Below are 269,132 nucleotides of genomic sequence, written 5' to 3'. Positions count from 1 at the left end.
ATTGAGGACATTGAGGACTATTACAATTGCACATCGAGCCTACAGAGATACTGGCTAAGCTAATTTCAAAGTTGCTACACTACTGTGGATGTCTGTATGTCAGTGCAAAGGGTCTCTGTGTGGAAAAATCAGCTCTACAGTGCCAAGGAAACTAAAGCTCGGACAGTGAGATAGACAAGTGACATACCATAAATTATGGGATACCATATGACGGTTCTCTTTTTTTCCTTTATACGAGAAGCGAAAAACTGTACCATAAGCCAACCCTAACTAACCCTAAGAAGATAATCTAATCCCTAACCATCAATGAACCTAAACCTCTAACTAACTAACAGAGAACAACAACAGAGAATGGAGAAGACGAGATAATGAAATCCCCAAACATCTAATGAACCTAGACCTCTAACTAACCAACAGAACTAACTAACAGAGAACAGGGAAGACGATAATAACAATAATAGTAAAGTACATTCCGTTGCTAGATATATATACATTGTTTTGTGTGGGTATAAATGAAGGCGAATACGAAAAACAAATGACGGAAATACAAGCTAATCTAGGGCCGCAAACGATTTTGGATCCAATTTGTCGATGTCGAAGCACAACAATTCCGCTTGAGCCTCGGTTACAACCCTGCTGGTATCTTTGGAAGAAGAAGTTGTGCGTTGACAGAGTCTCGCTGTCCATTGACTGCAGGTAGCGAACGCACGCGAATCCCTGTCTTGTATGGCAGCAATGTGCCTCATGAACCATGCCTCTAAACTTGCGGTCCATTCTCCTTCCCACTCCATGTATTTGTCGAAAAGGTCTAAGGGAGGCCACAATAGAGAGTTGTCCTGAGTAAGGCCTAATAGGGTATCAATATGAGCATCCGTTACTGTATCGTCGACATCGGTACCAATGCGCTCGACATTCGAGTGTATGAACACGTCGCTCGAAGGGCCAGACAACGCAGATAAAAAATGGAACATCTGGCTCTCCAGAGACGCAGTCTGATTTCAGTCTTCTTAGATACGACTAACCTACCACGAGAGATCACATGCAAGAGGTGGAATGGGGGGTAACAAGCGATGTGCAGGAGGCGGTTTTGAGAATCGCTTTGCAACGACGAGGAAAGTGGATTGTTATCGTCGTATTCTTTGAGGGAGATCGTTTGGCCTAGGATAAAGCGGGTTATTGCGTTCTGGACAGGACGGGGTCAGTATATTAAGATGTACAATAACATCTGCTTCGAAATACAGAGCAAAGGGTTGTACTTGGTGAACGTTAAAGTGTTTTGGATAGAAGTGCAGTGAAAGGAGGCCGTGAGAGAATTTTAGTGTCCTTGAATTCAACCGTGGTAACTTTGGAGACTTTGAAGACTTTGGCGACATCTGAGACTTTGAGGACATTGGCGACATGTGAGACTTAAGATAATTGATGTGCTCAAAGTCGTATCAATTCAAAGTCCCACTATTCTGATAGTCTTCATGGTGCCCTTGAATTGAAACGTGGTAAATTTGAGGACTTTGAGACTTTGATGACATGTGAGACTTTGAGGACTTACAGTGTCCTTGAATTCAACCGTGGTGACTTTTGTGACTTTGGCAACATTTGAGACTTTGAGTACTTGCAAGACTTTAGATACAACTACGTCCTCAAAGTGATGATAAAGTCAACAGCGAATGCAACTGTACGGACGTAGAATCATACCTTGTTGACAATTAAATGTTGAGTTTTATTTTGAGTTCATTGTGAAATTGTGACACATTCGTGTTGTCGAATTGTCGCTATCTCGCCAGGCCCTGAAGCAGCTCTTGGTGATGTACATGCGTTGTAGACTAGTTGTTCATTTGCGAGTTGGGAATATAGCTAATGTATAACGTGAATCGATAATGGTGGTTGTGATACAGTGCTATGATTCGTAGATTTGAATCAGGTAAGACAAGTAGAAAGAAAACTGGTCATACAACGTCGGGGCTGCAGTACACACAGTAGTAGGTGGAATATGGGAGGAGTATATTGTCATGTATTTATGGAAGAAAAAGGTTCGAGACAAGTGAAAAGATCCTCCATAGAAAGTGTGTCGCCCGGGTTGCTCTGGTCGCCGGTGCGGTAAGATCGCTGGGCGCTGGGCGCATCCTTGTAGAAGAAATGAATGATAGCCGTAGCGATGTCAACTGATCTCTCGCTGCTCTCCGATGTAAGAACCTTGTATCCTGGGTCGTGGTTCGAGGCTATGTACTTTTCCCGGTTCAGTATCATGAGGCATAATGCGATAATAGGTCTGTGGTATAACCCTTTTAATTGTTTTAGACATGTCGAACCCAACGAGTGAGAAGACTTACGAACACTTCATGGGAGTCGTGGTAACGCTACGGTCATCCTTTGGAATGTTTCGAGGGCGTTTTCGTGAAATTGATTTGTAAGAAACTCTGCCTTGTGGGCATCTATGCAACGAGAGATCTTGGTCAGATGTAAGTACTCGTAACCGTAAAAATTGCCGCCCGTGGTGAACGAGGACACTGGCGTGTATACGGCATGGACTTGACCGGCAGGTTGGAAACTTGGATTTGTGAGCGAAGGCCTGGAATAGATGTGACAAATAAAACTTACACCAGGTCACCCGGTAACAATGTGATCACCTCACCATGCCAAGTTGACTCGATTTCCCTGTGGTGTTTTTGCCAGTCAGCGAACAGCATCTGGGCCTTTAGAAGCGCCGTTCGACTGAGCTTCTCTTTGGTGGTGAAGACGATCCAGAACTTTATGCCAGTTTGAACCTGGACGAAGGTGACTGCGCCGTCCGCATCATGATGAGGATAGGTGATGAATCCAGCTTGATGAAGTAAGGCCCAGGATTTGACGGTGAAATTGTCTGGATGGACTTTGCCGCTGCAAACAGGACAATCGACTGTTGTCTGGTTCCAGCCATATACGAGCCCGTGGTCCAGCAGCCTAGACAAATTATGGTCAACGACGGCTATGAAAGAGTGTGAGACTCACTGAAATTCTTGTGGGAGACCCATTTGAGACAAAGGCATATCTGAGATGCACTGGATCTTAGATGGGTCATTGATACCGTTGATGAATTGTTGTATAGTAGCTTCCATGTGTGGGCGAGAGAAGTCGTTTACTCTGTTTGCAACATCTGGCAGAGAGCTTTAGTTATGGGAGGACAACGAGAGGAGACTTACTGTGTACAATGACGCGCATGCGGCACGATATCCCAAAATTTGTCTCTAGATAATCCGTGTCCAGTGTAGGGGGGTCATGGCTACTGAAGCCGCGGATAACGACGGGTTTGTTTCGACAAAGAGCTTCACTGACGGCATCTTGTACCTGACCTCTCGTCAAGTTACCTCTTTCGATGTGATTGACATTGGCGGAGTCAAATTTTGATTTGGGAAATAGAGAGAGGAAGTGCACCACGGCGATGTCGTTGTCCTCGCAAACATTGATACCTTTGACCATGACACATGGGAGGACAGTCCTGCATCCGTCAGACCATGTGACTGTTTGCGATTGGAGTGGGACTTGAATACTGAGTATATCGGATGCCAGATCTAATTTGAGAGTGGGCTTGTAATTTGTAGGGGATGAGATTGAATCTGCCATCACAGCAGTGTCTAACATGTAGCGTGTTGGCGTGACCCTGTCATCCATAGAATGTGATGGAGAAACATCTGAAGAAGCGGGCGACGGCATTTGTCTGTGAAAGCGGGGGGGAGGCGCACCGATTTCAAGAGACTGTTGGCGCAGTTTTGTGCGCAAATGTTGTTCTCGCTTGTTTTCGCGACCCCTTGCTCTGATCCTTTCTGCCTTCTCGGGATCCTGCATTTGTCGCGCGCACCATCTCTTCTGTTGTTCAATGTGTTTCTGCTCTGGGAGCAGGCCATCTAGATCGGGATATCTGAATCGAGGGGGCATATGTGAGTAGCGATGGTGGTGGTAGAGCATCAGAGTATTAGGTTAGTTTGGCTTTGTTTGTCGATTAGTTTGGCTGATTTGTCAGCATTTGTACATCATTACCGGCTGCCGAAAAACTATGGCACAGGCGCGTAAATGAGCCCTAGGATTGCGATATTTTTAGACTATGAGTTGATTTAGGGCTGTGTAGTAATATGCATACAAGGAAAGACTTACTTCTTCGAAAGGGTCAATCGAAGGAGAACGTCGAGGATCTACCGCAAAACGGTGAAATTAGTGCGCATGGCACGTTCCATTTCAACTTTCGACGCTGTAGACCCTGAACGCTGGAGAACTAATTTTAAGGTTAGGCATGCGAATTTGGGTAAGAAGGTGCATTTCATGTGAACGGATGTAGACGTATACTTGTGTGACACATTTCGTGTACAGATGAAAGACTCAGTTGAATGTACAAACTAGCGCGGTCGAAGTCACTAATTCCATGAAGACATACCATTGCACAATAAGTGCTTGAAGGTCTGAGGTCGTCAGATAGTATGTAGCTACCTATAAGTCATCTCTGCTCGGTGATCCGAGGTAACATCTTTTAATACTTGATAATAGCGGTGGACCAGGAGTCCTGAGGATAACAAAACCTAGACAGAACCGAACTTGTCTTTCATCCACTTGGCAGCGATGTCATTCATTTTGACCTTTGGATTAGGTACATTAGCGATACAAGTAAACTCGTCGGATGCACTTACCGTTGGTACATTTAGGCCTACAATTTGAAGCCCCTTTAGAGACTGCGCCCGGGACAGCCCCACGTATATTTGTCCTGGCAGACAAATTAATACTAAAGAGGGAGATTGTCTGGGCTGACGCTTACCATCAGCAAACGACTGCCTGCAGTCGACGACAACTTTTTCGAAGCCGGATCCTTGACTCTTGTGAATAGTCATAGCCCAACCCAGTGAGAGTGGGATCTGAACTTGCATATGAATCAGTAAGCGGTTGCAGAAATGAATATCAAACCTGGAAACGCGTGGCCGTGTATTCTTTCCTGTCTTGGATAGCCTGAAAAACAAACTCCTCGTCGAGAATGAGGACATGTTCATGTGTTGGGCCGATTTCAAATTTGACTAATGGGAACAGTGTCAGTTCGCGGCCTCCAACTGTGGAAATTGGGCCTGGCGGTGCATGGATTGGGACGCCATTGTCATCGACTTTAACATTGCGGATCGAGCGTACAGTCTGGGGCCTTTCAGCTCTCTCGTCTGGTGGGAGAACATTGTGTGAGGTGTAGAAACCCAACACGACGCCCATACTGCCGTTGAAGAGACCCTTTCCTATATTCTTGCGTAGGACAACGCGGGCTCTGACTTTAAGTTTGACGATTGAACCGACTGGTGCTGATAATAAAAGTCGTTTTTGGGCCGTAGATCTGGCTAGGTCGAGCGCAGGGTATGTTGTTGCCTGACCGCTGATTTTCGTCAACCTGTCTTCGTTAGCTTGGTTGGCTAGCTTGACAGTACAATATAACCGAGTCGTCTCCAGATGGGGCAAATAGCTTGGTTGTATTAGCCTTTGTTGTCGGACCAGCAGCATTTGTGATCAAGGCGTGATATTGTTGGTTCTGATATCTTTCAGGATATCAAGTAAACCTGATATGATGGTAAGTGGGTCAGTGGTGATGGGGATTAGGATGAGCTTACCTTCTTCGTTCTGCCGATATACGGTGGTTAACCTGATGTGGTTATCCTTGAAAATTGCATCCCACAGCGGTGATTGAAACGCAAATTCGACACGTTTGCCTGCCATTGACACTGGTGGTAATTGGAGGAAATCTCCGGAAGTTATGAGCTGTGAATGTCATCAGTCAGAGTTAGGGGAGGGAAAAGGTTCTTACGGAGATTCCGCCAAAGGCGAGTTCGCACTTGCGCATGTTTCGTGCAATAAAATCTAACAGTGTTAAAAATACGACAGTTATCATGGAGACTGCGATTTTTATCATTATCATGACTTGGTGGGTATCGAAGGAGGCTTACCTTCATCCAGAATCAAAACTTTGCACTCCAGCCAACGCGTCGAAGCGGCAGTGTTGTCTTTGACCTTCTTAAGAGCCTGTTCCATACATGTCTCTGAGCCAATTAGACCGGCCCAAGAGTGGATTGTTTGACCTGCCGATGTAAGAAGGGGGTATGTATGGTAGGGAGGACTCACCCTGAAGCCGATTTGCTGCAGCTCCCGTGCTTGCTGTGACGCCCAGCTGGCATGGTTTAACTCGTGTTTGAAGAACCTCAATGATCTTTGAGAGGGTAAATGTCTTGCCCGTTCCTGGAAATCATTAGGCGAAGTTGGTAGACAGTGGTTGGGCTTACCTGGATTGCCAGTGAGGAAAAAGCTGTCCAGGTCCTGAGCCAAGCTCAGGGCTTTTAGTTGCTCGGGGTCTAGCATTGGCGTGTCCACATCTCCTTGTTTGGCTGAGGAGAACATAATGTTTAACAAGTGTGTAGTAAGAAGATTATGGGGGGCGTTGGGAGGCATGTTAGATGTAGGGGATGGGAGCCATGAATGATTAATGGGATATCAAGAAGAGAGAAAGACGATGACGAAGTCAAATCATAAATATAGGGGGGCATATTAGGTAGACAGGCTTACTAATCGATGACAGGAAGTGGTTTCATGAGTATTTGGAATGCTGGTAGGACGAGCGAGATGAGTTATAGCCTGGGCCAAAAAAACGCTATGGACGTGAGTAGGTAGTCCATGTATTTTCAAGAAGTAGTAGTCAAGGTGTTTTTCGGGTTGGAGGCAGACATCTTCCTTGAATTACGAGGAAAAGGTCTTAACGTGGTGGTGGGCGAGTGTTGATTCCTCGAATGTTGGGGTTGGCATTACATCCGCTTCGAACATTGGTTCAATTTCGGAGTTGAAACCTTTCGACCATATATAGTAAATACTCCCATCACTTGATTAGCATCTCATTCGTTATAAACCATTATAGTGCTAAATATTTGTGATTGGATGGCGGTATTAAGATCATGTAAATACAGAGCCTAACACTAATTGGCTGGTACTGTGTATATAGCTGTACTTTGAAGCCTATTACGATGTTGAGGACACTTTGCGGACATGGTTGGACTTTGAAGACTTTGAGGGCCTGGAAGTTGTAGCGAGTCCTGAAAGATGTCCTAAAGATGTAGTGGTCCTGGAAGTTGTAGCGAGTCCTGAAAGTTGTGGTGCAGGAAGACGCAGTAGGTCCTGAAAGATGTAGTGGTCCTGGAAGTTGTAGCGAGTCCCGAAAGTTTTAATAGTCCTGAAAGATGTAATAGTCTTGAAAGATGTAGTAAGTCCTGAAAGTAGTTGTAGAGTTAGAAGTCGAAGGTAGACTGGTGTTCCTATGCGATCAAATGGGGAAGCTTTACTGGGGAGTTTAAGGACAATATTTTTCTACATACTCAAAGTCATTGCGTACTCTGGAAGTTGTGCGCCCCGAAAGTAATAGTAGTGTAATTATATTGGGCAATCCTAGACCTTAGCTGTGATATGTCTTAGGCATACCTAAATTTAAACCTATTGATGGTTAGGTACATCAAATGTGCAAACATCTAATTTTTACTAGTCGTCTTCATAGCATGATTGATTGCAGATGCAAGAAAGATACATTGATATGCTATTTGTAAATGTGTGAGTGATATGGAAAAAAATTGTTGTACAAGAAATAATGAGGAGTCAATATATGCAGACCTATGAGTGAGGATTGATATGTAAATACATCTGAGTCCAGTTCGAGACACGAGTGATACTGGTTGTCAAGCGGTGAATCACCTGAGCAACTGGCGACACTTGTTTTCGACACAATTGTTGATCTTCTTGCTCTGGTTCTTATAATATTTGAGATCTGACCGCCACTTCTTGGTGGTTAGCAAGGTCGCCTCGCCCTCGCAAATTTTCCTAAGCCTCACTTGGAACAACTGTTCGCATGAAAGTGTCCAATATCCCATGTTCAGTCCAGACGCATCCCATAACCCGGGAACAGGCCACCAAGCCAACGTCGTAGTTTGTGCGCGTCTATCTGTGGATGTTATGTTAGCGCTGATAGGTCAGAGGAGCGGGGTAAAAACATACCTGTATCAACATAATATACCCCACACAGTATTTCGATCTCGTGTTCGCTGAGAGTATCGAAGAGAAGGGTACAGGACACGTCCTCAGATGTATCGGCAAAATACAGGACGTCGGATGAAGGTCCGTTTGGAACGTCGTTGGCTAGTTCTTGTTTGCATAGACGCTAGAGGATTCCGCCAGCTTGGGCCACAGCGACTCTCACATGCGGTAGTCTTAATAGACGATTTTGGCGAAGTTCGTAATTTTTATATTTGAACTTGTCGGCTTTCCATCCATAAGGGCGCCGGTTAGATTCGAAGACCGTGATAGGGCGGGGCATGGGAGAGTATGCAACATTGGAGAGGAGTTTGAACGGGATACCGCGCTCGAATAAGCACAGGATCACGTCCTCTAAGGAAGGACCCCAGTGCTCTCTGATGCACTGGATCACTGATGTCGCGTTGTCGAGGAATAGCTTCCATGGTCGAACGAATTTGAGGCCGACAGGGAGCAAGAAGTAACCAGACAGAGTGCGATCCGTCACCTGCTTGACCTTGAAATACTTGTTAAGCTCGAGAAGCTGCGCAGCTTCTTGGGGATGCAAATCCCAAATGATGGAAGGCGGTTGGAGTTCGAGTACAAGGGATGAGATGAAGTATTGGATGGCAAATTTGTTGCTTTTTTTGCCCAGGGCGAGGTTGACTTCCATAATATACTTGTGAATGGTGTACGTATTGATGATTCGAGATTCTTCGATGGGAGTAAAGTCCTCTGCAGACTGTATATCGCACTGCGTGGAACAGAGTAGTCCATAATGACTGTATAAGACATCTTCCAGTCATGTCCCAAAGACAACATCCTGCGCAATAGGTTCTTTGAGCACAATGGTTCTTCCCAGAACGTTATGGTTGGATGAGAGGAAGGGCAGGATGTTTATTTTCAGGGCCGGGGTGGGATCAGCCTCGTGGAGCAGTTCATTGTCAAAAGCAGCGTCTTCCTGTGTAGGATCTTGCTCCTTGTCAAACAAGGAACATATATCCCATTGATTTGAGATGTCGTCGTATACGAACTGTTGTTTTCGTCTAGTTTTGATTTCCTTCATCGCGTCTCCATACTTGAGCTCTCCTCTAAATCTCCCTTCTTTCAACCGATACCACATGAAAAACCTCGTCCTGTCCCTTTGCTTAGGCACGATGAAGTTTACAGCATCTTGCAGTCTTTTCTTCACTAGTGCCTTTATGGATTCCGATGCACATGATAAGAATTCTTCGCGTTTGATTTTTCGGTAATCTATGAGTGCATTCCATCAATGAAGACTATCGGGATCGATAGTAGACAGGCCTGGCTTGATGTCAGCTGCAATCGTCTTGTTGATCAATGCACGGAGCTGCAGCTTCTCGTCACCATGAGGGCAGATGATATCAAAGGTACAATATTTGAACGACTTGGATTCAAGTAAGGTAATCGACATTCCTGTAATGATCCATATGGGGACGCGTATGCGGTTGAGCCAAGGAAGTATGGAGCCTAACGTGGATGCAGTAGGGTCAAGTACAACACCAACACATCTCCCAAGGGCCTCTGGCTGCAATGCATCGATGATGTCGCATACATGCGACTGACTGAGGCCAGAATGAGAAAGGGTCTCAGATGGGGAGAGCGGGCATCGAGGATCGCCGGATCTACCAGATTCGTATCGTACGAGAGCACACCCGTAAAATAGGTTGAGCAACCCTACGAGACTATGGAACGCGAGTCTTGAATTCCGGGTGCATCGAAGAGCATGGCATTGTTTCTTGTGAATGCACAGATAGCCGTAGTAAGAAGGGAGGGGTAACATAGCAAACTCCAGCGGGAGTAGAGAATCGACGCTGAAAGTGGATGCGGCGTGATACAAGGTGTTCTCGAGCCATTTCCAGCTGGTCTTTTGTTCCTCGGAGAGAGAGTATGTCGATCCTGAGCTGACTATGTGGATAGTAGCGAGACATTGGAAGAGAGGACCCGTATATTTGAGCTCTGCATCGTCTGGAGTGGCTGCTATTTGGATATAGCGAGACAAGTCGTACCGCAGCTGGAATAAGTTTTCCAGGTGGGGATCGTCATGTGTGAAATCTTGTTCGATTTCCGAGGAGAACGGGCAAACCGTTTGTGTGGCCGAAAACAGAATCGTGTCTATGTCCTTCAGGTAGAAATATGTTTTCCCCTTGGAACATGATCTGTACATGATGTGAGCGTGTCAGTTTGGGTTGGTAAGCTCAATACTCACATTGAAGGAGGGGTAGGGCGGGGTACAGTCTTTGGAGAGGCACCGTGAACGGTGACTGGAATCGGAAGCTGAATGGTCGCCTTCTGAGATTGTTGGTTAACGCGGGACATCACAGTGTATCATGTAGATGTGGGGATAACGAGTGCGACTAGTCAGAATTTCCAACTAGAAGCCACTAATGAGATGTTGGTTGTAAATATAACGCGTGATTGCGTGTTTTAGTGAGAGAGAGGTTCAGAAACTATGCAGGCTGGACGTTTATATAGGGATTAGGATAACAATGGAGTTGGTGTCCACATTACCACGATGGTTGGCGGTAGAAATCAAAGCGCAGGTCTAGAACATGTAATTATATCACGTGCTGTGATGTGTGGAGAGACGGAAATTTACCAGAACTACTGACAACTTCGACCTCATGAAAGATCCAGGGAAATCATCATTTGAATTAGATAAAATGATATATGAGACATTTTGTCGTGCACCGAGCAGTAAGTTGTGTGGTATAGTGAAGTCAAAACCAGCTAACTAACCCTAACCTCTAACTGGCCGAGACAGAGTATAATATCTGTCCCTAACTAACTAACTAAGCTAACCGCTAACGAAGCCGAGCTAACTCTAACCAATGTAACGAGACAAACCCTAGCCTAACTGGTCTAACCGGTTAGAAAATGACCACATACCTAAGCCATCTAGCAAAGCCTAACAACAAATATCAGTAAAACAGGTAACGGGATGTTGGGAAAAGGGTAATATAAGCCAGTTGTTATAAATGCAAAGGAAAAAGATACGGAATAATAAACATCACCACATCACCTCCTCCTCCCAGCCACCGACAAGAAGGTTTAGGGTATAGCTCAAGAACACAACAACCGGCAACCACAATTATTGAAGCGGAGGCAAGGTGAATGTCTGTAGAGTACAATGATAGAACAGTTGGGTCAGAGAGTGAAAGCAAAAAAAGATACAGAGTAAACATCACCTTCTCCCCCTGCCAGGCACCGGCGGCAAAGTTTAGGGCATAGCTCGAGAACCACACCTTTGGCAACCAAAATTCTTGAAGCGGTGGTTAGCTAAGAATCTGGAGAGTATGGTGGCGAAACAGTTAGGTCAGAGAATAAGAGCAAGAAAAGATATTGAGTTACCTTGTCCTCCTTCCCCTCCCAGCCCCCAGCAACAAAGATTGGGGCATAACTCGAGAACCAAACGTCCGGCGACCAAAATTCTTAAAGCGGTGGTTAGCTAAAGATCTATGGAGTATGGGTGTAGAACTTTTGGGTCAGAAAATGAGAGTAAAGAAAGATGCGGAGTGAACATCACCACCTCCCCCTCCCGGCCACTGGCAGCAAAGTTTAGGGTATAGCTCGAGAACCACACGTCCGGCAACCAAACTTCTTAAAGCGGTGGTTAGCTAAAAATCTGTAGATTACGGTGGTGAAACAGTTAGGTCAGAGAGTAAAAGAAACAAAAGATATTACGTGACCTTGTCCTCCCTCCCCTCCCAGCCATCAGCAACGAAGATTGGGGCATACCTCAAGAACCAAACATCCGGCGACCAAAATTCTCATAGCAGGGGCATCATGGGCTGCGAATTTCGCAGCTCAGGATGTCTGAGGACCGTTGGGGATTGCGGTGAAGAGGAACGAGGGAGACGAGCGGTTGAAGTTTTGGGACTTATGCAACGTCACGTGCGTGAGTTCTGCGACCTGCAGGGACTTGAATTACGATGTATTGCTTATGAGTAAGTTTATAACATAGGTGTAAAGTCGCGAAATGCTGAGACGTTATGCTATATATTACAAGCGACAGGGAGCAAATGCTAATTTCGAATGTGGAGCTAAAATAAGGTCCGAATCTAACGACCTCCGACTAACAGTACAGGGGCTACAAATACGTAGTGCATGAGAGAATTAGTATTTGTGCTGGAGTTCCTAGAGTGGTTGCAAAGACGTAATGCGAGCGGCCGCTTCCTGTGTTGCGACTGCCCAATCTATGGTCGAGAGTTGCGAGGCTGATTGAAGAAATGCGTGAATAAGGTCATATAATCGGGGGTATCCCGAGCTGATGATGGCGCCGTTAGTGGAAGGGGTGTATAACCAGGTGCCAAACGAGTGAATGGAATCCGTGATTTCGTCAGTGTAGTGCACGCCAAGGAAATTGAAGATGATTTGCGTGATCGCGGGTATGGTGAAGACAAGGTAGGGGATGCCCAGCCAAAAGTCTTGGAGCACATCATTGTCGCAAGCCCAGACAGGGTGCTCAAACCTCTTGCACCCGCCGCACGAGGAGCACAAGGTAGGCTTGTTAATGTAACAATGTATCGTCTTGCGGTAGTGTGTGAGGTAGAAGTTGACGTTGACGAGGTCGCAGGTGCGCAGATCTGTATGGGGCTCGAGATGAGGGAGTGAAGACGATAATCCGTGCAGAGCGCAAACCCCCCCATAGTCGTTCAGATAGGATTCGAGGATGGCGATCCTGTCGTCGAAATCACTGGGCAAGGGAGTAGGGGAGAGGGGTGTGGTGGGGGATTCCAGTGACGCGCGCTGCTTCTTGGGTGGGGTTTCACCGTCTCCAAGAGGGGTGTTAGGACAGGAGGAGGGGGCCGGAGGAGTAAGTTTGTCGACAGGCGTGGTATTGGAGGGCGATCCGCCAACTAGAGTGTCCGGGTACAGAGAAAAGGGGTCTTCTATGGTGCGCGTCACTTAGCCACCACTACTTTTGAACAACGTTCTCACCCCCTCGAAAAAAAATCAGATTTTTATTTCCTCTTGTAAAAATGATCCTTTCGATGAGTAGAGTAAAGCTACAAGAGGAATTATTGATTGAATCAAATCTGAGCGAGTTTTTTAAAAACAAAAGGGATGATTTGGCCACCTAAAGTACTATGACTCCCCATCAATCAAAAATGCGAGCCAATGTCTCCGGAATACGTCTGTGAGACTTGTACTTTGTAGAGCTGAATTGCTTAATCTGAAACTGGGCATCCTTTGTGCTCAGACCCGTCCGATATGCCTCCATCCAGCGGTGCATGCGATGTTCCCACAGTCGAATGGTACTGAGCTGCACAGACTGCATTGCTAAGGGCATGTTCTTCTTCAGGGTCTCAAAAGTGCCGTCGCAGTTGTCTCGGAGATATTTTTTGACCTTCCCCCAGAAATATTCGATGAAATTGAGTTCACAGTGGAACTTTGGGAGGAAGATGCAGAGATGACCAGCGTTTTCGATGATTTCCTGAATGTATGACTTTTGTTGCTGAAAATCGGGCTGGAGCTCGAGTATACGTTTGTTGCAACAAGCTGTTGCATCAATATTACACTTTGTGCCACACTTTCCACGAGACTGCCGCTGCCAGAGACCACGTTCACTCAAGACCTGCTTGATACCTTTGGCTTCATTTGGAAATTGCGGGTGATCGGGAGGAAATACCATGTCCTGTTCGATCCTCATGCCATTGTGCATGAACCATCCAGGTCGCATATGAGCCTGTTTGCCACCTGGATTCACATTCATGCGAGAAACGAGCAAGGCATCTTCAGCATATGCAGAGTGGCCCTGCGAGTTATCGATGAGGAACAATGCTTGATATCCAGGACCATGGATACGTTCGAATGTGGGTATAATTTTGTCACTGAGCTGGATGAATATCAGCGGGAAAGCTTTGCCAAGAACTCGACACGAAAGACCCACCTGTTTCACAAACATCTCGCCATTCCAATATCCCTCGTGATTCTTTCCATACTCCAATGATTCACCTGCATCCACCATGTGTCCAACTGTTGAGCAAATCACGTCACTGCGATGGAGGCCACGTCCCACCCCTTTCTTTCGCAACTTGAACTGGTCTTCAAAGACCCAATATTGATCAACCGCATCATTTGACTGTGCTGTCATCTCGTCATGTGCACAAAGAACAAGGCGCCGCTCCACAAAATTGCACTCTGCATCATTGAACTCTGATTCAACATCTCCAACAATGTAGCGGACAAGACGTCTCTCGTATTCCTTCATCATTGGCAAAAAATGTTCCTGTCGGTACTGGACCACATCAGGCCGGTCGTGGCCATCAAAGTAAAGGCCTTTGCGGTGTGACATGTACCGAAAACCTTCCCGCTGCAACCATCGACGAGCAGTAGCAAGGGAAATTCCACGTCCAACTTTGAGGTGAATGCGGGGAAATAATTCAAGCTCCAAGTACTTTTTCAAACCACGGGGCATCTCGTCATCAACAAGAGCATGGAGATATTTCTCTGCTTCAGAAGGTATAAGTTTGTCCTTTGAAAACTGCGCAAGTTTCTCGGGATTGACTACCCATTTGTTTGAACGAACATAGGCACAAAGTTCGGCAGCGACAACGGGGTCTCCAAGCAATGAATATACTTTCGCATGGCGGCCAGCCAATGACTGAGGGAGCTCCCGCTTTGATACCCAGGCATGGGTCCAGCTGCGCAGTTGATGGCCACCCCAGATAGGTGCGAAACCATGAGTTTCAGCGGCACGTTCTGATGCATCAATTGAAGAGCGACCTCTCTTGATAATGAGGGCAAGATGGCTTTGGATGGTACGTGTTCGTTTCGCTTGCAGGCCACCCAAACCACCAATAAACTTGGTTTTCTTCGACTTCAACAGCTTCTCAATGGCTTCCAATGCCACACGCCTATCATCTCCATGCCTTTCTTTATCGATTCTCTTCTGGGCACGAGCAGGAACATCAAGCTTGCGGCGCTTAAGTGGCCGCACAACAGGCAATTTGTTGCTTATGCCATGTCCATCACCTCCAAGTCCTTTGCTGTCGTCGTCATTGTCATCATCGTCCGAGCTGGAGTCAATGACATCCTTGGGTTCGTCTGAAAGGTAGCCAGTGAAAGCGGTCGCTGCATCACATGCTAACGGAGGCTGCGCTGCTGCAGCAGCATTTGAAAGTGTTTCATCCGCACTCGGTGGTTCAATCTCGGGCACAGTGTCGTCTTTGGTTGCACACCACTGTCGCATGAATGCAACCTGTGGATTGGTTCTGATCAGGTGTGCCAGTGCATTAGATTCATTTTCCAGGCCATTAACACTCATACATACAATGTCTTCATTTTCTTTTGTTGTTCAGCTTGGTCTCGTGCTGCCTTATCCCTCCGCCGCTGAGTATGACCCGAGAGCCCATTGTATCCAAGTGATCTGTTCTGTTCTGCCTTCTTCCAAACTGCGCCTGTCTTCGGCTTGGATATCTTGTCGAACAAACTGTCCACTGATGTGCCCAGGGCTATGACCTCTTCTCGGAGCTCCCTCAAGTTTTCCTCAAGCTCGCTGCCCTCCAGCTCGCAGAGGCTATCGCACTCCGACCTTTCGCTATCAGCATTCGAGTCTGTTTCATATTCATCACCTGTATCTGACCAATAACAACTGACACCCCCAGTATAACCACACTCATACTCGGAGTCCAGCTCTATCAGGTTAACTTCCCTGCCACAGAGTTTGGACGGCTCTGATGTTTGTTCCTGCAACTCGGAATAGGTTTGTGCGGGGGTGGCTTGAAGAGTGGAGTTACTGTGCTTGGCAGTTGGAGCTGTTGGAGCTGACCATCATGCGGCCCTAGCGTGAGCGGCTGCTACCTTCCTGTGGTTCTTGGGCATCAGAGACTGGTAAAAACGACATCTGCACGATAAATTGTTGTTGTCTACTGTAGCGCTACATGTTTCAAACTAATATCGAAGCATCCGTTGGAGTTGCACGTGTAGGGTTAGGGTTGAAATTTTTCCTCAGACCGATTTGGCCACTGTTCAAAGGTAGTGGTGGCTAAGTGACGCGCACCATAGTGGCCTCTTTTGCGGGGTGATGGCGGGAGCAGGCGCGTCACTGTGGAGAGGTTTGATCTTTGTATTGTTAGTTAGTGTAGAGAGAACGCACGAGGGGGCAACTTACATCGACGTGGGTGAGTATATGCGTGTAGAGCGCAGCAGGAAGGCCTACGAAGGGGCAACGATAGCCCCTCTTGGCCATCGGCTTGGCGGTTAGTCGGATTCCTATAAAGTCGTTAGGTGAAACGTCGAGGACAGGGACGGGATTACTTACCAAGAAAATTAATCTTCAAGGATGAGTCCTCGTTGTGGATGGAATGATGTCTTTCCATTTCATTCGACTGCTTGCCGCGGAAAACGCATAATGGAAGACAGTTTGGTGAGAAAAGGGATTTGCTGGTCGAAAGCATTGTTGAGCGTACTGGTGAAAGGGCCGGTGAGTGAATATGCGTCCCTCACGAATTTCGCAAGGAAGGTCAGGGTGGGTTGTGACTACTTGAGTTTTGGGTTCTGTTTATATATGGCTTATCAGTATCACATGTCAGGAATTGCAGAATAGTGAATATAGGCATACCTGAAGTGCTGACGACTAGCTGAGAAGATAGGAACCAAGAACAGAAGACGTGACTTAAAACATATTCGGTGACCGGTCCGTCGCTTATTGGAACATTTTACCTTGGGGCGAAGCGTTAGGTCCCAACATAGCTTCAATTCCTTTCATAACAGTTTTTCCATTACCAGTGCATGGGTGGTCAAATAAAAAATAAAAACATGGAAGCGTGAATACATTTATGAGCGTTAATATATCTACGATCAAGTGTTGGCCATCTCGACATCATCAGTAATATCGGGTTGTACATCCTCCATGTGAACGTCATCCAATTGATCTGGTGGAATAGTTCGAAATTCTCTGTAAAATGCGATCACGAAAGAGTGACATTGTGGAATCTCGTCTGCGTCCTTGGGTTCGTGCTTGATCCACGCTTGTAATGATCTAATGGAGGCAAAGTGAGTGGGATCAACAGCAAGTCTCGTTGCTATCTTTTGTAGATAGGGGTTTGTGGGTCGGCCGCCATCGATAACCTTGCTCTCGCGAATGACCGCTACGACTGTAGGGAGGATGAATGGGAATTGGGCGCCATAAGGGCATGACAAGTGATTGCTCAGAGATCCTGAATGTAGAGTAGGGTGCATGCAAGGTTCTCGAAAGGGTACCCAGCACTTGTAACAGTACGCCCAGTATGTGGTGTCCTCGCGTTTGACGGGTGGTAGAAGCGATATGACCTTGCTATGGAGAGAAGGGGTGACTTCGCGATGAGAGTGTGGGCCCACTCGATGTTCACCACTGACCCAACAGTATACGCATCCGATTGTCTTTATTGTGTCCAGGATATGCTTCAGGACCCTTAGTTCTCTCAATCCCGTGGCATATTTGGTATTGATGTCAGCCGTGACGGATTTGACAGAGGAAGGCAGTTTGCGTAGATGAGGGGAGGGTGACACCTGATGGGATGTCCTGTCGATGCGCAGTGTATGCGAGGATATGTCTTGGGGTAGCCAAAGTGTTTGTCTGATGACACCTTTGGACTAAACATTGTGAGTTCGTGATGGAGTAAGGTTAGCATGAAGAAAGATTGCTTACTTTTTTCAGACACTCGCAGTTGTCGCATAACAAAGTGCCAGTTGCTGATGTGCACGAGTGAGCATGGGGATCAAAGTGATGGAAAGTTAGGCGTCGGCATCCCTGTGTCTTCATGAATTCTCTCATTGGAAGAACACCGAGGTGCTCGTCATGCTCGGGTTCCTGATAGAATGGAAGTTTGCTGTAAATAAGAATGGAAGAGGAAGGGTGGCCATCTCGGCCAAGGCGCCCAGTCTCCTGGAGGAAACGGAGCATGTTATTCACTTCAATGTGGATGATGTAGCGAACTCCCAGAAAATCAATCCCCTCGCCGAAGCACAAGGTCGCGATCATCCATCTTTGGGAAGGTGTATCGCCATCGCGCCAGGCGTTGAACCTCCTGTTCTTCTCCTCTGTATTGGTAGAGTCGTCGAGCTGGTCGTCGAGTCTGCTCATGTAGTACGGAATGTCGAGGAATTCAGATAGTTCCTTGATGAGTGCGATGGTGGTGCAATATATGATGCCCCTATCTTTCTCCTGCAGGACGATCTGAGCGATGAGTTTCGACGACTTTTTCCTTGAGCTGTGCGGCAGATACCGAGATAACGGAGTAGCTGATGTTACTTCGGTGAAGCGGGGCTTGTATGACGTGTACGAGCGATGGTGGGATCTGCATCTGGGAGCACAATCTGGGTAAAGAGATAGGGGATATTGTGGCTGTGAGGAATGTTATGGGTTTAGTCAAGGCAGTGATGAGGTGAAAAAGTTTGAAACAGTTGTGGTAGTCGTCTGAGGTGAAAATGTGATGAGCTTCGTCGATGAAGACACGCATGAGCCTTTGTTTGACAGATTGCGCCCAACTGAAAGAAATTGTCTGTCCCTGCCTGATGCGCAGATACAATAACGATCTGAGCCGTTAAGACATTCTGGATATGGGGATATTGGCCTCCCTCAATACGTGTAGTGGTCAACCGTCGTGCCATATCCTCTGTCAACTGCCACGAGGGGTGTTATAACTATGAAGAGTGCGTGAGGGTGAATCAATGGAGCCGCAAAAAATGCTAGACTCTTGCCACTACCGGTGGGCAAGACACCCAGAACATGCTCATTGGTTAAACAGCTCTGCACGAGCTCTGCCTGGTATGAAGAGGTGAATGAAGGGCTGGGATTTCCGAGAAAAAGTGGCCGTAAGGTGTCTAAGAGGTTGGGGTCGACAGCGAGGTGGGGCGATGATATCATTTTAGATACGCCAATGGAAGCAGCAGGGTTGACGCCAATGTAATGGCCAAACATGTCCTGGAGCCCTCTGAGAATGCCGTTGCCCATTCCAGTCGCAATGTTTCTGAGTTCGTCTATGATTTCGACACCCATTGACATGATGGCCTGGTGCGCAGCATTGTAGACAGTGGTTTTGAGAGGTTCCAGAAGGCGATCGTATAATTGTGCGTGAGTGTCGCCTGTTGATTGCTGACTTTCTAGTTTGGTACAGTTCTCGTGTTGTCCGATTGTGGCGTGCCAATGTTTGCTGACCCTTTGCATCGACGTCACCGCGGTGTGAGATATTTGGGTAAGCACGTTGGTAGTCTGCAGAGAGTAGTGTGCCTCGCCAACCGCTTGAGAATGACTGAACGCTTGATGAATGGCTAGAAGCTCTCCATCTTCCACGTCCAAAATGCCAAAATCTGCCTTAGAGATATTGATGAGCATAGTACTCATGACTTGTCTCCAATCTCTGATCCCTATCCCTCGCCCGAGATAACGCAGCGTGATGTTGGTTAGAGACTGGGAAAACTGATGGGTATCCATGGGTGAGCGATCCTGGACAAAAATATATGAAAGGTATGCCTGCGCTTTGGGGACCGGCATCACATATGTGGCTAAAGCTGCTGCTGCGGGATAGATAACCCCCAGTATGACCAACAGAAGTCTTGATGCGGCGTGGCATGGACAACGCGCTATGAGGTGTCCATGACCCTGAATGCTGGCAGTCTTCACGTAGGTTGTAGAAATCGTCAAAAGACCGTTGAGTATGAAAAGTTGTCTCGGGATAGATAACCCCCAGTACGACCAACAGAAGTCTTGATGCGGCGTGGCATGGACACGCGCTATGAGGTGTCCATGACCCTGAATGCTGGCAGTCTTCACGTAGGTTGTAGAAATCGTCAAAAGACCGTTGAGTATGAAAAGTTGTCTCTGACCCTGACCATCGATTCGAAATTTCAAGTGGTTGCATTTAGTGCCGTGCGCGCCTCCGCCCCAGGTAGATACCACGCAATAAAACATGGAGGATACAAGTTCGTTAAGGATTGCGATCCATTCCCATATGTTACCTGCTGTAGGGTTAGCAGGGATAGCGTGCACGATCAGACTGTCATACCTTGGTGGGGTTTGCGAATGCCTTGTATTTTGGAAAAGAATGAGGGGTGTTTCGCAAGGTGGTTGAGAAGGCGATCTTTGTAAATATCGAACCCGTTCTCCTGAAAGTTGAATATCGAAGTGTTTTGATCTGATTGCTGGGGTCGGTCTAGGAACCACTTATCCAAGTCAGTAGGATCGGTGCGTTGGTCGATGTAATGCAGGATGTCTTGCCATGGACAACCGCGGAACAAGGAGTCCATCATCTCCTTCATATCAAGGAGGGATGATTCAATCGAGGCCCTGAATTTGTTGAGCGGAAGTGCAAACCCGTCAATGGACAGAACAGTCATTTCGGTGTTCCACCCGAACCTTGGAAGGCCAGGTTCTGTGTAAGATAGGGTCGACAGAAATGCCATCTTTTGGCGGAGGCAGGTAAACAGCGTCTGGTTGCCGTCGATAAGATAAGGGCGGATGAGAGCAAGATAAGTCCTGAGAGAACAATGGTAAGTAAATGGTATGATACGTGGAGACGGTGAATACATGCTCGAATGAGTTGTCATTGAATTGCCCCATTTTCATATAAATCTCCGCACCAGCCGTTGCCCTGAAGCACCACTGGGCCTCGCTGATTGTGGGGGGTACTTGGCATACGCGATTGGTATTCCCAAAATCGTCAGAGAGGTGATAGGTGATGAGGAATAGCGTGAATAGGTCTTTCATCTCATTTTTCAAGAACTCTGGACTGACATGAGTGAGGAGGGAGAATATAACTTCATGTACTGAGTTGATAGAAAGTAAGTCGATGGCGGGTGAGCGTTTGGAGAGCGCGGTTCGCAATTGGGCATGAAGTGTGGTGAGGTTGGCGGTATGTTGCGGATGTAAAGGAACATCGAAGTTTTCAACGGGGCGGTAGAGATGACGAATGAGGAAGATGATGAATTTGGCGAGAAAGGTGCCGTATTTTTCAAGTTGGATCTTCTTGGGGGCGTTGAAATGGCGCTTTCTCCAATTCACCTGATGGACTGGTGGACAACAGTGCGCGGAGGGTAAGGGTCGACAGACGACCGAGGTTGGCTGCGATGTTCCGGTAATATTGTCGCGTGACCTCGATGAGGTACAGAAAATCTGGCTCGCCATCAGGGTTAGACACAGTTTGCCTGAGGGTCTTGAGGTCTACGTTCTCAATACAGTGTTCCCAGTTAGTTTGAGCAAGAAGGGGACCTCTTGGTCTCTGATTCGACGGGCGGTGGTAAGTAGTTTCTTTTGCATGGAGACCGCGTTCAGTGACAAAAGCCTGGACTTCCCTTAGGGCATCTGTTTCGGATCCGAGAGAAAGCGGGTCGACTTCAAAATAGCGCAAATCGCCTCTAAACATCCCAATCTGGTGACCGATGGTTCGATTGTGCGCGCAACGTGACAATGGAAGACTGTCGTGTTCCTGCACACAGTGGCTGTGAAAGCGTTTTTTGGTTTTAAAGAGAGTGTGGCTTGTGCAGCCCGACACAGTACATTTGAAAAGACCTGGGATGATTTTCATGCCGTCAATGGCGAATACTGGGGCATTTGGGATGTGATTTGGTGTATGAGCTTCTAATCGATCAAGGATGGTGTTAAAGTGATTTTTGGGCAGAAGATATGCCTTTTTATGATGCCTGCGACGATGGCCCCACATTTTGTGCCATGGGATGGCAATGGCGCAGTCCAGACAAATAGTCAGATGGAAGACGGGATCGATGTGAACACTGCATTGGACAATGCGGGCAAGCAGGTCTGCGAGGTCAGATGGTGAATCGAGGTCCATGGGTGTCATCAGCTTGCCATCGTCGTCTGCATCTGATTGATCTTCGTCTGATTGATCCGCATTCAGGTCACTGTCGGGTTCGAAGCGCTCGTCGTCTGTTTGCTGGATGTTTGGTTTGGATTCAGGGGTAGAGTGGTTGACGTCGAGGAGCGTGTCGCCTTTGAACAAACGAGTGAGGGAAAATTTGTTGCTATGTGTGGAGGTTACTTCGAGCAGTACGTGCGCGCGAGCGTGAAGAGCTGCACATATGGAAGTAGTTGGGAGATCGGTGGCTGGAGATGTGTTGTTGGACCACGAATGCTGGGCATTAGGTAGTGTCGAGTCGGATGAGCATAGACCACGGGATAGTTCATTGTCATTGTCCTCGTCTTCTGTTGCACCGCCATCGGTGCCCTCGTCGGACTCAAGCTCGCCAAGGGCGTCTAATGTGGAGAGGGATGCATGAGTTGTGTTAAGTGTGTTGCGACGGTTGACTTACAGTAACCGTCATCAGTGGAATTCATTGCGACATCAGTAGCTAGGGGGGATTCGTGATCGGGTAATGCAACTTTGTCTGTGGGGCCAGGGTGCACAATCTTTTTCATGAGGCTTTCAAAGAGGTGCGAGTCAACATGAGTATGTGAAGTCAACCCGCACGGACAATGGAGTTGGCCTTGAGAAGTTCTAAATACAACCCCTGGAAAACAGTGAGTGTATGCTATCAGATCGTTATAGCATTACGTACGTTTCTGGCCTTCCCACACAACAGTGACATTACCGTGGTACTTAGTTCGATGAGTCTTCTGTTTAGCTTTGGTTTTCAGCCAGAGATGGGGTACTGGACAGTTGGAGGCCTTGCACGAACTGCATAACCATCAATTGAGGCTAATAAGCAAATGATGCAGACGTACGGGGGGCCATTGAACTAAAGAATCTTCGCCCGGGTCAGGTGTGGGTGAAGAGATGAGCACAGCGATATTGCCGACAGACGCAATGGAGGCGTGTGGTGGGTTGTATTGTCGGTGATACAACGCTCGCCAATTTCACGAGGAAGGTAGGGCAAGAACTGGTAATCCTCTTCGAACTTAAGGCGTACCTTACCTAAGCTCACCGAAGTCGACGGTGTGGTCGATGGTACGTCCCTCGCGAATTTTGCAAAGAAGGTAGGCGCGGAACAGGTGATCTGGTGTCAAGCACAGTAAGCATCATTATTGGAAGTCCGATCGAGCTGGGATGATGGATCAATCTATGTCGAGTGTTGGTAGAAGTCGCGGATGTATTTGGTATGACTAATCACATCATTCACATGTCGTCCTCGAAGTATTGCAAGTCACGTCTCAGGTTGGTTACGCTGTTAAGGGCACAGCGATATTAATTGAGGCCTGAGGAAAGATATGATGCAGAGGAATCTTTTGGTGTTAATTGTCGGTGTTACGACCCTCGCGAATTTCACGGGGGAGGCAGGGCGGGAAGTCACGGTGGTGATCCTGTTTGCAGTTTAGTCACGGTAGCCTAGGACAGTTGGTTGGATAGGCCAGTGTGTCGATGGTTACATCCCTGGCAAATTACGCGAGGAAGGTATGGCGCAAACAGGAGGTATCCAAGGAAGGGATCACCACAGGAGAGTTCAGACATCAATTGAGAATTGACTGAACATACATAAGGATCTAAATAAAAAAACGACGTGACAGAGATGGCAGTAGTAACAATACATATCACATGACCATATTGCAGAGAACCATAACCGGATGCAAATACAGCGTGGTCGTCCATATGTGACCTTTGAAATATAAAAATTCCAATTCAAACTCAAAGTCACGTGTCAAAATATGTCCTGAAAGTGTTCGAGGATCCAAGTCACCAGTCCAACGACGAGTCGTCAAAGTCCCATGTCCAATTAATATTAAGTCATCGAAGTCGTATGTCTGATTACGTCACAAAAGTTAAACGCTAAACACTAATAAGTATCAATATTTGACCTGAAAGTCTGCGAAGTCACGTGTCCAACAATTGATGCTGAAAGGCTTCCAGAGTTCCAAATCACATGCATTCCAACTATGTCGTATGTAAAATAGTGCACATTGGAGCAATGAGTGTAAGATGTAGTGAGAGTTGTACAACTACATGAAACTAGAGTTTATTGTATGGATGATTTAACATATACGCAGAGTAAATGAAATCTCAAGGGAGCAATTTGTTAATAAGGAAGGTGACCGTGTAAGAGCCCGGGACTTGAACATTTGAACGGCGAGGAGCTGAGACCAAAATGAGCTGTAAGTACTGTTTCCCTGATTTAGACATGAGTGTGTTTCCTAGAGGACCTCTCAGTTGCCCTGGTGAGGGCTAAGTCAAGCATTGAAAGTTATATGAAGCTAACATAGAGTCTCAGCGAGTGATTGAACAACGCTACTATGTATTAGTGAGTACCTAAAATATAGTCTAGGTGCGAGTCAGTACATGTGACTAGTAGAACTGCAAAATATCGAGTGATTGAACAACGCTCTCAGGAGGTAAAGGTGGAACAAGATGGGTGCAAAGAATATTGTAGTTACATAATGATCAGTGGCTTGTGATGGTGTGTGCAAGGAACTGCATAGTACATACAATAAGATGTCAACAAAAGTCATAGGTGTTGAGGCGTTTGCAGCGAACATTGATATTGCCTGAGGCATGCCACGAATTATTAGACGTTAGTATGACATTAGGATGATTTCACAGGAAAGATGCGAGTAGTTGATATGAACGAAAGAATGTTTACGAGGATGGTTGTGAAACCGAGAGACATGGTTGAGACTATGAATGTGAAGCATTCAAGTTCGTAGCGGGTGGAGAAGTAAGTTGGGAGAGAAAGCAATCTCCAACATGTCCAATCTAGTGCCATTCGAAGGGGAGAGAATAGGAGGTTTGACCATATAAGACACAGAAGTTCGAAGGAATAAGAGCACAGGTCGAATTAAAGCTGGGCAGGTGAACTAATGCGTCGCACCGAGGAACGTGGACTGTAGGGGACATGGGGATCTGGAATGTCGTCGGAGAACGCGCGCACAGACCATGTCAATGACACAAGATATATTTGGGTAGATGTCGGTCCACGTCATCATAGAATTGCATGCTGATGGTATTAGAAGGGGATAGCCAAGATTTGAAAATGTCGTAGAAGTGTTGTAAGCCATGAAAGTCTTGAAGGAGAATTGGGTGTGGGAAGTGTGTAGACGGAAGGGTATGTTGTAATGATCGAGGTAATTCTGGGTGTTAGTGGGTTGCACAATGTGAGGAACGGGATAGAGAGGATAATGCTGAGCCTAACTAACCCTAACTGAGGCAGGGTGTGATGAAGTCATAGGAGCTAATTAACCCTAACACCTAACGATAAGGGACCGAGGCAGATTATGCCCTAACCCTAACTGACTGACCAATCTAACGCCTAACGTCAAGTGACCGAGGCAGAATATGCCCTAATCCTAACTAACTAACCAATCTAACACCTAACTTTGGAGGAGGCTGATGTGTTGGGGAATAAGTCGAGAGGTTTGGGTCCGGGAGATAAAGGGTTTAGCGCGGGAGCAAGCTGTGAGTATATAGATTACAATGACAAAAGGTCGAGGTCAGGAAGTGCAAGCAAAAAAAAGTTATGGGCGGACCTTCTCCTGACCCCCTCTAAACCACCCAGACCGAAGTTTAAGGCATAAGTCGTGCAGTTTTGAGCCAGGAGGCAAAAAAAGTAGAGCGGGAGCGAGCTGTAGGTCTGTAGAGTACAATGACAAAAGGTCGAGGTCGGGAAGTGCGAGCAAAAAAAAGTTATAGGCGGACCTTCTCCTCCTCCCCCTCTAAACCACCCAGACCGAAGTTTAAGACATACATCGCGCAGTTTTGACCCAGGAGGCAAAAGAAGTAGAGCGGGAGCGAGCTGTGGGTCTGTAGAGTACGATGACAAAAGGTCGAGGTCAGGAAGTGCAAGCAAAAAAAAGTTATAGGTGGACCTTCACCTCCTCCCCCTCTAAACCACCCAGACCGAAGTTTAAGGCATAAGTCGCGCAGTTTTGACCCAGGAAGCAAAAAAAGTGGTGCGGGAGCGAGCTGTGGGCCTGTAGAGTACGATGACAAAAGGTCGAGGTCAGGAAGTGCGAGCAAAAAAAGTTATGGGTGGACCTTCTCCTCCTCTCTCTCTAAACCACCCAGAATGGGATGATTGGGCATAGCTTGAGGAGCTCGGCTCAGTGCTGAGTTGAATAAATTCGTACACTGTGCTACAGTAGACATGAAACACGTTGAAATGTTAATTCACAAACGGAAAATCTCATATTACACTTAAAATGGCGTCAGAGACTTATTTTATTCGGAAAGTACATTATTCATGTGAACTCTCATCTGTAATATGAATACTTTATATGTAAAAAGTGAGACTTAATGTATATCCGACTTGGAGCTAGCGCTCAAGCGCTCATGGATGATCTTGACCAGTGAACAAGTGTATAAATTGATTGAGTATATAACGAACACGCCGCCCTCGTCTAATTCGCGTCTCTTTCTCTTTCCTTCAGCCCATGATAACTTCTCGCATTAGAACATTGATAACACTATGCCAGCAGGTCCTCATGTTAATTCCGATGATATCGAGACTTTGATAACTGAAGTCGAAGTCGCCGCATCAACACACACAAATTTTAATGATGATGTAAGCCCTTCTCAGAGGCCTGACAGCATCACTATACCTCGCATATGAGATCAATTTCGATCCTGAACCAATGTCATCTCCCTCGAGTCCACCAGCCTTTCCTTACCCTCATCCAGTGCAAATGCATGGGCAGTTCGAGCATCTAGAGCAACACTACAGCACTCGTTGCGCCTGCAAATTGAAGATTCATGACGCGGCTGTCAAAAAATCACTTGCAAATTTTACCTCGACAAATCACATTCAGTCAGTACTAGCAGGTCACACAGAGTCGTAAGTTCCTGCAATTTCATGTTATTTCAGTGGTTGATATCCTATATTTTAGCAGCTCTGGTGTCTCCGAGTCTAGGGTTACTTCTCCTGCACCGAGTGATGCACCACAGAGTTGCCGCTCCCTCACTGTCGCCGTGCCGCCATCAACCTGTCCAAAAGCTGGTGCCCCTGCGCAGCTAGTAACATTTACACTCGTTCAAACGCAGAAAGAGAATAAGCTCCTGGCACCTTCACGCACCAAGAAGCGTAAGGCGGTAGATACGCCGCAGACATTCGTTTCTGCCGCGACCGTGACCAAGAGGGCTTGAGAGTAGACTACAAGTGTTTTTCTTTCGTTGCTCCGATTCTCCTTTGCTCGGATATCTACTATATCCTCATGTGCAGTTGCCCTTACGAAGCTTCCAATATTCTCTGCCCTTTATTTTCGATACACAGCCACTATTTCTCTTGGCTTTGGCATCTTAGTATTACTGCCTGATAATTGGATTTTTTGATCATTGAATTTGAGCAAGTAAGGAAACTTCAGCGTGTCCCCCTCCCCAGGCCTAGGAGACTTTTCATCGCAAACCGCTTGTTATTTATTGAATGATGCTGAGAAGTATTATAGGGCTGACAAATTATATTACATAATACCTCCAAATGATGCGTTTGCAACATCAATATTCCACTTTTCACCTACTTCTACCTACTGCGGCGTGTAAGTTATCTAGTAGTTGTGATGAGTAGCTGCCATTCAGAATCAACGAGCAGTTTATTTCTTTCTGTGACCTCTGCTAGCCAGCCTAGGTATATAATCTATTACGTCTACCTGGTTGTTGCTATCTAATGATATTCTGCACTTTAGACACCCCCTGTCTTCACCTCCGACATCTCTTGCACCTAGTAGTTCTCCTATCAAGGGAACCTTCTCTCCTGTCACCATGTCAGTGCTGAAGAATCCGTCGAGCCCAAATATCACCGACAATGGTCATCATGCCCTCGATGAGGGTAGCCCCATATTCACCACGGAAGGTCCTGCTTGTCGTGACCGTCGTAAGCGTTCTCACATCCAGTACACCGTATCTCAAGTTGGAGACCATGACGAGGATCTAGAAATGCCTTCAAAGAGATTAAGGACCTTACAAACAACGGTGTGTTTCGTCTTCATATGAATAGTATATGTTCTAATGTTTGTTTGTTTTCACAGTGGAACTGCTCTGGGCTTCCCTCCGAAACTTCAGCCTATTTTAACGAGCGTATGCTTCAGCTTTCTCAAATCTCTCATCAGGCTATCTCTGCAAGAATGCGATACCAACGTGTTCGCATCCACGAACTTGACATGATAAGGTCCATCCTCAATGACGAAAATGAGCTGGCTCAAAAACAGATGAAAATGATCGAATCGCAAATAGCCCATCTTCGTAACGCATTGGAGGCTGATGGAGTGACAGGGATAGGGAACAGGTTCGACCCTGGTGACTATCGACAGGCTACGCATGAAAGTTTCTCTGATATTGGAACGGACATTCATATTCCCATGACTTCAGAATCTGATTCCGTCGTGTCAGGCTGTGCGGATGACGAATAATTATTTAAGATGTACTTGTTCAAGTTAGGGCGTCTGCATCGGTGACACTTCCATGTATGTAGCTTTCATTCACTTCAAAACAAAGTTGTAGAGCCGTTTTCTTCACTGTAGCCAATGGAATATGATGAAGATCACCACCAGCCGCACCAATCCTTGAAGAAATCAGCCAGCCGCATTAAGTTAGGGCAGGGGGTTCACCCAGTTTGAATCATATACTATGATCAGAATCCGGAATCCGGACCATGACCCTTTTGCTTATCTACCACGAGGTCGGCGACTAGCAGAACCATTGTCTTTCGATGATGGACTTATAATCCCATTCAAAGCACAGAACAGGTGAAAAGAACTATGTTTCGTTAAATCTGTATGATGATTTGATTATCTTATCAAATTAAGTCTAGTATTAAGGGCATACAGCGCAGTTGAGTTGCACGATGTGCCATGTCTTCACACGGTGACCCTGCATGAGGATGAGAATGCATTCCAGTTTGCGCCCTAACAACTGTTATCTGACATGACATTCTCTTGCGACCTCAACTCAACTTTCCAGAGTCATTCAAGTCCTCTCTATCATCATGTCGGACCATTCACGGTCATCTCAACGAATGCACCCGTATCTGCGAACATCGACCATACAGCGCGCCACCTCTCAAGCCTCCCCAGCTGGTAGTGTGATAGGCTCACAAAGTGATCTTGAGAGTGTGATATACTTCGGTTCAGAGCCTCCATTACAGAACCTTTCTGAGCAAGAGGCACTCAATGTCTCAATCAAGGCCCTTCCATGGGCGGAGCAGTGACTGCCTGGAATGGGTGCGCAAGCATCTTGTCTTAAAAATGTTCCACGAAGGTTGGATCGCACAATCAACAAATGATGAGAAGGCGAAGTTAGGACAAGTGGCTGAGGAATTTTTGAGGCAGGCCAACGATATGTTTCACTGCGGTATTGTTACCATCCTGCCTGCACGTTGTACTACTACTGACTGAGTCGGAATTTCAAAACCAGATGTCAAAGCGACCGAATCTAACGTAAAATATCTGCTCGAGGTGGAACTTAAGGGTGTCCGCTGAGCTCGCAGGCTCGGCAAAACTTGGACAGGGAAAGGGTCCATATGACAGGGTCCATTGCCAGGAATGCACGGAGTGTGGGTGTCCGAATTGCCCACATGATGGATGTATAGATTGTTACGTTGTACAATGCTTTTCAAACATTAATTTTTTTTGGTCAAAATACCGAATTCTCATCAGACAGCTTAGAGTAAATTGGCCAGCTTGAATGAGGTACTGTCCTCGGAACGGCAGCAGGTGGGTTTGCTTTAGCAGGACCAGGGATCACGTTACAACTTACCAGCTGTGCATGTGTGTAAGCATAATATATGTCCTTTGATTCTCCTTTTCCTCTCTTCTCACTCTGGACATTCATGGATATTCAAAGCACTGAACATTGCGTCTCTCTACGAGGGATATAAGCACTAGTAACGTTCACTCGCCGAAGTGACTTGGTATGTACGCGGGCTTAAGCGCTGAAGCTGAAGTACTTGTCCATACACAGCTTAATGACATTCTTATCGGGCCTATTCACTTCCTCATTTAGCACTGCATGCGTGTGCAAAGGCACCTAATGAACCGCGCGGCGTTCGAACGTTCGTGGCAACCGATTTATCCCCCATCCTTAGCGAGTTCTTAATGAACAAAACCGGTTAATGTGGTGCGAAGTGCTCGTACGTACGTGCAGTTCATCTTCCTGCTTCACGACACTCGGAATGTCTGTTAAAATCAGATATTTCTTAGGTTTAGCCACTTTGGCTTGGAGTCACTTTGGCCAAGGGTCCGAGTTCGTCCTGGCTGGCTCAGCGGTCCAGAATAGTGCTACTACCAGTACTGTTCCCTCTTCATATGCGGCCCCAGGAGCGTTCCCAACTTCTCTCTACTCTAATTACTACAATAATCCAACGGCCACCTCTGCGCAGCCACAGCCAGTCATTTCAGATCCTGTCACAGTAATTCTCTACTGCAACTGCTACGCAACTGAAACTAACTCGCTCTTCAGCATGAAATCTTTCCATTTTCCCTGACAGACCCGCAAAACATTCCTCAGGTAACGTGCATTCCCAATGTGTGCCGCGTCGGTTTCATCGTTTTGACCCTCCGGCTTTGACAGAATGATACCGTGGATCCTCACCCACTTCCACCCCAGGCGTCCTCTCAACAACTTCTTCAACAGGCTGTAGCGCAGATCAAGTCAATTGCAGTAAACCCGATGTTCACTACATCATGTGCACGGTGCCAGGCTTCCCTAGAAGTGGCCAAATTTCTTGCTCTTGCGGCTCCTGAACAAGGGACCAACCTCGCTTTGACGCTTTGCGAGTACTTCGATTATTCATCCTCTTGCGAGAAAAATTATGGACCTCTCGTCTTGGGACCGATCCTTACTCAAGTCGCATCTTTTGCCGATGTTGGAGGATATGACGGACAGGTAAAATTAGTTGCTGAAACGGAAGAATACTGCTCATGATGTCTCCCAGTCGATTTGCTCCGAGTTTCTTGGCTTATGTCCAGCACCTACGACAACGACTCTCAACCTCACTGGCTGGTTTGCAAAGCCGAAGCCAAACCCTCTTCCCCCTCCCAAGCAGCCCAGTGGCCAACTGATGAAAGTCTTGCATCTTTCGGACCTGCATATTGATTCCCGTGCGCGGCATTTGCACGTATGCGTTGATTATCTCCACTGATATTCTATTGACAGGTTATGCGAACGGCGCAGAAGCAAACTGCACCAGTGGTTTGTGTTGTCGTGACAATGCTTACAATTCTCTCAGCCCTGAGACACCTCTCTTTCCTGCGCCACGATATGGCTCGTTCCTCTGGTTAGAGCTCGCCTTCACCGGAAGGATACAATCTGACATCTTTTTAGCGACGCTCCGTATTCATTGATCACGTCCATATTGGAGGCCATCCCACCATTGACAGGAACTGAATCAACTGGTTTCGACTTTACTTTGTTCACTGGTGACCTGTTAGCGCATGACCCAGATAACCAGCAGTCTAGGTACGTGTTTTATACTCATTGTCGGTCTTTTCTCACTTCCCTTCAAGGGTTATGAACGAGTACGCTGAGGTAATATTTGTGTTTTAGAATTAGACCGTTAACATATCGTGTGTCCTGGCAGGTCGTCCTTTATGATCTACTCAAGCGCATGCTCGGATCTGGCCCTACCTATGCTACGCTCGGAAACCACGATACTTGTCTACCAGATCAAGCTTCGCCTTCATCCCTAGGAGGTGCGTTGGGGCAACAATTCAGCTGGTATAATTTCCCTTTCATCAGTTGCCATCTTATATCTTATCTCATCTACTAGGCTATACGACCACGTTACAGCTTTATGGGAGCAAAAGGGATGGCTTCCGGAGGCTTCTGTCGAGTTCTCGCGTGCTCACTATGCAGCATACATGGTTAAGCGTGCAGATGGCCTGAGAGTAATCAGCTTGGACACCAACTTGTGTTAGGCAAAATCTTTAACTGGCACGAACACTAACAAACTTGTCTACAGGGTACAGGTACGTAATCAATGATCCAGACACAGTCAAAAGCTCCATGATATAAACTGCGTAAAGGTCGAACTACTTCAATTACATCAACTCTTCCGAACCAGATGTTTCTGGAATACTAAGGTTCCTCACTGATGAACTTCAGGACGCGGAAGACGCGGGAGACCGAGGTGCGCTGATGGATGATACTACATTCCAATCGATCTGACAGTGCTCAGTCTGGATTATTGGTCACGTCGTCAGTGGTTGGGATGGTTCAAATTCGCTGCCGAACCCAACCAATCTCTGTAAGTTCAACCTCTCGATTATCGTGCAATATGCTGAGCAGCGTCTGCGCTAGTTTATCAAATGTAAGTTCGCTGGATGTTGAAATCACTGCATGGAACTGATATGCCTAGTGTTGATCGCTTTTCCCCTCACGTTATTGCTAGTATGTTATTCCTCTACAATGCCCGAACCAGTCTGACGACTCACATAATCAGACATCTTCTGGGGTCACACCCACGAGGACCAGCTATCCGTATGAGCCGATGCCACTTCATAGAAAGGGAACGCTGACATATCTTCTTGGTCCAGATCTACTATGCCAATAATGGCACGAATATAAGTGCTGAGACCGCTCAGGCGGTATCCTGGGTATGTCCTTTGACGGATCCATAGTAACGATCAATCTAACTTGGCTTTCAGACTGGGCCATCTGTAACACCCCTCACCAACCTGAATTCCGGGTTCCGGGTTTACGAAATTGACTCTGCTGTAGGTTTTCCTACTTACGTCTGCTAAATCCAGCTTACACATCCACGCAGACCTTTGAAGTGGTCGATGCTTATACGTCAGTTTTTCTCCGGACTGCTGTCACCAGCTGGTACTTACAAGTTCCTTGTAGCTGGAAGAGTTACGTCAACGATTATCCTGCACTGGATTCGCAGACTCAATTCGGCCCTACTTTCGAGTTCGAGTATAACACTCGTGAGGCATATGGAGGAAACATCACCTGGGGAGCAACTGACCCACTGAATGCGACCTGGTGGCATCTTGTAACTGAGCGTGCGTATATTCCTTCTTTTCCACCACCATCGCTATATATATGTTATTTCAGAGATGGAAGTAGACCCGACTTTGATGGAGGTAAGTTCGTGACTAGATGTTTTTAACTTGTTATCTCACTTATTCCTAGGCCTTCAATTCATACCAGGGAAAGGGCTCGGTACTCACCCCGCCATGCACGGGCGAATGCATTCCTGCTAGGATCTGCTATATCCGTAGTGGCTCTGCTAGCATCGCCAAGCAGAACTGCATATCAGGTTATGGATCAGTGCAGTAGTAGTTTATCTTAATTCCTTAGAGCTGTGATAGACTTTGCAAATAAGCACGTTTAAGTAGTGTTGTGCGGTCGTCCATAATACTCCATACCGACGATACTAATCAAATATTGAGAATTTCCTGTCTTCCACTGTATATGGTCTGACTAGCCAGGCTGATGCAGCCTATGGCATCTTCGACGATGCTGCGCATGCGTTACTTACGATCTCGCATGCTATTAGTGGTCTAGCCAATCGATAACTGGCGCCTCTAAGCACATGTCCATCATTGATAATTCTCCTCGCTAACATGCAGTAGGCGCCTGTCTATCTTTCATGCCACACACCACCCTCGTTCCATTGTCCACCTAGCCATCCTTCCCACCTATTAGATGGATGAAAACAATCCTCCCCAGAAGAAGCGCTGGGAGTGGTCGAAGCCACATTCAGACCCACATTCGGTAGAGGACACTGGAGGCAGGAAAGCAGCCAGTCAAGATGTATGAACTTTCGTCTTTAGAATTTCGGATTGTTGCTAATCATATCAGCCATATTCTCTCTCCTCTTTAAGGAATGGGTCCAGTGGACGATCCTCGGGGTCCGTTCACAAGCTCTTTGGCAAGGTGACCAAGCGCTTCGCTGGAAGCGCTCGACAGTCCCTCAACCCTGAACCCACTCAGTCCAACAAGGCATGTCCAATTTCAATTCTGGGCATGCCCAGGGCGCGTGCCATTGCTTTCTACTAATCGCCTCTACAGGATATCACCGCTCCCACTTCCGAAGCAGATCGCGAGCAGTCTTCCGATTCAGGGATTGTAAAGGTAAGTTCGAGCAACGAAGTTTGGAATATTCTCATTCGTCTCTTTCGGCGACGTGCTGACGTCTCTACTTAGGCCGAACATCTCGATCCGAAGTTTGTGAACGAAACAATCGCCAATGCTACCAAAGGTGTCGCAGGCATCGGCCAGGTCCCAACAATAGTCCAAGACGCTTCTTCTGCGATCAACAACATACCATCTGTTTCTGATACAATCGACACGTTCTCCGCGTTGCTTGCACCCTTGAAGGCATTCAACTCCATTGCCAACGAAATCGCAAATGTATAGTCATCTATGTCTTTTCGGTACGCAACTGACATTCACATGCAGATACATCCCTACGCCAAGGTAGCACTGAGTATCTTCACTTGCGCGTCCAAGGTAGGCTTCTTTCTCGATCATTGCCGTCGTAGATCGATAAATTTTCGATTACAGATGATTCTCGATCAGGCAGACCGGGATGTCGCAGTTTCCAGTCTACTCTCAAAGATATCTGAAGTCTATACTTTCATCACGGAAGAGGAGGAATTGGCCAAGATCCAATCCATGCTAGCGATATATGGGAAGATAGCGCAGCAGACACTGGAGTGCGCTGATTTTATCAGCCATTACTCCGAGACGAAGAGCGCCTGTAAGTTGATCCCACTGCTTCGTCCCTTGGGACTCAATGTTGCCTTTTTTATAGGGATAAGGCTTGGCAAGCATGTTTTCGGCGAAACGGACTCAACGATTCAGAGCTATAGCAATGTTCTCGACGGTCTCATGCAGCAATTCCGAGACCGAGCGGCTCGTGACACCGTCGTGATCGTCCACCGTATGGGTAAGAGAAGCTTTCGGGTATATTTGAGGCTTATTTGACATTCCACGACTCCTGGCGTAGCTGAGAGACTGGACCTTGCAGGGATGGACTACGCAACGGGCGCCGGATTGAACACGTTCAAATGCTGTCTGCCGAATACTCGGCGAGACCTTCGAAGGGACATTCAGAATTGGATCAGCAGCACCGAGGAGGGCGCTCCATGCGTCTTATGGTTGTCTGGCACAGCAGGCAAGGGCAAATCGGCCGTTGCCCATACAATAGCCAACTGGTTTATCGAAAACGGTGGTCTTGGCTCATGCTTCTGCTTCGATCGTACTCGGCAAGCGGATCGGCGTCAGGACAAAATATTCACGACGATTGCAAGGGAATTGGCGGACTGCAGCCCTATCGTGCGACGAGCCTTGGCGCAAGCAGTTCGTGATCACGACGGACTCAAGCGCACTCCAGATATCACAAAGCAATGGCAGGAACTCATCGTCGGACCGACAGATATAGCCTCAAAGGCTATCGCTGCACCCGTGCTGATAGTCATTGATGCGTTAGACGAGAGCGGCGAAGCCGATTCTCGGGAACAAATTCTTCGTCTGCTCGCTGGCAAACTGAACACTTCCACCTCACAACCATGCAAACTCCCAGCGAACTTCCGCATTCTCCTCACTTCCCGTCCACTCGAAGACATTCACAATACTTTGCACGCCGCGCCACATGTTCGCCACGTTTCTTTGGATGGTATCTCGTCTGCATCCACAGAACTCGATATACAACTTTATATCTCCCACAAGCTCGAAGACCTGCACCACGTCTTCAACGATGCGCACTTCAAGGCGCTCGCTCTGAAATCTGATGGCCTGTTTGAATGGGCTCGTCTTGCCTGTGAGTACATCAAGGGTACGAACAAAGTGGGCGTGGGTCCGGTGGGCCGTTGTAAAGCTGTGATGACTGGAACGTCTGAAAAAGGAACACGTCTGTTGGATAATATGTATGCACGCATCTTGGAAGAAACCATGCCGGAGGACGAGCGCAAGGAAGCTATCCCAGTGTTTTTCTCAGTGATGGGACAAGTCCTTGCCTCGTTGGAACCACTTCCCATGCTTGCGTTGATGGCTATGCGACTGCATTTTCCCGAAGGGACTTGCGATTACGAAATGGAACGGGTCCTTGGGCCATTGGGATCCCTTTTGACGGGCACTTCGGATTCCCATACTCCCATACGTCCCCTCCACGCGTCCTTCTACGACTTTCTCACAGAGAAATCGCGGAGCCACGACTTCTTCATTGATACATCATCGGCACAGAGCGACCTCGCCTTTGCCTCCCTTCGGGTCATGAAGCACGGACTTCGCTTCAACATTTGCTCCTTAGAGAATTCTTACTTACCCAACTCTTCCGTCCCTGATTTGGAGAGACGAGTCAAGGACTCTATTCCGACTGAGCTTTTATACTCATGTCGATTCTGGGGCACGCATGTTGGCTTCGCATCCTTCGAATCATCACTCGCTAAAGAAGTTGAAGCTTTCTTCGACGGAGAGCGCCTTCTTTGGTGGTTGGAAGCTCTGGCTCTGATGAAAAGGCTAGGCAGCTCGGTAGTGACCCTATCGTCCATTGCGGGTTGGTCTTCGGTGCGTAGCTCAAGCCCATTTGTTGCACAACGAATTCTTACGAGTGGGGTGGTCGTAGAATCATCCCGAGTTCACACATGTTCGTGACGCTACCAGGGATACCCTGCGTTTCGTCCGAACTTTTGCAACCACCATTTTACGCAGCACTCCCCATTTATACTTGTCCGCTCTACCGTTCGCTCCAACCCGGTCGAGAATGTTTCGCAAGTTCGCCTCAAAGTTTCCTTGCACCCCCCGCATCGTCGCTGGCCATGTCGAAAATTGGCCTCAGATGGAGAAGATACTCCATGTGAATGACGACGTTTACTCTGTTGCACTGTCGCCAGATGGAAAACGCGTTGCGTGTGGTTTATATGACGGAGCGATCCAGGTGTGTGATATGGATACTGGCGAGGCATTGTGTGCCCCTCTTCAAGGCCACACTAGACTTGTCGCGTCCGTCGCATTCTCGCCAGATGGACATCACATTGTTTCAGGTTCGTGGGACACAACAGTCCGGGTGTGGGATGCGAAGACTGGCGAGGCATCAGGATCTCCCCTCCAAGGCCACACTGACTGGGTTATGTCTGTCGCAATCTCGCCGGATGGTAAACGCATCGTGTCGGGTTCGTGGGACGAGACAATTCGTGTGTGGGACATGGAGGCTGGCGAGGCGTTTGGTGCCCCACTCCGAGGCCACACGAACAGCGTTCACTCTGTTGCAATCTCACTGGATGGTAAACGCCTCGTGTCTGGGTCGTCAGACAAGACCGTTAGGGTGTGGAATATGATGACCGGCGAGGCATTAGGCGCCTCTCTCCAAGGCCATGCTGGCCCTGTTCGGTCTGTCGCAATCTCGCCTGATGGCAAACGCATCGTGTCTGGGTCAGGAGACAAGACAATTCGGATGTGGGATATGGAGACCGGCGAGGCATTCGGTACCCCCCTCAAAGGCCACACTGACGCTGTTATGTCAGTCGCAATATTTTCGGATGGAAACTGCATCGTGTCTGGTTCAGATGACCAGACCATCCGAGCGTGGGATGTGAAGACTGGCGAGGCAGTAGGATCCCCTCTCCATGGCCACACTTCCAACGTTCTGTCTGTCGCAATCGCGCCGGATGGAAGTCACATAGTCTCTGGTTCGCCCGACAAGACGATTCGAGTGTGGGATGTCGACACCATTATGGGCAAGGCAACGGTCGCCGCCCTCGAATGCCACACTGGCTCTGTTAATTCTGTTGCAATCTCGCCGGATGGACGTTCCATCGTATCTGGTTCAGACGACACGACAGTTCGGGTGTGGGATATAGAGACTGGCAAGGCGCTGGTTGCCCCCCTTCAAGGGCATACAAACTCTGTTCTTTCAGTTGCAATCTCATCGGATGGGAAAGATATTGTGTCTGGTTCAGCCGACAACAACATCCGCATGTGGAATCTGGAAACTGGGAAGGCATCAGGTGTTTTCCAAGGTCACACTGACCATGTTCAGTCTGTCGCCATCTTGCCGGATAGACATTGCATCGTATCTAGTTCACCTGACAGGACAATCCAGGTGTGGGATATCAAGACTGGCGAGGCACATTCTCTCAGTGGGCACTCTGACCGGGTTCAGTCTGTTGCAATTTCATCGGACGGAAATCACATAGTATCTGGTTTAGAAGACGGGACAATTCTGGTGTGGGATAGTATAGGGACTGTCAACGTATCGAGTACCTGTCTCCGAGGTCACACTAGTCGTGTCCTCTCTGCTGCAATCTCGCCAGATGTATGTCGCATTGTATCTGGCTCAGCAGACAAGACTATCCGTGTGTGGGATATGGGGACTGGCGAGCAAGTGGGCTCCCCTCTCCGAGGCCACACTGACTATATTAACACTGTTGCGATCTCCTCGGATGGTCATCGCATCGTGTCTGGCTCGGATGACCAGACTGTCCAGGTGTGGGATATGAAGACCGGCGAGGCAGTGGCCACTATTCGAGGGCACACTGGATACGTTCTGTCTGTTGCAATATCGCCCGATGGCAAACGCATCATGTCTGGGTCAGATGACAAGACCATCCAGGTGTGGGATCTAGAATTTCTGATCCGGCAGCACGAATCATTTGAAGCGCCTACAATATGTTTCTCATCCGACGTGACTCATGCCCTTCATTCCGCCTCCTCCTTTCTCCAAGATTCCAAGTCTAAAGCCCCAGTCCCAGTCCCAGCCTCACCCTCACCCTCACCCTCACCCTCCGAGTCCGAGTCCGAGTCCGAGTCCGATACCCCAGCCCTTCCCAGCCTGAATGAGGAGGGATGGATTGTAGGTCCCGAAGGTCGACTTCTCCTCTGGATCCCGCTCAATTTCTACCCGGTGGTGTATGCCCCAGGCAACACGCTGGTGATAGCCAACAATGCCTTGCAGCTGGACTTGAGTCGTGTCGTACATGGCATGTCATGGCACGAGTGTCGCGAACAGCAGTAGGTCGCGTTGTCTTCGCGTTTGTATCTGTCAGTTGGACTTTGGGCATGTACTTATGTTGATTGACTGAAGTTTTATTCACATTCTACACGTTCCATACAATACAATACCTGTTTACCATCTTGCACTTCATTCATTCCATTCTACTTAATTGGATCGCACTCGCAAAACAGTTTAGGGCTTTACGAATATTTCATTCACTATGTTTACATGCTTTCCTCCCATTGCATTGGAATTGCTTCCCCGTTTACTCCTCGCAAACTAAACTGTACAAGTCAGAACTCGATGTCACCACTCGACAAGGGTCACTTCACCTCATCCAGCTCCATCCTCTTCCCTCGCCAGATGTCATTAACTTCCACCGCGATTAAGTTCGAAGCCGTGTCCAACAATATAGATCGTGATATCATTCAACTACCCAAACAACTCTCAAGGCAGGTCAGGTGTGAGCAGCTGCTTGTCCGCAATCAGCCTCCCCTGAGCATATTAAGGAATACTTTGCTTACGATGCACACTCACGGGAAGGAAGGGCGGAAAAATAGGGGCGATGGTGATCAGAGGAGGCAAGGCGAAGACGAAGTTGCGTGTGGAAGTTGGTGTTGGAAAATTATGTCTGTGCGCCGACTACTGTTTAGAGGTTCAAAGGTTCTGTGATACCATATGTAAGTTAGGACGGGGTATAGAGCTACAAAACAAGACCAATCGCCGCCGCACACGACTTTGATGTTTAGTAACAAGCTCTCCGTCATGATGCATGATGCTTTGCGATGCCTGCTTCAAAGGGATTTTTGTCTGTAAAGGATAGCGATGTAGCAACGCGGCGTGATCACGTTGGGCTGATAAGTTACTCGGGGCACAGCGGGATATCAAGATGGACAGCATATTCGATTGCTGTTACAGATCTAAATCACATCTAGAAGGTAAAATTTTAGAAGGAAAACCATAACTGGAGCGACTCGTCCTCGTCCCTATAATGTGAATTATGCTCATCACTAGGAGTCCATCATCAGCCTCCATGCAGTTAGGAGAATACAGTGAAAGACCACTTACATAGGTACGTTGTCCTACTGCACAACATCACTGCGAGCAAAAAGATCATATGGAAGTGCCAATCCGTTCACTGGGGCACTCATCCCCAGGCGTCGATTGATGGGAGGAATGCCTCTTAGTACACGCTGAGGATGATATCGCTTGCAATGGAGTGGAGAGCAAGCCTATATGTTTCAAAAGGGCACGTCAGTCGTGGAAATGGAAGACGTAATTTGACAGCATTTTGAATTCGATCGAATATGAAAGATTTATGAAAGTTTATACAAAGCAAGGGGTCTGAGATCACGGGTGGCAACTTGAACATCTCATTCAGAATGAGAACGAGAGCGAGTCTAATAATAGACTCACGCTGAGCTATATTTGTACGTTCACATATCAACGGATTGATTCGCCCACTCGCAACACTGACAATCGCACTATCATCGACAAACTGCTCACCCACCTGCCTACCATCCAGCTTCCTGAACTGCTTTAGAACCCACCCCCTCCCAAATCACACCTCCTTCCCCAGCACAGTGCACAAGGACCGCCTTAGTCTAAAAGTGAAATTTAAAAAGCGGATGAAGTCTATTCGTTTGTCCAGGGAATACAGCTCGAGATTGAAGGTGCCGGTGACGTTAACGATTGATAATGTCGACCAACTCAACAACGGCGAGGTTTTCTGATGGTCTATTGTTTGATCAATCCACCCCAGCCATCGATAAGGTTCCGAACTTCCAGCATGCGCATCGATATACTAGTCCAGCCAATCGATATTGGGCGCTTCAAAACACATGTTCGCCAGCTGCCTGTTTACCCTGCGTACCATCCACCACCTTCCTTGTTACTAAGAAACCTCTTAAAACTTACACTCAACCGCCCTTCCAACATACTCGATGAGTGAAGGGAATCCTGCTCGTAAGAAGCGTTGGGGATTGCTGAAGCGAAATCGTTCAAACCCTCAGTTGGCAGAGGAGAGAGGCCGGAGAACAGCTAGTGATGTATAGATTTTCGCCATTACAGCTACTCTGTTGTTTCTAATCATGATTGTAGTCGTCCAGTCTCTCGCCTTCGAGAAATGGATTATCAAGGTTTCTTCCCAAGTCATTTCACAAGTCTACTCGAAGCGCTCGACAGTCTCCCAACCCTGAACCCACAGTTCCAGGTTCTAGCGCACAGGGTCCCCTACACCTTCAGACAAGCCAGGTATATACAATTCTTGGCGCGTTCCATCTGTGATCTAACCAGTAACGGCCGCAGGATCTTCCACCACCCACTATCCCTCCTGAACCAAATCCTGACCAGTCTTCCGATGTGGGCGTTGTAAACACAAGTTTGACTATCACAGTTCGTAATGTCCTTATCGTTCTTTCGATCACAGACTAAGTGCTCTTATCAGCCTGAACAACCTGACCTGAAGCTTGTTAAGGAAAAGCTTGCGAATGCCAAAGCACATCTCGGCGGCATCAAACATGTCTCAGGGATGGTGGAAAATACTGCTTCAGCATCCGACAACCTACAATCTGCTTCCGATACGATCGACACGTTTTCCCAAGTTCTCGCACCATTAAGAGTGTTTAACTCCGTTGTTACGGGGCTTGCGGACGTACGGGCATCTATCTCAATTTTTTATGCAGCTGATCTTTGTGCGTAGATCCATCCTTATGCGAAGGTGGCATTAAGTATTTTCACCTTCGCGTCCAAGGTGTGCTCAATTTTATATTCTTACACTTCGCAAGTCAATAAGACTATGTGGGCGACAGATGATTCTCGACCAGGCGGACCGAGATGCTGCTGTGTCCCGTCTACTCTCGAAGATTTCGGACATCTATGTTTTATTAATGGAAGGGGACAGATTGGCTAGGATTTCGTCCATGCTAGAGATTTATGGAAAGATTGCGCGACAGACGTTGGAGTGTGCTGACTTTGTCGTCCATTACTCGGATATGCAGAATTTTTGTGAGTCTTTTCATCACAATGCAATGTCGCCCAATATTCAGCTCTTTATAGGGCGAAGACTTGGCAAACATGTGTTGAGTGAAACGGAGGCCACGATGCAATGTTACAACGAGGTTCTCGATGACCTCATGCAACAATTCCGAGATCAAATGGCTCTCACCACCATCGAAACCGTCCACCGTATCGGTACGATTCAACTTCGAGTGATTTTTGACTCTTCTCTGAAGTATGATGCCCATGATTTAGCCGAGGACCTGGACGTCAGCGGCATGGAATACGTGCCTGGTGCTGGACGGAATACCTCTAAGAACTGTCTCTCAGGCACTCGGGAAGATATTCTATCCGAGATCAAGTGCTGGATCCGTAGCACGGGCGAAGACGTGCCACGCGTCTTGTGGTTGTCTGGCACGGCAGGGAAAGGCAAATCAGCCATCGCTCATACCATAGCCAACTGGTCTCATGAGCGCGGGGGAATGCGCGCTTGTTTCTGCTTCGACCGCACAAGGGTGGCCGAACACCGCCACGAAAAGATATTCACCACAATCGCACGCGACTTGGCTGATTGCGATATCACCATGCGGGGAGCATTGGCGCGTGCGGTTCATAACGACAACGAGCTCAAACACACTGTAGATGTCTCAAGACAATGGCAGGAGTTGGTCGTAAAACCAATCGACGAGGCCTCGAAAACAATCACTGCACCCGTACTGATAGTGATCGATGCATTGGACGAGAGCGGTGACGCTAAATCCCGGGAACAGATCCTCCGTCTAATTTCTGGCGATACGAGCACTTCTTCCTCACTTCCATCAAATTTCCGTATTATCGTCACTTCTCGTCCACTCGAAGACATTGCGGATGCCCTGAGAGTCACGCCACGTCACCGTCACATCTCCATGGATGAAATCCCGGTCGTATTCACACAACGTGACATCCAACTATACATCTCTGTCACGCTGAAAGGCCCACGCAACATATTCAACGATGGGCACTCCAAGATGCTTGCTGATAAATCTGATGGCTTATTTGAATGGGCTCGTCTCGCCTGCGAATACATCAAGGGTACGAACAAAGTAGGCGTGGATCCGGTGGGCCGTTACAAAGCTGTGATTGGTGGAACGTCTAGCTCTAAAGCAGCAACACATCTGCTGGATGATATGTACCAACGCATATTGACGGATATTATGCCCCTGGAGGACGAGGCAGCAATCACTATGTTTCGTTCGGTAATGGGGCAAATTGTTGCATCCCCTGAACCGCTCCCCATGACTGCGTTGACTGCGATGCGACTGCATTTTCCCCATGAAGAAGACCGTGTTCAAGTGGATTGGGTGATCGGGCCAATGGCCTCGCTTTTAACCGGGACTACAGATTTTCATACTCTCATTCGTCCCCTCCATGCATCGTTCTACGACTTCCTCACCGACAAATCACGGAGCCGTCACTTCTTCGTTGATACATCATCGGTACAGGCCGACCTCGCGTTTGCCTCGCTCGGGGTCATGGAGCGTGGGCTTCGCTTCAACATCTGCTCCTTGGAGAATTCGTACTTACCCAACTCTTCCGTCGCTGATTTGGAGAGACGAGTCAAGGACTCTATTCCGACTGAGCTATCATACTCATGTCGATTCTGGGGCACGCATGTTGGCTCCGCATCCTTCGAATCATCACTCGCTAATGAAGTGGAAGCTTTCTTCGATGGAGAGCGCCTCCTTTGGTGGTTGGAAGCTCTGGCTCTGATGAAAAGGCTAGGCAGCTCGGTAGTGACCCTATCATCTATTGCAGATTGGTTTTCGGTGCGTAGCTCAAGCCCATTTGTTGCCCAACGAATTCTTACGAGTGGGTGGTCGTAGGGTCATGCCGAATTTACGCACGTTAGTGAGGCTACCAGAGATACCCTGCGTTTCGTCCGAACTTTCGCAACCACCATTTTACGCAGCACTCCCCATTTATACTTGTCGGCTCTACCGTTCGCTCCAACCCAGTCGAGAATGTTTCGCAAGTTCGCCTCAAAGTTTCCTTGCACCCCCCGCATCGTCGCTGGCCATGTCGAAAATTGGCCTCAGATGGAGAAGATACTCCATGCGAATCACATGGTTTACTCAGTTGCACTGTCGCCAGATGGAAAACGCGTTGCGTGTGGTTTAGATGACGGAACGATCCAGGTGTGGGATATGGATACTGGCGAGGCATTGTGTACCCCCCTTCAAGGCCACACTGATTATGTTATGTCCGTTGCATTCTCGCCAGATGGACATCGCATCGTTTCAGGTTCGGATGACACAACAGTCCGGGTGTGGGATGCGAAGACTGGCGAGGCATTAGGATCTCCTCTCCAAGGCCACACTAACTGGGTTACGTCTGTCGCAATCTCGCCGGATGGTAAACGCATCGTGTCTGGTTCGTGGGACAAGACAATTCGGGTGTGGGACATGGAGGCTGGCGAGGCGTTTGGTGCCCCACTCCAAGGCCACACGGACATCGTTTACTCTGTCGCAATCTCACCGGATGGGAGACGCCTCGTGTCTGGGTCGTCAGACAAGACCATTCGGGTGTGGGATATGATGACCGGCGAGGCATCAAGCGCCTCTCTCCAAGGCCATGTTGGTCCTGTTCGGTCTGTCGCAATCTCGCCTGATGGCAAACGCATCGTGTCTGGGTCAGGAGACAAAACAATTCGGATGTGGGATATGGAGACCGGCGAGGCATTCGGTACCCCCCTCAAAGGCCACACTGACGCTGTTATGTCAGTCGCAATATTTTCGGATGGAAACTGCATCGTGTCTGGTTCAGATGACCAGACCATCCGAGCGTGGGATGTGAAGACTGGTGAGGTAGTAGGATCCCCTCTCCATGGCCACACTTCCAACGTTCTGTCTGTCGCAATCGCGCCGGATGGAAGTCACATAGTCTCTGGTTCGCCCGACAAGACGATTCGGGTGTGGAATGCCGACACCATTATGGGCAATGCATCAGTTGCCGCACTCGAAAGCCACGCTGATTCTGTCAACTCTGTTGCAATCTCGCCGGATGGATGCTCCATTGTGTCTGGTTCAGATGACAGGACGGTTCGGGTGTGGGATATAGAGACTGGCAAGGCACTGGTTGCCCCTCTCCAAGGGCACACAGAATCTGTTCTGTCAGTCGCAGTCTCATCGGATGGGAAGGGCATCGTGTCTGGTTCAGCGGACAAGAGCATCCGCATGTGGAATGCGGAAACCGGGAAGGCATCAGGTGTTTTCCAAGGTCACACTAACCATGTTTGGTCCGTCGCCATCTCGCCGGATAGACATTCTATCGTGTCTGGTTCATCCGACAGGACAATCCAGGTGTGGGATATTGAGACTGGCGAGGCACACTCTCTCAGTGGGCACTCTGACTGGGTTCGGTCTGTCGCAATTTCATCGGACGAAAATCGCATAGTATCCGGTTCGGATGACAAGACAATTCAGGTGTGGGATAGTATGGGGACTGGCAAGGCATCGAGTGCCCGTCTCCAAGGTCACACTAGTTGGGTCTTCTCCATTGCAATCTCGCAGGATGTATGTCGCATTGTATCTGGCTCACGAGACGACACTATCCGTGTGTGGGATATGGGGACTGGCGAGCAAGTGGGCTCCCCTCTCCGAGGACACACTGACTATATTAACACTGTTGCGATCTCCTCGGATGGTCATCGCATCGTGTCTGGCTCGAATGATTGGACCATCCGGGTGTGGGATATGAAGGCTGGCAAAGTAGTAGCCACTATTCGAGGGCACACTAAAGGCGTCATGTCTGTCGCAATCACATCTGATGGCAAACGCATCGTGTCTGGGTCACAAGACAAGACTATCCGGGTGTGGGATCTAGAATTTCTAATCCGGCAACACCAATCATTTGAAGCACCTATGATATGTTTCTCAACCGACGTGACTCATGCCCTTCATTCCGCCTCGTCATTTTTCCAAGATTCCAAGTCTAAAATCCCATCCCCATCCTCCGAGTCTGCGTTCGAATCTGAGACCCCAGTCCCTTACATCCCGAACGAGGAGGGATGGGTCATAGGTCCTGAAGGACGACTTCTCCTCTGGATCCCGCTCAATTTCCACCCGGCGGTGTATGCCCTAGGCAACACGCTGGTGATACCCAACAATGCCCTGCAGGTGGACTTGAGTCGTGTTGCACACGGCACATCATGGCACAAGTGTCGCGAACAGTAGCAGGCTGCGGATGTCCTTATGTCAATGGACTGGAGATTTATGCACATTCCATCGATTTCATATAATACCTGTTTACCATCTTGGATTTCATTCGTTCTGTTCTACTTAATGTTCTCGCTCTCAGAAAACGTTTATGAATGCACAGATTTTATTCACTATGCATGTTTACATACACTCATCCCGTCGGTACTGTACTATCTGGAATTACTTCCCCGAGGATAACTTGAAGGTGTACAAGGGACGTGAACTTGAAGCACCACTCGACATCGCCTCCGAGTTGTCTGAACAGATGGATCGCCGCAATGGACTTCCTCACCCCTCGAAGCCGTGTCCAACAGCATGGACCATGACCCCATCCAACTACTCAAACACCGCTCGACGAAAGATCACAGGCAGCTCAGGGGTAATTAGCTCGGCAGAGATGTAAACCAACTAAGCATTCTGTCGTTCTTCACGTCATTCTAATAGAGTAAAAGACAGTTCTTAGAACTTCGTCCTGAACAGGTTGGAAAGGAACAATTCGATGATCAAGTGGCCAGTCTGGCCGTCGGTTGCGATGATGGCATATTACAGTAGATTTGATCCATGAGTTGACATAGATGACAAGTTGTCGACCAGACTCTAGGCTCATGTCCTTAGCATCCTCTATGTTATCGTCAACATAAATTCATGCACTCAATCTCAAACACAAGCAGCGTCGCAGAGTTTACTAACTCATATGAATGATACCGCTATGATTTATGAAGTACGAGAGCATGCTAGCACAGTGGTAAAGCGCGCTATTCATTGTCTGAAAGATCCATGTCCATGTCGCTGTCATTTGAATCATCCTCTGTGGCAGTGATGAGTGCACAATATTGGGGGTGTACAGGCGGCGGAGGAAGTGAAGGTGGAGAAGGTGGCAGCGGAGGAGGGGTGGAAGGTGGTGGAGGTGGTTGGCACTCGATGTGCGATTGCAGCGAAGAAAATGCCCCAGGTAATCTCCAAGGAGGAACAAGTACATTCGCAGATTGAGTTCCGGATATTATTTGCTCCCAAAGAGCTCTTCTTTCTGCGGTAAAGGTATTACTGGTACGAGAAGTGGCGGTGTCCGATGATACTAATGTCGTTCCATTATAGACGGTGAGGTGGTCTGAGGAGAAATAATCATCGGGGTATGTTGCCCACCTACGGGGTGTCAATGAGCGGAGCCCCGAGTCAGAGCTGGCAGACAAAGTATCGTCGACAACCGGTGTTTCGTCCTCGCCTGATTTGATGTAAAAAGACGTTGCAAGACTTAGGTCGATCACCTCGTGGTCCTCTTCGCCACTAATTACGAGGAAGGAGTCATCGGCACCTTCAAGTGGATGACCGTGTATCAGAGTGTCGAAGTCTCCTAAAATTCGTTGGCGAACGGCATCCCTTGGATCGGTATCACTTATCCATCCTGTAGGATAGCCCCAATATGACATGTTGCATAGCCATGCACACTGATGACCTGAGTCTCCATGTTGCAAGCCCAAAGCTTCGCGCAAGGCGGGACCAACAACCTTTCCGGGCTGGAAAAATTCCAACCATTCAAGCCGTTGTTTTTTCCAAGCTTCAACAACATGAAATCTTCCCGGTTCCCTCGTTTCCCCATCAGAGCGCAAAAAATTGAAAAGTTGCCGCGACAGCGCGATGAGGGGACGATTATGCGGTTCGGGACAGGACCCAATGATGTGATCAGGTGAGCCGCAGTTGAAACAAAAGCGAACATCAAGGAATGTAGGGGATGGACTGCGGTTCTCGCCTAGGATACCGGAGACGTGCCTGTCATAAAAGCATAACTGCGGTGACAATTCTTGGAACCCAGCTGATCCAGAGGTATCGATGTAAAAGTTGCAGGCGACATTGGACCTGTAAGGACTACTCTCTAGACAACTTCCTCCTGAGCTTCCAGCGCCGCATTCCACTGCCTCATGGACTCGAGCACGGTGGAGGCATCCCAACGACCTTTCGCTATCTCCCTCCCATCCAGATGGAGCGCGGGAATCCAGTAGACGTATTTCTTCTTCCACCTTTCCTGGCCTTTATCCTGTATGTTGACTATTTCAAGATCGAATTGATACTACTCGTTTATCAGCTACTTGTATGTCGCATTTGAGTGTTGAGAACTTGTGACGTACTGACTGCCTGACTTTCGCTAATTCTAATTTTGCGACCTAGCGTAAATAATTAGAAAGTTTTATAAAGAACAAGAAAGATACTAACATCACAAAGGGAACAATTTGGGCCAGTAAAGAGAATGAGGCGGGCGAGTTGGGGGAGACGGGCAGCCATTGGAGGGTGATGGTATCTGGGGTCCGTTGTAATTCCTATTATGGGTTGTGGGGAATTTGTCTTGGTTCAATAACGGAAGCAAATGTTCTGTACACCGTCCGCGTCCGAGGTCATTCGATGAATCAGTGGAATGACAGTTCAGGATCCTCCATGGCGCCAGAGAAGTGTGTTCCTACGTTATTCTATGGATATACTTTGAATTTTTTTTTCTAGCGCGGCCGTGTCCGTTTTTCTCTCAAGGACGCTGTCTGTTCGCGGATTCGTGCAACTTCCTTCACGATATCAAAGTGAAGAGTCCTCTCAATCAGTCGCATTTTGACGTGCGCGTTGAGCAGCCTATCGAGCCCCGCGTTTTTTTTCCCTCTCAAGACCGTTCTTAACCCTCCTTCGGTCGTGGTTAACTCTGCGAGTCCACGCTCTACCCAACATGTCAGCCCGGTGGATGACACTTCTCGTTATTTCGGTTTACTTTCGGTTCTTCAAGATGTAATTGGCCCAACTACTCAGGAGGACGGTGAAACACTCACACCTCGACCTGTTGGCATGAACGATATTTTTTTGCAAAATTCCCAAGCAGAAACCGCCGTGGTTGGTTTCTCCCCGGACGCTTCTTCCATGGATATTTCTACGTTAATGGAAGAATCAGATTTATGTGATACCCAGGACTCTGTTGTTGAAGTGCCTCAAGATGTCGGGGAGATACAGGAGATACTCGCAGGTCATGATATCGACTCGGATGATTATAAAGAGGCTAGGGATATATGTCCCTCATATGTGGTGGATGATGAGGATGGGGCAGAAGAACAGGAACAGGATTCCAGAGAGGCCGGAGAAGATAACTCGCAATCTACTTCCATGACCGTCTTGCGGTTCCCCACTCCGCCTTCCAGGTTCTCTTCTACGAGTACTGCCAGCTCTGTCTTGTCGCTCCTTGCATGTCCTCATGACCTTACGGAGGAGCCCTTGAACAACCCGGGACAAGAAGCTTACAACAACCTTCTGTCCCCCGTCGAGCTTTCTGCACGCTTGCGACCTTTCTCAATGTACAGCTATAACTTTCCGCTAAAGCGGGAAGACTCTATCGACTCGGGCTATGCCGACAGTTGGACGGGACCGGCACTGCTAGCGCGTTCTCCACCTCATTCCACGCGCAATAGCATTGCATTCGATTTGATTCCCTTTCGCCGTGCTTCAGTATCTTTGTTACAAGATCGACGCGTGTCATACGATGTTCGCGGCGTTCGACCTCCCCCCTGCCAACCGGTGGTGGCCGAAGAGCATGACGATGACGCATCCTCGACTTTATCTATTTTAGATGCCTATGATCTTTCATCTGATCTCGACGAGGAGCCTCTCTCCACCACCGTCCGTCTCGCTGGGATGGGGTTAACACTTCCTTTAAGTCCTCCAGCAGAATCATCCTTTCCAAAACAGCCATCCGTTTTCATTTCCGAGAGTGCGCCCATTCATGATAGCACCTCAGAAGCATCATCACTTCAGCCTGATTCCGTGCCTGAGGATGACACTGGATGTGCGTTTTTCGATACTGACAGCCCTCTAAAGTCGCTGGTTTCTCCGCCTTCATCTGCGACTCGCCCGTCCTTTGTCAATGGGATTTTTCCATCTCAGGAAGCAGTGCTTGTCGGCATGAAATTTTCCAGTCTCCCGGCCTCTCCACTACCCGAACCCGCTGCGTGCGACGTTGATATCGTCAGCAGAGTCAATGATGTCATGGCACTCTCCTCGGTTTCCTCGTATCCGAGTGATACCGAGTTTATGGAGGGAGAATTGTCATCAAAGGTCTCGCTATTATCTGTGGGCCCTTTCCCGTCTGGCTGCTCGTCTCCGAATACGTCCATACTCTCCGTTGAGTGTGACTCCATGGTTGACGACATGACTCAAGAAACCGTTTTCTCTCACCCTGCCTCGCCACAGCAGAGTGGTTTTGCACCGGCGCAGTCCAATTCATCGTCGGTATGGGATGATGATAATATGGATCGATATGAACTTCATGGAAATCAACACCATACAAGCGACCCAACGGAAAGTCAAGAGTCGTCCATTGTTCACCCCAACGAGCGGCCAAGGATATCCCGTGAACTTCTAGCCCATATCGGGCATGTATTTTCCCTTTCCGACGACATACTAGTGCCTACAGGGGATGCTCTAGACACAACCGGAAGTGGTACAGGTGTCCAGACTGATGATCATGGTGATTCCTGGCATAATGCTCTGGATGCGGATGTGCGACAGGCTTTGCGCATGTCTTCAATGCCTCCTGTGGCGTTCTTATCTGATGATGCAGACTTCGATCACGACGAGGCCGGCGTGCGCACGTCTTGGGGTTCTCAATTGGGCGACTTTTCCATCAACCTTCGTCGTCGGAGTGGCGCAGAAAATGTCTTGTCCGTCGAGGAAGGTATGAGTGTTAGCCTTGTTGAACTTGACGAGAGCGATGCACTTTGTGGCCAATCGAGCACTGGAGGCCTCTTGGATGACATGGTATCTTTACCAGTGGCCTTGGAGACTCCTGCCGAGCAAGCCATCGGAACTTATGACATAGATGCATTCCTACTTCAGGAAAAACGGGATATCCAGACAGCTCATTTTCACGACCAATCACTAGTTGACACCAATACTGTCAACGACTCCTCAGCTGCGACTTTCAGCTCCGCAGATGCTCCATCGATCATTGAATTTGTACAGAGGAGTCGTGCTATCTCAGATGCCACCGTGAAACCTGATTCACGGTCTCCGGGTGTTCCTTGCTTTTCTCCGTCACCCATGGCCCTCACCCCGGCTAACCTTGTCGACAGTAATTTGGACGAACATGCAGACTTCCCGCAAGCACTTGACGATCGAAACGTGGATGCACACTTGCCAAGTATGGAGGCTATTGACGTGGAACTAGCCCATGAGACGGGGGAATCTCCGAATCTACATCCGGCATCTGTTCTTGAATCAACAATACATGATCATGAGGAGAAACAGTCTTCCATGTTAGTCAGGATGGGGTCCCCTGCGACACTTAGAGCTCCATTGAATCTGACAATACGCATTCCATCGACCATTGAAGCTCAGCCATCCTCATCGTCTACTGCTCAGAGTCTACCACTCATTCTATCTCTCTCGAATGGACGTGATACGAAGCGATGGTTCTCCTCCCATACAGACGGGTTTTCGTCTGCAGCAAATAGTCCCTCTCTCTCCGCTCCAGTAATATCAAATCTTCCGTCGCGCGAAGCAGGGAGCACAAAGGTGGCGTTGGGTTTTCGACGTTTCAATCCACAGGTAAGCTTCTGAAGCGACATTGTCTGATTGTTACTCATGCCCCTGTAGTTTGTAGCCAGAAGGCCATTGCAGCGTACTCAGCCCTCTCCTGTTTCACATGTCTTTCATCCAGCAGCGAGACGAGAGAGTAACGCCGCCAGTGCGAACGCTGCCCCGCAGCAGCTCGACTTCTTCCCACCGAACCTACCATCGTCCGATCGGCTCCTATCTCCCATTGAACTGCAACAAGAACCATCTGCTACTGGATTAAAACCTCTCAAGCTGGTGAGTCGTCAATTAACAGTAATTCATGTACATCGTCACTCAAGTTCTCCTTCAGTCTAGTTTGCTTAATCCGAGGTCGTCTGTATCATCGTCCTCGTCCATCATGTCTAATATATTATCCGGTCACTATTTCGAATTCCTTTTCGGTGATTGCAGTACTCATCCTTGAATATAGATCATATCTTCAACTCGTCTTCACCTCATTCGCCCAATGTATCGTCTAGTACTTCGCTATCGTATAATTCACTGGTGCGTAAGCTAATAATGTTTTTGCACTTGGTACCAGTCTGATTTCTGTGGGCAGCTGCCTTCACCATGTTCAAGCATTCCCGAGCATATTCCCGAGCATATTCATAACACCCTCACACCCGTTCACGTTACTCCATCATTGTTTGCATTTACTCCTGCACCTTCGTCTCCTGTTCATCCTGCGCAGAGGGAATGTCAGTCGCACTCTGCACCAGTTCAACAGGCTCCATCTTGGCGCCTTTCGCGTTATCGAGGAGACTCTCATGATGTTAATCGGCCGCTCCACCCCTCGACACGTCGACTGTCAACTCTTAGTTTGACATACGACGATGAAGAGGAAGATACCGATAAATACAATCGCACGATTCGTCGTTCCGTCTCCGGCCTTCCTCCACGATCCTCGTCCGTTCTAGAAGCTCCAGTTCATGCAATAGCGACGCCAAAGCCGACTCTCTTGTTTGCCATTGCGAGCGATGATGTCAATGAAGTACGACAGGTGCTCGAGAGCGGCGAAGCTGGACCAAACGACCAAGTTGGTCCTCAGTCCGCCCTGGCCTTTACTTTGACAAACGACAAGCTGTCGCACAAGAATGAGATTGTCAAGGCCTTGTTAGCCTATGGCGCAGATCCATCGGCGTTGCGGAATCCAAAATTGAATCCATCTGCACAAGCATCACCGGAGGAAAGTGAAGGTGGTTCAGGCTCACATTCACAGCCTGGAGAGACGATGCCAGAAGGAATGGACCCTGCTACGAGGTACGTAGTGCCTTTCAATATTTCATCACTGTTTGCTAATTCGATTCTTAGATACTATGTGACCAGAGCCGATTCGACACACACTCGACAAACATCTCAGCTTATATATCGGTCATTCTTCCGACCCCTCACAAGAGTTCGATATGATCTCATTGGTCAAGACTGGGTGTTAGAACAACTCTTTAGGGTGTTGAGTATGCACTCTCAACGGTTGTCAGTAGCTCCGATCGTGGTTCTGCTTTGCGGTATGTTCTCCAGCTAAGCACAAGGTGCATTGTTATACCTCCCCTAGGTCCGAGTGGTCATGGGAAGAGCTTACTGGCCCGCAAATGTCTGTAACTCATCTTCACGAGTTACACCTCCAACTTACTGTTTTTTTTTGCAGTTGGAAGTCTCTTGGATATTCCTACCCATACCGTTAACATGACCACCTTGCGCTCCACGCACGATCTATGGCAATCGTACTCTATGAGTCCATATGAGGTTTGTCATGTTTTCTTTGTCGATGGAATACACCTTAATAAATACTTCCGTGAAGGAACCTTCCTCGGATACTTTGGCCCAATTTCTGCTTAACAACGAAGGCGAGCGATGTGTGGTCGTGCTAGACGTACGTTCCTCTCAACCTTGTTCCGCAAAATTCACTCATTTCTACCTTAGGAGATCGAAAAGGTAGAAGATCCAAAGGCGCTATATTCTCTTCTCATGCCTTGGGAGCTTGGTGAGTGCATATAACATTATGATTACGACAATGTTTTACTCTTTTAAAGGCCGGTGTTCCCTTGAAGTGGGAAAGCGACATGTTGATCTCACGAAAGTGATTTGGCTTGGAACGTCCAATATAGGCCATAACTTTGTATTTGAGCACTGTGATTCCCGACCAGATCCAAGTAAACCCATCACTCGAGAAGAGTACCGAGATCTCATGGATCTTTCAAGACCTCATGTCTCGCAATGCCTCGGAGTGAGTGCTCGAACTGGTCAATTCCTTTACGGACTCCCTGATGCTGTCTCTTCCAGGCATCACTTTTGTCTCGCGTTACCACCGTGTTGCCTTTTATTCCGTTCACCTTGGAAGAAAAAATGGCAATCGCCGCTGAAGCGGTATACACTCTCACTTGCAACGCTGAGAAGACCCTGACTCCTCAAGATGTGGAGGCAATTGTGATGAAAGCGCTGCCAAGTTATGTTCCATCGGAGGGAGCTCGCTCGTTACACAGAGCTGTGTCGAACCAATTGGTGGATATGATCTAGTCTCTGCGCTTCCTCGATATTCCTGTGATTTATGGTACTTAATATTGTATTGTTGCATCTTTGCATACACGGTATATCTTTCCGTTTGTCTATTCAGGTCTGCCAAGTGAGTGCGATGAAACAAGTAACAACCTATGTGATAGCGAGGAGCGAAATTGGAATTCACTAAAGATCTCCTGACAATCAGTATCTACGTAGTACTATGTAATGACTGTCGAAAGCTCTGCCCATCGCAACGACCATGGATGCGCTCAACCGTGTCAACATATACTACATTCCAGGCAGCGAAAACATTACTCGTGAGAAACAGTTAGAACGACGGTAAGATAGAAGTACTTTGTACAATCGAAGATCCGACACACTGAGACAAATCGTACAATACGTGAATACTAGTAGAACGACTCACAAAAAAACAGACAGCTAATGATACACTAGTGCCAAAAGAAAACATTACAAGCCTTGGACGTGTTTGTTCTTTTCGCCGCATTCACGAATGGACTCGCTCAGGGAGTGGGTCCAAACGCGACTGCAGCGCAAGCTGCCATACATGCCTCAAGTGCTGTATTGCAAGCTATAATAGCGGGAGGGGCTGCAGGTGGTGCGACGCCGAATGTAAAACCGGCTGCAGAGTAGCATGCAACAGCGATGCCGTTGCAGCCTGCTCAGAAAGTTGAGACAGCTGTACACGACAGTCGTGCTCGTCAACCTTACCGGTTTGACAGATGGCGTATCCGATTGGGCCTGCGACTGCGGGCCCAGCTGTTGCAGCGAGGAGGAGGATAGTACTAATCGATTTAAGCTTCATCTTGTGGGTCGACGGGAGACTCGATTGAATGAGATGATGGTGAAAAAGAACCTATTGCGGTGTAGCTCGATGCCACTAAGGCAGAGTTGAATTGAAGAGCGAGAGGTCAGGAGAGAGTACCCCTATGGAGGCCAATTTCAAAAAAGGGCGACACCCCTGTCACGTCGCTGAAGCGGATTCCGGAGTCGGGCGCTCAGCTTAAACATGTACAAATAAATAAAGGTTCCATCTCGAGATAATATGCTATTAATAGTTCAAGCTTAACGGGCGCTTCCAACGTTCATCATTAATAATAACCCTCATCGCAGACATGCAGGCGCCAGTCCATCCTATTTGCTACCACCACGCCTCCCACTTACATTGCACCAAAATACGCACATCCAAACACCCATCTTTCTCACTTACTAGATGGATGACAACAATCATCCTCGCAAGAAACGCTGGGGGCGGGCGAAGCCAAGTCATTCAGACCATCATTTGGTAGAGGAGAGAGGCAGGATGACAGCCAGTCCCGATGTATGAACTTTTATATTAGCATTTACATCATACCTAATCATTACAGCCGTCCTCTCTCTCGCCTTCGAGGAATGGGTCTCGTGAAAGACGTTCAGGGTCAGTTTTCAAGCTCTTTGGCAAGGTGACCAAGCGCTTCGCTCGAAGCGCTCGACAACCCCAGGACACCCAGCCAGTTCAGTCAACTAAGGTAAGCGTAATCTAAGCTCTGAATGTGCCCAGTGTGCTATGATTAGTAATAATCGCTTCTGCAGGACCTCACCCCTCCCACTCTCGAACCAGATTGCGAGCAGTCTTCCAATTCAGGGATTGTAGAAGTAAGCTCGACTAACGAAGTTCGGAATATCCTCATCGGTCTGTTTCGACAATGTGCTGACACCTACACTCAGGTCGAACATCTCGACCCGAAATTTGTGCGCGAAAGAATCGCCAATGCTAACAAAGGTCTCGCAGGCGCCAGCCAGGTCCCAAGAATACTCCAAAATGCTTCTTCCGCGACCAACAACCTACCATCTACTTCTGATACAATCGATACGTTCTCCGCGTTGATCAAACCCTTGAAGGCATTCAACTCCATCGCCAGCACGATTGCGAATGTACAAACCATCTATGTCTCTTCTGTATGTGACTAACATTCGTGCGCAGGTCCATCCCTACGCGAAGGTGGCACTGAGCATCTTCACTTGCGCATCCAATGTAGGCCTCTTTCTCAATCATCGCCGTTGCAGGTTGACAAAGTTTTGGTAACAGATGATTCTCGATCAAGCAGACCGCGATGTCGCTGTTTCTCTTCTCCTCTCAAAGATATCTGAAGTCTATACTTTTATCACGGAGGAGAAAGAATTGGCTAAGATTCAGTCCATGCTAGCGATATATGGGAAGATAGCACAGCAGACGCTGGAGTGTGCTGATTTCATCAGCCATTACTCTGAGACGAAGAGCGCCTGTGAGTCGATCCCACTGCTTCGTTCTCCCAAGCTCAATGTTACTTGTTCGTATAGGGATAAGACTCGGCAAGCACGTTTTCGATGAAACGGACGTCACGATCCAGAACTATAACAATGTCCTCGACAGTCTCATGCAGCAATTCCGAGACCGGGCGGCTCGTGATACCGTTGTGATCGTCCACCATATGGGTATGAGTCAGTTTTCAGGTCTCTTTGCGCCTCATCTGACATTCCACGATCCCTGGCATAGCTGAGAGTTTGGACCTCGTAGGCATGGAGTACGCAACGGGCGCAGGATTAAATACGTCTAAATGTTGTTTGCCAAATACTCGGCAAGACCTTCTGAAGGATATTCAGAACTGGATCAGCAGCACTGAGGAGGGTGCTCCGCGCATCTTGTGGTTGTCTGGTACAGCAGGCAAGGGTAAATCAGCTGTCGCCCACACAATAGCCGATTGGTACATCGAACATGGTGGTCTCAGCTCATGCTTCTGCTTCGACCGTACTCGGCAAGCGGATCGCCGTCAAGACAAAATATTCACGACCATCGCAAGCGAATTGGCGGACTGCAACCCTATCGTGCGGCGAGCCTTGGCGCAGGCGGTTCGTGATCACAATAGACTCAAGCGGACTCCAGATATCACAAAACAATGACAGGAACTCATTATCGGTCCCACAAGCATAGCCTCAAAAGCCATCGCTGCACCCGTCCTGATTGTCATCGAGGCATTGGATGAGAGCGGCGAGGCTAATTCCCGAGAACAGATTCTTCGTCTACTCGCTGGCAAATTAAACACTTCCGCTTCACGACTATCCGAACTCCCAGCCAACTTCCGCATTCTCCTCACTTCCCGTCCCCTCGAAGATATTCACAACACTCTGCACGCTGCGCCACATGTTCGCCATATTTCCCTGGATGACATCTCGTCTGCGTCCACAGAACTCGACATCGAACTTTATATCTCCCACAAGCTAGAAGATCTGCGTCACATTTTCAACGATGCCCACTTCAAGGCGCTAGCTCTGAAATCTGATGGCCTGTTTGAATGGGCTCGTCTCGCCTCAGAATATATCAAGAGCACGAACATCGTGAGCCGAGGCCCGATGCGCCGTTTCCACGACATTTCTGAAACATCTGCCAAAGGCGTACATCTTCTGGATGAGATGTACCAACGCATCTTGGCAGATATCATGCCGAAGCACATGCATGAGGAGGCGATTCCTATCTTTCGGTCCGTCATGGGTCAAATTCTTGCATCGTCGGAACCACTTCCCATCAATGTGTTGAACACGATGCGACGGTGTTTCCCATGTGATGATGACCGCTACGACGTAAAGTTGCTCATGGGGCATCTTGGCTCGCTTGTCTCCGGCACCTCAGATTCCGATATTCCCATACGTCCCCTTCACGCATCATTCTACGACTTCCTCACAGACGAATCGCGGAGCCATGACTTCTTTGTTGATGCATCAGCGGCACATAGAGATTTTGCCTTCGCCTCGCTTCGGGTCATGGACTCGGAGCGCGGGCTTCGCTTCAACATCTGCTCCTTAGAGAATTCGTACTTGCCCAACTCTTCCGTCCCTGATTTGGAGAAACGAGTGAAAGAATCCATTCCGGCTGAGCTATCATACTCATGTCGGTTTTGGGGGACTCATGTCGGCTCTACATCTTTCGAATCACCGCTCGCTAAGGAAGTTGAGGCTTTCTTCGATGGAGAGCGCCTTCTTTGGTGGCTGGAAGCACTGGCTCTGATGAGAAGCCTCGGTGGCTCGGCAGTGACCCTCTCATGTATTGCATATTGGTTTTCGGTGCGTAGCTCAAGCTCATTCTTTTCCCAACAACTTCTTACGAGTAGTGGGGTGGTTGTAGGGTCATGCCGAGTTTACGCATGTTAGTGACGCTATCAGGGATACCCTGCGTTTCGTCCGCACCTTCGCACCCACCATTTTACGCAGCACTTCCCATTTATACCTGTCCGCTCTACCATTCGCTCCAACGCAGTCGAGAATATTTCGCAAATTCGCCGCAAAGTTTCCTCACACCCCTCGCGTTGTCGCTGGCCATGTCGAAATTTGGCCTCCGATGGAAAAGATAATCCATGCGAATGACGATGTTTGGTCGGTTGCAATGTCACCCGACAGAAAACGTATTGCATGTGGTTTATACGATAGAACGATCCAGGTGTGGGATACAGAGACTGGCGAGGCATTGTGTGCCCCTCTTCAAGGCCACACTAGCATTGTTACGTCTGTCGCATTCTCACCGGATGGACATCGCATCGTTTCAGGTTCAGCGGACAAGACAGTCCGGGTGTGGGATGTAGCAACCGGCAAGGCCTTAGGTACCCTCGAAGGCCACACTGGCTGGGTTCGTTCCGTCGCAATCTCGTTGGATGGAAATCGCATAGTATCGGGCTCAGATGACAACGATCAGAGTATGGGATATGGAGACTAGGGAGGCAGTGGGCACCCCTCTCGAAGGTCATTCTAAATGGGTTCGGTCTGTTGCGATCTCGCCAAATGGGCACCATATTGTCTCTGGTTCAGATGACAGGACGATCCGAGTGTGGGATATGAAGACTGGCCAGGGAGTGGGTACTCCTCTCCAAGGTCACACCGGCTATGTTTTGTCTGTTGCAATCTTACCGGATGGGAAATGCATCGCGTCCGGTTCACGAGACAGAACGATTCGGGTGTGGGATATGGAGACTGGCGAGGCATTGGGTGCCCCTCTCTGAGGGCACACAGACTCTGTTGTTTCTGTTGTATTCTCGCCGAACGAAAATTGTATTGTGTCTGGTTCATACGACCAGACGATCCGAGTGTGGGATGCGAAGACTGGCATGGCATTAGGATTCCCTCTTCAAGGCCACACTGCCTGGATTCAGTCTGTTGCAGTCTCGTCAGATGGAAGTCGCATAGTCTCTGGTTCAGACGACAAGACGATTCGGGTATGGGATACCGACACTATTACGGGCAAGGCATCAGTCGCTACCTTTCAAAGTCACACTGGCTCCATTAACTCTGTTGCAATCTCCCCAGATGGACATCGCATCGTGTCCGGTTCTGATGACAACACAGTTCGAGTGTGGGATATAGAGACTGGCAAGGCACTAGTTGCGCCTCTCAAAGGGCACACCGAATCTGTTCAGTCAGTTACAATCTCGTCGGACGGAAAGTGCATTGTGTCTGGTTCAGCTGATGAGAGCATTCGTGTGTGGGATATTGAGACTGGCGAGGTTTTGGGTGCGCCTCTCCAAGGTCACACTGGTGCGGTCTACTCTGCTGCAATCTCGCCAGATGGACATCGCATCGTTTCAGGTTCGGGGGACAACACAGTCCGGGTGTGGGATGTAGCGACCGGCAAGGCATTTGGTGCTCCTCTCAAAGGTCACATTGACTGGGTTCAGTCTGTCGCAATCTGGCTGGATGGAATTCGCATGGTATCTGGTTCACTTGACGGGACAATCAGGGTGTGGGATATGGAGACTGGCGAGGCGGTGGGCGATCCTCTCGAAGGACATTATGACTGGGTTCAGTCTGTCGCAGTGTCGCCGGATGCAAAATTTGTTGTGTCTGGTTCAAATGACACAACTATCCGTGTGTGGGATATAGGGACTGGCAAGACATTGGGCACCCCTCTCCGAGGGCACACGGACTATGTCCGCGCTGTCGCGATCTCAAGAAATGGGCATCACATTGTGTCTGGTTCAGATGACAAGACGATCCGGGTGTGGGATATGAAGACTGGCCAGGGAGTGGGTCCCACTTTCCAAGGGCACACCGGAAGCGTTCGGTCTGTGGCAATCTCACTCGATGGCAAGCGCATTGTATCTGGTTCAGAAGACAAGACCATCCGTGTGTGGGATATAGAATTCCTTAACCAGCCCCACCTTTCCAAAGCGCCTGCAATATGCTTTTCATCTAACCTATCCTACGCTCTTCATTCCGCCTCATCCTTTCTCCAAGATTCTTCGACCCCAGTCTCTGTTGCTGCGAATGAGGATGGTTGGGTTGTAGGTCCTGACAGACGGCTTCTTCTCTGGATCCCACGCAATTTCCACCCGATGATGTATGTTCCAGGAAACATGCTGGTGATACACGATCATGTCTCGCAGTTCGATTTGAGTCGTCTTGCGCATGGCACGTCTTGGCACACGTGTCGGGAACAGGAGGCTGCTTTGTCTTCGTTATGATACCCTTGTATGTTGCGCACGCACTACACATGATTCGTACCGCACTTGTTTGTCGTCAGGGCTTATTCAGTTCACTTCGTTACATACCAGTCGAATTTCGCTAAGGTCACGAACGTGTTATCCGATTTAGAGACTGAGTCTTGATCTCCGGTCACACAATAGCACCAGAAGTTTCATCTCTTCGCTTGATCACATCGTTCCAATGTCCATTGATGACGGTCTCCACGGCGTATACGTAGGCAGACCCTTGAATCAAAGGAAGACAGTCGTGCATAGCCCCGACCCCGAGCGCGTCCTGTCGTGTCACGGTGGCACTGCGAGGCTATGCGAGATTCATGTGATCGAACATTTCAGGAAGAACAGTTTGCATGAAGCCCAATGTTTCCAGTTGGTTCCGAACTACATGAGCCGGCCGTATTACTAGTCCTTGACTTCGGGTCTGATTTTTTTCTGCGTTGAATTGAAGTTGGCACCTCACGAGTGCTACACGTCCATATCTTCTCACATCAATCAGTGACACTCCTGAAGCGCTTTATATGTCCAGGGTCCAGGGATGATGATTATCCTCAGCGCTTTTAATCCGGCGGTGCAAAGATTGTTGCTAAGGGCTAATTATGTATGACAGACGTGACTTCAAGAGTCCGTGGCCACTTAGATTCATTCATCTTTCCTCCAGAACATACTTCCTTCTTTTCCTTCGTCTTCTCCATGACATACTCTATGCGTCTCGTTCAGCGGGAAGGGCGCAGGATCGCCCGTTTTCTGCAACGGCGCGATTCTAGCGCTAGCGCTGTCTCTACATCTTCCGCACCTTCACCTACTACTATCCCTGAAGGACCTGAATGGGCACTTCCACCGACAACAACGCCTGTAGCCACTTCAAAGAGTTTCCCTGTTTCAAGTCAAACCCTTATCGCACTTTCAATCCTTGTGTTTATCGCCCTTGGTATGTGATGCTCTATCCCAATGATGTCATGTGGGCTTTACATCTATCAGGAATCGCGTTCTGGCGCATACGAGTGCTGAGAAGGAAATCCATCAAGGGCGACGCTGACGTTGCGGATAGGGGAGATGTAGAACGACAGAAAGACAAATGGCTTGCACCGTCTACAACTACTCCCCTAGCTCTTGACACTGTCGCGGCACCTGCTGGTGTTGGCTGGGCACCACAGTTTCGCTCGATTAGCGGTCCTGAGTATGTAAGAGAAGCTGCCAAAGAATCCAAGCCACTTCCTCCCAAACGATCACGTTCTCCACCGCCGTCTCTCGTTTCTATACCATCTCAAGATCCCTTTGCTGACCCCAGACCTAAGTCTGCTCCTCCAAGGTCACCCGGGACTCGTGAGGTGGATCGCGCCATTAACATTTCCTCCCCGTCGACTCCTCAGCCCTATGCTCTCTCTGTAAGTGGATATCAGGTTAGAGGTCTCTGGACGAAGGAAAAGGGAACACGGGATTGGGATGTTTGAATTACTGCAACTTTTGGATAACTATGATGATTCAGGACGACTGCTTATGATGTCAACTGCACACTTAACGGAATGCCACTACAGTCCACTAGCTACATTTGGCTTCGCGTTGGTTCTAGGTATTCCACTTTTTAACGTCTTTTCGGAGATATTTGAAACCCCATTGCATAGGTTTGATGCGTATTCCGCTCCTTTTTGCGTAACCCTTAATTTATTCGATGGTCAGTAACTCGTTTACGGAGCAACAAAACTCGTCGGGACTGAGAGGTGAGGATGAAGCAATGGTAAATCTGTCAGTTACTATTGAAACACGATTTACCAAATACACTGTCAATTATGGAGGGTAAGGTGCAAAGTTACTCAGCAATCTTAGGACACGAACATCTCATTCCTCCGCAAATCGTGCTTTCCGTCTAAACCTAGCTTGGTCACGCAACCACTGTACGAAATAGTAAATTTATTGTAGGGGAGGCTAAGAAGCATACGCACTTGTCGATATTGGTGGAGAGATCCAATCTTTTCACCTGTGGTACCGCGGGCATAAAACACGTTTCGCATTCACAATCCGAGCATCAGTACTTACCATAGAAATCTGGCACAGGGTTCGTGGCACTTTGAGCTGTGGGATCTACGCGATTCTTCACTATGTGTCGGTGAAATTCCCGGTCTTTAGCTTCTATGAGGTTCATTGTGCGACGGTGGGTCATTCTCCAGCCTGCAGCCCCGATACTAGGGCCAATGAGATATCCGAGTCCTAGGCTGAATTAATTAAGGTCACCTTGACATAAACAGAACGTCTCACCCATGCATGAGACCGTGCAACCGCTGTAGAAAAACAACGGATCTATCCCCTGGTTCTATGAGAAAGAAATACAAGCATATAACAATGTATTACACACCATGATAGGCTTCGTTGCGTCTGACTCTAGAGAACCAAAGTATGCAAGTCCTCCCACCAACCCGAGAATACATGCCGGAATGGTAACGGCCTGTCATGCGTTCATAGCCTATGAGAAAACGCAAACATAAATTCCAGCTAGAGTATCTCACAGTTTCCCATTTTCGTTTACTTTTGCGAATCTCTAGATATTTTGACCAGGACAAGTTCTGTTGTTCTGCCTCGGAGACTGCTGTGGTTGAGTTATGTCTGATGTTCAAGACTGCCCGACGGCATATCCGTGACGGCACGAGGCGCACTTCATGACGGCTGACCCTTGCAAGAGGCACTGACATTATGAGAAACGGATGGAGTTGTCCTCTTTTCCTCATTTCAACCAAGCCTGCCAGCAACAAAATACCAAGAAAGGAATATCATTCCCACACCTACCAGGAATTGTTATCTCCGGCGTCAGTGCGGCTAGTGACTTCAAGTTGTACTACAGCAAGTCTGTCTCAGCAATCATTCCACTGACCGTCATCACCATCACCTCTGTCTGAGGACAGCCTGAATACATGGACGGAGTGAGATCCTGTCTACTGTGCTGTCAGGCATGTGTAGGAGATGGCGTGGACAACGAGCACGACAAATCGAACCCCTTTGCCCTCGATAATCTGTTATCTGCGGGAACTATCAGTGTAGATGTTCAAGGCCGCCATCTGCACTGCGCTCATAGTCACGAAAGTGACACATGGCATCCAGTACCATCGCAACAGCTGCCTGTTTGTGTAGAGGATGATGTATTTTGTAAGATCTCTTTTCTGACTGAACATCGATTTCTGCGTGCTACCTGTCGTCTTGGAACGAGCCAACGAGTGTTATACATTCGAATATACCTGGTACCTACCGATTCTCCAATTGTCAAAGAAAGCCTACGATATCGTACCGAAGTTATTTTGAAAGAGGGTCACCGTCACCTTCAGGCCTTACTACCTTCGATTGTACAGGACCAACGTTCCTGGAATGCAGATGAGCCCTCCTCAATCACTCAGCCCCAAAACTATTTCTTGCCAAGGGATATTGTAAGCACTTCCTGCACTGTGATCGGTCTCTAGTAGCTGCATATTTCATCACACAGGATAATCGCACAATGGCGGAGATCTATAATGACCTGCCGTCGTTGGTCTCTTCAACAATTGCTGTAAGACACGAAATTGGGGGTCTTCGCAGTACTTTGTATGAATACCAGAGACAGTCCGTGGCCGTGATGATCGAGAAGGAGTTGAGCAACCAGCCTGTTCAAGACCCTTTATACATCCCGATCTCAAATATGCATGGCGAACGCTTTTACTTCCAGCCTTCAACCCTTACCGCTGCGCGTGAATGCCCAACAGTTGCTCGGTGTAAGGGTGGCATCTTATGCGAAGAACTAGGTAAGTGTCAGATTATTCTCGACTCCTCGACTCATATATGGCCGCCCATAGGCACGGGAAAGACGGTGATGGTCTTGGGCTTGATCCTTGCTACCATCAATCAACTATCTCAACCAGAAGAATCACTATTGGACTACCGCCCCGTCATGTCTCCCTTGGCCTATCGCACCTTCCCTGCAGATGAGTACCATAATGCTCGAAGAAGGGCTGGCATGCATAAAAGTTTGGCGCTCGATGTAACACGTGTTCCATCTCTCGTTGAAATTCTTCTTCACCGTATAAGGACGTGGGGTGACAAGGTGGACACGCGATCACACGAAGAACAATTAGAGGCGTCTAACCTCTGGCAGCTCCTTCAAGCAAATACGCCATTCTATCACCACTACACTGTTAAATCACCCATGCATGGTCTTGGTTCTTCTCGCACAAGACGTCGAGTCTCAGAATACCCCCGACTAATGCACCTAACGACAGCAACACTTGTTGTTGTGCCCGTTAATCTACTTGGACAATGGGACAGGGAAATTTTGAAACATTGCCATAGCACGTTGAGATATCTTGTCGTCCAACAAACAACGAAAATTCCAAGTGCGAAGGCTTTGGCGTCTGATTATGACGTACGTAGCATTGTATCTGCACCGACACTGCATTGCTAATTTGTAAATACGCAAGTTGATCATTATGACGGATAGTCGTGCGTTTCGATACTTCATATGCTTTTTCAGTGCTTATGTATTACCTTCAGGTTTTCGTAGGGAGTCGGTGAACAACAAAGTTGTTCATTTGCATAAACTTAAACCATGCACTTGTGCTCCGTTTACTGGCAGCCGCGTACCAAACTGTCGTTGTCCCAGCGATCCAGCTGTATCACCTCTTCTTCAAATCCGCTGGAAGAGGCTAGTGATCGATGAAGGCCATACCTCAGGAAACTCAGCCGCCACATTGAATTACTTCGTTCGTGAGCTAAGCATCGAGCGTAAATGGATTGTAACTGGAACGCCGACATCGAATATACTAGGGTTGAGCTTGGGGCGCAAGCAGGATGAGGACATAGAAAATGATATTGGCGTTGACAGCACTTACTCATTACCTACTATGACGGATTGCTCTGCATCCGATACCTCTTCAATTTCTGATAGCAGCGCGGAGAACATAGTCAGGGTATGGGGGACGTATGACTACGTCAACTTGCGAAAACTCGGGGCAATGATCAGCGATTTTCTCGCCGTTCCCCAGTTCCATTCTGATCTCAAGTTGTTCGGTAGTCACGTCTCTGCACCTCTTTGTGATCGTCACGGGCCTCGCGTGGGCGCAGTCAAAGTACTGAGTCAGGTCATGCAGATGGTCATGGTTCGTCACAGGTTAGCCACATTGTATACTGCTAGAGACTATAAGGCTTATCTTACCCAGGATTGAAGACGTTGAGGAAGAAGTAGTTCTACCTCCCATGCGGCATACACCCATCTACATGGATCTCGATGCCTACGCTGCGAAGTCTTACAATGCAATGCAAGCCAGTATTGCAATTAACGCTATTGACTCTGAACGCGAGGGCCAGGTGCGTGTCTCGTCATGTATCTGAAATTTCACTCATATCGCTTGAAGGATTACATCTTCCACCCCAGGGTGAAAAACACTCAAATTATCCGCACGATTTGAATATTGACTCTGATTTTACACTAGAACGCGAAAAGTCTTCAGAATGCCATAGACAACTTGTCACAGTAAGTTCTTGGGCCTAGAGGAACTAATAACTGAAATCAAGATCAAACTTAGAGGAATGTTCTGGTCGGTGTCCGATATTTTGTTCAACGTCGATCAAATACGACGCGAGGCCCCTAAATTTCTGGCTCGTGCCATCGAAGCCAAAGTGCCTGATCATGATATGGCGCTATTAGAAGAAGCATTAACACACGCGTTAGTCTACTCTCCTTGTCATTGTATACTTGATACTTAGTGACGTCTCACAGAGAGGCAACAGCGAAAGATCCTCTGTGGCGCGCTATGCAGCTACATGAAGATGTACCTTTCCGCGTGATGGGGATGGATGCAGCTGTCTTCGAAGCTTGGACACGGGGAAGGTTGAAGGACAGGTCTCGTGTTCACGATCTCATGCACGCGAACCGACTGTGTGATCTACGAGCTCTCATTCGCAATCGACCTTTGATGAGTCTAGGTCAATTGGTCGAGGAAGGAAGAGAATTGGATTCAAATGAACGAGCACGATGCGAGAAGAAATTGACGCAAATTCATGATGTCACAAACGCAGCGCAAATGAAAAAGATGGTGTCTGACGTTAAGGACGAGTTGGAGGTCATAAAGGAGAAAGAGAAAGTTTATCAAACAGAGGATGTACCTGAAACAGATATCGATGTCTTTGTTCGCCACAAGTTGGGGCATCATTCTGCTCCTTCGCCATCCGATCTACTCCGCTCGTCGCTATTGTCAGAAACATATATCGGGCCATCTCTATCCACCAAATTGAACTTCATCTTATCCGAGGTTAGTACACAGTACTATCGTGTGTCACCCACCTCCCACCTTTCTTTCTAGGTTCTGGAGCATTCAGAGAAGGAAAAATTCCTCATATTCTCTAATTCGCCACTCACTCTCGCCCACATCGCAGAGGCACTCTCTTTGATCGAAATCAAGTACCTCCGATATGCAACAGATATGTCTCCACCACTGCGAGAGCAATGTGTCATGACTTTTGAGTCCTCTGAGACATTCCGTGTTTTCCTAATGGAGTTGAAGCTTGGTGCTCGTGGTCTGTGAGTATATCTTATTTGCATTCACTTTTGTGGTTCCCAATATTTGACAGGAATTTGATATCTGCTTCTCGAGTAATCTTCTGCGAGCCTGTCTGGCACCCTGATGTTGAGGCACAAGCCATAAAGGTAAGATCTTGTCTCAGATTAGATAATCGTTGCTCAAAGAGTTGGCAGCGAGCGCACCGTATTGGACAGACAAAACCAATTACTGGTAGGTCAATTCTTTCTGAATGATGGTTAATGGTTTTGTTCATCGCATCAATATACTTAGTGAAGACTCTTGTAATCAGACACACTGCAGAAGAAGCAATGGTCTCCAGACGACATTTTCTGAAGGGATCTAGCAAAATTCCAAGGATGACTACTGAAGTGGGGATGCGTCATTTCCTAGAGGTACGTGCAATTTAGTCATAATTGGTCATTGAATCACTCATAAGGACCTTTCTTAGAACCCTCACTTTTTGGCTGTTCCAACAGAACCAGAGTGTTTTTCTTCCTCAATACAGATATCCTTGCTAATGCATGTAGACCCTCAAAGACAAGAGCTCACATCTACCCACACCTCAGAAGATTTGGTCGCATCATCAGCCCCAAATTTCGATGTTATCAATACTAGTAATCAGCCAGATAATACAGCAGACCGGGCTTTGAAACGACCTCGAACAGTTAGGTTTGCGGATTGATACTAAGGCTTATCTTGTAGCTAAAGACACAGTCCACGATGTATTGCACTGTGGTTATCACATGTTGTTTCTTGAGGAAAGGCTTCCACCGACATTCTTCTCATCAACCCTTCGATTTTTGTTTCTTTGTTTTAATCCCATTAATTGCATTACCCATATTCACTGTGGGAAGTAAAAACACTGGAAATCCGTGTTTTAAATACTGAAAGTCAGGGTCCAAAACACTGACTTTCACGGTTTTGTATCTTTGAATCGCAGTCAACATCAGAACCAGAAGATAAGATGTGCAAAATTTCAGTGTTTAGAACAGTGAAAGTGACATTTTTCAGTGTTTTCAACGCTGAAATCGGATTAACAACAAAGATCGTGATACTCCTCGAAACACTGAAAAACACCATTTGCGATGCTGACAATTATGAATAGGATTACAATAGACTAATTTGAGAGTGATACATGACGCATGGGCAGTCAAAAAAGGTAACTAGCTTGCGTCCAGGATCTGTGAAAAGAGTCCAAAGCGAGAGCATATCGAATAACAAGGTGTATGGCTGCCGTTGCTTCAAACGCAGTAATCGAGTGTCAGGGAAATGATATTGACTCTTGAGCGCATCTAAATTGGTTTGTAGGATCTGCTGGGATGACTCGGATGAGAGCACCGCACAATGTTACGCACTTGCCCTTGTTGAGCGCAGCTGAGCTTGAGCCTACAGTGGAGTTGCCGGAGAATGAGTTCTGGGACAAGCTGGGGGGTGAGAGATATAAAGAGTAGACAATATGGAGCAGGTGATGAAGCTCGTACTGACGAAAACACCACTTGTAGCAAGGAGGACGGTTGCCTTTTTGAAGTATATCAGCGTCGTCTTGAGCTCGCATAAAATGAACGCAAACGTGCGAGAATGTCGCCGAAACTGTCGGAATACAAACAAGAGTGAAAAAAAAACGATGGTAAAAAAGGACTCACTAAGACACTGTGAACAGTGGGCAACGACATCAATCAGCATGGCTCACACTTGATAGAGGATCGACACCCTGTGAACGGCAGACAACGACTTTGATAAGCATGGCTCCAGTCAAAGGAGGATTGACACACTCATTCACTGCGAATGGCAGGCAGCAACTTGGATCAGCGTGGCTTGAGCTCGAAGGAAAACCAACAGACTCACTCACTGCAAATGGCGGGGAACAGCTTGGATCAGCATGGCTTGAGCTCGAGAGAGGATTGACAGACTCACTCACTGTGACTCCCCATCCAGAGCCGAGTCTACAAGCGCTGCGTGCGAGTGAGAATGAGAGTGCGATGAGCAAGAATGAGTGCCGCCTCTCGTCCTTTTCGTGTCTTCGGCGTCCTGGTGTCATCCGCGAGTGTTCGCGCCACGTCAGCACTTGCTGGCGTGCGTTGGGCGTTTGCGCATGGTGCTGGTGTGGGCCTTTGAGTGGCTATATGCGCAGTTATAGTGAGTATATGCATCAAATTTTAACTTGTCCACCTTAAAATAAGAATGAACGATCATTACGCACCAGTTCCCTCCTTTTGAGAGAGGCCCTGGGAGTCCCATAACACAAATTGCTCATTAGGTAGCGCTTACTCCTAGAGGCACTGTTCAAGATGGAGTGTTGGGGAGAAACAGAGTATAGCCTGAGTATATAGTGCTTAGCTGCGAGAGCATGCTCAACTCACCTATTGAACTTCTCAATGGCCTTGTTTTTGGTATAGTGGACGGAGAGGCGACCAATCCAAGGACGATTGCGAAGAAGTCCTTTGTTGACGTGTTGTTTGTATCTATCACGTGACAAATGTGTTTGCCCAAATTGGCAGTGGCATGCCTCAAATGTGCATAGGGTGATTTTCCCTTTTCATATTCCTGCATGACCGGCAGCAAAAGAGTTCCCATTCAAAGGCACGTCCCAAACCATGCACAATACCAGAAAACTTAAACTCCTTTACGAGGATGGAGACCATGTGTAGAGGCCTACGGTCATGGAGAACATCACCAGTACTTTAGACGCTGAGAAAACAAATCAGCGTTTTCACCACTGAAAGTACCGACACTGAAAAGCTTGGTTTGATTAGTCAGTGTATTTAGTACTGATTGACATGATGGTCACGTGAACACTGAAAATAACTGCTGCCTTTTTCAGTGTCTGCGTCATTGATATTTGTCATGTAGTGCTTTTTACATTTATTTTCAGTGTTTTTACTTCCCACAGTGTATTGTTGACAAGCGCGGAAGCTTTGAGACGCAAAAGACTTCATGGAGACTTGCACAATAGATATTACATTCACAAAAGGATCGATCGATAGAAAAGTCACAGCGTAAGTGCCCTATACAAGATGCCTTAATCAAGAATGAAGCGCAGTTTTGCGCCATTTGCTACACGTGTCCAGACATCGATAGCTTCATACTGGAAACAGGTGTCAGAAAAGCCTTGTCATCAGATACGTGTATATACTCACCTCCGCAATGGTATCATTAAGCTGCGCCTCAGTATATCCAGCACCCAACACACGGGACCGAACGTCAATGAGAGCGAGTTCTTCCCCATCGTCCTCCTCTTCGTCCGAGTCGACGTCCATCTCGCGTTCCCCGCCGGGGCCTCGACCAAACCTCTTCTGTCTCTTTCTCCGTTTCCTCCCGCCCTCGTTCGACATGCTTTTGATGAGCCTGAAGATCTGACTGACAACCGACCGATCAGGCTCGTACTCCTTGTCATCATCATCGTGCAGGCTCTCTTTGCTACACTCCATAAGCCTGAGTGCTTCGTCGACATCAGCCCGCTGCACGATGTCTGCGAAGCGCAGGCGTGCGAGAGATTGTGCGAGACGAAGCACACCGAGGAGCGTACGTGCGGAAGTGTAAGTATGGGATTTCTTTTGTGCAGCCTCGTCTTTCGAGAGCTTGCGAAGGCGGACATAAGAGTCGACGATGTAGCTGGAGACGTCTGAGGGAACGGTAGGACGGCGTTGGCGAGCTTGGGCGATGTAGTGTCTGCCAAGAGGCTCGTTAAATTGGAATAAATGTCCTCAACACCCATGCTCACCTCATAAGGACAGGGTCAACAACATCATACTCAAGCTCTGGATGGCAGTTGAACATGTGCACATGGGTCACATGTTGCGCCAGTCGCTCATCGTCTTCTCTAGTCGGTTTGTCCAGGATGAGGAATAAAAGATCAAAACGAGATAGGAGCGCAGCGGGCAGATTGATGTTTTCAACAGGCGACACTTTCGGGTTATACCGGCCATACAGAGGGTTCGCGGCCGCAAGTATGGATGTGCGAGCATTCAGAGTCGTCGATATTCCAGCTTTTGAGATGGAGATTGTTTGTTGTTCCATGACTTCGTGAATCGCAGTTCTGTCTGTTTCCTCCATCTTGTCAAATTCGTCGATGCAGCAAATGCCGTTGTCGGCGAGAACCAGGGCACCGCCCTCTTCAGTACTGTCAGACCGAGTGTTGAAGCAAGACCGAAATGAACTCACCAAGAACCATCTCATCGGTAACCGGGTCTCTCATGACCGCGGCTGTAAGACCAACTCCTGATGAACCTTTACCCGTGGTGTAGACTCCTCGAGGAGCGATCTTCGAGATGTACTTCAGTAGCTGCGACTTGGCCACACCAGGATCACCCATCAGGCATATATTGAGGTCGCCACGAATCTTCATCCCGTCACCCATCGTCTTTGTTACACCCCCCACAAGTAACAGCAACAAGGCTTTCTTCACATCCGTATGTCCATATATTTCGGGCGCGATGTTCTGGGCAAGCTTGTTGTACAGCGACGGGTCTGCCTGCATCTCCGCGATCTGTGCCTGTATTTGTGGCGTCATCTCCATTTCGCTATATTGCTTCTTGAGTTGGTGGATGTGGTGTCCTTCGAGGTAGGTGTCTGTGAGCAGTCCAGCTCGGATGGCCTGGAATCCTGTGTAGGGAATTGGGAGGAAGATACCCCCAAGGTGGACAACATCACCTGGGTTCATTTGGCGTGTCAGGTTGCCGTGCACATGTATAGTCATGGATCGAGGTATGTGTCCTACTGGCACTTGGTCGGCCTGGAAGTTGTTAATGTCAATACAAAAGCAGGTGTCTATGACTCACCATCTCTTGAATTTTAACTTCTTGGAAAGGACTAAATCGACATGCTCGAGTCTGCATGTGGAGGGAGCCACGTATGCCGTTCTTCTTGCACTCCTGTTCGTTCGGACAGTCCGTAATGGGAGAAAAAGTTTTGCTGGATATCTGCTGAAATGTTTCGGAACCGCAAACATCGCAAGTGTAGGCGTTCACAAGGAGCAGTGGTTTGACTTCTGACACGCGGGTAACGATGCCCCGAACAGTGATCAACCTGCCAAGATAGGTTCCCTTGACCTCTCGGACGGCCAGAGCAACGTCGGACCGAAGAGGTTGGAAATAAAGATTGCTTGAATAGAAAGTCAGCTCTCAAATGAACATTGGCAATGTCACCACGTACTATCGCCGCAAGAGATGGTCGGGGAAGCCCTCTTGACTGCCTTCAGTCTGCTCATTCCGCTCTCGCCTTTGGTGTAGGATAACATCGATTACTTCATCATGTTCACTGATGTCCTTGGTTGGAGGCGGCATGAGCTTGTCTACGGCTTCGCTGAAAAGCGCGACGTAGCGCCGAGTGTTGTTTCGTATCCGAGATACCAGTTCAACGACCGTTTTCTCGTGCTTTACAAAATATCATCACGTATAGGATATCAAGAAGATGTGAAGATCTCGTACCTGGTGGATATCTTCCATGTCAATGGTGAGCATTTGCTGCTCACGATTTGCTATGCGTTGCTGATGAATCAAACGTTGAGTAAAGACGCGTCCCGATTCCTGCATCACACGTACAAGCTGCTGCATGTATTTGAGACCTTTCCTGCTAGCATCTTGTTGATCATCCTCGTCATCGCTGAGTGCCATATCTGCAAAACCCTCGTCCCATTGCTTGTGTGTGCCCACATATGTGGATAAAAAGTTCTGTATTTTATCTGTGAACATATTAGCTCCATCATTAATTTATCGAGCAAACATACCTAGTTCATCATCGTAATTAATGGGTATGTTGAGTACCGGGAGAGACATTGTGTTGTTGGTATGTACTAGTCGCGTCTCAAAGGCGCGTCTGTCACAATCAGGTCAGGACGTGACATTTCTTGTCACGCTCAATGTCGACACGTGACTGTTAAGCTCAAAGTATGGCCGCACTGCCGCATCAGTGACATCAGTAAGGCCGGGGCTAGGCCCGACTGTTTCGGAAGATTGTTGCCGTGGTTCTCGATGTGAGCGCGTGTCGAGGAAATTAAGCGGACAAAATGTATACTTGAAATATTTGCTATGCATGAGTTAGGGACATTTTCGAGGCGGCCAAAATTCAATCAGCTTCGGGGAGCTTCCTGAGACTTACTAGCTAGCTCAGCCGTGAATTTGAACACGTAGTTCTAAGTCAGTCGGGTACTAGATATAACTAGGATTTGCATCGACAACTGTACATATATTCATTCATTGAATTTCATTCTCACGCGTGCTCCTGTAGCACTTTTCGGCTTCTACCAACTTCTGCCCCAGCTACCAGGTTCTGCCAACAACGCTAAGAAGGGATCCTACACTCAACGTTTCGAAACACCTCTATTTGCTGTACCTGATAATCTGGCCGTCTATCTTATAATACTTAAACTACACACATAGATATGCTATGACCTTCGTACCAGCACTAGAATACCTTCCATTCATCGACCAGTGAGCCTGATTTCAAGTGCACGTAACGGAAAGTAAGTTACAGCTGAAAATACTGCTGCGAGCTTGAATCTTGTGAGCGAGTCGATGTCCAAACAACCAAAGATGATGCATACCTCAAACCCGATCTCTGCTCCTACCATCTCTCCAAGTGGACCTGTATACAACTCCTATGAACAAAATGATGAGTCGGTGCACATGGATGGACTAATGCAGTGCCGATGACCCGCCTGAGACATCCCAATGACAGCACCTGCGGCACCAAAGCACCCCGCAAGTATACCCGCTACGCCCACCGGTAGTCTTAAGAAGTGAAGAGAGGATTGTAAGGTCACGATCTTCATTCAGAAGAACCACTAGCAGCTGAACTCACTTCGACGGCGTATCGTAATCATCCAAGTTGTACCCACCAAGCGGCCCGTTTTTCCGCCGGAAGATGAAGTGTTCCTCAGCCACGATCACGATGAAGAATGCCGTCCAGTCGCTGAGAATTCTGAGGAAATTGGAAAGAATAGTACTAAAATGCTCGCGGCCTGCAACGCCAGCTACAGTGTACGCCATGAAGGCTAGAAGTACCCAAAAGAAGCGCGGAATAATGGCGAACGGGCGTCCAAGTGCCTGCATGGACAAACCAGCGGAATAAGTATTTGGGATGTTGTTAGCACTATAACTGGTTTAGTGCGAACAAGCAAGGCGTTCCCTCATTCTTACATGACAGAAAGCAAGAGCAGGACGAGGATGAACTGGCCAAAGTGACCCAATGGCGACAGGACCTGCGCAACGAGGCCGCCTGTCGAGCCGCTTCCGAACGCTGCGACATATGCAGGGTCTGTGATGGTCATGAGGGCGGCGCCGAGAATCGTGACAAAGCAGATAGGGATGAACAAGCCGAAGAAAGTGAGTAGAAACACGCGCATGGGTGATGTATCAGCAGGCAGCCGACAGTTGAAGTCCGCTGCAATTGGCGCCCACTGGCAACCGTTTACATGACAATTTAGCAGTCGTCGGATAAATACAAATGGTGATTTAACCCACCCCAGTAAATAAGCCGAATACGATCCCACCAAAGCTGAGAATGTCTGCTGTGAGGGCGTGCCCCATTTCCTCTTGAAGCGGCTTTTGCGCGTTGATGTTATATCCAGCTTTTCCGCCAAGACCACAGAGGAAGAGCATGCTGATCAGGGTAATTATCCATGCATAGCGCTCGTAGAAGTGCACCATATTGTACCCAACAACGCACGGGATGAGGGAGCACACGCCAATGATGATGATTCCAACGACGGAAGGAAGAGTACCAGGGTTAATGTTGGACAGCGTTTGACCTCCGAGGATGACAGTCGTTGTGGCAAAGCCAAGCCTGAAACAATTCTCAGCAAAATATGAAAACAACGAGGGAGAATAAACGCACTGCGTGAGGATGTTGAGGACTGAGTAGATGGTACAACCGAGATATCCCGAGCTGAAACGGGTGATGACCATGGTACGGAGGCCCGTCATGGGGCCGAGGGTAGCAACAAATGCTGTCGCGACGGCCCCGAGAGCGCCAAAGCAGAGGATAGTAGCTACAGCATTACTTAGGAGAATAAGTGTGGTTGCGACACCGTGCCCGGCCGAGTGACCTACCCGAAACTCAAAGTAAAGGTGGACTGTGCAAGCACGCCGATGGGAATGATATCAAACACTGTGTTAACGGACCTACAAAAAGGTCAAGTAAAAGAATATCGGTCGTGTGATGCAGACTGACCACCACATCAGGATGCTACACTGGGCTCAGATCAAGTATACGATGAAACTTGAATACGTACTTATTCCAGGCATTTTTTGATTCTCGCTGGTTTTCTGGCACACGCTCTACTCCACGGGCCTCGATACCGCTTGCAAAGAGTCTCGATAGAAAAGGTCCTAATCTACCAAAACGCTTTACGATCACGCGATCTGGCGCTGCCTCGATCGCATACACATCTCGAGCATCTTCGAGCCTGGCGATAGATTTCTCCTCGTCCTCTAGGTAGTAGCCTGTGGAGGCAGACATGGCGGTTTCCGGGCAGTTATGCAGAATGACAATGGCTCGCAGGAATGTCAAGCGTGCAGTTACCACGGATTTAAACAATGCATTGTGAAGAGGGCCGTGCTGGCAATGCGCTGGCGTCCATTGAATAAGTCGGCCACCTAATAGTCGAGATAGCTCTAGTGTGTGTGTTTTTGGGTAATGAGTCGAAGCTTCTTGCTCCAATGAGTTACTTCAACGGTATGCGCCACAACGCACCGTAGAAAACCGATTCGTCACAACACCGGGACCGGTCCGCAACTTGCAATATCAATTTAAAAGTTTTGACCAGATTCAAAGATTTAACTGCATGGTAGGACCAAGGGAGCATCGGTTGAATAACCTGCCAAGGTCACATTTCGTCCAGAGAATAGCCCAACACCATGTCCGTATCGCCGATGCAAGCCTGTTCTCATTACAGGCGTTGACGTTCCATCTTCTGCCCTGGAGGGGATACCTAATTCAGCGGTGCCTCTGAAAATACGGAGTGGTGATTCCTGTGAAGTACGTCTATAAACAAATCGATGAGGAAGGGGATATATGACGGAATTGATAATCGTTGTTGGTGGGCGCATAGCGTAAGATTCCTGCCACTGAACCGTGACAGCTGCAACCTCACAAGTAGGACCCGCTAATATGGCGACTGCGATGCAGAGAGGATTTCAGAGATTTTGCAGCAGGCTACCCAGGCCGTAACAAGTAACGACGGGGGCGGCACTCCACTATTCGTATGTTTTGGTGAACTTTCGTTCCATTTGTCGTTCTGAACTCCAGGTAGAAAACGGTTAAGTCGGCAAATGGTGTCGGCTATCGTCGTTCACCCGTAGCTGCACCAGCCAAGGACTCAGTGAACCCAGAGACCAAGACCGACAATAGTGACTCCGATACAGAGAGGGTTGCAAAGATTTTAACCAGCCTATTCGCACCCTCAGGGCAAGGCAGCTACTAATATGTTTCCAACAGATGCATTTTTTGTGCTGAGCTCCAGACTATCGTTGGAAACGCGAACTCATCCTGCACTTGCAAGGTTGCCAGGGCGCCGCTGCCAGAAGGCCAGAGAATTGATGGCGATTCCAATATGGAAGTACGAGCGTTCCAGAGAGTCGAACACCATGTTGATCTCCAGCACTTGAAGACCAGTTTGTTTCAACCCTTGAACTGGCACCTGGAATTGAGCTAGGGATCCACATCGAGATCAAACGAGGCATTATAGCGGAACTCAAAGTAGAACGATGAACGCCCAGGCATTTTACAGGCACTGAGCTTTTGAACCCGGTTACACTCTGGACTTCTGCGTGGGCACGCCGGCCCTGCTCAGACCGAGGGCATGTAGGAAATGGCCGGTCCGTGTTAAGTCTGCGCAGACTCCGCCTCAAAGTCTGGGGGACACGTCTGGGTGTGTTTTGTCGGCAAGCTCCGGGTTGTCTGGCATCATCACTCCCGCCACTACGCCAGCCACTGTGACACTAATCCTATCAGCTACCCCCGTCAGTGGCTAGCCACCCCTGCCATCTACATCAACCACCCCGTCAGCACTTCAGCCACCCCTGTGTCACACTTCAGTAGGTGCGATCAACGACGAGTCCGATTGATGACATTCCGCAGGATGGCACCTGGAATACTTGGCGGCTGTAGAGCTGTAGTCGATGATATGTTGTCTGTAGGCACGGCGGGCAACGTGAAATGGCGGGAGAGGCTGATGGCGAGATGGCGGGGGACTGACACTAAATTATGACATAATACAGCGGGCAGACAAACATAGACTTCCCGGCACTTTCCGGACAACTGCTGGCAAACCTGTCCCCCAGACTTTAACACAGAGTCTGTGACTTGTCTGTATAGACCTCACGCAGACTGGCCAAATCCCGCACTTTCTGCTCAGACCTGGTTCGCCGGGTTCATTTACAGAATTTTCATTAGCTAATCGTAATTTTCCCCAGTTATGTAAACAGACTTAGCAGAAACAAAACTATTCCAACAAATTAGAACATGCCAACACACGCGTCATAGTTCTCCATCCAGTAGGAATGTCCATAGCGCGTCTGGTCTCTTGTAGTCATGATGTACAATGCTCACTAGCCACCGCTCCATGCGAACAGAATTCAATAGCTCTCTTTCCTCGGACCCTGGTGGGTAGAAAGAGGCCCACTCAGCCCAGATAGAGAATGCTTCATCCTACATTAATATTGTCAGTACAAATATGGGCAGAATGAGTCTGGAGACAACGCATACCTTCCACGTCAGGAAAGATTCGCGCTCGATTATGGTCGTCTGAGTGATTTCTTGCCCGGGAAACATACCCCAAGTGACTGCATTCCTGCCGTCGTCGGGTACATTACTTCTACATTTTCCCTGTACTCGCATCAGTCCACAAAAATGGTGCAATATTTAAGGGAATACTCACTTGCAGATTTCCGGCGAAATAGTGCACCCAACCTTGCCCCTTTTCCTTAATCTTTTTCTCGATCTTCTCTAGATCTTGCTCTGCCACGAAAAACTCCACGAAACCTTTTTGATAAACATACCCACCTCTCGGACCCCACCCGAAAACTTCATCAGTAGAGCACGCTCCGTCTACTGCGGGTTGCGAAGAAATCGTCCACCACCCGCGCTTCGTGAGCTGCTCGAGGTGCGGCAGGATAGTCAGCGACTCTGGAGAAAGTGGTAAGGAAGAAAATGGGGACGAGGACACCTCAGAATGAAGGTAGCGCAAAACGAGCGAAGTAAGGTCATCAGTACTTTTGGGATGGCCCCATTCACTAAGACCTTCATACTGCTGCAAAAATCTGTCAGCACGGTGGTTGGGCAGGGCAGAAAGACAATTCGCACAGACAGGCCACTACCACCCCACTGATCTTGAGCACCGAACGCGGGACTCTTGTAGTCACCAAAACGACCGTTCGGGAAATCGTCCCATGTTGCCGCATTATTCAGCTCCCCTCGGCCGGGATCTGGGTCCAAAGTTTGTTTAAATGTCAGCGCACTTGTTGCTGTGTTTGTTGCTGTGGTGGGATCGATGACCAAATCGGAAGAGTTAGTGAGCTGCACATGAATCATTGGCCCTGGAGCATCCTGAGTTACAATCAGCGACTTGACTTCAACCATAGATTAACGAGACTTGCAGCGATCAATCTATTCTTCATTGTTGGGCTGCTGCCTGCCCACTGCAGTTTCTCTATCACAAGTTGGACACTCTTCTCCAGGTTTAGAGTGCAAAAGTGAATTCCCTTGATTGTTCCTGTGGAGGTAATCTTCCGAATGATATCAACAGCAAGGCCTACACCATAGTCCTTGACAAGCTGGTCATCATGCTGTCCTCTGATTAGAAGGGCAATGACATATGATTGGAGTACTTACACATATAGGCTCCAAAGCAGCCATGACGGATGGGGGAACCTTGACTCCGCATAGCTTGATCAAGCGCAAAAAGGAAGAATACGTTTGGATAGGCATGACACCGGGTATGATGGGTACAGTGATACCTGCAATCCAATAAGAAGGACGTGGCCGATACCGTGAGTTGCTGCTAACCTTTTGCTCTAACTTTGTCAACCCATTCAAGAAACGGGTCTGCGTCGTAGAATAGTTGCGTGACGATGAAATCTGCTCCAGCATCAACCTTCTCTTTCAGGACATTCAAGCTACCGTCTTCGTCAGTCTCGCGGTCCGGGTGACCTTCTGGGTAGGCTATTATTACACGTATGTCAGTCACATAAGGAGTTCAAAGCTAAGGGCCCCTACCTGCAACGCCAATACAAAAGTGGGAGGAAAACTCCGGGGATGAACGGATGTACTTCACAAGATCAATTCCGCGAGTAAATTGAGAGTCGACGGGTGTCCAATGTTCGGTTCCTCGAGATGGATCTTACGTAAAAATATCAGTAACACGAACAACGTCTCCAACGAGAATCACGGTGCTCACCACCACGTAGCGCGAGCACATTCTGTATACCCCGCACTTTTGCAGCCTGTTAAGGCGGTGTTCACCGCAGTCTGGAGATTCGTGGGAAGAAACTCACCCTGAGAGCATCATCCACCATCCCTGGGAGCATATTTGTGCATGTCAAGTGCAAAACGGTGTCGATTCCATAATCTGATTGGGTCAGACCTGCAAGATCAATGCTTCGTTCTCTCGTCGAACCCCCAGCTCCCCATGTTACACTTATGGCAAGGGGATTTAGAGTTGACAGGCGTGATATACGTGGAATTAAATTCTCGAACCCCTGATATAGATTTTGAAGGATGAGAATAATAAGGAAACATTACACACGAACCTGGTCAGTCCGAGGAGGAAAGAACTCAAAGGTGTAGAAAGGACGCGACGAGTTGTATGCCGCGATCTTATCTGAAAGTTTCATTGCATGTCCTATTCAAAATCAGGTTGGGTTGGTTGCAGGGTCTCGAGGTTGATGGCAGTGATTCAGAAGATTTCTGTGCAGAATATCACGTGGATTACATACAACTGGCAGTAATAACAGAGCAAACACGGATAAACACACTGCCATGACAGAGCTCAACGGAACCGACTTTCACATTCAGAGGTCTTTAGCAGGCACTCGGCAAACCAATCGCCTTGTTTTATCACTGTTGTACACGGTTTAGGCATAAGGCCAAGATTGTACTCCACAAATGGACGCTCCATCAACACCTGCAACCGCCGACTTCTCCTCGACGCCCCCGAAACGCACCAAGATTGTCCTTCTTGGCGACCAGAGCGTCGGGAAGACCAGTCTCATCACCAGGTCAGTTGGGGTGGATTCTGGGCCCGTTGCATATCTTGACATAGGCGTAGATTCATGTACGATACGTTTGACAACACCTACCAGGCCACCATCGGTATTGACTTCCTGAGCAAGACTATGTACCTGGAGGACCGGACGGTGCGGTTACAATTGTGGGACACTGCCGGACAGGTGCGTGTGACGTGCGGTAGTTGGTTGTGTTGGTAGTTGTTGGCTGATCTGTATCGCTTCAGGAGCGCTTCCGTTCACTAATACCATCGTACATCCGAGATTCGTCCGTAGCTATAGTCGTGTATGATATCACTAGTGAGTGAGTTCAATTCACAAAAGTGTGACAGGTGCTCAATGGTGGAAAGATCGACAATCCTTCCTTTCAACGTCAAAATGGATAGACGACGTTCGGTCAGAACGGGGGAACGATGTCATTATTGTACTCGTTGGCAACAAGGCCGATCTGTCGGAGAAACGGTTTGTCTTCTCGTCTGTAATATGAAGTCGTCTGACACAGCAATCAGCCAAGTCACTGTAGAAGAGGCAACTGCAAAATCGACACAAATGAACATCATGTTCATGGAAACGTCAGCGAAAGCTGGACATAATGTAAAGAGCTTGTTCAAGAAGATTGCTCTATCATTACCTGGGATGGAGAAAGAAGGCCAGGCAGATGCTCAGAATACAAGTATGTTTTTCACGCCGTATCGCTGATTAAGGAATTGACCTTTCATTGTAGAAATCGATGTTACGACACAGCAGGCTGCCGCCGTACCAGAGGCATCACAATGCAATTGCTGATTCAGTGTTTTCCATGTAATGATACGTACTACCCCCTCGTGATACCTGATTTGCTTGCCCGTGTTGCAACGAGTGCGTTCTACTGCCCCTCTTCGTCGCATTACAGATCATTTGTGACACAATGCAACGAACTCTCTTTTCTCGCCGTTAACCACGATTCATCGTGTTTCCCGCTCCACGCGGATTTGCATCCTTGAACTGTGCCCACTGTTCGTCTTTCTGCCGTTTCTCTTCCAATTTCATCTCACCAAAGATTGTACCGTCCGTTTCGGAGTCCATCGTCAGTTGTTCTGACGACGTTGGCTGTTCCTCGGATTGTGGGCTGCGCAGATTAATTAGTGTGTCTAAGTAACTGAAATGGTGAGAACTTACCCTCCCCCTGTGAGTATGTTCCCGCGTTCTTGTTCAATTCTGAGGTACTCGTCGATACTCATCGTTGGGAGTCGGTGATCAGGTCCAAAGACCTGCGATTGCAGACGTATGCGATCTGATCCGCCTGCAGGAAGGATGGTAAATGGCCTCAGGGGCTATCACGACGATCAACATCATTTGGTGGTGGGAATGTAATGCTTTGGTACCTTCCCGCTAGAGTCAAGTAATGGTCCGCTCTCACCGACGGAAGATTTTGTGTCCAGTTTCCACATGTCATCTTGGTCCTTCAGTTTATTTTTTCTGTCGTCTGAGGGTGGGCCTGGCCTGGGAGGAGGTGGGGCGATACGTAGGAGTTCAAGCTCCTGATCCATACTCTCGAGCTGAGAGTATGCTTGGGAATAGTTTAATCGTAGTAGTAGTAATACTGCTTCCCGAAGGATCTCATCTGTCTCTGAATCATCCTCCTCATCCTCGTCGCTCGCTTGAGCAGTAATGGTTGACGGGAGTAATGACCGAATAAGATCAAAATCACTTTGGGACAGGTCTCCGATGGGTATCTGCTTCCGTCGTTTTCGTACAGCTTCGATTCGCGCACGCAAGTCCTTCTCTGCCTTGAACTGCTTGATCTTGACTTCTCGCCGTTTAGCCGCGTCCTTGATGGAAGATGCGCTCTGTGCGTACAGCGCACGATCCACCTCAGGTACTAAGCAATAGTTGTCCAAATCATGGATGAATGATCTCAGATGGACCTGATCACAGCTTAGGACCTTTTGATTGATCAATTGAAATAGAGAATTCACCTGTGTCTTCTTGAGAACAGTTATGCGCTCGTCCCTATCTGTTGTCTTCATGCGATTCTGCACCTCAGCCAGAACATATCGTGCAAACAAGTAAACCAAATTCCTGGTGGATATGTCCTCAAGAACATCGTTGGAACTGAACAGTGAAAGGGCTGCGACACGCCGGTCCAGCTCCTTGAGATCAGTTACGGCTGATTGGATTAGTTCCTTTGTAGTATTGTCATATAAATGAGATACAACATGTGGTCCAAGATAAAAATGCACCTGTGTTTCATCTTCGATAGTGGGTAGATTTGCGGCCTTTGAGGCTGTTGCAAGCGCCCTGGAGAATAGAGTTGGTAAGGGAAGTGTGCTGGTCATGGTGAGGGTTTCCTGGGGTCCTGCCAGGATCGATCTAACTCTATATATTGAAAGTGCCTGGGGGTCAACCCGCGTTACATCGCGTCGTGGTACATTTCCGAAGTCAGTTACAATTTCTTCATCTCTTAGCTTTATCAACTTCTCTGTGCACACGTTTACATTTAAACGTAGTCATGAAAAGAACATCTGTGGAAGAAGGATCCCCTCCAAAAAGATCTCGCCTGGAGGACAACCTCGCGCTATTCGATGAAACACGTCGAAAGAATGCAACTGACCTTCTCGACCCCGCGACAGATGAAACCAACAATATCGAAGCCAAAATTCACATGGTTTTTCCCTGTATCGGTAACAAGCGCCAGGTGAATGTCGAGATGCGTGAACACAGCGACACCTACCGCCTTCTCGTTATCATTTCGTCCAAAGTTGACGAATTAATGCCCTTCCCATTCGCTGTTAATGACAGAATCTGCCTTTCTCTTAAGGGTGCACAGATTCAGCCAAGGGCACAGTCTTCTGCTCCTTTCTATCTGCCCGTCAGGATCATATTCAAAGATGGGATCGCAGCCATGCTCATGTCAGGACCCGAAATTGGGAAGGTATTCAATACTTGGGAAGGTGATTTTTTATGCTGTTTTATGTTAATTTGTGCTGACGCGACATTTTTAGTGGACTGGTATAGCGCTACCGGCGACATTCCGCGTATTGGGGACATTGTCCAGCAACATTCCACAGAAGACGTGGAGATGTCGAACACAAATCCCCCATCTAAAAGCCCGCAGCCTGAAATAGTTGCTAGTCAGAAAGCACGAGAAGAACCAATGCCTGTTCTTGCGTCCCGTCAGCATCTTGACTCGCGAGCTACTAATCTTCCTCAACCTGGCGCGCGGTCACCAGAAATGGATTTTACAAGAGGGCAAAGACGCAGGCGGAAAAGGCAAGCACAGAAGTCATCCGCTTTTAAGGCCAGACGTGAATCGGATGGGCATGAGATAGCAACTCCCCAAGCAGAGGTGGTTGTTCCGCGACCACAATCATCGCCCCCCACCAATGTACGGTCACCACCACAATTATCTTCCAACGAGCGCACAAGCTCGGGTTCTGAACAGACCAGTTCATCGTCCAAGAGGATAGCACCAGTGTCAGTGACCATGCCCTCACCGCCTCCTGCAAATGATCCTGCACACAATCATGGACCGCTGGCCATGAAGGCTGGAATGACTACACAAGGGGTGAGTTTCGTATCTTTAGAGAAGTCCAACACGAGTTCATTCGAAATCTGTCTGTAGGGAGATGTGTTTATACCAATCAGGAAGATTGAGCCGGGACCGGAATTCTTCAACATCATTGGCGTAGTTACGTCAATCAAGCCCGTGACGTTCACGCGCTCACAAGGTAGGATTCCTCAGCATTTATTGTTGGTTCTTTGCTCATCGTAGTACCAGAGTGGTGCCGTAATTTCACCATCGTCGACCCGTCCTGCATGGAAGACGATACAGAATTCGTGTCTCATAAATTCAGGGTCAATTGCTTCCAGAAGAAGCACACGGCGTGGCTCCCTCAGGCTGATGTTGGAGATATAGTCCTCTTTCGGAGGCTTAAGGTATCGATCAATTCCCTGTACTGATTTACACTTTCACTCACGATGTTTGGTCAGACTTCCTTGTTCAGTGGCGGCTTCAATGGCGTAGGGTATCATGATAAGTTACGCTGGGCCACCTATGATACCCAAGCCCGGCGTTTCCGCGTTCCTGACAGAATTGACGTCCCGCATTCTGGGACACCAGACGAAGGATCTGGATATATGTACTCACCTTACTACGAGCCGAGTGAGCAAGGCAAAGAAGTGCAGTACTGCGCTCAGCTTGCCGACTGGTGGCAAGCGATACATGCCAAAGAACAAGGTATCACAACCGTGCAGTGCGTCCCACGCCCTTCGCGAGAGCATCATCTCATCTCTGAGGTCACCCCGGAGACTTCTCCTCAAGGTTATTTCGATTGCACTGTCGAAGTGAGTTTACAGACAACTTTCCGTAAACGTGGAGCTGACAAAAGTCTAGATTTTGCACAGCTATGAAAACACCAGTGGACCCAACACCTTGTATGTGACTGACTACACCGTAAACCCTCACGCCAAACCGCCACAAGCAAACTGGTGCTCTTCGGAACTGTCAGCATACGTTTTCAAGATAGAGATGTGGGATAGCGCGAGGCTCCTCGCAAATACAATGCAGCCCGGGCAATTCTGGAGCCTCCCAAACGCACGCGTGAAGACAGACTCCGATAATCATCTCCACGGTAAATTGGTGGAAACACACAAGTCAAAAAAGCTTGATGAGGCCGAACATGGCAAAAACTTGCATTTTCGCGCATTGTTAGAGTGAGTGGTGCTGTTGGCTGGTCAATCATATCATTTATTGCGTATTCTCCAGGCGGAAAAAGAAATTTGAGCAAGGGGGAGGGGTGTCCAGCTCTTCTGCACGGTTTGACACTAAGTTGATTGAAGATGTTGACGGAGAGGTTACGTTCTTCCACTGCACTGTTGAGGTGGGTCAGATAAAAACTTCGTCTTTCGCTTCATGACACGTTCTACAGCTTCTTCATGTTGATCTTGCCCCTGGGGAAGAGCCAGTTGTTTATGTGACAGATTACACATTCAATCCCAACCTCTCCAACCCAGCAGAGTCAGCACCCTGGGCTCTTGGTCTTGACCGCCGGATTGTCAAGATTGTCCTGGAGGGTGGGCAGAAAGGGAGAGCACGCGACCTTCAGCCAGGCGCGATGTATAGAATCAAGAATCTGCGCTTGATTAACAGGATAGGTGTTAAGGGTGACTTTGGGCGTCTAGGGGGCGACGAACGACTGATCATTGCAGCCGATGACCGCAAGAAGGAGGACGTACACGCTCTTCTTCAGTACGTGTTAGCGGAACTGTTGACATTTTACTTGTCGCTGATACTCCTACAACAGACGCAAGGAGAAGTGGAAGTTAGAAATGAAACGAGACGGGGTGTCTGTCGAACCAACGGCCAATTCCGCCACAACATCACGCCCTCGTACTCCCGAGACATTCCAAGATCTCACTCTGAAACAAGTTATCGCCAGCACCGCCTGTCCCAGCACATTCACGGTCGTTGCGCGGGTGACCGATTTTCATCCCTTCGATTTGGATCAAGCCACGTACCTGCGGTGCATGAAGTGCAACACCAAGTCAGCTTAAGCCGATTCTTTCCCTGGGGCGACACTAATGTGTTCTATAGGATACGGCGGTCCTGGAAACGCTGTGTCGACTGCGATGACATGCTCGATACTCATTGCAAATGGCTTTATAACCTGCTTTTCCAATTGGAAGATGATGAAAAAAACACAATTACGGTGTCTCTCTGCAACGAAACTGTAAGTTTCTTACTTCATTTTGCACATTCTGTCAAGCTCTGAGCGGCTGCAAAGTGTAAACTTCTGTCTGGACTGCCCGCTACCGACTTGGGAGTAGATAAAGATGCTCTCGATCGACTTGTAGCTCGCCTACGTCCCGTTATCGGCAACCTCGGGCAAGTGCATGACATGTATGCGGAGCCGAAGATCCTGCCAGTCGTTTCCCCGAAAATGCGTTTCACCATCAGGAGTTGGATCGCCAAAGGTGACCGATGGTATAGGCTTCTGGATTGTACTCCACTTTGATCTTTCCTCGGACAAATGGACTCCCTGATTGAGCTCGTAAAATATGTGTAATCCGTCGATAATCTGTATTCTGTATATCGTAACTAATTTTTCTACGTCCTCGAGTATCTTGTAATGCGACCAACGATCGGTGTCTGCTCTTTATGTTCTTTGTAACAGGAAATTGTCCTTGATAGTATGTCAGCGAGCAATATCACGATGTCACGACACCCCAGCTTCTAGAATTTGTTCGATTGATTGGTTTTCGATCTTCGAATTAGATATGAATGACACGTATGATGTTGCTTGACACAGACTGCCTACATTGTCGACGGGGTAGAACTTCCCATAGCTTGCTGTCGCATAGAACGAGCGTAGACGTGCGCCGGAGGTGTTATAAGACTGAGCATCGAACGGAACGCGGATCGAACTTCGAAGGTGAAATAAGTAGTACTCGTTCTGGTGGTCATGGGGCCCAGACTTACACTGGCTCATCTAACGAGCACAGAGTTTTCGATACGGTTGGTCTCGGATGAGGTGCACTCCATCTGATCCACAGGACCATGACTGAGTATTTGATTTCTTTGTTATGCGTGTGGAGACCTCTGCAGTTATATTCCAAAGCGGCAAAAGTGAAGCATTTAGTAGTCCCCGCTCAGACTGGGTGTAGACGTCAAGTGATTGAGGAAAGTGCATGAAAACACAAACGTCAAGATTCGGAGTCGAGTCGTTCCAGATGCACGCCAGGCTACCTCGAGAAACTAGTCTATGACGTCGATCAGGGGATGTCCGACAAGGCATCTAGAAGAATCGTACTCAAGAGCAGTAAAGAACTGATACTGATCGTGACACGGTCTGGTATAACAGCGCTTAGCATTGGTCGCCAAAAGCAAAACACACCACGATTCCGATATTTTCCCTATCAAGGATTCGCAACGGGAAGGAAAACTTGAGTCGATTCACGAAAATCTCATAGAGACACAGAAAGCGTTGCTTCCTTGGAGGATATGTAGCAAACAATCTAGCCAACCATGCCAGTGAACCGAGGCTGTGAGCAAGGAGACCCGCATATCGAGTCAGTCTAAAGAGAGGCGGACAATCGTAAGCTGATAGAGATGCTTGACCACCGCTCACCAAAAGAAGTTAAAGCATTCCAAGAAGCTCACCCAGCCCGTACGAAAGGAAATACCATATGTCGAACTGGCTCTCAAGAATTTGCGATGGATATAATCTACGTCGGGTCATATCTGGAAAGTCGATCGAGTTAGGGTGGTGTTATTTTCTCATTTCTGCTGTGACTGAACAGAGAATGCCGCCTGCGGATGGAAGAGAAAGTAAAGCGAACTGCTGCGGGTACTACGGGGGAGGTCGAGAGTGAGCTTATTATTAGATTCACGATGGGCTATTTCAAATTGTCACTTGATCATAGACATACTATAGTCTATTTATAGCAAAATCTACGCCAATTTCAGGAGAACGTTAGGCACGAATGCCAAGAATGTAACGGATTTAAGTACACTGAGAGTACTGCGACACGAAAAGAACACCTAGGAGACTGATTGGCGGTTGGCCCAAGTTAGAACATAGAAAAAGGACGATGGCAAGTCTTTCACTGTCACACACATATTACTCTCCCATTCGTAAAGCAGCACCCACGAGTCCTGAATGAACATGAGGACGTGGCGAAATACTGCAGGGAAAGACCGTAACGGAACTAAATCGACGTTAGTAACCGGATGAAATAACACAAGAAAACGAGTACTGGAAGAGTCCCGTCGTGAATTCGGGGGTGAATTCGATCACTTTGCCCTGGTCATTTCTGGCAAGAGAAAACTCCACCGTAGCCAACATAGTAACGATAGCAGACCACGCTGAGGCATCAGCAGCATACCGGCCTGATCAAAGAATGTATTGGCTCATCACATGCAATACGGCAATGAAATAACTCAACCTACCTGGACATCTACGTCGGCCTAAGCCAAAACAATATTCAGCCGGGTCGTCGTCCGTCAGCGCACCATCGGCGTCCATGAACCTCTCTGGCATAAACACAGATGCATTGGGGTACCGCTTTTCATCCCGTGTAATTCCCCTGCAATACAACGTCAGCATTTTGAAACCTGGACAGAATGTATCTGACCATATGTTGCATGTAACAGCCACTCCTGATGTATGATGTTACTGATGCTCTGCTCATGAGACAAAAATAGCAGACCTTTTGGAATAAAGTAACCGTTATATATATCATCACTCGAGGTGGCATGTAGCGCTATAACACCATCTTCAGTGCAGGCTTGATTCCTCAGCGAGGAAGATTACCAAAGGGTCCGACAGGCTGCCATCGCAAAGTCTCCCGCAGTACTGATTCAATATATGGTAGTGACGTTCTGTCTTCAAATGTAGGCAAGCGGTCCCGCCCAACAACTGAGTCGATCTCCGCTTGTGCGCGTTTTTGAACATCTGGGTAAGACACCATGGCGAGAGCAAAAGCCATCAAAACCGAAGTACTCTGCGAAGACATTCAGCGGTTGACAATATGGTTCGGACATCCGCTGACCGTCTCGTATGAACCTGCATAGATGTGTATCAAAGAGCAGTATACATCCTTCAAAAAAGATGACGAACCTACAATAGCAGAAATAGCTGCTTTCTTCAAGGCACTCTCAAACAATGGTCTAGATGTCTGATCCTGCTTCTCCATTCGTTGAAGATTTTCTGCCACCATTGAAAATTGATCAAGGGCCGAGTCTTCGGCCTTGACGACCATGTAATTAATAGCTGGGACTAAAACAAAAGATGCCTACCATATGCTGCTGCGTATATCGAAATGGCACCTCTGTCATTTCAGTCATGAGATTGGTCGAAGCTTGAGCCTCGCGTTTGATCGAGGATCCCCAACACCAGTCAGGTAACTTCAGCACTGCATCAGAGTACATAATGTCAACTATTTTCATGAGAAAAAGAGCTGAGCTCACAGAAGGGGAAGGTTTTGAGTAAGATTGCTCTCTCCGGGGTTACCACCTGAAAGCCAATAGCCAGGGCGTTTTCTACGATTCGGACCAGAGGATCATCACGAGGACTGGTCTGGTAGCCGTATGTCACTGACAATGCAACTGATGACGAGAATCTATTGACAGGTTGATAATCATTCGATGTTTACAAACTCGTTGACTGACGTTGCGAAGTGAGAATGATAATGTTCAGGGTCATCGATTAGATTGACGATCATCTCATGAGCCCGCTTGATCTGCATTGGACGAAACTTGAGTGCAGAGTCAGTATGGAAAGTTTGGTGGAAGAGTCGTCGACAAAGACGCCATTCGTCACTGTAGCCTGCGAATGCAAAGATGGCCGACCAACCAAACCTGCATGTACTCCATGATGATTAAATGGAGGAATGTTAGAAGAACGCACGGCTCAAGTGTGGCTATATATGGTCTATCGGAGTAAATGCGAGAACGTTTGTCCAGCAAGGCTTCCGCAACGTGCTGAGAATTGATCACCACGATTTCCTGGCCTAAAAGTCGCACGAAAAACAAGTCTCCTAATATAATGATTTGCATAACATATGTACCGTGGTACTATCTGACCACGTACCATAAGCAGCAGCCCATTTGGTATAAGTCAACCAAGGCTCCTTGGTGTTGATCGATAAGACATTTCCTAACAGTGGGAGCGGCACTGGGCCAGGGGGAAGTTTGTTTTGTCTGTTCCTAATGAACCGCTTGAGGGATGTGGTAAAAAAAAAGGAGGCAAGTAAGACGGCGAGCATAGCAAGGCGAGCATCAACTGAAGGAAACATGGCTAGAGCGATGTGTGGGTACACAAGACGCGAGAAATATTGTATTTTATATGCACGGAAACCGCGCCGAGAGCTTGTTGGAATGTGTATCCATGCCTCGCTGTCATAGGCTTGGCGCTGATCCCAGATACCAGGCGCTCGTCACAGTCGGCGGCGTGTGGAGATCTGTGGACAGTGATGAACCTGAAGGGAGGTGAGGGTGAGGGTGCTTGGAAATTCGAATGTACAGCTAATCAATATAAATATTGTCAGGTTGGGCAAGCGAGAACTTAGGTGCGTCATTAAGCTTTTAAGTCTTCTCCGGCCTAATCATTAGGGACGCTCAAAGTTAGGTGCGCACACCGCACACCGCACACCGCACACGACCCCTTCGTACATGTGCATGACCCCCCACCCAAAATGGTAACCTTAGAAGATAACTGTAGGAAAACTTGTAGTTAGTACTTGGTTTAATATAAGCGGATATCTACCAAGGATGCCTCCTCGGCCTACCAAGCAACCCTACAAGACTTTCCTGCATACCGTGGGAGCCCACTAATGGACTGACAGAGCCAATAGAGCCTACGAAAGAGTGTGCAGGAGGCGCCGTAGATACGTGGGAGGTGCAAGGAGCTGAAATTACATGTCAGCTATTTTTAGATGGAGGGAGGAAGGGTCTTGCAGATAGGTTTCCTACAACATAGTAACCGGGTATGTAAGACCCTCTATGGGCACCGAAAAGTGTTGCCTGAGGTGGAAATGAGGTAGCCTAGGTGGATGTTTGAGAGCAAATCTATTATTAGACTCACGCTGTTTACATCATGTGACTGACGCGTCTCGAGTTCACCTGCAAAAATTGATCATGGCTGTAAGTTCTGTACAAGTCTGCACAGGCCCTTAATAGTTTGCTAATTAAAGCAAATATTGAAACTACTCAAACAAGGTATGTGCCGAAATAACTCGAACTAGAAAAAGGACGCATCAAATATAGGTACACTGAGAGTACTGCGACACGAAAAGAACACCTAGGAGACTGATTGGTAGTTGGCCCAAGTCAGAACATAGAAAAGGACAATGACGGGTCTTTCCCTGTATATATATTACTCTCCCATTCGTAAAGCGGCACCTAGGAGTCCTGAATGAACATGAGAACGTGGCGAAATACTACAGGGAAAGACCGTAACGGAACTAAATCAGTGAAGATATTAGTAACCGGATGAAATAACACAAGAAAACAAGTACTGAAATAGTCCCGTCGTGAATTGAGGGGTGAATTCGATCACTTTGCCCTGGTCATTTCTGGCAAGAGAAAACTCCACCGTGGCCAACATAGTAACGATAGCAGACCACGCTGAGGCATCAGCAGCATACCGGCCTGATCAAAGAATGTATTGGCTCATCGCATGCAATACGGCAATGAAATGACTCAACCTACCTGGACATCTACGTCGGCCTAAGCCAAAACAATATTCAGCTGGGTCGTCGTCCGTCAGCGCACCATTGGCGTCCATGAACCTCTCTGGCATAAACACAGATGTATTGGGGTACCGCTTTTCATCCCGTGTAATTCCCCTGCAATATAATGTGAGTATATCGAAACCTGGACAGAATGTATCTGACCATATATTGCATATGACAGTCGCTCCTGATGTATGATGTTACTGATGATCTGCTCATTAGACAAAAATAGCAGACCTTTTGGAATGAAGTAACCGTCATATATATCATTACTCGAAGTGGCATGTAGCGCTATGATATCATCTTTAGTGCAGGCTTAATTCCTCAGCGAGGAAGATTACCAAAGGGTGCGACAGGCTGCCATCGCAAAGTCTCCCGCACAACTGATTCAATATATGGTAGTGACGCTCTGTCTTCAAATGTAGGCAAGCGGTCCCGCCCAACCACTGAGTCGATCTCCGCTTGTGCGCGTTTTTGAACATCTGGGTAAGACACCATGGCGAGAGCAAAAGTCATCAAAACTGAAGTACTCTGCGAAGACATTCAGTGGTGGACAATATGGTTCGGACATCCGCTAACCGTCTCGTATGAACCTGCGTAGATATGCATCAAAGAGCAGTATACTGTCCCTTGTAAAGATGACGAACCCACAATAGCAGAAGTAGCTGCTTTCTTCAAGGCACTCTCAAACAATGGTCTAGATGTCTGATCCTGCTTCTCCATTCGTTGAAGATTTTCTGCCACCATCGAAAACTGATCAAGGGCCGAGTCTTTGGCCTTGACGACCATGTAATTAATAGCTGGGACTAAAATAAAAGATGCCTACCATATGCTGCTGCGTATATCGAAATGGCACCTCCGTCATTTCAGTCATGAAATTGGTCGAGGCTTGGGCCTCGCGTTTGATCGAGGATCCCCAACACCAGTCAGGTAACTTCAGCACTGCATCAGAGTACATAATGTCAACTATTTTCATCAGAAAAAGAGCTGAGCTTACAGAAGGGGAAGGTTTTGAGTAAGATTGCTCTCTCTTGGGTTACTACCTGAGAGCCAATAGCCAGTGCATTTTCTACGATTCGGACCAGAGGATCATCACGAGGACTGGTTTGGTAGCCGTATGTCACTGACATCGCGACTGATGACGAGAATCTATGAACAGGTTAATTTTCATTCGATGTTTACAAACTCGTTGACTGACGTTGCGAAGTGAGAATGATAATGTTCAGGGTCATCGATTAGATTGACGATCATCTCATGGGCGCGCTTGATCTGCATTGGACGAAACTTGAGTGCAGAGTCGGTATGGAAAGTTTGGTGGAAGAGTCGTCGGCAAAGACGCCATTCGTCACCATAGCCTGTGAATCCAAAGACGACCGACCAACCAAACCTGTATGTACCTCATAATGATTAAATGGAAGAATGTTAAAAGAACGCACGGCTCAAGTGTGGCTATATATGGTCTATCGGAGTAAATGCGAGAACGCTTGTCCAGCAAGGCTTCCGAAACGTGCTGGGAATTGATCACCACGACTTCCTGGCCTAGAAGTCGCACGAAAAACAAGTCTCCTGATATGATGATCTGCACAACATATGCAACCTGGTCTATGTGATCACGTACCATAAGCAGCAGCCCATTTAGTATAAGTCAACCAAGGTTCGTTGGTGTTGATCGATAAGACATTTCCTAACAGTGGGAGCGGCACTGGGCCAGGGGGAAGTTTGTTTTGTCTGTTCCTGATGAATCGCTTGAGGGATGTGAATAAAACAATGGAGGCAGGTAGTAAGACGGCGAGCACAACAGGGTGAACATCGACTGAAGAAAACATGGTTAAAGTGGCGTGTGTATATTCAAGGTGCGACAGACATCAAGTTATAACTGCACTTGAAAAGCCGCTTGCCAACGCGCCGAGAGCTTATTAAGTTAGTATGCTTTGCTGTGGTTGGGAACTCGCCGCTCGGGCATAACGGGGACGATGACTAAGCGCGTGCCCAGGTGCAGGCAGGCTTGGCGCTGACCCAGATAGCGCGTGCTTGTTGCGGTCTTGAGGAACCCTAAGGGAAGGGAGATGAGGGCAGTGCCTAAAATGGACAGCCAATCAATATATTATCAGATTTAGCAAGCGAGAAACGTGTACCATCATCATGACCGGCTGAACTGCATACATGGAGTGTATGTGCGTATGGGTACTCCATCAATGGGCTCCTGCGGGTAGCACGGTTGACGAGAACATCAAGAGCGAATCTATTATTAGACTCACGCGCTATTTCCATCATGTGACTGACGGAGGGTTTTGTATCACATGACCGACGCGTCCTCTTTGAATCGCGTGCCGTGGATCGTTGTTTAATCAGTCTTCTGTATAACATATTTATCATTCAACTTGTCATACCAGGAAACTGTTACAACTTTGCACGTCCTCCTTCATTCCTTGTTAACCACTCCTTGAAAATCAACCAGTGATAACTTCACAACACGACCAACATGCTTGCCTTGGTCACCACGACAGCCCTCGCATTGGCTTCTCCTGTCACTCTAAAGAATCCTCCATCTTTCCTTCCAATTAGCCAGCCTCTTCTATCTCAATATCTAGCATCAGCATGGTCCCCCGATAACTCATCTCTCTATCTTGCCTCTCCCTTTAGCATTGATCGCTTCATGACCTCCCAATGCCGATTGGATAAGGCCATATACGTGCAGTCCAGGGAGGGAAGTGAAATAAATACTATGGCAGTGACTCCTTTAGGAAATATAGTACTGGGCGTCGGGAGGAAGGTGATTATGCTGGAATACGCAGCTGGATCAGCAAAAGTGCTCAAAACCCTTGAATCCCATGGAACAACGATTACCGCACTGGTTGTGTCAAATGACAGTATGCTCATTGCTTCCGCCTCTTCAAAGGGCGTGCATATTCACAATCTACTCGTCCCTGCCAAACACACATCTCTCCCCCTCCCCACAAGTGCTCCTAGGTCTGTGAGCACCATGACATTTCATCCGCATGTTCGAACCCGCCTCCTTCTTGGTCTTGGACATGATATACTGGTTTACGACGTGGACAAGCCTTCCGCGCCTGTGAAATGTATCAGCATTGGACGGGACGTAGTGGGCATCGCATGCAGCCCGTTTAGCAAGACGCTGGTTGCTGTTGCCAGCACAAACAGTGTTAGCCTTGTTGATTTGGATAAGGATAAGGGGTACATACACACGTGTTCTATTTCATTATGCACTAACTCCCTTGGCATAGGTTATTCAAGACAATCTTGTCCCCGGAACTCATTACCTCGATCACATTTTCACCCGAGGGTGCAGCTATCTACCTCGGTATGCGGGATGGACTAAGGATTCTCAATCTCAGAGAACTGGACAAGGAGATGAAGAGGGTTTCTGTGGGCGAGACTGGACAAGGAGTACTATGTCTCGCTGTTCAGGTACGTATCTTTGGCACACACTGGCAATTCACTATCTTTCCCAATCTAACGACAAAAGCAGAAAAGATTAAAAACTGCGTCGGCTGTTAAACCGAGTATTTCCAATCCATCAGCAAACTCCTCTCCTGTACGTGCTCGTGCCAGAGTAGCCTCAAATGTTCGTTCTCCCCTCCGACCTGTGACGGCTGCTGTACCGAGAAAGAATGGGATATCGTCAATAAAATCACCCATTTCTGGGACACCTAAGAAGCAGAATTCTCTAGAGACCGGTACGCCAACTAGGCGTGTCTCAAATCGAGGTGCTTTCTCACCATCGAGGAATCCTATATCACCGCATGGTGGCAGGAGCACCGAAAGTTCTAGTGAGTTACCTTTTATGCAGTATACATGTAAAGAACGCTAACATGCATCTCAAAAACTAGTAACTAGTGCACTACGCGGTAGTGTGTCCACATCGCGGGAAAACATCTTTGATGATGCAAGTGATACCCCAATGCGATTGAATGCACGGGCCGCATCTTCCCCAAAGTCTAGGCTTTTGGGTATCCATGCGCACCCTGCTGAGTCGATCTCCACTAGACTGGCTTCGATGCGCACAGATAAAACGAGAGAGACGAGGGTTGCTTCTGGATCATCCACTCGTTCTGAGATTACAAGGACGTCATCGAATTTAACTGTTGGCATGAGAACCAAAGGGTCTTCGTTAAAGCGCGCCCCGTCGACAATATCAATATCTTCATCGAAGACGAGGGAAAGCGCTCGCTCAAAGACGCCTGCCAATGAAGACGAGGATGCACACACAGAAATCTCGTCTCCGGATTTGCCGATAGACCCTGTAACCCCCGTGGCCGACATAAAGAAACGGTCAGCAAGAATAGTCGTTGAAGCCCAGAAACCAAGGGTAAGAACAAGTGCAGGGAGGACGAGGACAGAGACGGGCAGCACAGGCCTTAATGCTATCGGTACCGCAAAGTCTAGGGGAAGTAAGGATAAGGGAAAGGGCAAAGAAGTTGATGTGGATGTGGAAGATGCTGGCAAGAACGAGGAATTAAACGCCGTGGAAGAAGACGAAGAAGAGGCGCAAGTGACTCACGAGCGCGAGCTCTCGATGCAAGTTTCCCCTCGCCGACCCGTGGAACAGACCTGGGTTCCATCACCGCTCCGGCGAAACTCAGGCACGTTCCCTATGCAATCTGGAGCAAGCGGTGCATACGAGCTCTTCCGGGGGCTCATTGTGGACATGCAGACCAAGAACCACGCAGACGTAAAAGCGCTGCACGTTGACATGCTGCGAATGGGGCGCGGGCTTCGGCAGGAGATGGAGGAGTGGGGTGGGGAGGTGAAAAAGTTGAGGGAGGAGAATCAGAGGTTGCGGGAAGAAAATGATAGACTGAGGAGAGGATACTGAGCGTCTCTCAGGTTATTTTTTGGGGGTAGACCGGTGTATTGGTTTGTATGATACCCTTTCGCAATACACCAGTGTAGCCAGTAGGATGTTGTATGATCCTTTCCGGTGCTCCGCTTCTCTCCAACAATACGATGTACTCCAATCGGATTCTGTACGTCTCGAGGAATCAATTGACAATGTATAATTCAACGCATGATGGAGAAATTGGCAAATCAATATCAAACAATCAATTCGTTACATTCATGTTATCACTTATCAGTACAATATACATGCAGGAAGAGATCTCGGGTAAACTGAGTTGAACGTGGCCAGGAAATCATGACAGGTTGAAACACAGTAAAAGCGGTTATGGCGCCTGCTGAAAAAAGCTCCTGGAAGAAGCGCTGAAGATGATCCGTATGCAGGACACCACGTGTCTACAGCAAAGCTGACATCAGGGTTCAGGGATAGTCAGTATCTTACAGAAAATGCAACTTAATGACTACTCACCATAGCGCATGTAAGTGATCGCTGTTCCCTCAGTATTCAGGATTCCTGCTAACCGAGACACCGAACAAGATTGAATGGCGGTCACCACCTATCAAGCATCCACAAAAGCGTCTGCCCAGCCCGTTGAACTGACACTCAAGGGTCATGAGGAACGTGTGTGCGAAGTAGCTTTCATCCTCGGTACCCGTCTCCTCGTCACTGCCTCGGCCGACGAGAGTCTTCGGGTGTGGGATCTGGACACGGGGAAACAAGTGGGAGAGCCTTTGTTGGGACACGATGACAGAATCCGCACAGTCTCGGCGTCCCCTGATGGACGTTGGATAGCGAGTGGAGGAGAGAATGGAAGCATCCTGGTCTGGGAAGTTGTGACAAACAAGAGAGAGCTCAGAGCTCAAAAGAGCGCCCGTCTCGTTTAAGGGCCATGAGAGGGTGGAAGTTCATGGCATCGTATTTGCACCGGACAACAAGACATTTGCAAGTGCATCATGGGACAAAACAGTATGCGTGTGGAAGAGGGAGACGGGAAAAATAGTCCTCGGACCACTCAAAGTGGGCAATGATGCAAACTCGGTGTCGTACTCCCCGGATGGGACAAAACTAGCAGCAGGCACAGATGGGCACATCATCATTTGGAATCCAGCAAGTGGAGAAGTAGTTGCTGAAAATAGAACAGCGGGCATTAAGAATCGCATTCACTCCAGATGGTCGCCATCTTGTCAGTGGAAACCGGAAAGACATCCGAATATCAAATGCTACCACCGGAGACATCATCAAACAGTTCGGCGCGCACACAGACCGCAACTTTTCCTCACTAGCCATTGCTCCCAATGGCACCAAATTCGCCACTACTTCATACGACAAGACGACGCGTTTCTTTGACCTGGCCACTTTTGAACCCATTGGCGAGCCACTCGAGCACCCTGATGAAGTCCGGTGTGTGGCATTTTCCGAGGACAGCACATTCATTGCTACTGGCTGTGACGACAACATCGTTCGCACATGGACAGTTCCTCTGAGCGAGTCAGAGAAGGAGCTCCAACAGGTGAGCAGATTATCTCGTCGTATCATACTTCACGTCCGCTGACCTGTCATATAGTCCACTCAGAAAATTCTCGAGGTACGCCGCTTTTACGCTCGTTTTGTATAATCCCTAATTTCAGTCCTGCAGAAAACCATCCCAGACCCACGGCCTCACCCAAAACGCGCTCCAATACCAACTGGTAGATTCTTCGACTGATGTAAGTCCATATGATACAGTAGATCTGATGCACGTCTCACTATCCTCAATTGACAGTTTGATCCAACTGAACGCAACAATCGCGCCGGCACTACGCGCAGCGCCAAAGGCTCCAAAATCAAAAACATGATAGATCGTATCTTTTCTCGCTCCTCCACTTCCCAGGACCAAACTCCTTGCCCATGCGGGGTTCCCCTTGTGGACGTCTCTGCAACACGAGGCAAATATGTAAGCTTTCCTGACTTTTCGACATCCATGTAGTGACGTTGATATTGTCTCGCAGCGCACCGCTAATGCCCACAGTGGAAAAAGGGATAGGCTGTTGCGGTTACAACGTCCTCCTCGCAAGCAAGCACATGCCGGTGCCTCAAACAGCAGCACGCCACAAGCGGAGACATCCACTGTAGTCAATGAAACGGCGCCAGCAACGTTGCAAACTGGAAGTACCAGACCCTCTTCCCCACTAGACGTCGCACATGCCCCACACAGCAGCTGCTTTGCAGTTCTCGCAAGGTGCCTCCCATGTTTATCACGATCTGCTTCAGGTTCCCGCTAGGCTTCTTGTCCCTTCTGGGCATTTTCATTGAAGTAGATGTTATTGGATGTATTGGAAGACACTTATGCAATTCAATCATGTTGCCGGTAGAAGACTACCATCATACGCAGCATTCTCTTGTTCAGCTGACTAGATACCACTCATTTGCCGGTCATACCGATTTTCTGGATTAATTGCGTCAAACAATGATACGTAACTTCATCCCATACTTGCATGGCCAACCTAGTGTATTGATCAACAAGTCATTCTGCACTTGTAGATGAATGGGTCTATTACTGTGTTTTCTTTGCTGTTTGGTGTACTAGTCACAGTGATCACTTGCAAATAATCGCCGGTGGGGACATGCAAAGTCCCTAGCTTCTCATCTGCTGGACTGCTGGCCCGCATCACTACCAAACACGTTTTCACATCGCGAGGCGAATGAGTATATCCCATTAGTGCCGAATTTGAAATTATCATGAAACCCACGTGATCGCGATACCGCAAGACGTCGACACGCCTCAATCATGCATCAACGTTTCAGCCCGACAATGAGCCCAAGTTCACCAAACGCGGACTCAGTTAGTACACTCATATTCTCTGGGGGCGAAATTGAAGGCGACTACTCCTACGAAACCAAAATATGTGAAGGTGAGCACCTGGGAGAGCTCTGCAACTTGAAACACGATCGGGAGACAGGAGACGCATCTGACAAGAAGGTCAATGTATATGTCCGACTTTTTGAAGGTGTGTCATGTATCAAGATTTCATTTTCAAGCATGTTAAATACACGCATACTCAGACATGCTCGGGACTTTGATAGAGACCGAGGCACATTTATTTGACCTTCCAGAACTTGATTACTTCCAGAGATATGACAGACTTTCGCGTATGTTTACTTTCCATAACCTCATGAGCTAAACTCAGTGATAAATAGCAAATGCAAAGTTTCTTATGACGAAGCTTCTTTTGCGAAAATTCAATGCATGGCACCGTCTAGACTCCCTCAAATATGAAGCTGAAATAGGTAGCAAGGAAGGGCTTATTCAAGCTATTAACGAGATATGCTTTGTACCAGGTCAAGTCAGAGTAAACACTATAGATGAAGAGGACGTCAAGATGAGCGTAGAGGAGAGGGAAATAATAGACCTCACAGATGCACCACGTTCCCTGCCTTCACGCATTCTGCAACCTCAGGAAATACTTGCACCGCACTTGTATCAACCCACACCACTTACGCCCCTTATCATCAAGACTGAGGAAGTCCCAATACCTTTAGATGCAACACTCTCTGCTGCAAACGCTCTTGCTGGTCCCTCTTCTATAAAACTCGAAGACCTCCCTATGGTTGACACCAAACTTATGAACCCCACCGAAACACTCACAGAGCCCGGAGTCATTCTAGCAGAGGACGAGTCTCAAATGGACCTTCCTACCCTCCTCGAGTGCCTCAGAGTCGACGAACTACGTTGCATCGCAAAGCAGATGCGTGTCAAAGCTAGTTCAAAAGTGTGTCCTCAAGTCCTTGTCACGTTTAGCCTGATCTTCTGAATCTCCGCAAACACAGTCCGAAATGATACACGCTCTTTTAAGAGGTTCTTGCACGCAATCGACACTAATATCATCATTCGCCCGTACTGCGACGACGTCCAAGGTCCGATCAACATCCAAAATTCCTACAACTTTTACATCATCACCGGCCATTTTTCGACAAACTACCCTCCCTTTTGCTCGCGAGACAGCCCAGAAACGACTGCGCGATATTATTCTCGGTACACTTGGCAAGTGTGTGCGTGTACATGAGAGCTTTCATCGCTTCGTGAGGCGGGCAAACATAATATATTTCAGGCTGTGCGTCTCTTCTTCTCCCCCTGCACCTTCTTGTGCCTTTTCGTTTCTCTATACTAACTTATCATATAGGACTCAATCCTCCCAAGCTCTTCTTTTGCCCTCCCTGCTCTCACGGTTTAAGAAGCGTTCCTATGCAAACATAGCCTCCACACGTACGAAGGACATCTGGCCTACACGTGATGCCCTTCTCGCTTACGAACAAGCGCTCGAGCAAGAAGAAGTTGTAGATGCCATGTTCGCCGGGAACTTTGCAGCAATGGGAGCTGAGAGGGAATTTAAGACACCAGCCGCGGATGAGCTTCGATTCAAGACACCAGTAACACCAAGTGCTGCACCTGGAGCACCACAGACACCAATTTCTACGAAGACTGTGCAGACCCCTGTATCAATTACCTTTGCAACACCTGCTTCAAGTAGCAAGAGCAGGCCGCAATCCAGATCTGGTGTGTCTGGCAGCACTGAGAAATCAGACTCTGTCCGCGTGCGTGGGGCGCGACTAGTGAAGGAGATTTTCGAGGAGGTGTATCCACACTGGCAGGCTCTAGTAAAGATGAAGAATGAAGGTGGTCTTGAGGGGAAAGAGAGAGGGTACGGATTAGAGAGGTTTGAGAGTGGTGTGTACATTCCATCCACTACATGCACCCACTTGCTTAACTTTTTTGTAGGGCACGTCCTAACTCGCCTCGTTTGTAAAGGCGCGCATGCGCTCGGCATTCTAGGGGAACACGAATATGAACTCAGTGTTCTCGAGTCCCTGCTTGCGCAGAGGCGGTGGCGTCGTGGACGACGGGGGAGGTGGCACGAGCGCCGGGCGCTGATCCTAGAGAAACATGTAGTCAGATATGATGACGCTCTTTCGGCATGCCTCGATGCTCTTAAAGATGATGATACACATATTGGTGGGTTGGGATCTGAAGCTAATGTTTGTTGCGTCCTGACTAATTACCGGATAGTATTTCGTCCCAAACTTGACCGCCGCTTGACAGCTCTTGAAAAAAAGCTCAAAGTTGAGCCTGCAGATCGGCATACGAGCGAATGGAACCTCCAACCCCTTGTGTTAGTCTCCTTTGAAGGAGTGCGCGTGCGCCACCGTGCAGCGAGTTTAAAACTCGACCGTGCCGGGCGGAATATCAATGACAGTGCCAAATCAAAAGTTTCTATCACTCAAGCAGGAGACATTACTAAATTTTTGTCACCAAAAAAGCCTGGCGTGACAAAAGTGGATGCGACGCCTGTCTCGATCAAAGCCGAGGTAAGTTCTCGTATTTTGGATGAGAAACCAAATATTGACCTGTTCCTAGGCAAGGGAACGGAAAGAGGAGAAAGGAAAGTCTATCTGGGTTGGACGAGATAACCTAGAAGTGAATGTCGAGACACTCGCACTTCAATGGTACGAAGACCAAGGGTTCAAAGGGTATGTCTATCTCTCGCCTTTCTCACCTTCCACCCTTATGATCGCTCAATTCCGCAGCATACACTCAGAAACCAGAATCATCACTACCCTCTTTGGTATCCTCTTCTGGGATATCATCTTCCTCCCCATCCCCGGTGCCTTCGAGACCCCTTTCCAGACTGCACCGTTGGATATCGCAGAAGACGCATTCTATCATGCTCGACGAGATCCCATCGAAACAAGGCTCAAGGAACTCGAGGATGGACGAGGAGAGGAAATTGTGAACCGAGTAGAAGCAGAGCATAGAGCACGCAAGACGTGGTGCGTAGGTGTAGATTGGGAACTGGTATTGGAAGGGGAGATTGTAAAGATAGTTCGTGTGAGTGTAAACTCCGTTATGAGAAGGCTGGTAATTGATGCAGTCATAGTGTCTTGGCGGAACAGCGTTGTCTGTGATATGTCATATTTTTTGTGAAGATTATGCTGGGCGCTGCTCCGGCGGTCCAGATCTCTTTATGTGGAATGAGGATACAGGAAAATGCAAGTTCGTCGAGGTTAAGGGTCCAGGTGATAGTCTGCAGGAAAATCAAAAGGTCATTATCAGCGAGTCGCCGGGCACGTATCTCAGCTGACATTCATAAACGCTACAGCTCTGGATCGACGTCCTTCTCCGAGCCGGAACAGCTGTGGAGTTGTGTTCAGTTCACGAGCATGGTAAAGGGGATGAAAACAAGACGGGGAAGAAGGGAAAGTCAAAGGGAAGCACGAAGAAGCGGCGAGGCAAAGCCAAGGATATGGTTGAATCCGACGACGACGACGAAGATGAGGTGCAGCGCATGTGCGAATCTGAGGATGATGCTGATGCTCTGCCCGTTGCACCAATCCCCGTATACATGGACGACGACCAAGACGACGGAACTTCTTCTAAACACTCTACTCGCTTACGATCCTCTGCACGCTCTCGAACGCCGAATTGTATGCCTGCAACTACCATTATCGAACTACCAACTCCTCCGCATTTGTCCAAGAAACGCAAGCTCATTGCCGAAGTCATTATTTCCACCCCTAGCCCCAGGAAAAAGATCAAGTTCTTGCACAACAGCGACAGTCCTGATGTTTGAAAGTCATGTTATCTTTTTCACCCTATCTTTATTTGTTTCATTTACATCCCAGTATATAGTGTATTAGTAATTCTGATATTTGTATGGTCATCGAGTGTGTCGTCGTCAAGGTGTTTAGATAACCTGGTGTCATAAATAGTAGGTGAGGATGAGAAATACAGTGAGTATGACCATACACGTGGAGAGGGAATAAGGGGGGAGATGAGTAGCAGCACAATGCGATGAATGATGAATAAAATGTGAAGAAGCAAACCATGGCATGCAAATCGAAAAGTATCATCAATCATCCTTCTTGAGAGTAGCTTTGCGACGCAGAGAGGAGAACAACCGTAGGCTGCGCTTCGGCGGGCTCTGTTGTATTGAAGGCAGGTTGCGGCTGCTCTGCCTCCGCTCTGACAGATTGGTCTGCATGCGTCGCATTGCAACGCCACCTTCTTCAGTCGCAAAGTCGAATCCGCGGTATACGGAGCGAATACCAGTGGACATGTCTGTTCGGCTCGCACCGCGCGGATCTTGTGCCATCCGTAGATCTAACGATAGATTATCGGCGCTGGAACAAGCAATCGACGCTCGTGACATGTGTGAGGATGTACGCCGCCTTGAAGACGCATACGGTTTGGAGCGCGTCGATTCACTTCGGAGCGTTGCCATGTCAAGATCGGGCCGTGTCTTCCGGATGTAGCGAAGCATCTCTAGGTCCCCAGGCGCGTACCCCAATTGCCATGCGCGATACAGGTATCGTGGAAGGAGAGCGATGGCGATGACGAGGGGTTGACACAACCAGAAATAGGCCGATGTGAACAGGTAGTAATTGTTGCCATAGACGTTAGTCACTGTCCATCCCGGGCTGATTGCATCATAGACAGCCTGCGGAGACGTCAGTCTCATAGATGACAGGAAGAGCGCTACGAACTTACCGTGAATATCCAGAGAATAATGATACCGATGAAGACAGCAAAGAAGACCCAGGCAGTCCAGACATTCGTGTTCAGGCCATTGAACAAGCTGACAGCTATAACGGTGGCAAAAACCATGGTCTGCCGAGGATTACCATCAATAACGAAACAGTAGTCAAATGAACAAAGCTTACCGTTGAATACTCATACAATTCGATGCCGTATCCGTCAGTACGAGAAGTAGTCGTGAAGTATGCATAGGTGATGATAAAGTAGATGGGAACAGACTGCATGAATGTCAGGGGGGTAATACCCAAGGAAAGGTGTAACATACCTGTATGACTCCATCAATCATGTAGATGAGGAACGATTTCATAGAAAACCAAGTCCGTTCGCGACCATAGCGATACAGTTCAGGGAAGGCCATCAGAACATCGGCATCTGTGCAATTCGTTAGAAATAGCTCGTATGTCTAGTGATATGATCTTACCGACTATTCGATCAAACAGACCAATTCCGAGGACAGGAGCAATCGTCCAGAACGAGTTCCAGAATAACAGGTAAGTATACTCAAATGCGCTTTGGGAGAAGAGTCAGCAGTTATGCAAGATTGAGACGAGTGCATAGCTCACTAAGCTGAACTCCAGCCACAATAGATCTGGAACCACCACAAAACACCGATACACACAATGTTCTTGTAGAAAAAGTTCACAATCCTATAGTCGAAAAGCATCAGGACTGTTATCAAGCACAAATATGAACGAACTAACATGATTCCGTTACGAGCATAAGACCAGTGACCGTGGACAAGGAGCAATTTTTTGAGGAACCGGAACTATTTTATCATGAGCGACATATCCAAGACTGAACCAAATCACAAACCTGTGCAATAGCATAGTCTGACGAGTTGACAGCTTGCAGACCTTCCTCACCACTAATGCCGACACCAACGTCCGCAGCCTGAATCATGCTGACATCGTTCGCGCCATCACCAATAGCAAGGGTCATCACGTGAAGACCGTCCTTAACCATCTTCACCACAAGTGCTTTCTGCAGTGGAGAAACACGACAACATATGACGCCCTCGCATTGCGTAGCAAGACGGAGAAGAAGAGCCTTGTTGTCATCGTCCGGAAGCGCGTGGTCCAGCGCAGCGCCATCAATGACAAGCACAAATCCTCCAGGTCGATTACCGTTGTCGTCTCCGACGATATCACGGACCCCCAAGCTTAGCCGCCGCATGGGGAAGGCGCTGGTCGATTCTGTTGATGGTGATTTAGATGCAATGCCATGTTCATCGAGTATGCCGCTGTCTGGAAAGAATTCCTCCACCGCCTGAATCATTTGGTGTTCAACCGGGCGGTCGCTACCGCGGATGATGATGATATTGGAGTCTTCGGCTATGAGATTCGTACTGCGCCCGATAGCTGTATCGAAGATGTGTGAGGTAGACCCTGAAAGAGAGAATGAATACGTACCGATGGCAGTCTCGAGCTTATCACCGGTAGCAACCCAGACCTTAATTCCCGCGACCTTGAGATCAGCGATCGTTTCTGGCACACCATCCTGGAGTCGATCTTCGATGGCAGTGGCACCAAGAAGTCGCAGCTCCTGTTCTATTTCATTACAAACTGCCTCGATCTTGTCTTCACGATCCTCCAGGGCAGTAGAGGCTTCATGATAACGTTCAGACCAGGCCTCGTATTCATCCTCTGCATAAACCCTTTAGCCAAGCAGGAGCACGAGCTAAATTTAACTTACCCTGAATAACCTTGTATGCCAAAGTTAACGTCCTCAATCCAGCATTCGCAAAGTCTTCCAGATGTGCCTCAGTCGTCCGTTTCCAATCATCTCCACCAGCCTTCAGCCGCTCAAATATGACGTTATCCGCGCCTTTCGTAAGCAAGAACAGTCTCCCATCTTGTTCATCCAGTTTCTTGATGATAACGCTCATCCGCTTCCGTGCGCTCGTGAACTCCAAAATATTAAGCAGTTCATACCGCTCTGTCTCCTTCGAGAAAGGGGTTTGCAAAAGCAGAATCTCCTTCTCACGTCCGCGAAAGATAAACCCGACGTCCGCGGCGGCTTGGACGAGGGCAGCCTCATCAGGTGATTGTGCTTTGTACTCGATGGCGCCTGTCGCAGGGTCGACAGCGGTTAGAACAGTATGACAAAGTGCCAAGACGGAAAAAAATCCATTAAGCGAGCGCGCCTGAGTAGCGTTTTCTGAATCTGGTTCGGCTTCTACTGCACGTGCGAGGTCTTGGGAGAGGCGCTCATCCCTGAAATGTTTGAGGACACCGCTAGAGAGTTTAACGGCGGTGACATCCGCAGCAGATAGGACGGCAGGATCATCCCCACGCACGGAGGTCGAAGCATAGGAGGAGTCGTTGCTGGTTTCACGAACGACGTCTGTACTGTTCCCTGAGGGTTTCTTGATGTCTTCGTCCTCATCCTCTTCAGGATCACCGTGATAGACCGTTCCTGCGATGGAGCACTCTCTAAAGACCATGGAGTTCTACAAAGAACGTTAAACGGGGATGCAGATGAGCCACAGCAAGCGCACCTGTGTCAGAGTACCGGTCTTGTCAGAAAATATGTACTCTATCTGCCCAAGGTCATCGGACAAGTTGTAACTTCGAGCAATGGTCGGTTGGTTCTTCTTTACGTAGAAAATGTCGTAGTCAAAGTAGATGAAGAGCGCCTGACACGTCTTCACAAACTCTATCGAGATGTACAGGGATATGGGTACAATGTTTTGGAACCTGTGATGATCGATCAGTTTTGGATAAAAGAAGGGATCGTGAATACAAACGTGATCAGCGCAAATGCCCAAGTGATCAGTCCGTTAATCCTTGGGTTATCATTAGATACGTCATCGCCGTATAGCCAAGGGGCACCCTCTGCGTATTGCACCGCTTCGATCTGGGAATCCGCGATGCCACACACGACTGCCATAATAGCCAGAATAGCTAGATTCGCCAAGCTGGAAGTGGAGCATGACTCATGAGTCAGGTACAGAAGAGACCCAAGATGGAAAAGACTTACACCTGGGGATTGATCTGCTTCTCGACTCGACTCCGCTTACTGGGCGTGCCACCAGAATTCAGGACGATCTTTGTCTCGGTGCCAGTGAAAAGAACGACACCGATGACCCACTCTGTGTTCCGGAGTACCGTGCCGCGAAGAAGAACCGTCTGCACGTCCACTGAGGACTTTTCTCCATTGCGAGTCACGGTAGCATTGAACCTGTACATGTTCGTATCCGGTCGATCGCAGTCGATAGTGAATGGATTGAGTGTGGAAACACAAGAGGCAGCAGTGTGGAGGTCAGTAAGGGCGGGACATGCGTTTCTGGACTTGAGATTCGTCTCTCCATCAAGGTTCTTTGTCTCGACAAATGCCACGTTTTCGTCCTCGGAGGTAGCGCATATGAGGATATCAGCCGGAATAGGCTCATCGTTCATGATTTTGACAAAGTCGCCAACCCGAATATCCTCCCACATGGTTTTGTGCCAATGGGGCCTAATAATTTCGCCGGCATCTCCAAACATATGATGTTCAACCTCCTCCATAGAATCTGCGCGGTCGTACTCGATATCGGGATCCTGCTTGGTTGCACTACCAGCCTCAACATCTTTCCGCTTTGGACGGCGTCTTGGGACGATACCCCTGACGAAGGTCCGACTTTTTCTACCATTCAAATTCGGGTTAACCCAATCGCCACCGGCAAGGACGCGAACCTGAGAATGGTTGACGTGACGGTCTGACTGATGGCGTTTGACGTCCTCGTAGCCATCCTTTATAGCGGTGATGCAAAGGACGATAAGGATGGGTATTATTACCAGACCAGGAGAGATGGTGGAGAACTCGGGAAAGAACTGCAGAATGGCTATGAATGCAAAGAAACTGCAGGATTTGGTCAGTCATTGGAGTGAGGTGAGGCGGTGCAAAGAGTGGAGACACACATGTTGGCTATTCGCCTGAACTGTTCTAGGAGGTTTCTGGGCAGAAATGTTATGATTGTGTACTTGGATGAGATGACCTGGTTAGTGGGGTAGACATGCTCTTTCTTTGGCTTGCTCTTTGGATCAAAGTAGCTATCTGGGAGATTCTGGTTGAAGAAGACAGTCCGAGGTATGCCCGGGCCCGGATGGCGGGAGAATAGAGACTCTACGTTGAAGTTGACAACTTTGTTGTACAAGGCAGTAACGCTAGAGCGATACTTTGCCATATGAACACCTGGACTCAGAGAAGGGAGGAAGGAGGAGTAATAGTATTAATGGAAAGAAGGGATTTGTTTATAGAGTCATAATGTATACGTACTATTTGCCGAAGCAGCGCCCGATGACTGATTATTCATTGATGACAACTGTGGCTGACCCACGCTTCAGATCCGTTGATTCCCCTCTGTTTCGTTTCAAACTAATTTGCCCCATTACTTGGTGCCTGACCATGAGAGTCGGGCCCCCTCCCTCTCTTACCTCGCCCATTCGAGAGTGCTGGCTGAACCCAATACGCAGGTAATTTTACGCAACGGCGGCCTCGGAAAGTATTTATTTATGTAAAATCTTTTACTCAATAATGCAGATGACGCAAGAAAATCGCTTATATATTAAGGTATGAGATTACTAGCAAAATGAACGTGCAGGCGAGTAACGCAACAACTTGTAAAAAATCCATTGGAAAACAAACGAACGCAAAAGCTAGTACGGAACCAACAGGGTATCAATGGTTTGCATTTTCCTGTGCTTCATTAGCTTGATATTTTGATCTCAAACACTGCCACTCACATCGATCGCAACCAGGGGAATAGCGCTCTATTGGTTGGTAGGTGGTCTTTGCTGTACACCCTCCTTGAGAGCAAGCAATTGCTTTGAACGGAAAGCCTCATAGTGGATCTGGGCTGTCGTCTCAATTAGGTCTTGTAGGTGTGTCCTATAGTAAGCCAGTGAGAATGCGGTCCCGGAACAATCGGCATGTGCCACAAACCTCGTGAGGAAGTTTCGCAGGTGCATGAACTCGCAGTGGTTTTCATCCTCGACATTTACCACGCCCCATCGGTTCTTCCGGCCCCGTACTGACTTGCCGTCAATAATCACACTCCGCTCAGAGCCGACGACAGCGAAGGGAATCACGCTCTAAAAGGGTCTTAGCACCAATAAAACGTCAGCACAAACACACATACCCGGATTGATTCGTTCAATTGAATTTCTTCCTCATCAGTCTCATCCGTATCGAAGGGATATAAACGAATGTTGTGGTACACCAGCTCCGCGCGAATCTTCAATTCGGTCAGCCAATGAACGAAGGTTCATAAGATCTCACCGACCTTCTGCTTGAACGCAACCCTCTCCTCCAAGGTCAAGCTGTCCGCCTTCGCAATCACAGGCACGACGTTCACAACCTCACTCAGCTTCTTCATCACAATGACGTCAATGGCACGAAGAGAGTGTCCCGTCGGGCTGATGAAGTACAGACAGCAGTGGATACGCGTGTCCAGGATATACCGGTCACGCATGGCCGTTAACTCCTTGCGTAAATACGCACTGTGCTGGTCCTTGATGTACTTCACAATAGGATCCCAACTGCACGACGCCTATCATCGACAGTCCAAAAACACGCATAAAGGAACATACCAGTTTTCGTTGTTGACCTGGTCGCCGTACCCAGGCGTGTCAACAATGTTGAGACGCAATTTAACGCCATTTTCAACAATAACTAGTGGAACCGCGACGTGAATACTGTGCAACACGTCTTAGAAAACGATGACCGACCATGCGAGACAGCCTGAATCTCAGTGGTCTGCCGAACAGGCTCGTTCGACTCCAACCGACCCTTCGAGTCAATAAGGTGCGACGCAAAGATGGTGTTGATCAGCGTCGACTTCCCAAGACCAGTTTGTCCTAAACGCCACACGCATCATTCAACCCCGTAGATACATTAACAACCATAAGACTGACCAACAACGATAACATTGAACTGGAAACCACGTTTCAAGAGCTTGTGCTCAATCTGATTCGTGATTGAGTCGAAACCGACATAAGACGTCGCACGGATTTCCTCGACAGCTGCTGCAGCCATAGCTTCGAAATGAAATGTGGATTGAGGGAAAAGTATGTAAAGAGTTGGTGGTGCAAACGACGACGAGAAGGTCAAGACGAAGAACGGCCAACCAAACCGAGGGCCAACCGAGAACCAAAATTGTTCACATCGGGGTCCGGGGTCCGACTTTACGTGTTACTGGCACCGCTTCTAAATCCACAAAAGACTCGAAATGTATCCATTTCTGCTAATTCTATACATCATTCCACGCTTCGTTCTACTCTATAAATCCTCCTACACCGCACATTTCTTCTTCTCGATCACCTAGACACGCCCTCTATGACCTACGGTACATTCAGTGACATTTCCCTTCCTTTCACCGCGCGAAGCGACTCGTTCAGAGAACTGTGCCCAACCTGTATCAAAACCAAAAGCACAAAAGCATAGCATTATCAGTATACAAATAACGTTATTTCGCAGAAGAACGCAAGGTGATCGGAGATACTGAGAGGTAAGGTAGGGTGAACGCCGCGACAAGGACCACCACGGCTATCCCTAGAGCCGTCGCAGCTGATGAAGCAGAACTCGTAGGTTTAGGTTTGGAAGGAGTGCCAGTAAGAGAACGGGTGGATGATGATGAAGGTCTGGTGTAGGATATGAGCTGTACGTACCCGATAGATTTGAGGCCGTGTATGCTGCAAAAAAAGTCAGTGCATGAAAGCACTCCCAAAGACGCGCACGTACTAGTATCCCTCTAAATTCCTCGTGAGTTCGTCTTCCATGCCTTTCGGCACACCATCAAGAGTAAACGTCACTTTCGTCGAATCAGACGACTGCTCGAAAGTCGTTGTCAGTGTTGCGAAGTGCTCTGGCACAATAAGATTCAGGCGCTTCTGAGATAACATGAAGGAGGAAGAATATCCGACCTGATGGCCACGTAGGACTTTGTAAAGCCCAAGTCTGCACAATCTCCTTGCCTGGCGTCAGTGACACGTACTTTCCCTTGACACCACCACCAAACAACGAGTACTCAGTGTCTGCTTGCGCTGCAGACTACCAAAGCAACCATCAGTCTAATTTCCTTATGGACGTGCTCCCGAATTACCTGAGCCGGTGCACGGGTCCACGAAGGAATTCTCCTTTCGTCTGTAAAGAGCCCGAAGAGATCGTCTGAAGCGGCCATAAACGTCGCCTCCTTAACCACACTGGACGTGTTAATGTTAGTTTGAGACTGTTTGACGGGAGCGGGTTTTGGAACTGTCGTAGAGGCTGATGCGGCCGTCGCAGTAATTGCCTCGGTAGATGGAGGTGGTGTACCCGGGAGGCTAGATTGGCCGCTGACGGTAAGGTCCTTTCCATGGGTATCGATGAGCGCTACAGGGAACTCGGCAAACTTGGCCTCGAGAGCAGGTGGGAGACGTGTCTTGACGAAAGCGAAGAGCGCATTGACTTCAGGACTAGAAGCAGTGTCGAGCGTCCAGTTGTACTATGATCAAAACACTTCAACTTCATGATTTTTGCGTCGGGTATTGGGAAACATACAACATAGTCCGACAGCTTATCCAGCGTGATTTCATGCGAGACTTCTGGGATACTGAGTTTTCCAGCTACATCTGTCCCATCACTCGTGGCCCCTCGCCAATCTACCTTCATTTGAATGTCGTATATCGTGATCAACCTGAAATGATCTCTTCATGAATGCGCAAAACGCAGAGAACAGGATGCATACTTTGACTTGCGCTGACCGAGCTCGACATCACCATCTTCAATCCTCACAGAAGAAATCGTGACGTTTCCCTCTGTTCCTTCGATCACGATAGCTGTCAGCTCTCGTTCGAACCATTCCTTTGCCCATGAAGTGACGTTTTTATTTTTCCAGTGCCAGTTCGCGGTAGAACTTGGCATGACCATCTTGCTCGGATTTTTGGTTATAATAAAAAAAGAGATCAGAGGCTGTTGTGTTCAAAGATGAACAGACCAATATAGTAGCGACGACTGTAAGAATTTGAAAGTTAAAGTTTTGTTGTGATCATGACTCCTCCAGAACATTCTGTCTGAAACACCGGCAACTTCATATTCGCAGTGCTCTGCCCTGATCGTCATTTCTACACATCCAAGCCAATAAAATCTCTTGAAACGTCATATTCAAACCCATCATTCGCATGGCAATTCCGAGAATTGACCGGTCGCCGCGGTCGGCTTTCCTCTCGCGCTTCAAAGCACCAGCGAAAGTGAAACCAGATCTTCTCTCATGAGATGTTTAAATGCAGAATTTCGCAGTGCTGGAGGCCATGCGCGCACGAGCCGCGGCTGTTCGCACGATACCAAAGAGGAATGGGCTTGTGAACTGCTGAGCGGCATATGTACCCCAAGGTGCACACGACCAATAAAAAAACGGCGATGTTCAGGATTCGGGGTACGATCTCCGGGGGATCTGGGTTACAGCCTGAGCTTTATGACGTTGTGACAAAGATAACACAAGCCATAATGGTGTTCCCAGCGGTGCGGGAGGCGTCCCAGGTATGGCTTTATTGTCATCTGAGAAATCAAGTAAGCTAATATGACACCCCGAAGCACAGCGCAAGTGGTCATGGTGCCTGGTATTGCCTACTGTGAAATGTACAAGGTATACCTACAGGACTCGGTGCTGTACTTATTTTCAGCATTTGACAGGAAGCAATCGCGCAGTGACGCTGCATCACAGGTGAGTTTAGTGAGACTGTAACTCACTGCAATGCCAACTTATCCTCCGTTGACAGCAGCAGGTTTGGGGGATACTAAATCATGGACGGAGGCCATGAGCAAGAAAGTTTCAAGCAACCAAGTGTTTACAGCAAGGCAGAAATGTAGGGTTCAGCAGCCACGTGTAGAGAGACCAGCAACCACAGAGCATGCAAGTGTGTGCCTCCCGTTTCTCGCTCCTGCTGAACAAGATACAGAATAATGGCGGTGGAAACCACCACCCGCGAAGACGAGAAGTGACGCTTAATTACCGCGAAGACTAGATGGACAGCGTAGCTCTCATCCCGATTCCTGTCTCCTCGTCGCTGGTTCTGGTTATGAGAATATTTGGATGTGGGATTTGGACACAGGACAACGTGGGGGAGCCTTGTTTAGGTTGGGCCACCATGGCACAGTCTGGACAGTTGCAGCATCCCCCAATGGACGTTGGTCTGGGAAGTGGCAAAAAGGCAAAGAGTACCGATTGCATTCCATGGACACGAGGGCATGTCTGGAGCATCGTATTCATACCAGACAATATTTGTAAGTTCGGACGACGGGCGAATTAGTCCTCGGATCTCTACAAGTGGGCTGTGAGGTATACTCGGTATTGTTCTCCCAAAATTATCAACGGGAACTGACGAACACATCATTGTATAGGATATTGCAAGTATGTTGAAGATATGAAGCGGGCATAATGAGCCACATTCACTTTAGATGGTCTCATGACTTCAGCGTGAGTGACAAAGACGTTTGAATCTCAAATGCTGCCACCGGAGACATATCAAACAGTTTGATGCGCTTACTGATAAACCCTTCTCCGCATACTTGCCGGTTAACTTCAAAAGGTCTTCCCAAAATCACAGAACTCTCATCCAACTTTCGGATTCTTGCTATCTCTCGCCCTGCATGATTATATTTTATTTGGTCTGTAAATTAGAGCTCCCTCATGACGCACATAGCTACCGTTCCATCTAAACTGGGGATCTTCGGCTTCGCTGCAATGCGTCGTCGGGGACTCCTGATTTCTCGGGGGATTCGCAGCTCACCTCTTGTTGGGCAGATCCTCATTCGGGGCCGGATAGCGCTTCGCGCTCTCACCCGTTGTCTTAGTCCATCGTACCTACGCTCTTGTAAACTCTGCATTAGGATAGAATTCAAATTATCTAATATGAGTCCCTCACGATGGCGTCAAAGCGCCATCCAAAGATAAAAGGTGAGATCCGAAAGCACGCTCGTCAATGTTTTCGTATCGTCGTGTCGACAGAGATTGCAAACACTTCTGTCGTATTCGCAACTCGATTTCTCATCAATACCAACGCATTCCCCGCACAGATAAAATCCACAGCCCTGGCACCTGAAAACGGTCTGCTTCACTCCTATATTTTCTTCATGCTCCTTACAGTCGTCGCAGAGCCCCTCACATGAGCACCACTCGCAAGTTTCGATATATGAGCACCCAGGGCAGAAACGCCGGCCACATCCAGGGCACGCAGAGATTAAATCAGGGGCGCATGTTTCAGCAAACAACGTGCAGTCAGCGCAAGCCCAGTATCTACCACATGGACACGTGAAATCATCTTGTGTGATACAATCAGGGCAAGTTCTGATGCCAGGGAGCTGCCAGCTAAACCAGCAATCTTGATTGCAACGAGCGCCATGTTTTCCGGTCGCTATACTTTCCTCTATACAGTGCCTAGCCCGGCAAAATAAGGGGCGCGCTGGGTGTGAGCGGGTTAAATCGGTGATTGGTGAGGGAGGTCTGGTAATTGGCGAGGAAGGTCCGGTTCCACGTGTGTCGCCATTAGAAACTGGGCGCCCGATGCACCACTCAAGCTCAGCTGAACAGAACCAGTGTGCGCATATAGGACACTTGCCCATGCGAGGTAGAATGCTCGGACGCTCCAAACATGAAGTACAGAATTTCGTCTCGTGATGATTGAAACACCATACGATGGGGATAGTAGAGGAGGCTTGACAATTAATATTGGAGCAGGAAATGAATCTGCACATATTGCATGATGTCTGCTTCGACGGGCAGATAGGACAATCCAGAGTGTCATCTGGTAAGTTCTTCGCACCATCTTCGTCGATCAGACCTTTGTCGACAAGACGGCGATAAAACATCTGTACTCGGGAAAGAATGAAATCTGAAATATGCTTACAGCTGATTAATTACTCACCTTGACTCTGCTTCGTCGCCATTCTTGTGCCATCTCAAGACGTTGGGCTGCCTCACGTCTTCGCGTCTCATGGACTTCCCGCATCCCTTGAATAAACATCATCCTCGTGTAATCTCTGGGTTCTTTAAGGACAGACTTATGCGCTGGCCTGAGTGGAATTGTCGGAAGTCAGGGTGTAGATGAGGTAGGCAACAATGGTTGGTACTGACTCGGTATGGGAATTAGGCCTCAGGAGTCAACTAGTCATTGGCGAGCCACTGATGACGTGCACTGCGTGACTCTCTTCGAAGACAGTCACAGCTCATCGTGGAGGCAGTGCATACGCTCAGAGCAAAGCGGAGACGAGAGGGGTGGTCTCTCATCATGTTCTCACGGGCGTAGCTATTTTGACGCGGTCCTGCCGCGCCTGCCGCGGTCGTGACGCGGCCGTGACGCGGCGTGACGCGCATGTGACGCGGCACTGACGAGCCTTGACGCGGCACTAACGATCCTTGACGCGACCACTGACGCGCCATTCCTATATTCTATATTCAACTTCCAGATCAAGTTGGATGAGTTCACGACCACTCTTTTGTTATTTTATTTGCCTCAGAGCCATGTACAACTAGGTATACATAAGCCAATAACTATTTTCTTTTCCTCCCTCTCTGGACCCTTCGAGCCTGTGGAGCACATCGACGTTTAACGGGCGGACATTCTTCTGCCGGCAGACAAGGAACTACAGCTTCGGATAGCTCGTCTGCAGACTCCAAAGATGTAGCATCAGAGTTATCACTGAATAAGGGGCCGCGCTGTCAATCACATAAGTTAGATATCTATCGAACGGAGCAGGTAATGTCTTCCTCACTTCAAGTTCACTCTCGCTATAATCTCTTGCAGAAACCCATTCATCAGGAATTCCGAGATACAATTTACATCGCCTGTGATGTTGGCCAGCATCCAAACCCCACTGCTGGTTGCCTGCAGGTCCTGCTTCTTCGGAATCCTCGAACATCCTTCCTTCTAGTGCGGTCAGACACTCGAGGTCGACATCAGCCACGAAGCTATTGGTAGGATAGCTTATCATGAGATCAGCCCAAGCCATCTTCAACAGCATGCTATCGTTCCATTCTTCGTTTCGAGCTTCGATGCGTTTTTCAAAATCACTGGCCTTTCGGTGAGCAACCACGAGAGTGAAAGCATGCACCAAAGGCAGTTCTATTTGTCAAATCTGAGTTCACAAGGAGAATGTCGGATGACGCACCTGAACGGTCATAGCAGGGTATGAGGTCCCAAAAACTCAGCAGCGGACCCGGCCGATCTGGATAATTTTGATTCTCTGTCTCGTTGGGATAGAAAAAGTTGAATATATGTTTGATTAATTGCTAAAAGATGGTTATAACAAGTTTACTCCGTATTTTAAAGAACTCACAAAGGCCATGATACGATTTACAAAAGCGCGATAATAACGGTTGTTTCTCGAGCCCAGAGGAGACAACGAAAGAATGCTTAGTAAAATAAATTTATTACTGCCTATGGACAATTACAGTGTACGACGTCTAATTCTGTCAGGATGAAAAGGAACACTGTTAGAATATCAATTATTATGACAGATGTAAAGTAAAATGTACCTAAGTTATACGGACAGTGTGACAGTTGAGGTGGTGAGGTTTGACGCGGCATGTGCTACTTGTGACGCGGCATGAATGAAGTTTGACGCGGCGTGACGCGCGGGTGACGCGGCAGTGACGAGGTTTGACGCGGCACTGACGCGGCATGGAGGAGGTTTGACGCGGCAACTGACGCGGCACAACTTGTTTGACGCGGCACTGACGCGCATGTGACGCGGCACTGACGCGGTATGTGCTATGGTTGACGCGGCACTGTAGTAGGTCTCGACGCGGCATAGAGTGTGGATGTTGATATTAGTACAGAGACTGCGAGGATATTTGGGAGAACTTGTCGTGGTGTGAGTAGTGCTTGACGCAGCCTAAACGAGGCTTCTGACATGCCATGGTTGGGGCTCGACGTGTTGGTGTAGGGTATAGAGAGTGGTGTTGGAACTAGACCAAGGTCTCAGCGGACGTGTAAGACAACGCTGAATTGAATTTACCTAGACCAAGGTCTAGGTCGTACGTTAGCAAAGCTGGATACAAAAGAGTAGTGGTATACGTACCTCAGCGGACGTGTAAGACAACGCTGAGGTATCGCTGCGTACGAGCAAGATATTTAAAGGTAAGCAATAGAAGGTTCAAGACGGAGAGAAGCTGCCGAGAAACATATGGTGCTGAAGCTGACAAGATACGATAAGGATCGGAAAAGGAAAAGAAGACAAAAATGGTCCCGGAGGCTAATCCTCCGGGACTGGTACCATGCGTGTGTGTCCGACTTGTATCGTCCAACGCCCAACTCGTACCATCCAATACTCAATTCGTCCGACCCGTATCGTCCAACACACCCCCTCAGCGAGACACCAGATGAAGGCCGGGCAGATGTTTTTCGAAGAGAGGTCGAGGGAGAGCTTTCGTGAAGATATCCGCGGTGTTCCTGTGAGAGGCGACCCATTTGAGTAGGAATGTTCCTTTCTCAATATGTTCCCGGATGAAATGGTATCGCACGTCAATGTGCTTGGAACGGATGTGATTGCGTGCTTCAGTTGATAATGAGATGGCGCCAGTATTGTCCATGAAGATGACGATGGGGAAAGGAAGATGTACGTGAAGCGAGATGATGAGCGACTTGATCCAGAGGCCTTCTTGTATGACGTGCGTGACCGCCATATATTCGGCCTCTGTGGATGAGAGAGCATGAGTCGTCTGTTTCTTTGAGACGTGGGCTATGATGCCCCCGCCATAGTACCATACGTAGCCTGAGATTGACAACCGGTCAGAGGGTGAGCTAGCCCAATCGGCGTCACAGTACGCGTGCAGTTCATCGTTTGCGCCGGCACCCCCATACTGTAGGCGAAGGTTGATAGTACCAGATAGATAGCGAAGTAGTCGTTTCGCAGCTGCATAATGTGCTGGGAGAGGGCTTGAGTTGTGTTGTGCAAGGGAGTTGACGGCGTATGAGATATCTGGACGGGTACAAATGGCGAGATACAATAGTTCACCGACGAGCTTGCGAAAGAGGGTGGGGAGATTGGGGATTGTGTCATGGACGGCGTCTGGTCTGCCGAATGGATGATGTGGGTCAAGAGGGAGACGGACTGGGTTACATTCAAGGAGGTCGTATTCTTCCAGTAGGTAGGTGATGTACTCGCTTTGATGCATCCACAGCTGGCGCGTGTTACGGTTTCGTTCGAATTGGATACCAATGAACTTGGTGACTGGTCCCATGTCTTTGATGCCGAAACGCTGATGGATCTTCTGTTTGACCCAGGTTAAGAAAGCCGGCGAATTAGACGTTCCCATCCCGTCGTCGACGTGGAACCCAATAATGCAGAGTATACGGGTGCCGGAGGTGCTGCTGTCAAAAAGGAACACTGCGTAGTCGACGGGACACCGAGTGAAACCCAACTCATCCATCACCTCCCTCACCTGCTCAGTACCATTCCATGGCGGACTGCTTCAATCCGTAGATTGTGCGAAGCATCCGCCAGACCTGTACCCTCCAATCTCCATGTTCGAACCCCTTGGGTTGACGCATGTAGATCTCCTCTTTAAGTACTCCCCAGAGGAAAGCGCGTGTGGCGTCGAAGGAGTGAAGTTCCCAGTCATGCTTGCACGCCAGAGCTGCAATGAGTCGTAAGGATGCTGTCTTTAGTACTGGTGCAAAGGTTGCGCCGTAGTCTATGCCTGGAATTTGAGAGAATCCTTGGGCGACAAGACGCGCCTTGTAAATAGACCCGCCCTTATTGTCCTCTTTAAACTCTAAGACCCAACGGTTGCCGATTGCCTTGCGACCTTCTGGGATGGTCGCGATCTTGTAGACGTGCATCTCCTCCATTATTTGTAGCTCCTTTTTCATGGCGGTAAGCCATTCATTATGGTCAGGGCGCAGCATGGCTTCTTCGTACGTCGCGGGAGGGATTGACATGTCGTAGTTGCAGTCGTTGGGATTTCTTCTTCGGTCACTTCGGATGGAGATGTGTGCGTGCTCCTCGATCATCACGTTAGCAAATGCCTCAGGGACGTCTATGTTCGGCTCAATTTCCTCCAAGTTCACCTTCTCATCTGCTTCTTCTCCTTCAGCAACCACCCCCTCGCTCGACGGAACAGGCACTTGAGCGCGGGCGGCGCGAGATTCTCGTAGAGTTTGAAGGCGTTTCTTGGTGGCGTTCATTTCAGCCTCCCAGGCCTGGCCGCCTGCAGTAGATACTTTAGTCCGAGTAGAGCGTCGAATGGTAGAGACGATGAGAGGAGATTTGGGAGCTGTGGTGACTTGTGGAGGAGAAGGGACAGCGTGAGGAACGGAAGAAGGAGTGAGAGGTAGCGCATCATCTGAGTCTGAATCGTCGTCCGAACGGGGCGCAGAAGGCAGGTGTTCATCAAAAATGACGTCGCGTGCGACAAAGAAGGCGCCGGTGACCTGATCACGCAGGCGATAACCTTTGGTACCCTCAGGGTACCCGAGGAAGATAGCCGGTCGGGAGTGCGGGCCGAGTTTGACCTGGAGTTCAGCAGGTATTCTAGCGAAGCAACGAGACCCGAATACCCGGATATGTGAAAGGTCGGGCTTCCTGCCATTTACCAGCTCGAAGGGTGTGACATTGAGTGGGAGAGCGCGTGAGGTACTCCTGTTCCATAGGTAACAGACTGTTAATGCGGCTTCGCCCCAGAGATTGGCAGGCAACTTGGCGGCCTCTAACATCGCGAAAAGACGCCCTCCTATAGTCCGAATCGCACGCTCAGCTTTTCCATTTTGTTGATGTGCGTATGGCACGGAGAGTTGACGCTCTATCCCGGCATCCTGAAGAGCCTTAGAGAATGCACTACTCACAAATTCCCCCCCATTGTCAGACCGAAAGGCCTTAACCGCTCGCCCAGAGTGATTCTCCCAGCGTTTCCTGATAATCTCCCAGGCATCCAAAGCTTGGTCCTTCGTAGCGAGGAGTTGCAGGTTAAGCAAATTGGTGTGATCATCTAGAAATATGATGAAATGGAGTTTACCATGGGGCGTCGTGACAGGAAAGGGACCGCAAAGATCGGAATGAATAAGGTCGAGCATATGAGCTGTGCGAGGGCTGTCAGAAGAAGGAAATGGCTTTCGTGGGTGTTTGGCGATGACACACGATTCACATTGCTGAAGGGGAACCGTGGACTCTATGGTAATGCCGGTGGCCGCACGAGAGAGGTGTTTGATCATGTCACCCCCTGGGTGACCCAAACGGGCGTGCCATAAGTCGAGCGACAAGGGAACACGAGCGAATGCTGAGATCTCACGAGGTGCGTGATGAGGTGAAGGTGCGGGACTATTGGGACGAATGAATTTAAGATCAATGAAGAATAGGTTCCCTATCATTGGAACTTCTCCCAGAACTTCGCCGTGATACTTAAGTTGACACCGAGCCGGCGAATGTTCGAAGTTACAAGACCACTTCTTCTTGAGCATGTGACCGATGGAGAGCAAGTTGATCATCGCCCCGGGAGCATGAAGACAATCAGTGAATGTGATGCGGAAGGTCTTCCCACCCAGTGACATTTCTGCAACGCAATCGCCGCGTCCCGAAGTGGGCAAACTGCCGTGGTTGGCGGTTTTGACCGTCACGCGTGAACTCTCCGTATAAGTCCAGAAGAAACTGCGATCTGCAATGAGGTTCGACGTCGTTCCTGAGTCTAATATGGTGGATAGGGAGCTGCGCACTATGCAGGCCATGTCCTCAAAGCTGGGGTAAGACTCAGAAGGAAGTTCCTCAATGACGGCACAGCTGAGGTTGCGAGGCTCATCAGTGCTCGAGGAGGACGTAGTAGGCGAAGTGGATGTAGGATCTGTGCTACTGGTGGTCGCAGCAGCGACCTCCGGTTTCTTTGCCGGTCTCTTGTCGCGAGCCCTTGTGAGAAAGTTGCCTCCCTGCCCTTCCATTCCCCCGCCTGGCTGAAAGCAATGTTCACGGTCATGTGTTAAGGACCGTGGCAGCCCAGAACATGCCGGGTTGTCGCAGCTGACGCCCTTGGGATTCGACTTATGGATTCGGATGCCTGTCTTAGAATTTGCCTTCCCATCAGGAGGTCGAGAGAACGACATAGCGTTAGCATACTCTGATCCTGGTCCGGCGAGCTTCTGCTCTCCTCGGAGGCGATTGGCCTCCTCGGAGAGTGAAGAGACGATTGCCGCGAAGGTCATCTTGGTGACTGTGGTCGTGGTGGAAGAAGAAGATGCAGTGGGGACGGATGATGAGCTATAAAGGTTCATTGTCATGCGTTTAAATATAATCCACTCGGGAGTGGGAGGGAGACCGTGCAGCAATAGGAATACCATCTCATCTTCTGTGACTATGACTCCCATCTCAGCAAAGCGACGTCTTGCGTTCTCGAATGTACTGATGTAACGAGACGTGTCGTCGACGTCTTTGAGTTTTTCCGCGAATAGCTGAGCACGGAGTTCAAACTGAGATGTTACGTCGAGACGTGCGTAATGCGTAGCGAGAGTGGTCCATTGCGCCCTGGCCGTCCAGTCCTCGCTCAAGAGACCTTGGACGACCGCTGACAACTTCCTGCAAATGATACCTTTGGCTTGTGCATCGTTTTTGATCCATTCGATTATGGTTAATTTCTCGGCGGCAGTGGGAGACCCAGGGACAGCAGGTGAAGGCATGACCACGGCGAATTCGGCGTAGTTGTTAGGATCGGTGCCGGAACTGCAGTGGTTCCATAGCCCGTCTGCCTGGAGAGCCAGAGTGACTGCTCGACGCCAAGCTGGGTATTCATCTGCGCCGGTAAGCTCGATGATGTGGTCGTACTTTCCCATAGTAATGAGGAAGTTGGGACACGAAGAGAATGATTGGATTGGGGAGCGTTTCACTGGTTCGTTTCGTGAGGAGGGGGGACTGTTTCCTGGTATGGGGTTATATCAAAACCCAGGGCTCATAACCTGTTGGAACTAGACCAAGGTCTCAGCGGACGTGTAAGACAACGCTGAATTGAATTTACCTAGACCAAGGTCTAGGTCGTACGTTAGCAAAGCTGGATACAAAAGAGTAGTGGTATACGTACCTCAGCGGACGTGTAAGACAACGCTGAGGTATCGCTGCGTACGAGCAAGATATTTAAAGGTAAGCAATAGAAGGTTCAAGACGGAGAGAAGCTGCCGAGAAACATATGGTGCTGAAGCTGACAAGATACGATAAGGATCGGAAAAGGAAAAGAAGACAAAAATGGTCCTGGAGGCTAATCCTCCGGGACTGGTACCATGCGTGTGTGTCCGACTTGTATCGTCCAACGCCCAACTCGTACCATCCAATACTCAATTCGTCCGACCCGTATCGTCCAACAAGTGGATCAAACTTGGCAGGGTGAGGTCGAAGCTTGACACAGTGAGACAACATTTGACACTGCATCTGAAAACCAACATAGATGAACGAATTAGAGGTAATGCAACAATATAGGACTGACTGGCAAGATGCATACTAGTAGTATGAACGCAGAGGACAAGCACTGTAAATTTGGTGAGAGGTGAATACAGCACTATAGAGCCTGTACGCTATGGCGCTATATCTGCACATTTATTATTTGCGCGTTCCACGGCTTGCGCGCTGCGCGTTTTCGTCAATCCAGAGTGGGCGCGTTTTAATCAAGAGGTTCCGCATTCCCGCACTGCACGTTTTTGCCAATCCAGAGCTGGCGCGTTTTGATTGGACTCAAAACTCAACTTGAAGTTTCCGCCATGATAATTATGATCTCTACTTTCCTTCAAGCAATTTGAGACTCGGACCACTGCAGTATAGTATTTGTACTGGTACAAACATCACTCTATACAATTGAACCACGACGAGTCTACGTCGTACGATGGATGAAGTCCTTGTGGTTGAACATGAGTAAAACTAACATGAGTACTAGTAAGACTATGGCGAAGGAGGCTCAGGCTCGAAAACCAGTTTCTCTACTAGGAAGCTGCAAGTCTCAGAAAGAAATTGTTCGGTGTGCTTGAATGCTGCTCCCTGATCGAGAATCTTGAACATGAGGTCTTTGCATCCTTCACTGACACGTCCAAACTGCAGTTCCTTGAAGTGTTTGACAGCGTCGTCGTACGGCTGTGGATTCCTACCATCAAGAAGAAACCGGCCCATACCATTCCACCAAATTGTGTGCCAGTCCTCGTTGCAACCAGTTGGGTCTTGACACTCAGTGCAAGATCTGGCAAACACTGTGGAAAGTCGTGAACAGGTAAGCACTACCATCTGTGAGCATGCGAAACACACGTACCAACTCATTTTGATTAGCAACTAACTACATGGTACCGTTGGCGGAAAAACCCTGCTCGCCTGGGCCACACGAGTGGTGTTAAAGGAGCTTTGAAGTTCGACACTGTGTTAGCTGGTGGTGTAGAACTTAAGGGGACCCGGGCACCGCAAAAAATAGACATTTACTCCTATGAATACTATGGAGAAAAAGTCAAGGACACTGCAGACGCCGAAATCAGAGTACAGAATGTTACTGACCACGGGCCAAAGCTGAATAAGCGCCATGAGGTGTCTGTGTTCAAGTGAGTGATGCGTGATCAAGTTGATGAGGAAGTGCGCTTACCTAATATTATGAAGCTATCACGTTGGCGAACTTGAGAGTGGGGCACAGTTTGATCAGACTTATGCCAATTTTGATGTGGTGCAGGCTGCATTTCTAGCCTTCGTCAAAGACGCTCTCGATACGTCAATATAAGTGTCAGTTCGAAAGCATGCACTGACCTTTTCACTAGCATTTGAGTCGACACTGCCCCAAGACTCAGACGCTGAGGAGGCAGAAGATTCATCATCAGACTCGCATGATGGTTCAGACAAGGAGTGGGCAAGCTGCCATTCCCTTGTTTTTGATGGAATCTGGGCCATCGACAGGCTCTCAGCCATTTCCATTGACTCAACTTGCTCAGTCCAATAGCCTCAGTGAGTTTTCCATTCGTGCTACTTGTTTAAAATTTAACCTGTGCTGTTGTTGCCAGAAACAGCGTCGTTTCGTAGCAGTCCACTCGGAGTGCCAGCTGGTACTGCCATTCAATTCCTAAAGTCGAAGAGTGCATTATCGTCCCCACCCGAATTCGTGTCAGTCAGCGAGGCGGATGTCTTGTGTCGCAGTCAATCACACGTTGACGACCCTTTTGCACCGGAGCAGATCAATCCCTGGGATTCTCGCTATTCCATGAAGCCCGCTAACCTCCAGCTCATGTTAGGAGGGTCGGTTACCGTTTCCCAAACAATGTTTGACAAGTGACTGGGTCTAGTATTTGTTGATGACAGGCATGCTAATTTGGTACTAGTTTTTGTCATTTCTCGTGCATTGCAGTACATACCATTATCTCATCCTCATCCTCATCTCATTTTGTGGGTCCATGTTAAGACCATGCACAAAGGGTAGGACTGATTCTGAGGGGCTTGGCTTCAGCTCGTGCGCTGCGCCCCTTACCTGAGTATGTGCCCTTAATTTCAAATTGGTGTCCGAGGAAAGTCCGAAGATGTCCGAAGGACATCCGAAGGCGCGGGAAACTTCGGAAGGACTTTCCGGACGGGTGCAAGTAACTTCCGGATGAGTGCGGGAAAGTTCCGGAGGAACTTCCGGAAATTATGATGAGGTTTCGTCCTGATACGGATATGTATAATGGCTACTCGGGACTTGTCCTGAGTAGAAGTAAACAGAGGAAGGGCTGCAAGGACAAAGTCCGAAGCAGAATAGGTCCGGAGGACCGTGGGAAAGATCCGGATGAACTTCCGGAAACTACAGAGGATCGGATGAGCGGATGAGCGGAGTATCGGATAAGCAGAGCTCCGGCCTAGGGAGAAACTCCCTAGGCCTGAGATGGATAACAACTAAGTTGGAAGACTAGAACTGATATGAGGACTTAGAGTGAAGACTAGTGCGAGGACTAATATGATATTCAGACTGAGGTACTACAAGACATATACACGAGTTTATATACTAAGAGAAATAATGGAAGGATCAATAAGCAGAGTCCGAGGCTATGTATGAAGCATATGCAAAGGTTGACAAACGTGAGTCGGAAATGAACATAGGTTAACGGATCAGTAAGCATACCGGTAATAGATATAACCAAGGTACCGGTAACAAGGAATACCGGATAGGCTGTGTTAACGTTATATGCACAGGAAATGAATTATGAAGCTTATCGTATATCGGATCAGAAGCGGATCTATACATCAGATCGGACCGGATCGGATATGGTCCGGATGAGATGCGTGGATATATAGGATGTGGCATTAGGGCGATGGGACAAGGATGAATGATGCAGGCTAGCTGCGAAGGATAAGGGATCTGGACGTGGACATGCAGATGTGGATGTGCAGAGGTGCAGGGATCCGGATGGGTACTGGAGACATGGATAGCACATCCGAAGGTCTGGATGAGGCGTGGGAATATTATCGGATGTAGGTCCGGAATACAGGATATGACAGTCCATCAAAACAGTATGTATTTGAAGAAGAAAAACTATAATACTGCGTGAGCCGCTAAGTTAGCTCCGCACAACTTGAATGACTCGGTTAGTAGAGACTTGAACAAGCAAACGCGCAGTGCGGGAATGCGGAACCTCTTGATTAAAACACGCCCACTCTGGATTGACGAAAACGCGCAGCGCGCAAGCCGCGGAATGCGCAAATAATAAATGTGCAGATATAGCGTCATAGTACGCAGGCAGACACTCATATGTTGATCATTAACGATGATTCAAAGTGTTTGGAATGCGATATGAAGTTGTGTAAACATGATTTGTACATAGGAATTTGTTACAGTGCCGCGTCACATATGCCGCGTCACAGGCGCGTCACGACTGCGGCAGGCGCGGCAGGGCCGCGTCAATTTCACCTGGCCCTGTTCTCACGCTGACTGCATGTCACGTAAAGCTTTCACAGAATCACAGTCATCTTGCAATTACCTCCAATAGACCATTCCAGGCCCAAAGCCTCGACTACAACTCGCTGGACTCTCCATGGGTTCTTCGACAATGTAAGTCTTCATGTCGCAGCAGATTCGATGCACCTCTGACCAGTTCAACACACATTCCCACCTTGACACAACAACCGCAGTGACCGCTACCACTACATCCCATGACAAAGAACATGGTCAACCATCTTTTTTCTCACCTTAGAGCCATAGTACCCAACCACCCACACACAACTCCCGTACTGGTCGTCTCCGTACCATGAGGGAAATATGATCGGTCTCTAACTCTCCAAATCCATCTACCATTGACTCGGATAATATTTACATATAGCATAGCGCTGATGCCATCAGCGGGAAAGGGCATTTGGCGCGGCTACCACGTCCTCATCGCCAGCAAGCCCATACTTCTACCACTGGGGTCTCGGATGCCCCTGGTGCCTCATGCAATAGCGTGCTACCAACGCAGACGTTCATCATCACAGAAGTCACCTTTCAGGCTCCAAGCACCAGTGCGCTGGCTGAAACTGACAGTCCTCTCCCCCCTACCGTGTGCTAAACAGGCTCTGGATATACGATGCTTCACGATCCTCGCCAAGTGTTTCACGCGTCTTCTGAGCACTCAATGTACAGCTTCTCATTCACACTGGATTCCTCTCCTTCGTTCTGCCTACTTCTGTTCAATTGCATCCTCGACATCAACAGTTTACTCCTGCTACATATAGAACTCATGTATTGCCCTGAATAGAGCACGCTTCAACCCCTTCCCAAAGCTTAATCACCTTGGCCTGTAGGTTTAAAATCAGATCAGATTTCCTTGAGACAGGGAAGAGCCTACAAAGCGATCCTCGATGTGGAATGCATAGATCCTGTTTTCATCAATCGATGACAACAGCAGCTCATCTATACAACTGGATATCTTGCTCGACACGACCTCCACATAAGGCAGGGACGTCGTTAACGACCGTCCATCCAAGTCTATCGTAGATGGCTCTCTCACCAACCGTCCTAGGGCCCGCCCATACTTGATAGCTAACGGGCTAAAGTCCATCACACGCAAACTGTACTCCAAGGGATCATTACCGTTTGCGTCAATCGCACGTTCCACCTTCAAGACTCGACTCCCAGCAACGGAATCAAAAACATCCTCACAGTGCTGGAAAATACGAGTATTCAAAGGGCCCCAACGTTCCCAAGGTATTTCCGTCGACCCCCCTTTGATGAAGTCGGGCTCGAAGAAAATCCTGCTAGAAATGATAAAATGGAGGGAAGGCGGCATGTTCAGGGATATGATTCGATGGGTTGGATCTGATTTCCACATTTTTTGTGGCATCCCTGGCTGCGGCCTACTTTGTGCACCATCGTCCTTTGGGTCGTCGGAGACGAAGTGTGCACCACGTACAGGTGCAGGCAACAAGAAGCAGGCGAGCAATTGTGGCGCCTGAGACATATCTTCAATGGAATAGACCTTCAAATTGATGCCGACAATCATAAGCAATCTACTGGAGGAAACAGTAACCGATTGAGATTTGGCTTCCAGACACAGCACCGCTGAGAACACTCTAAACAATCCATCAGTCATCCAGTCTTTCAAACGACAAGGCTTGCTCACATTTGACATTGTCGAGTGTTGCCAGTCCCAAATCTGCAACCACCACAGGATCCTGTCTGGATCATTGAGTCTCAGGGAGTGCGAGAGAGCCATAAGCCTTCCCAGATTGCCAACCCTCCAACGCTTAGTTTTCGGGAGAATGTTCTGGGGTCCACGCAGGTCTGGTAACATAAACAGCGTAGGTCCAACAGCTTGGGGGTGAGCACGATCTCCATCCAAAGGTAAAAGGTCAATATAGACATCCGGCCTATCAAGAACGTGGTATGCGGCAGCGAGCAGATTTTGTGTCGGGTCCATGAGAATATCATTTAGATGTGCATTGGGAACTGAGGACAGTGTGTCTGAATGCCATACACGATCAAACACTTGCTGTGAGGGCTCTTGCAGTATTGGAAAGATCTTGGAGATGGTCTAACCCCGTAGAAAGTCATTACGATGCAGAGTCGGGTCGTCCATGAGGCAGAAATACCCATTTGACATGGCTGTAAGTTTCATGATGTACTTGTTTGAGACATCGACGTGTTCGACAGGTTGGGTGTTCAACTTGAACCATGCATGAGCTCTGTCCCTCAGGAGTTGTAAACGCTCTGAGATAGTAGGAGTGTGGTTGTCGAGAGGGAGATCGACAGGAAGCAATTGTTGACCACCGAGTTCAACAATATATTGGAGTTTGGAAGACGACAGGTACGTCTGGTGAAGGTCTCTACATACTGCAAGACAGTTGTAACTTGTCAGTACATAGGGGGATCAGCAAGTAAAGGTAATTACGGATGTACACCGAAGGATATCTTGATAAGGAAGAAAGGACGGAATGTAAGCATGGAGATCGGTGAGAAACAGAAACTCGGGTCTCATATCCTGGTTCATGATAGCGAGTTGAGACTTTAAACTTGGTTGAGACCCCTTGGAATCCCATTTCGTATCGGTAGCAGTGCCACCAAGGGCCCGACTTTTCATCTCATTGGCTGTCTTCAACAAGTACGCTCATCAAGATCAAATATAGAGGAAACCTTTGTCTTGAAGTGATAGTACAACGAGAGGTATGATACACTTACAGATATACAGCTGACAAGTACAAGCGATGGTAATGATTATTTCCCAAACGTCCAGCTCTGTGACGTCGCTTTTCGGTAAGTCCTCCCTCACTGTTGAGCCTGTGCCTCTCCGTCGGGTCCATTGTCGGCATTTCCGTTCTTGTTCTTCCGGCGGATGACAACATATGTGTCGCCTGATTCGTCACCCGAAATAGCTTCGATGTCCCCACCGACGTGGCCCACACGCTCAGGCTCGATAAGTTTGCTGCAAAGGCGTGAGAAGCTGTCAGGAAGTGAAACAAGATGAGACACTGACCGCTCAGCGCGAATCATGTTCAGGTCGTGGGAGACAAGACCGTGTCCGGCTACAGGACCATAATAGGAGATTCCTGCAAGGGAGCCGATGATGCACGTGCCAACGAGGATAGAAAGGTAGAAGCGGTATTGGGAATACCATTTTGGTGCTGAGAAGAAGGCACAGTTAGAAGGGAACCACGACCCTGGAACAAGGAGACTCACTCCAACCGGCAGCTGTGACTTTATTATCGGCATACCACAATGCGGTGAATCCAAGCCACTGCCAAAGGAGGGCGAAAGTAGGTTGGAGAGTGATAGTGGACCAGGCCAATACCGCAGGAGAGATACCGAGTAACAGACGAGGGTAACCTTTATAGCCGCCCAGACCACTGAATTCCATGCCCCAGTGTATTGCACCTAAATATAACATGAGTCAAACTATAGAAGTAGAAGTGGAAACACGTGCCAAGGAAGGACAGAAGGACTGCGCCATAGTGGACTTGGAAGTTGAGGGCTTGGTCTAAGATGTTAAGGGCAACGCCAGGGTCCATATTTGTGAGAACACCCATTGTGGCGAGACCTGCTTGGTGCGCAAGATATACGGTAGTGGCAGATGAGGCGATGTATGGGATGCCACCAGTGAGGCCCATGACGAGATAGGGGGTTGGTACAGAGTGGGCGACTGCGGTGGTGATACCGAACTAAATTGGATGCTTTGGTTAATGAGAGGAACGACCTGATGTACAAAGAGCGACGTACGAAAGAGTCTTTTGATGGTTTGACGCTATCTACTGTGAACACGCCACCAGCGATGGAGCGGGCCCAGTCGGTCATTGAGTTCCCGACTTCCTCTTTCACATTCTGCTTGGCGTGCTCGATAGTCTGGCTTCCTGGTCTGCCCGCGACCGAGCTTGCTGCGAAGCGCGCGTGGACTTGTGCAAGGTTTACGGCTGCTGGACGAGCCGTGAATTGGAAAGAGGTTTGAAACTGTGATGAACGGCGAAGGGCGAGCGGGGCACGACGAAGAGCAGCTGTACGAGAAAGCGTACCAAAGAGTGTGTTCATTGTTACAGTCAGCTTAGTAGAAAGCGAGGTTTGATAAACCACGCCTTATAGAGCATTCTAAATGACGTCGCGTGACATCATGCAACCGCAAGCATTATACCAAAGTTGGAGGCAGAAATGAAATCACAACGCCCATTCCATCAGGCCGCCGAGGGAACACGCATGACTACGGCAGAAGCTGGGGTATCTAGCCATATCCTCGCGTGGTCAAATGTGGAGAAGCACGCACCTGATCTTCCCCGCATATCGAGTTAAAAATATAGAAAGGACGGACCTTGGTACAATCCTTTCATATGTGGCCGCCATTCAGACCAATAACCCTGTCATACCTGGTTCATTCAAGTAGAGGGCGGCCGTGCGGAGTAAAGACGTGGTCTAGAAACAATATGCGCCAGTCTAATAATAGATTCAGTCTCTATTCAGAACAGCAGTTCGGATGAAAGCGATAGGTGTGTCGTTACCCATGGTCTTGAATCCCCTCCTACATAATACATGCTAATTTTCAAGACCTCTTGCTTTAACCTTTCCCGAACTCATTTCCTTTACGTTCGCATTTAGTTCAGTGCGCTGTTTACACGTGCGCATTCTTCCATTTTCACAACTGACGTCGTATGCTCTTGAGACACAGGCTTATTTTCTACAAGCGAAATCACTTCGACGTACACGAGGTCCTCCTTCCATCATTCCCATCGTTATCGTCGAGCAATGTGGATTCAGACATCAATATTCAACGTTGAACATCCATTCAGTCCGATACCATCATGGTGTGTTCTCAATATTGCTACCACTCGTATAGGTGTTTCAACTGATCGATTCACAAAATTCTAGCTTCATCTTCCAAAAAGACTTCTAGCCCAAAGAAGGCTCTGAATATTAATGCGCATAAGCCGGGATGTTCCTGCCTCGTGGGCTCACGGCTCACCAACTGCCAGCACTGGTCAGGATCTCTCTCTTGCAAACACAGGCGGCGTTCCCTATTAATTAGTGATGGTCAACGACGCGAGAATCTTTGGGCCTCAGTGAATGACTTGGCACCTCCCTATATCCTGTTTACTCGCAGTGACGTTGTGCAGTAGGACAACGTACCTACGTAAGTAGTCTTTCGCTGTCGCTTCTAATTGCATAGAGGCTGATAATGCCCTCCCAGTAATAAGTATAGTTTACATTATAGGGACGAGTCGCTCCCGTTGCGGTTTTCCTTATCGTCTATATGCGATTTAGAGCGTGCCCTCGCCTCAATTGAATATATCATCCACCCTGCTATCCCGTTGTACCCCTTATCAAGCCAACTCGATCACGACGCGCTGCCACCCCACTAACCTTTACAAACCATAATTGTTCTGATGCAAGCACCGCGAACCATCATGTCGGTGAGTCTGTTCATATCAATGTGTGCGACAGCGATTGGCCTCATTTTACGCTTCTATGTATCCTAACATGTGGTATTACAGGAACGAACCTCTAAACAGTAATCGACGCCCAACCATCCTTTCCATCAAGTTCTCATTTGCGCACTTTCAAGTGATCCTCGGAGAAGCAATTTTAGGTAGTACAGTAGCAACAGGATGAGTGTATGTAAACATAGTGAATGAAATCTTAATGCACCCCTAAACACTTTTGCGAGAGCGAGCCCATTAAGACGAAAGAAATGTAAGATGGTAAACAGGTACTATGGGTTACGGTTCATTCGTTACGGTCCACTATTTCGTGATTTTCGTCTACAGCGCTCAATTGTGAAGTAATTACTTAGCTACTTCACTGGGTACATTCTATATACTATACTATCATATCCCAGGTGAAATAAAACAAATATGTTGAGAAATGGTAGATTGTGTTTTCAGCGTAACAGCAGCAAAAATCACGATTCAGTGTCACCTGCCGTGGCTGCCGATGTCGGACATTAAATTTAATAGTGCGTTTCATGCGCGCCAAGTCACGAACTTCAAGTTCACAATCCATCTATGTATCAATACCCACTGGCACATGATCTTCATACATTCCCTCAGCAAAATTTTATACATCGTTAATAACTTGCATTTAGCTCTCCGTACATACTGTAGCTCACATATTTACTACTAAGTAGCCTCTGAGTCCTAATCAATTATCGTTGAAATTCACGAATCTCATATGCCGAGCGGACTGTAAATTCAGCCAGTGTGATTGTCCGTTACTATTCGTGACATGAGGGTGACTCACGAAATAGCGGACCGTAACGAATGAACCGTAACCCATAGTATTGTACCAAATCCGTAGAATGTTCCAGTCAATTACATAAGATAGGACATGTCGGACTATCACGAACGTGCTCCCATCTTGCTTACTGCTGTTCACCAAGTACTGCGTCATCATCATGATATGAATCCTGCAGTCTGTCACAAGGTAAAGGGAGAAAACGGCAAAGAGACAAACTGCCTACCAAGGTTGGACATATTGCCGGCAGGGAAGGTTTAACTTGGCGTTCTGCTAGTAAGTACTACATAGGGCGAGTGATATGTAATCCAACTCATGTTTGTGTCACAATCCGGGTCTCGGCCTCTTGAACATGAACCGCTAGAAACCTGGCGTTTACAACGTTGCCACATGTTATTAATGCGCGAATACTTCTAGCGCTATAGCATCTCTCAGTTTTCTTCCAACCCATTCACCCCTACCACACCAATACTATTGAGCTCGAAGTTCCTCATGGATTTCGATGATAACAATGCAAGCAGCGATTTTGCGTGAGTCCTCATTCTCGTGTGATTGTATATGAATTGAATGCCTTCATTTTAGTCCACTCGTGAATCTTCTCCGGCAGATTATCGAGGTCCTCGAGGCCTCCAGCATCGCTGAGGAGAGAGGAAAGGGCGCGGCTTCTAAATTTTGGGCTGCATACAAAAAGATATCTGGCGAATACGACGACAACATGTTAGAGAGGTGTAATGGCAACATGGATATAATAATGCTCTTCGTACGGAAATATATGGTTGATTTTATTACCACCTAAACGAATAACCAGGCTGGTCTGTTTTCCGCCGTCAATACCGCATTCATCATTGCAATGCAGCCCAATCCCGCTGATACCACCAACGACCTTTTGGTACAGTTTATGCAGCATACATGGAACGGATCTTCTGTCGCCCAGCCAGTGATCTATTCGGCGCCCGTCTCTTACTCTTCTTCCAAAATCTGGATGCAGGTGCTTGCATATATGAGCCTTACATTCAGTCTGCTTGCTGCCTTCGGCGCTGTCTTGGGCAAGCAATGGTTGAGTCACTACAAGACCAATCGTTTTGACCGTGGTCGACTTGGAGACCGATGCCAGCACAGGCATCGCAAGTTTGAGGAGCTAAAAAAGAGGTGGTTCGAACATGTCCTGCATTCATTCCCAGTTCTTCTCCAGATCTCCCTCGTTCTGTTTATTTTGTCCTTGGCAGCTGCCATGTGGATGCAACACCGGATCGTTTCCTATTTCATCATCGTACCAACTGCTTGCGGTGCCCTCCTCTATCTCTACATCGTCGGGGTATCTCTGAGATTCCCTGACAGTCCATTCCAGACGTGGATCTCCTTAGCCATTCTATATGTGCTACGTATTGGCCACCAAAATCATGACGATTCTACTGCATCCGCCATGTCATGGATCTTGGACACTTCGACAAACCCTGACGTTCTCAGCTTGGCGCTTGACCTGATGGTTACCATGTCCAAGCAGTCGCAGAATATACTGTTCAAACAGTCGCAGCATGTCTTGTCATCGTCGTTGATCAAGAAGGTGTTAGACATGTTCAGGGCATGTTTTAAGTCTACACCATTAGATCAAGACAACGCAGTGTCGTTTGGGAGGGCCTTGATTCACATCTCCTGGAAGCATCATGACAAGGCGAAGGAGATACTTAATGGACTCACGCCAGGATGGGAGCACTGGCAATTGTGGCGCGCGCTGTATCTTCCTTCGGCACTGGAACAGTGCCATATTTCATTCCGCCGAATGAAGGAGACTACTTCTGCAGACCCACGAGACCAAGCAGACAACACGCGCACTGCTCTGCGTATGGCGCTGGGTGCTGGCATGAACAAATTTGTCAATCCAGACGAGGAATATGTAGAATTGGTTTGGCATGGTGAATTCGGATCGGAACTCGATCCCTCGAAGGTTGACTGGCTCATGGAATGCGCGGAACATTACAACAACACCCAAGATTTCGAGGCAGCAGGAGATGCTCTCCTCTTGCTCAGTCACCTCAAGAGCATCAGTCAAGCCTACATCATTCCATTTTTGAATAACAGCCCTAGATCGCGTACATTGCGCCATAGCGCACTTCGTGCTGCTTGCCGGGCTGTTGACAGTAACTCGCAGTGTGATTCATCTTTCTCAGAGGCTGTCCTGACGGCCATCAATTCCCCCATCCAGCGTGGACACAATCGCGGCGATTTGTTCGCCAAGGCAATTCGCCTACTCGAAGTCAATGATTGGTCCCAATATGATCCTAGCGAGAGCCTCCGACTGGTAGGCTCCCCGCTCATCGACATTCAGCGTCTGATATTTCTCGTACTGTCGGCACCGTCACTTGGCAATACTGTGGAGTTTTCTCAGTACTGCCGTGTACTCATTCATTTCATAAGTCGAGATGGCCGCTTCGAGTCCCAATGTGTCGCTTTACGCATCGCTTATCGCATCAGACAAGATCTAGCTATGATCACTGGCACTCCCAATCTGATTGTTCCAGTGCCTTTACAGAACGAGGTCCTCTCCACTCTCTCCCCAGCCCTATTCACCATAGCTCCATCCCAATTCGATAACCACAATGATTTCTACTATCTCCGTCTCATTTTCGCTCTTGCAAGTCATCCCAATTGGCTCCCTCGTTTAGACGAAGATCGCCATATCGAAAGATGCATCACAATCATCCCTGTTTTTCGTGCCGATCCTCCTCCATCCTTTTTTTATCTCGCTGGAATCTTCGTCCGCATCCAAGTCGCTTACGAAAAGCAGGCCCTTCCTCGGTCTCTTACCATTGCGAGACAACAGTGGTGGAACCTGATGAGGATGGCATGGCATGTTGCAGGCCGCCAGTACAACGACGGTTCTGATTCCGACGTTCTGGATGATGGCATCGACATTCTTCAAGATCTTGTCGCCATCACAAAATCTAAGATGCCACCAAATACTTCAAATAGCGACCTCGAATTTCTTCGTAATGGGTTGGGCGGCGCGATTAGCAAGTTGGAATCGCGAGAATCTCCGCCGTCCAACTTGAAGGAAATATTATCTGCAATGAAAGATTTGAAAAGACTTGAGTCGTCCTAGATTATCGATGCTGTAGGAACTCACGTATATTTATGCCGAGTCACATTTACACTACTCAAGGTGGTATTGCCTGGACTCTATTGTACAAGTTCTTGTATACGCATGTACATAAGTCTGCGTTTGACAACTGCTATATTGTAACGGCGCTCGGCAGTGTCAGTCCCCGACACCTGCTTGCGACATGGTTTAGGTCCTGGTGTTTCTGTGCACCTCCACAATCTCAAGTTTTCCAGTGTCAGATAAGGGTCTGGAATGAGGATCTCTCCAGCTTTTAACACCTCAGAATCTGTCTCATTTGTAACATCTGTTTAGATACAGTTTGCATTGTCTTTTCGTACCCTTTCCAGGTCTGATCAATTTCTCACTTCTGCAGTGAACATGCCTGCATCTGGCACACAGAAGGCCTGAGGCTGACATGATGATGCTACCACGACGGTATTCGAAAGCTTTACCCCTATAGTATTGACTAAGCTACGCAAAACGCCCGCCTGCACCACCCCCCGCTGGAGGGGTACCTCACTGCACCATTCCCACTAAAGTGGGTGTCAGAAAATATATGGCCAGAAAGTAAACTACGAAAGAGATCACAGTACAACTTATTGTTTCCGACACCTGTGCCATAATGCGCCATGTGCGAAATCCTCTAAATCCAGCTTTGAGGAACCATCGGATATCAACAGCATGTCGTTGGAGACGGAAGGGTGGAGATCAGATGGAATCCACAGGAGAAGCTGTCCTTCTGGACCTATAATCCACCCTTCCTTGAGAGACGCTAGGTTGCAAGAGTCTTGAAGAACGGAGGAGGTGGAAGGAAGAATACTAGTCAGGTCGGACGAGAAGCTTGTAGGTGCTTTAAAGGCATTGTCCCACACCTGGATTGTTTGGTCATCTGAACCAGACGTGACAAATTGTCCATCTGGCGAGATTGCAACAGACCGAACGTAGTCATCGTGCTTTGCAACTTGGAGAGAGGCACGAAATACACCGCCACTCTCTACATTCCACACCCGGACGGTATTGTCAGCTGAACCAGACACGATGTGTTTTCCATCTGGCGAGATTGCAACAGACAGAACATCGTCGGTGTGCCCACGGAGAGGAGCACAACATGATTTTCCATTCTTTGCATTCCACACCCGGATCGTCTTGTCACGTGAACCAGACACGATGAGAGTTTTATCTGACGAGAGTGCGACAGACTGGACCCAGTCGGTGTGCCCTCGGAACGGGGCACTCAATGCCTCGTAAGTAACCGCGTTCCATACCCGGATCATATGATCGGCTGAACCAGAAACAATGCACTCTCCATTTATCTGGACAGACTGTACGTAGGCGGTGTGCCCTTGGAGTGGGGCACCGAGTGCCTTACCAGCCCCCACATCCCACACCCGGATCGTCTTGTCATTTGAACCAGATACAACGTGTTTTCCATCTCGCGAGATAGCGACAGACCGAACGGCGCCAGTATGCCCTTGGAGAGTAACTGCACTGCTCTTCTCCGTATCCCACACCTGGACCGTCTCGTCATTTGAGCCAGACACAATGAGTTTGCTATCTGACGAAATTGCAACAGATCGAACAGCACCGGTGTGCTCTTTGGGAGAAGAAGCCAACTTCTTGCCAGTCTTCCTATCAAACACCCGAATTCTTCCGTCATCTAAACCACACACGATACGTCTTCCATCAGGTGAGACTACGACCGACATAACGGCGGCCGATATAGCACTGGCATCCCCGCCAAGGGTCTGAGGCTGCACCATGACATGTCCATGAACAACCCGAGCGATGCGAGAAAAATGGGGGACAGATAGTTTATATACCGCCGACTCTGGTGGAGTAAACGGCAGAGCGGACAAGTATAAATGAGGAGTGCTGTGCAAAATGGTGGTTCCGAATCTCCGGACGAATTCTTGCGTGTCCCTGGCAGCGCCACCGGTATGTGTATATTCATCATGACCCTGCCATTACCCGTGAGGTTCCATTGGTCCCAACAATGGGATGAAGCTACGTACCTTGTACCAGTCTGAGATAGACGAAAGGCACCCTGCTGAACTATCGAGACTTTTCATTAGAGCCAGTGCTTCCAGCCAGAAGAGCAGGCGTTCTCCGCTAAAAAAAGCTTCGACTTCCTCAGCAAGGGCCTGTTTAAAAGAGGCAGCTTGTACGTGTGTCCCCCAGAAGCGACACGAGTACGATAGCTCAGCCGAGATGGACTTCTTCACTCGTGTCTCCAGATCGGTGACAGCAGAGTTGGGCAGGTAAGAGCTCTCCAAGGAGCAGATATTGAAACAAAGTCCGTATTTCATGACTTGAAGCGAGGCAAAAGCCAGATCACTTTGTGCCAGCGACACATCGACGAAGAAGTTGTCGCTCCGCGACTTTTCTCTGAGAAAATCGTAGAAGGATAGGTGAACCGGACATATTGGAGTCTGTGAGTCACTAGTACCGATAAAAAGTGAATCCAGTAGCCCGATGACCCGAGCCACGTCGTAACGGTCATCATCGCATGGGAAATGCAGTCGCATCGCAGTCAATGCGGCCATAGGAAGTGGTTCCGGTGATGCAAGGATTTGCCCCATCACGGAGAGAAACATGGGAATCAATTCCCCGCATTCGTCCTCTGGCATCATTTCTGCCAAGATAAGTCTATATATAATATCAAATGGAAATACTTCCGAATCTTCTTCTTCCATTTTATCGAGCACACGTTTGAAACGGACCATTGGATCTAGGCCCACTCTAGTGGCTCCGTTGATATACTCGCAGGCGAGACGAGCCCATTCAAACAGACCACCAGATTTCTGAACAAGCATCTCGAAATGCCCGTCGTCGAACATGTTGCGTGGGCCTGCCAGCTTGAGGGAGAAGTAAAGCTGAATGTCACGGTCTGTGGACGAGGGCAGAATACCGTCCATGGAAATGTGGTTCACATGCGGCATTGTGTGAAGGGCATCATGAATGTCTCTTAGTGAACGGGAAGTGATGAGGATACGGTAGTTTCCCGGGATTAGTTGGGAGGAAGAAGTGTTCAGCTTGCCAGCAAGCAGACGAAGAACCTGTTCCCGAGAATTTGCATCGCCACTCTCATCCAACCCATCGATGACAATCAAAAGGGGAGAAACAATGGCTTTCGAGGCCTTTTCTACTGGTGCAATTATTAATTCTTGCCATTGTTTTATGATGTCCGTCGTGTGCTTGAGCATGTCGTCATCATGGAATGCACCTCTCAGTGCTCGCCTCACGAAAGGATCGCAAGCAGCCAGATCGCGCGCGATTGTGGAAAATATTTTCTCGTGGCGGCAGTCAGTTCCTCGTGTATCAAAGCAGAAGCAAGCTCCCAGACCACCAAGCTCCTTATACCACTTGATTATTGTGTGGGCAATGGCTGATTTGCCTGTATCTGCAGCGCCAGACAACCACAGGACGCGCGGCACGTCCTCTCTCGTGTTGCAAACCCAGGACTTGATCTTGGACAGGATTCCTTCTCGTGTACCTGGGAGACAACACTTGGTGATATCCAGCCCAGCACTGGCTGCATGCACCATATCGCTGTCCAGGTCCTCGGCTAGATGAAAATATGGTGATTGTCAGATAAGGTTCGCGGTGAGTTTAAGGCTAACCCTTACCCATACGGTAGAGAACAATGTCACCACTCGTTTGTTGTTGTAATTGCTGCATCAGATTGTCGAGAACCTTGTTGTACTCCTGAATCGTGGCAAATGTCTCTTCGGAAACGTACTTGCCAACTCGTTTCCCTATCCGAATCACAATAAGTCCCAAGCAACTACTCAGTACATTCGACTCACAAAAATTCTTGGTCTCTGAGTAATGAACAATAAAGTCGGTGCACTCTAGTGTCTGTCGCGCCATCTGTCCGTATATCTCTACCATGGATGGAATCTTGGCCAATTCCTGCTCTTCCGTCATTAAAGCATAGGCTTCGCCAATCTTTGCAAGCAGAGGGGAAAGAGCATTATCTGTGGGTTGCTCATCTTGAATCATCTGACGTTGGACTCTTATAAACCTGCATAGTTGAAGATGTGTGCACAAGCGCACCTTGGACGCGCATATCATTGCTGACTTCGCATATGAATTTATCTGCACATAAAGGTCAGTTACGCACAAACCAGCGATAAAGGCATATACATGTGCAATCCGATAAGCAAGGGAGTCAACTTCCTTCAGGCGTTTGAGAATTTTGGATATACCGTCTGTGGCATTCACTGATTCGGCCTAATGATGGACCTTAGTTTGTTGTCGAAAGAGAAACAATGCTATTTCAGGCATGTGAATAGTCACCTACCTGGTCCCTCTGAACTAATGGCGCAGCCAGACTCGGATGGGGAGTTCGAGCCCCAATAGGAGAATTGGGAGATGAGGTGATGTTATCGAAAGATCCCAGCTTGAGCGTGCGCTTTATGCGAGGTGCATAAGCGCGGGAGCGGGGTAGCTGCAATCCACGATGATATCATTATAAACAACCAGTAAGGACGACGTTCCATACCTGCGAGTCACCCACTGGCACATCGGTGGTGACGCGCTGAGTATCTACATCAGCGCTTGAGTTACTCTGATTATCTTTAGTCATCAAGTTTGAAGTAGCGTCTAGGTGTAAAAAAGACGAGGATCGTGTCCTAGTGTATGGGGCAAGTCGGACGATCTGGGGGGAATTGTCTATAAATATAACAAGTTGCCACGACTCTTGAGCTTGAGGTGAAGGGCATAGCCATCACACATCTATCTACCTAGGCACTAGTACAGCATTGCAAGCTCTACATCAGGGCTATGGATATTTACATAAGCATGCTTTGAATGCTGTACGAAACGCGAATGAATAGCTTGAGATTTTGGGTGGTCAAAATTTTCATTGACCCTTCTCTCACTGTCCTAGTAGAGCAGCCAAATCAACCATAGATTAGTCATCACACTATAGCCGAAAGACTTAATTCCAATTGCAATACAGCGGCTGCCTTGAGGCTCAGGCGCTCACATATGTCACAAGGTATGGTTGGGGTATGGCTTGTTGGCAGCTATTTACATCAACGAAGCAGTACCTACCCTTTCTTTAATCGCACCCCCATTTTGCTCAGAGCTTCCGGGAAGACTGATCTCGACGTCAACCATCTACAATGAGCACATCCAGTGAAAGCTCGGTATGTCGAGGACCGCTTTTCATGATAACATCTCCCTCGAAGTGTTGACTCTGACGCATCCTTGGTTTAGAGCGGACGTCATCGCAAATTTCGTCGGTTGTTACAGGTTGGTAAGAATGTGACTAAAAAGCTTACTGTGAGTCGACGAGGATCCTGAGTTACCTGGAATAAGTCTCATGTGATAATTTGTGATTGCACAAAACCACTTGAAGGATCCCCGCAGCCTCGACCCCCCTGTTCTTCCGAACGCCGTTCGTGAAGGTGCCTTATCGATCCCGAATATCATGGTAAGTCACCTTTCAGTTTCTGCTCTTTCTGTCTAACTCCTACTGGTCGCACATCAGGATACTCCCTCTAGTGTGGAGCAAGGTGCTGAAATCCAATCGACACCACAGGACGCCGAGGAGGTTGCAAAGCTCATGAACCCAATTTCGGAGCGTGTGACAGTCGTAATGCCACTTTTGGGGCGTGTGAAATCTCCATCTCCTGCCCAACATTCACCGGCACCAGTGGATCTCGAGCTTGCATATAATTTCCAGGACACATATATCCGACCCTTCAAGATATTCGACAGTGTTGTCGGAACGCTCACGGATGTATGGGCCAGCCCTCTCGGTCGCGATCGAACTAATACTGTTGCATAGGTACATCCATACACAAAGATTGCACTGTGCGTGTTGTCTCGTGCATCGGAAGTATGTTTGGTTCTTCCCTCGTTTCTATCCCTCGCTTAGAAGTCATCGGTGTAGATAATTCTCAATCAAATGTATCGGGACGGAGCGGTTCTCAGACTTCTCCAGCAGTTAGGACAAGTTTACGACTTCATGATGCAAGACGAGACTCTTCGCGAAATTCCGTCAATGCAGAGCATCGTCGGACCAATAGTTCAGCACACTCTCAAGTGCTCTCAGTTTATCAGAGATTATTCCACGACCAAGAATTTATGTGAGGATTTTACGAAATTATTGCACTTTATTCATTCTTAATCTTCGTGATGTTATTATAGGGAAAAGACTTGGGAAAAATATTCTCTCAGAAACAGATCATACGATTCAACAATACATCGACGTGTTCCAGGAGCTCATGAAACGCTTCCAAGACCGAACTGCTCAGAACACCTCCGTTCAGCGTACAGGTAAGTATTTGTATGTGCATTTTTGACTTGACGTTCATACCTCTTCAGGGGATTTGCCGGACCTCAGTGGCATAACTTATGCACAGGACGCTGGACTTGATCCCGGGAAACAATGCTTACCAGGGACGCGCATGGAAATTCTCTCCGAGATTATCGACTGGGCTAACAGCACGAAAGGCAATGTTCAGCCTGTGCTGTGGCTATCCGGCCCTGCAAGAAAGGGCAAATCAGCCATTGCACACACACTTGCAAACTGGTTCAACAATGTGGGAGGGCTTGGTTCGTATTACTGTTTCGACCGTCAGCGAGATGCCGAGCGTTTGCATGAAAAGATCTTTTCCACCATCGCGCGCGACCTGGCTGACCGTGATCCTGGGGTGAAGCGAGCGTTGGTAGATGCAGTACAGCATGCCAGTGTGCTCAAGAATACGACAGATATCATCCAGCAGTGGCACAAGCTTCTCATGGGACCGCTGGGGAAGCTCTCTAGATTAACGGTGAGACCTGTCCTGATCGTGATCGAAGCACTGGATGAGAGCGGCGGGGCGGATACGCGGCGTGACCTTCTCCGCATAATCGCTGGTAAACCTCCGCATCAGGGTCCCCAAATCACTGATTTGCCATCCAACTTCCGTATCCTTGTCACCTCTCGTCCACTTTCCGATATCAAAACCCAGTTTGACGGTGCTCAGCATATACTTCAGTTGTCCATGGACTATATTCCATCGGAAGTCACGGAGCGTGACATTCATACTTATGTATCTGCAGAGTTGAAGGGGCTGTCGGGTATTCAGGAAAAACAAATTGCAATGCTCGCTGCGCAAGCTGATGGACTTTTCGATTGGGCGCGTCGTGCCTGTGATTACATCAAGAAAGGCACGGACATGGACGCCGTCGATGCTCTCGTGAAACGCGATCTGTATGTTATGTATCGGACGCTCTTGGCAGAGATAATGGCAACCCAAAATGGGACACCTGAAATATTAGCGGTGTTTCGTTCTGTGATGCCACAAATTCTTGGCACAGTCGAACCGCTTTCTTTAATTTCCCTGAATGCCATGAGGGACTGTATTCCAGACCAAAGCAAGCATTACAAGGCGGAGGATATCGTACAACATATGGGATCCCTCCTCAGCGGCACCACCAACCCATCTACACCCATCAAACCCCTTCACACATCATTTCGCGAATTTCTCACAGTCCAGGCATCCAGTGGAGACTTTTTCGTCGACATATCGAAAGCACAACGCGATCTTACTTTTGCGTCGCTTCGAGTGATGAGGCATGGACTTCTCTTCAATCTCTGTAATTTAAAGTCTTCGCACCTCCTCAATCGCGAAGACCTCGAGCTGCATGAACAAGTTGAAAGAAACATCCCTCCATATCTGTCCTATTCTTGTCGATTTTGGTCTTCGCACCTACGAGCAACCGTCTTCGACACGGAACTCGCAGAGGAAGTGAAATCATTCTTCGACCACGAGCGGTTGCTCTTTTGGCTCGAAGTGCTTGGTGTTATTCAAGCAGTCAGTAGCGCAGTCACCGCGCTTCCGCACATCCCCCGGTGGCTGAAGGTAAGCACATGGTGTGTTAGCAGTACCAGAAGCGCTCACACAACTACAGGATCATTCCGGATACGAAGATGTCTCAGCCACTGCAATGGATGTGCATCAATTTATTCAAACCTTCGGTGGTATCATTTTACACAGCACGCCACATCTCTATGTATCAGCGCTGCCTTTCTGGGCTGTCAATTCGTCGATAGGTTCTAAATTCGCCTCAAATTTTCCGAATATTCTTCGTCTGGTGTCTAGATGTGATTCGGAGTCGGTGGCTGTTCAGAGCCTACTCGGAGAGTATGCGGAAAAGGTGTTATCAGTCTCGTTTTCTCCTGATGGGACTCGCATTGCGACTGGCTCAGTGGATAAGACTGTGCGGTTGTGGGATGCAGCGACTGGACAGCCAATTGGTGAGCCCCTGCGGGGGCACACTGGTGCCGTCAGCTCGGTATTGTTCTCGCCGGATGGGACTCGCATCGCCTCAGGTTCGTATGACAGAACCCTCCGACTGTGGGATGCCGTATTGAGGCAGCCAATCGGTGAGCCCTTGCAGGGACACACTGCTTGGGTCAACTCAGTCTCGTTCTCGCCGGATGGGATCCGCATTGTGTCTGGTTCATCTGATAACACTATTCGACTGTGGGAGGCAGCGACGGGGGAGCCAATTGGTGAGCCCTTGCGGGGGCACACAGCTTGGGTTAACTCGGCCTCATTTTCGCCGGATTCCATTTATATCGTGTCTGGTTCAGACGATCAGACCATCCGGCAGTGGGATACAGCGACTGGGCAGCCAGTTGGTGCCCCCTTGCGGGGACACACCGGTGCGGTTACCTCAGTCTCATTCTCGCCAGATGGGACTCGCATTATCTCCGGTTCATATGACAAGACCGTCCGGCTGTGGGATGCTGCGTCGGGGCAGCCAGTCGGTGAGCCCTTGCGGGGACACACTGCTTGGGTTAATTCAGTCTCGTTCTCGCCGAATGGGACCCGCATCATGTCTGGTTCATCGGATAACACTGTTCGACTGTGGGAGGCAGCGAAGGGGAAGCCAATTGGTGAGCCTTTCAAGTGGCACGCTGGTGGGGTTAGGTCAGCCTCGTTTTCGCCAGACGAGATCCGCCTTGTGTCTAGTTCAGTGGATACAACCGTTTCGCAGCCATTACAGGAATGTCCCAAGCGGAATTATTCAATGTCCTCTTCGGATACAGGTCACGCCATACACGACATGAATGACAACATCATGTCAACCAACACTTGGAGCAATCGCTCCATTTGCTTTTCATTGAAGTCAAACCACGCTCTGTGCAATCCGGTTGAGTCAATGGAAGGCGCCTCCCATCATGATGGCATGTCAACCTCCATTTCTCTGGAACCTGATGGATGGGTGATAGGATCCAATCGTGAGCTTCTTTTCTGGGTGCCTCCTACCTCTTGCCGGCTTCTTTTCTGGGTGCCTCCCACCCCTCGACATTCATTTTACACTCCTTGGACTACATTGGTGATGGACGAACGACTGACTGGGGTTGATTTGAGCCGCATGGTACATGGAGAAGGCTGGAAGAATTGCAGAAATTAGTGAGTGCCTGCCATTAGCTTCACTTGCAATCACTAAAATTGAGACTCTAGGCTTTGATCGACGATCTTATACTAGGATACTTAGATACTATTGTACAACATAACCTAGTTCAAGTTTCATGTTTATTTCATGGATTGGTTTGATAGCTCGCAATCTTAAACAAGTCATACCATCCACCTTTCCCTCGGTGAATCACCAATGACAAAGGCTTCCAACCAAGGTCAAAGCTGCGACGACGTCAAGATACAAATGCGATACTCAAACCCTCACCGACACGGCGACACCCTCCAGCTACCCAAACCACATTACTCCCTCCGTACGAAATCGGGGTCGGCCATTGCCCGTGTTGAGTCTTGACGGAGTACACGTTTATGGTATCGGAACTAGAGGAGGTTGTGAGAAATCAAGCTTTAATCAAGTACCAACAAGTAAATGTCAACGTGCGACCTAGACATGCGTCCAAGGCTTACATGGTAGGTACTCTCACCATTTCCTATAAGCTAGTCCTCCCTCCGGCGACACCAGAATTCATGACACGATGCAGCTTCTGTCTGGTGAGATTACAACAGACAAAACAAAATCAGTATGACCTTGGAGAACACCCGATGCCCCGCCCAGTTGCCGTATTCCATATGCGGATGCTCTTGTCCTGTGAACCCGATACAATGCTTTTCCCATCTGACGAGATTGCGACTGATATAACAGATTGAGTGTACCCCTGGAGAGGGGCAATTAATGCCTCGCCAGTCTCTATATCACACCCGAACGGTCTTGTCAACTGAGCCTAACACGATGGAACATCCATCCGGCGAAATTGCAACCGAGTTCGCAGAACCAGTGTGGCTTTCGAGTTCGGCAACCGATGTCTTGTCTGTAATGGTAATGGGTATTGGCATCCCACACCCGAATCGTCTTGTCGTATGAACCAGAACTATGCGACTTCCGTCCGGCGAAATTGCGACAGACCTATTCCATGTCCCTGAGGTCCCGATCCTCGTTAAGCCACGGATCGTAGAATGTCAGAGAGGTTTGACGGTGAGTTTGGAGGCCAATTCTTACCTGAATCCGTGAGGATGGTCGCAGCGTCAATGATAATAACTTGACCTCGAAATTGTTGCATGAGACCTTGGAGAACATCACTGTAATTGCGAATCTCAGCACCCGTGCCCCTGAACACGTGTTTGCCAACTCGTTTCCCTGTACAAAGAGAAAATAGATCTCACTGAGTGCCAAACAACGACGCGGTGGTGTGAACTCACCGAAACTCTTCGTCCCTGAGTAATGGACAATGAATTCCGCGCACTTCAGCGTACGTTGCACTATCTCAATCATAGCCAAATGTTGGCCAGCGCCTTCCTTTCTATCACTAAGACATAGATATTGGAGACCTTATCGAGTAGATCAGATACAGCAGCATCCAGGTTTGCCTGACCGAGAATCATCTGTCACCAAGATATTGATGTTCCTATTAGCTCGCGATAGCGAGAGCATGAAAAAACACACCTTGGATGCTTGAGTCAAGATACTCAATGCCAACTTTGCATACGGATGGAGCTGTGCATGAATAGCATCAGTAGCGTACTAGGTACATATAAGCGGATGTACATTTGCAATCTGGTCAGCAATGGTGTGGAACGTCCTCAGGGTACCAAGAATCGTGGAGAACTGGTCGATCGTATCAGAATCGGATTGTAGGTCACCAATTGCTGAGGTAGCATTTTGAACGATTCCTTGAATAGGGCTGATGCCTGCGACACCTGTTTGGGCATGCGCGAGCGTTTCGCTCATAAGTGTCGTGTCAGGTGGTAATTCCACCCGATGATCGATCTTAGTATGTGATCGAAAGAGAGAAATAAGGCTGCTCCAGCTAACCTTCGCGATGCCTGAATTGGAGGATTGGTCAGGATTTGGTTTGGGAGGGGAAGCGACGAGAGGTGAAGGATGCTGCAGGAGTAATCAACAGCAATCATCACACACGGGCATGCACAGAGTTAATATTACACTTACCTTGATTGTCTTAATGGACATATCGCTGGAACCTGCGACCGTGGGTTCAGGGTTGGGAGACTCTCGAGCGCTTTGAGCGAATTTGTGAAATGAACTGGGGAAGAAATCTTGACAATCACAATCTTCTGTGCAACTTCTGTGAGATTCATTCCCCGAAGGCGGGAGAGAGGATGGCTATAATGATAATTAGAAATAGTGTAGTTGTAATGGCAAAAGCCCATACATTACTGGACCTCTGGCCTCTCTCCTTTGCCAAAGGAGGGTTTCGGTGACTTCGCTTCACCAATTCCCAAGGCTTCTTCCAAGGAGAATTGTTTCCACTCATCGAGTAAGTTGGAAGGACGGTTGAGTAAGTGTCGAGAGGTTTCTCGGTGACAAAGAAGGGGTGGTTGACACGCGGGGTGAACAGCCAGCTGCCGAACATGTGTTTTGGAGCGCCCATTATCGATTGGTTGGACTAGTATATCGATATTGATGCACATGCTGGAACCTCAGCTGAGGTGGGTTGATCAAAAATATGCCATCAGGAAACCTTACCATTGTTGGGTCGGGCCAAGTACTGGCGCAGTGATGCTCACGAGTCACAGTATTAGTGGAAGGACAAAGTTCATCACTACAGACTAGTCAGTAAGAGCACACTACAATGAGCTATCTTTGCGCACGATACATGGTCCGGCTCACAAACAACCTTCGATCTCCAACAGACTCTAGTGGTGGGGGAGACGACGTACCAGGAAGGGAATCGTGCGGAGAGTGTGCAGTGTATTGAGGAAGGAGATGTGATTGGGGAGGGAGGTGGATTATAAAACGGTTCAGGAACCTTGAAAAGGTTAGATAGTAGGCAGGTGGGCATCGGGTGAGCACAAGAGCACATATACTCACCATGAGATATTCGGCATCCAAATATAGTTCAGCGTGAGTCTATTATTAGACTCACTCTCGATCACATCGTCCTCATTCCGAATGAGAGCATCGAATAGCTATAGGAAGATTTTGTGTCGTGTTGCCACCCATAGATGGCCATGGTCTTGAATCTCCCTCAAATTTCAAGACCTCTTGCTTTGACCTTTCCCGAACTCATTTCTCTTACGTTCGCATTAGTTCTGTGCGCTGTTTACACGTGCGCATCCTTCTATTTTCACAACTGACGTCGTATGCTTTTGAGACACAGGCTTATTTTCCACAAGCGAAATCACTTCGACGTACACGAGGTCTTCCTTCCATCATTCCCATCGTTATCGTCCTCTATCCCGAGCAATGTGGATTCAGACATCAACATTCAACGTTGAACATCCATCCAGTCCGATACCATCATGGTGTGTCCTCATTGCTACCACTCGTATAGGTGTTTCAACTGATCGATTCACAAAATTCTAGCTTCATCTTCTAAAAAGACTTTCTTCCTTCTAGCCCGAGAAGACTCTGAATATTAATGCGCATAAGCCGGGCTGTTCCTGCCTTGTGGGCTCACGGCTTACCAACTGCCAGCACTGGCCAAGATCTCTCTTGCAAACACAGGCGGTGTTCCCTATTCATTGGTGATGGTCAAGGACGCGAGAATATTTGAGCCTCGGTGAATGACCTGGCAGCTCCCTATATCCTGTTTACTCGCAGTGACGTTGTGCAGCAGGACAACGTACCTACGTAAGTAGTCTTTTGCTGTCGCTTCTAATTGCATAGAGGCTGATAATGCCCTCCCAGTTATAAGTAGAGTTTACATTATAGGGACGAGTCGCTCCCGTTGCGGTTTTCCTTATCGTCTATATTCTCGCCTCAATTGAATATATCATCCACCCTGCTATCCCGTTGTACTTCTTATCAAGCCAACTCGATCACGACGCGCTGCCACCCACTAACCTTTACAAACCATAATTGTTCTGATGCAGGCACCGCGAACCATCATGTCGGTGAGCCTGTTTATATCAATATGTGCGACAGCGATTGGCCTCATTTTACGCTTCTATGTATCCTAAATATGTGGTATTACAGGAACGAACCTCTAAACAGTAGTCGACGCCCAACCATCCTTTACAACACCAACTTCCACACACGCGGCTTCTCTTCGCCTCACTTCCTCCTCCGGTCACCATTACTTACTCTTCCGCCCTTCCTCCCAGCGAATGCTCATCGTAAGCACAGTATTTCTGAGTTCTTCATATGCTCGAGAGAGGCTGGTTTTGGACGAGCAGATGCTTACGCCTGCGCTACCCGTGATTCTGACCCTTCGTCGAGCGGTGTTCGGGTTGGATGACATTATGATCCATGCTGTTGGACACGGTTTCAGGGGGTAAAGACGTCAATTGCGGCGATCTATCTGTTTAGACAAGGAGGCAATGAAGTCTGACGAGGAGATGTTCATACTGTACGAAGCAGAGTAACACTTGTCAACTCTGTTCTCATTTGCGCACTTTCAAGCGATCCTTGGGGAAGCAATTTTAGATAGTAGTACCAGTAGCAACGGGACGAGTGTATGTAAACATAGTGAATGAAATCTTTGTGCACCCCTAAACAATTTCGCGAGAGTGAGCCCATTAAGTAGAACGGAACAAAAGAAATGTAAGATGGTAAACAGCTATTGTATCAAATCCGTAGAATGTGCATGAATCTCCAGTCAATTAATCTAAGGACATGTCTAGTAGAGTCGGACCAACGGATACTATGACGAACGTGGTACAACTCACTACTGTTCACGACACCTATGCCATGATGTGCCGTGTGCGACACGACTCAAGTCCAGCTGCAGGGCACTGTGGGGTATCACTAGCGTGTTGCCTAGGGCATACACCGCCGAGTGAAAATTAAGCGGGATCCAGAGAAGAAGTCGTCCTTCGGGGCCTATAACCCATCCCTCCTCGTTCGGGACATAATGAGCTGGGGTTTCAGAGGATTGGGACTCGGACTCGGACTCAGATTCAGATTCGGACTCAGACTCGGACTCGGAGGATGATGAGGATGGGGCTGGGGCTGGGGTTTTGGTTTTAGACTCGGACTCGGAGGATGATGGGGCTGGGGCTGGGTTTTGGTTTTAGACTCGGACTCGGACTCGGAGGATGATGGGGCTGGGGTTTTAGACTCGGACTTGGAGGCTGGGGCTGGGGCTGGGGTTTTAGACTTGGAATCTTGGAGAAAGGAGGAGGCGGAATGAAGGGCATGAGTCAGGTCGGTTGAGAAACATATTGTAGGTGCTTCAAATGATTGGTGATGCTGGATTAGAAATTCTAGATCCCACACCCGGATGGTCTTGTCGGATGACCCAGACACGATGCGCTTGCCATCAGGCGAGATTGCGACAGACATAACATATCCGGTGTGCCCTCGAATTGTGGCCAGTGCCTCGCCAGCCTTCATATCCCACACCCGGACGGTCTGGTCAGACGAGCCAGACACGATGCGATGACCATCCGAGGAGATCACAACAGTGTTGACCTCGTTAGTGTGGCCTTGGAGAGGGGAGCCCACTTGCTCGCCAGTCCTCATATCCCACACACGGATAGTCTTGTCTCGTGAGCCGGATACAATGCGACATACATCTGGCGAGATTGCAGCAGAGTTAACCTCACTGGTGTGACCTTGGAGACGGGAACTCGATGCCTCGCCAGTCCCCATACTATCCCACACCTGAATTGTCCTGTCATCCGAACCGGACACTATGCGATTTCCGTCCGATGAAATTGCGACAGACTGAACCCAGTCAGTGTGCCTACTGAGAGAATATGCCTCGCTAGTCTTGATATCCCACACCCGGATTGTCCTGTCAGCTGAACTAGACACAATACAATGTCTATCCGGCGAAATTGCGACAGACAGAACATAGTCAGTGTGACCTTGGAGAATACCTGATGCCTTCCCGGTTTCCGCATTCCACATGCGGATGCTCTTGTCGTCTGAACCAGACACGATGCCCTTCCCATCCGACGAGACTGCAACTGACAGAACACAGTCTGTGTGCCCTTGAAGAGGGGCAACCAATGCCTTGCCAGTCTCTATATCCCACATCCGGACTGTCGTGTCATCTGAACCAGACACGATGGAACATCCATCGGGGGAGATTGCAACAGAATTAACAGTCTCAGTGTGGCATTCGAGGGCGGCAACCGATGCCTTGCCCATAATGGTGTTGGCATTCCACACCCGAATTGTGTTGTCGTCCGAACCAGAGACTATGCAACTTCCATCCGGAGCGATTGCGACAGAGTGAACGTAGGAAGTGTGGCCATGGAGAGGAGATCCTACTGCCTCGCCAGTCTTCGCATCCCACGCTCGGATCGTCTCGTCAGATGAACCAGACACGATGCGGTGTCCATCCGAAAAGATTGCGACTGATGTAACAGCCTGAGTGTGGCCTTTGAGGGGGGTACCGAATGCTTCGCCAGTCTGCATATCCCACAACCGAATTGTCTTGTCTTCTGACCCGGACACAATACGTTTGCCATCAGGCGAAATTGCGACAGACACAACACGGTCAACATGGCCTTGGAGAGGGGCGCCCGATGGCTTGCCGGTCTCCATATCCCACACCCGGATCGTCCTGTCTCCCGATCCAGACACAATGCTTTTCCCATCCGGCGAGATTGCGACAGACCAAACCGTGTTCGTGTGGCCTTGGAGTGGGGTACCAAACGCCTCGCGAGTCTCCATGTCCCACATCCGAATCGTCTTGTCCCGCGAACCAGACACAATGCGTTTACCATCCGGCGAGATTGCGACAGACCAAACTCGGTCAGTGTGGCCTTGGAGGGGAGATCCTGATGCCTCGCCGGTCTTCGCATCCCACACCCGGACTGTTTTGTCCCACGAACCTGAAATGACGCAATGTCCATCTGGCGAGAATGCAACAGACACAACACGTCCAGTGTGGCCTTGAAGAGTGGCACACAATGCCTCGCCAGTATTCATATCCCACAGCTGGATCGTCCCGTCATGTAAACCACACGCAACGTGTTTTCCATCTGGGGACAGTGCAACAGACCAAACCATGTGATTCGCATGGAGTATCTTCTCCATCTGAGGCCAATTTTCGACATGGCCAGCGACGATGCGGGGAGTACGAGGAAACTTTGAGGCGAACTTGCGAAACATTCTCGACTGGGTTGGAGCGAACGGTAGAGCGGACAAGTATAAATGGGGAGTGCTGCGTGAAATGGTGGTTGCGAAGGTTCGGACGAAACGCAGGGTATCCCTGATAGCGTCACGAACATGCGTGAACTCGGGATGATTCTACGACCACCCCACTCATAAGAATTCGTTGGGCAACGAATGGGCTTGAGCTACGCACCGAAAACCAATCTGCAATAGATGATAGGGTCACTATCGAGTTGCCGAGGCTTTTCATCAGACCCAGAGCCTCCAACCACCAAAGAAGGCGCTCTCCGTCGAAGAAAGCTTCAACTTCCTTGGCGAGAAATGATTCGAAGGACGCGGAGCCAACATGCGTGCCCCAGAATCGACATGAGTATGATAGCTCAATCGGAATAGAGTCCTTGACTCGTGTCTCCAAATCAGGGACGGAAGAGTTGGGTAAGTATGAATTCTCCAAAGAGCAGATGTTGAAGCGAAGCCCACGCTCCATGACCCCAAGCGAGGCAAAGGCGAGGTCGGTCTGTACCGGTGATGTATCAACGAAGAAGTCGTGGCTCCGCGAGCTGTCGGTGAGGAAGTCGTAGAAGGATGCATGGAGGGGACGAATGAGAGTATGAAAATCTGTAGTCCCGGTTAAAAGCGAGGCCATTGGCCCGATCACCCAATCAACTTGGACACGGTCTTCTTCATGGGGAAAATGCAGTCGCATTGCAGTCAACGCAGCCATGGGGAGCGGTTCAGGCGATGCAACAATTTGCCCCATCACTGAACGAAACATGGCGATTGCTGCCTCATCCTCCAGGGGCATAATGTCTGCCAATATGCGTCGGTACATATCATCCAACAGGTGTGTTGCTGTTTTAGAGCTAGACGTTCCATCGATCACAGCTTTGTAACGGCCCACCGGACCTACACCTACTTTGTTCGTACCCTTGATGTACTCACAAGCGAGACGAGCCCATTCAAATAAGCCATCAGATTTATCACCAAGCGTCTTGAAGTGCCCATCGTCGAATGTGTTGCGTGGGCCTTTGAGCATGATAGAGATGTAAAGTCGGATGTCACGTTGTGTGGATACGACCGGTATTTCATCCATGGAGATGTGACGGTGACGCGGCGTGGTTTTCAGGGTATCTGCAATGTCTTCGAGTGGACGAGAAGTGACGATGATACGAAAATTTGACGGAAGTGGGGAAGAAGTGCTCGTATCGCCAGAAATTAAACGGAGAATCTGTTCCCGGGATTTAGCATCCCCGCTCTCGTCCAACGCATCGATGACTATCAGTACGGGTGCAGTGACTGTTTTCGAGGCCTCATCGATTGGTTTTACGATCAACTCTTGCCATTGTCTTGAGACATCTACAGTGTGTTTGAGCTCGTCGTCGTCATGAACCGCACGCGCCAATGCTCCCCGCATGGTGATATCGCAATTAGCCAAGTCGCGTGCGATTGTAGTGAATATCTTTTCGTGGCGGTGTTCAGCTACCCTTGTGCGGTCGAAGCAGAAACAAGCGCGCATTCCCCCGCGCTCATGAGACCAGTTGGCTATGGTATGGGCGATGGCTGATTTGCCTTTCCCTGCCGTTCCGGACAACCACAAGACGCGTGGCACGTCTTCACCCGTGCTACGGATCCAGCACTTGATTTCGGATAGAATATCTTCCCGAGTGCCTGGGAGACAATCCTTAGACGTATTCCGTCCAGCACCAGGCACGTATTCCATGCCGCTGACGTCCAGGTCTTCAGCTAAATCATGGGCATCAAACCTCAGAAAAGAATCGAAGAGAACTTGAAGTTGAATCGTACCGATACGGTGGACGGTTTCGATGGTGGTAAGAGTCATTTGATCTCGGAATTGTTGCATGAGGTTATCGAGAACCTCGTTGTAACGTTGCATCGTGGCCTCCGTTTCACTCAAGACATGTTTGCCAAGTCTTCGCCCTGTAAAGAGCTGAATATTGGGCGACATTGTGATGAAAGAGACTCACAAAAATTCTGCATATCCGAGTAATGGACCACAAAGTCAGCACACTCCAACGTCTGTCGCGCAATTTTTCCATAAATCTCTAGCATAGACGAAATCCTAGCCAATCTGTCCCCTTCCATTAATAAAACATAGATGTCCGAGATCTTCGAGAGTAGACGGGACACAGCAGCATCTCGGTTCGCCTGATCGAGAATCATCTGTTGTCCATACAGTCTTATTGACTTGCGAAGTGTAAGAATATAAAATCAAGCACACCTTTGACGCGAAGGTGAAGATACTCAATGCCACCTTCGCATAGGGATGGACCTACGCACAAAGATCAGCGACATAAAAAATTGAGATAGATGCCCGTACGTCCGCAAGCCCCGTAACAACAGAGTTAAACACTCTCAATGGTGCGAGAACCTGGGAAAACGTGTCGATCGTATCGGAAACAGATTGTAAGTTGTCGGATGCTGAAACAGTATTTTCCACCATCCCTGAGACATGTTTGATGCCGCCGAGATGTGCTTTGGCATCCACGAGCTTTTCCTTGACAAGCTTCAGGTCAGGTTGTTCAGACTGATGACAGAACTTAGTCTATGATTGAAAGAAAGATGACAACATTACGAACTGTAATAGTCAAACTTGTGTTTGCAACGGCCACATCGTAAGACTGGTCAGAATGTGGTTTAGGAGGGATAGTGGGTAGTGGAGGATCCTGCGGGCGTTACTGGTTAGATCACACACAGAACGTGCCAATAACTGTATATACCTGGCTTGTCTGAAGGTGTAGGGGATCCCGTGCGCTAGAACCTGGAGCTGTGGGTTCAGGGTTGGGAGACTGTCGAGCGCTCCGAGTAGACTTGTGAAATGACTTAGGAAGAAACCTTGATAATCCATTCCTCGAAGGCGAGAGACTGGGCGGCTACAATCATGATTAGAAACAACAGCGTAGCTGTAATGGCGAAAGTCTATACATCACTAGCTGCCCTCCGGCCTCCCTCCTCTGCCAACTGAGGGTTTGAATTACTTCGCTTCAGCAATCCCCAACGCTTCTTACGGCCAGGATTCTCTTCACTCATCGAGTATGTTGGAAGGACGGTCGAGTGTAAGTTTTGAAAGGTTTCTTAGTAACAAGGAAAGTGATGGACAGTACGCAGGATGAACAGGCAGCTGCCGAACATGTGTTTTGAAGCGCCCGACATCGATTGGCTAGACTAGTATATCGATGCACATAACCTTATCGATGGCTGAGGTGGATTAACCAAGACCATCAGGAAACCTCGCCGTTGTTGGCTGAAAATACTGGTGCAGTGATGCTCACGAGTCATAGTATTGGAAGGAAAAAGTTCATTAACATTCATTCACCACAGACTATGTAGTCAGCAAGAGGACGATGATGCGGCAGCATGAGTGAGCTTGCGCGCCTTGATTTGCCTATATTTAGACGGTCCGCGTCGACATCGTTTTATGTAATCAAATCGTTAACATCCAACGTTCACCGGCACCTCCAATCTCGAGCTGGGAAGAATGCGGAAGCCGTTCATTCTGTTGTGAGCCTTCCGGAGCTCGTTTGCTTGCAGAAATTTTCAAGATATGGGTAATCCTGCCTAGGTTGCAGAACGGTATGCAGCAGATTGATATGTATAATTTTGTACTTTTCACAAATCATGAATTTCATTAGGGTTTTAATCGAACTTGTTCTATGATAGATCGAACACCAGTCTTTCAGCCCCAGTTCTACCAGCAGTGGTTTTGAACGGGGCTTGTTGCGATATTGGTAGATACAGAGTACTTCCTCCGAGCGCCCCACTCTGTCGTCAACAGCATGTTCGAGACGTGGTACTGTCGATGCTACTGGTCCTTTGAAGAAGTTTATATCGCTGTGCACCTGGCCGGAGGACTCCACCATTTGCTCAAGAGCGTGCGTGCATGGTGAGCTCGCGTTGCTAACTTCAACACGCACAAGTCGTCATTTCATAATTTTACGTTCTAGTCACCACTTGAAGGGGTACCAAAATTCGACAACGGTACAAAAAAATTTTGCTGACATTTTTCTCGTTTATCGGCTGTTGGCCAATGACAATCAACCCAGCGAGTTCCATTACACAAATATGCGCAACAAATTCAAGGAGTGTTTGACGTTCATCAGAGCACTCATCTCAATAGCATATCGATAGCCCATCACCCAGCTTAACATAATGCTGGAAGTTCGAAATGAATTTACTCAGTCCTGTTTTTGGCCCGTTTCTCCGATTATAATGGCATTTTACAGACATGACAATGATACAACAGTTTCGTGCGAGTATCAAACGCTAAGCTCTCGCCGGTACAACATGATTTGTGTGCAAAGAGACGCGAAGTTTTGCGACTGAAAGGAACAAAAACACGACGTCACATACATAATCAACGGACCTACTAGTATCAACATCTCATTTCAACGTTTCAACGCTCGAGCTAACGCCTGCGCACAAAAGTAACCTTGAACTCAACATGAGCCTCCGTTTACGCCACTCCTTGATCAGCTTGTCGAAGCACTAGTACTGTTTTCTTGCTACAGAATCTCACCTGAGAGGAAACATGTTTGAACATACAAATATAGCTCAGCGTGAGTCTATTATTAGACTCACTCTGGATCACATCGTCCTCATTTCGAATGAGCATTTCTTTCACATTCGATCGTGTTCAATGTGACGTCGAAATGCCTCTTCTGTTTCCACTGACGTGTCCTCTTCAAACATAGGCCTGCTCTCCACTCCAATTCAAGTGAAATAAACCTCAGCGTGCAAAAGGCCTTCCTCCCATCATCGGTGATGTATGGCAAACGATCCCATAATCATCCTGGAATCGTCCTCCATCCCAAAATTTGTGGATTTGGACATTACAAAAATCCAACATCCATCCAGCCCGATACCATCGTGATACTGTTTGCATTCTTAGTGCTACCACGTCGTATAGGTGTGATTGCATTTTCGACTAATCGATTCCGACCCTTCTAGCTCCATCTTCCTCCTGGCCCGAGAGGACTCTGACAACATTGCACATAAGGCGGGCTGTTCCTGCCTCTTGGGATCGCGGCTCACCAACTACTGGCAGGGGCTTACTTACTCTCTCTCTCTCTCTCATCTGCAGGTGACGTTTTCTGTTTAGTCGTGACACGAGAATCCTGCGGATGAATGCCCCAGTAAGCGGTTTGGCACCTAGATTTTTGCTTGCAGCGACGCGGTGAAATATGACATCATACCTATGTAAGTAATCTTTCACTGTTTAGTCCTAACTGCATGGAGGCTGATGGTGCACTCCTAGTGATGGGCATAATTCGCATTGTAGGGACGAGGACGAGTCGCTCCAATTATGGGTTTCCTTCTAAATTTTTACCATCAATATGCGATTTAGATTTGTAAGAGCAATCGAACGTGCTATCATATCTAGTTGTGCCCTCAGTGACTTATCAAGCCAACTTGATCACGGCGCGTTGCCACCCCGCTAACCTTTGCAAACCAAAATCCTTCTGAAACAGGAATCGCAAAGCATCATGCATCGACAAAGAGCCTGTTGATATGTACGACGGTGATTGGTCTCATCTTGCGGCTTTATACCCCGTTCTAATATTACAGAAACAAACCTCTAAACAGTAGTCGACGCCCAACCATCCTTTTCCAACACCAACCTCCACACGCAGCTTCGTCATCATCTCACCTCCCCGATTACCTGTTCTTCCGTCCTCAGCGAAGTGTTCCTTGATATGCTCAGGACAGGCTGATTGCGGACGAGCAGCTACTTACATCTGAACTGCCTATAATTCGTCTCCGTCGAAAGCTGTTCGGGTAGTTGGATAATAGCACCGTCCATGCTGTTGGGCACGGCTTCGAACTTAATTGCAGTGAGCCATCTATCTAGAAAAGGAGGGAATGAGATGCGGTGAGGGAGAGGATGGAGCTGGACGAGGCAAAGTGAGCCTTGTTGAGTGGTGGTTCAAGATCGCATCGAGTTTCAACTTGCACAGTTTATTTTACAGTAAGTAAACGGGGAGGCAATTCTGATGCGATGGGAGGACAGCATGTAAACATAGTGAATGGAATCTTCGTACAGCCCTAAACTTTTCGCGAGTGCGATCCCATTAAGTAGAACGGAATGAATAAGTGCGAGATGGTAAACGGATATCGTACGGAATTTGTAGAATGGGAATAAATCTTCAGTCGATCAACATAAGTACATGCCCAGAGTCCAACTGACAGATACAAACGCGAAGACGATGCGACCTATTACTGATCGCGACACTTGTACCATGATGTGCCGTGTGCGACACGACTCAAATCCAGCTGCAGGGCATTGTCGGCTATCACCAGAGTATTGCCTAGGGCATACATCGCAGGGTGGAAATTGAGCGGGATCCAGAGGAGAAGTTGTCCTTCAGGACCTATGACCCATCCCTCCTCGTTCGGGATGTAAGGGACTGGGGTTTCAGATTCGGACTCGGACTCGGACTCGAACTCAGACCCGGACTCGGAGGATGATGAGGATGGGGCTGGGGCTGGAGCTGGGGTTTTAGACTCGGACTCGGAGGATGAGGATGGGGCTGGGGCTGGGGCTTTAGACTTGGAATCTTGGAGAAAGGAGGAGGCGGAATGAAGGGCGTGAGTAAGGTCGGATGAGAAACATATTGTAGGTGCTTCAAATGATTGGTGCTGCTGGATTAGAAATTCTAGATCCCACACCCGGATGGTCTTGTCGTCTGACCCAGACACGATGCGTTTGCCATCAGGCGAGATTGCAACAGACCAAACGCATCCGGTGTGCCCTCGAATTGTGGCTAGTGCCTCGCCAGTCTTCATATCCCACACCCGGACGGTCTGGTCAGACGAGCCAGACACGATGCGATGACCATCCGAGGAGATCGCAACAGTGTGAATCCAGTCAGTGTGGCCTTGGAGAGGAGAGCCCACTTGCTCGCCAGTCCTCATATCCCACACACGGATGGTTGTGTCTGCTGAGCCAGATACAATGCGAAATACATCCTGCGAGATTGCAACAGAGAGGACCCTACTAGTGTGACCTCGGAGACGGGCACTCAATACCTTACCAGTCCCCATACTATCCCACACCTGAATTGTCCCGTCACCTGAACCGGACACTATGCGATTTCCGTCCGATGAAATTGCGATAGACCAAATCCAGTCAGAGTTCCCACCGAGAGGATATCTCTCGCCAGTCTCAATATACCATACCTGGATTGCGCTATCGTGTGAACCAGATATGATATAAGTTCTATCTGGCGAGATTGCGACAGACCGAACATAGTCAGTGTGACCTTGGAGAATACCTGATGCCTTCCCAGTTTCTACATTCCACATGTGGATATTGTTGTCAGCTGAACCAGACACGATTCCCTTCCCGTCCGATGAGATTGCAACTGACAGAACAGAGTCTGTATGCCCTTGAAGAGAGGGAACCAATGCCTTGCCATTCTCTATATTCCATACCCGAACTGTCGTATCGTTTGAGCCAGACACGATGGAGCATCCATCAGGCGAGATTGCAACAGAATTAACAGAGGCAGTGTGGCTTTCGAGGGCAGCAACGAATGCCTTGCCTATGGTATCGGCATCCCACACCCGAATCGTCTTGTCGAGCGAACCAGAGACGATGCGACTTCCATCCAGCGAGATTGCGACAGACCGAACCCAGGAAGTGTGGCCTTGGAGAGGGGATCCTATTGCCTCGCCAGTCTTCACATCCCACGCTCGGATCGTCTGGTCAAATGAACCAGACACGATGCGGTTTCCATCTGAAAAGATTGCAACTGATGTGACAGCCTGAGTGTGGCCTTTGAGGGGGGTAGCGATTGCCTCGCCGGTCTCCATATCCCACAACCGAATTGTCTTGTCTTCTGACCCAGACACGATGTGTTTGCCATCAGGCGAGATTGCGACGGATAAAACACCTTCAGCATGGCCTTGAAGGGGGGTGCCCAATGCCTCGCCGGTCATCATGTCCCACACCCGGATGGTCTTGTCTGCTGACCCGGACACGAGGCGTTTACCATCCGGTGAGATTGCGACAGAGTGAACGATGTCCGTGTGGCCTTGGAGTGGGGCACCAAACGCCTTTCCAGTCTCCATGTCCCACACCCGAATTGTGTTGTCCCACGAACCAGACACGATGCGTTTACCATCCAGCGAGATTGCGACAGACGCAACCCAGCTAGTGTGGCCTCGGAGGGGAGATCCTAATGCCTCGCCAGTCTTCGCATCCCACATCCGGACCATGTGGTCCCACGAACCTGAAACAATGCGATGACCATCTGGCGAGAATGCAACGGACGTAACACATGCAGGTTGGCCTTGAAGAGTGGCACACAATACCTCACCAGTATCCATATCGCACACCTGGATTGTTCCGCCTAATAAACCACACGCAACACGTTTCCCATCTGGCGACAGTGCAACTGAGTAAACCTCATCATTCGCACGGAGTATCTTCTCCATCTGAGGCCAATTTTCGACATGGCCAGCGACGATGCGGGGGGTGCAAGGAAAATTTGAGGCGAACTTGCGGAACATTCTCGACTGCGTAGGAGCGAACGACAGAGCCGACAAGTATAAATGGGGAGTGCTGCGTAAAATGGTGGTTGCGAAAGTTCGGACGAAACGCAGGGTATCCCTGGTGGCGTCACTAACGTGCGTAAACTCGGCATGACCCTACGACCAACCCCGCTACTCGTGAGAATTCTTGGGAAAAGAATCAGCTTGAGCTACTCACCGAAAGCCACCTTGCCATGGATGAGAGGGTCACTACTGAGCCGCCGAGGTTTTTTGTCAGAGCCAGTGCTTCCAACCACCAAAGAAGGCGCTCTCCGTCGAAGAAAGCTTCAACTTCATTGGCTAGCGATGATTCGAAGGACACGGCTGCTGCATGCATACCCCAGAATCGACACGAGTATGATAGCTCACTCGAAATAGAGTCCTTGACTCGTGTCTCCAAATCAGGGACGGAAGAGTTGGGCAAGTGAGAATTCTCTAGGGAGCAAATGTTGAAGCGAAGTCCGTCCTTCATGACCTGAAGTGAGGCAAAGGCAAGGTCGCTCTGTACCGATGATGTATCAATGAAGAAGTCGTGGCTCCGTGATTTGTCAGTGAGAAAGTCGTAGAAGGATGCGTGGAGGGGGCGTATGGGAGTATGCGAATCCGAGGTGCCCGTCAAAAGCGACCCCAGTGGCCCAACGACCCGTTCCATTTCATAATCGCAAGTCCCTTCGGGAAAACGCAGTCGCATAGCCGTCAACGCAGGCATGGGAAGTGGTTCCAACGAGGTAAGGACTTGTCCCATCACTGAGAAAAACACCGGGATAGCTTCCTTGCGCTCGTCCTCCGGCATGATTTCTTCCAAGATGCGTGCATACATATTATCCAGCAGACGGGTTCCTTTTTCAGACGTTCCAGTCATCACAGCTTTTGCAACGGCCCACCGGACCCACGCCCACTTTGTTCGTACCCTTGATGTACTCACAGGCGAGACGAGCCCATTCAAACAGGCCATCAGATTTCAGAGCGAGCGCCTTGAAGTGCGCATCGTTGAAGACGTGATGCAGGTCTTCGAGCTTGTGCGAGATATAAAGTTGTATGTCGAGTGCTGTGGATGCAGACGAGATACCATCCAAAGAAACGTGGCGAACATATGGGGCGACGTGCAGAGTGTCGTGAATGTCTTCGAGTGGACGGGAAGTGATGAGAATGCGGAAGTTCGCTGGGAGTTTGCATGGTTGTGAGGTGGAAGTGTTCAGTTTGCCAGCGAGCAGACGAAGAATTTGTTCCCGAGACTTGGCTTCCCCGCTCTCGTCTAACGCATCAATGACTATCAGCACGGGGGCAGTGATAGCATTTGAGGCTATGTCGGTCGGTCCGACGATGAGTTCCTGCCATTGTTTTATGATATCTGGAGTGCGCTTGAGTCCGTCGTGATCACGAACTGCTTGCGCCAAGGCTCGTCGCACGGTAGGGCTGCAGTCCGCCAATTCCCTTGCGATCGTCGTGAATACTTTGTCCTGACGCCGATCCGCTTGCCGGGCACGATCAAAGCAGAAGTATGAACCAAGACCACCGTTTGCGATATACCAGTTGGTTATTGTATGGGCGACAGCCGATTTGCCCTTGCCTGCTGTGCCAGACAACCATAGAACGCGTGGAGCGCCCTCTTCGGTGCTGCTGATCCAATTCTGAATGTCCTTCAAAGGTCTTGCCGAGTATTTGGCAAACAGCATTTAGACGTATCCAATCCGGTGCCTGTGGCGTACTCCATCCCTACGAGGTCCAGAATCTCGGCTATGCCAGGGGTCAGGGAATGTCAGATAAGCTTCAAAGAGACCTGAAAGCGTCTCTTACCCATCCGGTGGACGATCACGACGGTGTCACGAGCCGCTCGGTCTCGGAATTGCTGCATGAGACCGTCAAGAACATTGCTGTAGCTCTGAACCGTTGCGTCCGTTTCATCGAAAACATGCTTGCCGAGTCTTATCCCTATAAAAGCAGGCAACATTGAGTCTCAGGGGACGAAGTAGTGGGATCAACTCACAGGCGCTCTTCGTCTCGGAGTAATGGCTGATAAAATCAGCGCACTCCAGCGTCTGCTGCGCTATCTTTCCATATATCGCTAGCATGGATTGGATCTTGGCCAATTCCTCCTCTTCCGTGATGAAAGTATAGACTTCAGATATCTTCGAGAGTAGACTGGAAACCGCGACATCGCGGTCTGCCTGATCGAGAATAATCTGTAACCGAAAATTCGTCGACCTGCAATGGCAATGATCGAGAAAGAAGCCTACCTTGGATGCATAAGTGAAGATACTCAGTGCCACCTTGGCGTAAGGATGGACCTGCGTGTGAATGTCAGTCATGTACCGAAAAGTGATAGATGACTGTACATTTGCGATTTCATTGGCAATGGAGTTGAATGCCTTCAAGGGTTTGAGCAACGCGGAGAACGTGTTGATTGTATCAAACACAGATGGTAGGTCGTTGATCGCCGAAGAAGCACCTCGGACTTTTGCTGGAACCTGGCCGATGCCTGCGACACCTTTGGTAGCATCGGCGATTCTTTCGTTCACAAACTTCGGGTCGACATGTTCGGCCTAAGTAAAGACGTCAGCACGTCGTCGAAAGAAACGAAATAAAATATTGCAAACTTCGTTGGTCGAACTTGGTTCCACAATCCCAGAATTGGAAGACTGCTCGCGATTTGCTTCAGAAGTGGGAGCGGTAAGATCCTGTAGAGGCGATTAGTAGCAAACAATGGCACGCTCCCTGGGCATGCTCAGAATTGAAATTGGACATGCCTTGTTGGACTCAGTGGGTTCACGGTTAGGAAACTGTCGAGCGCTTCGAGCGAAGCGCTTGGTCACCTTGCCAAAGAGCTTGCGAACCGACCCCGAGGATCGTCCACTAGACCCATTCCTCGAAGGCGAAAGAGAGAGAGAAGACGGCTGTGATGATTAGAAATAATGCGAAGCTCTTGAGACGGAAGTTCATACATCTTGACTGGCTGCTTTCCTGCCTCTGTCTTCTACCGAATGTGGGTCTGAACGTGGCTTCAACCACTCCCAGCGCTTCTTCCGAGGAGGATTGTTTCCATCCATCTAGTAAGTGGGAAGAATGGCTAGGTGGACAATGTTTTGGTGAAAATGGAACGAGGAGGGTGGCACGAAAGAGACAGGCGCTTATCATACACAGCATGTTTGCGATTAATGATGAACGTGGGTTTGGAAGCGCCCGCTGTCGATTTGCCGGACTACTAATATTATCGAAAGCTGAACAGGCCAATCGAGTAAAAGGCCGCATCAGAAAACCTCGCAGTTCTAGCACGCGACGAAGAGAGAAGGTGTGTGTTCATGCGCTGACGTCATGCAAGTCGTGGATGTCCACTCTTGTAGGCAATCGCCTGCCTACAACGCCCGATCATTTCTGTACTCACAGCATTTCAGGCTCAATCGATAAGCAATCTAGAGAGGAGGCTTTCCAAAATACACGGTATCGCATGATTCTAGAGCTACAATTTGATGAAAGATGTATCAATCCCATGTGAAAAATCCCAAATACAGATCCTCTGCAAGGTGCCCGGTCAGCTTTTAGGCTGATACTGAGAAGCATACACCTCACCTGATCCTCCCCGCACGAAACAATCTGCATAGTTTAGGATTCAATCAAGTTAAACATACAATTAGAAATCACGGACCTTGGTACAATCAAAACCCACACAAAATATCCTTCCTGTGTGCCCGCCATTCAGGTCAGCAACCAGCGCCCCTGTCTTCCTATCCCACACCTGTGTCCACACAAAGTCATGAGTCTCGTTTGTTCCCTCCGATTCCATCCAACATACCTTAATGGTTAAATCATAGCTCCCACTGACGGCAAACTCCTCCCCAAGGGCAACGCTCCGTACAAGGTGAGTGTGTCTTTCTTGCTCACGCCGTGCAGCCAATCCATGTGACCCACAAGCATGACACACGACAGTGTTTGCATCTGGCCGCGGGGTATCAGGCATGGATCGTGTCAGGGATGAATGCAAAAAGAATGGCGCCATCCCCTGTCCCGGTATCATTGCAATATTATCTTGAACATGCGATGTCGAGGAGGTCAAGGTAGGAACCGTGGACGAGGGAATAGTGTTGACCTCAGGGTTCGTCGACCAGCCTTGCGACGATGCTATGTCAAACATGCGCAAATGCATGTCTGATGAGCCGGACAACAAATATGGGGGCTTGAACTCGATCGAGGCAATGCTGAAGACGTTATCTCAGTAATCATATCTACTGACGGAAAATTCAGGAAGAGCTTCACCCTCGTGCATGGTGTTCCTCAAAGGTGCTGATGAGCGCGCCAGTGTTTGCATTCCAAACGCGTATGGAACGGTCGCCAGAGCCAGACACTATCACGTCACCAACGACGGAGACGGCGTTAACAGCTGCACGATGTGCCCGAAACACGAATTGAGGCTTCAACGACGGAAACCCATATGTTCTGACAGTCCGGTCTTGGAATGCAAACGTTCAGTCAATCGACAGATAGAGCCGTAGATAAAGCAAACCTTTGGAACACGTCACCAGCCTCCCACTATCGACACGAACGCAAAGCACGCTGTCAAGATGATCTTGCAGCACCTTGACCAGCCTGTCCTTGCCGAGATCCCATACAACGATACGCCTATCACTCCCTCCACTCACCAGAAATCCAGCGCTACTAGGCTCGCTTGCCAAAGCCTCCTCTCCATCCCCCGACTTCGCAAAGTCGGAAGATACGCATAAGCTCAGGACACTAGAATCATGCAATTCACCAACCACGCGCCGTACGCGGTCCGTGCGCAGATCCCACTCCCGAACAGTGCGGTCCTTCGATCCTGTAAATAGCACCTGCAGGGGTGCGGACCGGCCATCAAGCCCTGCTGGATACGTCCATAACCAAAGACAATACACTGCAGCGCTGTGTCCGCCGGCATCTGCGCCAGGCAGTATACGCCTACGATATGCACCCTGGCAGAAACGATTGTGTAGGAGCACGTGCGTCTGATGGAGAAGCTTATAGTCCGGCGCAAGATGCGCACTTCGTGGCAAAACGCCATGCTGCGATGTGATACGGGATATCGGGGTGATGGCGCTTGTCGAAGAGGAAGATAGCGCAGCTGAAGTGATAGGTATGAGGAGATGCGATAGACCCTGTGCTTCGATATCGTCGATGTTCATCGGCATTGACGTCCAGTCTACTGAGTCGTCCCCTATGAAATCGATAACATCTCCTGCGCCTTCACCGCTCCCTTCGTCCTCATCCTCTTCTTCGTCGCCCATACCTTCATCTTCATCTCTTTCTTCGCGAATCACTGCATCCGCAGGATCTGCATCACCAAGTCCATCCCAAGGAGTGGGCGCAGCAACGTCCATGCGCCATTCCCAACCGTGTGAATAGCAAAGACGACGCCAAAGTACTTGGTCTGTTGCGAGGGTGTGCCAACGTTTAGAAACAAGAGAGCACGCGAGCAAGGAAGCCGCTGGAAGATATGTGAAAATGAAAAGAGATAATTCTGTGGGAAGGGCCTAAAAATAATTGATTTATCAGTCAGGGCTACTGAACAGAAAACGTCAGACTCACCCCTACGACATCGAACTGCAACAGAGGGGTCATTCTACGCTGCAGACTCGCAAGCACAGAACGAGGAAGACACTCGAGGAGCTTGTAAGTTATTTCTGTGAGCGTTCACGCGAGTAGGGACATCGCATTTGAGTGAGTGAGGGGTGCAAGAAATGGAATGGTTAAATGTAGTTCCTCATTCTACAGATCAGATACGAACCTTCGCGCTCCCTATCATTCGATGCCATGGTAGCCAGATGCCAGTCAAGGCTCCGTGCGATGCCCTTGCCTTTGACGTCTATCGGTGACTCCATCCAGATACCACCTGATGTGATTCGTTGCTCATGGATAATTACACCCTTGTTAAAATGCAAGCCAGTTCTGTAGTTCGCTGGTGGAAGAGCCGTCCCTAACTCCGAGCTGGTCGCTTCATTGGCAGTGCTGCAGTGTTGTGAGAATGCGAGCTTGAGCCCTTTGATATCTGCATCTGAAAACCCGTTATCATTGGGACTTATCATGATTTCTGGTAGGGAGTAGATGCGCTGTAGTAGTACAGGAGGTCTGGGTGCGCAGCCAGTTGCCTCTAGAGAGTGTATGTATGCTCAAACGTGAAGGGAAGTTCAAGTGTGGACCTAAACCGTAATGATATGGCCTAAAATGGAAATCTATTCTTTCAGTCATATAGACATCTCGACAGCCGCCTTTTTGTAATCGTACCGGGGCCAGCGGGCACATCGGGGTGAACGATATTTAAAAGAGGTTTATATGTTGTACAAAATGTGAAAACAATATTTGATATTTAAACTAACATAAAGATGGGTGCACGACTTCAAATTTTGGTGGTGTTTTGTGTGTCATCCAAAATATCAAATATTCACAACCATATTCCCACAGACAATATGTCAACAAATATAAGAAATATAATCAGATTTTCCATGTCTGCTTCAATTTAAAGTTTGATTCTTACATAAAGCTTTGGAGAAAACTTGAAGTTTTGCCAAAGCTTGACATTTAAATCGAGTTTTAATGTCATGTCATCTGTAAAACTTCAAGTTTTCTCCAAAGTTTTACATGGAAATTGAACTTTAAGTTGAAGCAGACATGAAAAATCTGATTATATTTCTTATGTTTGTTGACATATTGTCTGTGGGAATATGGTTGTGAATATTTGATATTTTGGATTACACACAAAACACCACCAAAATTTGAAGTCGTGCACCCATCTTTATGTTAGTTTAAATATTAAATATTGTCTTCACATTTTGTACAACATATAAACCTCTTTTAAATATCGTTCACCCCGATGTGGGGGCCCCAGATATGCGTTTACGTGAAAGTCTGCATGGTAAAGTTGTCGAGAATCTCATATTTTTCGTACTCTCTGACATGGTGTGGGGCTGAAATAATTGACTGAGGAGGTAAGAGAGTTAATCTTATTATATTCGCCAAGTTCCGCTACTACGAGTAATTTCGCCAGTCATGCACGGGCCATGCCTGAGCATGTCGGTCTACATCAACGTGAAGGCCTGCTTATTGGGTCTGCTTGCTGTCGTTGCCCCAATGGCCTAAAAAGATGGTTGCAATGCCAGACAGATAGAACAAACGTGACACCGGGTTTGACTCTTGACATCAGACACTCTGACAGATTGTCTAGAACATACTATTGGCTAACAATCTGACATCAGTTTATACGACCCATACCTTTGAGTAGAAATCACTTGATTGCATGCTTGCGAAAAATACTCGACTATGATATCGGGCGCGCGCGCGAGGAGGTCCCGTATATCTGAAACGTCTCTCGTAAAATATACTGCACTGTGTGGCGTGGACAGGAATCAGAGGTGGAATGGCGTGAAGTGTGCGTCATCCCAACAGATTGCATAAGTGTGGAGTCCTTGGGAGGAAGTAATACTTACTTGCATGAGAGGCGGGCCACAGGCAAAGGCACGATGATAGACTCTGGTTCAAAATCGACCCGATGAATGCGAAGAGCAGCAAGTGTCGTAACATCATGAGATTGAGAAGGCCCTGCCATTCTCGTAAGATTGCTACGATAAACTGAGACGTCACTCCCCTCTGTAACATCAGACGTTTCCAAGTAGATCATGGAACTGGTGAAGTCAATAATAAGGACCAGTAGTGGGCGGGCATGCAAGCATTGTAGCAGGCTGCAACCTGGATGCACAAACCCAGGGTGCAGAGAGCCTGAATAATGCTCAGACTGATCAGAAGGTTGTGAAGCGAGCGACACACCACTCCATGAAAGTTCAATGAAAACCACGCGTCTGCAGCAATGATGCAATGGCTCGAAAGAGTGTGGATTTGATTGCCAACATAGACTGAGGCTGTGGTAAAGAACGTCTATGGAACCATCACGATGTCTACAGCTGCACAGCAAATCAGACGTGTATTTAATAACGAGGACAGGATATTCAACGATAAGACCACGACCCACCATTGCCCATGTAAGCGTCTGCTCGCCGCGCAACGCTTCTGCTGACGGAGACAGAAAAAGGCTTGGAGCTCAAATGACATCCAGGATCCATGGAGACGATGAACGCGATTCGATGATATCCCAGATTCACGAAGACGAGGCATGGTTTCCCTTCAGAGACGCTTTCCCCTTCAGCGACGTGTCCTCCTTGAGTGATGTATTGGCGATATCTACCACTCACGATGCATTATTCAAAGGGTCAGTCCTCCTCAAAGGCCATGAATCCTATGTAAGGGACATAACATTCATTCCTGGCAACCGTCTCCTCGTCACTTGCTCTGAAGACAAAAGTATTCGGCGATGGGATTTGGACACGGGGAAACAAGTGGGAAAGCCCTTGTTGGGTCAAGATTACGTTGTCTGGGTAGTTGCAGCGTCCCCTGATGGACGTTGGATTGTGAGTGGAGGAGGAAATGGAAGCATCCTGGTCTGGGAAGTGGCGACAAAGAAGAGCGTGCCGATATCATTCAAGGGTCACGAGAGTGGCGTCGAGGGCGTCGTATTTGCACCAGACGGCGAGACATTTGCAAGTGCATCGATAGACGAAACGGTACGCGTATGGAAGAGGGAGACGGGCAAAGTACTCCTTGGACCACTCCAAGTAGGCAGCTGGGCATACTCAGTGTCGTACTCCCCGGATGGGACAAAACTAGTAGCAGGCACCCAAAAACGCATCATCATGTAGAATCCAGCAACTGGAGAAGAATTGCTGAAAATAGAACAGCGGGCATTCAGAATCGCGTTCACTTCAGATGGTCACCGACTCCTGAGTGGAAACTGGAAAGACATACGAATATCAGGTGCTACAACCGGAAACATCATCAAACAGTTCGACGCCCACACCCGCCACCACGTCACACGACAGGACGACGCGGTTCTTTGACCTGACCACATTCAAACCCATCGGCGAGCCACTCGAGCATCCTGATGAAGTCTAGGGTGTAGCCTTTTCCGAGGACAGCCAGCTTATCGCCACAGGCTGTCGCGACAAGCTCGTTCGCACATGGACAGTTCCTCAAAGTCAATCAGAGGAGTCCCAACAGGCAAGCAACTTCCGTCTTTTTTTTTTTTCACCATCCCTAAACATTCTTTCGGCAGGAGATCTCAGACTTAACATTACCAGACGATGAATTTTTTAATGTTGGTCCTCATCTAAGTTCATCTTGAAGCATGGCTGAACACATCTCCAGATTCATCCGCCCCGCCGTCCCAACCACATTCCGTACGGAATGGCACAGCGCTCTGCACCACGGTCTCGCATCATGGCGTTAGTAAATCGGCTACCATTTCGCAGGAAATCACAGCAAGCATACCCGTCGGCCGGACATCTCCACCACCCCCAAGGGGCACAATTCCTACAGCACCTTCCTTTCCGTCGGTCGATGCCCAGTCCGACCCAGCCACGAGTCGTCAACGTCGCAGCTGGGCACGCTACGGAGGTAAGCTGGATCTTATTGCTTCTTTCTTGTTTGATGTTTAGCACTCTACAGCGTGTCGTTATCTCCGTGCCTCATTACAAGAAAGCTAATGACACTCGACGCCCGTCTAGAGAAGAGCCTGTATTGCATGACACGGCGCAAAGCGACACAACATCCGTTGTCTCTTACGCCGATTCACTCCCGAATGTGCATTGGGTCATGGCATTCCTCTGCTACCTCTCCTGCTGGTCTGATGGCAGACTGAGGATACCTCCTCGATGGGACTTGGAGCCCACCCAGTCGTCACACCAGCATAATGGTGGGATGCTCACGCTCGCAAATAGCTCATTGTGATTTCACTTCTATCCACTTGCGTTTCTTGAATTTTCTCTGTGTCTGCATTGATTGCTTTGATCTCGACACTTCTATACATGGATACCAAATTTGATGCCACAGTTGTACACCATCATCGCTATGTACTTTTGGCCCATCGTAGAGATGGTTCTACACAAGCAGTTGTAGATAGTGATGTATCCTGACGTCCCGTTTATAATGCTCGAGTGGTATGTAATATGGGTGTTGACGAAATACGAGATGCAGCCCATATCCAATACGCACATAAAGGAAATGCCACCACAAAAATAAATTATATAGATCATGGTGTTTGAGAAGCATGCTCCCAGCTCCCGTCTCCGCTGCCGCTGCCGCTCCCAGGGCTTAAAGATCTAACATCAGGACTCGCATCATGCTCCGCTTGAGGCTCGTCTCTGTACACAAGGGCAGGGCCAGCAGCTGATGGCTCGTCGTCGTCCAAGAACCCAGAGTGAAACCCTACACCATGCAATCGAGTCTCCTCATCTGCATCCTCGTCATCCGACAGCTCCCCAAACGCATCATACAGTTCCTTGGCACGGGGCCTGCCTTGCCTTGAGACCGAGTTCATCTGCAGTTCATCGCCCGCACTAAGCGCAGCGTACGCCCGATGCTTCACGCGGCGTCTCCAGAAGAACACTGCTGCACCAACACCAAAGAGCACTACTGCGCCAATAGCGCCGAAGAACCATTTCTGGCTAGACACGAGGTTGGACATGTCTGAGAACCACCCTTCGTCTGGTGTGGGCGTCATCGTTGCGGTCGCGGGTACGGACGGGGATGGGAACGCAGGTTTGTTGGCTTCGCCTTCGGCAGTACCGTGATCGTCTGGGAGACCAGAAGTGGGCTTAGGATGGGATTTGCTTGATGTCGATGTGGGGATGTTAATTGCGTCGTCGTCAGCTGTGGAAGGAAGCTGATACTCTGAAAGCGGAAGAACGTAAGTTGTTAAGACACTGGGATCGATGGATGAACCCCAGAACATGAGACGCCAGCCATGGAAGGTTCCATTGTGCCCTTCGGATGATTGATCAGAGACCTTGAGCGTCCAGGTGCCAACCGCATTTTCACCCCTACGAAAACACTTAACAACCTTGAATGAGTCTTGTAAAACACAACAATCATACCAGTGCTTGACGGACATGAATCTCCACCCTCTGAAACCAGTCCTGTCGCGGTCGCCATCCCGCTTAGCTGCAAGAACGCTGCGTACCCCACCAGGGCTCGTAAGCTCGACTTCGACATCCCCACGCTTGGTGTGAGATATCCAGACTCTAACCGTCACGTGCTCCAACCCCTCAAAGTTGTGCGTGTCAAGCATGTCTTGCGTCACCGTGAACGAGCTCATGACACCTCCAGGGATAATCAACTGCCCGCCTTCCATGTCCCCGTCTTCTGTGAGTAAAGTACCGTTGTTGATTTGCACAGCAGGAGGGTGGAAGCGCGCTTGCGGTTTCACAAGCTGCCAATCCTGTGCTGCTTGAATATAGGCATAGGCATTGAGCTGCCCGAAGCCATATTTGTACGAGTACATCTGTCCAGAAGCCATGAGTCCCCAGTCAGGATCCTCAGGGTTTATCATCTGGGCGGTTTTCACGCAAAGATGTTGTATATCTCGCCATGTCAGGTCAGGCCTGTCATGAAAAAAATGTTAATGCAAGTCCTGTGAAGGGATAAAAGTCTCACCGAACTTGAAGCACCAACGCAAATACACCAGCAGCATTGGGGGCGGCGGCGGAGGTGCCACCGTGATTGCTGGAACATTTATTATTGGTGTCAGTAGTGACCTTCGAATAAGTTCAGTTGGCTTCGACGTGCGGAATCGCAGGCTTACAATATGTTGACCGCTCCCTGAACTGTATGCTACAACCATATTGGCAGAGCAGGGTTCAGAATAATATGGGTGTAGGCCTTTGAAGTCTACGGCTGAGACTGTGACGGAGTATATGCTGTTGGTGTACCCATCAAAATTGCATTGGTCTCCTTGCGCAGCCCCGTTTCCGCTGGCAAAAACGTATATTGAACCTTTCCCTTCCCTACCGTTTTGTACGCCATTTACAAAAGCTTTTTCGATGATATATTCCGGCGCTTCCATCGACTTGCCATCATCAGGTGGTCCCCAACTGCAACTAAAGATGGACACATTGTGCAAGCCGTAGTTCAAGGCAGCCGCCTCGTCGGAGTCGGTTATAGGTCCAGATAATATGCGTACGCCGGCAACTTTTGACTTGTAAGCGAGTCCGACACCGCAGACATCGTTTTTGACTGCGGCGACCTGACCAGCACAGCGCGTGCCATGATTATCATTAGAAAGAACTGGGGTGGGCAGATCGGTGTGGTCGTTAAAGTCATATGAATTGTCAGCATCCTTTGAAAAAATCAGCGCCGAAATGAATCACACAGAGTATGGCGCACAAAGTTTTCAGCCAAGTCCCGACTCCGGTAGTCCAATCCATCATCCACCAACGAAGTAATGATACCTTCCCCCGTGATGCCCATTTCCCACACACCCGTCACGTTCATCATATGCTCGGGGTACTGGTCGTTAACGATATGCCATTGCTGTGTAAATAGGGGGTCAACAAATCCAAGTTGTTCTGCAATGATCTCAGAAGCTTTCGGTTGAGGGTCGCCGGGAGTAACGGGAGGTGGTGCACGTTCTAGGAAAGAGCCGTCTCGCTTTGTCCGTTGGCGGGGTATCTGGGGCGATAAATATTTTATGGACGATAATATGCGATGTGCACGGGCTTGGCGACCCGCCCGCGGATATAAACTAGTGGAATGGGCTGCAAGGGTGGCCAAATCCTCGAACTTGCGAAGGACTCTGTCTGATACTGTCCTTGGAGAAACGCTGGACACGAGCTTTGCGGAGCGCACGAGCCATATGTTTCGCAATTCCCCGACCTGTTCGACAAGTTCCACTCCAAGTTCTTCGGTGCATTCATTTAGAGTTGCACCTGCGGAAGGGTAATGCTCGAGTACATAATAATCGTGTGTTGTATAAGAGCGCTTGGCTGGCTGTGAAGTGCAGATGCATTGCTGAATCAAAAAAGCTAGAAGAAGCTGGAGGGGCAGTCGCATGACAGTTGTCAACAATTGGGAATGACTGCGAGCGATTTTGCTACCGACTATCTCGGATAATTATACTATTGCCACGTGCCAGTGGTAACAAAGCGCAAACAGAAGATCAGCCCTCGGTCGACCCCCCAAATCATCCTGTTTTGTTGCTAAACTTTTCGGTTAAGTATAGATCCCTTAGTAGTTGGTATTTGTTACTCCTGAGCCTTTATCCTCGTACGGTGACCCATCAAGCATAATTTATGTCGAAGAAGCGGCACTTTGGGCCCATGTCTTCCCGCACATCGTCCTCGAAAACGGCCTCGAAGAGGGTCGCAGAGCATGAGCCCCAGTCCTCACGCGTCGGAAAGAAAAGAAGGAAGAGGTTACTTTCACGCGTAGTAAGCTAGCCACTCCATGACCTCAAGCTGATATAAAAAGGTGGTTGTGAGCAGGTTGATTCAGACGCATCAGAAGAATCAACCCTCGTTGTACGCAACTCGTCCGTGCTCAATGAGGTGGCACAGCCACCACAACAGCATTCTGAACCAAAGGAACTCGCATCACCTGAAGGCACGTGTATTTGAATATCTCGCATCGTCTCCTTCACATTCGTTTTAGAAACGCTGATTTATGTCCCTCCCGACGACGAATATGACGAGGACGAGAACTTTCAGGTCATAGGCGAAACCGACCCCACTGAACAGTCTGACTGTGGCAATTCTGAGGGTGTACCCGTACGCATATTAACAGATTTCGCCATATACGAGTGCGCCAAACAACAGCTAGTGCCTATTGGTGAGCTACTTAACGTCAACCTTGCGGTGAACAACAAGATGTACCGTGCCTCGGGTTTTGTGAAATCTCATATGGATGTCGATGAATACTATGATGATGACTACGACGATGAGGATAACAGGAATTGTATGTCTAACGACGAGGATTGCCTCCAACGGATTCGTTTGACAGAAATCCGGAAGTTCACGATTCACGACATACGACAGCGTTCTAGAGAACTCGACGAGTAAGTATTTATCTATGATACTGACATGGTTTGCAACTCATTTGGCAATATCCAGCAAGTTCTATATTCTAACGGAACACGCTTGGTATATTCTCCACCTTCCTTCAGAACAATATGCCCCCTTCTTTCGTGGCTTGTGGCTCAGGCATCGAGTCGCCCATCTTCTCGTGTCTATGGCCCTGGATAGCCCACGGTTGACTTATGAAGACTTTGTTTCTTCCCTTCACATAACTCCTGACTCGCCCGATGAAGTTTCTGTTGCATTAACCATCATCGGGCGTGAGCTCAATGAGAATGACCTACAGTCTGCCGATATTGTATGTATATCTATGTTTCCTGTTGTTGCATCAGTCTCTGACTGTCGAACAGAAATCTTATGTTTTCGCAACACTTGACGAGCTTCGCGATGACGGAATCTACGTTGCGCGCACTCCGGTAGTGAAGGACATTGTCGGGCAAGAAATGTCTTATCACTTGATGGAGGCAACTGCTCCCCCCTCCCGTTCGCGTGCCCAGCGCCCGCCCCAGAGTCGTTCATCGAGTTCCGGTAATATCGAGAAAGAAGTTCTTAAGCACAGGAACAAAACCGTCGCAACACCCGTCGTCGGAAGGGTCGCACAACGATTATTCGAAAATATTAAGGTTGCTGGAAAACTCATGGAAGAGGACATGCATGTATCGGACGACGTGCCACGACATCCCTCTATAATACACGCCACCAACCCGAACTCTGTGCAGTGGCTGGACCCTGTGGATGACCGTCCTGGCTTTTATGGTTCTGTTCTCGTGGACGAAGTAAATTATTCAGTAAGTTATTTTTTGCTTCTCGACAAAAATGTTTATTTGCCTCAGGTCGGAGATGCTGTCATGGTCGTACCTGGAGAAGACGAGGATACTGCCCGTGCGAAATCCTACAAGTACCAGCCCTCTCAGTCGACGAACAAACTCGCAAACGACTATTGGTGGGTTACGACCTTGTGCTCTTGCTATGTCATTTGTGTTCATTTTACCTCAAAAGGTTTTGCATGATTCGGTACTTCTTCGAAGACGAGGGCGTCAAGAAGTTCCATGCACAGTGGTTCACACACAGCTCAAAGACTCTCCTTCAAGAAGCGGGACATCCACATGCGCTTTATCTGATGCTCTCTGAATGCAGTGACGTCGAAATTGATGCCATATCACAAAAATGTAATGTCCGTGAACTGCCAATGGACAGCTTTCAGCCAGATGAGTCAACTCTCGATGACGACAACGACTTTCACTATGGGTATGCAGCCTCTTTCAGCGGTGCTTCGTGTGACACTGAGCACGGCCCCGCAGACTTATGTTCAACAGCGTCGAGTCCAGTTTCGTTCGGCTTTCAGACTTGGAAACTCAAACACTTCTCAGCTTCTGTGACGACCATAAGCAGTGCCTCGCTTGCGGTCACAAGGAACGCGTATCGAATTTCACTGATTCACGAGCCCTTCGAGATGGCTTCTCTCATAATGATGTCAACTATCACAAGGGCGACTTCGCGTATATCTCAACGGGCCCTAATAGTGTCTATCAGATTGGTCAGATCGAGGACTTCAAAATGAAGAGGGGCAGGTGCATTGAAGTCATCACTCGACCCTTTGGGCGCTATAATGATATTGCCCGGGAAGTCGGCCGTGGCATTGACAAACCAAAAGGAGCCACTTCTGATGACGTAAGGGGATCACCTGCACCCTACTTTCTATTTCTAACTCATATTTCGTAGCGGCGCTTGTTCCATTCGAAGAGCCAGGAGAAAACAAGACCTGATGATATCCGTGGACAGTGTTTCGTCATTCATGAAACAGACGATGCCGCTATCGATGCATGGGTCATTCACGACGATCACTACTACGTGAACGAGTGCGCCGATTCCCTCGACGTTCGTACGTTCGATGACCTAAACCCATGGTCAGGAAATGAATTCCGGCACTGCGTCCAATGCCACAAAGAGCACAAAGCTAATTTAGTACGCCGGGCTCAACAATTGCAGAGGTTCGGTCCGCTTCGAGGGCTGGAACTTTTCGCTGGTTTGACTCTATTTTTTGTTGTTGTGACTGATTTTCACGTGTACTCGAAGGTGCGGGTGGCCTTGGAACCGGATTGGATATGTCTGGCTTTGTGGAGACAAGATACGCAGTTGAGTTTTCTCCAGGAGCAGCGAGGACTTACAAGTTGGTGCGCGTTTCATGCTCGACGCGCTTGTGTTGATGTTGTCTCAGGCAAAATCACCCTAATGTGACGGTGTACAATCAATGCACGAATGTATGCCTCCAGCATGCTATTGATGTCGCAGATGGGAAGAATCCTCGCCCTCTCCAAGCTTTAGGAGATAAGAAGCGCCTACCTTCAATGCCTAAGCCGGGTGAAGTTGATTTTATTTATGGCGGTGCGTAATGATTCACGTCATCAGTGGTGATGTTTATTGTGTTTACTAGGTCCGCCATGTCAATCCTTCTCAAAGATGAATCACGCGAAGGTAAAGCTCAAAAACGTTTCCATACATCGTAGTGACAATCTTGTTCCTAGAGAGAAGACGATATACGGTGAACACTACGTGCGATTGGTGTGTCTGTACTAAAAGATATACTGCAGGTCTACGCTTGTCTGCAACATGATCGCATACGTAGAGTTTTACCGGCCGATGTACTTCCTCTTGGAGAACGTTGGCGGGATCTTGGAGCATGCATTGAAGGAGAAAACTGTCGCTTCGGGCGTTGTGAAATTTATTATTGCCGCCCTTCTTGCCTTAAAGTATAATTTGATACATTTGCACTGTTCGATGCTGATCTTTTTTGCAGCTACCAGATCGAATATAATGTTCTTCATGCTGGAAACTATGGCGCGCCTCAAGCACGCAAGAGGGTTCTGTTTGTGGCGGCCAGGCAAGGTGTTCCCCTACCCGATTTCCCGATCCCGACACATGTCTTTCCGCACGCAAGAGTACAGCGCGTCAAGTTGCCTACTGGTGCATACTTAGCACCTGCTTCACGCTTGAAGTATGGCGATAACAACACTGACCTCTCCGCTCCGCTACATTTCGTCACGATTCATGAAGCTATTGGTGATTTGGTATGGTTTTCAGATATTCCCTTTTTGATAACATATATTCACTTCAGCCTATTTTGTAGCCTCCGTTCGACTGGTATGCACTGTTGTTTCAAAATTTGGGAACCTGGCTTATTCGAACTTGCATTCAGGGTTAACCCACACACCAACATCTCGAAAACTGCTGCTGACAAAGCGGTGGAGCGCAAGCGTAAAGATGAGCTTGGGATCCCATCTTTTTCACCGCTGCATTCTGCAGGAACTTCAGAGGACCCATACGCTGGTTATTCGAAACCATGTCAATATCCTAGTGGGCCACTATCCCGTTACCAGAAGCTCATGCGACAAGGAAGCGAAAAGCTTCAATACCATTATACGAAACGCTTCAACGATATTATCATTGAACGGTACGTTTTTGCTGTCTATCCTGGATTGGTGCCCACTGAAACCCGAATTCAGGACTGTAAACGTGCCTCTGAGAGCGGGAGCTAATCATTTTGGTAAGTCAAGCTACATGATTTCTGGCTGCGTGGAATTCACTGCGAAGGCCGTAGACCTACCAAAGGAGCTGCACACTGGACTCTCAAGGCACGAGAACGCTAGGACGAAATACAAAGGCGAGACGCGATGCGTTCGTATTCACACATTGGCTGATCCTTCGACAGCCGTCTATCAGCGGCTGGATGCAGACATGTACTTCTCGACTGCACTGACTACAGTGCTACCAAATAATAAGGGTGGTCAAGTACTGCATCCTTCGGTATGCATTCTAGTTATTGTGTTATTGTTGCTTGGAATCTGACTGCTTAACACTTTGTATGTCAGCAAAAACGCATTCTTACGGTCCGTGAATGTGCACGCGCGCAAGGATTCCCAGATTACTACGAATTCGTCTCAGTGAACAAGGACAAGATGTCAAAGGCTATCGATGATGTAAGCCTTTGTTGCGTGTTGCGCGCCGTTCTACATATGACATGTTTACAGCAATTCAGACAAATCGGTAATGCAGTACCTACATCGCTAGCTTCGGCTCTCGGGAAGGCTTTAGGCGGGGCGATGTCCAAAATGTGGGATGCAGAGCCTAGCAGAGATGCGAGCCCGATTCTATGATGGCATTGATAGAAGTTTGAGCATGCTTGTATTAGTCTCTCGTTATCGCTGACGGCTGATTATACCTTAGTAATACCCGGGTTCATAGTACCTTCGGCGTCTGTGTGTTATAGATGCGTAACTGTTACGTGGTGCACGTTGATCATATGGAAACCTAATGGAATGAGTAGGTTTGCCCCAGGCGTCAATATTCTTCTCATCCACCCTCAAGATAATTCTGCACATACGTCTAAGCTCCACCTCTGGAATCCTCGTCTGAAATTCGATAGTACATGGAACATTCGCTCAGGAATTAAGAACATTGTTATCATTGGCCCGGGCTACCTTGAAAGTCCCTCTACGCTGAATGATCATCAGAGCTTAACATCCCGTGGCAGGCCGCGGTGGGTATTATGGAAAAGCAGGGGTGGACTACTAGCTGGTGGACCTCATCGCTGCCGGAGAGATCCTTAGTACTCGCAAACTAGTCATGGGATTTTCACCCGCTGGGGACAAGTATATACCATCAGATGCGTAGGTGCGTGGTAGCCACGATACTATAAATATTCAAACGACCCTCATCTTGCTCGCCAATGATGACCACGACGACTGCAAATGTAGACGCGTGTTCCCAATCAAGCACAATGACTCGGATTGAACTTGAAGGTATCTGGATTCTCCAGTGCACTTCATGATCATTTTTTAACTTGATTCCTGTAGCAGACCATCTCAGGATAAAAGCGTCCATCAGAAGTTAGGACGTGCTGGACTCTTGCGTGTTTCTCGATCACGCAAGTCTTTCGATGTCACTCGAATCGACGTCATCCAGCAATGCTTGTATATTCCCCGCATTAACGCCATAATCGCTCTCAGGCCGCTCCAACAACAATGCAGCGCCATATTCAAGGTTCCCTAATCAAAAAATCATGATTTATTTTCTGTCGACTTTTTAGGATCATACTCCCGGCCCACGCAAGGTCCCCATCAGAGATGTCCTCGCAATATGAGATAAATATGTAAATTTCATTGAGCTTCTGCATGCACCTTGATGACACTGCCCTGTAGCGCATCGCTAATACTATTACTTAGCGGGAAGAGTGAATTTAGCGCAGCCACCCAGCAAACAAGCTCGCGCGTCTACCACTGGTATCAATGCGCCACCGAAAGGTGCAAGATTCTGGTATCGTGGGGGGAGCCACACCTGTGACCTTGCGCACCGCAAGTACAGATTCTGAGGCTGAAATTCACATACTCACCATTCCGCTCAGCACTGAAAGCATTGCGTAGCTCAGCTTCTTTCCAGGTGCTTCCCGCGTCTCACACGACGAGGACTAATTAGCCCCGCTGTTCTTTGCTGTCGTTCGGCCTCGTGATTCTGAGACTAGGTACGTAGCTCTAACTTGGCTGCACTGTGTTTTATGTCATAGATCTGCGAAACTATATCTGGGCCGGGACCTTGAAGGACTACCAGGAACTCAAGGTGAGCCGGACGTTAAATTTGCGAAAATGTTCCAAGAGTCAAACTTGGAGCCAAATTAGAATTGTGATTGTGATAACGAAATGATGATTTGTCCCCGGCCCGATAGGAGCAATCCAACCCAGACGTCAAGGCTTCTCACCCAGCCCCAGGATAGTTCTGCATCATACGTCTAAGCTTTACTTCTGGAACCCTCGCCTGGAATTCAATAGCGCATGGGACGTTTGGCATAAACGTTCTCGCGAACCCCATGTCATCCTGGGGTTTCGTAGGATCCAGACTGAGCTGAAATGCCCAAAGAATGAGAAGCGAATTTATGAACACCGATCTGTGACATTTCAGATGAGATGCAGCAAATTATGTGGGTGGAAAGAATCGTGACCTGTTTGCAACGTGTTGACCTGGGCATACCCTGGAAGGAAGGACGATCAAAGAAAGTGCATCCTACAAGACAGTACTCACCGCCGACCAAACCCATATACAAAGAATGTGAGATCGTCTCTCAAGCGACCTTGATCGTCAATCCAGCGCTGGGGCTTGAACGCTTCAGGCTCGGGATAGACTTCTGGATCTCGAGAGATGGCCCTGAGGCGGTGACAATTTGATGTGTGGTGACTTGAAGGACATAGACTTACCAGTGGTTGCCGATTACCGTAGTTCCAGCAGGAATGCAATAGTTTTCCTGCAGACAGATGACAGATGTAAGATTATCCTCACGACGAATCGTTCAAGAACACTTGCCCAAATAACGTCTTCAGTAGTTCGGTGAGGGACTCCTGTGGGATGGACTGTGTGAGCGTCAGCACAGGACCGACCATTCAGAAACTCACCAAAAGGAGATAACGGTCTCCATCTCAAACCCTCAGAGATGAAGGCCTCCAGACGGGGAAGGGATGGCTTATCGGCGAAAGTCGGTGCTTTGGCGAAAAATGAATGATTGGACAGAACTACAGTGCACAATCAAGCTACCTCGCTCCCTTCCGATGACTGCATCAAGCTCGGCTTGTATTTTAGCTTGCTCTTCAGGGAAATGTGCAGCTGCCATTAGCACCGTGCATATCGCTGTAGCAGTCTGTCACCACACCTCAGTGTATACAATCATCAAAAAAACACAGAAAGACGCCTCACTGTTTCGGTTCCAGCTCCAAAAAAGGCGCCAGAAAGATACGCCATCTCCATCTCTGTCAAGTTGTAGAGATGCCCATTTTCTAAAATGTATTTTGAAAACGAAGGGCCAATATCCTCATTCCTCTGCTGTGGAACAACTCAGACATCACGTAAAGATAGGCAAGGCAATGCCTACCATCTGCAGTTTCACACGATTCAGCTGGTCTGTGTAGAGTCGCGTGGACCTCTTATACTCGTCTTTTAAATCTAGTGCATACCAAGGGAGGTATTTGAGCCACGGTATCGAGTCTACCCAGTAAGCACCGGGGCGCAGGACTGTACGAAATCGGGACATGATGTGGCGAGCCTCTCTAACTTCAGGGTCAGTTGCCGATGTCGGCGAGGTCTTCCCATACGCGATTTCCAAAATCGTCGATGCGGCATAACTGCCAAGAGCACGTAAGTAACATACTACGAGACCCCGGCGCCGACACGTAGAAAACCGCTTACGTTATCGCATGGTTCTGAAAGTTGCTTGGATCGTCAAGAATGTTGAGGATTAGGGTTCTCGCTTGCGATATCTGCAGAGGTTCATACGCATCGGCTGATTTGGGCTGGAGATGCGTATGGAGTGCTCTGCATCGCATCGAGACGTAACATGAGAGCTGTTTGAGTCTTTACAGTATCGCGACGACGAACCTACGCAGCCGACGGAGCCTGTCCCCAGCATGGCAGAAACCGAGGCTCAGTCCGCGTGAAAGAATTTCTCCAGCAGCAACGAGGCGAGGTCGATCAGCTAGCATTCTACCCTGCTTCTCCATTATATCCATTGCGGCCTGTCAGGGAGTATTAAGCTTGAAGATACTAACTTATCATAAAGGGACTAACTTTGTGGCGGCCGATAATCACTATGTTCTGCATTCCTAAGCGGATAGTAATCAGAGGGCCATACTCGTCAATCCACCGCGCCACAGTAAGAAATGGGCTGATCAGAAATGTGATACAATTAGATCCTATAGATGAGGTCGCAGATATGAAACTTCACTCGCGAGGGGGCAGGAAGTGTCCCCGTAGTCTCCAAGTTGGAGGAGAAGGCGGGAGAGGAAGGCGGCTATCTGATGAACGAAGGTAAACCCAAATAATCGTTCCTATTACTCCAACACAAGCCACAACATCTAGGGTGAGCGACGTGCTATCAGAAATGCGCAGGTCAGGGAGCTGTAGCATGATCAATTAAGGGAGTTAGGATGGACCTCATCGAAAGTGCACTCAAGTTGTTTAAATAAGGTACCCTGCACCAACCCTACGGACAGGAAGAGACGGGTACTGTCATATCCTATTACACATAACTCCACTTGCACAGTTTGGGATAGAACGGTGGCTCTGGAAAAAATACCATAAGCGAATAACGATGGGCGGAAAACGGACAAGATCTTGTCGAATCTTTGCGACTGCCGTCAGGCGAAGCATCGGTAGCAATCATGAATCACAATTGGCCATGGTCTTGTGCACTGGCTGCTTTAATACGGGCTGAGTCGTATGATGCCGACGATGATGTGTGGTGGCGTAAGTTAGACATTCAGGTGTAGTGCAGTTCGCTGAGCCTGGAAACCAGACGTTTTAAAAGCGGAGATCTTTGTGTACACCTGCAAAAACACTTACAGTCATGAATGTATATGCACGTTCCAGGGTGATAATATGGATCACGAATCACATCTCCCTGAATAAGATCGTACGACGTGTACGAGATTCTAGACCGGTTCGTTGCACCTGCATAGTGTCGCGGTGTTTCTGGGCCATGTAATTGCGACGTACAGAGTCCGAGCTGGGAATGATATAGCTGACCATATCTTTATCGTAGCCGCAGCCCACATCATTATGAGCCAACCCGGCTTTTTTCGAAAAACAGAACGAATTTATGGCGAAGAGTAGGAAAATCCAATCCTATCGACAACGATGCGAATGGAACGCAGCCAACAGATACGGTACGGCGGTAACTCTTTGATATGGGAAGGTGCAAAGATGTCCCCCGGGCCGATACAGATATGGCTAAACCGGATCAACTGAAATCAGGAATTGGGAAGGCGGATACCGTTTCTGCCACAAAGATGGCACCCCAGGGGAGACCTGAAAGGATCGATACAAACCTGAGAGTATTGGCAGCATCAGTTATACAAGGAGCGCTGGGATGCGAGCAAAACATCTACTGTCATATTCCGTTAGAATGACAGTCGACTCCTTTCAAAAGGTTGACTGTTTTCGAAACTCGTGAATCATTGATAACGCATTACAGAAAAAAAAATTGGGGTGTCCGAGGATCAGCCAACCGCGGTGGCAGGGACAGATACTGCCACGCTGTCAGCAAGAACTTTTCGGGTGTAAGGATAAAAACGTACAGCAAGGCACATGTACGGATCCAATTGCAACCTGGCAGAGATCATGATCGCTGCTCACCGTGGCAATGGGATAACCGCTGATGGAAGTACCACGACTGAGAACACCGCGTTTGACAAGGACTGACCTGTCCGTGTTTTACCAGGATCACCGAATCGGGAAACGACGGGAGTTTCCGTTTCGAAACCTTCTTTATACCCTCTCATACTTCTCATTAAGCGTTCATTTCCTATTTGACACTCGAAACGCTGCTACATCTGCAAAACTGTGAAATGAACGCTTAACAATATTTAAGTTCGAAGCTATTACGACCTCTTACGACTTGCTGATTCTGAGCTCTGATTGGTGGAGATGCAGATGGCGACACGTAAGAGCTAGTTCGGCAACTCGATATTTTCGATATTTTTCAATATTTGCTTTGGCATGTTTGCGAAAATGTTCACCGGCATCGTTCCGAGATGTCGGAGCTCGAACCTTGCTTCTCTCCTACTGTACATATTATCAATGGATGTATACCCTCATCTAACCCTAGAGCGGCGTAAGAGGCTTTTTGCTGGTGCGGTCGCGATCACTGCGATCTGTGCACAGTACACTACTCTTCTCATGGCCCAACCTGAAGTCAATGCTCCCCCTAAGTCCAAGGCGATTCGGAGCTTGAATTTGAGCTTATCAACAAGATCAGTGATAATGAGGGTAGGGTATATACCTTGATGGATCCCCAACCACTGGGGTTCGCGATGGAGCGCCAACGCCTAGCAGCGCTCATGACGAATCCTCGGCCAGAGGTCCGGGAACGACTCCTCAAATGCATGGTACTCGTAATCAGCATCGTTGTTGCTTCTACGCACGGCATCCTACAATCAATATATCCCAAAGATCCCGAGCCCTATCACACTTCAGCGCTAACTGGGCAAGACTGGGTGATCGAGTTGCTCACTGGTCACCCAGAGCGCATCAGGTGTGAGCTTGGCATGCGCGCCAATGCATTTGTGGAGCTTATCTCCGAGCTTCGCACCATGGGCCATTCAGACTCCAAGTTTGTGTCCCTCGAGGAACAACTTGCGATTTTTCTTTACACCTCTGTGACTGGCCTATCAATCAGGCATGTTGCGGAGAGATTTCAACGCTCGAACGAAACGATTTCACGGTGAGTTTATTTTATTTTATTTCAAGTGACAGTATCTAATAGTATGTAGTTATTTCCGCAAGATGCTTATCATCTTCACGTCGGACCCGTTCTATTCAAGATACGTGCGCTTTCCAGATGGTTCGGTCCCCCGCAAAATTCGGAAGAACCCCAAATGGTGGCCCTTTTTCAAGGACGCTATTGGGGCGATCGACGGCAGTCACATCCACGTCACGCCTAAGGCCATCGAACGTCCGGTGTATCGTAATCGCAAGGGCTTCGTGTCGCAGAACTGCCTTTTCGCATGCGATTTCGAGCTCAACTTCACATACGCACTTACAGGCTGGGAAGGGTCGGCCACTGATGCTCGCGTCTACGAGGACGCCTGCTCTTACGACTTTCGCACTCCCGCTGGCAAATATTTTCTTGCCGACGCAGGATATCCTCTACGTCCTGGGTTGCTGGTACCCTACCGAAGCGTGCGTTATCATCTTGCCGAATGGGGTCGCGCCAATATACGGTAAGTTCATTCTCGATTGATTTTCAATGTGCTAAGTACTAAGTTTACAGGCCTTCTAACAAGGAGGAATTATTTAATCTACGTCACGCGTCAGCACGAAACGTCATTGAGCGCATCTTTGGCGTTCTCAAGCAACGTTTTCGCATACTGCTCTTACCACCGGCCTACGCTATGGAGATTCAAGCGCAGATTCCAGCCGCGCTTTGCGCCCTACACAACTACATTCGTCTTCGTGACCCTAGCGAGGGTCATCCTCCTGCTGATGACGAAGATGAAGATGTTGAGGATGGTGGTGGTCTTGGCGCTGACGTGGCCGCGGAGGATGACGCAGCAGCTATTGAGGAGGATAACGAGGAGGAATTTCGTCAAGGAGCTGCGATGCGTGATCGCATTGCAGCAGCGATGTGGACGCAGTATCAGCGCGTCATACAGGAACGGGGTTTAGACGCACTTGATATCATGGACGATGACGAGGATGCTGCTGCTGATGCCGCTGATGATACTGATAGTGATGTGTAGGCTTACTTTGTACTTACTACTGTGCTCCATACTGAACAATGAACAATGAAGTGAGAACGCGCTTGTTATTGACACACAAGAGTTATTCTATTCAGTTCACAGGTGGTAGGTAGTACAACATATAGCAACACAACACAAGAAGTAGCGAGCGAACACACACAGCATGATGAGATTTAAAACATTGAAAACGAATATTGTCCTGCTGGCAGGCGGCTCAGCCCGTCATTTCAGCATCAACACGCGGCGCTGGACCGGCATCACCTGCATCAACTGCCTCGCCGATCAGCTTCCCCACGAATGCACGCCTCCTACTCTTCTCCTGAAGATTCACGTAGAACTTGAGGTAATGTTCATTGCCCTTTGAACCAATGAACATGATGAGAGCAGCCTGCTGGTCCGGCGGTATGTCAGAGTCCTCACCTTCCAGGATTTTGACGGCTCGCATGACCAGGTCCTCACTACCTTGTGCACCATCAGGCCCTCCTCTGACAAACCATTCAAAGACGTCGGTGAGCCGGTTGATGGTGCCTTGCATCCCCACCACAGCAGCTGCCGGCGTGATCTTTGCAGCCTTGGCGGCACTGCTGATCTTGGTGACACGGCTGTTCTGGGACACCACCGGAGTCCGTGGTTTCTTGGATGGGGGGGCTGACACCAGCGTGGTGGAAGGAGGTCGCATGGACGATGACAAGTGCGTGGAGCCAATTGACTCCATGTCCCCCATCACATCCGAATATGGGCGCTTGCTGGCGTTAGAGCCAGCAGCGGTAGACGCAGCGGTAGACGCAGCGGTAGTAGAGATGGCGGTGGAACGTGCAGGAGTGGAGCTAGTGATGGACGTAGAGGTGGCGGCAGTGCTTAATGGGCCTGCAGAAGCGGGAACAGCAGCAGCGCTTGGAGCAGCAGGAACAGCAGCAGCGCTTGGAGCAGCAGGAACAGCAGCAGTGCTTGATGGGCCAGCAGCATCCGCAAGATCGTTATCAGCATTGGTGGTGGAGGGAGCAGCGCCACCTGGACGGAAGACGTGCCGCCCTCTAGCGCCGCCCAATGGGATGATGGTCTGCATTTTTTCATAATGCTCCCATCCCCTGTTGCGGAAAGGACGCATGAGGTTATTTGCCTGACAAAAGTCAGCGCTCAAATCAATATGACGAAGAGGGGACATACCTTGACATACGATGTCCATACAGCCACAGCCGCAGTTCCTTCAATCCCAGCTCCAGTCTCATTGTCCCAGTGGACCCCTGTCTGGTTGCGGTACTTCTCGATAGCATGAAATATGTTTTTAAGCTAGATGAGACTCGTCAGCTTAGATCAGATGAGATCAAATAGGGCTTACTGATGTCCACTTGTTTCGAGTTGATTTCGCTGTCTTCAGTGGACCTGCGCGAGTGGATTGAAGCGCCTCATGATTGTTGATGAACTCTGCAGCAGAGCCAAGAACCTGCTGCTTGAAGTTGCCTGCCCCTTCAGCCTCTGAGCGATGATCATAGAGATAGTCTACAAGGGTAACAGTCTCGACATCATTCCACTGCGCTGGTGGGGCCTTGGAGTGAGGGGGAGCATTGACTTCAGGTTGGGCCATGAGAAGAGTAGTGTACTGTGCACAGATCGCAGTGATCGCGACCGCACCAGCAAAAAGCCTCTTACGCCGCTCTAGGGTTAGATGAGGGTATACATCCATTGATAATATGTACAGTAGGAGAGAAGCAAGGTTCGAGCTCCGACATCTCGGAACGATGCCGGTGAACATTTTCGCAAACATGCCAAAGCAAATATTGAAAAATATCGAAAATATCGAGTTGCCGAACTAGCTCTAAGTGTTTGCAATGCCCAAAGATTGGTCGCACACAAGATTAAATAAAGACATGATAAGATGCGCTGATTTCAATCTACTACAACTACTAGACACCAAATGCTACTGCTAGTGTGTGGTAGAGTTCTTTGTCTAGTGCTGCCGCAGTCCGGTTCCGAACCTCGGTTCGAACCTGAACCTTTCCGAACCGGACGCATGGTCCGGTCCAAGGTTCGGCCAAGACTCAGAACCGAACCTTTCCAGAGGTTCGGGGTTCGGGCTGGTAGTGAATAGGTTCGAACGGGTTCGAACCTCTCAATTTTTGTACGCTTTACACTTTTTTAAAAAGATGTAAGTATTTACTATGTGTCAATATATGCAAATGCATGTGTCTGCAACCCGCGCAGGTTTGAGCCGGGTGAAATTGACGCGGTCCTCTGTCGCGCCTGCCGCAGTCGTGACGCGCTGTGACACAGTACTGCACCGTCACAACATGTTCAAACACTAGGTATCTTATGTCGCTATATGAATTCCAAACACTTTGAACTCTTGCTAATGATTAATATAGGTAAGTACTACTTGGGAATGTTATGAGCCATGCTGATCAAAGTCGTTGCTTATTGTTCGCAGGAAGTGAGTATGTCAAGATTTTCGAGCTCGAACCATTCTGATCCAAATCATTGGCGGACCAGGCCACCGTTCCTCGTTCGAACAAGAGCCGTGCTGATCCAAGACGTTGGCCACCGTTCGCAGGTCGTGAGTGTGTCGATCCTCGTTCGAGCAACAGCCATGCTGATACAAGTCGTTGCCCACCGTTCGCAGTTCGTGAGTCTGTCGGTCTTCGTTCGAGCTCAAGCTATGCCGCAAGTTACTGTGTTCATCCTCGAGGGTCTCAGGTGGAGACCTGTCAGGGGTAGCTGATGGGATTAGTGTCACAGTGGCTGCTATTGGAGGTACGTCTTATTTCAGTTGTGATGATGCGATAATGGACGACCACCTTTCACTACAGGCTTTGCGCATCGCGCGACGATGCAGGTCGTGTGCGCGGTGATCACTGATCTCAAGTTTTTCACTTTTGGTTTTGGCCGCCGGTGAGTGGTATCGTTCATCTTTCCACCTTTTCTCATGCCTTACTTGAAAATACTAGAGTGTGTCCTGGTCAACATGTCGCGAATCGGTCCATCTTCATCAATACGGCTGTTATTCTCTGGGCTTTCCGCCTTTCAGAGAATCCTGCAGCGAAGATTGACACGCTTGCAATCTCGAATACTGCAACCGTACATGCTGCTGCGTTTGAGATATGTTTAGAGAAGAGGATCGATGAGAATGTGATCAGGGAACTATGTGCACCGGGCAAATAAAATGTGTTTATTTTAGAAACTTGAATTCAATCTTTGTACAAAGAAGTTCTCCTTGCGTTAGAGTCTTTTCGTTGTCTGTCCGACTCGAATTACATGACAACTCATGGTCTCGAGCCTATACAACCACAGATGGTCCAAGCTTAGTCGAACCTGGTTCGAACGCGAACCGGACCCTCCCGAACGCGTTCGGTGACGTTCGGTCCAGGGTTCGACCAAATGGCTGAACCGAACCTATGGTTCGGTTCGGCGTTCGGAAAATTTGCCCCAAGAACCGAACCGAACCGGACTTCGGCAGCACTATCTTTGTCAGCGAAGTTATTGAGAAAATAGTCGTTAAAAATCTCCATCGAATTGCTCGAGTTGACCTCCTTGGCTAATAAAGTGTCATACACAGGGATCAGTTCCACCCCATGAGTGATATCGGTGATAGGAATTATAGAACTACATCGCTTTCTGGACTGTGGCTGCGAGACATTGTGAAAGAATGAGCGCGTGAGTCTCCACATCCCCATCATAGGCTCAGGTTTGTCTCCGATGATGTCGAAGTGTTGAACATACGCAAGCACCTGATCAAGTGCAGGCGCTTCAATGGGCAGTGCAGTTGGCTGGAACACGGCTCGGACTTGGACTACACAAGGAACTGTGAAATGAATCTAATATTAATATATGCCAGAAAGGTTCTACAAGAACGCACCATTGCTCCTGTTGTTCTGAACGAGAACAGTATCACAGCGGCCGTAGGAGAACTCGCTGGAGGGGGGTTCAGCTTGCAACAATTGACTAGGCATGATGGTGCGCTCGTGGAAAGCTGAATGTAGCTGAATTCGAAACTTGAACCAAGCATTCAAGAGTATCCGGCTGCTATGCATATTGAGATCTCCGTGGTAGTTGATTGTGAAGTAGTGGTAGAGAGCCTGCGAGAAGTCAACAAGGTCATATAGCGTTTGAAGCTCAACGATGGTCAAGCGTTTGCGATCGGGGTTGATGGTAACATTGAAAGCGATTTTCGCATCATCGGACACGATTCCTTTCAAGAAATGGTTGCGTACTGGGCGTGGGGCATGTAGGCATCGTTGAGCGTCTGGATTTACACGAGAAACCCAAGCTAACGCTGGGTCTACCTCTGGACCAGCGACTTTGTCATCTTCCGTGAAAACAACATTGAGAAGCGGGTCATTGCTAGTGCAACCAGAGGCTGACACTGGTGACGAAGCTAGTAGGGTGTAAAGCTCGAAGAGACAAATTGTCTCCTCCCATTCAAGGATCCGCGTGATTTGTTGAACAAAATCCTTCTGTCGACTGGTCTTCTCAAAAGGGTGTTTGCAGTGGGTGATGAGAAGACGTTCCGAAACATCTGCTGAGTATTGAATGAGGGAGCCGACGTGTGGGATTGCGCGAGCGAAGCTCTGCATGAGCTCTAGTTTGGGGATGAAAAAATCGTCCTTAGCTCCACTTTTCCCTCGTCGCGCCTCTGCATCGATGATAGCTTGCTTATGTTCGTGAAAGACAGAAAGCGCAGTCGACATGTCCTTGATTGATGTGTCAGTATGAACCGGATTTTGTGCGAGGTAAATGAAATTGATCATCGCGCGAACCGCACGAATGAATTCAGGAGTTACAATTCCCCACATTGTAGGTACTATGGTGCGCTGGATATCGCGATGCTCTCTGCCAGTCATTTGCTTGACATGCGAGACACCTGACGTGAAATGACGCACACCCACACACTTATGCTGACTCCGAAATCGTAAATCGAGCTCGTGTCCCATGGTTTCCTTGACCCACTTCAGGACATGGTCAAAGAAGAATTTGTGCAGAGCATGAAGAATTTCCGGGGTGAGAAATGTCGCTGGGTTTGCGTATTTCCAGTCTCTCCAGAATGGTAGGTGGATGCCGCTCAGGTGCAATTTCTTCGCCTCCTTAAGGAAGCTAAAGAGATCCCAGGGGTCAACCCTATCGCAGAGCTTGCGGATGAGCTCATATGTATCGACTCCGTTGCGTGGAGGATATGCTATGGCGTCCCCAAACTCCTTCTGTGTGGCTGTAGTGACGGGAGATGAGTTCTTGGAAACACATGCAATCATAAGTTGTTCAGGAAGATCGGCGATATGGCTGATGAGAGGGGTAAAGCAAAAACGTCTATGTGCTGAAGGATCGACCATGAATTCGCCGACACGTGCAGCGATCTTGAGTTTTGAGCAGACGAGGTCGACACATTTGTGCCACAATCGCGTCTGAAGAAGAGTCTGATAGTCCGAGTTGACGAGGAATTTTGGTATCGGCATAAATGCGACACATCGCCATGCATGTGATGTAGCTTTCATTCGGACATCAGATTGGATGTTTCCGATGGTCATGAATAATGGGTGCATTTCTAGTCCACCGGTGTGTCGTGTGACGGGTGTCTTGTCCGAAGCGGTGATAATTGGTACGATAGTAGCACCTTCTGTTACGCACTCAAATAGATCTGTTATGCGGAGCCCTAAGAGGGGCGTCGTCCGCTAACGTTCGTGACGTAACCGGAAGGGTCCGGTATAGCGACTGAGACTGGCGACGTCGAGTCGGCAGATATCAGAGACGCGCGTGTCACGTGACTTCTAAGACGGATGTCTTCAAAGTCACTGACGTTCTCAAAGTAAGGACAGTCTTGTCCGAACGATGAGGTAGTCGATCGAGGTAGACTTAGGCGCGATGAGCACCTAAGAAAAGATACTAGAGACTGAAGCTGAGGGGGCTTCAGAGGGAAGTATGTTCGAGGGAAGATTGAGTAGATTCAAGTTAGGGAATCTAGTACAGAGTGACCGACTACTTATACTAAGTGGAAAGGGTTAAGGGCAAGGCTACCGTACTGTAGGTAAGGGCAAAGGGGAAACGGAAAGGGTATAGGTACGCTGGTAGCAGAGCCTGATTAGTGATGTAAGGTCGAATGCGGAATGAGACCGAGAAACGTTGGAACGAGCCAACGGTAAATGATACAATGTGCAGCATGCACGAGTCAAAGGAAAGATAAGGAAAGCCACATTGGTGGCACGAGTCAGAACGAGTCATAGCTCGAAGGCACGTGCGCACATTGGTGCGATAGGAGGGGGATGAGGGACGGGAACGGTCCCGAGGATCCGGTCAACGGATAGTCGGTAGAGAAGTGCGAGCCGGAGGCATACGAGGGCGAGGACGAAGGGGAAAAATGATAGGGGGGCCATGTAGCCGATGTTACTTGTAACACCTTCAGGAAGCTGGTCCTACGACGTTTGAGGATCAGCGATGCGGCTAGGAACGAAAATAAATGCATGCCTGTATATTCCAGGCATCATCTGATGTCCAGAACTCTCCAATTTCGCGCTCTTGTCCATTGTAGATATGGTGAGGGTCGTAACACATGTGATTCGCGTACACTGGATTGGAAAAAAGCTGCTTCACAACTTCTAAACCGTCTCTCCAGATGAGGTGAATCGGCTGCTCAGTCTCATAACCCTTCAGACGAAACTCAGTACACTGCCATTTCGGTCCACGTCCAGGAAGTTGCTCCAAGTAATAGAACAACTCGTCCTTTGATTTGAATTGTGGTCGCTCTCGTGTCTTGAACTAGGAGACAAAACAGATGCTAGTCAGACCAAGAGACTGAAATTGACACAAACGTACCCATTCCAACTTCAGGAATTGCTCTATCTGAGTCTGTGAGAGATTCTCAACTAAAAACTTTGCTAGTGACCATTCTCCTGGGCCGTCGAATGGGTACCATGGGTTCACTTGTCGTTCAGGCTGAAGGCGATGGTCTTGCATTTCTTGAAAGAGATTATGGGGAGGTGGATGGTCCGGGAGAACGTAGTGGTATCCAGATCTGGGGTGATATTGTGCTCGTACGTTGCTTTCTGGCGCTCGTTTCAATCCTCTGGGTGCAGGGAGTGTCGCCTTTTGGCGATAACACGATCGATTAAGATGGTCCGCGACTGCCTCGTGTGAATTGAAATGATCATTGCACAGTGGGCAAGACACACTGCCAACGTCAGTCCTAATACTGAGATCAGTGTCAGGCCTCGTGCTGGTAGAGTAAGTAGCGGTAAAGCATCAAATGACCCATGCTAACCTTGAATGAGTATCACCAAAATCATAGGTAGACTCTTGAAAGAATCCGGGACCGAAAGGGTCATAGTTTCTGGGCTGGGACTCTAGCTGCGGGGCGACCTGTCCAACTGAATGCACAGCGCCATAGTACTCCATGATGGAAAAAGTGTTAAGTCTTTCGAACTCCGCTGTGTGTTATGCTCTCAACAAACACCGTATACTCACATAGGGGTCAGCAATATTTAAGAGTGCTTTACATGTTGTACAAAATGCGAAAACAATACTTCAAATTTTGAGTGGTCGAAAACTCCATGTATCTGTAGACATTTTCACCTTTGATTAAGTAACAAATATATAAATTGGCATACATGTCTAGCTAAACTTGAAATTTTGGTGGTCAAAGTTTTGTCAAACATTAAAACCCAGTGTCAACAAAGAAAATGTAGTTAGCTATACCCTACAGTATAGTAGGTATAGCCAACTACATTTTCTTTGTTGACGCGATTGCTTTCCTTGGGTTAGCTACACCTATACTGTAGGGTATTAAAGATGTTTTCTTTGTTGACCGAAGAAAACATCTTTAATACCCTACAGTATAGGTATAGCTGACTACTCTAATAAGCGGCCCATGTAGTTAGCCTACCTATACTGTAGGGTATTAAAGATGTTTTCTTTGTTGACCGAAGAAAACATCTTTAATACCCTACAGTATAGGTATGGCTAACTACATGGGCCGCTTAGAGGCCAGCCCACCCCCAAAACTGTTCGTGTTAAGAGTTCTGTCTCAGGGGTATTAAGTTAGCTATACCTATACTGCAGGGTATTGAAGATATTTTCTTTGTTAACCGAAGAAAATATCTTCAATACCCTACAGTATAGGTGTAGCTAACTTACCTCTGAGGCAGAACTCTTAACACAAACGGTTTTGGGAGTGGGCTGGCCCCTCTAAGCGGCCCAAGGAAAGCAATCGCGTCAACAAAGAAAATGTAGTTACCCTGGGTTTACAAAATATATATTTGTTACTACTACTGCGCTTGAGCTAAGTCTTTCGAACTCCGCTGTGCGTCATGCTCTCAACAAACATATACTGTGCTTAGATATCAAGTGACAAGCACGCACTCGGGCAGCCATTTATCATAGATGTCAAGACTGCAAACCAATATGCGTTCAATCGACGGTCAAAGAATGAACACCCCCAGAAACTCCAGCAGAAACTCCAAATTTCTCAACCCTCACAAAGCCACTCCAGTCTCACACAGTCAAAGGACTACTCCCCCCCCCAGAAGCCCCAGTATCTTCAATGACCCGCCCAGAAGCTCTTCTCCACTCAGCAGTAACTATCTATCCTCCCCCAGCAAGTACCACAACTTAGATTCAGATGGGTCTGCTTCCTCCGAGGAATCACTTCAAGCTCCTGCTGTCCTATCAGGACAGGTCGGGCCACTCCGTGCCCAAAAGAGACTTACACGGCCTACATATGGACCTTACAGGCGGAGTGCGCTCTCTGTCAAAGATGAACGCAAGTTCACGAAGTTGCTTAGTAGACCTTACTGTGGCAACTCTAGTGATACCGAAGACGGTACCATGGTAATCAGGCTGCGACTTAGGAGGTTCTCAATGATGCTAAGTTTTGTATTTCTAGGATCAACAAGTATTTTCGCGTGGCTTGGAACGCTTTGATCAAGATGGAGTTCGCTACGTGATCGCATACAAAGAAGCTGCCCGTGAAACTCAACGGGCTCGTTTTGCTGTGTCCCAGTGGGAGATGGAGGAGGCCTCACAGCTGAGACGCCTTCGCCAATACATTCATGCGAGGGAGAGAGAACTTCTTCATGCGAAAACCGAAGAAGTCGAATCATTTATGAACATGCTGGTTGATCGGGACGATAATCAAGTCACTGCTGACCTTGATTATCTTGTCACGTCCCGCGAATCCGAGCGTATCGCATTGGACGACCTTGACAAAGATCTAGACACTCTCACAGACCATGCCTTTCGCACCGGCATTCCGAAGCTGTTATCAGCTGATTTTAGCGAGGATCGATCCGAATTCGACGACACGGGTGATCACGAACACGAGGCCAATGGAGGTTAAATGTTCAGGTTGCGCATGTTGTTCTCTTTCAAGGTGTGTGACAACTTTTCCTGCCAGACTCTTCGTCCTTACGATTTCCAGCAAGGTTGTGTTAGTAACTGTGTTTTCCCGCAAACTGTTCAACATTCTACAATTTATGTAGCTTCCTGAATTTCACCTTAAGCATAAAAGGCGCCCATGGCGCCTTTGAATTTCATTCGTTGTGTATCAGTGTTTGTACTGCATCCGGCATCTCATGAATATCATTTAACTTTGTTCCTATCAGCACAGCCAATTGTATGTAAGTCCACGAGTAAGTATCGATAATCGCATCTCTTTTGCACTGCTACCACAATGTCGAATGCCCCCCCACAACGTCACAAGAGTCGACGATCTACGACAAAGGTGCGTAATCCGTTTGAAGAATCTTCTACCAGTAATAATATTTCATACAGAATTTGCCTGTCATTCGACAGGAGGGGTACAATATCGCTGGAAATCCCTCTACCTCACAGCTAGGTAGCGCAAGCGATGTACCACGACATATACGCTACGATACCGACTCCACCCAAATCGTCTACCAAAATCCGGACCAGCAACACCAGCTCGCGCACGAGCACCAGCAACACCAGCTCATGCACGAGCACCAGCAACACCAGCTCGCGCATGAGCACCAGCAATACCAGCTCACGCACGAGCACCAGCAACACCACCTCCCGCACCAGCAACACCAGCTCCCGCACCAGCACCAGCAACACCAGCTCCCGCACCAGCACCAGCAACACCAGCTCCCGCACCAGCACCAGCAACACCAGCTCCCGCATGAGCACCAGCAACACCACTATTATGGACTTACCTACCCTTCCACGAGCAGAACATCTTTTCCTCCAAGTTTTCACGGCGAGGTTCCTGCCCCTAGGAGGTCCCTATTATCTGGGGACTACCCTAGGGTAGCAGGGCCAGACCGAAATGCTCGAAGCCGCCAGGCTCCCAAATTTCAAGTGGCCTATAGCCTAGCACCAATGCGCTTCCAGGAGGAAGAGTTTATGGATGGTGTTGTGTATGTAAGTATCCGCAATCTTGATGTTCCTATTGCTGCTGACCGTAACAGAGGGTAGGAGAATCAGGCATCCAAAGGAGAATCACACGAGAATACACCCTCCCCCCAGTCAGGCCACCACGAGTGGTAGGTTCTGTGTCAGATTCGTCTGGAGTATCCGCATCTACGTCAGTGCCGGTGTCAACGTCCGCATCAGCGGCAGGATCAACGTCTGCACCTGCACCATCAGTTCCCGCGCACATTCCAGTGCCTGCACCATCAGTTCCCGCACATGTTCCAGTGCCCGCACCATCAGTTACCATGCAAATTCCAGCCCCCGAATCGGTCGTGTATTCACCCCAAGGTGCATATGACGCGAAAAACGCGGTCCACAAAGCTGTCGCGAAGGCAGCTAGTGAGATTGTGATGCGAGACGCATTAAATAAGTGTTGCTTGCCGACAACCTCCGAAAAGCAAGCTACAGCACGTCAGGCACTTCTCGATTCATGTCATGGTAAGTCTCGAAAACGATTCAATGTATCATGCTAACATTTTTTTTTTCAGTATCAACGAAAGACTGGGCCGTCCAAAACTTGGGCGCGCTATATAAAACGGTCACCATGCCAGTCACAGATCTCTTGTCGAGTTTCGGGAGCGTTGCTCGTGGAGTCGTTCAACGGGCATATGGTCTCCGCATGTCAGTCTGGTCTGAAGAGGACGAGGCGGCGCACAAAAGAATGATTATTCCAGACCTTGTTGACGAGACTACACTAACTTTCATATACGGCGACACTCTATCAGTATGTTTCCATCTATTTTCTCGAACATTTCTGATTTTCAGTAGCTTAATGACAACAGCTCCCAGACAGTCCAGTACGCCTTCGAGCATGTCGGTATCACTGACGTTGCTCTGGACGCTGTATGGACCGCTGGGTATGGACAGTATGTCGATAGTCTGAAGGCACTCGCCAACATCCTCGCAACCTCCGCCGCTGCTATATTCTGTCGTCTTCAAGAGCACCGTGATGGCGTTCGACGAAGCATCAACTTTTCTGCGGCAGCCTTCAGAGGTATATACGACAAACTACTCCTCCTCATCAAGGAAACAATCATGACTACTCCGCATCTATTGCAGAGGTGGGAGAAGTACATCGTGCACCTCTTGAAAAGAGGGTGTAAGATTGCTGGGATCGACTACAGCCGCTACACTATCAGTAATCTACAATCGTAATCTAGACTTGATAATGCAGATTTCGTTGTGATAACATACCCGAGGCTCGGCTCAATCTCTGTCAACGAAAAACATAAGACTTAGTACAATTGAGGTATAGTCCCGCCGTGTACGTGAGCACGACCTGACCTATACCAAATCCAACGCTCAAAAAGCAACTTTTTGAGCGTTTCGGACCTCAGATGTACTGTGCTCGCTGGTGAGCACGATGAGCAGGTCTTGCCTCTGACACTCCCCTTGGATAGTATCTGCCCCTCGTGCACAACCTCTTCCAGCTTGTCCCACTTGTCTTCTGCGACGCACTCTGCTACCTGCTGTGCCTTGTTATGGTCTTCATCAATAATCTCCCACCTGCTGCACCTCGTCTTCGTCGACAATGTCCTGCCTCCCGCGGCTCGCTGTCTTTGATCATATCCCACCTGCTGCATCTTGTCTTCATCAACATCTCCCATCTCCCATCTCCCGCGGCCTGTCTTCTCCCACCTCCCGAATCTAGCCCACTTCTTGTCCTTGAGTCGGACCTTGACGTGCTATTAAATCTAGACACCTTATATCAGTATCCCTCAGTCTGATATGACGGACTGAGATTGCTCTGTACCTAGACACCTTATATCAGTATCCTAAGTATGTATGTTAGCGATCTAGGTCATCAATAAAAGAGCCAATTGCGTGTATGGCCGGTTACGGCTTGTATGGCTTACAAACCACAAACAGACTGGTAGATGGTATGTATGGGGATGTAACATGTATGCAAGTAGTAACGGACATGTGTGAAATGTAATGCTTGTACCGAAAGTGTATGGCGCTGGATCTGTTCAACTATTCTTCACACACAAAACTCACACACACGCACAGACGCGACACACACACAAACGAGACGCACACACATAATCATTCCTTCGCATACCAGTCGATGGAACATGCAGTATCGTCAGTGCAGTATCATGAGTGCTCGATAATGGGCGGCTCCTCGCAGGCAATAATGCGGCAGTGCTCATTATTGGCTGAACTACGCATCAATCTTATGTATTACATAAGCGTTGTGCTGCCTGAGTCCTGACAAGGCTTTGCTATTTTTTTCTATAAGTCACTGCAGTTCTTCAGTACCTCGGGATGTCAATGTGTAGTAGTCAAGAGGCTAACACCAACGCCCAGGGATGAAATGCTGAAAGCGGGTCTCCTACTGCTGTCCCTGCTATTTTTGTGCATACAGTACCATCTAGAGCGCCAGTGGTGATGGAACCAAGATGGAACTTTCTCAACAAGATCTACGTACGCTCAATTTTCTCCAAGTCCTTTGTTTTCGCCAGGGAGTTGAAAGGGACCAATGCTTGTGACATTGAGACTCAAGGTACATTTTGACTTTTTATCATTTTTCTATATTCTTACTGCGAAGCATCTTGCACTCCTGCAGTTACTATCTCTTGCGCCTACCCATTCTCTCGTGAACCAATCAATGTCTACGGACCTATACTTCTGGTCCCTCGTGCCCGTTGTAGAGAATCATGCCTCTCATGGCGTGATATGGTAGTTTTCACCAAGGAGTATACAGCACGAACTCATAGCATTACTCTGTGCGCTACCCGCAGCTATCTCTATATGAGGCGCAGCTTTCCCACGCAACGCGCGCCATGCGCGCACCATTCCCGCGCTTCACGATGTATACGCGCGTGCGCGTTCCCGCGCTTGCGCGCCCTATAGCGCCAGCCATCCAGATGCATCCATCCACTGTCCACCAAGCTCCCTAGTATGTATATTTCCATTTCCTTTATTAGCATAGTTCCACCTTTATTTTTATCATAGTTTCTCACTCATATATATTTTTACATACCTACTCGGTAGCGCTTCGGCTCCACATGAGCGCGCTTAGGCGCGCTATATAAGCGCCAGCAGTACATACTACACGGAACCTACTTTTCCTACTTTTCACTTACTAGTTACTACCCACTTACTACTTAGCAGAATATAGTAGAAAGCTATTCCTTTACATTTTGCACTCTTATATCTCTTATCTTGCTTTATATCACTACTTAAGCTTAGTTTCTCATTTCCGCATACGCGCGCGCACTTTCCCGCGCTTCGCGCTAATACGCGCGCGCGTTCCCGCGCCTTTGTACCTTGCGCGCTCCTGCGCTTTCTCGCGCTTCGCTGAAGCGCACACTTCTAGATCCTTGCTGCACTCACTTCCCCTATAGGGTCGAACGCACTTGCTTCTCAAGTAACGCAGACTAGGCAGCGCGCGACCTTACAACTTTTACAGATACAGTCAGGAGCTTCTTTTGTTCCTCATTGTATTGTTGTTTCTACACCGTTCTCATGCTCGCTCTAACTCTTTTGTTTGTGCTCACTCTCTTGCACCCGTTCATGCTTGCTCTCTCATACCTGTTCTCTCGTGCTAACTCTCTCCCACTTGTTCTCTCATGCCGCGCCCCATCTCTCATGCCCTCCTACTTCTCGATGTCGCTCGGTATTGAGACCATCAACTGCGGCACCACAACAAGCGCCCGCCACGTCACCTGCATCTTTGCGCACTGTCCACCAGCCGGTCCTTAAAAAGTTTCGAGGCTTTGCTCTCAATGCTGGCGACTTCGGTGCATTTTGTTTGCCCTTGGACTCTACTTGCTTTGCGCTTATAGAAACCTTCATCATCGCTCTGAGACCTACTCACTTCTCATTGCTCCGTCTCGTCCACCGGCAGGCCTTGAAAAGATTCGAGGCTTTGCTGCCAATGCTGGTGGCTTCGGTGCATTTTGTTTGCCCCTTGGACTCTACAGTTCTTCATTGGGGACCTTGTCTGCAATATAATTTGATTATCGAATCATGTCAGATCTAGTAGTGCAGTACTAATTTTTCTACGATACAAGAGTATGTATGCAAAGGAGTGATTATGTGTGTGCGTCTCGTTTGTGTGTGTGTCGCGTCTGTGCGTGTGTATGAGTTTTGTGTGTGAAGAATAGTTGAACAGATCCAGCGCCATAAAAGTGTGCGAAGCTTGTACAGTAACAGACAGAAGTGCGGAGGTATACTTGAGATTGTAGCACATATACAAGTCTTGTGTAAAATGTAAGGCAAGTACACGAACTTCTGCTTGCACGTATGGTCGGTTACTGCCTTGTGGGGGTCACAAACACGGACCAGACTGGTAGATAGTATGTATGAGATTGTAGCACATATACAAGTAGTGACAGACATGTGTGAAATGTAAAGATCGTACCAGAAGTGCGTGAAGCTTGTGCAGTAACAGACAGAAGTGTGGAGGTATGCTTGAGATTGTAGCCTACATACAAGTCCTAGCAGACGTGTGTAAAATGTAGGGCTCGTACACAAAGTGTGTGAAGCTTGCAAAGCAACCATCAGCCAGAGTGAAGTAAATGGCCGGTGATGCCAACACAATCAACGGGTATGAGATTGATGTCTAGCAATAAATATATATATTAAATATGCATCAAGTCAGAACTCATCAAATCCATCTAGCTCCTCATCATTATTTTCACCATCCTCCGCACCCAGCTCATCATCCACAATGGCATCATCATCCCCATTGATGTTCTCCTTCTCGTCTGCTTTATCACAATCCTTGTCACCATCCTTGTCACCATCCTCCTCCTTGTCCTCACCCTCTTCTCTTTGCTCAATTCCGGAGTAACTATAGTCATTGTACTCCAGCTCATCATTTTCTGGCTCCAGAACATTGTCAGTAGTAGCCTGAGTAGTAGAGGAGCCAATGCCAGACTCTTTGATCTCGTCATCATCATTCCCGGTGCCTCCGCTGTTCGGCCCAATATCATCAAGCGGATCGTGATCACGGAAGAAGCACTGTATCGCTTCACGAGTTGTTCGATGTCCCATGCCACCACCATGAAATCTCATAAACATATTGTGGTCGACAAAACTAGTCATATGTCAGGGATGAAAATTGATTGATGTAAAGGGGACTCACATATTAACATAGTAGTAGATCCAGTCTTCGTCATTCTCGCTCGGGTGTTGTACAATAGATGGTGGTAGTAAGTCTGTCATGTGACCCTTCGCAAAGGCAGGTATCAGGTGAAGTCCACGAATGATTTGGTTAGGGTTGATAAATCCGAATGCTCCAGGGTCACTGCTTGGAATAAAACCAACCTGGTGCAGCCATTTTGCTCGCCAGCCTGCTCGATGCTCAAGATCACGACCAAACCAACATACCCACACAAAATCAATCTGCTTTGACTCATGTGACAATGTGTCTGCGGTAGTGTCATTGAAAATGACAAATGTGTAAAATACACCAATAATCCAAGCATACCAGTAAGGGTGTGCATCAACCTCGTCATTTTCGTGGGACAGGACCATGATATCAGCATGGGTGTGGGGATTGAGAGAGTCCTGTGTTCATCGCAGATCATATGATGTATAGTTGATGTGAAGTACTTTATGTCGATAGATTCGGTCATTGATGAAGATAAGGCGACTACGTTCAGCGGGTGTGAAGGAAATTTCGTCACTGTCATAGTCGTAGCCTCTCAATCGCGAGATAATGTGGTCCTTGAGTTGTGGAAGAAAGTTCTGATAATTCTAGTAAGTGTCATTGATGTCAAGTAAGGAAATATTTACCGTAAAGGCAGGATCATTCGCATTCTTTTTGAGCCACTGAGCAACATCCACAAAGTGCCGTACTCCAGTAGATATGTGGTAATGTGCATGAGGGTCAGTGAAAGGTAGTTGTTCGGAGTCCTCAAAGCGTAATGATGGAGCATAAGAAGAAACCGTTTTCCGAGTCTGATACTTTCCTTTGCCTTTTTTATGGCCTGTTGATATGTTTCTTACTGATTGTGCATGTTCTGCCATCTGGAATAGGATCCTCTCGCGACGTTGTTGCTTTGCGATGCCGGATGTGAATTGTGACTTGCTGACTCATGGGTAGAAGTGTTTTACACGCCTATGTTCAAGCTCACCCTGACATAGATCAGTATAACAAATGATTATGAGAGTCTGTCACATACCAGCATAGTTGAGTAGTTGTCAGTAGTACCGAATCACTGGATTGTATTGACATAGTCACCAAGTGCATGAAGTTTATATGTTTGAAAATTAAAATGTCTGCGATGTTTTGAAGATCCCACGATAAGTTTCTCACAAATGTTGCTGTCAGATCGTCCCTGTGTTGCTTTGTGTGCATTGTGACGTCCATGAGCAGCCTCTTCACTGGGCAGGTCATACATGTCGTACTCCTTCTCTGTTTCACTGACAAAGTGGTGGAAAACTTTGCCAATCCAGATTGTTGATGAGTTGAGGAAGGACAATGTAGAGTCGGTGTGAATGCGTAACTTAGCCAGTCCTTGCCAAGTGGCAAGCTCGAATAGAAGATCGAGTATGAAAACATTGATTGTTGCTGGAAGAAGGTCCTTGAAAACAGGAATGGAACACTAGTAGTACGAGAGATTAGATCATACCAATCAAATAATTGGTACAATTAAACACTTACTTGCAAAAGGTCTTCAAAATTGTGTGCAGCAAGCTTCTTCATTCCAGATGCATTGTTGCTGAACTTTCGGATGGTACCTCGACCAAAGGTAGGGATTTGTCAATATCTTCTAATAGTATGAGTAAGAGAACTATTAGACAACAAAAGCAACTCACTGTCAGTTTAATGACTGAATGGTGTTGTTATCATGCGCATACAGTACTCGCAGGAGATGTATGAATACTGCCTTCCAAACTCCGAGCTCGAACTCATGCAGTAAATCAGGAACAAACATCGAGTAAAAGTTGAAGCCGAAGTGAGAAAGTTGAGTTGAGAACACATTCTAAATCACTTTGTTAAATGAAAATCAATCGCACAGTACAGACATAAACGCACCAATGTTGGAACAAGGGATTGTGGAGCAAGCATTCACTTGACATGCACACTTGTGATATTTTTACCTTGAACATATAACCACTCACGAACTTGCTTGATGATACTCCAGAGCCCGTTCCCATCTTTGTGAATTTCGTTCTCGCGCCAATGTCGGTCAGCCTTTGTCCCAATGCCTCCAATTTTTGTCTTTGGGATCAGGCATCTAGGACACGGACATTGCACAAGGAATTTGATTGATGCAAGAAGAGTTCTGTAGCATAAATTAATTAATACACGAACTTCAATGATAGCATTTTGACGAACTTCTCAGGATAATCAGCTGAGCATATAAAAAAACGAGGAAATACCCTCTGAGAAACACTGTCGAGGAACTCTATCACAATACCAAACTCGTATGTGTGCATGAACTTGTTGTCCATGAGGAGAAGCCAGATGGCATGCATGAGCTCATGCTGACAGAATGTGAGGATTTCAGAAGTAGCGGGTTTATTGAAACAACCCTGATAGAAATCTTGGAGGGCATCAGATAGCTTCGAATCCATGAGCCATCAGAACAGGATATTGAGGGTAGTAGGTATATCACAACTGTACCTTGGGAATGTAGGCCAGATGGTGCACAGCAAAAGCTGTCGGTTTTCCTTGCAGATATTTCGACTGGTTGCCAAGAAACAGATAAATGGGCCATAGGGAAGCTGTTCTGAAATGTGCCAAGTGAGTAGAGTCAGACCACAGCATAACTGCTGTGACCACTGTCTCAAGTGTGCAGCCGTCTTCCCGTAGCTGTGAATGGATTCGGTCATGCTCCTCGAGCATTACAGGTGAGTTGTAAATTTCCCCATAGACACGTTCAGGTGGCTCATCATCTGATGGCTGATAGAACATCTTGAAGGGGGTGAGATGGAATCGGTCAGCGGCAGTTTTTCAGAATGCTGCCTTGATGACTTCAAGTGGTCACTGGTAGAAAGGGCCAGGAACCTCAAATTCTGGGGCCATAGACTCCGAATCATGCTTGACCCCATCAGCAGGGAGGCAGATCTTGACTGTTGTTTCCATCCATCCATCTCCTGCAGAGAATGAAGATCGTACATCTTGAGGATCACCTTGATGACTATCGAGGCGGTAAGCCTCTTTGACAGCACGGAAGTTCACAAGGTGGGCTTTGTCAAAATCATCTGCGAGAATAACTTCATCGACGAGATGGTCCAACTCTCCAAGCGATTTCATACTTGAACCGCCATAAAACCACTGCATGAGCCGAAAGGTTGTTGCATTGAGGAATGGTGAGAAAAACTGTGTCTGATTGGATTGAATCAACTTGCCAAACCCAGACCACCAAGGCCGAGCCTCTGTGCTGTCCTGACTCTTGGTGAATGTAGGTGCATTGGAGATATGTGCAACTGAGGTAAAATTATCAGGATTAAACGATGGAATGGAGTGGCTATATTCTCGGTAGATGCCATAAAGATCACACACTGTGGTGACAGTGATGGCATGGTCAGAGTTATACTGGTTGGGGTCTGGCACTGTGGCCACCACATCATTTGGGTTTGATGGAGGTACAACAATTGGCATTGGTGGGAGATCATCACAAAATCTCTTTGGCAGACGTCGACGACAGTTTGGCAACCCCGACAAGCGATACACAGGGGGTGATGGAGATCTTTGAATCTTGAAAAACTGTCAGATAAATGTACATGAAGGTGTGCCGAATAGTGTAAATCACAAGGTTATCATTATCATCCAGATTAACAGCTGCATTATCACGAATCTCTTCACAAGCCCTGCTGGCAGCTTCCTCTTCTTCTTGACGACAAACTTTGGCAACTTGCTGGGCTTCATGATTGCGCTGTCATTTTGCCAGAGACATCACTGTAGCCTGTGTAAGCTTGGCTACACATGAGCACTTATGAGTGGTAAGTCCTCCATGCATTTTGAATTCTCTTTGACAGCCTCGGCATATAATAGCCATCAGAAAAAAATAAACTGGTGAAGAATAAAACATAAGATGTTGCCCACATTGATGGGAGATCAACTGCAGCGCACACCAGCGTGACATTGCAACATAAGTTTAAACTCTGAAGTATCTTCAAAGTCCGTGCATCGAGGCCCAGCCCGAGTGACTGGAGGTGCTTCAAGTTAAGTATATACTAAGAGTTTGAAGCACGGAAGACCAACTGTGAAATACACACCAGTATAAGCCTGCTTGATGGTGAGGAACAAGAGCGCATCTGATACACATTTGCAATAGCAGTGCAGAACACGTCTAGAATGCAGGAGGATGTGATGAGTCCACGCCTAGAACAGAACTTCGTAAAAATGGCAAAATTATGGCTGCAAGACTCACCTTTGTGATGCTCGCAAGCAAACAGCAAAAGACAGCAACTGTCGTGCCAAACTCATTGACAACATACAAGATTTTTGTTGAGGGTCTGAGCTCGAATGCAGCTCCCAAACTATTACTGGAACCCATCAATCCAACAGAGAATAACGAAGTTCAGCATGAAGGAAATGTACCGGTAATGAAAATGAGACAAGAGAATGAAAAAGAGGTGACTTTGCCTGTCTGGCTCTTGTAGTCTTCAACAGACTCAGGTTTCTCGCCACAAGGCATAACTCTGAGCGCATGGCGAGTTCGAGGCCAGAAATCAAAAGTTGCAGTGTGAGTCACAATCTAGTATCTGGTCAAACTTTACACTCTTCGTCGAGTAGAAACAGCACTGACCCTGTTATCCCAGAACGTGACTGAATTCGGCTCCCAGTAGAAGCACATGTGGAAGTTAACATTATTGGTGATCTGGTGGAATAAGGAATTGAGAATGGTGTCAGATTTGGGTTTGGGGATGCCGAGTATGCGAAGGGTAAAGCCAGGGTTGACATAAACACTCTTCCAGCCAGTCACTGGGTGGACACGAACGACAGGATGTACACTTTCAACAGGTTCACGACAGACATGGAGGCCAGCTGTGCGATATCCATCCGCTTGTGCAACCGCGCTGTGTAGAGCTGTAAGACCCTCAAGGTATACCTGCATGCCAGGACTAAGGGAGGAATAAAGAGCATAACTCTCGAGGGATGGGGGTCGATGCATGCTTGTGAAGGGGTCCAAAGTACCTACCAACATCAAGCTGCTCGTGGATACTGAGCTCCTGGTCTCGGAAGACTATGTGAGGGATGTGTTAGTTCACCAAGTGGGAGACTTATTTAGGTTCACTCACAAACAATGCCTCTCTCCGCAACAAGAAGGGCACTAGCAAGATAAACACATCAAAATATAGTTGCAATCGAGGATGTGGTACCCACAGTTCGTCCTTTTGTCGATTTGTTAGCTGGCGGAGGTCAATACCAATGAGTTCTGTGCCAATGACAGGTGAAAATGAAGAAAGGTAGAAACTAGTGAGCTATTAAGATATTACAGAGTAAAAATCAGATAGCAAATTAAGTTGTATGAGCTACTTGCAAGGTCAGAGTCCGTCAGACGCGAAACACATCGCATTCCGGCAAATGCCAGGTATATAGTCTTTGGCCAAATCAGAATATGTCTTCTTAGATGCGATAGCTCAAACGACGATATTAACTCACTTTAAACATCTACCCTCCACTAAAATGATGAACAACAATGCTGATGCCAACGGAGGTGGGGGAGACACAAATAAGAATGCAGAAGGGAACCAGAACCACCAGGTACGTTTAAGACTTTCCGATAATCATCACTCACCATTATTCGACAGATTCCTCAATGTCTTTTACAAATTATACTGAGGCCTTGCAACGTAACGTTCACGTTGACAGAAACGCAGCTTGTGAGTAACCATTTGTTCAGGAGGTACGATTTTAACAAATTTAAAGCGATTAATGTACGTTACATGGGCCAGCGCGCGAGTCTGTGTGCATCAAGAACTCTATCACCCAGAGGTACCGGTTCAGCCCTGCCCTCAGCCCCCAGTCTTGTCAGAAGAAGCACATGCAATGATGGTGCTTTGGATCATGAGGGAGCGCCGAGTTTTCGAGATGGAGATGGATGAGTTGGGACGTCTCCTGGGACTTCGAGGTGCACTTTAGTTCTAGGTAAGCTGCTTTGAAATTATAAAATTTCGAATGGACTTATGGATATGCATGAAGAGATGGAGGTTCTGGGAGCAGAAATTGGACACTTGTGCGATATCATACAATGTAACACCACCCTATGAACAGAATTTTGCTATAGCCATTTGCAGCGGATTTGCTTCATTGAATGGTGCTACATTCACAGCACCTAGCTTGGACTGAGGAGAGGTACCCAGTCGGTCCTGTATGTCATCCCCAATGACGCCTACAGCATCAAGCTTCGGCCTGGCAAGATCGTGGCCAGGATCCTGGTCAAGCGATGCATCTGTATTGACAAGCTGGCCTGGACCATTCAGTCATCATTCTTGAGAGCTGTTTGAGACACACTCGGACCAATAGCCAGGTCTTATGGTGTGTGACATGTCTATGAGATAACAAAGACCATCAGCATCCCGGTAGCCTGTGGAAAGGTCAAGTAGCAGCAATAAATATTTGATGTCTTATGGTCTCATATTCACCTACATAATGTGTATATCGTGAGCGTTGCTGCTATCTCGAAAAAAGTTGCTCACCCCCAACAGCAGTGGCAGCTGTGTTTTTCAAGGCGGTCTCAAACATTCATTTGAACACCTTGTCTTGCTTCTCTACCCCTTGCAAATTTTTGGCCACCATTGAAGATGTGTCCAGGGGTGAGTTGTCAGCCTTGGTAGGCATTGAATTAGGTCGGACTACCAGTGAGAAAAAAATATATGTCACCATATGATGCTGCACATATTGAAATGGCACATCCACCATTTCATTGATGCTATTGGTCGAAATCCGAGCATCACGTTTGATCAAGGATCCTGGGCACCAGTCAGGCAACTTCAGTACTGAAAATGCCTAAAATTTCTCATCAGAGGTGCTGAGCTCACAGAAGGGGAAAGTTTTAATCACGATTGCCCTCTCTGGAGTCAACCAGGGAATACCAAGCTGCATAGAATGTGCAAAGAGCCGAACCAAAGGATCATCTTGAGCACTGGACTTGTAACCATATACAGCTGATATCACAACAGAGGACGAGAATCTATGAAGAGGTTGATAATTGTTCGATATTTGAGAAATACATTAGCTGACATTGCAAAGTGGGAATCATAATGTTGAGGATCAGAAATTAGGTTGACAATCATCTCATGAGCCTGCCTGATCTGCATTGAGCGGAACTTGAGTGCAGATTTGGCATGGAAGGTTTGGTGGAAGAGTCGTCAACTAAGACACCATGCATCATTATAACCTGCAAATAAAAAGTTGAACATCCAGCCAAATCTGTCTAGAGATCTCAGACTGATTCAATGAAAAAAAACAAGGAAACACACAGTTCAACTGTGGCTAAATAGGGTCGATCGGAGTAGATTCTGGAACAGTTGTGCAGCAAGGCGCGTACAACACGCTGAGAATTGATCACAACCACTTTCCGGTCTAGAATTCACACGAAAAACAAGTCTCCTGATAATACAATGAGCATCATATCAGCACTAACTTTCTGCTCATGTACCATAGATAGCATGCCATTCAGTATAGGTTAACCAAGGTCGCTTTATGTTAATAGATAAGACATTTCCCAACAATGGAAGCGGCACTGGACCAGGAGGAAGAGGAGGTTTATGTCGTTTGTTCCCAACGAACTGCCTGAGAACAGTAATGACCACAAAAGAAATGGATAGGATGGCAAGAACAGCAAGGCTATCAACTGAAGGGGTCCTGGTCATGATTAGAGCAGCTATCCTCGGGCAAAATTGACAATCTTTTTATAAACGCAAGGGGAGATGAGATAGCATATGGCTTATTTCAGCCGTGAAGTTTAAGTTCAAGTTGTGATGTTCAAGAGGACTTGAAGATCAACCAGGTGCATCCATTGATTATGCTCGAGTTGAAATGGATTTTCTTGAGCCTGATCTGCGTGCAAAGTACAGATTGTGTGTGGGTGCAGTAATAATGGCAAAGTAATGAGAACCACCTGTTGCATTTCAATATTGGGAATTATGAGCGAAGCAAGAACATACCGCAAAGAAGTTTACTCACCAATAATCAACAAGCTGAGGAGCAATGATTGCTGGATAAAAATTTGTTGTACATTGCGTGTGAGAGAATAATTGGAGATGGAGTATAGGATATAGGTAATGCGCGCCGTTGACAATTTGCTGGATGGAATGCAAGAAAACAGGCAGTGAAGATCCAAAGTAAAAGCACAAGATTAGTGTCAGTGTTACAGTAACATGACGTGAGCCCCCAGCTACAGATATGCTCTCTGCCACCCTGCACTGGCAACAATACGATACCCAGGCCTTTAGGCCTTAATGACAGATGATAGAAGAGAAGCCCGGAAGATGCCGGCTTAGATAAGCTGGTCTGGACTGCATATAACGACAGATGATGACATAGGTCTAGATGACCTATTAATGATATCAAGATAGAAGGCAAGCCTCATGGTTGCCTCATGTACTGATAGAAGGACGCCTCGTGGTCCTTATCATAGATAGAAGCCTGCCTCATGCATGGTATCTCTGACTCAATAGATAAGCAGATTAGAACCCAGCTTCAAGCTGAGCTTAGATATGATAGAGTAGCCTTATATAAGGTCGAAGATTAGAGTAGATGTTCCTTACTTTAATCTTACTGGGTTTTACCTTGAACTCCTTGTCTTGCTAAAGCTACTTGCTTGACATCCGACCCGCACCTTCAGAAGGACTTGAGACCCCTTCTGCCTGTAACCACTATCATTACTCACCACCGCTAGCGTATGCAACTCTTACTTGTCTGTAGGAGCCGACCTTGGACTCTCAGCACGAGGTATCACTGTCGTGATCATCGCTGTTAGATCATCCCAGTCCACATGCGACTCACCATCGTAACAGTCAGTACTGTAGCACAACAGATACTGGGAGAAAGGTAGATGTCCACTCACTGCAAATCATGGGATAGATGCCATCAAGACTATCACTTTGCCCCCAGGGCATCTGCCATGACAACTGTTATTGCATTGAGTGCATGCAATTTCAAAAATGGGCAGGCTTACCTTAATGAAGATTTTGAACTGGCCTGTCTCAAAAAATGTGTACTAACTTGAAATGTGGCAGTTATGAAGAGTACAATCAAGGATTGAACCAAGAAAGACTCAATCACGTAACAAGGTTATGTCCGCATTTGTTCATCATCAGTCATTGATCGCCATTTGGCAGCAGCTAACACTGCTTTGCTTGGTTGTCTCTTGCTCATCACCAAATATTTCCCTCACAAGGGCACTGGTCAGATCAGATGAGTCGAACATGCTACAATTTGACCTTAAACATCTAAGCTGAGTTAGAGTTTCACATCACATTTTGGGGAAGAAACTGACCAATTGTAACATAATTGCTGTAAGGATGTTCCATTGACCTCTTGCATGACGCTTCCTCACAGCATCAATACCCTATACCTTGAAGCTTTCGTGGTATGGCCCTCTTCAATGGTGTACACTATATATTTTCATCTTCAATACATGCAGAATGTCGCAAGGAACTTTCCGGCTTACTGGATCTCCATGGTGCAATGAGCGCACCACCACCTACCCACCTTATTGCGCTTACAGGATCATATAATCAATGTGAACACCAGGAATATTTGCATGCAGTATCGGAAATGTGGGTACAATGGAGTGTAGTCCTCAGAAAATGTCAACTGTAAGTCTCCTCTCCCTTGCACATTGGTAAATATTGACGGTCAACATGTCAGTGAGCAATACTATTCACCTGATTCAACAATGATTTTTTCAGGCATTGTTGCATGTGCCACTGATGTGAGTGCTCAGTGAACTGTCGATGGTCAGATGCTGTGCATTAATATTGATTACAAGCTCTCCCCATGGGACCTCAAAGTTCTCTCAGCTGGTATCACCTCATTAGGAGGGCAGTGGCGAATGGCCCTTACCCGCAATGTAACCCATCTCTTTGCATTGCATAAACAGAGTAACAAGATGCTCGCTCTTTTTCAAACTTCATGCTCTATAATTATAATGCTAATTGGACGAATATTCACTGCGCTATCCTTGTAGTATCAAACTGCGATGCACTTCGCATCATGTACCCACATGACTGTCCTCACACCTCACTGGTTCAATGATTCAGTTCAAGTTGGATGTCATGTCCCTGAGACTCCGTACCTGTGGCCTAATCCTGAGGTCATACCACAGGTTATGATGGGTCATGATACGAGCATTGCAGAGGCAGCACACTTTCCCATAGAAATTATGGATCAATATTTGACATTATAGAATACTGACGAAATACCAACATTGGGACCATAATTTCTCATTGCCTCAAAATTCATACTTCAAGAAGTGTCAGTGGAGCTGAAGTTGCGCACATGGGAGTCACACCATATTGGAATGTAGAATGGAACCGTCACACATGACTCAATCTCTCACATGATTCAAGTCCCATGCAGTGTGCACATGTCGTTATTGATGCTACTAATGGGCCAATTTTGTGATGTAATTTTTAACATTCATGCTCTTTCCCCGCAGCAATGATGATCACTGTGCCACCACTTGCCTCCAAGTCCTTAGGAGTGCACGTTGCACGGATCATCATATCTATTTCTCCCAATAATAATCTGCCGGACTATGCCCACAAACCATTCTGTATGACTGAAAACATGAACATGCCTAGTACTACCACACCACTGGTGCTCAAACCATCCTCCCGTACTCTGAGACGTTGCAAAACTGCTGCGTCGGTACTCAAGGAGCTGAAGACATCTCCTGGAGGTTTTTATGCTGCAATGCCTAGGCTTGCTTATCGCACCGAATATTTTTCAGGAAGGGATGGTAACATCCTCATCACCAAGGGTCTAGACCACGATGAAGAATTTATCATCCACAGTGTATTCAAAGTAAGCCATTGTAGAGACTAATATCTCTGTGGGCTTGCAGGGATCTTCAATCCCATTGTCTCTATCACTTCCCAATATAGCGCGACTTATATCTCACCCAGCGCGCTCCAGCGCTTCGTCAGCTGCTCTCACGTGCCAGGCTCCAGTCACTCATTAGTCGTGCATCGGCAGCGCCCATCCTCCGTCCATCCATTCCATGTCTGTTCAGTTCGTCGGTGCGTATTCTGATTCTATTTTCATTGATTCTGACATATCTCCGGCAGCTTATGGCCATATTCCATATGTTTTCCATTATGGACCCTTTTATTACATATTATCTCGCGTCCACTTTGCTTCTCGATTCGCTCTAGCACTTGACAGCACTTAACATTACTTAGTATATATAGATGTGCATAAACTGTATAATGACTATCTTTCTGCCCACACATTGTTGGACTCTAAGTCTAAGTTCTCCCTCTAAAATCTAAAGTATCTAAGTACAATACGGGCGCTGCCGCTGTACATTACTAGAAATTCTGCCAATTAGTTTTCTGACTCATTAAGAGTCGCTGTGCTCCACCACCCGCATGCGCACTGCTTCCGCTTAGCGCGCTGCTGACATGCACAAAACATGTTTTGTACATGAACATGGCAAATATTGAGCTTGTAATACCCTTCATATCTGAATCGTTGACCGTGGTAGGATACTGAAAATTGGTGAATTTTACTGTTTTCACATCCTAGTAAGACAGCACTTCCATTATAAGTTGCGCGTTGTTATTTATCATCAGCCGCTATCGCTCATTGGCACTTCACATCGCTTCCGCTTGCTTGCGCGCCTTACCAGGCTTGACCAAGCGCCCAGTCCAGTGTTTCCCTCCATTTTATACACTTAGAGGAACCTTCTCAGTAGCAATCCCCTTGGGCCGATGTATATCTCACTCATCGAGGACTACTTGAGTTATCTCATACTACTCATATGTATTACCCCACTTCCCATTCCTCTTCTACACCGTGATGGTTTCTATTTCACACCAGATGGCAACTTCAATCCTGCAAATGTCTTCCATGGCCGCTTAGTGGACCTGAAGCTAAGCTGTCAGCTCATTGCAGGTCGTAGCAAGGCCTTCAAATACTTGTTAGATGATTTCTCTGCTATTGTTAGCAATCTCAGTGCCTTTGAGAAATTGGCTCCTAGGGAAAGATCGCATGAGACCCTCAGTGTTATTCGGGACACTATTGGCCGCAGATCAATCAAGCTCACTCACCGTCTCTTTGAGGTAAGTTAGTTGTAGCGACTTGTCAACTATCTCTAATGATACTGAATATTGTAATGCAATAGGCCATCGACAGAGATCAAGACAATAATACTAGCAACGACAATAACAGCTCAACAAATGCTAGTAAGTTCGGAACAATCTTCATTTTTGTACGAATTTGAGTATCTGCTTTAGCCCCCACGGACAGCCTAGGATCTGAATACGACATCACAACGTGGCCAGTTGCTAATCGATGTAAAGGCCATCTGCAGGACATCGTATCCTCACATAATATTCGCCCATTACCAGCATATGATGAGAGCCACGTTCTCATCCCACCACTCCAGTATGAAGTGAAGCTCAAGGGTGCACTTGTGGAAGTCCATATGGCCTTTTGCCATCACCACATGAAGACATCAAAGTGTGACATCTGATGCTGTTCTACTGAGAACTCATTGTCCTGTCACCACCTGCGCCCATGCCAAGCAGCCCCTTCAACATGTCGGCACCTTAATGATGGGCCCTATACTGAACAATACAGTGAAGGGAGTTAATTGAGTCATTTCGCCTTAAATTGTAGTATGTATTCACTCTGATCATTGACCGTTCATACATTGACCAGTATTATCAGTGCAGGCTACCCGAAAACATGATATGGGATCGTGTAAATGCAGGTGTTTGTCTAATGTACAATTGTACTTCTACCAAGTCTGCCCCTCATTGTATGAATTACCACTGTAACAATAGAGCACTTGTTGTTAGCTTCGCACATTTCTTCCCTGGATAAGCTTCAAGTAGATCATTCAATGTGGAAACCTTACCTGATACATTGCTGAGACCTACATAATTCTAATCAACTTGGAATCATTAGGAACTTGTCAAACCCTGCAGCAAATATCCCCTTCATGATACCCATGCATTTGGAAAGTCGGTGGAGCTCAGCCCCATGTGGCAAAGATCAGATGGAGCTTAAGAACTTTTTTTCATTGAATGTTGAAGAGTCAGTATGAAGAGAGTCTAGAGAACTACATTTTACCATGCCCTGCACTAGTGTTGATTCGGTCTCACGTCCATCTGACTTTGACGATAGGGGCGGAAACTCTCCTCATAGCCACTGGACTTGTCAAGGCAGGTGAACACGACATAGTGATATCTGCATATCCAAGCAGAGGCTATACACCTGACAGTCAACATAGCCATGATTTTGACCCATGCCTCGGTGGCAATGTGCATGGTCAAGGCACCCCTGTGTACTCTTGCGGGTGCTACTGGCATACGAAAGTTGAATATACAGACAGACCTGAACTACACCAGGAACTCGGGCTTGAACAGGTACCGTGGCTGCCTTGTCCTTTACACTCAGTTCTAATGCTGTTCCAGGAGGTTGATAGTAGTAATGGTGAAATCTGGCCTCTAAAGTGTAAGAGGTCTGAGTCAACCCTCGAGTCAGACTCTCTAGGAGATCTTGTCATGGTGAGCTAGACTTATCGTTTCATTACCATGCAGATTATTAGTTAATGGCTCTATAATTCAGACACCACGTCACTTTGGACGAAACCTGACCAATGTCCAACACACTAAATCAATGCTGGTGCTTGAAGGACTGAAGCGCAGGAGGCTGGGGAAGGTCTTTGAATTAAATAGAAGCACAACTCATGAAACCTTGATCCTGAATGTCATGAAACATCTCGAAGCTGCCATTGGCAGGCAGATGGAGGTGTTGTCCAAGATTCATGGTGTTCTGGAGAGCCATACTAAGTAGCTTGCTTATTCATGTATACGATACCTTTAGTTGTATGCCTGTATTCAAGCTCGATGGAGACCATGTTCTCACTGTATTCTGTACTCTGAGCCTGACAATAACAAGTTATGAGTGTCATTAAAAAGTCGTAAATGTCTGAAGTGTGACTCGAGTCGGACATGGACGTTACCAGAAACCCGAAAAATTCAGAGTCTCAGGGCCATGCCATTAGCACCGATCTGATTTTGGAATAATGGTACCTTTTTGATGGAGTCACCATGGTGTTAGTACAGGGATATATGTGTGGCGTTCCCTTTCGTCGTTCACTACACAGCCCTGGGTCCTTTTTGATGGATAATCTGCAATATGATGTAAGTCACTGTGTGGTGATCCAAGCCTTCGATGACGTGAATTTATCATTTTCATTTCCTCCTCACCAGCGAGTCCGAATTCAGGGCTGACGGAGTTCATCTTGCAGTAAGGCCAACTCTGACTACTAGGCTGTAAGCAGATCCGAGAACAAGGCAAACAGGTCAAGCTAAACCAATGGCAGCCAAGTGCTTTTTCCGAGCCGAAAAGGGATTTAGACCATCTCTGTGCAGAGACAGGCTGGACGTCCAAATTGAAGGATTCCCTTGGTCCGAACCTTCAGTTCGCCACATATAGGCATTTGCTTATGTTTCTGTTTTTGGCCCAGATCTTCGAGCTAAGTGCTATTGTTGACTATTGCTCTGAGTATTGAATCAAACCCACACCAGCCCACCATGACACCTGAACCATCCAACATATCAGAAACATCAATCCACTTTCAAGATTTGCTCACAGAATTGAACTCTGGCGTGAGAGGCAGCCATAAAAGAAAGTTCTGGTAACTTTCAAAGCTTCAAATTGTCACTGGCACATGTTGTCTCACTATCAGACTAGTGGTCCAATTGAACCATACATACATGCAGCTCGGTGGTTTCCTCTCGCGATCGACCCATTCAGTGTGCTTGAGGATGTCTTGTACAAGGGCATGGAAGCTGAATTTTCTAAACCATGGGCTGACACCTCAGATCAATCCGAAGAAGCTTCAGGTTTAAATAAGTAAGTCTATGGCAACCTAAGATATCCAGTCTTTGATATTTTACCTGTGCAGTCGTCAGAAGGAGTTGTGTATAAAGCAATACAAAGAACTTGTGAAGCTTGTACCAACCTTCAGCAACATCATATCAGGATTCAAAAAAGTTCTGTCAGCCATGGACAATTTTATCCATGCAGTAACACAATCATGTTCATCATTCGTGTTCCTGTCTTACATCTAGCCAGCTCACGTGTGCCGCAAATGATGCACGATCCGATGATACAGGGAGCCTGATGCGAGAGGGGCTGCTATATATGCTCAAGAACCCTGAAACCGACCAGTTTGACCCACCTCTACTCAGGCAGCAGGGTAAGATCATTCGTGGATGGAACCACCCTCAGACTGCGTGACTACTGTGCCAGATGCGGATGCTCAACATGTTTGACAAAAATCCCCAGTAAGTCGTTGAAAGTACAACAATTCTGATGGTGAGTCTGAACAATGTGTTGGGTCTTGCAGAACCTAGCTGCTATTCAACCCTAAAGGGTTTCTGGACCAGGCCCAAGGCTCAGAGTAGAGGAAATATCATAAAAACTTGCTGAGCACTCAGACTCATACTGGTAACTGGTGAAAAGATTGATTGATTATGTAAACTACAAAAGTGCCAACATAAGGTAAGGTAAAAATAGTCTCTACAAGCCCAACCAGAAATAAATCCCTACATCGTGCTAATATTATTCATTTTCTCGCATGTAACCAGCTATAGGAACTTTATGGATAAGGTAAAGGAAGGTCAGATCACAATTACAGTTGCAAAGCTTCCCACATATCTATATGATGAGTCTATGTTGGACCTCGCCAGAAAAAATTGAGGTTGTCTTCGAGGATACTACCTCAAACGTGTATGCTTGTCTTTCATGTTCTTGTTCACTGAATACTATTTTACAATTTGAGCAGGTCTTTCGCCACATATTCACTGGACCATTGAGTGCTATTTCTGCAACTGCTCACAGAGGCACAAAGGCTCCAAAAGGTCGAATTCACAGTATGAAATCGCCACTACCACAAGCAATTGCGTATGCAGCCGTACAGGTAAGCTCTCGTGCGAGATTCATGCACTTTAACTGATCATTAATCTAAGGCATATTTCCAGCTTAGTTCTGCAACACAATGGTGTCAGCAAATTGAAGACTTCGATCTTGTTCTATTATATGATCGAATAGTCAATATGTTCGAAGGCGATAGTACTAACAAGCAATGGGCGCAAGAAACACTCGACCATTGGAAGTTGTAAGACTATTCGACTCTTCTTTTTTAATGCTGATCCATATTATGAATAGAGAGACTCCTGGACTCCTGCGGCGTGGGCGCTCCAAGGCTAGAATAGATGCAGGACTTCATGCATTTGAAAGCGAGGATGACATGGATGATTTTTTGAATCTGATGAGCGCTTTCCTGATAGTGGAGAACAGGGCTCACAAGATAGGACTGAGAACAGCGGCAATGCAGGGAACTGTCACAACCCCTTAAATGAATTAACGCAGGGCAGAGACTAGGACTCAAACAAAGAAAGATCACAACAAAGGATAAGGCAGCAGGTACGTCTTGGATTGCTCACTAGGAGATACAAGAGGTTTGAACTAAAGAACTACTGACTACGTCGAGCTACCTATATACACATATTGAAACTGAGATCGAAACTGAGTATGAACTAACTAACCAATCAGAATAATTAAAGGTATTGTACGATTCTATATATAACTATGATGTCATAACATGTGCTGCAGCCACAGTAAGACTCTGGAACATTCCAAGAGTGTCGCGAGGTATGACATCAATATCTTCGGCATTGTCCAATAAGTCACATGACTCTGGTAATTCTACAATGGACGCAATAATAGGAACTTCTTCAACAGTAAACATTTTCTTAGGTAAAGGTGCTGTGACTGGGTGCTTAAAGGACTTAGAGTTTAGGAACGAATAATGGTTTGTATTTGGAACTTGTGACAGGAACACACATGGTATTCCTTTCCCCTGTAATTTGAATTGTGCATATAGCTAATGTACATTCTGGCCCAGCGGTGTCAGATAATAATGAGTCACATCAGGTAGCTTCAAGGACAGTGATACGTGCATCACACCAGAAGAAAGGACACCACTGACTGCAATTCGACTTTGTATAATATTCGCCTACTGCAGTACCATATTTTGTATTATCTTGTAGTGCCTGACAGTGTCATATCTTTCTTATAGCTCACCACTCCAATGTTTACACTTATATTGGCTCGTCCCCAATGGATGTGCTTATCTCCTCATAGTTGTCTTTCATCAGTCTGTACTCTAACTTACATCGCACTTTATTTCTGACCTGCGTGTTCTCAGAAGTGTACTCTGCATTGTAATTTGATATTAGATTTTGTTGACAAACACGATCAGTACAATTTCAAGACGCCCATACTGACAAATCACCCATTCAATCTTCTTGATCTTCATCATTTTGATGATCATTATGTCACGGTGTTTCTGGAACCAAGCAAATGCAAATGCAGGGTTGAAGGAGTTCTAAGTTCTGAACATTCTTACCCTGACATTTTGCTATACTGATTTCAAATCTTCGAGGCCATAGAACAATATGAAAAGGTGCGTAAGTGACTCCCCATTCATGTACATTAATTCAGATGCAATCTACGTTAGTTACAGTTAGTAGTTATGCCTTGCATGAGCCTGACAAACCTTGTCTTCCAGTCATGGGTGCAAGGTGCATGCCAAGTATGAGTTAGAGCCATGAGGTTCCAATCGAATTTGTAAGTTTAGACCAAGAATTCCTACCTCCTCTGGGTACTGTCATATCCCATATATTCACGCTTCTCTTCCGGACTTCGGACCCTGAGATCTGGTCTGGTCCAATGCATAGATCCGCTTCTGATCTGATATCTGATAAGCTTCCTATTTCATTTCCTGTTCATTTAATATTAAACACAGCCTATTTGGTATTCCTCTTCCCGGTGTTTCGGCTATACTTATTACCGGTATGATTACTGATCCGTTAACCTATGCTTCATTTCCGACTCGCGTTTGATAACCTTTGCACATGCTTCATACATAGCCTTTGGACCTTTGCTTACTTATTGTTTCGTTATCCTCTTAGTATATAAACCCGTGTATATGTCCTGTAGTACCTCAGTTCGAATATCATCTTAGTTTGTCCTCTTTCTGTCCTCCAGACTTGAGTCTTCAACTCTTGTCAAATCTCTGAGACTTCGGATCGATTCCGATAGTCTATACTCTGTTCGTTTCTAGTCTGGATCCATCCAGATTAGTCTTATATGTGTTTCCGATATCCGGAAATCATCCAGATATATCTATGAGACCCGTCCGGACCTTCGGACACGTTATCGTTAGTACTTTGAAATAAGGGACAAGTACTTGGGAAAGGGGCACAGCATACGAGCTGAGGCCGAAGTCCTTTGGATCCGATCCTACGAGAGTACGACCTTAACAGGTACCATGTTAACTATAGTATGCTACACCATGACAGTACAACCATGATGAGTAAGTCCAATGATGATGCATTCAGCCCGTCCAACACTCACAAAAGAATTGGGACTTACACATCAGTACAAGATGATGCCACAGCTGCAGCTCGTTACAATCAACCAAGACTTTAGAGTTGTGGGTCTCGTAAATCATGTTTGTGGGATACCTGGGCATAACAGGTCCTCATGATGATGTAAGTTGTCAGAGTTGGGGACTTAATGTGCAAGCACCATCAAGTTCTGGATCACAAAGTCTCAATAGCCATTAGTTGCCCAAACTACGATAACTGGTACCGAAGTATGTGTGTTCTCCTACATTATGAACTCAAATTTTACAGATTCAAACAGGTATAGTGTCAGAGTCAGGCCAAATGCCCTTGCACTTACTAGTACTAGTATCACTCGTTGTTCCGTGCGTGATATTTCCTATCTAGTCGTCTCCCTGGAGAGTCATATACAGGCCAATGTACTTTTGTTGTCTAAAGCATCCTGTGTCACAATCATCCTCGAGTCCTCCGAGTCTGTTCAACATATCATGGGATAGTACTCCACAGCTTCTACAAGTCTCGCAAATAGTTAGTATCTCGCTTGTTCACTCTCCAGCCTGCGCTACTTGCAAAATACTCACTCAGGTACTCAAAATATTTACTTAGTACTAGTCTCTGCAGAATGTACTGACTTGTGTCTTCATCAGCCAGAACTTATTTTCTCTGGTCTCAAAAAGAGAAGTTGAAAGCAAGACATAAAACATGATATTGGTGCGTTCATCATCATGTCATGGGATATTCACTTTGAGCTAAACTCATTGTCAGGCTCATGGTTCAGAGGAAAATAGCGTATATTGTACCGTCGAATGTTTGAGATGTTTTTCGCCCATAAAATCATCGTAAATTAATATTATATGGCCCTAACTACACATGGTTGCAGTGAATATCTACTAGCCTATTCTGTGTGTCTGTTGCTACCAAAATGCCAGTTCATTCCCCGCAAGAACCTGTAACAGGTCCAATATCTGCATGTACCTGCACTAGTAATAGCATTCAAGGACCCTCACATGCAGGGTCATAGGCGAGTACAGGCCCCGAATGCCGAACTCAAGACTAGTATGCACTGGGTATCTTGTACTAACCCAGAACAGGAATAAAGTTGAGATATAATGTACCTGGCATATTTTGGCCGGTTGCAGGGATGGTATGGGAAGGAGTATGCATATAAATACAAGAGACTGCAACTGTTATAAGTATTGTATTAGTTTGTATTTAACATGATGCTAAACAAGAGTCTACCGGGTGACACAAGCACAACAAGGCTTGTAGGAATGTGCATTGAAGTTCATCACCTATACAAGAGACACGTTAGGAATGACAAACACTACAAGAGTTATAGTAGAATGTATTAAACATGACACAAACATGGGTCTGCCAAGTGACACAAATGTCACAAGGCTGGTAGGAACGTGCATTGAAGTTCATCACCTATACAAGAGACACGTTAGGAATGACAAACACTACAAGAGTTATAGTAGAATGTATTAAACATGACACAAACATGGGTCTGCCAAGTGACACAAATGTCACAAGGCTGGTAGGAATGTGCATTGAAGTTCATCACCTATACAAGAGACACGTTAGGAATGACAAACACTACAAGAGTTATAGTAGAATGTATTAAACATGACACAAACATGGGTCTGCCAAGTGACACAAATGTCACAAGGCTGGTAGGAGCGTGCATCGAAGTTCATCACCTATACAAGAGACACGTTAGGAATGACAAATACTACAAGAGTTATAGTAGAATGTATTAAACATGACACAAACATGGGTCTGCCAAGTGACACAAATGTCACAAGGCTGTTAGGAACATGCATCGAAGTTCATCACCTATACAAGAGACACGTTAGGAATGACAAATGCTACAAGAGTTATAGTAGAATGTATTAAACATGACACAAACATGGGTCTGCCGAGTGACACAAATGTCACAAGGCTGATAATAGTATGTATAAAATGTCACTGCATGTACTGCAGTACATGGTTACTTGCAAGCCCAACACAAGTCTGTCATGTGTTTGTGGGAATGGCAGCAATTGTGCACCTTGTATCGGCTGTTACTGGCTTGTTACAGAGTGTTACATGGTATGCATGATTTTGGGTTTTTTCCGATGGTACAGCATGATGAAAACAATAGAGCTACAGATCGCACAAACATATGCACATACTATGTAATCATTTCTCACTCTTGACTAGCTGAGTCATTGAAGGTCACCTGACTCATGGGCTATACACAGCTCTTGCTGACTCATCATTATACCAATAAGAGTTATGAATATTTACTTTTTGACTCAAAGATATTGTGTAACTTGGTACTATCACAGTAAAGTTACAACTTTAAGTATGAGAAACTAGTAGTATAGCCACCAATTTGTCTATATAAGGAGCTGTTTCTTGCCTAATAAATACATGCCCAAGTGCCACTTTTACCCTCTCAGAATAAAATTATGAGTAAAGTGTGAATCAGCATTCAGCAGGTGCAGTTCAAGGTTGGAGCTCACTGTGCTCAACAACCAGCACAACATATCTGAGCTCACTGTGTCTGATGACTAGCAAGACTAGTTTTATTTTTCTTTCGTTTCTTCTGATTGTTTTTCTGTTTTTCTCTGTCTCTTTTTCTCTCTGTGTCTATATCTGTGTCTCTCTCTGAGATTGTCTCTGAGATTGTTTCTCTCTCTGTCTCTCTGGAAATGTGTCTGAGATTCATGACTGTGAAACTAACATCTCTGTTTCTCAAAGTGTGTGGTGTGTTAGTGACTGTGTGTGCTGACCATCTCTGTGATCGCTGTCTCTGTGTATTGTGATCATTAACGGTTCTCAAAGTCAAACGTAGAAAAAAATTCACAGCAAGATTTTGCGTTGCCGGTACGGCATGTTCAAACTCCGCCCTGCCCTGTCACTCGACATCGTCATTACTGGCGTCGATGGTGCCAAAGATTCAATCCGATCACCAATCGTTGTCGTAATAAACGCCCTGAATCATGTCACGCTCTGGACAGAGAGGTCGAGGTGGTGGAGTTCGAGCCAGTGTGTCCGCCAGTACGGACACTGGGAAGAAATGCACTATTCATTGGGAGGGGGTTCGTAGCGCTCGTACAGAACGTCTCCTTGCCTGGTGCAAGGAAAACGAAGATGCACGGATCAAGCTGTTCTCCGATTCTGCAAAGGATGCGAAGGAGCAAGGTCGGAAGAAGAAACAGAGCGGAACTTCGAGAGATACCTTTTATTCACAGGTCGCACAAGCCGTATTTTCGAATGACGAGGATCCGGAGGTCCAACGACTTTTCAAGGAGGACCCAAAGGCATTTATCAAACCAGTTTCAACTCGTTTCGGCACGTATGTATCCCGTTCCTGCATTGTTTCTCCTCCCACTAGAATCACTGATCAGATGTTTTAGGCTCAAGAAAAAATATAACGAGTTCAACAAGGAGCTCAAGCAGTCAGGAGCCGGAAAGACATATGCAGAGCTGCAAGAGGATCCAACGATGAAGTCGTTGATTGGTAAGTTTTAGCCGCTGTTGAACTGCACATGTCTTAATCGTATCTCTGTTAGATACAAAGCTCGAAAAATTTCCCTGGTGGCCTGAGCTTCATGGCTGGTGGCGCACAAACCCAGCTTTCAATTACGCCTTCTCTACAGCGGATACAGGGCAAGATTTTGCGTCCGCTGCATTAGAACATTTCGCTATCTCAAAGCAACCACAAGCACCGGCCGCAGGCGACGATGACACTCACACAGATGAGGATGCCGAGGACGGAGAAATAGTTGAGATCAGCGCTCATACTACAGGTGATGCTGGCATTATAGATGCACCAGATGATATGATGGTTGACCAGCCCCCCTCCATGGAGTCATTCGAATCACCGTTGTCAGCACCATCCCCGCTGTTATTTTCGGACCATGGTCCTAGCGACACGCCCAACTCATTCTCACTCGCTCCATTACCACACTGGTACCAACGACCCCAACCTCCTCCCATCACAACTTCCAACACACACGGCGTGATATCGCTGAACTCTCCTGAGCGCTCACCAGTACCCAATCAAAGCACCACCCACAATTCACCTTTCTTTTCTGATTTCAAGGAGTCATCAGCTAGCCCTCAATCCACACCCATTGACTCGGAAGATTCGGACATTGGTGCTAGCCGAGCGCTGCAGTCTCTTCGCGTCAGCTCACTCAAAGGAAGTCGCGCAAGTTCACCCTCTCTTTCTACAAAGCAGTCTCGTGCACGTGCACCTACTCAGAGTGCTTCACCTCAATCTAGTCGCCCCCCCTCTTCATCACGCAAACGCCCTGGTGGCAGCACTCTCGATCAGACCTCTGCCGCTGCAGATAGGATGTCTCAGACGGCAGATTCCATAATGACGCACCTTAACAGCAAACGTGAGGATCGTGTGGAGCACGAACGCTATAAACGCATGAAACTTGAGACCGAAATTTGGGCTCGTGATCTCAAGGCCCGCAGTGCTCGTGATGAGCGGGAGCATGCGATGCGTCTATCTGACCAAGATCATCAGCACCAGCAGGAGAGGATGACTCAACAGATGGAATTTGCAAGAATTGAGATTGAGCTATCTCGTGCACGTCGGGAGGAGGAGGAGGCTCGAATTCGTCGTATTGGTTTGGAGCGCGGTCTTGATCAAAACTAAGTAGGTTTGCACTATGTTGTCACGTAACAGGTTTTCAGGAAATGCATTCCATGTTGTACTCGATGGTGCCAACTCAGAGAGCTCACTAAAACGCTCCTTTCTCGAGCAAATCTCAAGCACAACTGACCCCTCCTAGAGCTCGCCAAAACGCTCCTTTCTTGAGAAAATCTCAAGCGCTACTGACCCCTCCTAGAGCTCGCCAAAACGCTCCTTTCTTGAGAAAATCTCAAGCACTACTGACCCCTCCTAGAGCTCGCTAAAACGCTCCTTTCTCGAGAAAATCTCAAGTGTGACCTTGCGAGCCAAAAGGAATATGTATAGGTACAAGTACATTTAATATAATACTAACTACCTTCGCTCCAACGACGAAAGCAACCGCGTCTTTAACGTGTTACGAAAATCCTGCCCCACAGTTCCAATGTAAGTCTGATCACCTACTGCGCCACCCTGTTGCTGATCATCCTCTCCTCCGTCACCGTCAGCTCGCCTCAATCTCCGAGTTTGCTGATAGAAGCATATGTTCGAGTCTTCGCGGTTTTCTGTTTCCTCAATTTCAACAATTAAGTTGTGCAGAATGAAGCACGAACGGATCCACATGTTCGCGTAGTCGAGGTCCTTCTGGCTTTGGATTGGGATGCGAAGCTCCCGCAGTGATTGGAACCGGCCCTTGATAGAGCCGAAGAAGTGCTCTGAACGAACGCGGACCTAGACACTGGGTGAGGACGACAAAAGTATATTAGTACTGATGCTCACTGTTGACAGGTTATAATTGAATGTCCTTTGCTCGGCCGTCAAAGACCCTCCCGCTGGCCGTTTGTACGGCGGCACACACCAAATTCGCGCAGCATATGCCGAGTCCGCCCACAACCACTCTCCCGCACCAAAAAACGACTCGGGATGCCGGGAGACCCTCGTTCGTGCAAATATGTTCGAGTCGTGAAGACTCCCGGGTACGCCAATGACGTAGTCAACGATACGCAGATTATGAGGGAATATGACGACCTTTTGGATTGTAAGTCGCTGCGCTGCACACTGAGCCGATAGTAGATACTTACCTGGGCTGTTAGAGAGTAGTCAGAGTTCTTGTCAAAGAACCCTTCGCCGTGCCAACCGGGCTTCTCGTGTAGAGGGGACGGAGTCCCATCTACACAAAGGAAACCGCCGCGCCACTCACGACATGTCTTCTGCTCCACGTATGCTTTTGCCCGCTCTCGCTCAATCTGGTCCTCACGATCGAGCGGATCAAAATGTATGGCGCGATCATGCAGTTGCAAGATCGCGATCATGACTCGCTTGTAGCAGTTGTAGATGGTCCCTACGGACACTCCAGCCCAATCGGATATGTCTTCAGTAGTCGCAGCATTGCCATAATGGCCGACACCATTGAGAAAGATCGCGAGCTGGACGGCGACAGGAAGTTGTGGATTATTCGAGTTATTATGGAAAATGGGGTGGGCTTGGATTAACGTTGTGAGTTTGTTGAATACCTCTGCATCAACGCGAAGCTTGCGGCGAAACTTTTCAGGTGAGAGCAGCGCCCATTCTTGCAGCAGGTGTAACTGCGGTGCGCGAGTCAGAGATGGACGCACATCAAGTACCCAACACTTCTCCACTTCATCATGCAGTGCCCCGATCGCATCAATAAAGTGCATAAACACTTGATCGCACATGTCTGGGATATCGAGTGATAGGACATCAGAATATGCTGTTGAAAGCGAGGTTACTAGAGAGCTGATGGACAACGTGGATATGACGGATGACGTCGGGGACTCCGGCCATGTTGGCGATGCGGTCCGTATGCTGACATCTGACCCACTATCACCATCCGATCCCTTATCAGAGCTATTGTCAGAGCCCTCCTCGAGGAGCTGATCCACCATAAATTCAATCAACTCCATGTATCGCGCAATCGTAAGGTCATTTGTCGTTTGCTTCAGACTACGAAGTAGTTTTTTGCGATCCGATTCTCGAGGCATCTTCCGATGTCGTTGCAGAACGTTATCAATATGATGGTCACGGTAAGGTACGATGATGATGGGCGGTGGTAAGATATGAGCTTGATTTGTCATCGTCGGAGTTCTAATTATCGGCAAGTCGCAAATTTCTTACCTCTTGAAATTTCTACGATTTTAACTTTGAGGACCGCTATTGGTGCTAACAGTCTCTGTAAACGTGATGGTGTTAGTGTTTCTGTTGTAGCGGTCTGATTGTGTTGTTGTTCCTTTCTATCAACTTTCTCTCACGTATCAAAGTTTCAGTCTCATTCTTACCCAAAAGTTTGGTGTTGTCTCTTTTGTCCACCGAAAACTTAGGATAGTCTTGTGGGGAGACTTTAGGTGTTGACAGGGAATCGCTGACCTCAGACATCTGCATGTTATACTAGGCCAAAGTGGTCATTTGCGAGTTAGGCTTTAGCTATTGAAAAGGGGACTTGGTATTGAAGTCCAAGGCCACCCGTTCCTGAGTCTGTTTGAATACTCATTGTGAGTTCCTTGGCAGCAGGTTCAATATTAGGCTAAGAGTGCTACAGTAGCTCTGACTAGGTCTGACAGTAGTCTCATCTGTTTAGTTATTGAGGGGGATTATCATTGTAACTCCACACAACTTGCTGCACCAAGTTTGTGTATGAATCATGTTGCTGTGTGAAGTGTTAGGAGGAGTGTCTATTTGCTTTGTGTCATTTCTATATTGCTAGAGTGACTGTGTCTCTTGATAGTTTGCTGATTGTGTTGTTGTTGTTATCGATCACTGACCAATCGGATTCTGTTTCGATTATTACTGTACTTCATATCCATACTGTTGGATTGCCTGTTGATTGTTGACTGCTAACTTTTGTGCAGAGCTATACATTGCTGACTGTATCTTAGGAGCAAAGACAAGCCACCCATGAACGACTATGTTATCAGTTATTGGTATTTGTCTAAATTGCTGACCATGGAGATATTTGGTTTTATAGGTGTTTATCTATAGATCATCTATCTAAGAAGACACCAATTGGGTTCTGTTTCTGTTATTACTGTGCTTCATATCCATACTATTGGATTGCCTGTTGACTGTTGATTGTTGACTGCTGACTGTATCTTAGAAGCAAAGACAAGCCACCCATGAATGACCACATTATTAGTCATTGGTATTTGTCTAAATCGCTGACCATGGAGATATTTGGTTTTATAGGTGCTTATCTATAGATCATCTATCTAAGAAGACACCATTATCATTATTCGACTTTAGGTTATATACTACCTTACAGGAGTTAACTATATGACTATTGAACAGCTCTCATTCTAAGCTTTATGTGTATACAAAAGACTCTCTCTTTCAATGGAAAGTGAGACACATATCTAAGGACAACAAAGTTGAAACAGACTTTCATAGGTTGAAACACGACTTACTAGGCTGAAACAAACCTAATGAATTATCCAGAACACAGAACATTCTACAACACTTCATATAAGACTACACAAGAAGAGGACAACAAACTAAATCCTCCCAAGAACCCACCACGTTACCTCCCATGAAGTAGAAAAGTTGGAGACTGTGGACTTAAGGACTGGCAAGAAGTCTTCACCATGTATAATTGTGTTGTCATTCTACACAACTCTTATATAAGACCCTTAAGTAACAAGACACTGGCATTGAATTTTCTGCTTTTGAAATGGAGAAAGGTGGACCATGCACTTGTCTTGTTGTGCCGCTTTCTCAGTAAGGCCGAGCCAATGTAAAGTTTTTCCAGGTAGTGTTGATGGCTTCTGCCAAAACAATGAACCAAATCTGTGGCCTGTTCATCAATATATATGTAAGTATGTCATCCACTGCAGCATCCTCATCTGCCTGTTTTTTATGCTGTCGGGCCATCAAAGCTTGTCTTGCTTCTCAAGACAATTTTGGACCCTACCTGTGTGCATGGTTGCAGCCTATGGTGCGCTGCTTGCTACTCAGGAATACTGCTCGAACCATAGTGGAAGAGGAGGGGAATCTCAGAAAGGAACATTCATTCATGTTAGTGAAGTATTACATTGCGAAAAAAAAACCAAGCAAAGCGATCACTTCCCAACAGTGCCACCCAACACATTCTAATCCTCCCACATTGCAGCCAATATTTGAAGATATCAGGAACACATGAATTGAAAACCTCACAGCAGGTATTATGAAGGGTGTCACTGTAACCCAATTCCTCCAGTGTGGCATGAGTATTTGATCCAAATGGCAGAAGAAGTTCCCTTGGAATTGAATACATAGACCATGACTGTGATGATGAAGAGACAAGTGGCACTGAACAGTTTGTCAAACTGAGTTGGTGAGCTTGCTGATGAAGCACCCAAAGGCATGCATGACGGCAGTAGTGAAACATCTGAAGACATGCGTAATGGCAGTGGTGAAATGCCTGAAGACACATGTGACTGCAGTGGCTTCAGTGGTGTCTGAGTCACATGAACTGTCCTGGATGTCAAATGAGCTAGGAGTGACAGTAGGCGTAGTAGTGGATGTTGGACAAGCTGGAGTAACAGTGGACATTGAACGAGCCAGAGTAACAGGAGGAGTAGGAGGTTCAAAGGAGGGATCAGGGTCAACCCTCATATGCATAGCTTCATAAGCCTAATGGAGGAATTGGGTAGGGATGTGAACTGTCTCCTGAGCATGAGGTGTTGGAGCCGGTCATCCTAAAAACCTGACATTAACACACATAAACTTTAAGATGATTGCACTTACTAAGATCAAGATCAAGAGCGCGAATCTCTTGATGGAAGTGTGCCTAGACAATGTTATCTGCTGATTTGTCCACCAAATTGTTGGAGTTGCAGAAGAGGTAGAGGTAGACAAGAAAGGTAGCATTGAGTTGGTTGTTCATTGAGTGGAAATGACATGCTCGAGGCAGCCAAAAGGCCTTTCTAGAATATTGAAATCAGAGGAGCAAGTGCTGCTAGAAGGTAATGGAACAAGGGAAATGTAATCATAGTCTGGGATGTCTGATGAGTTGCATCTCAGCTCCTGTTTCCATCTATGTGCGAGACAAGCTTCCTGGAAAGATTGTGCCACCAGTAGAGCACACCCCTTGACAAACATCTGCATGATTTCTGCAATTGGCTGATGACATTGTAAGGGATTGACAAGCAGCCTCAGATTGAGATAAAGCAACACAGAAAGATCTTGAGGTTGCAGATCTGTTAATGGTGCTGTTGCACTGGGTGGTGTAGGCAGAAAGTAACACCACCAGATAGGCAGTCAAGAATAGTGCACTGAAACAAAATCAATGAATGATGAACAGGTAAATGAAGACACAACATACCAGTCATATATTAATTTTCACACTTGAAACAGATGATTAGCTCTCTCTCGTGAGGCTGCTTGTTTATTGTCATTCATCATGCCCTCGAATGTATTGCTCAGGAAGTGTTTTGCTGTTAAAGGATGGAAGCCTTAGTTTGATCAAAGATGATCATTGTCGCTGTTAGCTCCATGCACTAACATGGCAATTATAGCTGAGAGCCATCAATCTGACATGTCTGTAATGTTAGCAAGTTCTATAGGGCAAGAGAGTGTTTTGAGTAGAGTACTTGTGCCATCCATAGTGGGTGGCTGATTGAAAGCACTTATCAACCAGTGCATGGCAGGACATAAAACAACGCAGTGGCTGAACGCTGAGCATGTAGTACATCTACATATTACAGCAATTTACATGAGTAAGTTTGTCATGACAAGCACTTTTCACTCACTTCCATGAAGAGAATACATTGTTCAAGAATATCTCACTAAAGCTGCATGGAAGGTCAGTGATGCTAAAAAGCACGAGAGTGAGTCCAGGCTCTTTGTAGTTCGTCACATTTTCTTAAGCAATTCACAGCCAAGTTGGAGCATTCTGCATAGACCCACATGTAATATACCACCTGCATTGTATCTCATTTTTATCTCACATTTGAGGGTTATCCACAACTAAGAAACAAAATAATCCAAAAGGTACATTAATGTCACCCTATTATAGTTTCACCATGATAAAAGTGCATATTGTATACACAATGTTCTACCTTGACATGCAATGTAATTGTAAGCTAAGCTATACCTCATCTGTGTCTACTGGTCCATCATGAAGCTGCTCAAAAAAATCTTCCATCAAAGTCTGCTGCTTGCCATCAGGATCATCATATGGGCTTGATGCCTGTGAAACTCTGTTGAGTTCTGAATTTCAGGTGCCAGGGTGTTTGACTCTGAGAATGTTCATTCACAAGTCTTGAAGTCCTCTTTGCCAGCACCAAGCATGAACTTAGAGTGATGTTGAACTTGACAGAGATGGTTATGGACATGTCCATAGAATCCAGGCACAACACCCTCAATACCAATATTTCGTACAGCAGGTCCTAAGGATGAGCATTGAAGGATGGAATGGAACGTGCATTTGATATCATAGCTGTAAAGGAACCGCTTAGTAAAAATGTCCATTAATTTGTTGATTGTCACCAGCAGATATTTCATCCTGAAAAACTGTCAGTAGATTGGTATTGTTGAAGCTAGACTCAAACTTACAGCTCACCACTGCGGACCATGTCGCATATGGACAAAAGGAATCCATGACGGCACACTGTGACAAAAATACCAGACTTCTGGAAAACAGAGAACATGCACTTGTGGGCCTCGGGTGTGGTATTACGCCATCTGTCAACACAAACATTGACTGGTTCATTCGAATCCTGGTCCTCATTCTCGCAATGTATCCAGGGATTATTGGGATCCACAATATCAGCAGGGGTCAAGGTGTTTGGATGGTGGGAGCATCAAGTGTTCTTGACTTCATCCTTGAATCGATCAACATATTCTTCATCAATCCATATGTCTGATTGTCCATTGCGAGGGTCTTGGCGCTCTCTTCCTCCATGTAATGCAGGGTCTACAAACTTCACCGAGTTATTACCATCCAGTGCAATCTCAAAGGGAAACCTCAGCTTGGGTTCATCCTAGACTTTGTAGTGGCAACAGGGACACGAATTGTGTGCATGCTAGTTAGGACCAGTGTGTCCAAGGGCTTGCAAGACATGAAGAGACACCCGCTGTAGAGACTCATGCCTCTCATGGCATGATATGGCAGTTTCCACTAGGAAGTACATAGCACAAACTTGCAGCACCACTCTATGTGCTATCCACAGCTATTCCTATATGAGGCGCAGCTTTCCCACGCAACATGCGCACTCTTCCCGCACTTCACGATGTATATGCGCGCGTGCATTCCCATGCTTGAGCGCCCTATAGTGCCAGCCATCCAGAAGCATCCATCCACTGTCCACCAAGCCCTCTAGTGCATATATTTCCATTTCTCTTATTAGCATATCATTCCACCTTTATTTTTATCATGGATTCTCACTCATATATATCTTTACATACCTACTTGGTAGCGCTTCGGCTCCGCATGACAGCGGTTAGGCGCCCTATATAAGTGCCAGCAGTACATACTATTACTGACTTACCTTTTCACCCAACTTTACTTACATACTTAATACCTAGAAAGTCGCAGTAGAAATCTATTCCTCTACACTTCGCATCTCTCTTCACTTATCTTGCATTATATTATCACTTAAGCTTAGTCTCTCTATCATTTCCACATGCACACGCGCTTTCCCACGCTTCGTGCTAATATGCGTGTGTGTTCCCACGCCTTGCGCACACCTGCGCTTTCTCGCGCTCCACTTCAGTGCATACTACTAGATCCTTGCTGCACTCGCTTCCCCTTTAGGGTCGAACGCGCTTGTCATCTCAAGCATAGCAGACTAGGCAACGCACAACCTACAACATTTTTAGATACAGTCAGGAGCATCATTTGTTCCTCACAGTATTTGTTGTTTCTACACCGCCACAGATATATGTCATAGGCAATGCAAAATTGTTCGGCTAAATACTGACCATAACAAACCTAGAATCAGAAGACTTGTTCCATCAGTTTTAATGTACTAAATGAATGTATGTACTCACACCATGCAAGTGACATAACTTCTTCGCCTCTGCATGAATACTGAGCCTTGGGCATACATGTGTCACGAGTTCCAAATACAAATCATTATTTATTCCTTAATTCTAAATCCTTTAAGCGCCCAGTCACAGCGCCTGTTCCTAAGAATATGTTTACTGTTGAAGAAGTTCCTATTATTGCGTCTATTGTAGAATTACCAGAGTCACGTGCCCTATCGGACAATGCCAAAGATGTTGACGTCATGCCACGTGACACTCTTGGAATGTTCCAGAGTCTTACTGTGGCTGCGACACATGTTATGACATCATAGTTATATATAGAATCGTACGATACCTTTAATTATTCTGATTGGTTAGTTAGTTCATACTCAGTTTCAATCTCAGTTTCAATATGTGTATATAGGTAGTTCATCATAGTTAGTAGTTCTTTAGTTCAAACCTCTTGTATCTCCAAGTGAGCAATACCAAGACGTACCTGCTGCCTACTTCCTCTGTGTGGTTATTCTGTTGTTTGAGTCCTAGTCTCTGCCCAGCGTTACAGCTATTTGCAAAAAGGTTGGCAGTATCCGCCTCGTGATATCATGAGAAAATAAGTAAATGGGTTGCCAAATTTAGCAATCTGAGCTTGAAGCGCATCTGCGGCGCCGTGCGCATCACATCTTATCCAAGTCTCCCTTTATGCTTTGCTAATCCATGGCATCTCAAACACATTCCTCCATATTTGACCCACTCAACGCCACAGATGATGTCTCCGACCATAACAACAATGGAACTAGTTTGAATGTGAAAGTCCAAGAAAGCATGACTCTCACCTGGCATGTAGAACGTGAAGGACAGCCAGCACCAAGCACCGCAGATTCTGGAATCACCACGAAACGCAAAGGCCCTGGTCGTCCAAAGAAGAAGAAATCTGACGAGACTGGTGTGTGCACGATCAGTATCACTCTGCCTATTGCAGGCTCTCACTGCTCGATGGATCATCCTGCATTGATTGGATTATTTTTTCTCTACTTGTGTTATTGCGTGCTCTTTGATGACTGTCTGCTGAACATTACCCAGGCGCACCTGCTCAGGATCTTCCACCCACCGCTCCACAAGTAACTTATTATCTTTCAATTTTCTCCGAGGTGGAACTTCGGAAAGCCAAGAAGCAACGAAAATCAATCAATTCTTTCTTGCAACAAGCAGCCGACCTCCCATTTGACACACTGAAGGCCCAATTACTTGCTCAGATCTCGGCGAAACTCAACCCCAACAAGATCTCATATGACAACTACGACATTACCTGGACAGTGCCACAAATTCAGCCATCTCCGCTAGCCCTGGTGTCAGATGGTGATTATACTTTTCTGCTACAGCATGCCCTCAAACACAAAGAGCCGCAAGCAAGTATCACCATTAAGGCTCGCTCGAACAAAGTGAGTTCATACTGCAGGATATATGCACATATACTCAACTGAAATATGCTGCAGAAATCAGACAAAAAAAGACGGAGCAAGGGAAACCATCATGATGCAGATGCAGATACGAGCTCTGAAGAGGATGTCCCAGATTCTGACGAGAGTGACAATGATCGACGGCCAAAAAAGAAGGTCAAGAAGATGGTTAGTACTCCTCGCTCTCATACTAGTATTCTCATCCAGTGCTGTACTACAGTCTGGAAAAGACAAGCTCAAGGCACTAGAGACGAGCTTGAACACAAAGATCAACACCAAGATTCAACAACTTCGTGACCGGTGGATGTGTTCGAAGCCTGGATGTACGAGCGAGTTCTGCTTTATCCACCCCGAGTATCCTGAGCATTTTCAACTCGGACACAAGCATTTGTCTGTGTGGGCTGCTGCATGGGTATCTTCATTGGCCCTCTCAATATGATAACTCACTTACTTCACATATTGCAGAACAAAGACGAAGCCCAAGCAGATCTCAAAACTCCGCCCAACTACACCAAGTTCAATGCACTCCCAGGACAAAAGGGTGCTCCCTCCCTTCTTCAGTGTCGGCTTGCTGAATGTGCACAGCCTGGAAACCAATCTGCTCTGGCTGTCATAAATGTCAATATACCACCTGAACTTCTTACAGCATTTTGTGCTCCCGTGGACATCGTACCTCGGTCCATACCTCCTGTAGTGCATATTGAAGGTGACAAACCCAGTGACTCTCTGATTCCTCCTGTCATTCCGAATGGACTGTCTCTTCCCCTCGATCACTTCTGTAGAGACTATAACCTGAGCGATGGTATCCTCACAAAGCTATCTGACAATGGTTACACCGGCACAGAGACCATCTGCTATATCCTCATCTCAGAGCTGAAGGAAATGGGATTCAAACTTGGCGAGATTGCTGCGATGCGGGCGGCCATGAAATGTTGGTGCAATTGATTCTTTTACTCTTGTTATCATTTCCACATTATTGTTATTGTATCATGTTCATACCATCGCATCAAGTTCACAGACAATTGTATTCTATTGCTGACTAGAAGTACCCTGCATGCTTGATGTACCCAGCTGCGTCCGATTCCATTATCACATCCATTGCAATGTACATGTCGTAAACAATCCCATCAAGCTCTTTGGAAAGGTGGTCCTGGTTGCGATGAATGAATGCCTCCTCGATTGGATTGAGATCAGGTGAATAAGATGGGAGATATTCGAGGCGTACACCTGAAAACACTCTGTATCATTCAAATACATAATAGTACAAAATTTAGATGCCTACCTGCTTCGTAAATGAGTTCTGCGACACCATCGCCATGGCAGCATGATGTATTATCCATGACAAGCACACTCAGTTTGCCAGGGTAGGGAGAGCACAAGGGAAACTGCATGGACATTAGTTTACACCTCAAAGACGAGAGAGCAACCTACCACGTCCTCTTCAATGAAGGTCATGAACTTCTCAGTGGTGAATGAGCCCTCAACCACGGAAGAGGCAATCATGCCGTCAACAGTGAGTAAACCCAAACCTGAAAGACGGTGCCCACGAACAAAAACATCCTTCTTTGCTGCTCGTACACCTTTCTTTGCCCTTCCAAACCTCCTCGACAGTGTTCTCTCATCCTTGGATGTCTCATCCAAAAAACCAAGTTCCTCTGGCTCATATTGTGCCATGCGCCTGATGAAGTCAGCACGTCGGTCTTCATTCCGTTCCTTTGCGATTTTCTTCAACTGCTTATGAGAGATGCCTGCACGGGCAAGCTCGTGATATATGGTTGAGAAGTGGACAGAGACCAGTTGGTTATTCTCGAGCAAATTGAGCAACTCATCCAGAAACCAATCTGGTCAATGGTGGATGAGTCGAAGGAGATAGTGAACATCTTCAAAGTGTAAAGTGCGTGGGCGACCACGAATTCCGTAGGTGTGCTGCACGACATCACCATTCTCCCTCCATAGTTTGAGAATCCGCCAGAAGGTTCTCTCGGAGAATCCAACACATTCAAGAATCTGCTCTAGGGATAGTATTTCATGCTCATAGAGATTGACGGCTGCTAGTTTTACATTGTGACTGATCTTGCGAAAGGGCATGTTGGAGGTTTGCAACAACACAGGGGGCATGCGTAGTACTTTCCAAATATGGCGAACAATATTTTATTTTCTCATGATATCACGAGGCAGATACTGCCAACCTTTTTGCAAATAGCTGTAATTCGTTATTGGGTTGTGACATTAGGTTTGAACTATAGGAGACTCCGACTCTCGTGTTACACTCTCGCATCTCTCTTTCTTTCACCTGGTCGTGTTGGAAGTCATTTCACACCATCAGCCGAAACAAAGCCATTATACTTTTGCCCGGCTTAAACCGCCACGACCTTTTTCATTCCTTGCTCATTTGAGCGCATTTCCTACCTATCATCTTTCTTAGTTAGTAGTCCTATACCAGGCCCTGTCTTACTACAGCCGCCAGTATACGGAGGTGTTCACGACATTAGGCGTGTCACTGCAACTTTGAGTGCTGGCCCAAAACCTTGCCTGCTCAATGTTACTATAGTTTCATTTTACCTATTCTTTTCTTCTTTATGCATGTAGGCACTTGTTTCAAGTTAATAGCGGAACTGTCTAGATGACAAAAAATGTGCTCTCGACCTACGAGGATTTAGAGACATACCCTAGTGAGACTCGCACTTGTAAGCTTCGGCTGGAAGAGTGATAACTTGTCCTAGGCTTGTACCCTCAGAATGGAGATTGCATTGTCCCTAGTTTTTCCCACTTGATCGAGTATAGTTTACGTACCTTTTCTAGTCAGTATTAGGGAAGCGTCAGTTGGGTTGATTAAAGAACCCTTTGACCCTGAAGTATGAGGTTGATCCGATCAGATATCAGGACTGCTTCAGTTTTCTGTTTACATAACTTTCTTCTTTTCATCATCATTCCCTTCCGGAAGAGCCCTTACGAGCAGCTCTTCAACAGACATCAGTGAATCGGGTTCCAGAACACAACTGGCACTATGTCTGAATTACCAAACTCTCCTGCACAAGAACAACCTGCACCGGTGGTAGTATTACCATCTACCCCGCAGGAAATTGTTGAGTACATTCACTTGTCACTTGCAAATCAAGCGGACAGCTTCAGGGTCAGGATCGCAGAACTAGAAGCCAAGAATGAGGCTCTAGAAGAATCAAACAGACTCCTTGCCGTACGCCTAGAAATGCAAGAAGACGAGACTATGAAAATACAGTCTCAACAACCATCATTCGGCTCTGCAGGAGCTAGTCTACTTTCATCGAACTCTTCCCCCTCCATCAAATACTCCAAACCCCAAGACTTCACAGGAGAAAAAGACTCCATAGAACTAATGGTCTGGATATCCCAAATAGCGCTGTACACTGCGCAATGGCCTACCATTCAAGACAATCAGAGGATCAGAGTAATGCTTTCGTTTATGAAAGGCACTGCAGCCAAATGGGCGCAACCTTACATCACTAAACTTGGAAAGAACAGAGAAGAGAAGTTGACCATGGAAAAATTCCTGGAAGACTTAGAAGCCATGTGGGGGCAAGAAGATCGTGAAGGAAAAGCGATCAGAGAACTGGAAACCCTTAGACAAGGATCTTCCTCAGTTCCATAGTACGCAGCCACTTTCAGACAAAAGGCTGCACACACTTCATTTTCTGACTACAACCAGCGACAGAAGTTCAAAATGGGACTTCAAGACCGTGTCAAAACACAGCTCGCTCATGTCTCTTACAAGGACAAAGACACCATGAAGAAACTGGTGGAACATGCGATCCAAATCAGACACAACTTCAAAGAGCTAGATGCGGACAAGAAGAAGACGACCTGGTGGACCCCTAAACAAGGTCCCAGGACCCCTGAATATAAACCTGGTCCTAACAGGGAAAGCGACGCTATGGACATCGACGCCAACAAACAGCAAGGTGCTCCAAAACCTCAAGGAAAGACTGGATCTTTCAAATGTTACCGCTGCGGAGGCGAAGGCCACATAGCTAGAAACTGCAAAGATGCAGTCGCGCCAAAAGTGCAGGTGAAGGCTACTACAGTGCCAAAGGAAGAAGACCCTATTCCAAGTTGGTTCAAAGCTTGGGCCGCTAAAGAAGGCAAGGGTTTTTAGAGGGGTCGAAGTCAAAGTCTGCAAACTTAGACCCAAACAATCGTTTCTCCATTCTATCTACATTTTCGGATGTGTCAGAAGTATTTATTAAATCAAAATCTGAGCATTTTTACATTCCGATCACGTTGAAGGGAAAGAATCGACAAGCAGATGTGAAAGCACTTGTGGACTGCGGTGCATCAACATTATTTATTAGTGAGAAATTTGTAAAAAAGAATGATGTCCAGTGCCATAAATTATTAAGGCCCATTCCGGTTAAAAATATTGATGGCTCGTTAAATGCCACTGGATCGATGACTCATTATGCTGAATTAGGTCTAAAGATTGGTGACCATGTTGAGGATCAAGCAGCCTTCATGGTTACGGACTTAGGAAGCGATGACATTATTATTGGCATAGATTGGTTAAGATATCATAACCCGGAAATAGATTGGAACACTGGATGTTTTGCACTTTCTCGTTGCCCGATTAAAAGTATTACTAAAAAAGAACAAAGACAAAAAAATAGAGAAAAAAGAAAAGAACAAAAAAAGATAGAAGAAGTGCCAGATCTGATTCCTGTAGAAGAGGACGACGAAGAAGACATGGTGATGACGAGGGCAACGGTTGAGGAAATAGAAGATGAAGAGTATCCTGGAGAATGAATCAAGTATAAAGCTTTGGTTGCTACAGAGCAGAAGGTTGCAGAAGAAGCAACAAAGGTGAAGAAATCGGTCGAAGAAATGGTTCCCAATTGGCTTCACGAGTACCTGGGAGTTTTCTCAGAAGAAGAATCTAAGCACTTTCCTGAAAGAAAGAAATGGGATCATGCAATAGATCTTAAAGATGATGGCGATCTTCCGCCAAATGTGAAACCTTATCCTGTCACCTAAAGAAATGGACACTTTGAAAGATTGGCTAAAAGCCGAAACTGCACTGGGACGTATTAGAGATTCACAATCTCCAGTAGCAGCACCTTTCTTCTTTGTAGCCAAAAAAAGATGGCAAGTTGAGACCGGTGATGGACTATAGAAAGCTCAATGAGAAGACAGTTAAAAATGTGTACCCGCTACCGAGCTCTCAAGATTTGATTGATGCTTTAACCGGTGCCACAATGTACTCCAAAATAAATGTAAGATGGGGGTACAATAATATTCGCATGAAAGAAGGAGATGAGTGGAAGGCGGCCTTCAAAACGCTGTTTGGTCACCACGAACTAACCGTAATGTACTTCGGTTTAACAAACTCCCCTGCCACATTTCAAACCATGATGAACGAGATATTCAGAGATTTAATTGATGGAAAGACCGTAGTTGTCTATATCGATGATATCCTTGTGTTCACAAATGGCAATAGGGAGCAACACCGAAAAGTTGTACGAGAGGTACTGAAACAACTAAAAGAGAATGACCTGTATCTGAAGCCTGAAAAGTGTAGCTTCGAACAGTCAGAAGTCGAGTTCCTCAGGTTGATAGTGGAGAAGGGTGGTGTTCGAATGGACCCCATAAAAGTAGAAGGAGTAATGAAATGGCCTGTACCTAAATGTGTTAAAGATATACAAGCATTCATGGGTTTCACCAACTTCTACAGAAGATTTATCTTCAGGTTCTTGGACATTGCCAGACCGATGAATGATTTATTATGGAAAGATGCCAAATGGGACTGGATGGAGAAACAGCAAGATGCTTTCGATGAACTGAAGTCAAGGTTTACATCAGCTCCGATCCTAGTAATGCCTGACGTTGAGAAAAAAATGAAAATAGAAACCGATGCTTCTGATTACGCAACTGGAGCGGTTCTATCTCAACTAATGGAAGATGACCTATGGCACCCCGTGGTGTATTACTATTACTCTAAGTCAATGAACGATGCAGAAAGAAATTATGACATCCATGACAAAGAGTTACTCGCAATCATTCGAGCGTTGGAGGAGTGGAGGCACTATGTGCAGGGAAAACCTCACCATGTGGAGATCTGGACGGATCATAAAAATCTTGAGTACTTTATGACGAGCCAAAAGTTGACAAGAAGGCAAGCCAGATGGAGTTTGTTCCTGGCGGAGTATGAATTTACGCTCCAACATAAGCCTGGTGTAGTCAACGATAAGGCCGATAAGCTTTCTCAGAGAGAAGACCACAGAGGGGGTAGAAAATGACAATTCTGATCGTATTTTGTTAAAACCGGAGTTTTTTACTGTAAAAGCTGCTAAAAGAGGTCAAGTTCTAGTGCAAGGAGAAAAACAATTGCTGAGAAAGATAAGGCAATGCACAGAATGAGAGCCCGAAGTCGTTAAAGTGCTACAAACGCTAAAAGCAGCACCGGTACAATTGCGTAGAGGAGTCGAAGAGTGGAATGTAGAGGATGGATTGGTGTTATTCCGAGGACTGGTTTACGTTCCAAACAATAAAGAGATCCGCCGAGAGATATCGGAGATGTTTCACGACTCATCCTGGACGAGCCAAAACCTTAGAATTAATTTCCAGAAATTATTGGTGGCCTTCAATGATGAAGTACATCCATGATTATGTAGATGGCTGTGATAGATGCAAAGCAACAAAGATCCACCCAATGCAACCACACGGTCCGCTTAAACCAAATGAAATACCAGCGGGACCTTGGCAATTAATCACTTGTGATTTAATAGTAGATTTGCCTGAAAGCGAAGGGTTCGATTCTATTTTTGTTGTCGTTGATCGATACACAAAACAAACGCACATCATGCCTACGAAAAAGGAAGTTGACGCTCGAGGAATCGTGAAACTTTTCTTAGATAATGTATGGAAACACCATGGAACTCCGAAACAGGTGATATCGGACAGAGGAACACAATTTGTTTCCAAGTTTATGGGACAAGTGTCGAAATGCCTAGGCATAAAATGGAGCATGTCAACAGCTTATCATCCTCAGATGGATGGACAAATGGAAAGAATAAACCAAGAAGTAGAGCAATATCTGAGAATGTTCATGTCTTACCGCCAAAATGATTGGGTAGACTGGCTTCCGCTAGCAGAATTCGCTCACAATAATTCCGTCACTGTAACCGGTCATAGTCCATTTAAAGTACTCTATGGATACGATCCTGAGTTTACTTTTTCACTGATTTCCAACTCTAAAGTACCTGCAGCTGATGAACGAGTGGATGTAATGAAAGAGGTGAAGGAAGACGCAGAAAGTATGCTGTGAATGGCGAATGAGCAGATGAAGAGATTCTACGATAAAGGAGTAAAAGATGCACCACAATTCAAGAAAGGAGATCTGGTCTGGCTCAATGCCAAAAATATCTGTCAGAAAAGACCAAATAAGAAACTCTCTGATTGACGACTTGGTCTGTTTGAAGTGCTAGAGAAGATGGGTGATGTAAATTACCGCCTGAACCTTCCAGCAAAATATCAGATTCATCCGGTATTCCATGTAGAATTACTCACTCCGCATTCCCCCTCAACCTTAGTCCAAAGACCTCCACATCATCGTCCGTCGCCAGAGATCTTATCAGAAGGCGATTCTGAATGGACAGTACGAAAAGTCCTAGACTCGAGACTGCACAGATCAAAACTCCAATACCTAATAGAGTGGGAAGGATATCCGATAGAAGAAGCAACATGGGAACCTGAGGAAAACCTTGAGAATGCACGGTTGAAAGTTCAAGAATTTCACCGGCAAAATCTGAAGGCATTGAATCCCTGCAAAATTAACAAATCGGTGTTCGAAACCCAAGAGTTTTTGGAATGGCGTAAGAATTTTATTCATCCTAGTTTCATTCGTGATGACGCTCATCCTAGAGAGGGGGTAATGTCACGAGTTCCAAATACAAATCATTATTCATTCCTTAATTCTAAATCCTTTAAGCACCCAGTCACAGTGCCTGTTCCTAAGAATATGTTTACTGTTGAAGAAGTTCCTATTATTGCATCTATTGTAGAATTACCAGAGTCACGTGATCTATCGGACAATGCCGAAGATGTTGATGTCATGCCACGTGACACTCTTGGAATGTTCCAGAGTCTTACTGTGGCTGCGACACATGTTATGACATCATAGTTATATATAGAATCGTACGATACCTTTAATTATTCTGATTGGTTAGTTAGTTCATACTCAGTTTCAATCTCAGTTTCAATATGTGTATATAGGTAGTTCATCATAGTTAGTAGTTCTTTAGTTCAAACCTCTTGTATCTCCAAGTGAGCAATACCAAGACGTACCTGCTGCCTACTTCCTCTGTGTGGTTATTCTGTTGTTTGAGTCCTAGTCTCTGCCCAGTGTTAATTCATTATTGGGTTGTGACAACATGATGCATTTGATGATAAGCCTCAAGCATTCATATGGTAATGGCCACAGTTGGCTGCAATGGTGATGAGCCTATACACCCATGTGTCATGAGAGACACATTAATGTGTGGTGAGCAATGACTAAAGACACCTTGCTGTCATTCTAAGAAAACATGAGATAGATAGATGCAGCAAAGATAACATTTGCTCACTGAAGATGTCAACAATGCATATTGAAAAGGTGTCTTCGGAAGCTGGGATACTTGTGTCGAGGGATGCTAATGAAGGATTTTGGTGACGAAACTGGAGATATGCATTGACAAGGGCTTCGTATTGGTCTGCCCATGCATATACAAGTCTGGCTGTACGGTCATGATGTAGAAGTATCAAGACTTTAGAATATGATTGAATATAATATTTTGACTGACATTTATACTAATAAAACTACAGTATATATACTAAGGTATGCTAAATGTATGTACCCGGTCTGTGTATGTGTAAGTGCGGACTTGTCCATGGTCCACATTTACGATGACAAATTGTGTCTGTCTCAGACAATTCCGGCTATTAGTTGTTCCCTACATTATTCATACTTTGTATGTATTACTAAGCTTTCTCTCCTGTGCTCGTACCTTCATCTCCATTATGTGCTAACTCTAACACTCCCCCTCGAGCACAGCTTACTTTCATTCTGTCTCTCAATCTTTTGAGTCTCATTTTCAGCAGCACCTTTGTGAAGGCATCTGCAAGGTTATCGCCTGTTGGTACATATTCTAATTTTATTGTGCCATTTTCAATAACTGACCAAATAAAATGATAGTGTATGTTAATATGTTTTGTTTGAGTGTGGAACTTGTTGTTCAAGGTGAGGGTGATGGCGCCTTGATTATCAGAGTAGATGGTGATAGGTGCGCCTCTTCTCTCATAAAGTTCTTTCAGTAATGACTGAAGGTATAATACTTCCCTCATTGCAGACATTAACGTAATGTATTCGGCTTCAGCTGTTGACAACGCTATGATTGTTTGCTTCCTCGCGCTCCAAGCTATCAGCGATTTGTGCAGCAGGACCAAGTATCCTGATATGGAGTGTCTGTGGGCCTGGCTTGCCCAGTCTGTGTCTGCATAAGCCTCTAGGTCTTTTTCCTTCCCTCCTAAGGTAAGCTTTGCTGTCTTTGTTGCCTTCAGGTAACAAATGATGTGTTTTGCTACCTCCCAGTGCAACTTCACTGGTTCTTGCATGAATTGTGACAGTACCAACACTGCTAGCACTATGTCCGGTCTAGTGCAAGTTGCCACATACATTAGCGATCCAATTGCTCTCTGGTACAGTATGTGTTGTTCGGATATTTCAAATTTGGTGCCTGGAGAATAATCTGACTGTTCTTTGTCAGCTGTATTCCAGTCTCCATGGGAATGTGCGCTGGCTTTGCGTCTTCTAGGTGGAAGTGTTCGACAATGGTGTTGACATACACTTCTTGCAATAGTGTTACTGTTTGCATGCTTTGGTCTCTCTCTATCATGAGACCCAACAACCAGGTAAGCTCTCCCAGATCTGTAATCTCGAACTTTTGGTGCAACTGATCTTTGAACTTCTGTATATGTTCTAGATGCTTCAACATTACGGCCATGTCGTCAACCAATACTGTTACAACAGTGTGCTCATCCTGCTCCCTCCAATAGTACACTGCTCGATCGACTTGCGAGCATGTATACCCAGCTTCGAGGAAGAATTCTTCTAGCTCCTTGGACCACTCAAACCCGGCTTGCTTTAGGCCATACAAGCTTCTCAACAGCTTCAAGACCTTTCCCTCATCTCCTTTCTTCAAGTATCCAGATGGTGCCCACATATACACATTGTCCTTGAGTGTAGCATTTAGGTAAGCACTTTTTATGTCTACTTGATGCATTTCCCAATCATTTCCTGCAGCCATCGATAGGACCGTGTGTATGGTCGTCATATTGGATGTGGGTGTGAAGGTTTCTTGATAGTCTATTCTGTATTCCTGTCGCTGACCGTTTGCTACTAGATGTGCCCAGAGTTTTATCTTCTCTCCGTTTGGACCTCGCTTGGTTGCCAGTACGAAGTGGCATGGTATAATGTTCGCATCTCTAGGTGGGTCTATGATTTCCCATGTTCCTAGTTTCTGTTCCTTTCTTTACAGCTTCAAGTATCGCTTCTTGCGAGACATGTCCTAGGATGTGATGGGCTTTGAAAATGGTATGTTTTATTCTTGTTATGTTCGTCCTATGTGTTACTGATGATATGATTCGATATAGTCCATCTATCTGCGGGATTTCGGCTATGGCTCTTCTCTCTGGTACTGGGGTGAGTATTTTGCACATTCTATCTTTGAAGTGCACTGCAAAACCAGCTGTAGCAATCCTGTTGGCTGATATTAGCATGAATGCCATCTTCAGCGTATATAGGGTGTCTTTGAAGGTTACGGTGGTTCTCTTCATCCCACAAGGTAAGTCTATCCTTATGTCCCCTTTTCTATAGCGCTGATGGTAGAACCATCTGCAGTGTGCACATCTTATACTTCGATGGAGGTGAACATTACGAATTTTGATCAGTCTGGACAGAAATGGGATGTTGCGCCCGAATCAATAATGGCTCCTCATCTCTTGGCAGGTATGTTGATCTTCTTTGCCACTTTTGCTAGATCTGACGTGACAAAGAGATAATCATTTGCTCTTTTGATCTTGTCTGCCATTTTAGTGGTTTGTCTTGGCACCTTTCTTCCTTATCTTGGTCCTTGACCTTCCTTCCCTCCTCCAGCTCTCCAGCAATCAGGTTTATAGTGACCCTTCCTGCCACAATTGAAGCAAGTGATATCTTCACTCTTGCTCATCGAGGTACATCCTCTTAGCATGTTTGTCCTTGCTGTGAACACGCTACTATTCCCTTTCTTCTTGGGTTGGATTACCTGCTGATGTTCGTATTCTTCTGTGATAATGTTGATGAGTTCATATGAGGTAAGTGGTGTCTTTGAGATTCTTGCTCCAGCATTGATAGATGAGAGTAGGGGCCTGTATGTCTCTGGAAGAGACCCCATAATGATGGCCGAAAAATCTTTATCCTCAATCATTACTCCCATTCCCGCCAGCAACTCACAAATTTGGTAAACTTCTCCAAAGTGTGCCTTGACATCTCCTCCTTCCTCATATCTTATTTCTTGCAGCTTTCAGCACAAGTCTATTTGGACCAGTTCTGTTTTGCCTTCATGCATAGCAGCTATCTCCTTCCATATCTCAGAGACTTTGTCCAGGTGCTGGACATGCAGCAATAGACGATCTGTTATTGTGCTGAATATATGCTATCTAACTAGCGAGTCCTTTTGATAATGTTCATCAATCTTCTTGTCTAAGTCTTTGATTTCAGTAGCTGTTGGTATCAAGCCATCCAACTTCAAAACCTAGCCACTTGTATTCGTCCCATATGGGACTGGCTTTGTAATTTGACCATCTAGGTACTGCATCAAACCTTGAGCGCCGATCACCATCTTCGCCCTTTGTTTATACATGATCCAGTTCAAGCCATCTTTGGCAAGCTGGGGTATATTGTAGAGTGTGGAGCTGGAGCTGGGGAGCATGGTACTATCCATAGTCGAACCAGGGCTCATAATCTGTAGAAGTATCAAGACTTTAGAATATGATTGAATATAATATTTTGACTGACATTTATACTAATAAGACTACAGTATATATACTAAGGTACACTAAATGTATGTACCCAGTCCATGTATGTGTAAGCACAGACTTGTCCATGGTCCACGTTTACAATGACAAATTGTGTCCATCTTGGACAATTTCAGCTATTAGTTGTTCCCTACATTATTCATACTTTGTACATATTACTAAGCTTTCTCTCCTGTGCTCGTACCTTCATCTCCATTATGCGCTAACTCTAACACATGACAGTCGCGATCATCAATACAAATTCTAGATAGTCACATCAGTGTTACAATAACATTGCCGGACCTAGCCTAGGTCCTGACTGACAGCAGTCCAGAACCGCTCTAACTTCACTATGGCCTAGAAGGCCTCCCGATCCCATCATGATGGCTGTATGCCTCATGTAGAACTAGACCAATGCATGCCATCCTGTGTGTTGATGGACCTTTAGGCCAGAGCACCTCATATACATATCTTGACATAGAAGAGGTGCCTCATACATCTTATCAGACAAGCAAGGCCTGCCTCACCTCATCTTATCTCTGACTCAGATAGATTCACGATACAGGCTCCTACCAAACCTTATAGCATACAGCTATATAACTTAGACAGATATCATTGTATTCCTTACTTTGATCTACTTGGTATTCCCTAGAAACTAGTACAATCCCAGTACTTGTTCATCCCTTCAGAGTGACTCTTAGTCCCTCTGTCTTGACCGCACTTCTAAGGCAAGCCAACACTACCTTAGCTGTATATCCATTAGCTTTACAGCTTGATGAGCTGCCGTGCTTACCAAGCTTGTTGGAGGATCCCTTGGGCTTCATCCAAGGCTAGAACATTGTTCTTCCATCTTCGCGAGATCACTTAGAGACCTGCCATTCAGCATCGAGAGGCTCAACCTATCCAAGTCGTAACAATCAGAGAAAGGTAGTAGGAAAAATAGCTAATTACACACCATTGGCATGATAAGGCATGGCCCAGTTCCTCATAGAGCTCTATCTCCCTGCCACCATGACTAACTGCAAAACCTTCCTCACCAATGGGGGGGATGATACTTGGAAGATCCATTACATTGTTGATTCTGTCATAGTCAAAGTCAGATAAGGGTGCAGTGACACTATGTTTGGCATGAAGAAACTGTTCTCTCTGGTGCAGATTCATGCCTGTAGATAGTAGTAGCTGGTAGCAATAGAAATGAAAAGAAAAGACTTACTTCAAAGCTGGGCTGCTCATTCAGCAGATGCCACCACCGCTCATTTGACACAGTCCTGGTTGCGGACCACCCTATTTCTCCTCCCTCCAACAGATATTTGTGATGCTTGTGAGATACCAGGTGTGCTGAAGTTGCCTTTTGTCATCAGAAACACAGGATGGACGATGATGGTGGTTGAAGGCAAGGTACCTTGATGGTGGTGATATGTGACTGACACATGGTTAAAGCATGTTGGGAAGCTGATGATACACTACATTGCTTGTACATCGAGCTGTTGATGCCATCATAGTAAGAATAAGCAGTATGCTGAAAATGGCCAAAAAGTAGGAACATTGAGTGTATTGTTGAGCTCGTTGTGGGTGATGATGAGCACAAAGTTGACAGCAACAGCCTGTGGTGGTGCACTATTACCAAATATAGTGCTTGTGTCAGCTTTCCTGTGTGCTACCCAAGGCTAAAATATTAAATGTTCTAAGTGACCTTGATTTGCTGGTCTAGACTGCTGGTCCTCACAAATAATGCTTTTTGACTTAATATAAGGGTGAGCAGACGTCTTAGGTACCGCTTTACTAAATTGGAAAGGTGGGAGTAATAGGTGCAATTTTCAATTTCTCAACTTACTTGTTGTCGCTGAGGCTAAGGCCCTCTAGCCAGCAGCAGACACCTCCAAATTCTGCCTCCTACCTGTTTAAATATGTCTCTGTTCTGCATTGCATGAACTTTACATTTTTGATACACTAGTAATTGGTTATGTATCTCATGGCAGGTTCAACAAGAGGAGAGTCCTGTAAAAATCTTTTTCGGTGCATTCACTGGCTGAGTTATGGATGTGACTATTTATCAACTACTTACAAGCTTTCACAAAACTTTTAAAAATTTGATGGGAGTTTGCCATAATTCTTGTCACATTTTCAAAATTCCTGTGGGAGGTTTTCCCTGATGCATCAGTACAGGAGGGATGTACACACACAAAATACATCTACTCACTTGCAAGTGACCTGTACCCACAATGCTCTGACCTGGGTGGGGATGGGTAGGCCTGAGAATGTTGGTATCCATGGGTTGGGTGTGGCCCACCTGGTGTGGGCCCACCAGCATGCGGGTATAACCTGGGTCAATCAACCATGTCAGCCCACAGTGTACCCATGCACAAAGACTTGAGTACTATTTCATTTCATAGCAAAGGATAGATGACAACATATCAAATATTGATGCACAAAAAAATCAGCTATAGTACTAGATGTATACTCAGAATTTATTTTTACAAGAGGGACCATCCAGAGGCAAGCACTTGTAGCATACAAAGCAAATACAAAGGCCTGCTTTCGTAATATTGCCAATGAATCTCAACGACCAGAGGTCATCGCTGGTAAACTATGAGCCTTACGTATAGAGTCCGATACGAAAAAGAAATTTAATTATGGTGTCGAAGTTGAATGCTAGCAATAAATTGAAATCCCACCCAAACATCAAGCTTTCAAGGTTTCTTACCCAGCCTCAGGATAATTCTGCATCATACGCCTAAGCTCCACTTCCGGAACCCTCGCCTGAAATTCAATAGCGCATGGGACGTTGGGCATGAACGCGTTTGAGAACCCCATGTCATCCTGGGGCTTAGTAAGATCCAGACTGAGCTGAAATGCCCAAAGAATGAGAAGCGAATTTATGAACACCGATCTGTAACTTTCAGATGAGATGCAGCAAACTATGTGGGTGGAAATAATCGTGACCTGTTCGCAACGTGTTGACCTGGGCATACCCTGGAAGGAAGGACGATCAAAGAAAGTACATCCCACAAGACAGTACTCACCGTCGACCAAACCCATATACAAAGAATGTGAGATCGTCTCTCAAGCGACCTTCATTGTCAATCCAGCGCTGGGGCTTGAACGCATCAGGCTCGGGATAGACTTCTGGATCTCGAGAGATAGCCCTGAGGCGGTGACAATTTGATAAGTGATAACTTGAAGGACATAGACTTACCAGTGGTTGCCGATTACCGTAGTTCCAGCAGGAATGCAATAATTTTCCTGCAGACAGATGACAGATGTAAGATTATCCTCACGATGAATCGTTCAAAAACACTTGCCCAAATGATGTCTTCAGTAGTTCGGTGGGAGAATCCTGTGGGATGGACTGCGTGAGCGTCAGCACAGGACCGGCCCTTCAGAAACTCACCAAAAGCAGCCAACGGTCTCCATCTCAAAACCTCAGAGATGAAGGCCTCCAGACGGGGAAGGGATGGTCTATCGGCGAAGGTTGGTGCTTTGGCAAAAAAATGAGTGATTGAATAGAACTACAGTGCACAATCAAGCTACCTCGGTCCCTTCCGATGACTGCATCAAGCTCGGCCTGCACTTTAGCTTGCTCTTCAGGGAAATGTGCCGCTGCCATTAGCACCGTGCATATCGCTGTGGCAGTCTGTTGCCCCACCTCAGGTATATAATCGTCAAAAAAAAAAACAGAAAGACGCCTCACTGTTTCGGTTCCAGCTCCAAAAAATCCGCCAGCAAGATATGCCATCTCCATATCTGTCAAGTCGTAGAGATGTCGATTTTCTATCAGGTGTTTTGAAAACGAAGGGCCAATGTCCTCATTTCTTTGCTGTGGAACAACTCAGACATCACGTAAAGATAGGCAAGGCAATGCCTACCATCTGCAGTTTCACATTATTCAGCTGGTCTGTGTAGAGTCGTGTGGACCTCTTATAGTCGTCTTTTAAATCTAGTGCATACCAAGGAAGGTATTTGAGCCAAGGTATCGAGTCTACCCAGTAAGCACCGGGGCGCAGGACTGTACGAAATCGGGATATGAGGTGGCGAGCCTCCCTAACTTCATGGTCAGTTGCCGATGTCGGTGAGGTCTTCCCATATGCAACTTTCAAAATCGTCGATGCAGCACAACTTCCAAGAGCCCGTAAGTGACATAGTATGCGAGACCCAGATAAGAAACCGCTTACGTTATCGCATGGTTCTGAAAGTTGCTTGGATCATCGAGAATGTTGAGGATGAGGCTTCTCGCTTGCGACATCTGCAAAGGTTGATACGCATCGGCTGATTTGGGCTGGAGATGCGTATGGAGTGCTCTGCATCGCATTGAGACGTAACATGAGAGCTGTTTGAGTCTTTACAGTATCGCGACGACGAACCTACGCATCCGACGCAGCCTGTCCCCAGCATGGCAGAAACCGAGGCTCAGTCCGCGTGAAAGAATTTCTCCAGCAGCAACGAGGCGAGGTCGATCAGCTAGCATTCTACCCTGCTTCTCCATTATATCCACTGCGGCCTGTCACGGAGTGTTGAGTTTGAAGACACTAGTTTATCATAAAGGGACTAACTTTGTAGCGGCCAATAATCACCATGTTCTGCATTCCTGAGCGGATAGTGATCAGAGGGCCATACTCGTCAATCCACCGCGCCACAGCAAGAAATGGCCTGATCAGAAATGTGATACAATTAGATCCTATAGATGAGGTCGCAGATATGAAACTTCACTCGCGAGGGGGCAGGAAGTGTCCCCGTAGTCTCCAAGTTGGAGGTGAAGGTGGGAGAGGAAGGCGGCTATCTGATTTACGAAGGTAAACCCAAATAATTGTTCCTATTACTCCAACACAAGCCGCAACATCGAGGGTGAGCGACGTGTTATCAGAAATGCGCAGGTCAGGGAGCTGTAGCATGGTCGATTGGAGGAGTTGGGATGGATCTCATCGAAAGCGCATTTAAGTTGTTTCAATAAGGTACCCTGCATCGACCCTACGGGCAGGAAGAGACGGGTACTGTCATATCCTATTACGCATCACTTCACTTGCACAGTTTGGGATAAAACGATGGCTCTGGGAAAATGCCATAAGCGAACATGCGATGTGCGGAAACCGGACAAGATCTTGTCGAATCTTCGCGACTGCCGTCGGGCGAAGCATCGGTAGCAATCATGAATCACAATGGCCATATGGGCCTTGTGCACTAGCTATGAGTGTCGACTTTAACACGGGCTGAGTCGTATGATGCCGACGATGATGTGCGGTGGCGTAAGTTGGGCACTCAGGTATAGTGCAGTTCGCTGAGCCTGCCAGTGGAAACCAGACGTTTTAAAAGCGGAGATCGTTGTGTACACCTGCAAAAACACTCACAGTCATGAATGTATATATACGTTCCAGGCTAATCATATGGATTACGAGTTGTCTCCCTAAATAAGATGGTATAGCGTGCGCGAGATTCTAGGCCGGTCCGTTGCACCTGCATAGTGTCGCGGTGTTTCTGGGCCATGTAATTGCGACGTATAAAGTCCGAGCTGGGAATGATATAGCTGACCATATCTTTATCGTAGCCGCAGCCCACATCATTATGAGCCAACTTTGTTTTTTGAAAAACAGAACGGACTTATGGCGAAGAGTAGGAAAATCCAGTCCCATCGACAACGATGCGAATGGAACGCAGCCGACAGATACGGTACGTCGGTAACTCTTTGATATGGGAAGGTGCAAAGAAGTCCCCCGGGCCGATACAGAGATGGTTAAACCGGATCAACTGAAATCAGGAATTGGGAAGGCCGATACCGTTCCTGCCACTAATATGGCACCCCGGGCGAGACCTGAAAGGATCGATACAAACCTGAGTATTGGTAGCATCAGTTATACAAGGAGCGCTGGAATGCGAGCAAAACACTCACTGTCATATTCTGTCAGAATAACAGTTGACTCCTTCCAAAAGGTTGACTGTTTTCGAAACTCGTGAATCACTGATAGCGCATTACAGAAAAAAAACTTCCGAGGATCAGCCAACCACGGTGGCACGAAGATACTGCCACACTGTGAGCAAGAACTTTCGGGTGTAAGGGTAAACACGTACAGCAAGGCACATGTACGGATCCAATTGCAACCTGGCAGAGATCAACGTTATCAACACCGTGGGGATGCATGAGTGCCAGCTTATACCAACTGCTAGTACGGGCCCCGGGGTCCGGCGGACCAAAACACGTAATCCAAAATTTGCCACGCCCACCACCACCGTGACCACCCAAATGCCCATCATCCCCCTCGTCCTCCCACGCGCACCCCAAGTAAACCCAACACTACTCCCAAACTCGATCGCTATTCCGGGCGCATGAACACCTGACACGATCTCCAACGCGAAATTGACGATCTCTCAGACGAGGAGAACGAACTTGAAGATTCCGTACGTGCCCCCTTCTGAAGTCGTTCTGCGATGCGATTCCCTACTAATGCACCACGCAAATCATATCTGATTATATCATGTCAATATCGACGCGTGGTCGACTGGAATAGAACTTGGGGATAAGGAATCGAGGGTTCCAGTGGCTTGTTCCTATTGGGTGGAACACGACGCAGTTGGAGAAGAATGAGGTGCGTTGTTTTCGTGTTTTGTTTTGAGGTTATGCTGTCTTGTGGGCAGAAGACGATCCCGATGGTTCTGGTACCGGCCAGTCGGGCGGCGGCCCTTCGAATAACGAGGATGGCGAGGAAGCAGATCTGGACGCAAGCATGGAAGATATGGATGATGTAGGTGAGACGGGGACAGCGAGTGAAGCGGAGGATGCGAATGATATGACGGATGATTTTGAGGAGATATCGAGCAATGCTTGATCCACCACACACGTCAAGTCAGGGCAGAGAAAACTGATAAAATTATGGGTGGTATCGATAAATCTTGGTACGTGCGCATGCAAGATTTACGCTGAGATAGACATAATGCACAAATAAGTTAGATCCTTACCGCTCATCCCCGCTTTCCAACGACGCCGAAGTCGTCATCACTACGAAGTTCAACCACCGCAGACTCGGATCGAACCACTATAAACCCGATTCAATGAACTACCCCTCGAAAATCTGTTACAGACAACGTCCCACGCTTGTGCGTTCTCCTGGGGCTAGCATTAGTCATGACCAATGGCCGTACTCATACTCGGACGTCGCCTGCTTTTGATGCTGTTATGAGCGCGCGGGGGGTGAAGGCGAGGGATGTGAAAACAGGTGATATCTCACTTCTGCAAATATTGTGATGTTGGAATGTTCTCATGTCTGTCCATACCTAAGCAATTCTTCTCCAGACGCCGAGACTGTTTCTATAGCCTCTTTCTAATAAAGTGAAATCCTACCCAGACGTCAAGGGTTCTCACCCAGCCTCAGGATAATTCTGCATCATATGCCTAAGCTCCACTTCCGGAACCCTCGCCTGAAATTCAATAGCGCATGGAACGTTTGGCATAAACGTGTTTGAGAACCCCATGTCATCCTGTGGCTTCGTAGGATCCAGACTGAGCTGAAATGCCCAAAGACTAAGAAGCGAATTTATGAACACCGATCTGTGACATTTCATGAGATTCAGGAAATTATCTGGGTAGAGAGAATCATGACCTGTTCGCGACGTGTTGACCTGGGCATACCCTGGAACGAAGAACAATCAAAGAAAGTGCATCCCATAGGACAGTGCTTACCGCCGACCAAACCCATATACAAAGAATGCGAGATCGTCTCTCAAGCGACCTTGGCTGTCAATCCAGCGCTGGGGCTTGAACGCATCAGGATCAGGATAGACTTCTGGATCTCGAGAGATGGACCTGAGGCGGTGACAATTTGATTTATGATACCTTGAAGGACATAGACTCACCACTGGTTGCCGAACACCGTAGTTCCAGCAGGAATGCAATAGTTTTCCTGCAGACAGATGACAGATGTAAGATTATCCTCACGACGAATCGTTCAAAAACACTTGCCCAAATGACGTCTTCAGTAGTTCGGTGAGGTAATCCTGTGGGATGAACTATGTGAACGTCCGCACAGGAGTGACCATCGAGAAACTCACCAAAAGGAACCAACGGTCTCCATCTCAAAGCCTCAGAGATGAAGGCCTCCAGATGGGGCAGGGATGGCTTATCGGCGAAGGTCGGTGCTTTGGCAAAGATGAATGATTGGACAGAACTACAGTGCACAATCAAGCTACCTCGCCCTCTTCCGATGACTGCATCAAGCTCGGCCTGCACTTTAGCTTGCTCTTCAGGGAAATGTGCCGCTGCCATTAGCACCGTGCATATCGCTGTAGCAGTCTGTTGCCCCACCTCAGGTATATAATCGTCAAAAAAAACAAAAAGACGCCTCACTGTTTCGGTTCCAGCTCCAAAAAAGCCGCCAGCAAGATATGCCATCTCCATATCTGTCAAGTCGTAGAGATGTCCATTTTCTAGAAGATGTTTTGAAAACGAAGGGCCGATGTCCTCATTCCTATGCTGTGGAACAACTCAGACATCACATAAAGATAGGCAGGGCAATGCCTACCATTTGCAGTTTTACACAATTCAGCTGGTCTGTGTAGAGTCGTGTGGCCCTCTTATAGTCGTCTCTTAATTCTGGCGCATACCAAGGAAGGAATTTGAGCCACGGTATCGATTCTACACAGTAAGCACCGGGGCGCAGGACTGTACGAAGTCGGGATATGAGGTGGCGAGCCTCCTTAACTTCAGGGTCAGTTGCCGATGTCAGCGAGGTCTTCCCATATGCAACTTGCAAGATCGTCGCTGCGGCATAACTTCCAAGAGCCCGTAAGTAACATACTACGAGACCCAGGTGAGAAACCACTTACCTTATCGCATGGTTCTGAAAGTTGCTTGGATCGTCAAGAATGTTGAGGATTAGGCTTCTCGCTTGCGACATCTGCAGAGGTTCATACGTCTCGGCTGATTTGGGCTGGAGATGCATATGGAGTACTCTGCGTCGCATCAAGAAGAAACATAAGAGTTGATTGAGCCTTCACAGTATAGCGACGACGAACCTACGCATCCGACGCAGCCTGTCCCCAACATGTATGAAAACGAGGCTCTGTCCGCGTGTGAGAATTTCTCCAGCAGCAACGAGGCGAGGTCGATCAGCTAGCGCTCTACCCTGCTTCTCCATTATATCCACTGCGGCCTGTCACGGAGTGTTGAGTTTGGAGTTGCTGACTTATCATAAAGGGACCAACTTTGTGGCGGCCGATAATCACCGTGTTCTGTATTCCTGACCGGATGGTAATCAGAGGGCCATACTGGTCAATCCACTGCGCCAAAGTAAGAGATGGGCTGATCAGAATGTGATTCAATTAGATCATAAAGATGAGGTCGCAGATATGAAACTTTACTCGCGAGGGGGCAGTAAGTGTCCCTGAAGTCTCCAAGTTGGAGGGGAAGGCGGGAGAGGAAGGCGGCTATCTGATTTACGAAGGTAAACCCAAACAATCGTTCCTATTACTCCAACACAAGCCACAACATCGAGGGTGAGCGACGTGTTATCAGTAATGCGTAGGTTAGGGAGCTGTAGCATTGGAGGAGTTAGGACGGACCTCATCGAAAGTGCATTTCAGTTGTTTAAATAAGGTTCCCTGCACCAACCCTACGGACAGGAACAGACCTGTACTGTCATATCCAATTACGCATTACTCCAGAGATAAAATGATGGCTCTGGGAAAATACCATAAGCGGACATATAATGTGTGGAGACCGCACAAGATCTTGTCCATTCTTCGCGACTTGCCGTCAACGAAGTATCGGTAGCAATCATGACTTACCCCCTTCATAGCCTTGTGCACCGGCTATGAGTATCGACTTTAACACGTGCTGAGTCGTATGATGCCGACGATGATGTGCGGTGGTGTTAGGCACTCAGGTATAGTGCAGTTCGATGAGCCTGGAAACCAGACGTTTTAAAACTGGAGATCTTTGTCTACACCTAAAAAACATGCTCACAGTCATGAATGTGTATGCACGTTCCAGGCTGATAATATGGATTATGAAGTCGTCTTGGATCCTACATAAGGTGGTATAACGTACGCGAGAAGGTCGGTTCGTTGCTACATAGTGTCGCGGTGTTTCTGGGTCATGTGATTGCGACGTGCATCCGAGCCGAGGAACTTCAGTGTACCGATGACACGGATGGGATCAGACAGCTGACCATTCGTTATCATAGCCGCAGCGCTGCCCACATCATTATGTAAACCGCAGACCAACCAAAATGAGAACAGTGAGTGTTATTCCACACAAAGTATTATGACTACTCACCTGCAGGTGCAAACTCCTGCTTTGATGTACAAACTCGCTGAGTAAAAGAACTTGGCTCCTGCATCAAGGAATGGTGTCGTACGTCTACGAGACGCTGAGATCAGTATCAAACCATAAATGAGGGTGCATCAAACACTTAAAAGGTCACTTGTGAGCCTCATCTGTTGGATAGTATTGGTGAGTTGTCCAAGTCACGAGTGCCTAGGTGCCCAGACATGGAGATAAGCGCACAGTCACAAATCTAAGAAGATCACTTGTTGAGATCCTGTCCACCTGGGAGAAGAAGAAGGGAGAAGAAGGGAGCCAGCAGGCGATCACTGGATGCAAATGGGGGGTGAGCTGGCGAATGTTCATCTAGGGCATTCAACGTTTAAACCCCCCTAGAACGAAGCCTAGGAAGATTCTCACATGAGATACATCTAGTTGGACAATGGATGACAATACCAGAAGGTGTATCTGATTTTTTGGATTATAGTCCAGTTAGGATATATCTATATAACAGTATGGGCTGCACGCCTCAGCAATTCTTCTCCAGACGTCGAGACTGTTTCTATAACCTCTTTCTAATAAATTGAAAATCCTACCAAGACGTCAAGGCTTCTCACCCAGCCCTGGGATAATTCTGCATCATACGCCTAAGCTCCACTTCTGGAATCCTCGCCTGAAATTCAATAGCGCATTTAACGTTTGGCATAAACGTGTTCATGAACCCCATATCATCCTGTGGCTTCGTAGCATCAAGACTGAGCTGAAAGGCCCAAAGAATAAGAAGCGAATTTATAAACACCGATCTGTAACGTTTCAGATGAGATAAAGGAAATTATGTGGGTGGAAAGAATGACCTGTTCGCAACGTGTTGACCAGGGCATACCCTGGAAAGAAGAACAATCAAAGAAAGTGCATCCCATAGGACAGTGCTTACCGCCGACCAAACCCATATACAAAGAATGCGAGATCGTCTCTCAAGCGACCTTGACCGTCAATCCAGCGCTGGGGCTTGAACGCATCAGGCTCAGGATAGACTTCTGGATCTCGAGAGATGGACCTGAGACGGTGACAATTCGATGTGATACTTTGAAGGACATAGACTTACCAATGGTTGCCGAACACCGTAGTTCCAGCGGGAATGCAATAGTTTTCCTGCCGACAGATGTAAGATTATCCTCTCACGACAAATGATTCAAAAGGACTTGCCCAAATGACATCTTCAGTAGTTCGGTGAGGGAATCCTGTGGGATGGATTATGTGAACGTCCGCACAGGAGTGACCATCGAGAAACTCACCAAAAGGAACCAACGGTCTCCATCTCAAAGCCTCAGATATAAAGGCCTCCAGACGAGGAAGGGATGGCTTATCGGCGAAGGTCGGTGCTTTGGCGAAAAATGAATGATTGGACAGAACTACAGTGCACGATCAAGCTACCTCGCTCTCTTCCGATGACTGCATCAAGCTCGGCCTGCACTTTAGCTTGCTCTTCAGGGAAATGTGCAGCCGCCATTAGCACCGTGCATATCGCTGTAGCAGTCTGTTGCCCCACCTCAGGTATATAATCGTCAAAAAAAACAGAAAGACGACTTACTGTTTCGGTTCCAGCTCCAAAAAAGGAGCCAGCAAGATACGCCATCTCCATCTCTGTCAAGTCGTAGAGATGTCCATTTTCTAGAAGGTATTTGGAAAACGAAGGGCCAATATCTTCATTCCTCTGCTGTGGAACAACTCAGACATCACGTAAACACAGGCAAGGCAATACCTACCATTTGCAGTTTTACACGATTCAGCTGGTCTGTGTAGAGTCGCGTGGCCCTCTTATAGTCATCTCTTAATTCTGGCGCATACCAAGGAAGGAATTTGAGCCATGGTATCGATTCTACCCAATAAGCGCCGGGGCGCACGACTGTACGAATTCGGGACATAAGGTGACGAGCCTCCCTAACCTCGAGGTCAGTTGCTGATGTCGGCGAGGTCTTCCCATATGCAGCTTTCAGTATCGTCGCTGCGGCATAACTTCCAAGAGCCCGTAAGTAACATACTACGAGACCCCGGCGCCAACACGTAGAAAACCGCTTACGTGGTCGCATGGTTCTGAAAGTTGCTTGGATCGTCAAGAATGTTGAGAATTAGGCTTCTCGCTTGCGACATCTGCAGAGGTTGATACTCGTCGGCTGATTTTGGCTGGAGATGCGTATGGAGTACTCTGCGTCGCATCAAGAAGAAACATAAGAGCTGATTGAGCCTTCACAGTATAGCGACGACGAACCTACGCATCCGACGCAGCCTGTCCCCAACATGGCAGAAACCGAGGCTCAGTCCACGTGAAAGAATGTCTCCAGCAGCAACGAGGCGAGGTCGATCAGCTAGCGTTCTACCCTGCTTCTCCATTATATCCACTGCGGCCTGTCAGGAAGTGTTGAGTTTGGAGATACTAACTTATCATAAAGGGCACTAACTTTGTAGCGGCCGATGATCACGACATTCTGCATTCCTGAACGGATAGTGATCAGAGGGCCATACTCGTCAATCCACCGCGCCACAGCAAGAAATGGCCTGATCAGAAATGTGATACAATTAGATTCTATAGATGAGGTCGCAGATATGAAACTTCACTCGCGAGGGGGCAGGAAGTGTCCCTGAAGTCTCCAAGTTGGAGGAGAAGGTGGGAGAGGAAGGCGGCTATCTGATTTACGAAGGTAAACCCAAACAATCGTTCCTAATACCCCAACACAAGCCGCGACATCGAGGGTGAGCGACATGGTATCAGAAATGCGCAGGTCAGGGAGCTGTGGCATGATCGATTAGAGGAGTTAGGATGGACCTCATCGAAAGTCCATTTAAGTTGTTTAAATAAGGCTCCCTGCACCAACCCTACAGACAGGAAGAAACGGATATTGTCATATCCAATTACGCATTACTCCAGGGATAAAATGACGACTCTGGGAAAATACCATACGATGTGCGGAAACCGGACAAGATCTTGTCAAATCTCCGCGACTTGCCGTCAGGCGATGTATCTGTAGCAATCATGAATCACAATTGGCTTACTCCTTCATGGCCTTATGCACTGGCTATGAGTGTCGACTTTAACACGTGCTGAGTCGTATGATGCCGACGATGATGTGCAGTGGTGTTAGGCACTCAGGTATAGTGCAGTTCGATGAGCCTGGAAACCAGATGTTTTAAAAGCGCAGATCTTTGTGTACACCTGCAAAAACATACTCACAGTGATGAATGTGTATGCGCGTTCCAGGCTGATAATATGGGTCGTCTCCCTAAATAAGATGGTATGACGTGTGCGAGAAGGCCGGTTTGTTGCTACATAGTGTCGCGGTGTTTCTGGGTCATGTGATCGCGACGTGCATCCGAGCCGGGCAAAATGTACCGTTGACACGGATGGAATCAGACAGCTGACAATGTCGTTATCGTAGCCGCAGTCCACATCATTATGAGGCAACCTAGAGCGGACTTATGGCATAGAGTAGGAAAATCCAGACCTATCGACGACGATGCGAACGAAACGCAGCCGACAGATGCGGTGACTCTTTGATACGTGAAAGGTGCAAAGAAGTTCTCCGGGGCGATAGAGATATAGCTAAACCACATCAACTAAAATCAGGAATTGGGGAGGCAGATGCCGTTCCTGCCACAACTTGAGATGCACCTCGGGTCAGACCTGAAAAGGGTCGATACAAACCTGAGCCTGAGAGTCTTGGCAGGCATCAGTTATACAAGGAGCGCTGGGATGCGGGCAAAACACCCACTGTCATAGACTCTTTTATCATTGATAGCTCATTACAGAAAACAAACTTGGAGTGTCCGAGGATTAGCCAACGTGACAGTGGCACGGATGGCAGATACTACCACGCTGTGAGCAAGAACTTTTCGGGTGTAAGGATAAACACCTACAGCGAGGCACATGTACTGATCCAGTCGCAACCTGGCAGAGATCAGCTTCACTGCTCAGTACTCAGTGCTCGCTGTGGTGATGCATGAGTGCCTGCTTATACCCCGCTATGGGCCCGCAATTGAACACTCCGACGGACCAAAATACGTAATCCAAAATTTGTCACGCACCACCACCATCAAAATGCCCATCACATCCCCAACACTCGTTCCCCGCCCTCCAATCATCCCCCTCGTCCTCCCGCGCGCACCCCAAGTAAACCCAACACCACTCCCCAAACTCGATCGCTACCCCGGGCGCATGGACACCCGACGCGATCTTCAACGCGAAATTGACGATCTTTCAGACGAGGAGAATGAACTTGAAGATTCCGTACGTGCCCCCTCCTAAAGTCGTTCCTGCGATGCGATTCCCTACTAATACTCCACGCAAATTATATCTTATTATATCGACGCGTGATCGACTGGAATAGAACTTGGGGATAAGGAATCGAGGGTTCCAGTGGCTCGTTCCTATTGGGCGGAGTACGACGCAATTGGAAGAGAAGAACGAGGTGCGTGGTTTTTCGTGTTTTGTTTTGAGCTTGTTTTTCTTATGTTGTCTTGTAGGCAGAAGACGATTCCGATGGTTCTGATACCGGCCAATCAGGCGGCGGCCCTTCTATTAACGAGGATGGCGAGGAGAACGACGATTCAGGAGCAGATCTGGACGCAAGCATGGAAGATCTGGATGATGAGGGTGAGACAGGGACAGCGAGTGAAGCGGAGGATGCGAATGATATGACGGATGATTTTGAGGAGAGGTCGAGCGATGCTTGATACGCCACATGCGTCAGAGCAGAGAACAACGATAAAATTATGGGCGGTATCGATAAATCTTGGTACGTGTGCATGCGGAATTTACGCTGAGATATACATAATCCACAAATAAGTTAGATCCTTGTCGCTCATCTCCGCTTCCCAACGACGCCGAAGTTGGACCACTACAAAGTTGTCGTCACTACGAAGTTCAATCACCGCAGACTCGGATCGAATCACTAAGAACCCGACTCAATGAACTACCCCCCGAAAATCTGTTACAGACAACGTCCCACGCGTATGTCTTCTCCTAGTGCTAGGATTAGCCATGACCAATGGCCGCACCCATACTCGGACGTGGCCTGCTTTTGACGCTGTTATGAGCGCGCGCGGGAGGAAGGCGAGGGATGTGAGGAGGTCGGCGTCGAGTTGTTTCACCTGTTGTACGTTATAAGTCAACCAGTTGCCTTCACAATGGGAAAGCCGTGTAGAAAAACGGAAGAAAGAAAGAAAACTGACCAATACAGGTTGTACAGTCGACACTTCATTCCTCGAAGGCGCAGGATGATACCGTGGTGCAGATAGTTGAATCGTCGACCCCGTTCCGCGTCGGTGAGCGAGCGAGATACTAGATGACACCGATGGGCGCGGATGGTGTGCTCCGAGGAGTTTGGGGCGATGAAGAGCGCCAGAGGAAAAGTCCCACTGTCAGATTAGTTGAGTGAACAGTCATTTCTAAGTGCAATAAAAAGCGCACGAGAATGAGTTTGTTGTCCTCTCCTACGCTACCAAAGCGGTATGTCCGCCCATCGCAGCGGAGCTCGTCGAAAGCAACGGCTGAGACGAATGAGGAGTGTCCTTGACATCGTGCGACGACCCGTTGTTCCCAGGGGGAGAAAATGGTGAGCAGGTCGTCTTGGCCGCCGGTCTAGTTGAGGGTAAACAATCAAGGATGAGTTCATTGAATTGGAAACTTGGAGTGAAACACACGAGGATGAAACGCCCATCAGGAGACCATGCAACGCATGTCATTGAACCGAAATAGGATGCATAGCAGTCAACCAGCCTGAATTAAAGATTAAAGTCTGTTCAGCGATCGGAGGAGACGACATACTGCTCTGCAAGTGGGTCGATCACCCTCAGACACCCATCGTCTGAGATGGCAGCTACATATTTATTATCAGGGGAGAACACGAAGTCTAGCCAGGATGAGCTCCCAATGCGAGTATTAAAGAGGCTTCACTGACCGACAACACCACGGCGACATAGACGCCAATGGCTTACAGGGTTCTTTACGACCACGCCCTTCTCTCCCTTCCCGATTGCTTCTGGATGCCACGGCGGAGGTGTGACAAATATCGTTGATAGGGGGTCCCATTCATCACTTACAGGAGATGCATGATGTGCGTTGATGGTTATATGTGGGGTATTTGTGAGTCCATTTGGAATGGTGGCAGTGAATATGCCGTCTTCGCGTTCTTTGTCGTAAACGATTATGGTTCCATCTGCGTGGGAGACGAGAAAGAGGGTTGGAGAGGATGGAACCCAACGGACGGCTGTACATAAGGAGGCGGAAATAGTGCCCTATTGCTTTGTTGTGAGATATGTTTACAATAGAAGTGGGGTTGACTACCTGTTTGTTGAGGCGGCAGTAGCGACTTGATATTGGGTCTGATTAATCGCTGTGAGCAGAAGAACAGGCGTGGTATGAGGTGCATACCGAACCATACGAGGTCGCCTGTGCTAAATCCTATGATAACATCTAATCGTTCTGAGGATGCGGTGGAAGGGTTTACGTCGTGACAAGTTGGGTATGCAGAGAAGCTAATCCTTGTTAGTGGTTCCTGGTAGAATCATGCAGCGATTTGCGCGGCCAAGGACTAGATGACGGACCTTGGTTTTTGACCCCACCTCGATCCACAAGAAAGCCTTTCCAGTATTATAGAACAAGAATGTGACATCGCCTTGTTTTGCTGCGAGTGTCTTGCTGAGACCTTCAGTGCTTTGAAGACGTGTGATGAATGTGGATGATGTGGTGCGCATGTTGTGTTTTGGTCGTGATATATTCGATTTCTTTTTACCTACTGAGACGGAAGGGTGGGAGAAGAGCTTGTACTGCTGAGGTTCTGCTGAGAGGTCTGGGGTAGCTACTACATCTGGAGATGAAAAGCTGTCTTCTGGGGTACTGCCGGATGACATGCTCCGCTCCTCCAGCAAGGGGCGCTCCTTTACGACGGCCTCTTTCTCTTTCTCCCGCTCTTTTTCCTTGTCTTTTTTGAGATCCTTTGTTAGATTTGCACCAAGAAACTGGGCGAGACCTGGGGAAACTGAGTGCTTTGGCGGAAAGCGGACTGTGACGGATGAAAGGCGAGTTTGGTAGATGGGTTGTGCTGCTGTAGAAGAGTGAATGGGAACTGGAAGAGGTTTATGTTCCTCAGTGACAGAGTAAACGCCCTCAGGAGCCACGAATGCACTGTCGCTCTCCATGCTGCTGATGAGAAGGTGTTAGCAACAGTAAGCTTAATCTGCATTGGGTATGACCTTGAGAAATTCCTACGCCGCTTAACAAGTCATGCGACGGTCATATATTTGAACTTGCTCCTCCTCTAGACCACGGTGTGATCCTACTAACTTCGCGAATCCGAACTCTTGGTTTAAATTAAGATCAGCCTTGAAGCTAAAAACTAAAAGTCATGAGTGTATCATGATTCTGAAAGAGATATCATGCTGCGGCATAGATCCGGCCCGACAATCCCATTTGGTATCCAAAGTCATTCAATTACGATCAATTATTAGACTTTCGGTTCAATGCAGAATGGAACATAACATCCTCATTGCCTTGCTTGACGGATCTTGTCTTCTCCCTATCCTTGTCCTAACACCTATTTGATTTTCCAATGCTCGCCCGTCGTCTGCGCTCTAAATTTCCTGCACTCGTAAGTCTCTCTTTCAACCAACCACCAGGTGACCGTGTCACTCACCCGGAACAAGTCCCGTCGATGGCAGACGACAGCGAGCACCACTGCCATCGAGCCCCCACCTGCGGGCGGTCATTCTTCATCTGTCGCATCCTCTCAGCTTTTCCGCATCACACGAGAATCTGCTCTCAGAACACCAGGTATATCATGGCAAGATGAGGAATCTGACCGTAACATTATCGGCGGCCGCGAGACGCGCAAGATGAACCTCTACCAAGCTGTGCGGGACGCCCTCAGGTAACCCATTTCTTTCTACCCAGAAGGTCTGCTGACAGTCTCAGTATTGCACTTTCAAAGGATGATACTGCCGTCATATTTGGTGAGGATATAGCATTTGGCGGGGTGTTTAGGTGTACAATGGTATGCATTGCCATGTCTTCATACATCATTTGTCCTCACTCATCGAACAGGGCCTAGCAGAAGAATTCGGTACGTTTTAATCATATACGTCGTGTCTATAACTGATCGTGCTGCAGGTCGCGAACGCGTCTTCAATACCCCATTGACAGAACAAGGTATCGCGGGTTTTGGCATTGGCCTCGCATCCATGGGGCATACTGCAATTGCAGAAATTCAGTTCGCTGACTATATATTCCCCGCATTTGATCAGGTTCGTTCCACTTTATCCGAATCTTAGACTTCAAAATCGACCTTCAACTTAGCTCGTGAACGAAGCCGCAAAGTTTCGCTACCGTTCAGGTGGACATTTCTCTATCGGCGGGCTAACCGTGCGTACGCCAACCATGGCCGTGGGTCATGGTGGGCTATACCATTCACAGAGCCCTGAAGGGTTCTTCATGGGCGCATCTGGTCTCAAGGTGTGTTCATACTGCTGATTCCACGATGAATCTCTAAATGAACTCATGAACCACTAGGTCGTAATCCCCCGCTCCCCAATCCAATGTAAAGGTCTTCTACTCTCAGCCATCCGCGATCCCAACCCAGTCATATTCATGGAGCCCAAAATCCTCTATCGTTCTGCAGGTACGTTCTCCTTCCCAACCTCCCTGTATGCATTATTGATTTCACCCACAGTCGAACAAGTTCCAATTGATGACTTCTCCCTCCCCCTCTCCCGCGCCGAAATTCTCATCCCAGGATCCGATCTAACACTCCTAACATGGGGCACCCCCATCTACCACTGCGAATCCGCCCTCCGCCTCCTCAACTCCCCACCGCCCTCACTCGCACCACTCATCCCTCCCTCCCTTCGCAACGCCAAAGTCGAACTCATCGATCTCCGAACGATATTACCATGGGACGTCGAAACAGTCGTAGAGAGCGTGCGCAGGACGAAGAGGCTCGTGATCGTGCACGAAGCGGGTATGACGGGTGGCGTCGGAGGAGAAATCGCCGCTGAGGTCGGGAAGCGGGCTTTTTTGAGGCTGGAGGCGCCTGTGAGGAGGATTACGGGATGGGAGTGAGTGTCTTTTCTTATATATCCCCGCTCTCCTCGGTTTCTGACGACGTTTTATTTTCATTGTTGTAGTGTCCCAGCTGGGCTGCAGTTTGAGAAGTTCAATATGCCGGATGCGGTCAGGATTTTGGATGGCATTATGGAGACGCTCAGTTACTAATAATCTGGTCGCTGATTGGCGCTGTTCCTCAAGCTGGTGTTGCGCCCACGGTGTAGCATAAATGATGTACAATTAATGATGTAGTACATTAGTACGCACGTATACCTTGTATGAGTGTGATACCAACATGTTTGGAGGTGCGGAAAGACTGCACACCGACGGGGACATCATGTGAGAGCCACGCAAATTACTTCCGCGGAACCAACTCATGTGATGTACAACTCGCCTTTATCATCCTGTCACGCAACGAAGGTTGTGAGTTATTCTTTATAATAATACAGTCATTCATAAGAATTGAAAATGAGTATATTTCGGAGGTCAACTGGTCTACGACTTGAAGAACAAGAGAAGAACAAAGAGCGTCCTAGTTATCCGAACCAGCCAATTTATCCAATTCCTCCCAAGAAATGCTATGTCCGCCCTTTGCGCACTTGAACCCAAACGAATGTTGGACCCAAGCATATCCTTGAGAACATTTGCGATCCTCTGGAAGACGGTCAAGCGCTTTTTTGATCTTTTCCTGCATCTCATCATCCACGATGCTTCCCACCTTTGTGTTCCTCTCCACATTTGCTTCGGTAACTTGGCTTTCCAAGCTCGCTTTCTTGGCTTCGTCTTCTGCGTTCTTGCTCGCCTTTACACCTGCCGCTGAATGTGTCTGAACTGCATGCGGCATACACCCCACACCCTTGTAAGCTGAGTGAAAGAGAGTTGAGAACGGTAGCATGGTTGACGTGACTGAAAAGACTCACTAGCAAACCAAGCAACTAAGCTTTCCCTCTCAGTTTTGTCACATGGTTCCATCAATAATCGGTAGCACTCGAGCGCTTCAATGTTACACGTCCGGAAGAGTATAAGGCAGCGATACTTGTTTATCTTTTGCCACAATGACTTGAGGTTCCACCCGAAAATCTGCAAAAAAATGCAGTTGAGCACAAATATCATGTTTGAGTCGGTGGTGCTGTGTATCAACGTACCACATCGAATTCTGTGTATATGGAAAGGTCTATCTTCTCAAGGGAACAGGTAGTTGCGATTTTGAGAGCGGTAGTGATGTATTCGATGGCCTTCTCGCGAATGTTGCTTTCTGAGGCAGCAAGTGCCATTTCGGCATAGAAGTATGTCTGATGCGCGAAGCAAGAATCAATCTCAAATTCAAACCACGAGCCAGAGTTGATACTCACTAGCACGATATTACAAACAAGAAGATCGGCATCATGGTTGAAAGAAGCCTCGGCCATGTCTTTAACGTACATGATTGCTTCGTCGTGTTCATGTGCATTGAATGTTGCAATAGCCTGCAAATCATAATGAAGCACGGAGCATGTAAGAAAAATGTAACCCACCTTGACCAAAAGAAGAAGATGGGTTGTTGTATCTCCAGTCGCAAACTGTAACGCGCGATCAAATGCCCTACTCGCTTCCTTAATCTGCCTCTTTCCATAGAGAGCAATGCTCTTGAACATAAGGCCTAGCGTTGAGCGTTGAATGCTGATAGACTATATCACAATCCAAGTAAGTATATCTTCAAGGGACTCGGTATCAGTTGGTATAACTCCCCTTCTCTGCATCTTCAAGCGCAGCGTCCCACTTGCATAGGCGTATATAAACAGTTGCGCGGTGCACATAGTTGATGTAGTTCTTAACATCTGCCGTTATTGCTTCTGTGAATATCTCCACAGCCTTCAACAGGTCTGACAAGCCCCCAAAAATAAACGCATTGAGGGCGGCCTTGGACATAGTGCTGGTGAAGTTGATCTGTGGTATGCTCGAATCGCGTTCTCAGAGTCAATATTGAGAGCATACCTGTCTAATAGCATGATCCAATGGAACTCTTGTCTAAAATTTGTGAGATGAGATGATAAAATCATTAGAAATCAACGGGAACATACCAGCATCGGTCTCGAAGGTAGTAACCACTGTGATATCTTCTGGTCATCGCCTACGCCGAATACGTACTTGCCATCCACGGAGAACGTGTCACAAAACGCGCCGGTAGAGAGCTTGAGTGTATTGGATTGAATCGGGAACGGCCAGAGGCGGACACTTTTGTCACGAGATGTGGAAGTGATAACGGTGTTGGACACATTGACAGAAATGGCGTTGATCTGTTCAGTGTGACCACGGAAGGAGCAGATCTCGTTCCCCTTCGATGCGTCCCACACCCGAATGGTAGGGTCGTCTTTACCGCCCCCAGAGAGAAGGTATGGTCCTTGTAACGTCCACGTGAGTGTGAAGGTGCCACCCGAGTGGCCATCGAGCTTATTGATAAGCTGCATTGTTACTGGATTATAAATGAAGATATTTTGAGCATGAAGCTGCTTTGTCGCGATGGCAAGATATTCGCCAGACGATGAATACCGAACGCAGCAGACAACTGCATCAGGACTTGGAGTGATCGTGGCAGTGTGTTGCTGCCACGTAATTGTGTTCCAAAACTTCACTGTACGGTCGCCCGCACTCGCTAGAATTGTTCCATCTGCAGAAAAGTCCAGCGATAGGACTGCAGTAGACTCGTAGGCTGAGATGATTGGAAATGCAGCAGAGTTGATGTGGGAAGTGGACCCATTTTGGGTAGCGGTGATCTTGGCTTTAGAATTAGTAAGCAGACAATCTCCAGTTTCTCCGTTCCAAGGAATGATCCCTCCAGTGACATCACAGCTTGCTATCACTTTCCCGTCTCGTGATACTGTAAGTCCAAACACATCACTGGGATGCCCTACTAGACGCTTTAACAATCTCTTCGTCGTCAATTCCCACAGATAAAGTGTCTTGTGGGCCCTCGAACTAGTGACCATACGCCGTCCGTCGGGCAGAACCGCAAATGCAGAGATGCATTCGTGATGACCTTCAAATGTTTCTGACAGTTGTGTAACGCGTGAAGTCGGCGGCTGCGACACCATTAATACTAGAGGTTGATTACAGTCGAGGAGGACTTGGTAGAGGGATTGCAGGTATCTTGCGCTGAGGTGTGTCTTTTTTTTCGCTGTGCGTTTTTATACTGTCTCAGTGTTCATTATATGCTGAACATATGGTAAGAGGCCCTTATCGTAAGCAAATTTTATGGATACATGCGTCCATCTCCAGGGCAAGAATTCATTCAATTCCCATTATTTCCCAAGGCAAGATGATTCCTTCCCGCGTAATTGTAACTGCACTGGCACTCACTGCCATGCTAATAGGTCTGGTCAATTCTATAATGTCAATGACAATGTCGGCTTAACTTGAGGACCGTCCTCTTGTCTGACAGGTGTGTTACATTTTGACAAACAGCAACCGAGATTTACTAAAGCCTTCTCAGGCTATTGGAGTGTACCTGTAGTGACAAGGTCCCACCACGGGGAATCGAGGTACCGAATGCTGAATACATTAAGTGAATGAAAAGGAGACAGTAGCCGTCGCACTCAATTCTTATTTTATTCTCCTGTTTTGTTTCTCAGAGCTGTTGCCAAGTTGTTAATTACTCCACAGTCCGAGAAATACCCCGTCGGAGGTTGAACATACATCGCTGCGGCTGTATCTGGCGCTGGTCAGCGCGTACGAGCAATCGGAGTCGTTCGTTTCTTGTCCATAAAGATAAGGGTTCAGCTCTCAGCATTTATACAAGACGAATGTAATTCGGAAGATATGTTAAGCAATGCTGAAGTGAAGATCACTGATTATAAACAGGGCCAAATATCGGGGCATGATCCAGACCGATGCCAATCAGCTATTCATCAGGGCGCCTGAATGAACATGAAGGTGACCCATGGCATGCGAAAGAATCATAGACGAGGCAACATCAAGTCTAGACTTAATTGACAGGCGTGTCTATGATCCCTGTGGCGGGCTGCTCCTTCTCAAGGAAAATTGTAAAAAGTATGTGCATGTGTATAAGACGCCATGTCCAGACCGTATCTTTGGCCTGGCCTAATCAGGTTCGACCTGATCTGACTCCATGTGGAACTTGCGGTCGTGGGTTCGGGGTTGAAAGACTGCCGAGCGCTTGGTCACCTTCTCCAAGCACTGAAGAATCAACCTCAAGGAACCTCTGTGAGATTCAT

The 269,132-nt window shown here is 47.6% G+C and overlaps 61 protein-coding genes across 61 annotated transcripts; 28 read left to right on the top strand and 33 right to left on the bottom strand.

Moving 5' to 3' along the window:
- Positions 1 to 551: 551 nt before the first annotated feature.
- F5891DRAFT_1189347 (uncharacterized protein) lies at positions 552 to 1,391 on the bottom strand (the record flags this gene model as incomplete). Its single annotated transcript, XM_041367145.1, has 3 exons — positions 552 to 992; positions 1,040 to 1,183; positions 1,218 to 1,391. The coding sequence occupies 3 exons, from the start codon at positions 1,389 to 1,391 to the stop codon at positions 552 to 554; spliced, it is 759 nt and encodes a 252-aa protein (XP_041225451.1).
- Positions 1,392 to 2,334: 943 nt separating this feature from the next.
- On the bottom strand, positions 2,335 to 3,909 carry F5891DRAFT_1189346 (uncharacterized protein; the record flags this gene model as incomplete). The annotated part of the gene is made up of 4 exons (XM_041367144.1): positions 2,335 to 2,545; positions 2,596 to 2,937; positions 2,986 to 3,130; positions 3,177 to 3,909. The coding sequence occupies 4 exons, from the start codon at positions 3,907 to 3,909 to the stop codon at positions 2,335 to 2,337; spliced, it is 1,431 nt and encodes a 476-aa protein (XP_041225450.1).
- Positions 3,910 to 7,715: 3,806 nt separating this feature from the next.
- Positions 7,716 to 8,170, bottom strand: F5891DRAFT_953158 (uncharacterized protein; the record flags this gene model as incomplete). The annotated part of the gene is made up of 2 exons (XM_041375159.1): positions 7,716 to 7,962; positions 8,016 to 8,170. Coding segments are annotated over 2 exons (402 nt in total), but the record flags the coding sequence as incomplete, so codon positions are not given.
- Positions 8,171 to 9,304: 1,134 nt separating this feature from the next.
- Positions 9,305 to 10,374, bottom strand: F5891DRAFT_1189343 (uncharacterized protein; the record flags this gene model as incomplete). Its single annotated transcript, XM_041367143.1, has 2 exons — positions 9,305 to 10,214; positions 10,265 to 10,374. The coding sequence occupies 2 exons, from the start codon at positions 10,372 to 10,374 to the stop codon at positions 9,305 to 9,307; spliced, it is 1,020 nt and encodes a 339-aa protein (XP_041225448.1).
- A 6,486-nt stretch (positions 10,375 to 16,860) lies between these two features.
- On the bottom strand, positions 16,861 to 22,581 carry F5891DRAFT_1189341 (uncharacterized protein; the record flags this gene model as incomplete). Its single annotated transcript, XM_041367142.1, has 10 exons — positions 16,861 to 17,634; positions 17,690 to 18,205; positions 18,267 to 18,552; positions 18,627 to 19,998; positions 20,046 to 20,515; positions 20,550 to 21,048; positions 21,089 to 22,249; positions 22,306 to 22,402; positions 22,468 to 22,503; positions 22,552 to 22,581. 10 exons carry the CDS (start codon positions 22,579 to 22,581, stop codon positions 16,861 to 16,863), a joined length of 5,241 nt encoding a protein of 1,746 aa, XP_041225447.1.
- Positions 22,582 to 27,517: 4,936 nt separating this feature from the next.
- Positions 27,518 to 28,726, top strand: F5891DRAFT_381954 (uncharacterized protein; the record flags this gene model as incomplete). Its single annotated transcript, XM_041371640.1, has 3 exons — positions 27,518 to 27,537; positions 27,596 to 27,881; positions 27,938 to 28,726. Coding segments are annotated over 3 exons (687 nt in total), but the record flags the coding sequence as incomplete, so codon positions are not given.
- Positions 28,727 to 29,923: 1,197 nt separating this feature from the next.
- Positions 29,924 to 33,322, top strand: F5891DRAFT_1037207 (sphingomyelin phosphodiesterase). Its single transcript, XM_041361855.1, has 20 exons — positions 29,924 to 30,040; positions 30,107 to 30,315; positions 30,366 to 30,413; positions 30,477 to 30,791; positions 30,841 to 31,006; positions 31,062 to 31,182; positions 31,230 to 31,364; positions 31,412 to 31,433; positions 31,486 to 31,622; positions 31,675 to 31,815; positions 31,931 to 32,034; positions 32,083 to 32,155; positions 32,263 to 32,294; positions 32,347 to 32,384; positions 32,441 to 32,500; positions 32,552 to 32,620; positions 32,671 to 32,696; positions 32,751 to 32,911; positions 32,964 to 32,992; positions 33,042 to 33,322. The coding sequence occupies exons 1-20, from the start codon at positions 30,019 to 30,021 to the stop codon at positions 33,186 to 33,188; spliced, it is 2,055 nt and encodes a 684-aa protein (XP_041225445.1). The 5' UTR covers positions 29,924 to 30,018; the 3' UTR covers positions 33,189 to 33,322.
- Positions 33,323 to 45,892: 12,570 nt separating this feature from the next.
- F5891DRAFT_1037134 (uncharacterized protein) lies at positions 45,893 to 46,309 on the top strand. Its single transcript, XM_041361854.1, has one exon. It carries the CDS (start codon positions 46,074 to 46,076, stop codon positions 46,275 to 46,277), a length of 204 nt encoding a protein of 67 aa, XP_041225444.1. The 5' UTR covers positions 45,893 to 46,073; the 3' UTR covers positions 46,278 to 46,309.
- Positions 46,310 to 46,834: 525 nt separating this feature from the next.
- On the bottom strand, positions 46,835 to 48,432 carry F5891DRAFT_1146589 (uncharacterized protein; the record flags this gene model as incomplete). Its single annotated transcript, XM_041365030.1, is given in 5 exon segments — positions 46,835 to 47,086; positions 47,156 to 47,947; positions 47,959 to 48,144; positions 48,203 to 48,238; positions 48,288 to 48,432. The coding sequence occupies 5 exon segments, from the start codon at positions 48,354 to 48,356 to the stop codon at positions 46,835 to 46,837; spliced, it is 1,335 nt and encodes a 444-aa protein (XP_041225443.1). The 5' UTR covers positions 48,357 to 48,432.
- Positions 48,433 to 48,785: 353 nt separating this feature from the next.
- Positions 48,786 to 52,511, top strand: F5891DRAFT_381691 (uncharacterized protein). Its single transcript, XM_041371639.1, has 4 exons — positions 48,786 to 51,647; positions 51,696 to 51,911; positions 51,967 to 52,160; positions 52,216 to 52,511. The coding sequence occupies exons 1-3, from the start codon at positions 48,900 to 48,902 to the stop codon at positions 52,078 to 52,080; spliced, it is 3,078 nt and encodes a 1,025-aa protein (XP_041225442.1). The 5' UTR covers positions 48,786 to 48,899; the 3' UTR covers positions 52,081 to 52,160; positions 52,216 to 52,511.
- F5891DRAFT_1128828 (P-loop containing nucleoside triphosphate hydrolase protein) lies at positions 52,427 to 54,170 on the top strand (the record flags this gene model as incomplete). The annotated part of the gene is made up of 9 exons (XM_041364322.1): positions 52,427 to 52,463; positions 52,577 to 52,852; positions 52,925 to 53,161; positions 53,209 to 53,247; positions 53,302 to 53,399; positions 53,455 to 53,526; positions 53,577 to 53,637; positions 53,687 to 53,880; positions 53,937 to 54,170. 9 exons carry the CDS (start codon positions 52,427 to 52,429, stop codon positions 54,168 to 54,170), a joined length of 1,248 nt encoding a protein of 415 aa, XP_041225441.1.
- Positions 54,171 to 54,492: 322 nt separating this feature from the next.
- On the bottom strand, positions 54,493 to 55,121 carry F5891DRAFT_1037125 (uncharacterized protein; the record flags this gene model as incomplete). The annotated part of the gene is given in 6 exon segments (XM_041361853.1): positions 54,493 to 54,547; positions 54,636 to 54,721; positions 54,776 to 54,828; positions 54,848 to 54,975; positions 55,027 to 55,073; positions 55,096 to 55,121. Coding segments are annotated over 3 exon segments (267 nt in total), but the record flags the coding sequence as incomplete, so codon positions are not given.
- A 6,221-nt stretch (positions 55,122 to 61,342) lies between these two features.
- Positions 61,343 to 62,103, top strand: F5891DRAFT_980808 (uncharacterized protein; the record flags this gene model as incomplete). The annotated part of the gene is made up of 2 exons (XM_041377044.1): positions 61,343 to 61,580; positions 61,631 to 62,103. The coding sequence occupies 2 exons, from the start codon at positions 61,343 to 61,345 to the stop codon at positions 62,101 to 62,103; spliced, it is 711 nt and encodes a 236-aa protein (XP_041225439.1).
- Positions 62,104 to 62,295: 192 nt separating this feature from the next.
- Positions 62,296 to 63,354, bottom strand: F5891DRAFT_381577 (mitochondrial import protein Pam17). The gene is made up of 6 exons (XM_041371638.1): positions 63,154 to 63,354; positions 63,003 to 63,092; positions 62,906 to 62,954; positions 62,687 to 62,857; positions 62,593 to 62,627; positions 62,296 to 62,542 (listed from the first exon to the last, which is right to left on the bottom strand). Exons 1-6 carry the CDS (start codon positions 63,334 to 63,336, stop codon positions 62,489 to 62,491), a joined length of 582 nt encoding a protein of 193 aa, XP_041225438.1. The 5' UTR covers positions 63,337 to 63,354; the 3' UTR covers positions 62,296 to 62,488.
- A 128-nt stretch (positions 63,355 to 63,482) lies between these two features.
- On the top strand, positions 63,483 to 67,896 carry F5891DRAFT_381423 (uncharacterized protein). The gene is made up of 15 exons (XM_041371637.1): positions 63,483 to 64,062; positions 64,119 to 64,413; positions 64,465 to 65,030; positions 65,086 to 65,107; positions 65,159 to 65,774; positions 65,824 to 65,971; positions 66,019 to 66,039; positions 66,097 to 66,137; positions 66,190 to 66,330; positions 66,384 to 66,915; positions 66,967 to 67,184; positions 67,235 to 67,310; positions 67,359 to 67,395; positions 67,456 to 67,577; positions 67,634 to 67,896. Exons 1-15 carry the CDS (start codon positions 63,556 to 63,558, stop codon positions 67,865 to 67,867), a joined length of 3,576 nt encoding a protein of 1,191 aa, XP_041225437.1. The 5' UTR covers positions 63,483 to 63,555; the 3' UTR covers positions 67,868 to 67,896.
- Positions 67,897 to 68,823: 927 nt separating this feature from the next.
- On the bottom strand, positions 68,824 to 69,675 carry F5891DRAFT_1037084 (uncharacterized protein). Its single transcript, XM_041361852.1, has 3 exons — positions 69,546 to 69,675; positions 69,386 to 69,464; positions 68,824 to 69,304 (listed from the first exon to the last, which is right to left on the bottom strand). The coding sequence occupies exons 2-3, from the start codon at positions 69,437 to 69,439 to the stop codon at positions 68,858 to 68,860; spliced, it is 501 nt and encodes a 166-aa protein (XP_041225436.1). The 5' UTR covers positions 69,440 to 69,464; positions 69,546 to 69,675; the 3' UTR covers positions 68,824 to 68,857.
- A 427-nt stretch (positions 69,676 to 70,102) lies between these two features.
- Positions 70,103 to 72,991, bottom strand: F5891DRAFT_1110145 (DNA replication licensing factor MCM7). Its single transcript, XM_041363705.1, has 9 exons — positions 72,911 to 72,991; positions 72,726 to 72,865; positions 72,612 to 72,671; positions 72,337 to 72,557; positions 71,964 to 72,285; positions 71,347 to 71,917; positions 70,907 to 71,297; positions 70,323 to 70,854; positions 70,103 to 70,270 (listed from the first exon to the last, which is right to left on the bottom strand). Exons 1-9 carry the CDS (start codon positions 72,957 to 72,959, stop codon positions 70,205 to 70,207), a joined length of 2,352 nt encoding a protein of 783 aa, XP_041225435.1. The 5' UTR covers positions 72,960 to 72,991; the 3' UTR covers positions 70,103 to 70,204.
- A 492-nt stretch (positions 72,992 to 73,483) lies between these two features.
- On the bottom strand, positions 73,484 to 75,898 carry F5891DRAFT_381342 (permease for cytosine/purines, uracil, thiamine, allantoin-domain-containing protein). Its single transcript, XM_041371636.1, has 9 exons — positions 75,416 to 75,898; positions 75,355 to 75,369; positions 75,234 to 75,305; positions 75,019 to 75,183; positions 74,646 to 74,967; positions 74,322 to 74,581; positions 73,984 to 74,274; positions 73,841 to 73,913; positions 73,484 to 73,780 (listed from the first exon to the last, which is right to left on the bottom strand). The coding sequence occupies exons 1-9, from the start codon at positions 75,640 to 75,642 to the stop codon at positions 73,604 to 73,606; spliced, it is 1,602 nt and encodes a 533-aa protein (XP_041225434.1). The 5' UTR covers positions 75,643 to 75,898; the 3' UTR covers positions 73,484 to 73,603.
- Positions 75,899 to 77,438: 1,540 nt separating this feature from the next.
- F5891DRAFT_1037059 (methylenetetrahydrofolate reductase-domain-containing protein) lies at positions 77,439 to 80,091 on the bottom strand. The gene is made up of 12 exons (XM_041361851.1): positions 79,932 to 80,091; positions 79,677 to 79,880; positions 79,580 to 79,625; positions 79,399 to 79,521; positions 79,189 to 79,344; positions 79,015 to 79,139; positions 78,780 to 78,968; positions 78,487 to 78,729; positions 78,062 to 78,433; positions 77,890 to 78,009; positions 77,598 to 77,832; positions 77,439 to 77,544 (listed from the first exon to the last, which is right to left on the bottom strand). Exons 1-11 carry the CDS (start codon positions 80,013 to 80,015, stop codon positions 77,662 to 77,664), a joined length of 1,833 nt encoding a protein of 610 aa, XP_041225433.1. The 5' UTR covers positions 80,016 to 80,091; the 3' UTR covers positions 77,439 to 77,544; positions 77,598 to 77,661.
- Positions 80,092 to 80,164: 73 nt separating this feature from the next.
- Positions 80,165 to 81,427, top strand: F5891DRAFT_381192 (GTP binding protein). The gene is made up of 6 exons (XM_041371635.1): positions 80,165 to 80,399; positions 80,450 to 80,570; positions 80,633 to 80,705; positions 80,756 to 80,867; positions 80,915 to 81,078; positions 81,130 to 81,427. Exons 1-6 carry the CDS (start codon positions 80,287 to 80,289, stop codon positions 81,189 to 81,191), a joined length of 645 nt encoding a protein of 214 aa, XP_041225432.1. The 5' UTR covers positions 80,165 to 80,286; the 3' UTR covers positions 81,192 to 81,427.
- F5891DRAFT_1189326 (TAP42-like protein) lies at positions 81,339 to 82,723 on the bottom strand (the record flags this gene model as incomplete). The annotated part of the gene is made up of 5 exons (XM_041367141.1): positions 81,339 to 81,513; positions 81,564 to 81,718; positions 81,770 to 82,312; positions 82,364 to 82,570; positions 82,628 to 82,723. 5 exons carry the CDS (start codon positions 82,721 to 82,723, stop codon positions 81,339 to 81,341), a joined length of 1,176 nt encoding a protein of 391 aa, XP_041225431.1.
- Positions 82,724 to 82,803: 80 nt separating this feature from the next.
- On the top strand, positions 82,804 to 86,638 carry F5891DRAFT_381176 (uncharacterized protein). The gene is made up of 11 exons (XM_041371634.1): positions 82,804 to 83,338; positions 83,390 to 83,952; positions 84,010 to 84,115; positions 84,166 to 84,323; positions 84,378 to 84,731; positions 84,781 to 85,100; positions 85,153 to 85,267; positions 85,316 to 85,635; positions 85,691 to 85,930; positions 85,981 to 86,116; positions 86,171 to 86,638. The coding sequence occupies exons 1-11, from the start codon at positions 82,897 to 82,899 to the stop codon at positions 86,399 to 86,401; spliced, it is 2,985 nt and encodes a 994-aa protein (XP_041225430.1). The 5' UTR covers positions 82,804 to 82,896; the 3' UTR covers positions 86,402 to 86,638.
- A 1,156-nt stretch (positions 86,639 to 87,794) lies between these two features.
- F5891DRAFT_1232043 (cytochrome P450) lies at positions 87,795 to 90,548 on the bottom strand. Its single transcript, XM_041369584.1, has 13 exons — positions 89,978 to 90,548; positions 89,795 to 89,924; positions 89,557 to 89,745; positions 89,356 to 89,507; positions 89,185 to 89,300; positions 89,006 to 89,135; positions 88,938 to 88,951; positions 88,700 to 88,889; positions 88,596 to 88,649; positions 88,521 to 88,545; positions 88,336 to 88,472; positions 88,143 to 88,275; positions 87,795 to 88,094 (listed from the first exon to the last, which is right to left on the bottom strand). The coding sequence occupies exons 1-13, from the start codon at positions 90,180 to 90,182 to the stop codon at positions 88,007 to 88,009; spliced, it is 1,563 nt and encodes a 520-aa protein (XP_041225429.1). The 5' UTR covers positions 90,183 to 90,548; the 3' UTR covers positions 87,795 to 88,006.
- Positions 90,549 to 91,261: 713 nt separating this feature from the next.
- On the bottom strand, positions 91,262 to 93,445 carry F5891DRAFT_1189323 (cytochrome P450; the record flags this gene model as incomplete). The annotated part of the gene is made up of 13 exons (XM_041367140.1): positions 91,262 to 91,349; positions 91,404 to 91,536; positions 91,597 to 91,733; positions 91,782 to 91,806; positions 91,857 to 91,910; positions 91,961 to 92,150; positions 92,199 to 92,212; positions 92,267 to 92,396; positions 92,446 to 92,561; positions 92,617 to 92,768; positions 92,818 to 93,006; positions 93,056 to 93,185; positions 93,238 to 93,445. The coding sequence occupies 13 exons, from the start codon at positions 93,443 to 93,445 to the stop codon at positions 91,262 to 91,264; spliced, it is 1,566 nt and encodes a 521-aa protein (XP_041225428.1).
- Positions 93,446 to 93,948: 503 nt separating this feature from the next.
- F5891DRAFT_1037036 (WD40-repeat-containing domain protein) lies at positions 93,949 to 96,645 on the top strand. The gene is made up of 4 exons (XM_041361850.1): positions 93,949 to 94,814; positions 94,865 to 95,048; positions 95,110 to 95,410; positions 95,471 to 96,645. The coding sequence occupies exons 1-4, from the start codon at positions 94,102 to 94,104 to the stop codon at positions 96,454 to 96,456; spliced, it is 2,184 nt and encodes a 727-aa protein (XP_041225427.1). The 5' UTR covers positions 93,949 to 94,101; the 3' UTR covers positions 96,457 to 96,645.
- A 2,623-nt stretch (positions 96,646 to 99,268) lies between these two features.
- On the top strand, positions 99,269 to 103,082 carry F5891DRAFT_1189320 (uncharacterized protein; the record flags this gene model as incomplete). The annotated part of the gene is made up of 11 exons (XM_041367139.1): positions 99,269 to 99,464; positions 99,520 to 99,606; positions 99,655 to 100,226; positions 100,285 to 100,502; positions 100,638 to 101,182; positions 101,234 to 101,467; positions 101,522 to 101,820; positions 101,870 to 101,982; positions 102,040 to 102,340; positions 102,390 to 102,554; positions 102,612 to 103,082. 11 exons carry the CDS (start codon positions 99,269 to 99,271, stop codon positions 103,080 to 103,082), a joined length of 3,201 nt encoding a protein of 1,066 aa, XP_041225426.1.
- Positions 103,083 to 103,361: 279 nt separating this feature from the next.
- On the bottom strand, positions 103,362 to 108,212 carry F5891DRAFT_1189319 (uncharacterized protein; the record flags this gene model as incomplete). Its single annotated transcript, XM_041367138.1, has 14 exons — positions 103,362 to 103,949; positions 104,000 to 104,119; positions 104,173 to 104,265; positions 104,313 to 104,419; positions 104,469 to 104,557; positions 104,611 to 104,694; positions 104,749 to 104,813; positions 104,861 to 105,405; positions 105,457 to 105,690; positions 105,740 to 106,496; positions 106,545 to 106,743; positions 106,794 to 106,964; positions 107,027 to 107,887; positions 107,947 to 108,212. The coding sequence occupies 14 exons, from the start codon at positions 108,210 to 108,212 to the stop codon at positions 103,362 to 103,364; spliced, it is 4,179 nt and encodes a 1,392-aa protein (XP_041225425.1).
- A 271-nt stretch (positions 108,213 to 108,483) lies between these two features.
- Positions 108,484 to 110,266, bottom strand: F5891DRAFT_1037023 (Septin-type guanine nucleotide-binding (G) domain-containing protein). The gene is made up of 8 exons (XM_041361849.1): positions 109,942 to 110,266; positions 109,756 to 109,884; positions 109,618 to 109,699; positions 109,311 to 109,566; positions 109,167 to 109,262; positions 108,971 to 109,119; positions 108,772 to 108,916; positions 108,484 to 108,724 (listed from the first exon to the last, which is right to left on the bottom strand). Exons 1-7 carry the CDS (start codon positions 110,060 to 110,062, stop codon positions 108,799 to 108,801), a joined length of 951 nt encoding a protein of 316 aa, XP_041225424.1. The 5' UTR covers positions 110,063 to 110,266; the 3' UTR covers positions 108,484 to 108,724; positions 108,772 to 108,798.
- On the bottom strand, positions 110,246 to 112,067 carry F5891DRAFT_1037018 (activator of Hsp90 ATPase). Its single transcript, XM_041361848.1, has 7 exons — positions 111,753 to 112,067; positions 111,566 to 111,701; positions 111,129 to 111,509; positions 110,950 to 111,076; positions 110,768 to 110,891; positions 110,695 to 110,718; positions 110,246 to 110,439 (listed from the first exon to the last, which is right to left on the bottom strand). The coding sequence occupies exons 1-7, from the start codon at positions 111,932 to 111,934 to the stop codon at positions 110,421 to 110,423; spliced, it is 993 nt and encodes a 330-aa protein (XP_041225423.1). The 5' UTR covers positions 111,935 to 112,067; the 3' UTR covers positions 110,246 to 110,420.
- A 1,810-nt stretch (positions 112,068 to 113,877) lies between these two features.
- Positions 113,878 to 115,283, bottom strand: F5891DRAFT_1037011 (uncharacterized protein). The gene is made up of 3 exons (XM_041361847.1): positions 115,137 to 115,283; positions 114,928 to 115,075; positions 113,878 to 114,871 (listed from the first exon to the last, which is right to left on the bottom strand). The coding sequence occupies exons 2-3, from the start codon at positions 115,027 to 115,029 to the stop codon at positions 113,936 to 113,938; spliced, it is 1,038 nt and encodes a 345-aa protein (XP_041225422.1). The 5' UTR covers positions 115,030 to 115,075; positions 115,137 to 115,283; the 3' UTR covers positions 113,878 to 113,935.
- An 80-nt stretch (positions 115,284 to 115,363) lies between these two features.
- Positions 115,364 to 116,400, bottom strand: F5891DRAFT_1173472 (uncharacterized protein). Its single transcript, XM_041365629.1, has 4 exons — positions 116,339 to 116,400; positions 116,171 to 116,291; positions 115,775 to 116,124; positions 115,364 to 115,718 (listed from the first exon to the last, which is right to left on the bottom strand). Exons 1-4 carry the CDS (start codon positions 116,345 to 116,347, stop codon positions 115,554 to 115,556), a joined length of 645 nt encoding a protein of 214 aa, XP_041225421.1. The 5' UTR covers positions 116,348 to 116,400; the 3' UTR covers positions 115,364 to 115,553.
- Positions 116,401 to 122,910: 6,510 nt separating this feature from the next.
- F5891DRAFT_1189314 (uncharacterized protein) lies at positions 122,911 to 124,268 on the top strand (the record flags this gene model as incomplete). The annotated part of the gene is made up of 7 exons (XM_041367137.1): positions 122,911 to 122,979; positions 123,065 to 123,149; positions 123,199 to 123,230; positions 123,287 to 123,549; positions 123,605 to 123,712; positions 123,768 to 123,943; positions 124,000 to 124,268. The coding sequence occupies 7 exons, from the start codon at positions 122,911 to 122,913 to the stop codon at positions 124,266 to 124,268; spliced, it is 1,002 nt and encodes a 333-aa protein (XP_041225420.1).
- Positions 124,269 to 126,711: 2,443 nt separating this feature from the next.
- On the bottom strand, positions 126,712 to 127,798 carry F5891DRAFT_380678 (uncharacterized protein). The gene is made up of 2 exons (XM_041371633.1): positions 127,561 to 127,798; positions 126,712 to 127,510 (listed from the first exon to the last, which is right to left on the bottom strand). Exons 1-2 carry the CDS (start codon positions 127,623 to 127,625, stop codon positions 126,751 to 126,753), a joined length of 825 nt encoding a protein of 274 aa, XP_041225419.1. The 5' UTR covers positions 127,626 to 127,798; the 3' UTR covers positions 126,712 to 126,750.
- A 702-nt stretch (positions 127,799 to 128,500) lies between these two features.
- Positions 128,501 to 130,345, bottom strand: F5891DRAFT_1036984 (uncharacterized protein). The gene is made up of 6 exons (XM_041361846.1): positions 130,186 to 130,345; positions 129,651 to 130,122; positions 129,358 to 129,592; positions 129,114 to 129,308; positions 128,911 to 129,058; positions 128,501 to 128,859 (listed from the first exon to the last, which is right to left on the bottom strand). The coding sequence occupies exons 2-6, from the start codon at positions 129,954 to 129,956 to the stop codon at positions 128,703 to 128,705; spliced, it is 1,041 nt and encodes a 346-aa protein (XP_041225418.1). The 5' UTR covers positions 129,957 to 130,122; positions 130,186 to 130,345; the 3' UTR covers positions 128,501 to 128,702.
- A 2,453-nt stretch (positions 130,346 to 132,798) lies between these two features.
- Positions 132,799 to 133,203, top strand: F5891DRAFT_907465 (uncharacterized protein; the record flags this gene model as incomplete). The annotated part of the gene is made up of 2 exons (XM_041373569.1): positions 132,799 to 132,906; positions 132,955 to 133,203. Coding segments are annotated over 2 exons (357 nt in total), but the record flags the coding sequence as incomplete, so codon positions are not given.
- A 7,402-nt stretch (positions 133,204 to 140,605) lies between these two features.
- On the top strand, positions 140,606 to 143,779 carry F5891DRAFT_380520 (uncharacterized protein). Its single transcript, XM_041371631.1, has 7 exons — positions 140,606 to 140,995; positions 141,044 to 141,069; positions 141,190 to 141,344; positions 141,406 to 141,534; positions 141,583 to 143,105; positions 143,155 to 143,575; positions 143,635 to 143,779. Exons 1-7 carry the CDS (start codon positions 140,819 to 140,821, stop codon positions 143,712 to 143,714), a joined length of 2,511 nt encoding a protein of 836 aa, XP_041225416.1. The 5' UTR covers positions 140,606 to 140,818; the 3' UTR covers positions 143,715 to 143,779.
- A 2,015-nt stretch (positions 143,780 to 145,794) lies between these two features.
- On the bottom strand, positions 145,795 to 146,876 carry F5891DRAFT_380633 (uncharacterized protein). Its single transcript, XM_041371632.1, has 5 exons — positions 146,674 to 146,876; positions 146,272 to 146,610; positions 146,170 to 146,220; positions 145,926 to 146,108; positions 145,795 to 145,863 (listed from the first exon to the last, which is right to left on the bottom strand). Exons 1-4 carry the CDS (start codon positions 146,692 to 146,694, stop codon positions 145,995 to 145,997), a joined length of 525 nt encoding a protein of 174 aa, XP_041225415.1. The 5' UTR covers positions 146,695 to 146,876; the 3' UTR covers positions 145,795 to 145,863; positions 145,926 to 145,994.
- A 16,841-nt stretch (positions 146,877 to 163,717) lies between these two features.
- On the bottom strand, positions 163,718 to 166,447 carry F5891DRAFT_1036903 (WD40-repeat-containing domain protein). The gene is made up of 8 exons (XM_041361845.1): positions 166,058 to 166,447; positions 165,859 to 165,953; positions 164,804 to 165,803; positions 164,557 to 164,749; positions 164,096 to 164,498; positions 163,949 to 164,038; positions 163,873 to 163,896; positions 163,718 to 163,819 (listed from the first exon to the last, which is right to left on the bottom strand). Exons 1-8 carry the CDS (start codon positions 166,353 to 166,355, stop codon positions 163,763 to 163,765), a joined length of 2,160 nt encoding a protein of 719 aa, XP_041225414.1. The 5' UTR covers positions 166,356 to 166,447; the 3' UTR covers positions 163,718 to 163,762.
- Positions 166,448 to 170,404: 3,957 nt separating this feature from the next.
- On the bottom strand, positions 170,405 to 173,202 carry F5891DRAFT_980786 (peptidase S8/S53 domain-containing protein; the record flags this gene model as incomplete). Its single annotated transcript, XM_041377043.1, has 4 exons — positions 170,405 to 171,755; positions 171,808 to 171,908; positions 171,956 to 172,489; positions 172,537 to 173,202. The coding sequence occupies 4 exons, from the start codon at positions 173,200 to 173,202 to the stop codon at positions 170,405 to 170,407; spliced, it is 2,652 nt and encodes an 883-aa protein (XP_041225413.1).
- Positions 173,203 to 173,330: 128 nt separating this feature from the next.
- On the top strand, positions 173,331 to 178,375 carry F5891DRAFT_1146541 (S-adenosyl-L-methionine-dependent methyltransferase; the record flags this gene model as incomplete). The annotated part of the gene is made up of 20 exons (XM_041365029.1): positions 173,331 to 173,579; positions 173,634 to 173,751; positions 173,800 to 174,202; positions 174,258 to 174,519; positions 174,572 to 175,009; positions 175,055 to 175,164; positions 175,221 to 175,469; positions 175,523 to 175,892; positions 175,944 to 176,247; positions 176,298 to 176,391; positions 176,440 to 176,606; positions 176,656 to 176,696; positions 176,747 to 176,763; positions 176,813 to 176,971; positions 177,019 to 177,289; positions 177,349 to 177,362; positions 177,418 to 177,672; positions 177,725 to 177,765; positions 177,820 to 178,025; positions 178,091 to 178,375. Exons 1-20 carry the CDS (start codon positions 173,442 to 173,444, stop codon positions 178,373 to 178,375), a joined length of 3,942 nt encoding a protein of 1,313 aa, XP_041225412.1. The 5' UTR covers positions 173,331 to 173,441.
- A 1,329-nt stretch (positions 178,376 to 179,704) lies between these two features.
- F5891DRAFT_1164423 (cytochrome P450) lies at positions 179,705 to 182,196 on the bottom strand. The gene is made up of 13 exons (XM_041365359.1): positions 181,984 to 182,196; positions 181,827 to 181,923; positions 181,638 to 181,774; positions 181,449 to 181,574; positions 181,135 to 181,384; positions 180,960 to 181,082; positions 180,801 to 180,903; positions 180,662 to 180,748; positions 180,573 to 180,607; positions 180,467 to 180,513; positions 180,294 to 180,416; positions 180,214 to 180,243; positions 179,705 to 180,159 (listed from the first exon to the last, which is right to left on the bottom strand). The coding sequence occupies exons 1-13, from the start codon at positions 182,163 to 182,165 to the stop codon at positions 179,970 to 179,972; spliced, it is 1,530 nt and encodes a 509-aa protein (XP_041225411.1). The 5' UTR covers positions 182,166 to 182,196; the 3' UTR covers positions 179,705 to 179,969.
- Positions 182,197 to 188,325: 6,129 nt separating this feature from the next.
- Positions 188,326 to 188,621, top strand: F5891DRAFT_1036830 (uncharacterized protein; the record flags this gene model as incomplete). Its single annotated transcript, XM_041361844.1, is given in 3 exon segments — positions 188,326 to 188,380; positions 188,394 to 188,395; positions 188,439 to 188,621. Coding segments are annotated over 3 exon segments (184 nt in total), but the record flags the coding sequence as incomplete, so codon positions are not given.
- A 172-nt stretch (positions 188,622 to 188,793) lies between these two features.
- F5891DRAFT_1128808 (uncharacterized protein) lies at positions 188,794 to 192,871 on the bottom strand (the record flags this gene model as incomplete). Its single annotated transcript, XM_041364321.1, has 9 exons — positions 188,794 to 188,884; positions 188,936 to 189,293; positions 189,348 to 189,832; positions 189,863 to 189,960; positions 190,006 to 190,617; positions 190,726 to 191,099; positions 191,929 to 192,235; positions 192,293 to 192,542; positions 192,738 to 192,871. The coding sequence occupies 9 exons, from the start codon at positions 192,869 to 192,871 to the stop codon at positions 188,794 to 188,796; spliced, it is 2,709 nt and encodes a 902-aa protein (XP_041225409.1).
- Positions 192,872 to 193,431: 560 nt separating this feature from the next.
- On the top strand, positions 193,432 to 194,810 carry F5891DRAFT_980781 (uncharacterized protein; the record flags this gene model as incomplete). Its single annotated transcript, XM_041377042.1, has 5 exons — positions 193,432 to 193,478; positions 193,760 to 193,775; positions 193,813 to 194,006; positions 194,071 to 194,302; positions 194,358 to 194,810. The coding sequence occupies 5 exons, from the start codon at positions 193,432 to 193,434 to the stop codon at positions 194,808 to 194,810; spliced, it is 942 nt and encodes a 313-aa protein (XP_041225408.1).
- Positions 194,811 to 195,143: 333 nt separating this feature from the next.
- On the top strand, positions 195,144 to 197,059 carry F5891DRAFT_1189295 (uncharacterized protein; the record flags this gene model as incomplete). Its single annotated transcript, XM_041367136.1, has 5 exons — positions 195,144 to 195,194; positions 195,245 to 195,853; positions 195,901 to 196,342; positions 196,393 to 196,628; positions 196,673 to 197,059. 5 exons carry the CDS (start codon positions 195,144 to 195,146, stop codon positions 197,057 to 197,059), a joined length of 1,725 nt encoding a protein of 574 aa, XP_041225407.1.
- A 6,790-nt stretch (positions 197,060 to 203,849) lies between these two features.
- Positions 203,850 to 207,560, bottom strand: F5891DRAFT_1231982 (uncharacterized protein; the record flags this gene model as incomplete). The annotated part of the gene is made up of 8 exons (XM_041369583.1): positions 203,850 to 204,566; positions 204,622 to 204,744; positions 205,621 to 205,936; positions 206,010 to 206,058; positions 206,114 to 206,145; positions 206,199 to 206,296; positions 207,146 to 207,285; positions 207,515 to 207,560. 8 exons carry the CDS (start codon positions 207,558 to 207,560, stop codon positions 203,850 to 203,852), a joined length of 1,521 nt encoding a protein of 506 aa, XP_041225406.1.
- A 3,924-nt stretch (positions 207,561 to 211,484) lies between these two features.
- F5891DRAFT_1189292 (uncharacterized protein) lies at positions 211,485 to 212,217 on the top strand (the record flags this gene model as incomplete). The annotated part of the gene is made up of 4 exons (XM_041367135.1): positions 211,485 to 211,850; positions 211,891 to 211,967; positions 212,022 to 212,065; positions 212,114 to 212,217. The coding sequence occupies 4 exons, from the start codon at positions 211,485 to 211,487 to the stop codon at positions 212,215 to 212,217; spliced, it is 591 nt and encodes a 196-aa protein (XP_041225405.1).
- Positions 212,218 to 212,758: 541 nt separating this feature from the next.
- On the top strand, positions 212,759 to 213,522 carry F5891DRAFT_1189291 (uncharacterized protein; the record flags this gene model as incomplete). Its single annotated transcript, XM_041367134.1, has 3 exons — positions 212,759 to 213,109; positions 213,172 to 213,232; positions 213,284 to 213,522. 3 exons carry the CDS (start codon positions 212,759 to 212,761, stop codon positions 213,520 to 213,522), a joined length of 651 nt encoding a protein of 216 aa, XP_041225404.1.
- A 764-nt stretch (positions 213,523 to 214,286) lies between these two features.
- F5891DRAFT_980776 (uncharacterized protein) lies at positions 214,287 to 214,850 on the top strand (the record flags this gene model as incomplete). The annotated part of the gene is made up of 3 exons (XM_041377041.1): positions 214,287 to 214,420; positions 214,480 to 214,561; positions 214,623 to 214,850. 3 exons carry the CDS (start codon positions 214,287 to 214,289, stop codon positions 214,848 to 214,850), a joined length of 444 nt encoding a protein of 147 aa, XP_041225403.1.
- Positions 214,851 to 215,593: 743 nt separating this feature from the next.
- F5891DRAFT_1189290 (uncharacterized protein) lies at positions 215,594 to 216,302 on the top strand (the record flags this gene model as incomplete). Its single annotated transcript, XM_041367133.1, has 4 exons — positions 215,594 to 215,697; positions 215,754 to 215,915; positions 215,968 to 216,060; positions 216,134 to 216,302. The coding sequence occupies 4 exons, from the start codon at positions 215,594 to 215,596 to the stop codon at positions 216,300 to 216,302; spliced, it is 528 nt and encodes a 175-aa protein (XP_041225402.1).
- A 637-nt stretch (positions 216,303 to 216,939) lies between these two features.
- Positions 216,940 to 217,422, top strand: F5891DRAFT_1189289 (uncharacterized protein; the record flags this gene model as incomplete). Its single annotated transcript, XM_041367132.1, has 3 exons — positions 216,940 to 216,984; positions 217,034 to 217,182; positions 217,233 to 217,422. The coding sequence occupies 3 exons, from the start codon at positions 216,940 to 216,942 to the stop codon at positions 217,420 to 217,422; spliced, it is 384 nt and encodes a 127-aa protein (XP_041225401.1).
- A 12,926-nt stretch (positions 217,423 to 230,348) lies between these two features.
- F5891DRAFT_953159 (uncharacterized protein) lies at positions 230,349 to 230,755 on the bottom strand (the record flags this gene model as incomplete). The annotated part of the gene is made up of 2 exons (XM_041375160.1): positions 230,349 to 230,612; positions 230,672 to 230,755. Coding segments are annotated over 2 exons (348 nt in total), but the record flags the coding sequence as incomplete, so codon positions are not given.
- Positions 230,756 to 232,781: 2,026 nt separating this feature from the next.
- Positions 232,782 to 234,218, top strand: F5891DRAFT_980774 (uncharacterized protein; the record flags this gene model as incomplete). Its single annotated transcript, XM_041377040.1, has 6 exons — positions 232,782 to 233,010; positions 233,148 to 233,506; positions 233,561 to 233,692; positions 233,745 to 233,936; positions 233,990 to 234,142; positions 234,171 to 234,218. 6 exons carry the CDS (start codon positions 232,782 to 232,784, stop codon positions 234,216 to 234,218), a joined length of 1,113 nt encoding a protein of 370 aa, XP_041225399.1.
- Positions 234,219 to 234,268: 50 nt separating this feature from the next.
- F5891DRAFT_901698 (uncharacterized protein) lies at positions 234,269 to 234,460 on the top strand (the record flags this gene model as incomplete). Its single annotated transcript, XM_041373473.1, has 1 exon — positions 234,269 to 234,460. A coding segment is annotated over one exon (192 nt), but the record flags the coding sequence as incomplete, so codon positions are not given.
- A 13,821-nt stretch (positions 234,461 to 248,281) lies between these two features.
- F5891DRAFT_953116 (cytochrome P450) lies at positions 248,282 to 250,470 on the bottom strand (the record flags this gene model as incomplete). Its single annotated transcript, XM_041375158.1, has 13 exons — positions 248,282 to 248,471; positions 248,525 to 248,554; positions 248,605 to 248,727; positions 248,778 to 248,824; positions 248,878 to 248,918; positions 248,973 to 249,059; positions 249,113 to 249,215; positions 249,273 to 249,398; positions 249,448 to 249,697; positions 249,754 to 249,879; positions 249,943 to 250,079; positions 250,132 to 250,228; positions 250,289 to 250,470. 13 exons carry the CDS (start codon positions 250,468 to 250,470, stop codon positions 248,282 to 248,284), a joined length of 1,539 nt encoding a protein of 512 aa, XP_041225397.1.
- Positions 250,471 to 251,137: 667 nt separating this feature from the next.
- On the top strand, positions 251,138 to 252,396 carry F5891DRAFT_980772 (uncharacterized protein; the record flags this gene model as incomplete). Its single annotated transcript, XM_041377039.1, has 5 exons — positions 251,138 to 251,242; positions 251,549 to 251,603; positions 251,644 to 251,852; positions 252,079 to 252,160; positions 252,206 to 252,396. The coding sequence occupies 5 exons, from the start codon at positions 251,138 to 251,140 to the stop codon at positions 252,394 to 252,396; spliced, it is 642 nt and encodes a 213-aa protein (XP_041225396.1).
- A 529-nt stretch (positions 252,397 to 252,925) lies between these two features.
- F5891DRAFT_1189280 (cytochrome P450) lies at positions 252,926 to 255,105 on the bottom strand (the record flags this gene model as incomplete). Its single annotated transcript, XM_041367131.1, has 11 exons — positions 252,926 to 253,197; positions 253,255 to 253,370; positions 253,421 to 253,467; positions 253,521 to 253,561; positions 253,616 to 253,702; positions 253,754 to 254,036; positions 254,086 to 254,335; positions 254,390 to 254,515; positions 254,561 to 254,715; positions 254,768 to 254,864; positions 254,924 to 255,105. The coding sequence occupies 11 exons, from the start codon at positions 255,103 to 255,105 to the stop codon at positions 252,926 to 252,928; spliced, it is 1,656 nt and encodes a 551-aa protein (XP_041225395.1).
- Positions 255,106 to 256,440: 1,335 nt separating this feature from the next.
- On the bottom strand, positions 256,441 to 258,625 carry F5891DRAFT_1189279 (cytochrome P450; the record flags this gene model as incomplete). Its single annotated transcript, XM_041367130.1, has 13 exons — positions 256,441 to 256,630; positions 256,682 to 256,711; positions 256,762 to 256,884; positions 256,933 to 256,979; positions 257,010 to 257,068; positions 257,123 to 257,209; positions 257,262 to 257,364; positions 257,419 to 257,544; positions 257,594 to 257,843; positions 257,908 to 258,033; positions 258,079 to 258,233; positions 258,287 to 258,383; positions 258,444 to 258,625. 13 exons carry the CDS (start codon positions 258,623 to 258,625, stop codon positions 256,441 to 256,443), a joined length of 1,575 nt encoding a protein of 524 aa, XP_041225394.1.
- A 1,295-nt stretch (positions 258,626 to 259,920) lies between these two features.
- F5891DRAFT_980770 (uncharacterized protein) lies at positions 259,921 to 260,555 on the top strand (the record flags this gene model as incomplete). Its single annotated transcript, XM_041377038.1, has 3 exons — positions 259,921 to 260,109; positions 260,210 to 260,290; positions 260,346 to 260,555. 3 exons carry the CDS (start codon positions 259,921 to 259,923, stop codon positions 260,553 to 260,555), a joined length of 480 nt encoding a protein of 159 aa, XP_041225393.1.
- A 231-nt stretch (positions 260,556 to 260,786) lies between these two features.
- On the bottom strand, positions 260,787 to 263,021 carry F5891DRAFT_1189277 (WD40 repeat-like protein; the record flags this gene model as incomplete). Its single annotated transcript, XM_041367129.1, has 8 exons — positions 260,787 to 261,239; positions 261,292 to 261,462; positions 261,525 to 261,600; positions 261,649 to 261,733; positions 261,782 to 262,118; positions 262,168 to 262,205; positions 262,255 to 262,378; positions 262,428 to 263,021. 8 exons carry the CDS (start codon positions 263,019 to 263,021, stop codon positions 260,787 to 260,789), a joined length of 1,878 nt encoding a protein of 625 aa, XP_041225392.1.
- Positions 263,022 to 263,366: 345 nt separating this feature from the next.
- On the top strand, positions 263,367 to 265,256 carry F5891DRAFT_1036744 (thiamine diphosphate-binding protein). The gene is made up of 9 exons (XM_041361843.1): positions 263,367 to 263,470; positions 263,526 to 263,749; positions 263,794 to 263,872; positions 263,923 to 263,941; positions 263,989 to 264,122; positions 264,175 to 264,330; positions 264,388 to 264,496; positions 264,548 to 264,932; positions 265,002 to 265,256. The coding sequence occupies exons 1-9, from the start codon at positions 263,432 to 263,434 to the stop codon at positions 265,087 to 265,089; spliced, it is 1,233 nt and encodes a 410-aa protein (XP_041225391.1). The 5' UTR covers positions 263,367 to 263,431; the 3' UTR covers positions 265,090 to 265,256.
- The last annotated feature ends 3,876 nt before the right edge of the window (positions 265,257 to 269,132 follow it).

Source organism: Suillus fuscotomentosus, assembly GCF_016647785.1.
Source record: "Suillus fuscotomentosus strain FC203 chromosome Unknown F5891scaffold_30, whole genome shotgun sequence".
NCBI classification, from domain to species: domain Eukaryota; kingdom Fungi; phylum Basidiomycota; class Agaricomycetes; order Boletales; family Suillaceae; genus Suillus; species Suillus fuscotomentosus.
The sequence above is the reverse complement of the archived record's forward strand: the minus strand, read 5'-3'. Positions and strand labels throughout refer to the sequence as shown.

What these genes read in the sequence shown, in the direction of transcription:
- F5891DRAFT_1036903 (XM_041361845.1), bottom strand. Translation starts at nt 166,355, where the DNA reads ATGATAAGTCCCAATGATAACGGGTTTTCAGATGCAGATATCAAAGGG. An exon ending in TGCAGTTCGATGTCGTAGGG is followed by an intron (nt 165,804 to 165,858) that starts GTGAGTCTGACG and finishes AATTATTTTTAG; the next exon opens with GCCCTTCCCACAGAATTATC. An exon ending in GCTATGATTTAACCATTAAG is followed by an intron (nt 164,039 to 164,095) that starts GTATGTTGGATG and finishes GTGTGGACACAG; the next exon opens with GTGTGGGATAGGAAGACAGG.
- F5891DRAFT_1037207 (XM_041361855.1), top strand. Translation starts at nt 30,019, where the DNA reads ATGTGGTGCGAAGTGCTCGTAC. An exon ending in GTGGTGCGAAGTGCTCGTAC is followed by an intron (nt 30,041 to 30,106) that starts GTACGTGCAGTT and finishes GATATTTCTTAG; the next exon opens with GTTTAGCCACTTTGGCTTGG. An exon ending in CCAGATAACCAGCAGTCTAG is followed by an intron (nt 31,365 to 31,411) that starts GTACGTGTTTTA and finishes CTTCCCTTCAAG; the next exon opens with GGTTATGAACGAGTACGCTG.
- F5891DRAFT_1036984 (XM_041361846.1), bottom strand. Translation starts at nt 129,956, where the DNA reads ATGAACACACTCTTTGGTACGCTTTCTCGTACAGCTGCTCTTCGTCGT. An exon ending in AACCATCAAAAGACTCTTTC is followed by an intron (nt 129,593 to 129,650) that starts GTACGTCGCTCT and finishes CATCCAATTTAG; the next exon opens with TTCGGTATCACCACCGCAGT. An exon ending in AGTCCTTCTGTCCTTCCTTG is followed by an intron (nt 129,309 to 129,357) that starts GCACGTGTTTCC and finishes TGTTATATTTAG; the next exon opens with GTGCAATACACTGGGGCATG.
- F5891DRAFT_381691 (XM_041371639.1), top strand. Translation starts at nt 48,900, where the DNA reads ATGAACGATATTTTTTTGCAAAATTCCCAAGCAGAAACCGCCGTGGTT. An exon ending in TTCGACGTTTCAATCCACAG is followed by an intron (nt 51,648 to 51,695) that starts GTAAGCTTCTGA and finishes ATGCCCCTGTAG; the next exon opens with TTTGTAGCCAGAAGGCCATT. An exon ending in GATTAAAACCTCTCAAGCTG is followed by an intron (nt 51,912 to 51,966) that starts GTGAGTCGTCAA and finishes GTTCTCCTTCAG; the next exon opens with TCTAGTTTGCTTAATCCGAG.
- F5891DRAFT_1037059 (XM_041361851.1), bottom strand. Translation starts at nt 80,015, where the DNA reads ATGAAACTTTCAGATAAGATCGCGGCATACAACTCGTCGCGTCCTTTC. An exon ending in ATTTCGCCGGAAATCTGCAA is followed by an intron (nt 78,010 to 78,061) that starts GTGAGTATTCCC and finishes ATGCGAGTACAG; the next exon opens with GGAAAATGTAGAAGTAATGT. An exon ending in AATCTTTCCTGACGTGGAAG is followed by an intron (nt 77,833 to 77,889) that starts GTATGCGTTGTC and finishes ATATTAATGTAG; the next exon opens with GATGAAGCATTCTCTATCTG.
- F5891DRAFT_380633 (XM_041371632.1), bottom strand. Translation starts at nt 146,694, where the DNA reads ATGTCCATTAAGACAATCAAG. An exon ending in TGTCCATTAAGACAATCAAG is followed by an intron (nt 146,611 to 146,673) that starts GTAAGTGTAATA and finishes TTACTCCTGCAG; the next exon opens with CATCCTTCACCTCTCGTCGC. An exon ending in TCTTGACTCAAGCATCCAAG is followed by an intron (nt 146,109 to 146,169) that starts GTGTGTTTTTTC and finishes TCTTGGTGACAG; the next exon opens with ATGATTCTCGGTCAGGCAAA.
- F5891DRAFT_380520 (XM_041371631.1), top strand. Translation starts at nt 140,819, where the DNA reads ATGAACCCAATTTCGGAGCGTGTGACAGTCGTAATGCCACTTTTGGGG. An exon ending in CCATACACAAAGATTGCACT is followed by an intron (nt 141,070 to 141,189) that starts GTGCGTGTTGTC and finishes AGCGGTTCTCAG; the next exon opens with ACTTCTCCAGCAGTTAGGAC. An exon ending in CACCTCCGTTCAGCGTACAG is followed by an intron (nt 141,535 to 141,582) that starts GTAAGTATTTGT and finishes ATACCTCTTCAG; the next exon opens with GGGATTTGCCGGACCTCAGT.
- F5891DRAFT_1037018 (XM_041361848.1), bottom strand. Translation starts at nt 111,934, where the DNA reads ATGGTCATGCCAAGTTCTACCGCGAACTGGCACTGGAAAAATAAAAAC. An exon ending in GGACCCGTGCACCGGCTCAG is followed by an intron (nt 111,077 to 111,128) that starts GTAATTCGGGAG and finishes TTGCTTTGGTAG; the next exon opens with TCTGCAGCGCAAGCAGACAC. An exon ending in AAGTCCTACGTGGCCATCAG is followed by an intron (nt 110,892 to 110,949) that starts GTCGGATATTCT and finishes TTATTGTGCCAG; the next exon opens with AGCACTTCGCAACACTGACA.
- F5891DRAFT_381577 (XM_041371638.1), bottom strand. Translation starts at nt 63,336, where the DNA reads ATGTCAGTGCCTCTTGCAAGGGTCAGCCGTCATGAAGTGCGCCTCGTG. An exon ending in TTGCACGGTCTCATGCATGG is followed by an intron (nt 62,858 to 62,905) that starts GTGAGACGTTCT and finishes AATTCAGCCTAG; the next exon opens with GACTCGGATATCTCATTGGC. An exon ending in CCCTGTGCCAGATTTCTATG is followed by an intron (nt 62,628 to 62,686) that starts GTAAGTACTGAT and finishes GCGGTACCACAG; the next exon opens with GTGAAAAGATTGGATCTCTC.
- F5891DRAFT_381423 (XM_041371637.1), top strand. Translation starts at nt 63,556, where the DNA reads ATGGACGGAGTGAGATCCTGTCTACTGTGCTGTCAGGCATGTGTAGGA. An exon ending in ATTTCTTGCCAAGGGATATT is followed by an intron (nt 64,063 to 64,118) that starts GTAAGCACTTCC and finishes TTCATCACACAG; the next exon opens with GATAATCGCACAATGGCGGA. An exon ending in CATCTTATGCGAAGAACTAG is followed by an intron (nt 64,414 to 64,464) that starts GTAAGTGTCAGA and finishes GGCCGCCCATAG; the next exon opens with GCACGGGAAAGACGGTGATG.
- F5891DRAFT_1037134 (XM_041361854.1), top strand. Translation starts at nt 46,074, where the DNA reads ATGTCAATGGACTGGAGATTTATGCACATTCCATCGATTTCATATAAT.
- F5891DRAFT_381192 (XM_041371635.1), top strand. Translation starts at nt 80,287, where the DNA reads ATGGACGCTCCATCAACACCTGCAACCGCCGACTTCTCCTCGACGCCC. An exon ending in AAGACCAGTCTCATCACCAG is followed by an intron (nt 80,400 to 80,449) that starts GTCAGTTGGGGT and finishes ACATAGGCGTAG; the next exon opens with ATTCATGTACGATACGTTTG. An exon ending in AGTCGTGTATGATATCACTA is followed by an intron (nt 80,706 to 80,755) that starts GTGAGTGAGTTC and finishes AATGGTGGAAAG; the next exon opens with ATCGACAATCCTTCCTTTCA.
- F5891DRAFT_1037023 (XM_041361849.1), bottom strand. Translation starts at nt 110,062, where the DNA reads ATGGCTGCAGCAGCTGTCGAGGAAATCCGTGCGACGTCTTATGTCGGT. An exon ending in GTTCAATGTTATCGTTGTTG is followed by an intron (nt 109,885 to 109,941) that starts GTCAGTCTTATG and finishes TGTGGCGTTTAG; the next exon opens with GACAAACTGGTCTTGGGAAG. An exon ending in CTGCGAAACTTCCTCACGAG is followed by an intron (nt 108,917 to 108,970) that starts GTTTGTGGCACA and finishes GGCTTACTATAG; the next exon opens with GACACACCTACAAGACCTAA.
- F5891DRAFT_1173472 (XM_041365629.1), bottom strand. An exon ending in ACCCTGCTATGACCGTTCAG is followed by an intron (nt 116,125 to 116,170) that starts GTGCGTCATCCG and finishes TTTGACAAATAG; the next exon opens with AACTGCCTTTGGTGCATGCT. An exon ending in ATAGCGAGAGTGAACTTGAA is followed by an intron (nt 115,719 to 115,774) that starts GTGAGGAAGACA and finishes TGTGATTGACAG; the next exon opens with CGCGGCCCCTTATTCAGTGA.
- F5891DRAFT_1232043 (XM_041369584.1), bottom strand. Translation starts at nt 90,182, where the DNA reads ATGTTTCCTTCAGTTGATGCTCGCCTTGCTATGCTCGCCGTCTTACTT. An exon ending in TATCATTCTCACTTCGCAAC is followed by an intron (nt 89,508 to 89,556) that starts GTCAGTCAACGA and finishes ACCTGTCAATAG; the next exon opens with ATTCTCGTCATCAGTTGCAT. An exon ending in GATATACGCAGCAGCATATG is followed by an intron (nt 89,136 to 89,184) that starts GTAGGCATCTTT and finishes ATGGTCGTCAAG; the next exon opens with GCCGAAGACTCGGCCCTTGA.
- F5891DRAFT_1037011 (XM_041361847.1), bottom strand. Translation starts at nt 115,029, where the DNA reads ATGATGTTTATTCAAGGGATGCGGGAAGTCCATGAGACGCGAAGACGT. An exon ending in GGCGACGAAGCAGAGTCAAG is followed by an intron (nt 114,872 to 114,927) that starts GTGAGTAATTAA and finishes TCCCGAGTACAG; the next exon opens with ATGTTTTATCGCCGTCTTGT.
- F5891DRAFT_381176 (XM_041371634.1), top strand. Translation starts at nt 82,897, where the DNA reads ATGAAAAGAACATCTGTGGAAGAAGGATCCCCTCCAAAAAGATCTCGC. An exon ending in CTGGAATGACTACACAAGGG is followed by an intron (nt 83,953 to 84,009) that starts GTGAGTTTCGTA and finishes ATCTGTCTGTAG; the next exon opens with GGAGATGTGTTTATACCAAT. An exon ending in TGTCTCTCTGCAACGAAACT is followed by an intron (nt 86,117 to 86,170) that starts GTAAGTTTCTTA and finishes GCGGCTGCAAAG; the next exon opens with TGTAAACTTCTGTCTGGACT.
- F5891DRAFT_1036744 (XM_041361843.1), top strand. Translation starts at nt 263,432, where the DNA reads ATGCTCGCCCGTCGTCTGCGCTCTAAATTTCCTGCACTC. An exon ending in TATTCCCCGCATTTGATCAG is followed by an intron (nt 264,123 to 264,174) that starts GTTCGTTCCACT and finishes CCTTCAACTTAG; the next exon opens with CTCGTGAACGAAGCCGCAAA. An exon ending in AATCCTCTATCGTTCTGCAG is followed by an intron (nt 264,497 to 264,547) that starts GTACGTTCTCCT and finishes TTTCACCCACAG; the next exon opens with TCGAACAAGTTCCAATTGAT.
- F5891DRAFT_1164423 (XM_041365359.1), bottom strand. Translation starts at nt 182,165, where the DNA reads ATGCTACAGCTCCCTGACCTGCGCATTTCTGATAGCACGTCGCTCACC. An exon ending in AGGCTCCGTCGGCTGCGTAG is followed by an intron (nt 181,575 to 181,637) that starts GTTCGTCGTCGC and finishes GATGCGATGCAG; the next exon opens with AGCACTCCATACGCATCTCC. An exon ending in ATCGTGTGAAACTGCAGATG is followed by an intron (nt 181,083 to 181,134) that starts GTAGGCATTGCC and finishes GTTCCACAGCAG; the next exon opens with AGGAATGAGGATATTGGCCC.
- F5891DRAFT_380678 (XM_041371633.1), bottom strand. Translation starts at nt 127,625, where the DNA reads ATGATCCAGACAGGATCCTGTGGTGGTTGCAGATTTGGGACTGGCAAC. An exon ending in AACACTCGACAATGTCAAAT is followed by an intron (nt 127,511 to 127,560) that starts GTGAGCAAGCCT and finishes TGGATTGTTTAG; the next exon opens with AGTGTTCTCAGCGGTGCTGT.
- F5891DRAFT_1110145 (XM_041363705.1), bottom strand. Translation starts at nt 72,959, where the DNA reads ATGTCTCTCCCGGTACTCAACATACCCATTAATTACGATGATGAACTA. An exon ending in TAATTACGATGATGAACTAG is followed by an intron (nt 72,866 to 72,910) that starts GTATGTTTGCTC and finishes ATATGTTCACAG; the next exon opens with ATAAAATACAGAACTTTTTA. An exon ending in AAGTTAAAATTCAAGAGATG is followed by an intron (nt 71,918 to 71,963) that starts GTGAGTCATAGA and finishes AACAACTTCCAG; the next exon opens with GCCGACCAAGTGCCAGTAGG.
- F5891DRAFT_1037084 (XM_041361852.1), bottom strand. Translation starts at nt 69,439, where the DNA reads ATGAGCAATTTGTGTTATGGGACTCCCAGGGCCTCTCTCAAAAGGAGG. An exon ending in CTCTCAAAAGGAGGGAACTG is followed by an intron (nt 69,305 to 69,385) that starts GTGCGTAATGAT and finishes CTGCGCATATAG; the next exon opens with CCACTCAAAGGCCCACACCA.
- F5891DRAFT_1037036 (XM_041361850.1), top strand. Translation starts at nt 94,102, where the DNA reads ATGCTTGCCTTGGTCACCACGACAGCCCTCGCATTGGCTTCTCCTGTC. An exon ending in GATTTGGATAAGGATAAGGG is followed by an intron (nt 94,815 to 94,864) that starts GTACATACACAC and finishes CCCTTGGCATAG; the next exon opens with GTTATTCAAGACAATCTTGT. An exon ending in CAGGAGCACCGAAAGTTCTA is followed by an intron (nt 95,411 to 95,470) that starts GTGAGTTACCTT and finishes CTCAAAAACTAG; the next exon opens with TAACTAGTGCACTACGCGGT.
- F5891DRAFT_381342 (XM_041371636.1), bottom strand. Translation starts at nt 75,642, where the DNA reads ATGTCTGCCTCCACAGGCTACTACCTAGAGGACGAGGAGAAATCTATC. An exon ending in ACCTTTACTTTGAGTTTCGG is followed by an intron (nt 75,184 to 75,233) that starts GTAGGTCACTCG and finishes TATTCTCCTAAG; the next exon opens with TAATGCTGTAGCTACTATCC. An exon ending in CTGCTCTTGCTTTCTGTCAT is followed by an intron (nt 74,275 to 74,321) that starts GTAAGAATGAGG and finishes AACCAGTTATAG; the next exon opens with TGCTAACAACATCCCAAATA.